This window comes from Bos taurus, chromosome 19, assembly GCF_002263795.3.
Source record: "Bos taurus isolate L1 Dominette 01449 registration number 42190680 breed Hereford chromosome 19, ARS-UCD2.0, whole genome shotgun sequence".
Lineage (NCBI taxonomy): Eukaryota > Metazoa > Chordata > Mammalia > Artiodactyla > Bovidae > Bos > Bos taurus.
Window position 1 is genome coordinate 26,595,662 of NC_037346.1, and position 279,465 is coordinate 26,875,126.

Below are 279,465 nucleotides of genomic sequence, written 5' to 3' on the forward strand. Positions count from 1 at the left end.
AAACCCAAAGCAGCAAATCCAAATTGCAAACACTGAAGGTTATAAATAGGTAATGAGAATGTATCATGGCAAAACTTGGAAGACATGGAAGAACTGGTGGAAATGACTCCAGATTTCTGAGTGCTTATAATTAGCACTTACAACTAATGCCAGAGACTTTTAATATGTTATTTTATATATAATCCTCACAACAGATATGGCATAATGCCCCTGTTGTGATGTAGTCACCCATAAAAATTTGCCAAAGTGGTGTATGTGGCTCAGAGAAATTAAGTAACTTGCTTAAAACCAAAGCTGACACCAGTTAAGCTGGAACGTGTACTCAGGCCTGGCAGATTCTTCTGTTTATAATTGCTATGCTACCATCAGTATGATTGATGGAATATGCAGAAGGGAGGAGCTGGTGATTTAAGCTGGCTTTAACCAAAACTTGTTTTCTCAGGCTTTTTGTTTCCCTGCCTATCCTTCCCCTCTTTTGCTGGGAGCCGGTGAGGCATTCCACTTGTGACAAAGGTCATAAAGAAGGAGGCTCGGCATACGCAAAGGCGGGATCAAGCCTCAGGAGTCCCCCTGAATAATCTCGAGCATCTACCCCCAAAAAACCAGAGTCTGCCTACTTTATTGCTTTGTGCTCTCACCTCTGACTTTACTGGGGGCTGTCCCCCACCACCATCTCGCTCTCTCTGTCAAAGAGTTAACTTACAGCTCCAATTAATAAAAGTTCCTGGGCAATTAGGAGTGTTTAAATCCAAACCCCTCAGATGGCTCTCTAACTCGCCTGACAAATTTACCCGGACTCCTACAGCTATGCATACGATTGTTTACAGTCTCCCAGCCTCGAAAGGCACGGGAAGCTTAAGATATTCAAATAGCTTAGAGCCTCTCAGAGAGTTAGAAACTGTCAGAATAAAATTAGTAAAAGATTTCATTGATGAGCCAATGCTTGTTGCCAAGTTTTCACATCCCCTGAATTGTATCCTTGAATGTGTATTAATTAATATAGTTGGTATGTAGAAAAAATAAGTAGTGGCCTTGGTACTAGTAACTTTAGACCCTTAAGGTAATAAATTCTTTCCTTTGTTGTAAACCCATTACACATCCGCCCTATAGGAGTGCAATTTTATCTTCGGAAGATGGTGCCAAACCTTAAAATAATTACACTTAGAGAAAATAAGTCTTACGGTTGATAAGTCTTTGTCCAGAGTCATAAAATGTTAACAGGCCTTCTGGCCAGAAGATGATGTAAATCACCTAAACCATTTGTATACGATAAATTTGCAGGAAAGAAACCCTGGTTTTTGATAAGGATCAAAGACTGCTGACTTTGCATCCCCTATAATCCTCTATGTGTAACTTAGGGTATAAAAGCCCCTGTTGAAAATAAAGCTACGGGCCTTGCTCACCAACGCTTGGTCTCCCCATGTCATTCTTCCCCTTAACTTCCAGCTGAGTCTCCATCTGGAGCACGGATATCCTCTGCGACCATTTATTTGCCTGGGCTTCTAAGACCCACTCGAGAAGGTGTCTAAGGTGGGGCACCTTCTGCTATTCGAGAGGGCGCCTGCGGCCTCCGTGGTCAGAGCTAACCTGGTGTCACTGGTTATATTGATTTTCCATGTAAACCAAGCTACTCAGCTTCTTTTCTCCACTGAATTTCCTACTGAGCTATCCTCATTTTATTACTCTTTATATCTTTGATGAATAAATAAATAGTCGCCGAAGCCGTCTCTCCTTCGAATACCCTGGATCAGCCGGGGCTGGACCTCGGCACTCTTTCTTCCCTCTCTTCTTTCCCTCCCCACCCCCCTCCCCCCAACCTTTTCTTTCTTTCATAGAACAAAGGTTTATGGAGCACTTACTGTGTACCAGGCATTGTTCAATATGCTGGGGATTTAGTGACGAGAGGCAGACAGTAAGCAAGTCAACAATACTTATACAACTTTAGAGAGCAATATTTGTTATGAAGAAAAAGAAAACATGATAAGGAGGTAAATTGACAGGTGTTTAGAGCTATTTTCGTTAGGGAGGTTGGGGGAGGTCTCTCGGAGGCAGTGACCTTCAGAAAGGATGCGGGCTTTGGGAGAAAGACTGTTCCAGTGAAGGCAACAGCTAGTGCAATGTCCCTGGGGAGACAGGCTTAGCCTGCTATGGGCACAGTGAAGAATGGCAGAGTGGATGGAGCTCGGTGGGTGAGGAAAAAGCTGAAGAGGTGGCTTTGAAGGCCATCATCGGAGTCGTGGGGCAGCCATGGGGCAGCCTGGAGCAGGGGTGCTACCCTTTGTTATGAGGAAAATGGATTGAAGGAGAGTAAGACTGGAAGAGGGGAGACAGGTGAGGAGGTTATTGCAGTGGTGCAGGTGAAGGATAGTGGTGGCCTGAACTGTGTGGTAAAGACAGAGAAGGGTGACGAGACATCAGATTTGGGGTAGAGTTTTGTTTTTGTGTTTTATTCGGCTACACCAGGGCTTAGTTGTGGCATGTAGTATCTTTAGCTGCGGCGTGGGGGGATCTATTCCCTGACCAGGGATCGAACTTGGGACATTGGGAGCCCAGAGTCTTAACCACTGGACCACCAGGAAAGTCCCTGGGGTAAATTTTGAATGTAGAGCTGTTGGAATCTACTGAGCGCTGTGGGCATTGATGAGCCCTAAGACTTAGTGATGGGGTGGCAGGGGCCATTCATAAACACGAAGAAGCACAGGAAAGATAGGTGAAGGGATGGGAGAAGGAGTGTAATCAGAGAAAGGAAAAGATAGGAAAACAGGCTGGAGGAGGAGCCAGCAAAAGGATCCTCCAGTAAGGAGGGAGGAAAACCAGGACAGTGTGCTATCCCAGAGGCCAACACAGGGGTTCGAAGAGCGAATGCATTTAACAACTCTGTTAAATGCTGCTAAGAGGCTGAGTAATGACCATTGGGCTTGGCCTTATCTCAGCAAGATGAAAGTACTTTCATCGAAATGGTTTGGGATGTGAATGGAGAAGAAAGGATGACCAGACATTTAACACGAATGAATTTAACATGGAGGACCAACATAGAAAAAAGGAAATTGTAAGAAATTGCTATCATAAGAGGCACTGGTGGGACAATGAGGAAGTTCTTTTCTGATTGTTTCTCTTTCCTCTGGAAAACAAGTTTTCATATCACTAATGGAGGTTGGAGGATGCAGTATCGTCACTCGAGGCAAGAAGGGGAATTTCAGAGAGCAGAAAAAAGTACAGTATTGAGCAGGGAAGCCATAGGATTGCCAGGCATGCTAAGAACCTGCTTGTGATTCATCATTGCAGATTCAAAGTGAGATTTGTCAACACAGTCTTTTATCCTCAGCCTTACTCAGTAGCTCAGGGAAAGTCTCACTGTTGGTAGAATTTGACTTGATCCTTCTTGCAGTTTTGTATAGAAGATGGTGGGAGAAGGACAAGAGAATTAACAGTGTGTACACAAAGGGGTCTTCCTTGGTGGTCCAGTGGTTAAGACTCCGTGCTCCCAGTGCAGGCTGCCTGGGTTCAATCCCTGATCAGAGAAATAGAAAGACCTTGATGCTAGGGAAAATCAAATGCAAAAGGAGAAGAGGGCAGCAGAGGATGAGATGGTTAGATAGCATCGCCGACTCAATGGGCATGAATTTGAGCAAACTCTGGGAGATACTGAAGGACAGAGGAGCCTGGTGTGCTGCAGCCTATGGAGTCGAGAAGAGTGAGACATGGCTTAGCAACTGAACAACAAATGCTGCAACTAAGACCTGGTGGAGCCAAGTAAATAAATAAGATAACAAAAGAATTTAAAGAAGAGTGTACACGAAGGAATCATTATAGTTATGGACAGCTGAACTTAAGCTGGGTTAAGTGGGATGTGAAGATGTGAAGAGGGTGGTGGACAGTGAAAATGTGGACTGGACAATGGACTAGAGAAACCAAAGGTTGAAGGATTGTTGAACCGAGGATATCAGATAGTGGACTGGAAGGATGGATAGAGTGGAGTGCTGGGAGTCCGAAGGTTGGAAGAGGTGCAGTTACCTCAGCATGTGGCTGAGGTCGGGTGGCAGAGAAGAGGACAAGGAACTGAGATGTTGGGCTGCTGGATGCATTATCTCAGAGGATGTCTCAGTTACACAAACAAAGACATGATTAATGATAGAGAAGTAAATATAAGCCAAATGCATAAGCCTTTGATGAAACTGGTAGATGTTGCAAGATGATTGCCACAAGGCAGGGAGATGGCTGGTCTAGGCTTCTGGCAGGTGCTTCTGAGAGGCTGGGGTTTTGAAGGGAGGAGAAATTTTTTGAAAGCAAAAACAGATAAGGAAGACAACGGCCTCACCCCAGAATGTGTGGAATGTGGGAGGAAAAATACCTCTTCAAAGGGAGCTTCGGAGGATAACCAAACATCTGAGAGCAAGAAGGCAAAGGGATTAGGGTTCCATTCAGCTTTGAGATTTTTACCTTTTGAATTATAAGCATTTTACCATATGAATATGAGCATTTTAAACTTAAATTTGATATCAACCTTTATTACATGACATACAATAAATCTTTGTATTGCATTGTATTGTTGTATAATACAATATTTTATTGTACAATACAATACATTATTGTATTGTATTGTATTGTTTGTATTGGTATTGCAGCTTCTATTAAACAACAGTTCTCTTTGTGGAAAACAATAAGAGTAACAACTATATTATTTCCAGTGAAAAACTTGGCATTAATCTTAGTAATCTCTGTACCAGTACTCATTAAAGATCTGTACATTAGATTAAAAAAAAAAGAGATTGCAAAGAGAAAAACAAGAGAAGAGGTGGACACTTTGGAGGTTCTTGTTGACCTTAAATCCCAGAGGGTCCAGTGAGAGAATCTGGGGCAGGAAAGGGAGGAGGTAAGAGACTGAACCCAAGAGGGGACAAACAGAGTTGTGTGGGGATAAGTCCGTGAGTGTCTTAAGTGTGGACTTCTGGCATGTTGCCAGGGAAAGTGTGTGACGTAGATTCTGGGCTTTAGACTCTGTGCTGTCCTCTTTGTGGCTTTACAGCAGCTCTTTGGCTTCTGCTGTAGTTCCTGTCTTCTGTGCCTCAGATCTGAGTCCACGAAGCTAGCTTGGGACTCGCACCCTACACAGACGATGTTGTCTTCTTCATCCTGTGCATCTACCCCAAGCCCTGCAAACTGACTTCCTCCTTCATTGGCCAGAAGCTCTATGTGAAGTGTCTCAAGCATATCAACTTCCACGCCCTCCAGGGAGGCTGAGACAGTCTTGTGTTCAGTTTGATTCCCTACTGGGACACTTCCTACATCCTCCTAAAATAGAAAAAAATTGAGAACTGCCTAAGTGTCCCACTAGACTGTGTCACATTCATAAAGTAAACTAATGTACATCTGGGGCAGGAGGGGACCCCTTCCAGAGCCCGAAACTGGGCTCTTGTCTAACACTTGGAAATGACTTGTCCGAGGAGACACATGTGCTGACAAAGCAAGAGATTTTATTGGGAAAGGGCACCCGGGTGGAGAGCAGTAGGGTAAGGGAACACAGGAGAACTGCTCTGCCATGTGGCTCGCAGTCTCGGGTTTTATGGTGATGGGATTAGTTTCCGGGTGGTCTTTGGCCAATCATTCTAATTCAGCATCTTTCCTGGTGGCGCACACATCGCTCAGCCAAGATAGATGCTAGCGAGAGGGATTCTGCGAAGTGGATGGACACCCAGTGTCTCCTTTCCACCTTTCCCTAACTCTTCCGGTTGGTGGTGGCTTATTAGTTCCGTATTCCTTATCAGGATCTCCTGTCATAAAACAACTCATGCAAATGGTTACTATGGTGCCTGGCCAGGGTGGGCAGTTTCAATCAGTGTGCTTCCCCTAACACATCCATCTATGAAAATAGACCGTCTAATGACATGTCATGTACAGAAGTGAGAGTTGGACTATGAAGAAGGCTGAGGGTCAAAGAACTGATGCTTTCAAATTGTGGTGCTGGAGAAGACTCTTGAGAGTCCCTTGGACTGCAAGGAGATCCAACCAGTCAATCCTAAAGGAAATCAACCCTAAATATTCATTGGAAGTACTGATGCTAAAGCTGAAACTCCAATGCTTTAGCCACTTGATGCAAAGAGCTGACTCATTGGAAAAGACCCTGATGCTGGAAAAGATTGAGGGCAGGAGGAGAAGGGGGCAACAGAGGATGAGATGAGATGGTTGGATGGCATCACCAACTCAATGGACATGAGTTTGGGCAGAGTCTGGGAGATAGTGAAGGACAAGGAAGCTTGGCATGCAGCAGTCCGTGGGGTCACACAGTTGGACATGACCTAGAGGTTGAACAACAACAAGGATGTTTATTCCTTGAATAAACTTCCTTGAGAACTTATTCATAACGTATTGGTTTCTTAAAAAAGCAAGCTGGTTAACGTGAGGTACAATATGATTGAAGTTTGTGAAAATGTGTGTGTTCTGGCCCAGTGGCTAAGACTCTGCGCTCCCAAGGCAGGGGTCCTCGTTCAATCCCTGGTCAGGGAGCTAGATCCTGTATACCACAACTAAAAGATCGTACATGCGGCAGTGAAGACCCAGCACAGCCAAATAATACACATTCTGATGAAAGGGACTGTGGACACACCAAAATGGCGACGATGGTCATCTCTGGGTGTTGAGGTTGAGGGTCATTTGAATTTTCTTCTCCGTGTTTTCTGTATCTTCTAAGTTGCCCAATTGTTGCTTCCAGTTCACCTCCATGTCACTAGCTACCTTCTCAAGGCTGCCACCATTGGTCTGTTGAATACTCTCATGTCTTTGCTGTGAAGTACAGGGGACATTTCTTCACCTTGACCTGACCTGGTCTCAGCTGTCTGGCACAGCTGAGTACCATTTCTTTGTTTCTGAACCCTCCTGGTTTTCCTTTGCCCTTAGCACTTCTTTCTCTCAGGGCAGGCTCTTCTTCCTCTGACCATCCTTCCCTCCACCAGGATTCTATTATATATATATATATATATTATAAATAGTATTCTATATTATATATAGAATATATATTGTATTCTATTGATTCTATTATATATACATGTATATGTATATATATATTGTACTTAGTCGCTCAGTCATGTCCAACTCTTTGTGACCCCATGGACTGTAGCTCACCAGGCTTCTCTGTCCATGGGGATTCCCCAGGCAAGAATACTGGAGTGAGTTGCCATGCCCTTCTCCAGGGGATCTTCCCAACCCAGGGATCAAACCCAGGTCTCCTGCATTGCAAACAGATTCTTTACCATCTGAGACACCAGGGAAGCCCAAGAATACTGGAGTGGGTAGCCTATCCTTTTTCCAGGGAAACCTCCAGACCCAGGAATCGAACCAGGGTCTCCTGAATTGCAGGCAGATTCTTTACCAGCTGAGCTACCAGGGAAGCCCATAAATAAATATATAACATATATATGTTAATATATGTTATATATATATATAAAACACTTACCACCCACCTATATATATATGTATGTATGTGTGTGCTAAGTCGTGTCCTACTCTTGGCGACCCCATGGACTGTAGCCCGCCAGGTTCCTCTGTCCATGGGATTCTCTAGGCAAGAATGCTGAAGTGGATTTTCATTCCCTTCTTCAGGGAATCTTCCTGATCCAGGGATCGAACCTACATCTCTTGCATCTCTTGTGTCTTCTGCACTGGCAGGTGGATTCTTTATCACTGTGCAACCTGGGAAAACCCTTATGTATTACTTACTTAATATTTAATTTATTTAGCTGCATCAGGTCTTAGTTGTGGCATGTGGGAATTTATTGCCTGACCAGGGATTGAACCCGGGCCCGCCTGCCTTGGGAACATGGAGTCTTAACTCCTGGACCACCTGAAAAGTCCCCAAGGTTCTGTTTTTAAGGCCACTTCTTCTCTCTCAGGCCCTCATCCTCTCTCCTCTTTGTGTGAGTTCCCTATCTCACATGTTAACTGCCTACCAGAATTTCTACCGTGAGGTTCCACAAGCATTTCAAACTTAACATGAATTCATTACCTTTGTCTCCCTCTCCTTCCAACCTCTCTAGCTCCACCCTTCCTCTTCCTGTGTCCCTGCGGCCTGCACATGGCACCTCCTTCCATCTAGTTGCCCTGACTGGGACCCTACAGCTCTTTCTCTGCCCCCCACCTTGTTCCAGTATGATTGCTCACCACCTGTTATTTCTACCTCCTCATTAGCCCCAGGATTTACCTGTCTGTCTCCACCATCAAGGCGCCGCCAGCTCTTGCCTATATTATTACCAAAAACTCCTAGCTCATCTGTCTCAAGTCTTATTCTTTCATAGTCAATTTTCCCTCCAGTATAGCAGGAATAGCTTTCAAAAATTCCTCTGGAAGAACTTTCCAGTGGTCCAGTGGCTAAGACTCCATACTTCCAAGGCAGGGAGCCCAGGTTCTATCCCTGGTTAGGGAACTAGATTCCACATCCTGCAACTGAAAAGATCTGTGCCCCAGCCCAGCCAAGGAAAAAAATACCTTTAGTAAATGCTAAGTGGCTATTACGTCTCAGGCACTGTGCAAGGGCATAGTTACAATCAGACTGGCAAGGTTTCCCTTTTCATGGCATTTAGTTTTTAGTGTGTATTGGAGGAGGAGGGGTAATAAACATAAATGAATGACATGATAAAATAACTGTGACACATGCTCAAAGAAAATACAAGAGTAGAGTGATGGGGGTAAGAGATCCTTGTACATTTCATGGAAGCAAGGACCAATCTTTTGTGTTTTTTCCCCTTTGCATCTCTAACACAAAACCGTGTGTGCATTCAATCAGTATTTAGTAATTATCAAAGTAGACAGTTTGTAATCTAAACATTTTTATTAAAAAAGTACTGTGTGTTCATGCAAGAAAAATGAGCAGGACAGCAAAACAAAAGAATAAACAAACCCTTAGTAATGCTACCGCTTGGAGATAACAATATGCTTTGGTATTTCTATGTAGGAAAGCACAGGAACTTAGCGAGAGATTATTTTTCTGGCCAAGGGAGTGACGAAAAGTTCTATTTCCCCTCAATCCATCAGGGACCTAGGCTGCCCTTTTATGGCATTAGGAGACACACAAGGTCCTATGGAGGGGGTTCTACCCTCCTCTGGGGTCAAGGAAGGCTACCCTTCTAAGGCAGTGACCTTTAAGCTGTAAAGGAATTTGTTGTGCAAGAAAATGGGAAAGTTCCACACTGAGAAATGACTTCATTTAGAGCTTCTGGCTCCAGGGTAGAGATGGAGACAGGAAGTGGGATGAAATTGCCTTTGAAAGTTGGCAGAGACCACATTAAAAGAATATTTTTCTCTAGATCTAACTGCCAGTTTTTGGGAACTAAAGAATACAGATGCACAGATTAAAGAAAATAAAATAAAACCTCCCAGAAGAAGTAATCAGCCTGATCCAGAATGAGGAACATTCTATATGACAAATGCTTTAGTTACTCATTGACTCAGCATGAACATAAAAAAAGGGAAGGAGGCTTGTTATAGGAAACAAAACAAAACACCCAAACTTACGAGACATAACAACCAAAAGCCACCTGTGGATCTTCTTTATTTCTTTGTTTTAAAATTTTTATTTATTTATTTATGGATGTGGTGGGTCTTCATTGCAGAGCTCGGGCTTCTCATTGTGGTGGCTTCTCTTGCTGTGGCTAGAGGACACTAGAGCATGGGCTTCAGTAGTTGCAGTATATGGGCTACATAGTTGAGGTTCCCGGGTTCTAGAGCACAGGCTCAATAGTTGTGGTGTGAGGAGCAACAAATCTGTTGCTCCATGGTATGTGGGGTCTTCCTGGACCAGAGATCGAATCCATGCCTCCTGCATTGGCAGGCAGATTCTTTACTGCTGAGCCACCCTTATTTATTTCTTGATTGTAACAAACCAACTGTAAAAGGCATGTTGGAGACAATTGAAGAAATGTGAATATGAACTGGGTACTATGATAAGACACTAAAGAATAATTGTTAATTTTATTGGGTATGATAATGGCATGGTGGTTACACTTTTTTTAAAAGGTCTTATTTGTTGTAGATGCATGTGAGACAACATATCTGTGGGTGTGTTTTACAGCACTCTGGGAAAAAGCTGGGGGTATGTGATATTTTGATATAAACAATATATATTTGGGGGATTTCCTTGGTGGTCCAGTGGTTAAGGATCCACCTTTCAATGCAGGGGACCCAAATTCTATCCCTGGTGGAGGAACTATGATCCCACAAGCCTCTGGGCAACTCAACCCGCTTGGGTTAACTACTGAGCCTGAATTTCTCAACAAAGACCCATCACAGCCAAAACGAAAGAAATACTTTTTGGCCTTTGTCCCACATTTCTGGCTCAAAATTGTATGAAATCCTTGAAATTTTCCTGAGTGATAGAGAGGAATGTCTTCTGTTATTCATTACAGGCCCCTTTCAACTATACCCAAGTTTATGCTAATGAGGTGACTCAATGGTTCCCTGGATAGCTTCAGGATTATTTCTCAGGAATAATAATAATAATAATAATAATAATTCCTGTGTGTCTGGATGGCGTAGAGCCATCTGTGATTGTTTAACAGGGACTTGTAGGTCCTGTATCGACCCAAACATACTCTTCTGCACTGCTGCATTTACTACCAATGATGTTGCCCCTAAATTAGTCACTCTCACAATCCATTTTAGTAAAGGTCCTTGAGGAAGCTGATGATACCAGTCTGAAAAATGAAGCAGCTAACTCCTTCACAAATATATTCCTGATTTCAGGAGTTTCTTGGTTTTTGCCCTCCCCACCCATGCTAACTTCCTAGGTGGCTCAGTGGCAAAGAATCTGCTTGCCAATGCAGGAGATGTGGGTTTGATCCCTGAGTTGGGAAGATCCCCTGAAGGAGGAAGTGGCAACCCACTCCAATATTCTTGCCTGGAAAACCCCATGGCCAGAGGAACCTGGCAGGCTACAGTCCATGGGGTTGCAAAGAGTCAGCATGCATGAGCATGCATGCTAACTACCTTCTTGGTGACCAGGAGACTTAGAGGTACTTTCTGTTGTCCCAGCCTAATTTTTTACTTAGTGGATAGCTTTGAGGCTAGCGGCCAAAATTCAGGCTGACCCAAATCTGAACTTAGTTTAGCATCAAAGTCCAAACCAGAACTCTTTTTTAAGTTTCATTATAGCTATTACAAATAATCACCAAGGGATGCATTCTTCACATTTTTTTTTCTTATTGGTTTGTACTTCCTCATGCTCTTCCATGGTGGCTCAAATGGTAAAGAATCCACCTGCAATGCAGGAGACCCGGCTTCGATCCCTGGATCAGGAAGATCCCCTGGAGAAGGAAATGGCAACCCACTATAATGTTCTTGCCTGGAGAATTCCATGGACAGAAGAGCCTGGCAACCCCAGTTCATGGGGTCGCAAAGAGTTGGACAGACTATGTGACTAACACACACACATGCCTCTAGTGAAACAACTTCCTGGGGTTGACTCCAACTCTAAATTCTATTTCCATTCGTAACTTTTGCTCACAGAACTCAGAATTAGTAATATTACTAATTATTACTGATTTACTATAAAGGATACAACTCACATAGTTGGTTGCTCTGGTATCTAACCTCCATCCTGAAGCTAAATACTCATCCAGAGTCACCTTATTAGAATAAACTCAGGTATGGTTGTAAGGGGCTTATTGCGAATAACAAAAGAGGCTCCTCTCAGCTCTATCACTCAGGTCATAGAAGCTCTCCTGCCAAGAATGGAGGATGCAGACCAAATATATATTTCTTATATTATCACGTCATCACAAGGAATAATAATAAAACTGAAAAATGCTGATGATTGTCCAAGCTGGGTGATGGGTACATAGAGATTCATTCTGCCGAGTCTTCCAGGGTTTTTGTGGATTTGGAAACTTAGATAATAAAATATTTAGAAAAAAAAGAGGATAATGGAAAGAGAGGTACTTTATAAGCCATACTAAAGAGTCTGATCTTCTAAACATTTTATTTTTAAATACTTTTAGATTTATAGATAGATTGCAAAGACAGTAGTTCAGTCGCTCAGTCGTATCCGACTCTTGGCGACCCCATGGACTGCAGCACGCCAGGCTTCCCTGTCCATCACCAACTCCCTACTTTGAGCCTACTCAAACTCACGTCCATTGTGTTAGTGATGCCATCCAATCATCTCATCCTCTGTCATCCCCTTCTCCTCTTGCCTTCAATCTTTCCCAGTGTTAGGGTCTTTTCCAATGAGTAGGTTTTTTGCATCAGGTGGTCAAACTATTGGAGTTTCAGCTTCACCATTAGTCCTTCCAATGAATATTCAGGACTGATTTCCTTTAGGATTGACTGGTTGGATTTCCTTGCAGTCTAAGGGACTCTCAAGAGTCTTCTCCAACACTGCAGTTCAAAAGCATCAATTCTTCAGTGCTCAGCTTTCTTTATAGTCCAACTATCATATTCATACATGACCACGGGAAAAACCATAGCTTTGACTAGATGGACCTTTGTTGGTAAAGTAGTGTCTCTACTTTTTAATATTCTGTCTAGGCTGGTCATAGGTTTTCTTCCAAGGAACAAGCATCTTTTAATTTCATGGCTGCAGTCACCATCTGCAGTGCTTTTGGCAAAGACACTAGAGTGTTCCCAAATACTCCTCATCCATCTTCCTTTAATGTGACTTCTTCTATGACCATGATATATTTACCAAAACTAAGAAGTTAACATTGATACAATTCCACTAGCTAATAGCAGACTATTCAAATTTCTCATTTTCCCCTTCTTCTTTTTTTCCATTCAAGATCCTATCCAGTATACTATATCCTATTTAATTGTCATGTCTCCTTAGTCTCTTCCAATCTGTCAGTCTTTCTTTGCTTTTTGTGGCTTATACTTTTGAAGATAGTGGTCACGTGTTTTGTAGACTGTCCCAGGATTTTTTTCTGATGTGTTCTTGTGATTAGTCTAAAATTATGGATTTGGGGGAAAATACTACAGAGGGGATGGGAGTGTGGCCTTGTCATTGCATCAGGTCAGGGAGCATGATGTCAGCATGACTTCTTATTTCTCATAAATATTAGTCAGTTGATTCAGGTGGTGTCTGCCGGGTTTCTCCACTATTTTTTCCTTTTTTATACTTTGTGACAAGCATCTTTAGGCCCAGCTTATGCTTATGGGGATTTTAAAATCAGAAGAAAGTCACTGAAGGGATTTAAGCAGAGAATAATGTTTTGAATGTCTGTTTTGGAAGGAATAGGAGATACAGGGGGCGTTTGCAGTGAGACTGGACATAAACTGCTGGAGGCTGAGTGACCAGCAGTCTCATTCAGCTGGAGTTGGTTCTTACGGGACACGAAAGATGAGAGAAGGTGGAGTCAAGGATGGCCATGAGGTTTCTAAGCGGGACAGGTGGGTGGCCTGGGGCTTTCACTGACTCTAAACCAAGGCTGTGCAGCCCCCAGGATGCTGTATGCCTCCCCTGCCCCCGCACCCACTCCCTCCCCCCACCCCTCCTCCCCCAGAGAAGTCTCTTTCTGTTTCTTGGTCTTATCTTGACTTGGATCCGGTCCCCGAATGTTCCTGGGGCCGGAAAGTGTTTTATCAACACTTATTATTAGAAGAAGTTTGGGGTCGGGAAGATCCCCTGCAGGAGGAAATGGCAACCCACTCCAGTATCTTTGCCTGGAGAATCCCATGGACAGAGGAGCCTAGAGGGCTACAATCTAGGGTCGCCAAGAGTCGGACACGACTGAAGCGATTTAGCACGCACGCACGGGATTACCCAGGAAGGTTAGAATCCCAAGCAAAGAGAGAGAGGATAGCGGTCGAGGAACTGAAGAAAGCTGGAGGAAAATGTCGTCCTTAAATCCTTTTTCTTCTCTCTCCATTTAAGGACCCAACGATGAACGTTTGACTCGGTGGTTTCAAACAAGTTATTTTATTTAGCTTTTCGTGTTCCGCCAACCGGCCTCACCCTCGGCCTCCCCTGTTTCGTGTTCCTTTCTGAGGCGTGTAGGGGGAGAGGGTGGACTGCTCTCTCTCGGCCCTCACCTGCGCCGGCGGGACCCCCGCCCAGGTTTCTTTTCTCCTCGGCGCCTACGGGCGGGGGCGGGAGGGGCTGTAGGAGTTGGGGTCGGAGTCACCGGCCCTGGCGCCGGGCGGGCCCCGCTTCCCTGCGAGGGCTTGTAGACCAAGTGGAAGATGAAAGCGTTGCAGTACCTGAGGGGGCGTGGCTCCATCAGGGGCGGGGCCAAGAGGCTGGGCTATTCCAAGGGGCGGGGGTTATAAATTCTACGTTCCCGGGGGGTGGGGTGGGGCTAGGCTTAGGGCTCCGTGGGCCAGCCAGGGTGTAATCAGGGCTATGTTTTGGTGGGTAGAGGACCAGGGATTGGAGAGATTTTGTGAGCTGGTTCTATAGAGGGGTATGTGGGCGTTGTCGAGACCCTCCAGTGGGGGTCGTGAGGAGTGCGGGCGGAGGAAGCAGAGGGTAGGGCTGGGCCAGGAGGGTCCCAGGACCATAGAGACGAGGGTTGAGGTGGGCTTTTCAGGATGAGCAGCCAGAGAGTACGAAGGCCTTACCAGGGCATGCAATTGTCTGCCGCTCTGAGGCGAAAGGGGGAGCGGAAAGGGTTGGGCTGTGGAGGGCTGGTCCCCCCTCCTGTGGCCACCGCCATGGTCTGGTCGTCCATCACACAGCCATACTCGCTGCTCTCGGTGAAGAAGGCCGGCACTCGGAGGGACTGGGGTGGGAGCGGGGTCTCAGATACTCAGAGAAAAGCTCCCACCCCCATATACCTCCTGGGGACCCAGAGGACTGGGATGGGGAGAGGCACGAGGCAGACACAGGGGCCAGGAGGACCCGTGGGTGCACCCTATGTCTGTGGAGTAGATGATGGGGAAGAAAACACTTTTAGAAAATGAGGGACCGGGCGGCAGGTGAGAGAAGGTCTCTTTTGCCCCATCCCCCACCTGTAACCGGGGCAGCGAGCTCAGCCAAGTGTCCTTTAGCCCAAAGCCAGAGTTAAATCCTGCGGAGGGAAGGACAGCAGGGAGAAGCTAGCTTCCATGGCCTCCTCCCACCTTCTCCACCCTCCCACCCCCGGCTCTTACCGATGACCAAGTCAGGCTTGGGCCCCTGGAGCAGGTGGTAGGGCCTTGCAGACACCTTGATCTGCAGGTCTCTGCGGCCCCCCTTCTCCTTAGTCCCAGAGCTGAGCCGTGCTGATACACCAGAACCAGGGCGGACAGATACTTCAGGGCCATCCTGGGGAGTCAGAAGTGGGAGAGAGGCCAGTGGAAGTGATGGTGCTGGAAGACGTGTCAGGTAAGACAGGGGAGGGGAGGCAGGGATCAGAAGGGCACTGCCCAACCAGGATGATAACAGAGGGACCAGGTCTGGAGACTGGGGTGGGGGACAGGGGGAGGGGGTATTCAACCCTCACCCTCTGCAGGGTAAAGTGCTGTTGGTCACTTTCGGGGGGCAGGCCGTCACCCACAAACTGCAGCTCCAGGGCCACATGGGGGAGCAAGACCAAGAGTTCCTGAAGGGCAGAGAGGACGAATCTGGGTCCCACCCTGTGTTCACCTCCACACCCAGACGCCCACCCTTCAGGCCTGGAGGGACTTACCCAAAACACCATGACAAGGTCAAACTCCTTCCCGGCCTCCACCACGTGGATTTTCAGTGACTGTTTGTTCTGGATGTTGAGCTCAGGGACTGGGTGATAAGCTACCCACTTAAGAATATGGTCTCCTCCTCCCCTCCCTCCTGTCCCCTACCAGCCCCCTGGCCCCTCTGCTCCATGCAGTCCTCCCCCCTGCCTCAGCCCTCCTTACAGGACTGGGGCACCAGGTGGGTGATGACGTAGTACACAGTCAGTGGGTAGGTGAGGAGCACGGCCATGGGGGAGTCCAAGCTGAGGCCCCGCCACGTGTAGTAATCCTGCCACGAGCCTGGGGAGAGTGGGCTACTGGGGACCTGACCTCAGGCCCCCTCCAGTCTAACAGCCTCCTTTCTCAGTCCCCCAAGACCTCTGGCCCTGCAGATCACATCCCCACCCCTAGCTCCCTCAGGGCCCCTCTGGCTCACCAAAGAGGCCCCTGGGTGAATCTGGGGGCACTGGAGGCATCAGAGCTGGCCCATCCCCCTGGAGAGGCTGGTAAGGATCTCCTGTGAGGATAAAAGACGACGAGCCTGGTGTCAGGGAGATCACCACCTGGCTGCTTCCTTCTTCCAAAGGAGCTGTGTTCCCTGAGAGGACCTGGAGCTGCAGCAGGGGGCTGGGAAACTGCCTAGGGATGGGGCTTCTGGAGAGGGTGGGCAGGGGTGACTTTTCCGAGGGTTGGGGAGTGGCAGGCAGTGCCCTGGTGCTGGGGGTTGGGGTGTCTGCTGTGTACGTGGAGGGGTTATCTAGGATCTGGACAACTTTTTGATCTCCCCTGCTGCTCTCTAGTCTGAGGGACTCATGCCTGGAGAGAGGCCCCACGCACCATGGAGAAGAAGGCTGAGGGAGGGTGTGCTGCCCCTTGGGTGCCTGGGGGCGCCAGGGCCTGGAATCAGCATGCTGAACTGGGTCCAGTAGCCACGAGTGAGGCCGCGGGAGGCCAGGAAGGCCTCCTTGTTAAAAGTTTCACTGGTCACCTCTGGAGAAGGATGAGGGGAGGGGTTGAGGGCTCAGTGGCCAGGATTCCGGACTTGGGCTCACCTCAGCCTCTCCCCGGGACCCTGGGTCTGAGTCTGCTTCTAGTCAGGCAGAGAACTAACATTCCTGAGTGGCTACAGCATAGTCCACAGAAGCCATATGACAATTCCATGGGTTTTAACATTTGCTAATCTGCCTGTTTAACCGGTGAGGAAAAACTCTAAAAAGTAAAGTGATTTGTTTCAGGTTGCCAGCTTGTGAAACTGGGAAGCAAGTATTTGTATCTCTACTCCTGAATCCCCTAAGTTCTCTCAGGGACCTGGGCACTCAGTCCTCAGCTCCAAAGAGGCTATCTTCAGCCCCAGGGGTCTAGCTCCCAGCCCCAAATACCCAGCGCTCAGCTGTTACTCCAGGGATCAAGACTCTGAAATAACAGGCACTTAACCTTCAAGCCCAGGACCCTGTTCCAAAGACCTGGTTCCACTTCCCCCATCCATCCTGACCTCCTTATGGTACCTGCGGTGTAGGTAAAAGGCAGGGTTGCCAGTTCTCCAGCCCGCTCCATGAAGGCTGCAAGCCTTGGGCACCAAAATCGGTGGCTTACGTCATCTGGGCATCGCTTCCAGTCCGCACGGAGACAAGCCTCTCCACAGTACAAGACAGCACTGCACTGGGGGCTGGGGTTATAGGAGGTGGTGGGGTAGCCAGAATTAGTGTACGTAGGTCCCCTGTCTGCTGTCCATCTGTCCTGCAGCTGCCCATATGTCACTCAGTCTATTTGTACTCTCTTTGCCTATAACGGCATGGTATTTTTCCATCTTCTTGTTTCTCTGTTCCTCATTCTGTCTGTCCTCAGTGTCCCCCACTAGCCTGCTTCCTCTCTGTTTGCCCGACTTTTCCTCCCCCTCACTTTGTCTTTGCAGGTTGCTCACCAGGGTGTCAGTTTCACTTCAAAGCTGTGCCTATGACAAACATGGCAGGTTCGAGCCCGAAGGGAGGCAAAGGTGAAGCCTGGCCGGGGACCCCATGTCCGCATCGGGGTCTTGGCTAACTTCACTCCCAGCCTTGGGACCAGATTCTCCAGCTCCCTGAATGAGGGTGGAGACAGCATCAGGTTGGGGGTGGAGCTCAGAAGCCCAGGCCCCCAGGCTTCCCCACCCTCTACCAGCTTTCTGTACCAATGCAGCTGGGCATCTCCCACAGTAAGTTGTCGGGGCTTTCGGGGGTCTCCGGAGCCCATGGGACAGACCATGCTGTGGCAGAGGAGAGCATAGGCTCGAGGAGCCAGGTTCTCAGCCCCTGAGCCCCTGCCGGTGCTCCCCTGTGCTCCTTCCATCAGCAGGTCAATGCCCAGGATGATGCCATGTTCATCCGTCACCAGTAAGAGGCAGGAAAGGTGCAAGGGAGCAGCATCTGCGGAAGACAGGAAAAGTCGGGGGTGGAGGGGGAAGATTGTCAGGGGCAGGGTACCAAATCAGATACTCCTGGGGCTAGGAGAGGGAATTAGGTAGAGAGGGCACGCCTCTTTGGAAGGGGACAGTGGCTCCACAGAACGAGCATTTGCCGCCAGGCATAAATGTGGGGGTGTGCTGTGGGAACTTCACATTTTTCTTGAGGTGTTAACTCTAGACTTCTGGAATTGTTTTTTCCTTTACTGTTTAAATGTTGGTGAAACTTAAAAAAAAATGTGGATCAATGAAAACACCTTTTCAGGCCAGCTTGGCCTGAGGCCCACCCATGTGTGACTCCTAACTGAGTTCTGAGGGGGCCAGCGGCGTACTGGGTTCTTACCACCTCTCCGCCCCGTCCTCTTCTCGGGCCCCGGCCCATCTTCTGCCCTGTCTTCTTTGCCATCCTCGCCACCTCCAGCCTCCTGCTTGGCCTCCTCTGGCTCCCCTGGAGGGGTGGCTTCCCGGGGGGGCTCCCTGCTGCCAGGGGCCGGCTCCCCATCCTCCTCCGTTTCTACCTTTTTGGTGCCGGCACCCTCCTCCTCTCCATTCTCTTCTTCTTCCTCCTCCTCCTCCTCCTCCTCTCCTTCTTCCCCTTCCTCCAGGCTGACAAAGCTGACGTAGGGACTTAGGTCTCTCAGGTGGAGTGGGGGCTCATCTCCCAGCAGCCGGGCAGCCCCCAGGCCTGGTCCAGGGCCTGGCTCTGCCCCTTGCCCCAGGCTGATGCCCACACTACGGTTGGGCAAGACATGGAGCACCCAAAGGGCTGGGTCCTGGGGCAACCTTCTGATCTGAGCCTCCAGCTGCCGCCAGCGACCCTCAAGGCTGGTCCCTACAGCCCCGCGCTCTGCCACGAACTTGCGGAACCAGCCAAAGAGGAGGGCAGCAAAATCAAGGAATTCATCCCGGTATCCAGACACAAACTCCATGTCTTCAGGGGCACAGGGCCTGGGCCAGACTGAGCAGAAGGGATGTATGGTGAGGGAGAGGCACCGGGGACGGTGTGGGTTGGAGGGGTCCCTTAGGGTGGAATCTATGGATGGATGTTGGGAGCCAGAAAGGAGTTTTCAGGGCTGAGGATGCGAGTTCAGGATGAGAATGGGGGCCAGACTTGAAAGTGGGTGATTAGGGTTAAAAGTGAGTAGTCAGGCGGGAGATAGTATTTGGGGCTCCAAATCTGAGGCTCAAACCCTCAAAGGTAGGGATTGAATTAAATCGAGGATCGAAGTGGGAGAGGGTTAATCCTATGGGAAAGAGTTTTGGACTCGTTTGTGGGGTGTGGGAAGAGGGCATCAGAGGCAGGGCATTCCTTCGCCTTGGACCGGGTTAGGGTTGGCGGTGAACCCCAGTACACCTAGCCCCCGCCCCGGCCGCTCCACTACTCCAGTACCTGCAGCCGCCACCACTTTTCGAAGGTAAATACCTCGGGGTGCGGTGTGACGTCAGGCTGCCCGAGCCCACGGCCGGCTGCTCGGGTGGCCACGCCCCAAAGTCTTGCGCCGCGCGGAGGCACCCGGGTCAGTGTCTGCGCCGCGAAGCGCTTGGACTGGTGCTGACAGTCACTCCGCCCACGTGACTGGAGCCGGGTCAAAACGTGAATGCCTCTCTAAGACGCAGGTCACGGACTGAGCTGCGGAGGGCAGGCGGGCGGTGCTGGCATCTCTGGGCCAGACGAATCGGCCCAGGGGGCAGTGCTGCCATCCAGCCGCGCCTAGCCGTGCACCTTGGGCTTCCTTTCGCTTTCTCTCTCCTTCTTCAATCATTCCTGGCTACCGACTCGACGGGGCTCTGGGTTGGGTGCGGGGGTGCTGGCGGAGGAACTCCACCTCCCGGAGTTTCCCCGCCTCCCCCAGGCCTGCGATCACGCGGTTGCGATGGGACTGTCGATTTGAGACGGTGAGGACGCCGGGAGGGACGCGCCGCCCCCTCGCGACCTGCCTTGGCCGGCGGGGCCCCGGCGCCGACGACCGCCGTGTCCCTCGGAATCATAGGCGAAGCGGGAGAAGGAAGCGAAAGCCATTGAGAAACCGGCTGGTCATCAGGCTCCGGAGAACGTCGGGGAGTCAGACAGAACGCGGCGGGCTGAGATGATGCTGGGCCGGACATCCCGGTTACTCTTGGTCCTACTGTTTATAGCTTATGCCACTACTTCAGGTTTGTCGGAGGCCCGGAGCCCCGAATCCGGGGAAGGAAATGGGCGGGAGGCACTAGCGCCGCTGGGTTGAGTTGAGTAAGTGGGGAGCCAGGGTCCCCAAGGCAGCCGGGGGCAGGGGGAGGGCCAGCTGCCTGGGCTTGGGGATGGGCTGGGGAACACCTGGGTCCAGGTGTGATTATGGACATATTTGGGGAGAGTGAAGCGTGGGTCGAGCCGGGATCGGGGCTCAGATCCTGGGGTCTAGGGGAGACACTGTAGTGAGGCTGTGGGTTGAAGTCTTAGTAGCAGCTGCATGAGCCCCTTGAACCGGGGCCTGTGCGAACCACTTCCATCCCGCTCAGGCAATGGCAACGAAGGCAGCAAGGTTGGGAGTTGTCCCTGCGATCATACAGTCTCTTCCCATTCCCCCCCAAACGAGAATATCATGAGACATCTCCGAAAATACCTGAAAGCATATCAGCGCTGTTTTTCCTACGTCAGGTAATGTCACCACCCACCCCGGGAGGGCTGCGCGGGGAGGTGGGGGGGCCCGCCCTCCCCGCCCCCCCGCCCTTCAGGATCCGCGGGGGCCCCCCCTCTCCCCCGCCCTTCAGGATCCTCTGGTCAAACTCGATCTCCTTCTGGGAGGACGTCTCGCCCCTGCCCCACTCCTCTCGGTCACGTTCGCCCTAATTCGTTGCACCTTCAGTTTCCCTTTTCCCCTGTCCCACCTACCTGGAATTTCCCAGTCCCAGCAGAAACTGCTGAAGCTCGGGGGTGACCTCACTTCTTTGGAACCAGGAAAGAGCTGAGAATGGCAGGGGTGGGGCAGAGAGTGGGGACACATCTGAGACCAGGTCGTTCCTCAGGTTCCAGCTACCCCTCAAAAATGTATGTGGAGGCAGCACTGACGGCTGGGTTCAGGAGCTGATGCACTGCTTTGACAGTGGAGGTGAGAGCTCCCCCCTCCTCCCCAGGCCCTGTCCCCAGGGCACCTGTGCGTCCACCTTACACCCTTCTTTGCCTCAGCCCTTTCTTCTTCAGTATACTTTGACTTAAGTTCCTCTTTACCATAAACCCTTCACCATCACTTCATGATTTTTGCCGATACATCCTATCACTGTGCATTTACTTAATGTTGTTCTTGAAATCAAGGCACTATTTTTATGTTCCGGTATTTTGTGGTGGAGGCTTCCCCGGTGGCTCAGGGGTAGAGAATCTACCTGCCAGCGGAGGAGATAGTGGGTTCTATCCTTGGGTTGGAAAGATCCCCTGCAGAAGGAGAGGGCACTCTTGACTGGGAAATCCCATGGACAGAGGAGCCTTAGGGGCTAAAGTCCATGGAGCTGCAAAAGAGTCAGACATTACTTGATGACTAAACAACAACAAGAACGATTTTATTATGGAAATTTGAAGACATGTACAAAAGTTGAAAGATTTGTCCAGTGAACATCCATATAACTACCACCTAATTCTATAATGTTTGATTTCTATATTTGATGTATTTTACATATGTCCATAATAAAGCAAATATATTTTATATTTTACAATATCGAGTTTAAGGCATTTTAACTATATTTGCTTTATTGCCCACCCATCTGTCTATGCATCCCTCTATCCCTCATTGATCTGCCTAATATCTTTTTGGTACACTTCCAAGTAAGTTGCAGGCTCGACTATACTTTATTCCCAGACATTTCACCATGTATATTATTAAGGAGAGTTCTGTATTTTATTGTTCCTTTGAGGTAAAATTTTAAAACAATGAAATGAGTAAATAAGTGTATACAGCCACTTTTGAAAAACTTAATGGCAACTTGTCCTAAGCAGGAACACCTGTGAAGTCACAAATTTGATATGCTGGTTGTATTTTACTCCTAAAATAAATACACAACCATTAAGACACCAAGTGTTCTTCCAGGTACCAGCACTTAACTGATTTCTTTTACTCTTCCTCGCTACTCTGGTCTTTGTTACTAAAATTATCCCTAAGTTACAGCTAAAAGAAATGAACCCCAGAGAGGTTAGGTGACAAGGGGCAAGGTCACAGCTATTTTGTAGCAGAGTCTGGGTTCCAACCCGGGTGTCCTGACTTCTCAGGACATGATTGCCTCAGGGGTTCCATGTTGTAGTTGCTCACTTCCATCTCCCCATATTCTCCCTCTACCCTCCTTTCCTGGGCTTCAGCTGTTCCCTTGATGTTCTCCTTGACCCGCTACCCTGCCCTCTGTCTAGTTCTTCACCTTGTCACCTCTTAGCCCTGATCCCTCACTTCTTGCTTCTTCAGAATGTGGACATGCTCAACCTAGGGTGGTGGATGCACCTCTTCACAGAACCCAGCTTCCCGAGCCCACAGAAGCGGCACCGTCAGACACAGCCACCACTTCCCAGACGTATCTGCCATCCACCTTGCAGCGTACCCAGCAACCCACCCCTCTGGAAGGAGCACTGTCCTTGGACAGCAAGCTCATCCCCACCCATGAAACTACCACTTACACTTCAGGCCACAGTCTGGGGGCAGAGCCTGAGGCTAAGGAGAACCAGAAGCAGCTGAAAGAAAACAGGGGTCCTCAGGCTGGGACATCAGCCACGGTCCCTGTGCTGTCCCTCTTGGCCATCGTTTTCATCCTCGCTGGAGTCCTACTCTACGTCGTGTGCAAGCGGAGGAAGAATCAGCTCCTACAGCATCCCCCAGGTAAACTGGGCTTCTGAACCCCTCCTCCAGGGACCCAGAGCCTCCCTGGCAGGGATTCTGCCAGCAGCAGCTCCCAGGCAGACCCAGAGACAAATACAGATGATACCTGCACCACTGACCACAGGCGATGAGTGAAGAGTTAGCCCGACTACAGAGTGGGGAGGGAGGGACGCCATCATAGGCCCGGGGACCAGCCCTCGAAGTCAGGCAGTGCTTGGAGCAACATCAAGATGGCAGCTAGAGCAGACTAGTGGGAGATGAAGCTGTGGAGGAAGGTCGGAGCCATTCATTCAATTCACAGATCTTTACTGTTGAGCACCTGCTGTGTACCTGGTCTATAGCTAATGTTCTAGACTCTGATTCCCCAGTTTAAGCTGTCACCTCTTGCCCCCCCTGATACCCTGCCCAGCTTCCCTTGATCTCAGAGCTCATCTGTTAATTTCTGTATCTTTTCCAGATCTTGCAGCTTCATTATATACCTGCAGCAGACGAACCAGGGCAGAGAATGGAACCTTGTGAGGGCAGATTGTGATTTATTCAGCATGAATTAATATACTAGAACAATTTTTGGTAGACACTGTACTTATTGGTCAGTGTTTAATTCACAACTAACCAGCTATTGACCTACCTTAGACTTTTCTTCTGTTCTTTTGGATTTTTTCTATACCGTGATATAAAATTGCTGTTTATGTCTTGTATAAATTCCATATTTTTTAACTACTAAAACTTATTTTTATAATTTTTGGCTCTTCTTTCTGCAGACATGGGTCTTATGCCCTTGCCCCCTAATCATGCCTGATTCTTGGCTTCAGCTTCTCTGCTGACAGCCACCTAGCATCTTCCCCCTCAACATGTCCTCCCAACCCCTACCAGCCTCCATATCCCATGACCCATATATCTTGCTCTTGTCACTTCACACCACACCAGTGTTCCTCCCTAGCTTCCACCCTCTCTTGCTTTGTGCCCCGACCCCACAGTAAAGGCCTGGGCTTTTCTACCCTCCCTCCTCAGCAGCTGCCATGCAGCCTGGTTTTACTTCCTCAACCCCTTACATCACCATATATGCCCCAATGAGAGTCTGAACTCCTTGTTTTGGTGTTATTATTTTTATTAGGAAAACCCTTAGTTCTCATTTTGTCTTTTTCAGTGAACCAAAAATGTGTCTTCCTTGGTCCAAGTCTGCGGGAAGCCTGGGGCAGAGACATGAGGAAGTGGGTTGGGTGTCTAAGTCTCCATCTCCTGTCTGAGCTTGTCCGTACTCAGTGAAGTGCATGGCAGGAGCAACCTGCTGGAGGAGCCAGGGCACAGCTGTGCATGGGCTTGGTCTCTTAAGTCTCTTCCTTCCCACCTTCTGCACCCTTGTCCTCATGGCCTCTGACCAGTACGGCAGGTACAGGGCAGCCCACACTCTCCAGATTCTGTTCTGGGGTATATGTGGAGCTCTCCCTCCAAGCTGTTCACCTGCTTGGCCTAGTTCTCCAGCATCTGCTCACAGGTTCGGGCCACCTCACTGAGCTTGAGGCGAGCATAGTCCACTCGCTTCAGGGCCATTTGACAGTCCTTCCTCGAAGAGTAGCTGGAGCCCTCGTGGGGCTGCCCTGTGGCCACCTACAGGAGATTCAGATTTATCAGTGAAGCACCCCTTCCCTCACCCATCTCCCCAACAAGTCATCAGGTCTTTTGCCTCATTTCTTCCCTGAGTTTGAATTTGCTATGCCAGATGGTTAGCTGGACTACCTAGGGCACATCAATGAACTTCTATTAACTTCTATTAACCTCCTTTGTAAAGTGGGGATGACTGTAACTACTTCCTAGAGTTGTTATGGGCTTCCCTCATGGCTCACATGGTAAAGAATCTGCCTGCAATGCAGGAGACCCGAGTTCAATCCCTGGGTCGGGAAAATCCCCTGGAGAATGGAATGGCTACCCACTCCAGTATTCTTGCCTGGGAAATTCCATGGACAAAGGAGCCTGGCGGGCTATAGTCCACAGGGTCACAAAGAGTCGGACACGACTGAGAGACTGACAGTTTCACTTTTCAGAGTTGTTATAGAATTAGATAATGCAGAATGTCTAGCACACTGTAAAAGTTTAGTAAATGGTGCTTCCTGTTGTAATAACCTCAGAGCCCTTTCAGTCCTGTTCCTTTTCTCGTGAGGTAGCCATCTGGGGCACTATACACTTGAGGTCAGGTCAAATGTCTAAGGGCAAATCCTATAACTTTCCTATTGTTTAGATGCCCTCTCCCAGGACTTTCCCATCCACTGGCTCATGTGATGCAACTCAGTGACACGGGAAACCTGTCCTGGAAGGGAGGGATGCTGCCAGGATCGACGGGCTTGCTGGGTAGGGCTGATCTTGGTTGGCTCCGGGGACCAAAGCTGTTCCCTGGACTCTTGAAGAATAAGGCTAAGGCAGAGAGCTGGGGTGCGAGCGTAGCAGGTCCCACGACACACACCTGAGTGAGATAGCGGATCTGAGCCGACAGCTCCGCCTCCACGTGCTGCACTGACGCGGTGAAGGCCGCTGCCTGTCGGTCTAAGAGCCTCTCGTTGGTTTTTTCCTTGGACAGTTCCAAGATCACGGTACCTGCCAGAGTGGAGAGCGGGCGGGGCTATCCGGAGACCGCCAGTATAGCCCCGCCCCAGGGCCAGCCCCACCCACCCCTACACCCAGTTAGGATCCCTTCCAACCCCACTTGGTCCGCGCATGTGCAAGCGGTCGCGCTTGCTCTCGCGCCCGTTACCCTTCTCGTCGTCGTATCCCGAACCTGCATTCTGAAGAATGGCTCCAATTTCTCTTTCGATGTCTTCCAGGGCGCGTAGTCGCTCGTTCGCCAGGCTGTAGGTAGCCATCGTTACTCTGGGGTTTTCTTTTGCGAAATACTACCGAAAAACGCCCGGAAGTGACCGTCGGTTTGCGCCTGCGCAGAGGGCGCACCTTAGCCAACACTACAGTTCCCAGGATGCTCAGCGTGGCCTTTCCCTTCTCGTTTCACCTGGTGAACTACAACTCCCAGGGTCTCCTGCGCATGCTCGCTGCGCGACCCCACCGCGTGACCACCTGTGGTAAGACGGAGTATCGAAAATTTCCCCAGTCTAAGGCCATTCAGACCTGTCCACCTTCACTACACTGTTGTGGTCTGTTTAATTTCTTCTACAAGAATTTCTTGAGCGTCTGCGGGGTGCTGGGTGATGATGGTAGGACCTCTGGGGTATTACAGACTGGACAGCCATGGACCCTCTGTCTGCCTATCCCACTCCGCCACCTATCGGAGCCCGGGGAAAACGACTTGGTGAGTGTGACATTATTCGCCGTGGTGCTTCCCTCTGACCGGGAGCTCCGCTAAAAACGGACTGTCAATATATTATGAGGTGCTTGCTCCTGTCAGCCGTTTCCCTCTCTGATTGCTTATTATGTGGTTGGCTCTGGGGATACAAAGGTGAGTGAGGTGGCCTCTCACGTGAGAGTGGATAGGTGCTTTATTAGGGATACGCCCAGGGTGTATCTCTAGGAACAGAGAAAGGATTCTAGGAGGAAATGTTGCTTGAACTGAATCTGGGGGGTTGACCAGGTGGCTGAGAGGTTGGAGTGGAAAAGGGAAAGCCACAGTAAGTGTGTAGTGCTGTGAGGGGCCGACACATTGGAAGTCCAATAAGTTTGACTGGAATGTACGCAGTGTGGTTTGTGGCTAGGTGTGACTGGAGAGACCGCAGTGGGGAGCCAGACCAGAAAACGGCTTGCAAGCTAAGGAATTTGAACTTTATTTTGAAGGCATTTGGGAGCGGTTGAAAGGTTTTCAAGAAGTGAATTCTGACCAGCTTTATCTTTCAGGAAAGATCAATCTTGACAGTTTATGGAAGGTTGAGGATGAAGCCAGTTTGGCCAGGGTTAGCAAGCGAGTGGAGGGTTTTAGTTAAATTTGAGGTATCTAGCATTTAACTTCACTCTTTTTCTAAATCCTAAGAAGATAACAATAAGGGGATTTAAGAAAGGGGTCAAGGAAAGAGAGGAGTTATTAATAATAGCAAAACTTTCAATAGAAACTGGAAAGCAGAAGGTCATATGGTTAACTAAACCAGCAGTGAAGAAAGCTTAGAAGCAACTTGATGTACCCCTAAATCAATGGCATTACAGTACAGCTGGGCTGTCAGTCAGTTCAGTCGCTCAGTCCTGTCAAACTCTTCCACCCCATCGACTGCAGCGTGCCAGGCCTCTCTGTCCATCACCAACTCCCGGGGTTTACTCAAACTCATGTCTATTTAGTCAATGATGCCATCCAACCATCTCATCTTCTGTCGTCCCCTTCTTCTGCCTTCAGTCTTTCCCAGTGTCAGGGTCTTTTCCAATGAGTCAGTTCTTCACATCAGGTAGCCAAAGTATTGGAGTTTCAGCTTCAGCATCAGTGCTTCCAATGAATATTCAGTACTGATTTCCTTTAGGATGGACTGGTTGGATCTCCTTGCTGTCCAAGAGACTCTCAAGAGTCTTTTCTGACACCACAGTTCAAAAGCATCAGTTCTGCACTCAGCTTTCTTTATAGTCCAACTCTCACATCCATACATGACTACTGGAAAAACCATAGCTTTGACTAGACAGACCTTTGTTGGCAAAGTAATGTCTCTGCTTTTAATAAGCTGTTTAGGTTGGTAATACCTTTTCTTCCAAGGAGCAAGTGTCTTTTAATTTCATGGCTTCAGTCACCATCTTCAGTGATTTTGGAGCCCCCCAAAATAAAGTCTGCGACTATATCCATTGTTTCCCCATTTATTTGCCGTGGAGTGATGGGACCAGATGCCATTATCTTAGTTTTCTGAATGTTGAGTTTTAAGCCAACTTTTTCACTCTCCACTTTCACTTTCATCAAGAGGCTCTTTAGTTCTTCTTCGCTTTCTGCCATAAGTGTGGTGTCATCTGCATATCTGGGGTTATTGATATTTCTCCCAGCAATCTTGATTCCAGCTTGTGCTTCTTCCAGTCCAGCATTTCTCATGATGTACTGTGCATATAAGTTAAATAAGCAGGGTGACAATATACAGCCTTGACGTACTCCTTTTCCTATTTGGAACCAGTCTGTTGTTCCATGACCAGTTTGAACTCTTGTTTCTTGACCTGCGTACAGATTTTTCAGGAGGCAGATAAGGTGGTCTGATATTCCCATCTCTTTAAGAATTTTCCACAGTTCGTTGTGATCCACAATAAACTTTGGCTTTGGCATAATCAGTAAAGCAGAAATAGATGCTTTTCTGGAACTCTCTTGCTTTTTCGATGATCCACCGGATGTTGGCAATTTGATCTCTGGTTCCTCTGCCTTTTCTAAATCAAGCTTGAACATCTGGAAGTTCACGGTTCATGTATTGTTGAAGCCTAGCTTGGAGAATTTTGAACATTACTTTGCCACCCTGTGAGATGAGTGCAATTGTGCGGTAGTTTGAGCATTCTTTGGCATTGCCTTTCTTGGGGATTGGAATGAAAACTGACCTTTTCCAGTCCTGTGACCACTGCTGAGTTTCCAAATTTGCTGGCATATTGAGTGCAGCACTTTTGCAGCCTCATCTTTCAGGATTTGAAATAGCTCAACTGGAATTCCATCACCTCCACTAGCTTTGTTCGTAGTGATGCTTCCTAAGGCCCACTTGACTTCACATTCTAGGATGTCTGGCTCTAGGTGAGTGATGACACCATTATGGTTATCTGGGTCATGAAGATCTTTTTTGTACAGTTCTTCTGTGCATTCTTGCCACCTCTTCTTAATACGGTCTGCTTCTGTTAGGTCCATACTGTTTCTGTCCTTTATTGTGCCCATCTTTGCATGAAATGTCCCCTTGGGATCTCTAATTTTCTTGAAGAGATCTCTAGTTTTTCCCATTCTATTGTATTCCTCTATATTTTTGCCTTGATCACTGAGGAAGGCTTTCTTATCTCTCCTTGCTGTTCTTTGGAACTCTGCATTCAAATGGGTATATCTTTTCTCCTTTGCCTTTCTCCTCTCTTCTTGTCATAGCTGTTTGTAAGGCCTCGTTAGACAACCATTTTGCCTTTTTGCACTTCTTTTTCTTGGGGATGGTCTTGCTTCTTGCACAATGTCACAAACCTCCATCCATAGTTCTTCGGGCAGTCTGTATATCAGATCTAATCCCTTGAATCTATTTGTCACTTCCACTATATTGTCGTAAGGGATTTGATTTAGGTCATACCTGAATGGTCTACTGGTTTTCCATACTTTCTTCAATTTAAGTCTGAATTTGTCAATAAGGCGTTCATGATCTGAGCCACAGTCAGCTCCCAGTCTTGTTTTTGCTGACTATATAGAGCTTCTTCATCTTTGGCTGCAACGAATATAATCAATCTGATTTTGGTATTGACCATCTGGTGATGTCCATGTGTAGAGTCTTCTCTTGTGATGTTGGAAGAGGGTGTTTGCTATGACCAGTGCGTTCTCTTGGCAAAAGTCTGTTAGCCTTTGCCCTGCTTCATTCTGTACTCCAAGGCCAAATTTGCCCTTTACTCCAGGTCTCTCTTGACTTCCTACTTTTGCATTCCAGTCCCCTATAATGAAAAGACATCTTTTAGGGGTGTTAGTTCTAGAAGGTCTTGTAGTTCTTCATAGAACTGTTCAACTTCAGCTTCTTCAGCATTATTGGTCGGGGCATAGACTTGGATTACTGTGATATTGAATGGTTTGCTTTGGAAACGAACAGAGATCATTCTGTTGTTTTTGAGATTGCATCCAGGTACTGCATTTTGGACTCTCTTGTTGACTATGATGGCTACTCTATTTCTTCTAAGGGATTCTTGCCTACAGTAGTAGATATAATGGTCATCTGAGTTAAATTCACCCATTCCAGTCCATTTTAGCTGGAATGTAGGTAGTACTAAAATTAGGAGGATTATTTGAAGTAACAAGGCTGTATATTGTCATCCTGCTTATTTAACTTATATGCAGAGTACATCATGAGAAACACTGGGCTGGAAGAAGCACAAGCTGGAATCAAGATTGCCCAGAGAAATATCAATAACCTCAGATATGCAGATGACACCACCCTTATGGCAGAAAGTGAAGAGGAACTAAAAAGCCTCTTGATGAAAATGAAAGAGGAGAGTGAAAAAGTTGGCTTAAAACTCAACATTCAGAAAACTAAGATCATGGCATCTGGTCCCATCACTTCATGGGAAATAGATGGGGAAACAGTGGAAACAGTGTCAGACTTTATTTTTTTGGGCTCCAAAATCACTGCACATGGTGATTGCAGCCATGAAATTAAAAGACACTTATTCCTTGAAAGGAAAGTTATGACCAACCTAGATAGCATATTCAAAAGCAGAGACATTACTTTGCCAACAAAGGTCTATCTAGTCAAGGCTATGGCTTTTCCAGTGGTCATGTATGTATGTGAGAGTTGGACTATAACGAAAGCTGAGCATCAAAGAATTGATGCTTTTGAACTGTGGTGTTGGAGAAGACTCTTGAGAGTCCCTTGGACTGCAAGGAGATCCAACCAGTGCATTCTGAAGGAGATCAGTCCTGGGTGTTCTTTGGAAGGACTGATGCTAAAGCTGAAACTCCAGTACTTTGGCCACCTGATGCGAAGAGTTGACTCTTTGGAAAAGACTCTGATGCTGGGAGGGATTGGGAGCAGGAGGAGAAGGGGACAACAGAGGATGAGATGGCTGGATGGCATCACCGACTCGATGGACGTGAGTTTGAGTGAACTCCAGGAGTTGGTGATGGACAGGGAGGCCTGGCGTGCTACAATTCATGGGATCGCAGAGTCGGACACGAGTGAGCGACTAAACTGAACTGAACTGACCCTGCCCCCCATCTCCTCCTTTACTTCATGTGTGTCAGCAACTACTCACCTCCAACTCATCAGATTGCTGGAGGTTTCTTTGTTAGTGATGGAAAACAGAGTCTTTCTCATGGAGGGCACCTGGGTATGATTGTATTGAAGACAGAGATTGAGTGAAAGTTATTTACTGGGTGGTGGTTTCTAGAACTCTGGCAACTAGGCTTATGCCTTCCAGGTCAGAGACTGGAAGACTCTTATTTGACTATTCAGAGAAAAGACCTACGGGTATTAACGTCAGGGGTTCTTCAACAGAGCAGTTAGCCAGATCACCCGACAGTGAAACCCACAGTTGGTAAGTCCCAACTGTATCCTCAGATCTTCTAGTCATCTTCTTAGTATGTCCCCCTGAAAGATGAGCAGACAGGGACTTCCCTGGTGGTCCAGTGATGAAGAATCACCCTTCTGGTGCTGAGGACGTGGGTTCAATCCCTGATCTGGAACTAAGAGCCCACATGTCATGGGGCAACTAAGCCTGTGTGCTGCAACTCCTGAGCCCATGAACTCTGGAGCTCTGTGCTGCAATGAATGCCCACGCACCATGATGAAATATCCCGTATGCCCAACTCAGTAAGGCCCGACGCAGCCAGATAAATATTAAAACAAGAATATGCATTTTTTAAAAGAAAGATGAAAGATCTAAAACAAAGGATTTCCAGATGTTTGCTGAAACTTTCTAACCTGAAAGGCAGAGACCAAAATATACTGGGGGAAAAAAAAAGAAGAACACCTTAGATAACAAAGAGTAAAACTTAAGGAAAAAAACATTAATGCTATTAGGTAAGAGATTGGGGCTTCCCACGTGGCGCTAGTGGTAAGGAATCTGCCTGCCAATTCGGGAGATTTAAGAAACTCAGGTTCCATCTCCTGGAGTGGGGCATGGTAACCAGTATTCTTGTCCTGGAGAATCCCATGGACAGACGAGCCTGGCAGGCTACAGTCCCTAGGGTCACAAAGAATCGGACACAAATGAAGCAACTTAGCATGCACACATAATAGAGGATTGAATGGAAGAAAACACAGTTTAAAATAAAACCATGAGGGAAGGAATACATTGAGCAAAAGAGTTGAAGAGCAAGTGAGAAAATTAGAGAATCAGTCCAGGGGTTTAAATTCTGTAAGAGAACAAGGTAAAGGGGAGGAACAGACGTGTGTTTCCAGATGAAAAGGGCTCATTAAGTGACTAGCATCAAGGCACATCATAAAATGTCAGATCACTAGTCTCAGAAAAGGAGGTCTTGCAAAAGCTTCCAGAGAAAAAACAGATCAGCAATCAGAATGGCGCTGAGCCTCTGAATAGTAAGTCTGTACCAGTGGAGCAGTGCCTGCAACATTTTGGGGGAAAGTGGTTTCCAGCCTGCAGTTCTCTACTGAAGCTGTGCTTTGGGGAGGCTAAAAATGCAGTGGCTCAACCAAACAGAACTTAAGTTCTTCTCAGAAAACAGTTCATTGTGGGTAGTTCAGTATTTTCCACAAATCAGACAGAGACCAAGGCTAGCAGTGCAGCTCTGCCATCCTTTAGGCTCTTATGCTCAAAAGTATGGTCTTCATGGAACTTCCCTGGTGGTCTAGTGGCTAAGTAGTCCTTACTCCCAATTTAGGGGGCCAAGGTTCAATCCCTGGTCAGGGAACTAGATCCCACATGCCTCAACTAAGAGTTCACATGCCACAACTAAAGAGCCCACATGCTGCAACCAAGACACAGGATAGTCAAATAAATATATTAATTAAAAAATCTGTTTTTTCAGGCCATAGGATTGGCGTCACCACCTAGATGCTTGTTAGAAAAGCAGACTCTCAGGCCCCGCCAAGACCCACTGCATCAGTATCTGTGTTTGAAGATCCCCAGATGCTCTGTGTGCACAGTAAACATTGGGAAACACTGCTCTGGGGCGTTGCTGTCGGCAGTGTCATAACTGGATTGCTGCCGTCCGTGGATTGCAGCTGGCAGGAAGGCAGAAGAGAAAGCATGGAGGAGGCACACCTGTCTCAGACATCTGGCTAGGGAGTGGCCCATGTAATTTTTACTCACATTCCTTTGAAGAAAACTCAGTCATGTGGTCTCACATCAGCTCCAGGGTTTGGAGAAATCCAGTCCTTACTTAAGTGGTTGACTATCAATATTTTTCTAACACCATGGGAGAATAGATTAGATTTTGGGGGATATCTAGACTGTCACAACAGCTCAACTATAAATAACAAAGACAGAATAAGGACATTTTGATATGTACAGGGTCTCAAGTTTGTCTCCCAAGTATGCTTCTCAGAAGGTGACTAGAGTTAGACCCAAGTTAGACGGCTTTTTTTTTCAAGGAGACAGAGATCACATCTGTTTTGTTTTGAATGAATTGAGAGGATACATAGATTTCTTTTGGAGGAGAATATAGTGCAGAATTAATGATAAATTCAGAGAATAAACAACTTTTAAAGATGACAGTTGTTCAGGGGAAACAGTTGTGCAAGTAGAGAAGGGTAATCAGAACATACCACATAGTGCAGCTCCAGAGAACATTTGCAATAAATCCTGAATGTTGACAGAATGCTCTTGAGAGAGTATCCCATGCTGGAGCAGCGGGGATGGTGAAAGGGGCTCAGACTTCACCTTACATGGCAGGAAGCATGAAGAAGTAGCAAAATGAACTTGTTGTTTGGAGATACGGAGTAAATACCAAAAGAAACATCTAGATGAGGTGAGAGTGGTTGCCTGTGAGGAGAAAGAAATTGGAGAGAGGGAAGGGGCTTACCTTTTATTGTGATAGGCCTCGTAGTTGTATCTGACTCCTTCCACTGTATGTGTATACAGCTTTGAAAATAAAAATTAAATGAACATGAAAAGTGAGAGAGGAAAAACTCGAGAAATACTTTACTGTGAAAGAGCCCCCAGTGTGGAGGAATGCTTTTTTCTTCGATTTTCTTTCTTTCTCTCTCCCTTCTTTCCTTCCTTCCTTCTTCTCTCCCTTTCTTCCTTTAATGAAAGAGACCTGTGCGGGTTTATTTACCACGGAGGAAGAATCAGTAGAGAGAGAGGCAGAGGTTGACGAGCTGGGGCCATTTTGCTGAATCAGGGTCTCAGAGGAGTTGGGAGGGGAGTGATCTGAGCACAGATGGAGGGATTAGCCTGGCCCGGGAGGAGGCAAGTGGTGTAGGAGAAACAGTGTCAGTGCTTGTCGGTAGGAGATGGGATTCATTTATCCCTTAGAGCCTAATCTCTGTGAAGAGTGGGGGAGAAATCACTCTGAACGTGAGAAAGGTTTGAAAAATAAGTGAGTAGGGTGGGAGAAGGAGAAAGGAGGTGATCAGGGACATGAAGGGGAGGGGGACTGGGAGTTATCAGGTATTGAGAGCCCAGCTGAGGTTAGAAGCTATAAGTTTGTAGTGGCCCAGATCTGTACCCATCGCTTAACATGGTGTTGGCACCTAGGATGTGTTAAAAATATTTCTTGAGGGACTTGTGGTTAAGTCCACGGTCCAGTGGTTAAGTCTCTGGGCTTCCAGCTCAGGGGGCTCTGGTGAGAAGAACTAAGATCCCACATGCCGCACAGCATGGGCAAAAAAATGTGATGAATGAACAAGTAACTGTGGTTGTGCAGTTTTTCTCTGGCAGTGCCTCAGCAACCCCGTGTTGGAGCGGAGAAGGGTGAGGTGTTGGTTAGGCAGAGCCAAGGGTAGGGTTTGAGAGTATGTTTTGTGAAAGGAGGAACATTTGAAGCTGCTGAGATGGTGGTTGATATGATGATCTTGAAGTTTCGTCTGGAAAGAAAAGGAAGTATTAAATTGTGAGAAAACCGAAGGGGCAAGAATTTTGTGACAAAAAACCAAGAAGCTATTAAAAAAAAAAAAAAAGTGATTGTACCTGACTACATATTACAATTTAAAATTCATGGGTTTTTAAATCGTAATATGTAGTCAACAATTTTGTTGTTGTTCTTTAGTTGGTAAAGTTGTGTCTGACTCCTTGTGACCCCAGGGACTGTAGCCCACCAGGCTCCTCTGTCCATGGGGTTCTCCAGGCACGAATACTGGAGTTGGTTGCCATTTCCTTCTCCAGGGGAGCTGCTTGACCCAGGGATCAAAAAGATGCTCACCCTTTTTTCTCTCATTAAAAAAAAAATTTTGATAGGGGTGTGGTTGATTTATAATGTTGTGTTAGTTTCAGGTGTACAGAAAAGTGATTCAATTATATATATATATATATACACTTTAAATACACATACACTTTTTTGTATGTATACTTTTTTGGGGCTACGTCTTGCACCACAAGAGAAGTTCTTATATCCTTGTTGTTTAGTTGCTAAGTCATGTCTGACTTTTTTTGCAACCCCACGGACATTAACGCACCAGGCTCCTCTGTCCGTGGGATTTTCCAGGCAAGAGTGCTGGAGCAGGTTGCTGTTTCCTTCTCCAGGGGATCTTCCCAACCCAGGGATTGAACCTATGTCTCCTGCATTGTCAGGTGGTTTCTTTACCACTGTGTCACCTATATATACTTTTTCAGATTCTTTTCCTTTATATTAGGTTATTACAAGGTACTGAGTGTGTTCCTTGTGCTGTACATTAGGTCCTTGTTGGTTATCTGTTTTATATATAGTATTGATGCTCACCCTCTTTGACCCACCAATTTTACTTTTTCTTTTTGGTCGTGTTTTGCGGCTTGTGGGATCTTAGTTCCCCTACCAGGGATTGAAAGTGGACCCTCGGCAGTGAAAGCGCGAGGAGTCTTAACCACTGGACACCCAGGGAATTCCCCCACCAATTCTACTTTTAACAGTTTGTTCTACATATGCACTTTGCATGTGAAAAAAGACATATCTTCAAGGATAATTATTGTAATAGTGTTTGAATTAGCAAGAGTGGACATCCTTCGTATTCACTGATAGACAACTGAAAAGTAAATGACATCTAGGCAGTGGAAGCCAGGTGACTCTTTAAAGCAATGAGGGAGATCTAGGACTTCCACGGTGGCCCAATGGTTAAGAATCTGTTTTCCAGTGCAGGGGGCGCAAGTTTGATCGCTGGTCAGAGACCTAAGATTGCACATACTACAGGGCAACTAAACCCCGTGTATTGCAACCAAGAGCCCATGTGCCACAACTAAGGCTTGATGCAACCAAATGTATAAATAAATGAAGAATGAGATAGATATATATGGATTGCTAAAGGAATGTTCTTCTAGTTGCATGACTAAGGGAAAAAGCCAGGTGTAGAAGAGTGCATAGTATGCTGTTCAGTTCAGTTCAGTCTCTCAGTCATGTCCGACTCTTTGAGACCCCATGAACCGCAGCACGCCAGGCCTCCCTGTCCATCACCAACTCCCGGAGTTCACCCAAACTCACGTCCATTGAGTCGGTGATGCCATCCAACCATCTCATCCTCTGTCATCCCTTTCTCCTCCTGCCCTCAAACTTTCCCAGCATCAGGGTCTTTTCAAATGAGTCAGCTCTTCATATCAGGTGGCCAAAATACTGGAGTCTCAGCTTCAACATCAGTCCTTCCAATGAACACCCAGGACTGATCTCCTTTAGGATGGACTAGTTGGATCTCCTTGCAGTTCAAGGGACTCTGAAGAGTCTTCTCCAACACCACAGTTCAAAAGCATCAATTCTTCGGCACTCAGCCTTCTTCACAGTCCAACTCTCACATCCATACATGACCACTGGAAAAACCATAGCCTTGACTAGACGGACCTTTGTTGGCAAAGTAATGTCTCTGCTTTTTAATATGCTGTCTAGGTTGGTCATAACTTTCCTTCCAAGCAGTAAGCATCTTTTAATTTCATGGCTGCAATCACCATCTACAGTGATTTTGGAGCCTGAAAAAATAAAGTCAGCCGCTGTTTCCACCGTTTCCCCATCTGTTTGCCTCAAATGATGGGACCGGATGCCATGATCTTAGTTTTCTGAATGTTGAGCTTTAAGCCAACTTTTTCACTCTCCTCTTTCACTTTCATCAAGAGGCTCTTTAGTTCTTCTTCACTTTCTGCCATAAGGGTGGTGTCATCTGCATATCTGAGGTTATTGATATTTCTCCCGGCAATCTTGATTCCAGCTTGTGCTTCCTCCAGCCCAGCGTTTCTCATGATGTACTCTGCATATAAGTTAAATAAGCAGGGTGACAATATACAGCCTTGACGTACTCCTTTTCCTATTTGGAACCAGTCTGTTGTTCCATGTCCAGTTCTGTTTACTGTTATCTATATTTAAAATAAGGGAGAAATATAGGTTATATGGGTATAACTGTGTCTGAAGAATGTCTTTGGAAGAATAATCAAGGAACTGGTGATACTGGCTGCCTCTGGGAATGAGGAATGGGAGGCTAGGGGTCAAGGGCAGGAAGGAGGCTTATCTTCCCTGCGGATTTTTTTTTTAACTATGTGCATGTTTCACTTTCTTAAAAGCATTAAAAATGTTTTTAAGCTAAAAGAAAAAAGACCTTGTTTCTCAAACTGTGTTCTAATTCAAAATCCTGATTCATGGATTCCTCCTGGGACCAACTGAATCAGAATTGGGGAAGGTGGAAGCCTAGGACTCTGTGTCTTTATCGTGCACCCCAGAGGATTCGGATTCACCTGAAAAGCTGTGAGGTCCACAGGCCAAGAGCTCCGAGGTTAAGGAGCAGGTTTCCGGAGTCAGAGGGATGATGGCAGTTCCTCCGTGTGAAGACGACCAGGGTGTGCAAATAGACTGCTACTGTGGAGAGGTAAGCAAGGTCACTGGCATTCTGGGGGCACTTAAAGCCTGTGGGTAAATCATGATTTAATTAGGTTTCATGAGCCATGTGCGTGCATGTATGCTTTGTTGTTGTCTGACTCTGTGACTGACTGTGACCCCATGAGCTGCAGCCAGGCTCCTCTGTCCACAGAATTTTCCAGGCAAGAGTACTGGAATGGGTTGCCATTTCCTCCTCCAGGGGGATCGTCCCAACCCAGGAATCGAACCCGCATCTCCCACATTGGCAGGCGGATTCTTTACCACTGAGCCTCTAAAGGCCGGTAGGAGGGGCCCCATTACCTCACCGGCCTCATCTGGAACTGCTTTGCCCCCGGATGTCTCTGTCCCAGTCCCTCTGGCCTCTTTCAGCCTCTGAAATGTGCTCTGTTCCCGCTGCCCTCACACATGGTGTTACTGTTGCCTGGGATACTGGCTTCCTCCTCATCTTCTAGGGCTCTGTTCCAAGGTCACCACCACCTCCAGGGAGATCAGTCTCCAGCCCTTGCCTCAGTCAGAGCTCCCTAGCTGCTGCATTTCTCCTTCGGAGCAATTGTAATGATTTCAAGGTTGTTTTGATCACTGCCATCCCTGTACTATCCTTAGCATATGATGGGCATTTAAATCAAGATGGTTCATGGGACGAATGAATGAGGCTTAAGAGAAAAAGGAAGGTTGGACTGCAGGAGTGGGGGTGGGTGGTGGGGGTGAGGGATGTCGGGAGTATCACTCCCTCCCTCCAGCCCAGCCAGGGGCTTGGGCTGAGCCTCTGGGAGTCCCCGACGAGCGTCAGAGGAGCAGCGGTGGGCTGTAGCTTCTTGGACTTGTCCACAGCAGCACGACTGCCTTTGGCTGAAGCCTTGGCTTCTGTGTGACAGTTTAAGTACCAGGCTCCACAGAGATGTCAGTCATGAAGCTCCTGCCTGCAGCTGTGGCCTTGCCAAGCCCCAGGAACAGACAGTGGGAGCAGCCACACAGAGCAGTGGAAACAGCTCAGTCACAACAGGTCACCCCGTGGTTGTGTATGTCAGCCCCAACAGGCACGGGCCTGCCCTGCCCACCTCCCACAAGCATCTAGTCTGTGGGAAAGTGAGTTGGTATTCCATCTGTAAATGAGAGAGTTTGCTCTGTGGCTTTATCAAACTGCCTTTGAGTCGGGACTGACCAAATCAAGTTTCTGTGTTCACCTTGGGGCACAGGTACAGTTCAGCCATTCTATAAATGTTTATTGACAGCCTGTGGGCCAGGTGCCACGTGGGTGCAGAGAAGGGACTGAGTCCTCACCCACAGCTGACAATCACGGGTGAGCACACTGTGCGCTCCTTGAACGCCGCTCAGAAAACACACACACTCCGGCCTATTAAAAGGTTTATTTTCTTCTTTATGCTCAGAAATAACGAAGTGGTCTTGCCCCCCAAAGGGTCTCATCCTGAAGGAATGCGAGGCAGAGAGAGTGACAGGAGAGGGTGTCGGTGTGAGGTTGAATGTGGGAGTGCTTTCCCCCTCTTTTCCTACTATCACTCCTCTTCGGCTCCCCCTCCAAAAAATTGAGGTGTGAACACAGCTTGCCACCCACTGGGGGATTGGGGAAGCACAGCTAAAGTCAAAAAATTAATGCCCATGTTCCACAAGAGCTGGGTCCAGTGCGTATCTGGTGGGGGGGTAGGGCAGGGAGGGGGGGAGGGGTTGGTCGAGGAAGCTGGTGGGTGGAGGGGAAGGGAAGAGGGACTGGGATCCCCCTCAGTGACAGTGGGGGTCTTGGTCCTGCCTCCACCTGTCCCCCGCCCCGCCATCCACTCCCTTCTTCCAGCCTCCCTTCCTAGCAGAACTGGTCGTCATAGTCCTCGTCCTTCAGCCCCTTGAGCCGCAGCCGGGCAAAGTCCTCAAACACGATGTCGTCGTCTGTGGCATAGCTTGGTGGTAGAGAGGAGGGGGTGAGGTGGGGGCCCCAGACCGCGGCCTCCTCCACCTCCCAGTCCCCTCCCCTCCCAGAGACAGGCACCGGAGCAGCCTTGGGACTGGAGATGTTTGCAGAAGGGACAGAGAAGGGGTGGTAGTTGGCAGCTCATTAGCCTAAGTCCTCTCAATCGGATGCTTCAACCATCCCGCCTCCCAAAGGGAAAAAAACAGGGTAGATCTGAATGTTACAGGAATCTGTCCAGAGAGTCAAAGCTTGAAGGGGTGGGGCCTGAGTCTCTTACTTGGTTTCGAATTCAATGAGGTTGGTGTCCACGGGGGCATCTGTTTCAGGAACAGCTGAGGGGAGGAGAGTGGGGGGGTGGGTGGGTGCTAAAAGGACCAGCTTTCCTCTCTGCTGGCCTTGCTCCAGACCCTCCCTTTGTGGGCTTGGGTGGGTGGCAGGCTCACCTGACTGGGGCCTGGGAAGGGCGATGTGATCATGGGGCTTGGGGTGCATGAGAACAAATGGCAGCTCCACTGAGACGTCCCTGGGGTTGGGGGAGAGGTGGCAAGAAGAGATGATAGTGCAGAGCCAGAGGAGACCCCTGCGCCACACCCCACCCCCAGGCTCCCCCAGCCCAGCACTCACCCGCCTCGAGACACCACCAGCTTCACCTTGACCCTGTAGGACACCAGGATCCCCAGCACCTCCTTGTTGGCACCCTCCTTCACACTGCAATTGGGGGAAGGGGTTGGACCAGAGCCCACTGCTCTGCCCACTGCCCACCCCAGGGCCCCCATGAGGCAGGACTGCAGACACGAGCATGGTCATGTCACGTAAAGTACCCTGCTGTGGTCCTTCTCATCCCTCTCTCAGTAAAAGCTCAAGTCCTTGCAACCTAGCCACCCTGCACTGTCTTGCTCTCCATCAGCCCTCTGACCCCACTTCCGGCTTCCAGGCTGGCCTCCAAGGCTTGCTGTGTGTGGTTGTGTGGAGGGGTGGGGAGGGGTGAAATCCAGCCCCTACTTTATGAAGCTGTTTCCCTTAGAGGGCCTGCCTCAGACACCCGGGTGGTCCACCTCAGGGTCTTTGTGCCTGTGGTACCCTCTGCCTGGAGCGCTCCTGCCCTGCACATCCACATTACCTACTCCCTTGGTATCTTCACCCAGAATCCACCTGGATCAGGCCTCCCCATCCCTCCTACCACCCTCCCCTTTTATATCTCCCGTGTCGGCCTTGCATTTTCTCCTTAACACCTGTCACTAAACACGCTACATGTTCTGTCCTGTATCTGATTTGTCTGGCCTCCCTCTGAGAACGGGAGAGGTGTTTGGGATCTGTTCAGTGACAGAGCCCTGGCCCCGGGGACAGCCGCACAGAACGGGTGTCTAGTTTCCTGCCCTGCAGCCACTGCCCCTCCCCGCCGACTGCCCCTCACATGGTGCTGGACGCCAGGTTGGTGTCCTCGTGCTTGAGCTTCCCATCCAGAGCGAGGCCGCGCTTCTCCCGGTTGTTGCTGAGCAGCGGGGTTATGGTGTACACCTTACAGAACGTGGAACTGGGCGACACCTGGTCACTGCAGGGTGGGGACGAGAGGGAGGCTCTGAGGGGGCCGGCGGGGTAAGGGGGCAGCTCCCACCCGCAGCAGCTTCTCCCCATCACCAGCCCCTCCTCTCTGCGGGCACGGGTCACAAGGGGTAGGTTTTGGCTCAACCTGCTCAAGAAAACGGGCAGCTCAGAGCCACCCTCAGACTGGAGGGAATGCCCTAGTAAGCTGAGGCAGTTTGAGAACCACCCACGCCCCCACGTTCCCAGGGCCCACCCTTCCCAGGGCTGTTCTGCTACTCACTCTTGTTCGACCTGAGCCACGGGGCACTTGTACTGGGCGGTGCTGAAGAGGCAGATGTCGGCGTACTGTCTCACTGTGGGGGGAAGGGACTGGGTGCCAAGCCGCTGGGCATGGGGTACAGACAACCCCCTACCTAGCTCCAGACCCAGGCCCCAGGCCGTCACTGCCCCGGCCCCTCTGAGGACCCGCACTGCCCCTCCATCTCATCCCAGGACAGACAGCCTGAGGTTTTTGAGCCCTGTGGGTCTCCCAAAGTGGGCTCTGTCCTGGGGCTGAGCTGATGCTTGAGGCCACACTGGCAGAAACTGCCCACCACCCCCGACCACCGTAAGGCCCCCTTCCAACCCCCACCTCCTACCAGAGACTTTGATCTTCTTGACAGTCTTGGTGGAGTTATTGGTGACGTGGACATTGACATTGAGGGGCTCCCCATGGTAGTACAGCTTTTGAGGGGAAGGGGTCAGGTTAATTGGGTGTTTTCACTGGTCCTGTTATTAGCATGCCCCCCTCCTCACCCCAGCCACACACACAGGGCTGGGCCTCCTCCCAGCCGGTACCCAAGCCCACCCTCAAAGGTGACCTCCTTTGAAAACATCATCCCGCCCTGTGGTTCCAGCCCTCCCCCCAGGGCCTGCACTGCAGCACGTGTCGCCACCCCACCTCCTTGTCCAGTGAAGCCTCAAGGTGCAGGGACCGGTCAGACATGAGGAAGTGGCGTGTGGTTTCAGCTGAAGGCTGGGGGCCGGGTTTCTCTGGGGCAAACTGCACCTTTCGGATCACCAGACGCACAGAGTTCCTGGGGGCAGGGGGTGAGCGGTGAGAGGGTCAGTCTTCGGAGGGTCAGACACTGGTTCCCACCTTCCACAGGGGTCCGGGTCAGGCCCGAGGGGAGGTTGCTTCCCTCACCGTTTGTGGCTTTTCTCTTCTAGTGATTTGGCGCAGAAGGCTCGAATCTCAAAGTCTACCCCGCAGGCCTCAAGGGGGGTAGAAAAGGTCACATCTTACACAAGGTCCCTGCCACCACTCCCTTCTTTCTGCTTCCCTCGCCTTGGGCAAGGACTCTTGGTCTGAGGAGCCTAGGGCCTGGGTCTCCCTCTGCCTCCCCGAGGCCTAGCTCCGGCCTGGGCTTGGTCTGGGCTGTGCAAGGTGAGCCCTTCTCCCCTCATAGGTCAAGAGCAGGAGGCAGTATCGCACGGGGACAGGGGCCGCGCCCATTCCACAGGGCCACCGCCATGGGGCATATTTCCCTGCCCTGAGTCCCACCCTAATGTCTCCTCAGCACCCCAGCCTGCCTCAGGTGTGCCCCTGGCTCCTGCTGGACACTTTTCCTCCCGTACCTTCCCCGTATCCTCTGGGCCTGGCTGCAGGGTGACGGAGCAGGGCAGGTTCTGGGGTATCTGTGGCAGAGGAAAAGAGTTCAGTTCTTCCAGAAAGTCCCCAAATCTTCCTCCCAATCTCAACTTAAGAGGCTGGAGAAGGACTCCTGGGGATGAGAAAGGAAAACAGAGGGGGACCCAGGGAAGAGGCAGAGAGGCTAAGAGTGCAGGGTGGCCCTGAAGGGATCTGGGGGTCTAGGGTCCCACAGTGTTATTCCCAGACCTTCTTGTAACAGGTGCCTCACCCCTGCCCCCCAACACAGTCCGGGACCCCTTGCTCTACAGAGGGTGGGGGCATCCTCACTGTGAAAAAAAAGGGGTGGGCATGCTGGCCCAGCTTCCTCAGCAGCCGCTCCTGCAGGCGGGTGGGGGGCCGGGGTGGGTTGGGTGTTGGGGGGAAGGCCTGGTAGTTGGCGATGAACAGGTCTTTGCGGAAGGACAAGCCCAGCACGTCCAGGTCTTCGCGGCCATAGCGAAAGGCGCAGGTGAGGGTCACAAACACTAGCAAGGGAGGGCAAGGCGGGGTGGTCAGGAGCCCCCCTCCTAAAGTCCCCCCAGTTCGTAGCAGCAGCTGCTCCTTCCTCGGCAGCATAGCACCGGCCTGAATCTCACCCCGCTCCTGGCTTTCGACTCGGCTCCCCAGCTGTCTCCTTGGGGCCCGTCTCAGCGCCAGCCCCACCTTCCTGATTCCCTTCCCTCAAGCCCCTGGCCTCGGGGCCGGTACCTTTGCGGTCCTTCAAGTAGTCCGGGTCCACTAGCACCACACCATCTGGGGAAGGGGACACAGGAGTGCAGTTCCTGTCAGGGCCTCTCCATTCCTGGGCCCAGGAACTGCCTCCTGTCTTAGGGGACATGATGCTCCCGTCTGGGCACTCTTACTTACCTACAGGATCCACTTTGTCCAGGTGGTCCACAAAGTCCCGCTTGCCCAGGTACACGGTGAGCTGAGGACGCAGAAGGGTCACAGGAAAATGGTAGGGGGCTGGCAGGGCTTCAGAGCCCTCAAAAGTGGCTGCCCTGCCCCTGGGCCTCCCACGCTGGGGGTCTCTGAAAGAGTTTCTCTGGGTTTTTGTAGGGTTGCAAGAGGAGAGTGGTGGGCTTTCCCCCAACTAGCTGAACTTGAGGCTTTTTAACTGCTCCCTAATACCGGTTCCAGGTGGGTTGGGTGTGTCTGTGTGTCCAGGAGAACCTGGCCCTAGGCAGGTGGTTAGAGAGCCTCACCAGATACCCTCAAGGACCTCGGATAAACAGGCCATAGTCTGGGGGAGGCATCCTGGCTTGGCCCCTGTGAGGGCTCCAGGCCTGGGCTTCTGGCCCCTCCCCCTGAGTCTCACTTAGGACCCCAGCCTGTCCCCACCCAGCCCTGTGGCTGGCTTAGGCCTTTGCGGCCAGGGGCTTCAGGAGGGAAGGAAGTCGGCTCTTAGCTGTCACAGGAAGTGGGGAGCTTGGGGTTGGGGATCGTCTAGGGGCAGGCCAGGCCTTGTGAGGGCCCAGGGAGGGTTGGGAGGAGAAGCGCTGTGGGAGACTCACCTTGCAGTTAGGACTCGATTTCTTGAAGACCCTAACAAAACAGAAAGGGAAACCCACTGCCTGCCTCAGACTCAGCAGGGACCCCAGTGCCAGGACCTTGTCCCTCCCTGGCCTGAGAAGGCAGAGCTCACCCGAGATTCCCTGGCGGCTTTGGGGCTTTACCCAGCCCTACCCCGTCCCACTTCTCCCCAGAAGGACAGGTAACCACAAGTCCTTAATATTCCCAGCATGGCAGCCCCTCCAAGCTGGTTGCCATGGCAACACCCTTGCTCCACCCTCACTAGTTCCCCTCCTCCCCTGGCAATGGCCTCCGGTTGCCAGAGGAACTGCTCAGGCTCTTCCCAGAGGATCTCCTCCAGGGGGACCTGAATGGGCAGGTTGCAGGTTGTATAAGACCTCTCCCTCTTTCCATCTCTGGTCTCCACCTCCCACAAGAGCTGGAGTACTGGAAAGAGCAATGGCTCTAAATTGATTTCTATTATGGGCAGTTCCTAAGTGTGACCCTACTCTCCATTAACCTCCAACTGTCCCTGTCTCTGATCTCAGCAGCTTAAAAGGTTATTTGTCTTTCAAGGCCCAGCTCAGATGTCACCTCCTTTAGAAAGTAGATCCAGCCCCACTCTAGTCACTCCCTTTTTTGGGGTTTCTGTCACACCTTGTTTATGCTTCACCTGTAGTGTGATAGGGCTTCCCAGGTGGTGCTAGTGGTCAAGAACCCGCCTGCCAATGCAGGAGAGGTAAGAGACAAGGGTTCGATCCCTGGGTCAGGAAGATCCCCTCGAGGAGGGCATGGCAACCCACTCCAGTATTCTTGCCTGGAGAATCCCATGGACAGAGGAGCCAGGTGGGCTGCAGGCCGTGGGGTCACAAAGAACTGGACACGACTGAGTGACTTAGCACACATGTAGTGTGATAACATGCAGTTAGCTGTGTATCTGTTTCACGAGACTGTGAGCAGCAGAGGCCTTACCGATTTAGGCATCCCCAGCATAGTTCCAGCCATAAGCCAGACACCATGATGCTTCCTAACATTTATTGGGTGAATGGTTCATGCCCTGTAGCGTTGCAAGTGTTTCAGATGTGTTATCGCATTTAATACTCTTAGCAACCCAGTGATGGAGGTCCTAATATTCCTATTTTACAGGTGAGGAAACTGAAGCCCAGGAGAGGTCAAGTATTTTGCCTGAGGTCACGGAAAGTGTAAATGGTGGAATTCGGGTACAGACAGAGGTACTCTGGCTCTTCATCACTAAATGATTGTACTATCCTGCCTCTGTTCTTGGCATTATGTTTGTTGGAGTGAAGGAGATTTCGCTTTCTGGTTGCTGAAAAGGTCTAAGCCTGGACTCCACCCACTGCTGGGAGGATAGGGAGATGTCTGGCAACCCCTGTGCCCTGGCCACTTGTGGGCCTGTTCTTTGCTGCCCCACCTTACTCCTACCAATCCAGTCTGCCTCAGCAGTGACACCTGGGAAGGGTCCCCAGGTAGTAGAAACTAAAATCCTGCCACCTGGCCCATCCACTGTAACGTCACATGCCCCTTCTTCCCAGAAGGCCAAGCTATCCAAAGACCATAAGGCATAGGGTACAGAGGCCCCCAGGTACCCCCATCCAGGAAAGGAGGGTAGACACTGGTATGGTGGGAACTAGGATAAGCACCCTATCTCTTGTCCCCACCTGGGGGCTGACTGCTGTGGCAGCCTTCAGCCCTCCCTCCCCTTTGCTTCTGGTTTTCCTCTCTGTCCCAGTGTTTCTTCCTATTAGGAGTCCTTGGCAGAGGGTTGGGACAGCCACAGTCCGTTGGACAACTGGAGTGTGGTTCTGGAATAATTGCCCTGAAGCAGCTGCAGGGCACCTGCCCTTTGGATCCTAACCCAGCCAACCTCCTGCCAGCTAGGGAGGAGTAAGCATGTGTACACTGAGGCTGGCCAAGAAGGCGGAGTGTCGGGGTGACCTGAGAGGTGCCCAGTGGGTCGGGGGGAGGGGGGTGCAGCAGAAGCAGATGCCCCATCACACTTCCTGCTATTCTCTCCATTTCCTGTGGCCCAGAATTTGATGGAGGTAGGAGGAATTGTGCCAAGTCAGCAGTCCCCGTGTGGTCCATCTGTCCCCCTCCCTGAACCACATAACGGAAATCTGGGGCCTCCCTCAAGTCAGCGACTTCCCCTTTTGCTGTGTTTAACCCCTAATCCAGGACACCAGTGCTCCCTCTGATCACCTCGCCAGTATCAGTCGACTGGGTGCTCGGGAACCTGTGATTTCCTACTCTATGGTTGGGGAGCTGTGGGGCTGGTAAAATGTTTTGCAGAACAAGTGACAGCTCAGAACCAGGCCCCCCTTTCTGATCCTCTCTGGAGAGAAGCAAATAGCCCCAATCTTTTTCCTCTTTTGCTCCTGCTCCCCAGAGACTCAGGCATTCACCCCCGGAGGTGTTGGGTCACAACAGGAAGTGGATTTTGCTAGAGACCAAAAAAGAGAACTCGGGGTGTCAGTGGAAGGAAGGAGCCTCGATTGCACAGAAAACATCCGGGGAGTGGATGGCGTGCCCTGGGCAGATACAGCCTCCCCTCACTCACGGGAAGAGGGATAAGGCCCAGAATTGGGGAGGGTCGCCAAGCACTCTTTGCTCCCCCAAAATGAAGCTGTTGCTCCTAGCAACCCGGGGGAAAGCAGAAGTTTGGAAGCAGAGCCACCCGACCCTTGGGACCGGTGGGGGCAGCCCGACTGCCTGTGGGGTACTGGATAGGAGGCTTTCAAGTGGCTGGGCACGAGTCTTGGGGGGATCCCGCCCCAGCATCTAGTCTGCCCACACCCGTCCCCTCCGGGCCGGCCACCTGCTCATTCCTCCGCCCCTGCAACGCAGGCTGCACCGGAGAACCCAGTCGTCCGGCCCCCCACATCTCTGCGAAAACCCCGATGCAGGTTTCTTGATATTCAGCCCTCGCTTTCTGCAGGGGCTGTGGCATGCCTTCCCCTCATTATCCTCGAGGACCTAGGCGTGCGGCCCCGGATGGCTGTCCCCTAGGGACCCAGGCGTCCGGCCCCCGGATTCTCTCCCCGGTGTTCCTGCCTGGGGACCGTCCCGGCACCAGCCCGGTGCCGCCGCCCACGTCCCGCCGAATGGCCCCACCTCTCTTACCTGGTCCCGGGTTTCTCCCCCATGGTGCGCGCGCCCGCCGCCCGCCCGGTTCGCGGATAGCTCACAGCCTCCTAGCCCGCTGCCAGGTCCCTGCTCCTCCCCGCGCCACTGCGCACGCGCGCCCCCGCGCGCTCTCCACTACCCCCGCCTCTCCTTCCCCCCTCCCAACTTGGATCTGGGGAATGGAGTCCAGATGCGTCAGCCCGGATCGCGCGCGCCACGGCACTGCCCTCCCTCTCCTCACAGGCACGCGCGCTGATTGGCTCCGCCCGCCCCCCTCCGCCCTCCATCCCCACCCCTGCCGAGGGATCCCTCCCCGCGCGCGGTCTCTACACCCTGCTCCTCCCGCCCATCTCTCCGCCCCTCCGCACCAGTTTAGGAACTGACTGGGCACCCTCAAAAGAAGGCGCCCGCCTTCCAGGAGATTAAAGCATTCTGATTGGCTCCCTGCATCAAGCACCCTGCAGGGGTTCCCTCCCCTTTGTTTGCTTTCTCGGTGGCGTTGGAGGCTACGGGGGTGGTGGGGGCGGTGGGTGAGCTCTGACACAGTCTAGGAAGGAGGATAAGGGGATGCACAGGTGGGTGGGCGGTTCCAGTTGCGTGATGCTCGCCTATTGCGCGCCGCTCACCCCAGAGCTTGTAGCTGTCTTTGGCCCTCCCTCCCACTTCTTTATTGTGGTGTGTCAGCTCCCTCTGGTGTCTCTCTTTGATCTTCGCAGGGTTACTTCTAAATTCTCTACTATTCTCCATCCATTCATCCAAGTTAACATCCATTCATGCATACATCCGTCCATACATCTATCCATGTCTATTTTGTGCTAATCACTATACTAGGCAATGGGAACTCAGACATGAATTAACATCGCCCCTGCCTTCCTCGTATGGTTGAGGAGACATATGAAGAGGTATTATGATTCCAGGAATGCTATAATAGAGGTATGACTCAGAAGACAAAGTGACTCCAAGAGCTTGGCTGGGGGAGGGATGGAGGCAGTGCAGGCTGTCCAGAGGAGGGGACATTTGAGGATAATCTTTCTGAAGGGTGGGCAGAAGTTGAGAAATGGTATTTCAAAGAGAGAGAAGAGCAAGGCACATCCTATAATGAGGTGTCTGTGGGGGTAGAGGGCAGGAGACAGAAGGCTGAAGAGGATGACTGGAACAGAGTGTGAAGGATTTTGTATAGCAGGTAAAGGAATGAGGCTTCCTAGGTGATGGAGTGGTAAAGAATCCGCTTACCAATGCAGGAGATGTGGGTTCGATCCCTGGGTCGGGAAGATCCCCTGGAGTAGGAAATGACAACCCACTCCAGTATTCTTGCCTGGAAAATCCCATGGACAGAGAAGCCTGGCAGGCTACAGTCCATGAGGTCGAAAAAGAGTCAGACATGACTGAGCAGGAGCACCTCAGCAGCTAAAGAAAAGAGCCAGGAGCCTCCCCTGCAGGAGGACACGTGGATCCAGTAGTGGATCCGCTCTTTAAGGCAAGAAGTGGAGTGGCATGATGAGACTTCTCCTTTCGGAAGATAATTCTGGGCAGTGTGGAGGGTGAAGGGAGTGAGGCACACTGTCATAGACTGAAACTAATCAAGGAGAGAAGATGAACAATAGAATGGAAGGGAGAAGGGGGACCAGGCTGAAGATTCATTTCTAGGGCAAAATTGAATAGACTGGGGAAGGATGATGAATGATGGACATTTTGGACTTAAGAAGCTAAGGTATTCTCCTTCTTCCATCTGTTTTCCCATATTCCCTCATCTTCACCAAATGAACTGACTTCATTCTTCTCCACTTTTCTGTGCAACAAAAAGTAATGTACACAAGTTTCTGAGATAATCTTTAAGGTCAAATGCAGGCCTTACCAGCTGCCCCCTCCCACCTCCAGTTCTCCTACCCTTCTAAGCTCACCTTTCACCCTCTTCAAACTTTAGCTGGTACATTTCTTTTCGACTCGTGAATCATTTATGGCAAAGGGTCATGACCAGAAGGTAATGAGATCTATACTGCTACATATCTAAAGTGATTTTGGAACTGAAAGGCTGTGATTTGCATGGCATTACAGCTACCGTATTAAAAAAAATACTAACGTAAAGACAACTTTCAGTTCAGTTGTCGTTCAGTCGTGTCCGACTCTGCCACCCGGTGGACTGCAGCTCGCCAGGGCTCCCTGTCCATCACCACCTCCCAGAGTTCACTCAAACTCATGTCCATTGAGTCAATGATGCCATCCAACTATCTCATCCTCTGTCGTCCCCTTCTCCTCCTGCCTTCAATCTTTCCCAGCATCAGGGTCTTTTCAAATGAGTCAGCTCTTCCCATCAGGTGGCCAAAGTATTGGAGTTTCAGCTTCAACATCAGTCCTTCCAGTGAATATTCAGGACTGATTTCCTTTAGGATGGACTGGTTGGATTTCCTTGCAGTTCAAGGGACTCTGAAGAGTCTTCTCCAACACCACAGTTCAAAAGCATCAATTCTTCAGCACTCAGCTTTCATTATAGTCCAACTCTCACATCCATACATGACTACTGGAAAAACCATAGCCTTGACTAGATGGACCTTTGTTGGCAAAGTAATGTCTCTGCTTTTTAATATTCTGTCTAGGTTGGTCATAACTTTTCTCCCAAGGAGTAAGCATCTTTTAATTTCATGGCTGCAGTCACCATCTGCAGTGATTTTGGAACCCCCCAAAATAAAGTCTGCCACTGTTTCCACTGTTTCTCCATCTCTTTGCCATGAAGTGATGGGACCAGATGCCATGATCTTTGTTTTCTGAATATTGAGCTTTAAGCCAGCTTTTTCACTCTTCTCTTTCACTTTCATCAAGAGGCTCTTTAGTTCTTCTTCACTTTCTGCCATAAGGGTAGTGTCATCTGCATATCTGAGGTTATTGATATTTCTCCCAGCAATCTTGATTCCAGCTTGTGCTTCTTCCAGCCCAACGTTTCTCATGATGTACTCTGCATATAAGTTAAATAAGCAGGGTGACAATATACAGCCTTGACGTACTCCTTTTCCTATTTGGAACCAGTCTGTTGTTCCATGTCCAGTTCTAACTGTTGCTTCCTGATCTGCATACAGATTTCTCAAGAGGCAGGTCAGGTGGTCTGGTATTCCTATCTCGTTCAGAATTTTCCACAGTTTATTGTGATCCACAATAAACTTTGGCTTTGGCATAGACAATAAAGCAGAAATAGATGTTTTTCTGGAACTCTCTTGCTTTTTCCATGATCCAACGGATTTTGGCAATTGGATCTCTGATTCCTCTGCCTTTTCTAAATCCAGCTTGAACATCTGGAAGTTCATGGTTCACATACTGTTGAAGCCTGGCTTGGAGAATTTTGAGCATTACTCTACTAGCCTGTGAGATGAGTGCAATTGTGTGGTAGTTTGAGCATTCTTTAGCATTGCCTTTCTTAGGGATTGGAATGAAAACTGACGTTTTTCAGTCCTGTGGCCACTGCTGAGTTTTCCAAACTTGCTGGCACATTGAGTGCAGCACTTTCACAGCATCATCTTTCAGAATTTGAAATAACTCAACTGGAATTCCATCACCTCCACTAGCTTTGTTTGTAGTGATACTTCTAAGGCCCATTTGACTTCACATTCCAGGATGTGTGGCTCTAGGTGAGTGATCACACCTTCGTGATTACCTGGGTCATGAAGATCTTTTTTGTACAGTTCTTCTGTGCATTCTTGCCACCTCTTCTTAATATTGTCTGCTTCTGTTAGGTCCATACCATTTCTGTCTTTTATTGAGCCCATCTTTGCATGACACGTTCCCTTTAGGAAGATATTAAAGAAGGCCAGAAAAAATGAAAGAGTTATACCATATAATGGTGGTGGGAAAAACCATCATTTTATAGGGACATCATTTTCCCTCATATTGTCTGTAAGTATAATGCCATATCAAAACAACAATGAGACTTTTTTGGAAGGGAACCGAATTTTAAACATAATAAAAAGAATCAACTTTCAAGTGTAGTCAGGAAAATTCTGAAAAACTGGAGTAGAGTGGGCATTTGTCTTACAAGTTTATTATGATAATTAAAATAGTGTTATGGGTGCAATCATAATAAATATATCAGTGAAACAGAATAGTGTCCAGATACAGACCCATGTGGGGGGCTTCCTCCATTGCTCAGTGGTAAAGAATCCACCTGCAGTGCAGGGACTCATGTTGGATCCTTGGGTGGGGAAGATCCCCTGGAGGAGAGCGTGGCAACCTACTCCAGTTTTCTTGCTGGGAAAATCCCATGGACAGAGGAGCCTGGCTGGCTGTGGTCCCTGGGGTCACAAAGAGTGCATGACTGGAAGGACTGAAGCAACTGAGCGTGCACACACAGTCTAACGTGGTGTTACTTCAAGCCCGTGGAGAACTAATGGCAGATTCACTAGATAGAGTTGGGACAGTTGGCTATCCATTTAGGGAAAAAAGTTATATACTTCGCATACCTTAAAGTAAATTCGAAGCAGCTTAAGGCCTAAATGCACAGAATGAAACTATTATAAAATAAACTCTGTATTTATGTGTTTGTGCATAGGCTAATATTAGGAAAGTATGCCCATTACTGGGGTAAAGACTTAGGTGGAGGGTTCAGTTCAGTTCAGTTCAGTCGCTCAGTCGTGTCTGACTCCTTGCGACCCCATGAACCACAGCACACCAGGCTCCCCTGTCCATCACCAACTCCCAGAGTCCACCCAAACCCATGTCCATCGAGTCGGTGATGCCATCCAATCATCTCATCTTCTGTCGTCCCCTTCTCCTCCTGCCCTCAATCTTTCCCAGCATCAGGGTCTTTTCAAATGAGTCAGCTCTTTGCATCAGGTGGCCAAAGTGGTCCACTGGAGAAGGGAATAGCACACCACTTCAGTAGTCTTGCCTTGAGAACCCCATGAACAGTATGAAAACGTGGAGGGTGAGTTCCTTTTTTTTTTTTAACTTTATGCCCTCTTTGTTTGAATTTGTTTTGCAAGGCGAGTGTATTGTATCATTTCTCTCGTTGTAAATGTAGTTAACAATGTCTATGATTTCAGTCAAGGAGACAAGTTCCTTAGGTAGCAGTGATGTCTGGATGGAAAGTGTCCAGAAGCTCCGTTGCATTAAAGGTTAGCTTTTGGATTCTGGCGCCTTTAGTCTTGACCACGTGTTCTTTAAGCCCCACGGCCCGCCCCGAGCCGGTCCTCTACCCGGCCCATCTGCCCGGCCTTGAGTCCTGGCACTTCCACGCCGCACATGCTCACTCTCAGCAGGCGCGCGGAGTCCAATGCACAGGACCAGGGCCCCCTCCTCACGACCCCTCCCCTCGAGGCATCCGTCGCGGTGTGTTTGCGTCATCGCGCCACGCCACCACTAGAGCCCAGTTGAAGATGGCGGCAGCCGTTCTCAGTGGGCCTTCTGCGGGTTCCGCGGCTGCGGTTCCCGGCGGGCCCGGGGGTCTCTCGGCGGTGGGCTCGGGTCCACGTCTCCGCCTGATGCTGCTGGAGAGCGTGTCGGGGTTGCTGCAGCCGCGAACGGGGTCCGCTGTTGCTCCCGTGCATCCCCCAGCCCGCTCGGCCCCACATTTGCCGGGGCTCATGTGCTTATTGCGGCTACATGGGACGGTGGGCGGGGCCCAGGTGAGTCCGTAGACCGCAGGACCGCGGCCCTGTTGGTTGGCTCAGCTTATTTTGCGCCGGGGTCTTATTGCACTGTAGCTGCATGCAGTGGCGGGTAGAGGGAAGGAGAGCTGGGGTCAGAAGGCGGATCCAGGTATCTGGACGCGATTCACTCCCTTCTTTATCAGCCTTGAGTAGAAGAAACTCAAGGAAGAGGAGGGACCTCGTTTTCTCTGTTGCTAGGTTATCGGTAGACGCTTATGAATGGGTTCGATCCCAGGCCCGCTCACGTACTAGATGTATGATCTTTAGCTTCTTTTTCCTTCGGCAGTATCTGTTTTGGGGATTGTTTCGACTGAGTGAATAGATGTATTCAGCAAATACTTACTGAGCTCTTACTGAGGGCCATATCCTGAGCGCTCCAGTTACAGATGCGATGGCAATGAACAAAATGTTATGAAACACTGTGAGAATTGTACAGTGGTATACAATAATTCCATACAATTGTATAGAATTGTATAGCCCTCTTATCTAATCTGGAACACTGAGAGATTTTTCTGAGGTACCAGAGTTTAAGCTGAGATCCTCAAGGATGAGTAGGGGGTTTGGTAGGGGAAGAAAGCGGAAGAGGCAGTTCGGTCAGCGTAAAGCTTCCGTGGGAAGGTCCTTTGGTAGGAACTGAAAAGAAGGGCGTGGTGCTTGGGGTTAGAGATGGAGAGGAAGAGAGTGGGTGCGATGAGGTGGGTAGTCTGTGGACAGGTCACGCAGCACTTTGTAGACTAGCTTAGAAGGTTCTTTGGATTGTACAGAGTAGAACCTAACATCCATTCAGTGATGTAAGCTTGAAACCCAGATGTCATTCTAGACACTTTCGTCTTGCTCAAACACCTCTTTATGCAGTCTGTTAAGTCCTTTTGATTTTATCCTTTATGTAGCTTTCCATATCCTTTCCATATCTTTCCCATTGCCCCCATACTGGCTTGAACCCCCATTATCTGACTGAGATACAAATAAGACATAACTGTCTAACCTATGATAGGTTCACTTTTAATATTATCTGCTGTGCTTCATCTTTCTCCCCCTTACCCTCCCCCAAATTCTACCATCCTTTAAGACTCAGGTACATGAGGTCTTCCTTGTCCCACCTTTGTTACTCTGACCTTCCCAGCTGTGTGCTTCCTTCCAGGAAGAGGCTTGTCACAACCTGCTGGGTGTTTCAATGATCTTTGAAATAATAATAATAATCTAGCCCCAAATTTATCAGCGATGACCTCATTTATTTATATTAACATTAGTCCTCTTTGAGGGTGACAGGACTGTGCCTCTGGTAGCTCAGCCCAGTGGTTCATGTGGTTCCTAAGTGTTCCTGAAATATTATCACCTCTTCTGCCTGTAAATGTGTGATTTCCTTCATCATCTCTTTCAAGTCTTCCCCTTCTCCCTCAGGGTGAACTACATGAACTTAATGTCTTGCTTATATTCTTTTTAAGTGTCTGAAGTCTAGAAACATTGATTTTTAATTGAAGTATAGTTGATTTACAATGTATCAATTTATGCTGTACAGCAGAGTGACTCAGTTACATACACATTCTTTTTTATATCCCAGAATGTTGAATATGGTTTCCTGTGCTACACAGTAGGACCTTGTCTATCCAGCCTATATGTAATAGTTTGCATCTACTAGTCCCAAACTCCCGGCCCATCCCTTCCCTACCCTCCGTTCCCTTAGAAGTATTTTGAGTGAAGAAGCTAAGGGTGTTGTTGAACACCCCTTTATTATTGCCTGTATTATATTTTGGGGTATATCTTGCCTTGAATTTTTTTCTACTTGTGTTGTGTTACATTGCATTCTCAGTATGGGGAACCATGTGGTGGGTTTCCTTCACTTCCCTGTAGATTTTCATTCAACGGACATTTACTGTTACGTAGCTACTTATCCAAAGAAGGCAATGGCACCCCACTCCAGTACTCTTGCCTGGAAAATCCCATTGATGGAGGACCCTGGTAGGCTGCAGTCCATGGGGTCACTAAGAGTCGGACACGACTGAGCGATTTCACTTTAACTTTTCACTTTCATGCATTGGAGAAGGAAATGGCAACCCACTCCAGTGTTCTTGCCTGGAGAATCCCAGGGACGGGGGAGCCTGGTGGGCTGCCGTCTATGGGGTCGCACAGAGTCGGACATGACTAAAGCGACTTAGCAGTAGCAGCAGCAGCTACTTATCCAGGTAGATAAGTAAGATACTATTGTTTTCCTTGGAGAATTTCTAGTTGAGATGAGAATTGAGGGTAAGTAAATAGGCCTGGAGCTTGAGAGACAAAGCGATCCATTGATTGACGCATCCGTCTGCTTAAATCACCAACTTTGCTTTCCCACACGTACTGTAAACTCAGTAGTTCCAGAATGGAACTAACCTTAGCTCACAATTTCTGGCTTGCGTCCTAGCGACTGGTCTCCTAACTGATCTTGCTGTCAGTCTTGCTCTTTTAATCCATTTCCCAGAGCTGATCCTGTTTCTTGCCTCTTAAAATCTTTAAGCACCTGGACTTTCCTGACTCCACCTTTGCACTTACTGTCCTCTGCTTGGAAACCCTCCCTGAGCTGTTTCTCCATTCCCCACCCCAGCCCCAATCCCCCACATCTTTTCAACTTAATGTTTGTCACTGCCTTTCGGAAACCTTTCCAAACTACCTATGATTGGCTACTCTTTATTACACCATATTGAAATTATATATTCATTTTTCATACACACTTAGTACCCACACAACTGGGCTTTGAATGGAGTATTATTCGGCCATAAAAAGGAATGCATTTGAGTCAATTCTAATGAGATAGATGAACCTAAAACCTATTATACCGGGTGAAGTAAGTCAGAAAGAGAAAAATATCACATTCTAATGCATATATATGGAATCTAGAAAAATGGTACTGAAGAATTTATTTACAAGGCAGCAGTGGAGAAGCAAACATAGAGAATAGACTTATGGACATGGGGCGAGGGGAAGGGAGGGAGAGATGTGTGGAAACTTATATTACCATATGTAAAATAGATAGCCAAGGGAATTTGCTGTATGGCTCAGGAAACGCAACCTGGGGCTCTGTATCTACCTAGAGGGGTGGGGTGGGGTGGGGAGTGAGATGGGAGGGAGTGTCACTCACTGTTACCTCTTGACTGTTTCACTTCCTTGTCGGCTCTTCTTATGAAGTTCAAAAGGGACAGGATATATGTAATACCTACGGCTGATTCATGTTGAGATTTGACAGAAAACAAAATTCTGTAAAGCAGTTGTCCTTCAATTAAAAAATTAATTTAAAAAACAATTTATGGAAAATTTCAGATGACACAAAAATAGAGAAAACAGTATTTTAAAAACTTAATTATTTTTGGCTTCACTGGGTCTTCTCTGGGCCTTTGTTGCTGCGTTCGGGCTTTCTCTAGTTGTGGCAAGCAGGGACTGCTCTAGTTGTGATGAGCAGGCTTCTCATTGTGCTGGCTTCTTTTATTGTGGAGCACGGGCTCTAGAGCTCATGGGCTTTAGTAGTTGTGGCAAACGGGCTTAGTTGTCCTGTGGCACATCGGGGCCTGTGAAATCTTGCCGGATCAGGGATCGAACCCGTGTCCCCTGCATTGGCAGGCAGATTCTTAACCACTGGACCACCGTAGAAGTTCAAGAAAATTGTGTCTTGAACCACCCCTATCTTGGCTGTCTCTGTCACCCAGATCTAACAGCGAACATTTTGCTCATCTTGTTTCATTCCCACTTTCCCAGCTCTGGCTCCAACCTCCCCTGCCCTCGGAGCATTTTAAAGCACATCCCACATCTCATTTCCCTTATAATTGCACATACTTCAAAGGATAGAGTGTCTTGTTCCACCTTGTATCCCTAGGCTTTGTATTGTCCCATTCTCTAGCCAGTAGTCAATGATCTTTTAAAAAATATCACCAAGATTACAGCATTCTCCTGCTTAAAACCATGCAGTTACTTATTGCACCAAGCCTTACATAGTGTCACCTCTTGACCTCCTTTGACACGACTCCTGGCCTGTCTTCACTGGACTCCAGCCACCCAGGCTGACCTTTTTTCTGCAGCAGCTGAGGCCACGGCTCCTCACATCCTTCACCCTGCTGAGAATCTCCTGGGAAAGTGAGCTGTGTGTTTAGGTCCCAGTTCCCTGCCACCAGTTCAGAGGAGTCATTCCTGAGCACCGAGCATACGGTGGTCCTTCTTATTTCCATCATTTTCTGTCACATTGTTCTGTTTTGATTATTTTGTAGTGTTTATCACTATTTTAAAAAATTTATTCTCTGCCATGTTCTCTCTTCTCACCCTGTTTAAATTCCGTTATACTTCCTTCCTTGCCCTTCTCCCTTCATTGTACTTGGCTGACAGCACCCCGACTGTGTTAAATCCAGCTCTTGTTTATTTGGTGCCTGCACCTGCGCAGCTCAATGTAGCTGAAAAAGAGCACGTGTCCTGATTGGCTGGTCTCATTTTAAATTCAAGGCCATCAGCATCTCAAGTGAACTCTTGCTGCTGCCTAGCAGTCGTGTTAGATTTCTTTCCTCTGCAGCCTCTGATGACTTCTCTCCATCCTCACTCTTAGCTGATGGCGTCACTTCCTGTTTCACTGAGAAAAGAACAGCGGGATGGGAATTTGCATCGGTGCTGCCGCCACGACGTCCGCCAGCTTACCCATGTCTGTGCCCTGTGCTCTGCTGCCCCTGTCATTATTAGGGGTGAGCTGGTCCACGCCAGTCCTAAGGCCAGGCTCCTCTCTCCACTTAGGCAAGTTCACTGCTTCATCATCAGCTTTTCCCTGTTAGGTTGTTTTCATCAGTGTATAGCTCAAAACTGCTTTTAAAAAAGTCCCCCTCCAGCTCCTGCCCCATTTCTCTACTTCTCTTTATGGCAAAACTCCTCAGAAGAGTTGTTTGCACTTGTACTTTCTCCCATTCTTCTTTAAAAAAAAAAATTTGCTTTGAAAATGACGGGTGATTTATAGAGAATTTGAAGGAATATACACTTCACCCAGATTCCTTGAATGTCAGCATTTTAAATGCATATTTGTTTTATCATTCTCTGTGCATATTTTTCTAGGACCATAAAGGAGGAAGTTGGAGATTGGATGCCCTTCTATTTCCTTAAAAACAACATTCCCTTACCTGACCACATTCCATCATGAAACTCAGAAAAATCTGTGTTGATACAATCTTATTCCAGTTTTTTCAGTTGTGCTAAAAGTGTCTTTTATAGTAAGAGAAACATTTCTTACGATCTTAACATTTAGAACTTTAAGGACAGGTTGGTTGTCTGTCCCTCGGTTTGGTTTGTCTGCTGTTTTCTGATGATTTTTGGCAGGTACTGCAGAAACAATATGTGACATTCCTGTTAGATTTTATAGGAGCACATAATGTCCCTTTGTCCCATTACTGGTGGTGGTAACTTTGATCATGGGCTAAGGTAATAGTTGCCACGTATCTTCATTATGAAGTTATGATTTATTCCTGTGGGGAGATTGTGTATTTTTGTGTCGTTACCCTTTTACCCACTTGTCCATTAAAGGTAGTTGCTCCCTGTTTCCCCACCAAACACCTCTCTGCCCTTCAGCCCTGCTGCTGCTGCTAAGTCACTTCAGTCATGTCTGACTCTGTGTGACCCCATAGACGGCAGCCCACCAGGCTGCACCGTCCCTGGGATTCTCCAGGCAAGAACACCAGAGTGGGTTTCCATTTCCTTCTCCAGTGCATGAAAGTGAAAAGGGAAAGTGAAGTCGCTCAGTTGTGTCCGACTCTTAGTGACCCCATGGACTGCAGCCCACCAGGCTCCTTCTGGTGGGCTGGTGGGCTCTCATCCATGGGATTTTCCAGGCAAGAGTACTGGAGTGGGGTGCCATTGCCTTCTCCCGCCCTTCAGCCCTAGGCAACTGCAGTTTTTTTTTTTTTCTATAGGTTTGCCTACTCTGACCATTTCATGGAAGTGAATCATAGAACATGTGGCTTTTGGGGTGTGACTTCTTTCCCTTAGCGTAATGTTTTTAAGGTTCATTCTTGTCTCAGAACTTCATTCCTTTTTATGACCAAGTAATATTCCATTGTGTGGATATACTTCATTTTGTTTATCCAATCATGGCTGATAGACATTTGGGTTCTTTCCACTTTCTGGCTGTTACGAGTAATGCTGCTATGAATGTTCGTGTGCGAGTTCTTTTTTTTTTTTTTTAATTATTTATTTATTTTTGGCTGTGCTAGGTCTTTGCTGTGTGGGCTTTCTTTTTAGTTGCAGAAAGCAGGGGCTACTCTTGAGTTACAGTGCGCAGGCTTCTCATTGCAGGGGCTTCTTTTGTTGCGGAGCACAGGCTCTAGTGGGTGGGCTTCGGTAGTTGCTGTTTCTGGGCTTTGGAACGGAGGCTCAATACTTGTGGCACATGGGCTTAGTTGCTCTGAGGCATGTGGGATCTTCCCGGATCAGGGACTGAACCTGTGTGCCCTGCACTGGCAGGCGGTTTCTTTACCATTGAGCCTCCAGGGAAGCCCCGTGTATGAGTTCTGATGAGAATATATGTTTTCATTTCTCTTGGGCATATACGTCAGAGTGGAATTGTTGGGTCATACGTAAAAGATGTTTAACCTTTGAGGAGCTGCTTGACTGTTTTCTGAAGTGGCTACACCATTTTCTATTCCCGTCAGTGCTTGTGAGTGTATCAGGACATCTTGTTCTCAACTTTCCTCCACTCAGGTGGCCTGACGGAAGGCCCCGGGCCCGCGCCATATGAAGTGCTGTCTGCCTGCCCTACTCCAGGCTCTCCTTGCCTTCCTCAGTTGACTTTATTTTCCTCTTAGCACCAGGCACCATCCAACATGCTTTTTCTTATTTGGTCACTTGTTGATTTTCTGCATCCTCTAACTAGAATATAAGCTCTCTAGCACCTCAAACAATGTCTCACATGAAATAGGTAAATAAATATTGTTAAGGAAATAGGTAAATAAATATTGTTAATCAACACTTCCCTTCATGAGAACCAGGGACATTATTTCTTTTACTCAGCTCTGGATTCCTTCATCTGACTCAGTGTATAAGATGTGTTTGTTGAGAGAATGAGTGAAGATAACGGTTAGGAAGATAACAGGCCTGTCAGAGGAGGCTGGCCCTTCAGAGGGTGGAGAGGTTACTTGTGGGGGCCCTGAAGAGGGGACCTCTTTCAGGGCTCCCAGGATGTGTGGGAAGGAGGTTCTGGCTGACTTGTCTGTGGGCGTTAGCGGCTCAAAGGAAGCCAGACCAGGAGGAGGATTTGGGGTGAAGGAGTCAGGGGTCGTGAGTTCCATGTCCAGTCAGTGTGCATTTAGGGGTGCCCCTCTGTGCTCAGCGCTGTCCTGGGAGACACAGGGGCAGGAGCCTGTCTTTGAAGTCTGGCCGACAGGCTGAGTCAAACTGACTAGCCCTCTGCGTAGCCCTGATTTGCTGGGTGGGCAGTGGGGGCAGCCAGGTGAGATGTGACTTGAGGAAAGCCCATGGGACAGGCTGCTGTGTGCCCCCTACTGAAAATAGGGCAGAGGCTGAAGGCGTTGAGGGGAATGGTCTCCAGGCCATACTGGAGGTGTGACTTAGAACAGGCTCTGGAAGGGCTGGGGCAGGGGTGGGCTTGGAGAAATCCTATGTCTTTAGCATCCTGTTCCTGACTGTTTTCTTTCCTCCAGAACCTTTCAGCTGTTGGGGCGTTGGTGGGTCTCAGTAATGCTCGTCTCGGTTCTATCAAAACTCGGTAAGTCTCTAGCCCTGTTTTTTCTTCAGGGGGGATGTTTCTTTAGGAAGAGGGCCATCCATCTGTCCATCCATCGTCACCACCCTGTGGAGCCAGGAGGTTTCTCCATTGCCAAGGTGGAGAGTTTGATTCTTTTCGCGAGCTCACTTGCATTGAACCCCACCTATGGCGGCTTCCAAGAGTCCCTCGCCCCACCTTCTGTCCCCTTCTTCCCTTGCCGCCCATGCCTCACTCCCAAGTCCTCGAGTATCTCGGGAATGAGAAGCTGCTGTGGATCTGGAGTCAGGTCTCACTCTGGCCAGTGAGAGTAAGAGGGCGTTGAATGGCTTTCTCTGCAGTCTAGCCGCCTCTCCTGTGTCGTCACTCAGCTCTGTCTTACCAGGTTTGAGGGCCTGTGTCTGCTGTCGCTGCTGGTGGGGGAGAGCCCCACGGAGATGTTCCAGCAGCACTGCGTCTCCTGGCTGCGCAGCATCCAGCAGATCTTGCAGGTAAGTCCACCGCCTGGCACTCCCCGCCTCTGCCCCAGCCACGCCCTGGTCTCCATTCAGACGCAGCGCGACATCTTTGTGGGGGAGACTTTCAGTTCCAGGGCAGGTTCTTTCTAGCAGGATAAGCTGCAAATAGATACATGCTTTTAAAGATTTTGTTATTTTTATCCACTGGGTTATTTTAATTCACCTGACCTTACACACACTCACTGTGACCTCTGACTGTTTCACTTCCTTGTGAGCTCTTCTAATGAGTGACGTCTCTGAAGCTCCTTTCTCCAGGTGTTGGATTTTTAGAATTTATTTATTTAAAGTATTTTTATTGTTTTGGCTGTGCACCATGTGGCTCATGGGAATCTTAGTTCTCCAGCCAGGGACTAAACCCACACACTCGGCCATGAAAGCTCAGAGTCCTAAACACTGGACTGCCAGAGAATTCCCCAATTTTTTTTTTCCTACTTCTGTCTTCCTCTTTTTTTTAATTAATTTTAATTGGAGGCTAATTACTTTACAGTATTGTGGTTTTTGCCATATGTCAACATGAATCAGCCATGGATCTCTTCCTCTTTTAACATTTAAATTTGTTTCTATGTTTACATCCTTTGATGACATCCCCACTTAGTTCTTCCACAAGCGTGTTCTGGGCACCTATGGCAGGCTGTGTGCTGAGTTGTGGAGAGATGGTAGGAGATGCAGCTGGACCCTGCTTTCATGGTATTTAGAGTCTCTTGCAGGGGTTGGGAAACTTTGTAGGTGTTTCCAGATAGTACAGTGTTATAGGTTTTACAAACCATATATGGTTTCTGGTTGGTTTTTTTTTTTTTTTTGGCTGTGCTGCATAGGCTGTGAGATCTTAGTTCCCCTGCTGCTGCAGTTGTGTCTGACTCTGCGATCCCATAGATGGCACCCCACTAGGCTCCCCCGTCCCTGGGATTCTCCAGGCAAGAACACTGGAGTGGGTTGCCATTTCCTTCTCCAATGCATGAAAGTGAAAAGTGAAAGTGAAGTCGCTCAGTTGTGTCCGACTCTAGGGACCCCATGGACTGCAGCCTACCAGGCTCCTCCTTCCATGGGATTTTCTAGGCAAAAGTACTGGAGTGGGTGCCATTGCCTTCTCCGCTTAGTTCCCCTACCGGGGGTCAAACCTGAGCCCCCTACAGCGGAAGCGAGGAGTCCTTCCACTGGACAGCCAGAAATTCCCATGGTTTCTGTTGCTGAGTGTTCCTTTGTTGGTTTGTTTTCCAACCCTTTCAAAAATGTAATAACCATTCTTAGCCTGTGGGCACCCACAGGCCAGAGTTTGCTGACCTGTGTTCTAGTGGAAGAGAATAATTATACAATGAATGTGAAGAACTAAACTGTGGTAGGTGCTCTGGAGGTAAAGAAAAAATATAGTTCTCTGAAAGCATGTTAACGAGAGACTCTGAGCCAGACCAGAGTGGTGTGGGTGTAGCGATCAGGGTCAGTGGTTCAGGGAGGGCTTTTCTGCTCTGATTAGTAGGAGTACATTGGGCTGAGAAAGTTTTCGAAGTGTTCTAAGTGTGCAAAAGCCCTGAGAGAAAAGGCGTTTGACTCATTTGAAGAATTTTAAGCAGGCGGGTGTGGCAGGGGTTGACGAGATGCATCTCGGGAAGTAGGTAGACGGGGACTAGGCCGTGTGTGGTGGTGTAGGCATATTAAGAAATTCGGCGTTTATTCTTGGAACAGCGGGAATTCATGGAAGGTTTTAAGCAGGGGGAAGGAGGTAGTGTTGGTGGTGGTGGTGATGTGAGCAAATTTTCATTTGGAAACGCCACTCTGGCCACTGTGTGGAGACAGGATTAGAACGGAGCCAGAATGGCGGCAGAAAGCGGAGCAGTGGACACTGAAGCCAGATTGCCCTGGGGTGAGCAGTGAGTGGGAGAAGGCATGGGATTGGGGAAGATAAGACAATCCTGTCAAGACATCTGGCTCCACTGGTAGGGCAGAGAAGCTCGGCAACACCTGAAATCGGGCACATGGAGCCCGGGCTCAGGCGAGGATTTTCAGGGTGGGAGAGATGCTTAGGATGGGAACAGGCACAGATGCCAGCAGGAGGAATCCTTCTGAGGGGGCTGGAGACGGGGGGCTAGTTAACAGTGTGAGGTGGTCCTGAGAGGAAGGGGTCGGGGAGGGGGGGTTGTCCTCAGATGGGAAGCCAAGATGCAGTTTTCAGTTTGGTGGTGGGAAGCTGAGAGAGTTCCCATCTCTGGGCTTCAGGCTTCTCTGAAATCGTAGGTCAGGTTACACAAAAGCGACGGTGCCGGAGAAGAGCTGAGCAGCGGAGGGAGCTAACCAGTGAGAGACGCAGTAGGCGTGCCAGACGGTGTTGGGGCCCGTTTGTGGCTGGTAGACCCACCGAGCCTGACTTCTCACAAGGGTTCTTGTTTGTTTCATTGACATGTGGCCACTGGTCTAGCAGGAGGTAATGTGCTGAATGCTTTTTCCTTAGGTATATGTTAATTTGTTAGGAAAAGTCCTCAGACTTCAAACCATTTTTCTTCCATGAGTTCAGGGTAGGTTTGAGCCAGCCCCATGCAAGCTTGGCGAGATGGGTGGCTCTGTTGTGGCTGAGACTTCAGGCCGGGAAGTGCTCCTCTCCGTCCTAGCAGGGGATTGCAGTGTGGGAGCAGCAGGAAACTCTTGAGATTGTTCAGTGAGATCTTTAAGGCGTGGCTTCGTTACTTCCCCCTCCAACCCCTGAACATTCCTAGGACCCCAACACCACAGTACTAAAGTGCGCACACACATCCTTTCTCTGGATGATTGTGTTACTCGGTTGCTCCGTGTCGCTGATACACTCTGTCCCCAGGGGATTTGCCAGGAATGGGGGCGGTCACTGTGGAGTTTGTCGGAAGCTCCATGTTGTCATGTGGCTTTGAAGGCCAGGTGGGAGCATGAGTTGTTGTGCTGTTTAGTCCCAGGACCCGCCCCCCACCATGGAGCTGGCTGTGACCGTGCTGAAGGACCTACTCCGCTATGCGGCCCAGCTTCCTGCAGTCTTCCGGGACATCTCCATGAACCACCTCCCCGGCCTCCTCACCTCCCTGCTGGGCCTCAGACCGGAGGTGAGCCGCCTCTCAGCTCCCTCAACCCTAGGCCCCTCCAGTGCTTGCTCTCATTCACACCCACTGGATTAGAGACTTTGATGGGAAGTGATTGGGGAATGGGATTGAAGAAGTGAGAAGAGGGAGGGGCTGAAAAAAAGTGTAAGGAGAAGAGACCCTGAGGGGTGGTGGGGTGGAGATGGATGGCTTCTGGGGACGCTGGGCTCTTCCTGACCATCTGTTCTTCCCATAGTGCGAGCTCTCCGCGCTGGAAGGAATGAAGGCCTGTATGACCCATTTTCCTCGAGCGTGCGGGTCTCTCAAAGTAAGTGTTCATAGAAACTCTTCTTCCTACCAACATGATCGCTGTTTTACTTCAGGTTCCACCATTGAGATTTATAAGCATCTGTCTGCACAGCTCTAATTAATTTTCTAATGATTTGTCTATTTTAGGCTGTGCTGGGTCTTCGTTGCGTGCACAGGCTTCTCATTGCAGTGGCTTCTCTTGCTGTGGAGCGCGGGCTGTGTGGTGTTTGGTCTTCAGTAGTTGTGGCATGTGGGCTCAGTAGTTTGGGCTCCCAGGTTCTGAGAACAGACAGGCCTAGCCGTTCCGTGGCATGTGGGGTCTTCCCAGTATAGGGATCAAACCTGTGTCTCTTGCATTGGCAGGCAGATTCTTCACCACTGAGCCACCAGGGAAGCCCTCACCTCATAGTTTTAAACGCATTCTCATTTAACTCTCACAGATGAAGAAACCGAAATTAGATAACTTGCCTGAGGTCTGAGGCCAGGCCCAGACTCTGCCTGGCCTCCTCTCTCTGCCCAGCCCTCTCTGTGCCTCTCGGGCACCCTGCCCATTTTCCTACCGTCCTGGTTACTCTGTTCCCAACACTCTGTAACTGCCTCCAGGAAGCCTTCCTGACATACTTTGCCGACATCAGCCTCCCCAGCACTTTGCTCTCCTGTTCCTGACCAGTCTCCCTCTGTCCCTTCCCCACCCGGTCCCCTGGGCTGTGATGGCCGTGTGAGGGGCGCTGAGCAGCAGGGCCGTGCTCGGTCAAATAGGCAGGGTGGACGTGGGTCAGGGTGGGAGGAAGGAGGCCAGTAAAAGAATTAGAGTTTTATTTTTAAGGAGATAACAAAAACAAATACAAATGGTCATCTGATTCGGCCAAAGCAGTAACAGTTAAAGGGCCTCTGGAATTGGTACATTTGTTGTCTGCAGAATAATTCTGATGCCAACTTGTACCTAAGAACAAATAGGTGCTCCTCTCCTGATTAAACTCTCTCTCTTGGTTTGGTGTACTCGACATTGCTCGCCAAACCACTGGGTTTTCTCAGATGGAAGCGCAGGTCTGTGGGGAACTGGAATTAGTGGCAAATTAATAATTTTTTTTGTATAACTCATGTGATTAATCACAATAATTTGTATTACTATACTCGGTATTGCTAGTTAAGGGGGGGTTTGCCATTCAGGCTTTCTTGAAAGTCAAATCACATAGTTCTATGACCAAGTCAAAAAAGTAAAAAACAGAAAGGGGACTGGTACCCACTACGTGCCAGGCTCTCTGCTGTGTCTGCCGTGTGTCATCTCGTTTTACAGTAATTCTGCGGAGTTGCTGTCACCAAATGAAACAGGAGACAGGCCCAGAATGGTTTGACTAACCCAAGCCTATGTATCTGTAGTTGTCAAACCAGGGTGTGAGCAGGAATTGCTTGCCTTTCAAGCTTGTGTTTTTTTCACCAAACTGAGCTCCACAGGTGGTTTTAAGAATGTGGACAGGGTTGGCAGCTAGGCTTCTACACTGATGACAGCTCTGCTCCATTGTTGGTGGCATGGGAAGGATTGTGAGCGTGTCGTGGGCACCTGTGCTGTGGTCCGGGAGTGTCCTTACTGAGGCTTTACTAACAGGTTACTTGCAGTATTTGCAAAGCCCCAGAGCACATGGTATTTCTCAGGGAACGTGGGGTCATGTCCTTGTTGACGTTTTGTTTTCATAGGAATGCCACTCCTGGCAGGTGATAGAATCTTTGGTTAGCAGGGCAGGACTTTATCAAGAAGGCATTTGGAGTAACTCAGGGATTTTACTGAATTGTTTTGTTTTGTTTATAGAGTTTACTAAGTTTAGTGAAAACTACCTTTCTTCTAAAACTGTAAATTAACTTCTCAAATTACACAGGCTAGGTCTGTGTCTTTGACTCTTAATGGTGACAGTTTGTGAGATTTTACTGCATAAGCCTGTTTCTGTTGAGCTTGGTTTGGGGTTATCTGTGTTTCCCTGCTGGAGAAGGAAATGGCGACCCACTCCAGTGTTCTTGCCTGGAGAATTCCAGGGACAGAGGAGCCTGGTGGGCTGCTGTCTATGAGGTCGCACAGTCGGACATGGCTGAAGTGACTTAGCAGCAGCAGCAGCATCAGTGTGTCTCTGCACCGCCCCCCCCCAGAAAGTGGAAGGAGAACTGAGTGTTATCTGTGGGGTCAGGATTTGGGTAGTCACACTAGACTGTGAGTCCTCTGCTTGTTGTTTAGTCGCTCAGTCGTGTCTGACTCTTGCGACCTGTGGACTGTAACCCACAAGGTTCCTCTGTCCATAGGTTTTCCAGGCAAGAATACTGGAGTGAGTTTCCATTTCATTCACCAAGGGATCTTCCCGACCCAGGGATCGAACCCAAGTTTCCTGCCTTGGCAGATGGATTCTTTACCACTGAGCCACCGTGGAAGCTAGGGCCTTTAATTTTCGTTGTGAATGGTCAGGAGAATTGATCTATAACTCACAATCTCTTGTTAGATGGCATTTTTGAAGGCATGGCCTTTTGAGTACCCTCTCCAAAGCAAGCAACAGAACTTATGCTGTTACAGCATGTGTATGCCTTTATTTCTTTGAGGACACAGCGTCGTCTGGAGAATGCCCCTGTTAGGAGTTTGGCTTTGTCTGTTGCCAGTGTGGCAGACACGAATCTGTCGTGCACAGACGCCCCAGGGGCAATTTGTACTGGAACATCTTGCAGACCAGTGCTTGGGAAGTGGATAGCTAGGGTGTGTGTCTGCTCTCTGTTCCACCCCCTAGAAGCTCCCAGGGCAGCTGCTGTCTCCAAGTTCAAGACTCCTCCCAAATGAGGCATCTCAGCATTCTGGGTCCATGAAGTCAGTCTGTCCAGGCTTCACCTCTCCTCCTCCTCAACACATTGATTATTTGTTCTGGAATGAGTGGGAAAACTCACCGCCCTCTTGAGGGACACCAGGACATACCATGTACGCAACATGCTTTCGTTCCTGGTGAAATGTCCCAAGTGAGCCATTACTTTGGTTTGCATTTCAGGTCATTACAGGTGGAACTGTGTGATCAGGGCCGTGTCCCTGCACTCTGCTTGACCGTGGTCACATAAGCAGACCTCTGTTGGCTTCAGCGACCTGGCTTCCTGGGTCTCAGGGAGAGCATGAGCAGGAAGTTGGTCCAAAGGGCTGAGCGCCATTGTGGATGAGGCTTTGGCAACTCTAAGAAATAGCATCCCTGGAGAAGCCGGCCAGGAGCCCAGGGGTTGGTTGCTGCTTTTGGTTTGAAGTGTTCAGATCCCTGCCCCACCAGATGTGAGAGTGCTGCCCGCGTCGTTGGAGGCCTCATACCCTGGGGTCAGCCGTCACAGTGCTGTCTGTCTCCCCTGGGAAACCAGGTGTGGTTCCCGCCCCAGGGCGGCAGCAGGGAGCCCTGGAGGGTGGCTCCTGATTCACTCTGCTGGGCTCTGCGCCGGCTTCCCCCTGCTGTCTGCCTTGTTTTCTGGAAGTTGACTTTTGACCCCGGTGGGGTCCATACACACTCGCCTGGGATTTAAGGCCCAGCCTGCTTCTCCATGGGCCCCGTGGGAGACTATTGCTCTCCTCACTGTGTTGGCCCCTCCATCTCCTTACCTGGCTCCTCCAGTTTCTCCCAAGCCCAGCTCAGTCCCTCCAGAGCCACCCTCTTTGGTTCCAGGTCATGATATTTCATACATTTGCCTTCCTGTTACACCCGCTGAAGGTGGAAATCTTCTGCTTCAGTGTTCTTCTTTTTGTGCCACCGATCTCTTCTCTGGATGTTTTTCAATTAGTAAAATACGTGGAATTGCAGGGAAAGTGTGATAGAATGCACATCTTTGTTAACATGTCAAGTAACAGAATCCAGCAGCAGGTCTGATGAGTCCTGAAGTTTCATGATAGTGATGCCTGTGAATGAGATGCCTGTTGACAGCTGTAATGTGAAGTGAAAGTGAATGATTCTGCTGGTAACAAAGGGACTGCTAATACTACTATAAATGGAGACTTAGTCTCCATTTATAATTGAAAGAAAAATTTACATTTTATTTATAGGCAAGTGAAAATGATTTTTTAAAAAAACTTCCCGTCCATGTTCACAAGTCTCTTTGATTCTGCCCCCAGATAAGTGGGGCCCCAGTTACATGTTGCCTCGTGGGTGCTGCCAAGCAGCAGGCAGGTCTTGTTGACTGACTGACCAATCACTGCTCTCAGCTCACTGCCCCCATCTTACTGGTCTACCTTCCCTTCTCTGTCTACTACATGCTACTCTCACTGCTCCCAGCCCCGGCCCGGTGCTCCTGGTGTGAGCTGGCAGGGAGTTGGGGTATGGAGGCACCTGCTGTTCAGTGCTGTGTCCTCTTGGCTTGAGGGTGCTGTCACTCTGCAAACATTGGAGGAGGGGCCCCGTGGTCTGTGGGGCACAGCCCCAGAGCAGGGAGGCTGAGGACAGGGGCTGACGTTCATTTTCTACAAGTGTGCGTCTGCCCCTGGGCACAGCACCCCTGAGGGTGTGCTGCTTCCTCGTCTGCAGGAAAGAGAAGGGCCTGAGATCCTGGGCCTGGACCCTGCTGCCGGGATGGCCGGGGCTCTGTCTCTGGCCCTAGAAGCTGACTCCCCAGCCTCCTCCTCTCTCTCCCCATGATCCAGGGCAAGCTGGCCTCGTTTTTCCTCTCGCGGGTGGATGCCTTGAGCCCTCAACTCCAGCAGGTAAGGGGAAGGAGGGAGACAGTGGGGAGCCTGGGGTCTGAGCTGGTGCTTCCCCCCACCTCTTGGTTTCTTGTTTTTCTATTTTTCTATTCTTGTTTTCTATTGCCGCTTTTCTCTGCATTTTCATTCCCCTCCCTGTCAACGCGCAGTACACACCAGTAGGGGCTTCTGCCTCCCGGTCTCTATCTGTGTCTTTCTGCCTCTTCCATTCCATCTCCCCTCCTAGTGCTCTGACCTCCATCTTCCTGGGCGCTGGTGGGGTTGGGATCCACGGCTGGGCTGATTCCCACCTGATCGGGACCCCCTCTCTCTGGCAGTTGGCCTGCGAGTGTTACTCCCGGCTGCCGTCTCTGGGGGCCGGCTTCTCCCAGGGCCTGAAGCACACGGACAGCTGGGAGCAGGAGCTGCGCAGCCTGCTGGCCTCTCTGCATAGCCTGCTCGGGGGCCTGTACGAGGGCGCGGAGGCGGGTAGGGCCCGCCCGGCTGACACTCTGTGACGGGGGATGAGGGGTCCTGGGGGGTGGTGAGGGGACCAGGGGAGACTGGTCCAGAGAAGTGGGGCTGCTGATTTCTAGGCAAAAGGCAGTAGGTAGAATATGGGTGGGTCCTCCACCTGAATGGAGGCAGGGCTGGCGAGTAAAAGTGGCTGTGTGTGTGTCCAGCACCCATGCAGTATGAGAGCCCTGGGGCAGAAACGTTGCTGTCCTCCTCAGAAGACGCGGACGCCCACACTCTTCTCCGGCTTCGGCAGAGGTTTTCGGGGCTGGCCCGCTGCCTGGGGCTCATGCTCAGGTGCGTGAAGGAGTGAGGAGGGAGGCGGAGAACCGCACTGGGGACCCCACGCTGAGGGTCTCCCTGCTTGATCCTCTCCAGTTCTGAGTTCGGGGCGCCCGTGTCCGTCCCCGTGCAGGACATCTTGGATCTCATCTGCCGGACCCTCAGCGTCAGCGCCAAGAATGTCGTGAGTGGAGCCGGCCCCGCTGGTGGCCCCTCCCTGGGACCCTGGGTGGCTGGGCAGGCAGGCAGGGGCTCCCACAGCGTGTGGTCCTGACTCGTCCAGCTGCTCTTACGCCTGCGCTCCTGACCCGCGCCCGCCAGCGTGGATGGGCTCCCGTGCTGCGGGAACGCTTGGAGCAGGTGCTTCCCCAGCCGACAGTGAGCTGGGCATCCACTGAGTCAGCGCCGAAGGGTTCGGCCTCCCTGCCCCGTCCTCCTTCCCCAGTCTGTTGAGGACGGTGGTTTCGTCCTTTCGGGGGAGTTGGGGCCGGGGGTGGCTTCCTTACTTGCGTGTATGCAGTCTTTCGCCTCCACCCTGTCTCCGTTTCCAAACTCCCAGTCTCACTCTCTTCCTCCACTCCTTATTTGCTGTTTTTTCCCAGAGTCTGCTGGGAGACGGTCCCCTGCGGTTGCTGCTGCTGCCCTCTCTCCACCTCGAAGCCCTGGACCTGCTCTCGGCGCTCATCCTCGCGTGAGTGGGTGACAGGAAGTGGTGCAGGGTTTGGGATGTGCTGGGAGCAGGGGTCACCATTCTGTCTTCGCCCCCAGGTGTGGAGCACGGCTCTTGCGCTTCGGGGCCCTGATCAGCCGCCTGCTTCCCCAGGTCCTCAATGCCTGGAGCATTGGGAGGGAGAACCTCGGACCGGGCCAGGAGAGGCCCTACAGGTGACCGTCCAGGAAGGGAGTAAAAAGGAGGGGGTGGTGGTGGTGACTCGGTGCTGCCAGGCTGGGAGTGGGGACATGGCCTCCCTCTCACAGGCACCCTCTGCGCTCCCTGCAGCACCGTGCGGACCAAGGTGTACGCCGTCCTGGAGCTCTGGGTGCAAGTGTGCGGGGCCTCGGCGGGGGTGCTGCAGGGGGGCGCCTCGGGGGAGGCCCTGCTCTCCCACCTGCTCAGCGACATCTCCCCGCCGGCGGATGCCCTCAGGGTGAGAGGGGCCTCCCAGCACCCCTGGTCCTCACCCGATCCAGCCTCCCGACCACCCTGCCTTCCTGCTGGCTGGTGTATGATCCGTGTTCCCTCCCCCGCCAGCTGCGCAGCCCCCGGGGGAGCCCTGATGCAGGTTTGCAGACCGGGAAGCCCAGTGCCCCCAAGAAGCTAAAGCTGGATGTGGGGGAGGCCATCGCTCCGCCCAGCCACCGGAAAGGGGACAGCAATGCCAACAGCGATGTGTGTGCAGCTGCGCTGAGAGGTGGGTGAGGCCTGTGCCCTGCACCTTGGGGCTGGGAGGGTCTGGAGACACTTGGAGGGGCCGGGTGTCCTGGTGGAGGGAGTAGGAAACAAGCAGAGCCGGCTAAGAGCCTGCCGAGGGGCTGCACTCCCCCAGGGCTGCAGGTGGGGCCTTGGGTCCTGCTGTTGGACGGGGTGCTGGTGTTGACCCGCCCCTCCAGGTCTCAGGCGTCGTCTTTGCACATCCTCTGTCCACAGCGCGTGCTCGTGTGTCCTGGAGGGCGGGGGAGAAAGAGGATGAGACCCCTGCCCTGCGGAGCTTGCACGCCCCAGGCCTGCTGCTGGAAGCAGAAGTGACTTTCTGTTGGGGCCCACGTGTGCACTGCCCTCCAGCCTCCTGTGTGGGGCAGCGTCAGCGCTCCCCATGTGTAAATGCACGTTTATAATGTATCTCCATGTGAATTACATAACGTTCACAGCTTTGTGTAGTAGAGGTCCACTCATCAGCCCCATTTTATAGTTGAGAAAATAGGAGTCACGTGACTTGCCCCAGGTGGGCTGGGCAGAGCGGACACTCCCCTGGCTGCCCATCGTGTCAGCCTCTCACACTTGTCTCCTTCCCCAGGCCTCAGCCGGACCATCCTGATGTGCGGGCCTCTTATCAAGGAGGAGACTCACAGGGTGAGGGGAGCCTGGTCCCCACTGGAAGGGGTACTGGTGGGGGTTCATTCGGACCTGGGTGCAGGCCCTGAAGAACGGGTGGGTCGTCTGGCGGCGTCTGCAGGTGTGCACTCTGTCCTTCCAGCGACTGCACGAGCTGGTGCTCCCCCTGGTCATGGGTGTCCAGCAGGGCGAGGCTCTCGGCAGCTCCCCGTACACCAGCTCCCACTGCCGCCGGGAGCTCTACCACTTGCTGCTGGCCCTGCTGCTGGCGCCGTCTCCTCGCTGCCCACCACCCCTCGCCTGCGCGCTGCGGGCCTTCTCCCTGGGCCAGCGAGAGGACAGCCTGGAGGTAACCACTGTGTGGGCCGCGTCCACCGCGGTGTCCCCTGCCCAGTACCGTGACAGCCCGCGTCCTGATCCTTTCTCGCCCCTTCTTCTCCCAGGTCTCCTCTTTCTGCTCAGAAGCCCTGGTGACCTGTGCGGCTCTGACCCACCCCCGAGTTCCTCCCCTGCAGTCTGTGGGCCCCACCTGCCCTGCCCCGGCCCCAGTCCCACCTCCGGAGGCTCCAGCTCCCTTCAGGGCTCCAGCCTTCCACGCCCCAAGCCCCCTGCCCTCAGCAGGCCCCATGCCTTCTGCAGGCCCTATGCCCCCGGTGGGCCCCCTGCCCCCCACACGCCCTGGACCTCCAGCCACAGCCAACCACTTGGGCCTGTCTGTGCCAGGCCTGGTGTCTGTACCCCCCCGGCTCCTTCCTGGCCCTGAGAACCACCGGGCAGGCTCCAGTGAGGACCCTGTCCTGGCCCCAAGTGGCAGTCCCCCACCTACCATCCCCCCAGATGAGACTTTTGGGGGGCGAGTGCCCAGACCAGCCTTTGTCCACTATGACAAGGAGGAGCCGTCCGATGTGGAAATCTCCTTGGAGAGCGACTCTGATGACAGCGTGGTGATCGTGCCTGAAGGGCTGCCACCCCCGCCCCCGCCTTCCTCGGGCACCACGCCCCCTCCAGTAGCCCCCGCTGGGCCACCTGCAGCTTCCCCTCCTGTGCCCGCCAAGGATGAGCCAGAAGAGCTGCCTGCAGCCCCAGGGCCGCTCCCGCCCCCTCCCCCGCCTCCTGTTCCCGGCCCGGTGACGCTGCCACCACCCCAGCTGGTGCCGGAAGGGACACCTGGTGGGGGAGGCCCCCCAGCCCTGGAAGAAGACATGACGGTCATTAACATCAACAGCAGTGATGAGGAGGAGGAGGAAGAAGAGGAGGAGGAGGAGGAAGACGAAGAGGAGGACGAGGAGGAGGATTTTGAGGAGGATGAGGAGGAGGAAGAGGAGTATTTTGAGGAGGAGGAAGAGGAGGAAGAAGAGTTTGAGGAGGAGTTTGAGGAGGAGGAAGGTGAGCTGGAGGACGAGGAGGACGAGGAGGAAGACGAGGAGCTGGAAGAGCTGGAAGAGGTAGAGTTCGGCCCGGCAGGCGGGGAGGTGGAAGGAGGAGGGCCTGCGCCCCCGAGCCTGCCTCCGGCGCTGCCCCCTGCCGAGTCTCCCAAGGGGCCTCCGGAGCCAGGACTGGAACCCGGGCTGCTGTTGGAAGTGGAGGAGCCAGGGACCGAGGAGGCACCTGGGCCCGAGACGGCCCCCATGCTGGCCCCCGAGGTGCTCCCCTCCCAGGGGGAGGTGGAGAGGGAAGGGGGGAGCCCCCCTGCAGGGCCACCACCTCAGGAGCTTGTGGAGGAGGAGCCCTCTGGGCCACCAGCCCTGCTGGAAGAGGGGGCTGAGGGTGGGGGTGACAAGGTATCACCCCCCCCAGAGGCGTCTGCAGTGGAAGAGACAGAGGTGGAGGCGGCAGCTCTCCCCCCGGAAAAGGTGAGGGGGCCTGGCGGGGAGGAGGGGTAGGAGCGACACGCATCCTGACCTGGTCTGTGCCTGCAACTGTTCTGAAATTTTTGTTTGCCCCTGGAAGGAGCAGGGTGACACTGCTGCCATGCTGGCCGACTTCATTGACTGCCCCCCGGACGATGAGAAGCCGCCCCCTGCCTCAGAGCCTGACTCCTAGCCCGCCCCACCTCGCCCTCTTCTTTTCCAATAAATTCACATCCTTCAATAGCAATGGCTGCTTCTGCCTTTTGCCACCATGCTGTCCCCAGGCAGAGGCCAGGTGTCTGCTGGGCTTGGCCTGTACCCACAGTGTTTCCCAGGCGTCCTGTGAGCCCCGCTGTCCATAGAGGAGCCATTGACCTACAGGGGCTGCTCTACAAGCCAGTGTCAGAAGTTCAGCGCGTTGGCCCACTGCTCCTGCTACACTAAGTGTGTGCTCGGTTGCCTGGAGAAGTGAGCAGCCCTGCTTCTGCTAGTCCGGGTGGCAGGGCTAAGATGGGATGTATGAGACTGAGTATCCCAGTGAGTGAACCTGTTATAACACACACACACACTGCCTTGGTCTAAAAGAGTAGGCTGAGTGACTGATAGAAGTTTAGAAAGTTATGATACGGTACAGAGTTTAGTCAGGGACTCCTGTGAATTGGAACCTGGGGCGTCCTAAATTAACAAGGGGCATCCACCATGGGTATGGACGATGCATTCTAGGGCTGGTCCTTGCAGTGACAGTACCCCCGACAGGAATCTGACAAGCTCACTGTCGGCCTTCCTACCTGCTCTTGAGGTTTGGACGTTTCCCAGCCAGGATCTGATCCCTCTGAGCGTTGGGAGACTACAGATCCTAGGACTTGGGGTGCCTATGTGAGCATCAATACAGCAGTGTGTATGTGAGACAGTATCGAGGCTTATGGGCTTGAGGTAGGTGCCTTGTGGGTTTTTTCAGCCTGTGAACGTAAGTGCCTTGGAAGTGCAGAAAAGGGAGTGACTTCCTAGCTGCACGTATCCTGAACAGCCTCTTTGAGAAGTGACATCTGAGCTAATTTGTGGAAGATTAAGTAGATGTTTAAAAAATATTCCTGCCCTCCCTTCCCTAACCCGCCAGAAGGGAGGAGATAAGATGGAGTAGAAGGACTGGAGCTCACTTCCTCTCATGAAAACAACAAAATCACTGCTCGCTGCTGAACAACCATTGACAAAACGAACTTAAAAACAATGCCGTATATGCAAAGAAGAAAACAAGATGGTGGGCGGGGTGCTCATGTATGCCTGGTGGATGACCCACAAACTGGAAGATAATTATACATCTCAGACCCACAGGAGAGTTCTGAGCCCCATGTCAGCTCCCCAGCCTGGGGGTCTGGTATTGTGAGGAGCCTCCAGAGCATTTGGCTTTGAAGGCCAGTGGGGCATGAGTGCAGGAGCTGCACAGGACTGGAGGGAGCACACAAGTTCTCACGGGCACTGCGACCCAGGGCACAGGCTGTAACTCCATAGGAGCCTGGGCGAGACCTACCTGTGGGTCTTGGAGGATCTCCTGGGGAGATGGGGGTCGGCTGTGGCTCACTGGGGGAACAAGGACACGGGTAGCGGAGGCCCTAGGGAATGTTCATTGATGGGAGCTCTCTCAGGATCAATGGAACAGGATAGAAAGCCTGGAAATAAACCCACACACCTATAGTCAGTTAATCTATGACAATGGAAGCAAGAATATACAATGGAGAAAAGACAGTTCTCTTCAAAAAGTGGTGCTGGGAAGACTGGACAGCTAGATGTCAAAGAATGAAACTAGAACATTAATGTCACACACAAAAGTAAATGGATTAAAGACCTAAATGTAACATCAGATACTGTAAAACGGGTCCGCAACCTCCAGGATCTACTGCCTGATGATCTGAGGTGGAGCTGATGTAATAATAGCAGAAATAAAGTGCACAATAAACGTAAGATGCTTGAATCATCCTGAAACCACTGCCCACCCCCAGGCCGTGGGAAAACTCTTCCACAAAACTGGTCCCTGGTCCAAAAAGGTTGGGGGCTGCTGCTGTGAAACTTAGAGAAACGGAGAGGCAGAACACTCTGACATAAATCACAGCAAGATCTTTTTGGATCTACCTCCTAGAGTAATGGAAATAAAAACAAAAAGAAACCAATGGGACCCAATGAAACTTAAAAGCTTTGGCACAGCAAAGGAAATTATAAACAGAAAACCCTTGCAATGGGAGAAAATATTTGCAAACGAAATGACCGACAAAGGATTAATCTCCACAATATTCAAACAACTCATGTAGCTCAATATCAAAAACAAAAAACCCCAAACCAACCCAATCAAAAAATGGGCAGAGGATATAAACAGACAGTTCTCCCAGGAAGACATACAGATGGCCAAGAGGTACGTGAAAGTAATGTCTTGCCACATTTGTTACATTCTGAATTCCTGTATGTGCCTATTTGGGTCTATTTCTTGACCTTGTGTTCTATTCCATTGATCGCCCTGTGCATGCTTATTTATTGCGGCTGTATGACATGTTCCAATATCCGGTAGAAAGAGTAGGTTATTAAATTGGTGTTAAGCAGGGTAGCAATGCCAGAGAATGTCAAACTGCTGCACAACTGCACCCATCTCACATGTTAGCAAAGTAATGCTCAAAATTCTCCAATCTAGGCTTCAACAGTACATGAACCAAGAACTTCCAGATGTTGGAATTAGAAGCTGGATTTAGAAAAGGCAGAGGAACCAGAGGTCAAATTGCCAACATCCGTTGGATCATCAAAAAAGGAAAATAATTCCAGAAAAACATCTACTTCTGCTTTATTGACTACGCCAAAGCCTTTGACCATGTGGATCACCACAAACTGGAAAATTCTTAAAGAGATGGGAATACCAGACTACCTAACACCTGCCTCCTGAGAAATCTGTGTGCAGGTCAAGAAGCAACAGTTAGAACTGGACACAAACCGGTTCCAAATTGGGAAAGGAGTACGTCAAGGCTGTATATTGTCACCCTTATGTTATGCTTATTTAACTTACATGCAGAGTACATCATGCAAAATGCCAGGCTGGTGAAGCACAAGCTGGAATCAAGATTGCCAGGAGAAATAACCATAACCTCAGATATGCAGATGACACCACCCTTGTGGTAGAAAGCCAAGAAGAACTAAAGAGCCTCTTGATGAAAGAAGAGAGTGAAAAAGCTGGATTAAACTCAACATTCAAAAAACGAAGATCGAGGCATCCAGTCCCATCACGTCACGGGGAATAGACGGGGAAATAATGCAAACAGACTTTACTTTCTTGGACTCCAAAATCACTGCAGACGGTGACTGCAGCCATGAAATTAAAAGACACTTGCTCTTTGGAAGAAAAGCTATGACCAACCTAGACAGCATATTGAAAAGCAGAGACATTACTTTGCCGACAAAGGTCCACTTAGTCAAAGCTATGGTTTTTCCAGTAGTCATGTATGGATGTGAAAGTTGGACTATAAAGAAGTCTGAGCCCCGAAGAATTGATGTTTTTGAACTGTGGTGTTGGAGAAGACTCTTGAGAGTCCCCTGGACAGCAAGGAGATCAAACCAGTCAATCCTAAAAGAAATCAGTCCTGAATATTCTTTGGAAGGACTGATACTGAATCTCCAGTACTTTGGCCACCTGATGTGAAGAGCTGACTTACTAGAAAAGACCCTAATGCTGGGAAAGATTAAAGACAGGAGAAGGGGACAACAGGATGAGATGGTTGGATGGCATCACCTACTTGATGGACATGAGTTTGAGCAAGCTCCAGGAGTTGGTGATGGACAGGGAAGCCTGGCGTGCTGCAGTCCATAGGGTTGCAAAGAGTCGGACACAACTGAGTGACTGAACTGAGCTAAGCAGGGTAGCAGGCATTGGAGAAATCAGTAGTACATTATTCAAGATATTTCTCTAAAGGGATTCACAATCTGGCAATAGAACACTCTGAATAAGGGTTCCTCTAGGATAGCCAGCAGCTGGATATGTGGGGTTTGGAGCTGAGGAGGGGGGTGGGGGCTACTGAGAGATTTGGGGGGGGGGGCAAGTCACCCTGGGGACACAACTGGAGAAAAAAAGTGGGCTGCATATGGAACTCAGAACACCAACATTTTAGGGGCAAGAGGAGCCTTGAAGGGAACTTGGAGAAGGTGATGTCCTGGAAAATGAGAGAAGAGCTTCAAACAGGAGGGGGAAAACATGAGAGTCGATGGGACTTGTTAGTCATCAGCAGGTTTGGGCAAAGCAGTCTCAGAAGCATGGTGGGGGTGGATCTCAGGGATAGTTGGGAGGTGAAAAAAGGGGACAGTGAGATTCTGCTGGGAAGGAGATGAGAGAAAATAGGGCAGTGGGGGCCCTGGGGCGGGCAGACTCATGCCACCTCCGTCCACCCAGGGACTGTCCACTGTGAAGCCCACTGCCTGTCCCGCCCCACTCCTGTCCTCTGCACCATTCCATCTCTCAGGACGGCACTCCGCAACCCAGCCCGTGGTTCCTGCCACAACCTCCAGGGAGAAGGCACAGCTCCCCAGGCAAGTCTCAGGCTCTGGCCACCCCTAACTGAGGTGGAAAGCTGACATGTTCTGAGGGGCTTTGGACATCCCTTGTAAAGTCACAGCTCCAGGGACTCCCTTGGCAGTCCAGTGATCAATGCTGCACTTCCACTGTAGGGAGTGAGGGTTCAATCCCTGATAAGGGCACTAAGATCCTGCATACCATGTGGTGCAACCAAAAAACCCATCCCACCTGTCCCCATCTCCCATCATCCAGCCCTCCCTACTTCCCTACTCTCCACTCTAGCACTTATCACCATGTGACATATATGATCTATATGAATTTATATGGCCTTGTCTGCTCCCAGTAGAATGTAAGCACCATCAGAGCAGAGACCATTTTGTTTCAGTCTGTCCACTGAAGTAACTGTGTCTCAGATTCCTGGTCTGAGGTGGGGGTTTGGCAACCATTGAACAAGTGAAGACAAGTGAATGAGTCACTGAGGCAGAATCTCTGCGGGGCCCTGGGAGTATCATGACATGGGTAACTGAGGTCCTCTCAGTCCTGTTGGAGCTGAAAGTGGGGTCCGAGCCAGCTTCACCCACAACTTGATACGCTCTGCAGGGGCCCATGAGGCTCCCTCCCCACTGATGGGTGTGTTTGTAGACAGAGAGTTCAGCAGAGTTTATCCTGTCAAGCTGAGGTTGCCAAGCTGTTCTTCCCTTGCTCGTCTGAAGAGGTCACCCAGCATTCAGCTTACACAGCGACTGTCCCTCTTAAAAGGCTGAAGGCAGTGTTGAATGAAGCTTGAGCTGGGCTATAGGGCCCCTGGGACTACTCTGCCCCTGCCAGCCAAGGGGACCTTTCCAGAGGCGGCTCTCAGAGCACTGGTCCTGCAGAGCCCACAGTGGCACCTCCCTGGCCTCTGTCTTCCCGGGGTTACACTGATCTCCTGCCCATGGGCCTGGTGCAGTCTCCCCGTTTCGGGCTCTAGCTGCCCAGGCCCATGTGGAGCTGCTTACTGATGCTGGATGTTGCACCTGCCCTGGTGTGTGTGTGAGTCATCTGCTCTGCTGGTGGCCACCCCATGGACTGTAGCCCGCCAGGCTCCTCTGCCTATGGGATTTCCCAGGCAAGAATACTGGAGTGAGTTGCCATGCCCTCCTCCAGGGGATGTTCCCCACCCAGGGATCGAACTGGGGGTTCCTGCATTGCAGGCGGATTGTTTACCATCTGAGCCACCAGGGCATGGTATCTTAATTCCCAGATCAGGGATTGAACCCATGCTCCCTGCAGTGGAAACTTGGAGTCTTAACCACTGGACCACCAGGGATGTCTGTTAAGCCACATTTTTGAGCCTCAAGACACCAAGAATCTACACCGATTTACATGTTGATCATTTAGTCGCTGTCAACCTGCCTGGAGGTTACTTGCTTTCATGTGTCACTCTCCACCCACCTTTCTCTCTCCATCCCACAAGTCGTTCACTCCCTCACTGCTTCCACAGCAGTAGTACACCTGTAACGTACCTCCTGGAGGCCACACATGATGCCACATGCTGCGGGAACACACATGAAAACTAGCCAGGCACTGCCTCCAAGGACAGCTCAGACTCCTGGGGAAGAGGAAGCTAAACAGAGGAGTAAAGGAAGAGGATCTGCGTGTGATGACAGAGCACAGTGGGAGCCCTGGAGGAGAGATGCTGGGTCCATGAAGGGGCAGGGAGGGTGGGGAGAACTATGAGTACCAGGGCTTTGGAGAGCAGTGCCCCTTGTCTGGGGACATTCGGGATAGAAGGTTGGGGAACTCCAGCAATCCTAAGTGACTAGAACCAGGAGGAAGGATATTTCACAGTAAAATTTTAAAAAATTTCATAACTGTAGAAAAGTAAACAATAGCAGTACAGCAGACCCCCATACACCTTTCACTTAGATTAACCAAATATTAACATTTTGCCACATTTACTTTTTCTGTATCTTGAACCCTTTGAGAGTAAGTTGTAATATCATGATACTGTCAGTACTCCCACACCTCTAAATATTGATACAGTATTTTGTAAGATTAAGGACGTTCTCTGACACAATCATGATATGATTATGTCAAGATATTTAATAATTCAGTTCAGTCACTCAATCATGTGCAACTCTTTGCCACCCCTTGAACTGTAGCACACCAGGCTTACCTGTCCAACTTCAACTCCCAGAGCTTGCTCAAACTCACGTCCTTCGAGTCAGTGAAGCCATCCAACCATTGACAATTACATTTAACAATTGAGAGAGTACTATTACCTAATGTGTGAGTGAGTGAGTGCGTGCCAAGTCACTTCAGTCATGTCTGACTCTTGGCGACCCCATAGACTGTACCCAGCCAGGCTCCTCTGTCCATGGGATTCTCTAGGCAAGAATACTGGAGTGGGTTGCCATGCCCTCCTCCAGGGAATTGTCCCAACCCAGGGATCAAACCCTTGTCTCTTATGTCTCCTGAGTTGGCACACTGGTCCTTTACCTAATAATATGCTGCCCATATTCGAAATTCAGTTGTCCCACTAGTTTCCAATATAGCTGTTTGTGAATTTCAGCTTTTTATGTCACTAAGTCATGGCACCCTTGCCCCATCTGTGAACTGAACTCTCTCCCTTGTCCTGTTCCTGAGTCTCCTCCCTTCCCTGACCTATATCCATACACATATAGGTCACCTATATGTGGTCATCATTCACAGCCCTTAGTTGAATCTCTGTAGCATGGGCCACCTCTGCTAACCCCTGCTTTGTTGTTAAAGCATTTGAGTCTACAATTAGGATTTACTTCTCCCTTTCTCTCTGATCAAAAGCCTAAATAATCCCAACTAACAAGAGATTCATAACTTTCTACTAAAAAGTCTGTCAAACAAAAATGCCATACGTGTCAGACAAAGGCAAGGTCCAGGTTGTGGGCAGGACTGATAGACCATCAAGCTCCCGCCAACCATCTCTCTTTCATCTGCTCACACAGTCATGAAAGGTGAGGCTCCTGACTGCTGGAATGAGACGCACACACACATCCAACCTAGACTCACCACTTGCATCACTTCTTCAGCTTTCCCAGAACACGGAGGTTGGTGCTCAAAAACCCCTCTGAACTTCGCTGTGAGGCTGATTAGGTGATACAGCTGCTCTTGTGATAACACAGGAGGCATTCATATTTTGGTGGGATGAATGAAACATAAAACGGAAGGGATGGGGGAGCCAGGAATTGACTGGACAGCAGGCGGGGGGAAAAGGAAGTCTGGGATTGGTGTGAGCCATTCCATTATTTTATTTCCCTTCCAGTTTTGTTGAGATATAACTGACATACAGCAGTGGATAAATTTCAGGTGGAGAGCATAGTGATCTGACTTTCATATATCATGAAATGATTATCACAGCAAGTTTAGTGAACACCGGTCATCTCATGTAGTTACAAAATTAAAGAAATGGAAACTAGCTTTCCTTGTGATGAGAACACTTAGGATTTACTCTTGAAAGTGAAAGTCACCCAGTCGTGTCAGACTCTTTGCGACCCCATGGACTATACAGTGTGGAATTCTCCAGGCCAGAATACTGGAGTGGGTAGCCTTTCCCTTCTCCAGGGGATCTTCCCAACCCAGGTATCAAACCCACGTCTCCCACATTGCAGGCGGATTCTTTACCAGCTGAGCTACCAGGGGGATTTACTCAACTTTCATATATAATATACAGCAGTATTACTTATCATGTATGTCACATCCCTACTATTTAATCTTATAATGAAGTTTGTACTCTTTGACTGCCTTCATCCAGTTCCCACCTGCCTCAGTAACCACAAGTTTGATCTTTTTTCCTGTAAATTATTTTTGAAGTACAGTTGCTCTACAATACTATGATAGTTCCTGTTACACAACGCAGTTATTTGATATTTGTATACATTTCAAACAGATCGCCATGATAAGACTAGTTCTAATATGTCACCATACAAAGTTATATAGATGTTGACTGTGTTTCCCACGCTGTACATTCCATACCTGTTACTCATTTTACTTTGCACCTGGAATTTGTACCTCTAAATCTTCCCCACCTATTTCTTTCCTTCCCTCATCCCTCTCCCCTCTGGTAACCACCTGTTTGTTCTTTGTATTTACAACTGTCTCTGCTTTGTTACAGATGTTATATATGAATTGTGGGCCCAATAGTCATGGTGCACAGGCTCAGCTGCCCCATGGCATGTGGGCTCTTCATATCTGGATCAGGGATCAAAGCCGTGTCCCCTGCATTCGCAGCTGGATTCTTAACCACTGGACCACCAGGGAAGTTCCTGTTTCGCTTTTCTTAATGTTGTCTCTTAGAGTCTTACGGCTCAAGTTACCTATATTGAATCTGAGATGTTTCTGAAATTTCACAGTCATATATTCATGATGTCATAGATGGGGTTGGGTGGTCCAAGCTTCTTAATCCTTCACTTTTAAATCCACACACTAAATTACTTCCAAAGTAAACCAACTAAACAACAACCAACATCTAATTTCTTTTAAAATTGTTTGCAAGATTTCACTGGAAAAAGTATCATTTTTCCACTGACACCATATCACTTGGAATTTCAGTAGAAAAATTTCCAGCTGCCATTTCTTCTTCTGGGTTCTGGAGTTTGCAAAAAATGACATCTCCTTTTCCAATTCCCTGACCTAAGTCTCTCAGAAACGTCCTTTGTTTTTTAATACACTGTAGCCAAGTTAATTATATTATCACTTCCAAATAATAAAAACACCAATAACCTCATTCTGAGAACAACCATAGTTTGAGCCAATTTTACAAATAATTCTTGCTTCCAGTGGTTTGGATTATACCCAGAATATAACTGATCACACACACACACAGATTTTATCCATTAGATAGAGCCAGATAGAAATCTTGGAGAAGGCAATGGCACCCCACTCCAGTACTTTTGCCTGGAAAAATCCCATGGACAGAGCCTGGTGGGCTGCAGTCCATGGGATCGCTGAGAGTTGGACATGACTGAAGCAACTTAGCAGCAGCAGATAGAAATCTAACTTATTGAATTCTCTATATTTAGCTATTCCATTTTAAGACAAAATTAGGAAAACCAAAATAAAATGAATCTGTCTCACTTGCTGCTCTCCTTCTCTGTGGTATTTAATGTTCTATTCAATCTATTTCCGTAATGTGAAGTACTACTGCTTATTGATTTAGCCAATCCACCTATTGGTGCTTTTAATTTAAAATCATTTAAGAGTTTTCTACAAAGCATTTTTCTTTTATAATCACCTCTTAGACTTTACTCCCATATAAACACTTGGGATTTAAAAATCCCAGGTGGGCGTTCTGAAATTTAAAATGTCGTTTTCCTCAGCCACACCATCAGCTGGGTCCACATACACATGGAGGAGCAACTAGACCCCACCATTCAATCAATGAGAGGAATATCTATTACAAAAAACACTTCAGATGTTTTTATAATTGTGGGGCTTCCTAGGGAGCTGACTCCTTATTTCCAAATTCAGACTGAAATTGAAGAAAGTGGAGAAAACCAGTAGACTATTCAGGTATGACCTAAATCAAATCCCTTATGTCTATACAGTGGAAGTGAGAAATAGATTAAAGGGACTAGATCTGAGAGACAGAGTGCCTGATGAACTATGGATGGAGGTTAGCGACATTGTACAGGAGACAGGAATCAAGACCATCCCCAAGAAAAAGAAATGCAAAAAAGCAAAATGGCTGTCTGAAGAGGCCTTACAAATAGCTGTGAAAAGAAGGGAAACGAAAAGCAAAGGAGAAAAGGAAAGATATACCCATTTGAATGCAGAGTTCCAAAGAATAGCAAGGTCAGATAAGAAAGCCTTCCTCAGCAATGAATGGAAAGAAATAGAGGAAAACAATAGAATGGGAAAGACTAGAGATCTATTCAAGAAAATTAGAGATACCAAGGGAATATTTCATGCAAAGATGGGCACTAGGACAGAAATAAGCAGAAGACATTAAGAAGAGGTGGCAAGAATACACAGAAGAACTGTACAAAAAAGATCTTCACGATCCAGATAATCACGATGGTGTGATCACTCAACTAGAGCCAGACATCCTGGAATGTGAAGTCAAGTGGGCCTTAGGGAGCATCACTATGAACAAAGCTAGTGGAGGTGATGGCATTCCAGTTGAGCTATTTCAAATCCTGAAAAATCATGCTGTGAAAGTGCTGTACTCAATATGCCAGCAAATTTGGAAAACTCAGCAGTGGCCACAGGACTGGAAAAGGTCAGTTTTCATTCCAACCCCAAAGAAAGGCAATGCCAAAGAATGCTCAAACTACCGCACAACTGCACTCATCTCACACGCTAGTAAAGTAATGCTTAAAATTCTCCAAGCCAGGCTTCAGCAATACGTGAATTATGAACTTCCAGTTGTTCAAGCTGGTTTTAGAAAAGGCAGAGGAACCAGAGATCAAATTGCCAACATCTGCTGGATCATGGAAAAAGCAAGAGAGTTCCAGAAAAACATCTATTTCTGCTTTACTGACTATGCCAAAGCCTTTGACTGTGTGGATCACAATCAACTGTGGAAAATTCTGAAAGAGATGGGAATACCAGACCACCTGATCTGCCTCTTGAGAAACCTGTATGCAGGTCAGGAAGCAACAGTTAGAACTGGACATGGAACAACAGACTGGTTCCAAATAGGAAAAGGAGTATGTCAAGGCTGTATATTGTCACTCTGCTTATGTAACTTATATGCAGAGTGCATCATGAGGAACGCTGGGCTGGAGGAAGCACAAGCTGGAATCAAGATTGCCGGGAAAAATATCAATAACCTCAGATATGCAGATGACACCACCCTTATGGCAGAAAGTGAAGAGGAACTAAAGAGCCTCTTGATGAAAGTGAAAGAGGAGAGTGAAAAAGTTGGCTTAAAGCTCAACATTCAGAAAACGAAGATCATGGCATCTGGTCCCATCACTTCGTGGGAAATAGATGGGGAAACAGCGGAAACAGTGGCTGACTTTATTTTTTTGGGCTCCACAATCACTGCAGATGGTGACTGCAGCCATGAAATTAAAAGACGCTTACTCCTTGGAAGGAAAGTTATGACCAACCTAGACAGCATATTAAAAAGCAGAGACATTACTTTGCCAACAAAGGTCCATCTAGTCAAGGCTATGGTTTTTCCTGTGGTCATGTATGGATGTGAGAGTTGGACTATAAAGAAAGCTGAGCACTGAAGAATTGATGCTTTTGAACTGTAGTGTTGGAGAAGACTCTTGAGAGTCCCTTAGACTGCAAGGAGATCCAACCAGTCCATCCTAAAGGAGATCAGCCCTGGGTGTTCATTGGAAGGACTGATGTTGAAGCTTAAACTCCAATACTTTGGCCACCTGATGGGAAGAGCTGACTCATTTGAAAAGACCCTGATGCTGGGAAAGATTGAGGGCAGGAGGCGAAGGGAGGATGAGATAGTTGGATTGGGCATCACCGACTTGATGGACATGGGTTTGGGTGAACTCCGGGAGTTGGTGATGGACAGGGAGGCCTGGTGTGCTGCAGTTCATGGGGTTGCAAAGAGGCGGACACGACTGAGTGACTAAACTGACCTGAACTAGGTGGCACTAGTAAAGAACCTGCCTGCCAACACAGGAGACATAAGAAACTCAGGTTGGATCCCTGGGTTGGGAAGATCCCCTAGAGGAGGATATTTGCAAAACACAGTTGGTCACAGTCCACCCTCTGACCACGAGTCACATCCCTTCCATGTGCTGGTGAAACCATGTAACTCAGATTGGGGTTTCAACCCATGAGCTGGGACTTGAACTCAGCCGAAACCCAGAGTGGGATTTGAACCCACAGTCTTTTAACTAAGATCACACCTGCTCTCAGGACTTAATGCAGCTGAGGTTCTTAATGTCTCATTGAAGAAAGAATTCAGTGAGAGACAAAGTGATAGGTAAGAAGTGGATTTATTTAAAGAAAAACACTCCACAGACAGTGTGAGTCATCTCACAAGGCAAGAGCAGCAGCCCCATGGTATTGGGTTGTCAGTTTTTATAGGAGTGGGTTATTTCATAGACTAATGAGTTGTAGTATTCTAGCTATTTTGGGGAAGGGGTGGGGATTTCCAGGAATTAGGCCAGACCCATTTTTTTTCCTGGGCTTCTCTGGTGGCTCCAGATGGTGAAGAATCTGCCTGCAGTGCAGGAGACCCGGGTTTGATCCCTGGGTTGGGAAGATCCCCTGGAGAAGGGAATGACAACCCACTCCAGTATTCTTGCCTGGAGAATTCCATGGACAAAGGAGCCTGGAAGACTACAGTCCATGGGGTCAAAAAGAGCCAGACATGACTGAGCAACTTCCACTTCACTCACTTGGAACTGTCATGGCACCTGTGGGTGTGTCATTTAGCTTGCTGATGTGTTACAGTGAGCCATACTGAGGCTCACAGTCTACTGGAAATCAACTCATCCGCCATCTTGGACCTATTTGGTTCTATCAGTTTCTGTTGTGTCCTTGGGCTTTGTCGTTCTTTTAAGGGCTGTGCCCTGACCCCTTCCCTCCTGATTCACAGGTACACGCAGTACCTCCCTCAAGCTGCATCTCATTTATGGTGTCTAAGCTATGGTTTTTCCATTAGTCATGTATGGATGAGAGAGTTGGACCATAAGGAAGGTTGAGAGCTGAAGAACTGATGCTTTCAAATTGTGGTGCTGGAGAAGACTCTTGAGAGTCCCTTGGATGGCAAGGAGATCAAACCAGTCAGTCCTAAAGGAAATCAACCCTGCATATTCATTGGAAGCACTGATGCTGAAGCTCCAATATTTTGGCCACCTGATGTGAAGAGCCAACTCATTGGAAAAGACCCTGATGGTGGGAAAGATTGAAGATCGAAGGCAGGAGAAGAAGGGGATGACAGAAGATGAGATGAGTTTGAGCAAACTCTGAGAGTTAGTGAAAGACAGGGAACCCTGGCGTGCTGCAGTCCATGGGGTTGCAGAGTCGGACATGACTGAGCAACTGAACAACAGTGGCCTCGGCTTATAGCCCAGGGTCTCATCCAGGTGTGGAGGAAGGGTTTGGGTGTGGTTTCTCAGGTATAGCTACTTAATTAGGGCTCAGTTCTATTTCCTGCAAGTCCATTGTGGCTCTTGGCATTGTCCCTAGGATCTTTGTTTCCTCTTCTAAGTCCTCTTTCCTTTTCTGTACAGTAGCCTCTGTTTGCAGGTGAGTAGTTTTCTTAGCCTAATCCTAGCCTATAGCATTTCTGGGTCCAAATTCTTTTTTTGTTTGTATTGTTCCTTTCCGTTCTAGTGCATAAAATTTAAAAAAAGAAACACAAAACTTGTGGGTATTACATGCAATTATAATCCAATTTGTCAGACAAAAGCCATACACAAATCTCTTCCTGATAATTCCGGCTCTAGTATTTGCCCTTACAATTCTTAGAAACCTATTGTCCTATTGGAGAAGTTTTTCCAGCCATACCCTTATTATCTGTAAAAGGCTTTTATTTGAAACACCACCTTAAATTTTCATGAGGCTTTAACAAAAGTCTTCTATTACATTTTTGGCTTAATCTTTAGAAAATGTTTTCCTGAGAAACACCCTGGATTTGACCTCTGCCTATGAGCCACTTCTTAATTTTCGCATTGCTAATCATCTAGAGTGGCTAAGAAATGGCTTTATTTCTGAACTCAGCAAATCCTGAATCATTCACATATAATATTTGATCTTTTAACTTCACTCTCGTATTTTTAATCTCAGGTAACAAGAAGTCAAGTGGTACTTTCAACATTTTGCCTAGAAATTTCCTCAGCCAATTGAGCTACTTAGCTACATTTCCCACTTTTCATCTAATACAGGGGACAACAATGCACTACTTCATAAAGATACTACACATATAACAAAGTTTCCCTTGCATACATCATTCTTTTCTTCTAGTTTCCAGTAACATTTTTATTTTCTTGATGTCCCTACCAATATCCTCCTTAAAGTACTTTAGACTTCCGCTCAACATCTGACTGTAAAGCCAGTGCCACACCTTTCAGGTTTTTGTTTCAGCAGCACCCCACTCACAGTCCCAAAATCTGTTCTGGGTGCCTCTTGCTAGGAACAAATCACCCCAAAACTTGGAGACTTACAAGACAGACAATTTTATCATCTCTAATGGTTCTGAGGGTCACCAGAGCTAGGTAGGTCTCACTTGGAATCTCATGTGACTACAGTCAGGCTGTGACTGGAACTGGAGTTGTCTTGAAGGCTTCCTTAGGCAGACATTCATCTCTGATGCTTGTTATTAGTTGGAACACCTACATGTGGTCTCGCCGTGTAGCTTGGGCTTCCTCACAACATGGTAGCTGGGCTCCAAGAGAATAAGGTGGAGGGGATGCATGAAATTTTTATGACCTAGCCTTGGGAGTCAGAGAACATCATTTCTATTGTACTCTCTTGGTCGAGGCTGTCACCAGGGTCCACTCAAAAGCAAGGTGACTGAACATAGAGAGCATCTCTCAATGGGAAGAAAGCAGTAAGGCAGTCATGTTTGGAAAATACAATCCGTCTTAATGTCCCAGGTTAAGTTTTAATCACAAGTGCCATTCTTGCTACAATAGAAACCAGGGGGCAGCTGTATACCTAGCTTATTTGACACCCAAAACAGATAAGCATATTAAAAATTATGTTTTAGTAGTCATGATGTGAAAATAATTATAATAATCATGGCTAGAAAATGGAAGATAGTGAAGCATTTCTTTTATTGAACTTAAGTCTGTATCATGTGAGTAAAGGTTTTAAGTGAATTTAAAAATTATAAAAATACAATTATATAAATTATAAATATAAATTTTATTATTTAATATAATGTAAACTATATATAAAATTATATAAATAGTAGAAAAGTTATGGATTCCTACTTTTTAAAAAAATTCATCTCTTCTTTGCCATTTGATTTTTTTCTATGTAAATACCTATTTTCTTAACATTTTGCTGTTGGATAGTTAATGACCTTCTCCACAATTTCTGTGGCCTGTCCTCAACAGTTTAGAGCTTGGTGCTTCACTATGAGTTGCTTAAGGTTAATTCCAGTTGATTGCAACTATTTTTGCACCTGATTAATTACATTACCTTCACAGCAGAAAAAAGGTAAGTCAGGATAGAAAAACTGCATACAGCTGAGGGCACCATCTCGGCCAATTCTCTTTAAAAAATTGATTTGGCTGCACTGGATCTCAGTTGTAGGCAGCATGAGGGATCTTTAGTTGTGACGTTGATCTAGTTCCCTCATCAGGGATCACACCTTGCCCCTACTCCTGCCCTAGGAGTGGGGAGGCTTAGCCGCTGGACCACCAGGGAAGTCCTAGCACTGATCCTCTTGTGTCTGCAGTTTTAAAAAATGCAAGTGTACTTCAGAGATTTAAGTTGAAAAAAAATCATCTTTGCTGTTTGCACAGGTTAACTATAGACTCTACTCAGTAAAAGACTAATAAGGGAATATTACGAACAGTACCACCACATATCTGACAGCTCAGATGAAATGGACTAACTACTTGAAAGATGTGTGTGTGTTAAGCTGGTTTAGTCATGTCTGACTCTTTGCAACTCCATGGACGTGGCCTGCCAGGCTCCTCTGTCCACGGGGATTCTCCAGGCAAGAACACTGGAGTGGGTTGCCATTTCCTTCTCCAATGCATGAAAGTGAAAAGTGAAAGTGAAGTTGCTCAGTCGTGTCCGACTCTGTTGGACCCCATAGACAGCAGCCCACCAGGCTCCTCCGTCCACGGGATTTTCCAGGCAAGAGTACTGGAGTGGGGTGCCATTGCCTTCTCCAGGGAAGCCCTATAATTCAACACAGTTCTCACTCTTATCTACCTGGAGATAGCACCAGATCTCACATGTTAAGAGTTCAGTCTTGGACTTTCTGGGTGGTGCAGTGGGTAAGAATCTGCCTGCTAATGCAGGGTTCAATCCCTGGTCCAGGAATATCCTACATGCCTCAGAGCAACTAAGCCCATGGAGCACAGATTCTGAGCATGCATGCCACAACTACCGAAGCCGATGAACCCTAAGGTCCACAAGCTGCGACTACTGAGCCTGTGCTCCTCAACAAGAGAAACCACCACAGTGAGAAGCCTGAGCATCACAACAAAGAGTAATTTCTGCTCGCTGCAATGAAAAATAAATATTGAAAAAGAAAGGTTCAGTTTTTTTCTTTTTTGGCCACACTGCACGGCTTGTGGGATCTTAGTTTCCTGACCAAGGATTGAACCCAGATGCCCCATAGCGGTGAAAGCACAGAGTCCTAACCACTGGACCACCAGGGAAGTCCACAAAGTTCAGTCTTACATGACTGCCTCTCCCTTCCTTGGCCCCCACGCATGCACACACGAGCACACGTGCACACATGTCAGATGCCAACTGTGAGTCCAAGTTATCAACTGTGCTTCTAACCAACTGGCTAAAGATGGAAGGTTCCAGCAAACCGCTGCTGCCCGCCCCCGCCCCCCCGCAAGTTGGGTTCAGTTAACTTGCTAGAGCCTCATAGAACTCAGAGCAACATCTTCCTTACTAGACCACTGGTCTGTTGTAAAAAGACGTAACTCGGGAATAGCTAGATAGAAGAGATGCATAGGGGAAGGTATGAGGAAGGGCTCAGAGCTCCCAGGCTCACTCTGAGGGTAACACTCCCCCTAAATCTTCATGTGCTCACTAACACAGACACTCAATCATTATGGGTTTTTATGGAGGCTTACATACATTGTCATGGGGCTTCCAAGGTGGCACTAGCAGTAAAGAGACCGCCTGACAATGCAGGAGATATAAGAGACGCAGGTTCGACCCCTGGGTCTGGAAGATCCCCTGGAGGAAGAAATGGCAACCCACTTCAGTATTCTTGCCTGGAGAATCCCATGGATGGAGGAGCCTGGTGGGCTGTGGTCCATGGGGTCACAAAGAGTCAGACACAACTGAGCGACTGACACACATACACATCATCACGAAGCAGAGTTCCTCAAAAAACCAAGTTCCTCACCCGAATTTCTGATTAACCTTTCTATGCAAAGCTTTACTCATTTTCTTGACCCATACACGATCCCCCTCAAGATTGAGCAGGATCAGAGAAAAGGGGGGATTGTGACTGAGCAGGACCCTATGAGGGCTTCCCAGGACAGATCCCCACTCTCCTGCCCACCACCTGCCTTGTTTGTAGAAAGCCTTTAGCCTTGGAGGCCTTCCCAGAGCTCGAAAGAACAAATTTAATGGGAAGAGAGAAAAATGCAGAAACAAAGGAAAACAGTTAAGCAAACGAAATAACACTAGCTTACCCATTAAACAAAGTCAAAGACCTTTAGTACCTCCTCAAGGGCTACAGGAAATATTCCTCAAGGGCTACAGGAAGTATTCTGAGTCATATCCCTTGAGCTGTTTCGCAAATGCTGAAATCCCACCAGGTGAAAGTAGTTGACTGGATGCTGACCACAAGCACGTAGACCCCAGATAGGTTGGAACCAGAAATTTGATGATGCTGACCCCCAATTCCCTCACCACCAACCAGTCAGAAGAATGTCCACGAGCTGACCATGCACTCCACAACCCTCCCCACTGCATCTTCAAAAACCGTTCTTTTGAGTACTAGCTGCCTAGAGAACTTGCTTGGCTTTAGAGCAAACGCTGCACTTTCCTTCACTACAACCCTGTGTCAGTAGAGCGACTTTATTGCACCCAGGTGAGCAGACCCAAGTTTGGTTTGGTAACAGTCACAGTTGATTAAATCATTAGCTTTTGGTGATTGATCCAACCTCCAGCCCCTCTCCTCTCCCCAAAGGTCAGGTCGATTGGATGGAAATTCCAACCATCTAATTACTTAGTCACCTTCTCTAGCGCCCAGCTCCCATCCTTAGGTCCTTTCCCAAAAGTCACTTTATTGACAGTAAAAACACCTTATTGCTTTTATCATTTAGGAAATTCCAAGCATTCTAGGAGCTCTGTGCCAGAAATGGGGATGAAGACCAAATACATATTTATTAAAATCACATTAATATATCTATTAAATAAATTGAATTTATTGTTAAAAACCTTCCAGCAATAAAAACTCCAGGTCCAGAGAGCTTTGCTACCAGACATTTGGGGGTGAAATAATACCAGTTCTACACAAAATCTTCTGGGAACCACAAGAGAGAAGACTCCCCAGTTCATTCGATGGAGCCAGTCTTACTGAATCACTAAAGGTAAAGTGCTGAACCAGGTTCGTTTATCTGACGCACAGCCAGCCAAATGCCGAGATGCCGAGGTTTGTGGTAGAGGTAGGATTTATTCACAGAGCAATCAAATGAAGAGAACAAATCTCAGCTCTACCTTCCTCAACGCGAGAGGCTTGGGGTATTTATAAGATGCAGCTGGGAGTGGGGAGCATAAGGAGCATGGAGAAAGGGGATGGAGATAAGCAAATATTCAACAAGCACCATTCTGCACAGCTAACCTCAGGCTTCTTCATGGGATGCATGTCCCAAGAGTGGCAGCAGCTCCAGAGAGTGGCAGCGTAGCATGTTCTGAGGCTGAAGCTCTGGGCCTTCTGACCTCAAAAGGTTGCTGGATATGCGCATGTGCCCAGTTGGTCTGTAGGTACTTCCTACCAGTCGTTACCAGCTCTAGCTTGAACTGGAAACAGCTGACTCCAAGTTTCTGAAAAACAACTTGGGCAAACACTTTATTGTTTAGGCTACGTGATGCTTGGAGGACACGCAAGTTTTTGCAGAACCAAAGCAAGCCTACTGTATAGCTCAGGGAACTCTAGTCAAAGCTCTTTGGTGACCTAAATGGAAAGGAAATCCATAAAAGAGGGGATATAAGTATATGTATAGCTGCTTCACCTTGCTGTACAGCAGAAACTAACACAACATTGTAAAACAACCATACTCCAATAACAATGAGTAATAGAAAGAAGATGTGCCGGAACACCATTTCCATATGCAATCACATGCAAAAAAAAAATCACCCTTGGCCCATTCCTCACACTTCATACAAAAATTAACATGGAATGGGTCACGGACCTAAATGCAAATGTGAAAAAATGGAGATTCCCTGGTGGTCCAGTGGTTAGGACTCAGCCCTTTCACCACCATGATCCCTGGTCAAGGAAGTAAGATTCTGCAAGCTGTGCAGCCAAAAACAAAAAAAGGGAAAAAGTAAAACTTCGAGAAGAAAGCACAGTAGAGAATCTTTATGACCTTTTGTTATGCACGCTGCTGCTGCTGCTAAGTCACTTCAGTCGTGTCCGACTCTGTGCAACCCCAGAGACGGAAGCCCACCAGGCTCCCCCATCCATGGGATTCTCCAGGCAAGAACACGAGTGGGTTGCCATTTCCTTCTCCAATGCATGAAAGCATAGGAAAACACAATTCATAAAAGAGAAGTGTATCTCATTATAATTGAAAACTTCTGCTCTGCTGAAAACACTGATAAGAGATGAAAAGATATCCTCACTTCCTGAGACCTTGCCTGTTGAGAGAAAGTATTTGCCAATCACATATCTTAGAAAGGTCTTATATATAGAATATATAAAACACTTTCAAAACAATGAGAAGCAACACAATAAAAAAGTGGGCAGAAGATACTTCCCCAAGAAAGATAAACAAGGCTCAAAGAAGGACATGAACAGATGCTCATAGTCATTCAGTTCAGTTCAGTCGTTCAGTCATGTCCGACTCTTTGTGACCCCATGAATCGCAGCACGCCAGGCCTCCCTGTCCATCACCAACTCCCGGAGTTCACCCAACTCATGTCCATAGAGTCGATGATGCCATCCAGCCATCTCATCCTCTGTCGTCCCCTTCTCCTCCTGCCCCCAATCCCTCCCAGCATCAGAGTCTTTTCCAATGAGTCAACTCTTTGCATGAGGTGGCCAAAGTACTGGAGTTTCAGCCTTAACATCATTCCTTCCAAAGAAATCCCAGGACTGATCTCCTTCAGAATGGACTGGTTGGATCTCCTTGCAGTCCAAGGGATTCTCAAGAGTCTTCTCCAACACCACAGTTCAAAAGCATCAATTCTTCGGCACTCAGCCTTCTTCACAGTCCAACTCTCACATCCATACATGACCACAGGAAAAACCATAGCCTTGACTAGACAGACCTTTGTTGGCAAAGTAATGTCTCTGCTTTTCAATATGCTATCTAGGTTGTTCATAACTTTTCTTCCAAGGAGTAAGCATCTTTTAATTTCATGGCTGCAGTCACCATCTTCAGTGATTTTGGAGCCCCCCAAAATAAAGTCTGACACTGTTTCTACTGTTTCCCCATCTATTTGCCATGAAGTGATGGGACCAGATGCCGTGATCTTAGTTTTCTGAATGTTGAGCTTTAAGCCAACTTTTTCACTCTCCTCTTTCACTTTCATCAAGAGGCTTTTTAGTTCCTCTTCACTTTCTGCCATAAGGGTGGTGTCATCTGCATATCTGAGGTTATTGATATTTCTCTGGGCAATCTTGATTCCAGCTTGTGCTTCTTCCAGCCCAGCATTTCTCATGATGTACTCTGCATAGAAGTTAAATCAGCAAAGTGTAAACTAAAACCATGATGGAATACTTCTATATACCTACTAGGATGGCCAACACTCCCCGCCACCAGTCACCCATCTCTGCCAGCTGTACTGGCGAGGATGTAATGCAACTGGAACCCTCCTCAAAAAAAAAAAAAAAAAAAATCAGAAACTGGAACTGCTTGTGAGAGACTGCTGCTGCTGCTCCTGCTGAGTCACTTCAGTCATGTCCAACTCTCTGCAACCCCATAGATGGCAGCCCACCAGCCCACCAGGCTCCCCCATCCCTGGGATTCTCCAGGCAAGAACATTGAGTGGGTTCCCATTTCTTTCTCCAATGCACGAAAGTGAAAAGTGAAAGTGAAGTCGTGTCCGACTCTTTGCGACCCCATGGACTGTGGCCCACCAGGCTCCTCCATCCATGGGATTTTTTCAGGCAACAGTACTGGAGTGGGGTGCCACTACCTTCTTCGAGTGAGAGACTGAATCAACATAAAGGCAATGACCAGAATTGTATAAAGAAACAGAGCCATGACCTACAACCTCTGAAGCAACCAGCCAGAGAAATCAAACCACAACCTGTGTAGCAATTGGACCCAAACGGTCAAGACTTGGTCAGTAACTGCCAGCTTCCCTATTTTGCCCCTGTTTCCAATTTCAGATGAACCAGAGAAAGACATACTTGCTCCCCTAACCAATCACATAGGATGCCCCGCTTCTATTCAACTCGCCTACAATCTTTCCATGCTAAGAGCTTCCAATCAGGAAATACCTGAAATCTTCCCTTTTTTCCTACCATAAACCTTTTGAACTACCCTGCTTGCCAAACGCGAGTGATAACAGCTGGTTCCCCTGCTATATAGTAAGCTCTGAGTAAACAGCCTGTTTGTTCTCATTTGGGCAATCTTTGTTTATTTCCTCATTGGTGGCAATGCAAAGTGATAACCACTATTTGTAACTGTTGGGGGGTTTCTTATAAAGTTAAACACCCACTTACCATATGATCCAGCAATCTCACTCCTAGGTATTTATCCATGAGGAAATGAGTTCCCATGTGCAAACCTTTATAGTAGTCTTATTTAAAATCACCCATAATATAAACAACCCAATGTTCTTCAAGTGGATAATGGAACCCTGTTTCAGCAAAGGAACAGAGTAGAGGATGATAATTCCAAGCACATCCTAAGTTTCCTGGAAAAAAAAAAACCCACTCTGCTAAGGAATGGGGTGTCTACAGAGGCTGGCGAATGCCAGATGTCGAGGTCTTCTGCCACTAATTATTTCTGGCGCGTTTCTTTGGCCCCAGTGGCTCTAAGTTCACATAAAGCTTCCTGCTGAAACATCCAGTTCGAGATTGTACATTCATTCTCTGAAACACTATATGGGTGATTTTAAAGTAATTAACACAACTTCCCTTTATCTTTGAAGTGGATTCCCTGGGACCATAGAGGGTTCTGTGGAATTAGCATCAGTATCCTGGCATCAACCATCTAAGAGTTGGCAGTAGTGGGGAGGGTGTACTCTTTGCTCAGGATCAACGTGTAGCTGGTCACATACAGCACCTTAGTTCATTTTGTTGTGTGTGTGTGTGTTTACACCACCTTAGTTCAAACTGTCCTGGATAGGTCCTCAAAATGTAGCATGATGATCATTTAGGAACACCCCTATTCCTTACATTCTAGAGGAAATCTCCTCATACCTCAAATTTTCAAGGCCTAGAGAAATCCAAAAGGTTCCCTAAATTTCTGTGGACGTCTTCCACAGAAGACTCAGTTTCGTCTCAGTATAACTCTGGCCTCTGACCCCAACTCCCAGCATGGGGATGGCTCCTGAACAAACTTAGATGCAAAATTCAGTTTACATCAGATCACATCACATCAAGTATTTCAGAACATTTATAGAAGGTCCAGAAGGTTTACTAGAGGAACCACATCACGCAGCACAGAATACTCAGCAATCTCTTTGGCCTTCTGTCCCCTCCTACCTTTCTCCCATGACTGTTAGGAGCAATATTTATAATCAGTTAAGTTACATAGCTGGGTCCCACTTCGATGTAATACTTGTAAAATACAATGGAAACATAGGTTAAGGTCCTGATACTTTCTTCCACAATTTCAGCTGGCCCTACTCTACTTGAGCCTTAGTTTTGGATTTCTGAGCCACAAAGCCTGGGATTGGAAAAGACTCCCATGCATAGATAATGGCTGCGGGAAAAGACAAGCCATGCTGTCCCTTTGATTGTGGCCAATGTGTCACCTGTTGACTGTTTGCCCTAAAACCCTGCTTAGCCCCTGTCTGCATTATCTCAGGTGGGTGACCCTTCTTACTGTGTATGTGTATTAGTTGTTCAGTTGTGTCCAAATCTGAGACCCCATGGGCAATAGCTCACCAGGCTCCTCTGTTCATGGAATTCTCCAGGCAAGAATACTAGATCAGGTTGCTGTTTCCTTCTCCAGGGGATCTTCCCAACACAGGGACTGAACCCAGGTCTCCATCATTGCAGGCAGACTCTTTACCATCTGAGCCACCAGAGAAGCCCATCCTTCTTACTACATCCATGTTATTTGTTAACGCTTCGCTGATTGATCAGTTTTCTAATAGCACTTCCATGGACTTGGTTCAGTCTTCTCTTTTTCAACACTTGGAGTTTCATTCTGCAACCAAAGGGATAAACAAGGTTGGTAACTGGTACTAATAAGGGAGAAATAGCTGAGTAAGGGGCTTCCCGGGTAGCTCAACTGGTAAAGAATCCGTCTGCAATGCAGGACATGCAGAAGACATCTTTTAGGACCTAGCTTCAGAAGTCATATGCCATCACTTCCACCATACTCTATTGGTTACAAAGACCAACTCTGATACAATTTGGGAGGAGACTATGCAAAGGCACGAATACCATGAGGTATGGGTCCCTGGGGGCTGCTCTGGAACCCGGCTACCACTGTATGCCCTCTGGCCCCCAATAATTCATATTCTTCCCACATGCCAAATACACCCATCCCCTCTCAAGGCACCCCAAAATCTAATCTCATTATTGTATCAGCCAGAAGTCCAGTGATGTGAAAGTCACTCAGTTGTGTCCAACTCTCTGCAACCCCATGGACTATACAGTCCATGGAATTCTCCAGGCCAGAATACTGGAGCAGGTACCGTTTCCTTTCTCCAGGGGATTTTCCTAATCCAGGGATTGAACCCAGGTCTCCCACATTGTGGGCGGATCGTTTACCAGCTGAGCCACAAGGGAAGCTCAGGAATCCTGGAGTGGGTAGCCTATCCCTTCTCCAGGGTATCTTCCCACCCCAGGAATCGAACCGGCGTCTTACTGCATTGCACACAGATTCTTTACCAACTGAGCTATCAGGGAAGCCCTGAATTCCAGAATTCCATCATCTAAATCAGGTTCAGGCATGGATGAGGGTTCTCAAGTATATATCCTTAAGCATTGTTTCTCCAGTGAAATTCCTCTCCTTCTGAAGATCTGTGAACTAAAGAGGAAGTCAACTGCCTCCCCACCTCCCCATCCCCTATACGAGGGTGGAAAAGGCATAGGGTAACCTAGTCATATGCAGAGTACATCATGAGAAACACTGGGCTGGAAGAAGCACAAGCTGGAATCAAGATTGCCCAGAGAAATATCAATAACCTCAGATATGCAGATGACACCACCCTTATGGCAGAAAGTGAAGAGGAACTAAAAAGCCTCTTGATGAAAGTGAAAGAGGAGAGTGAAAAAGTTGGCTTAAAGCTCAACATTCAGAAAACGAAGATCATGGCATCTGGCCCATCACTTCGTGGCAAATAGATGGGGAAACAGTGGAAACAATGTCAGACTTTATTTTTTTGGACTCCAAAATCACTGAAGATGGTGACTGCAGCCATGAAATTAAAAGACGCTTACTCCTTGGAAGGAAAGTTATGAACAACCTAGATAGCATATTGAAAAGCAGAGACATTACTTTGCCAACAAAGGTCTGTCTAGTCAAGGCTATGGTTTTTCCTGTGGTCATGTATGGATGTGAGAGTTGGACTGTGAAGAAAGCTGAGTGCCAAAGAATTGATGCTTTTGAACTGTGGTGTTGGAGAAGACTCTTGAGAATCCCTTGGACTGCAAGGAGATCCAACCAGTCCATTCTAAAGGAGATGAGTCCTGGGTGTTCTTTGGAAGAACTAATGCTAAAGCTGAAACTCCAATACTTTGGTCACCTCATGTGAAGAGTTGACTCACTGGAAAAGACTCTGATGCTGGGAGGGATTGTGGGCAGGAGGAGAAGGGGACAACAGAGGATGAGATGGCTGGATGGCATCACTGACTCGATGGACATGAGTTTGGGTGAACTCCGGGAGTTGGTGATGGACAGGGAGGCCTGCCGTGCTGCAATTCATGGGGTCGCAAAGAGTTGGACACGACTGAGCGACTGAACTGAACTGAACTGAACTGAACCTAGTCATTCCTATTCAAAGGGGGAGGGAAGGATCTCTCTGGTGGTCCAGTGGTTAAGATATCCTTGATCAGGCAATTAGATTCCACATGCAGCAACTAAGTTCATTTTTAAAATTCTAAAAAGAAAAACAAAACAAAAAACCAAAAGTAGGGAAAATGTCCTGGGTTTGCTTTATTCTTTTTAGCTGCGCTGTGCTGCATGTGGGATCTTAGTTCTCACCATCTCTGCAGTTGAAGTTCGGAGTCCAAACCACTGGACCGCCAGGGAAGTCCCTCAATCACACTTTTAATCTGCAAGAAAAGTATTATGTTCGTGCTATTGCTACAGGTAATGACTTTTATCCACTATATTTCAATTTTTCTGAATTTCCTTTAGAAAAGAAAACTTGAACTTCAGTTTTGGGGCTTCCCTTATAGCCACACTTGATTATAGTTACTGCTTTTATGATAGCATTTCTCTTATAGCCTTGAATCTTGTTCAAGATTAAATTTTTGAGATTATGAAAATAACTAATGCTTCTCTAAACATTTGAAAAATTCTAAGGTATGTAAAAAATGAAAGTCTCTTCTCCACCTTTTCCCACTCCATAGAAATAATCCTTGCTAATATTTTCATGTCCACCCTTTCAGCTATTTTTCTATGCTTATTGTGGACACATATTATGCTCATCGTTGACAGAGTTTTTAAAGTTTGAGGAAAATGTTTGTCCTTGAAGAGGACACCCCACAAATATCCGTATTTTGCTTAATGCCTGACTTACTAAACATATATCTATAAACAGAACTTTGAAAAATACATTTAATTTTTTAATTTATTTTTTTATTGAAGGATAATTGCTTTACAGAATTTTGTTGTTTTCTGTTAAACCTCAACATGAATCAGTCATAGGTATACATATATCCACTCCCTTTTGAACCTCCCTCCCATCTGCCACCCCATCCCATTCACATTTTAATATTTAAACATTGATTGCAGAGTTGATTAAATTTCCTTAAAAAAAATCTAAACTGCAATTACAAATTTAATATGATGATTCTTTTGAACACACTTTAAATAGTACAGAAAAGAATCACAAAGGCAATGATTAAAAGATTGTCATTATATCTATTTTCGAACACCAATATCATGGATTTAATTACTTCATTGGTTTTCTTTGTTCTTGTTTTTTTCTAGGAATAAGATACTTTCTTAAGGTTGTTAAAATACTTCAGATATTTTCTTGGTGTTAATGAAATTTTGCCAGATTCCCTCATTCCTTCTGAAGAATATTGTCTCAGATCCTCAAATGCACTGAGACTACAGAATCTCAGGCTTCTCAGCAGGTTGATTCACGCTTGGGCCTCTGAAGCTTGTTTCTCTCAAGGAGCTATCTTTGCTCCAGTAAAACTTCTCCTGTTACCTCAAAATTTCATTTTCTGTATAACTTTTTAATTTCCGCAATCTCTTTCTCCTCTGAAATGATGGATTCCTTTAGTTTCACTTGGCCAGTCTGGAACTCCTGATTTTGTCATTATGATAAATTGACTTATGTATGCACCACTAATATCTTGTTCTGGTTAAGAGGGCGTCTAGTGCATTCATATCCTGGAAGAGGAGGGATGTGTTTGCTTCTCTTTAGGGCATGTGGCTAACTCAGCATCTCAGGACCCTCTTTCTCCTTGGTCACAGAGTGTGAGTGCCAGTGTTGGTTAACTGGTTGGACCTCCTTTCTGCCTGGTTATCCTGGGCAGCCAGATGGGCTGCTCTGTCTTTCCTGTTCTTGGAACAGTTCTTATTCTTTTCCTGGGACTACTTGGCACACAAATGCTGTGATGACCACATCTCCTTGCCCTTTCCATCTTCCCTTGCAACCTTAACCACGACCCCTAGCAGAGATGAGCCAACTTGGGAGGCACGCATGTTCGTGAGTTTGTGTGTGTGTGTGTTTAGATGGAGGGGGCTTCCAGCCACATCATCTGTCTGCTGGGCCATACATCGATTCCTTCTTCTTGCAGGTTTTCTGCCCAAATTCTCATCTGCTTGAGCCTACCATCTTCCTCCCACCAAGATACTGGTTTGCGCGCCCTACACTCCCCCCGCCCCCTGCCAGGGCCCCGCCTTCTCGAGATCAGGGCTTAGCTCTGGGAGGCGCGGAGCTGGGGGCCCCAGAGCGTGGCCAGACCGGGCTGGTTGGAGATCTGCCACCCACACCCTGAACTGCGCAAGGCTTTGGAAGGGCGGGGTCTCGCGCCCCGTTATTTGGCGTTCTCTCTTCTTCCCCCTCAGTAGGGGGGAAACGTCTTTGGGCAAGATGGGTCTCTACCGCGTCCGCGTGTCCACCGGGTCCTCGTTCTGCGCGGGCTCCAATAACCAGGTGCACCTGTGGCTGGTCGGCGAGCACGGGGAGGCGGCGCTCGGGTGGCGCCTGCGGCCGGCGAGGGGCAAGGTGAGCTGGCCAGAGCCGGGCGGGGTGCGCTGCGCCCCTGGCCCCCAGGCCCGCGAGTCCCCGAGAAGAGACGCGCCCCAGATGGCCTCCAGCTTTCCCCGGCGGCTCCTGGCGCACGCCCCCAGCCCGGAGAGAGCTCGGAGGCCGCTGGGTAAAGCGCTTTAGTGCGGGACGCGGCACACAGCAAGTGCTCAATAAGTGTTCTTCTGCCCGGCCTGCTTGGAATTGGGATAGTCCCGTGGTTCTTCAGAACTCGGTCTTTTCCGGAAACTCCGGGGTCCTTGGAGCGGACATCGGTCTCCTGTTTCCTCTTCTTAGAAGTTGCTATTTCAGATCTTCTGTAAGGTTGCTAGATCTCCGACCTTGCAGGTTTTATCTCCGGGATGGAGCGAGAATGGGGACGCGGGAAGCGGGGGAGAACGGAAGAAGCCGCCTGAGAGCACTCTTATTTCCCGGCCCACCCTCTTTCCCATCACATGTACCTGGTATTCGCCCCTGTTACGTTTTGCCTCCGCCGATTCCCAGATTTCCGTCTCCCACCCGGCTCTCCCCAAGACCCCCAGACCCGACGTTTATCCCATGGACGCTTCAGAGAACCGTGCTCACGTGAGGTCCTCCCCTCCTCCCACCTCCCAAACCGGTCCTCTTTTCTCCCAGGTGCACTCGCGCCTCCGCCTCTTTTCGCCTGCGTCTAACCAAAAATCCAGCGTAGTCCAGTTCATCTCTTAGACATTTCTCGAATCCGTGCCCTGATGTCCATCCCACTCTGACGGCCAATGTCCCCTCGAGCCTACTACATCACCTTCTTCCTCTTCGCCCGCCTCATTGCTCCAGCTCCAAGCCCTTCTGCAGTCAGCGATTTCTTCCCAATACATTCCCACCCTTAAAACATGCCCCCAGGGCTTCCCTGGGGGACCAGTGGTAAAGAATCCACCTGCTAATGCAGGAGCTTTGGCTTCCATCCTTGGTCTGGGAAGATCCCACATGCCTCCGAGCAACTAAGGCCCTGTGCCACATCTATGGAGTCTGTGCTCCAGAGCCGGAGAGCCACAAGTGCTGAGCCCACGGCCCTGGTGACAGGGTAGGGGGACGCGGTAACTGTCTGGTCACCAGTGAGCTCGCCCAGGGCGCAGCCCAGTGCTCCACACAATCAGGGACTTCGGGGAGTCATGCCCCTCTCCATCTTTTGTCCCCCACCTCACCCGGGGCTGAGGAATTCTATAACCGAGAATGGGGTCGTGGAGCCAACTGCTTGGTGCTCGCGCCCGCTTCCTCTCTGGCTCTTTTTGCGCCGCTTTGCCAGAGGCCCAGAGGGAAGGGCATCCAGGGCTCATCCGAGGATCCCTTCCAGAAAGCCCCGCTTGCTGATCCTCTTTTGTCTCCGGCAGGAGGTGGAATTCCAGGTGGACGTGTCCGAGTACCTGGGGCGGCTGCTGTTCGTGAAATTGCGCAAACGGCACCTCCTCTCGGATGATGCGTGGTTCTGCAACTGGATCTCCGTGCAGGGCCCCGGGGCCAGTGGGAACGAGTTCAGGTTCCCGTGCTATCGCTGGGTGGAGGGCGATGGCATCCTGAGCCTGCCCGAGGGCACCGGTGAGCCGTGGGGGGCTTGGGAGTGTAAGACGCCTGGGGCTGGAGAGAAGTTAAGGGGGAGGAGAGAAGGGAGCTGGCCTTTGGGGTCACAGAAGAGGCAGGATGCAGTAGCTGGCACAGGGCAGTGGAGGCTGGGAGAGGGCAGAGATGCTGAAGGGTCAGGGGCCAGCCACAAGGGTGGGCTGAGGGTCCCCTGGCAGGGACAGGGGAGAGGCTCTCAGGAGGAGCCTTATAGCCAGTGCCCTTCTCCCCACTTTCAGGTCGCACTGTGGTCGATGACCCTCAAGGTCTGTTCAAGAAACACAGGGAAGAGGAGCTGGCAGAGAGAAGGAAGCTGTACCGGTCAGCCCCACCCCTGCCTCCTGGCCCCACCCGGGAGCTGCCGACCCTTCCCCAGTACCAATGCCTGGTTTCTTTTCCACTGCAGGTGGGGTAACTGGAAGGACGGGTTAATTCTGAATATAGCTGGGGCCACAATAAATGACCTTCCTGTAGATGAGAGATTTCTAGAGGACAAAAGAATTGACTTTGAGGCCTCACTGACCAAGGGGTAAGAACAAGGCAGGCCGAGTGACAGGGATGTTTCCTGGTCCAGTGGTCAGTCCAGGCTTGTGGACTTTACAGGGCTGGACCAGCCCAAGAGGGCTGTATGGGGTTGTAAAGTTGGATTCTGAGAATAACAAACTCTTCACCATCCTTCCTCAAAGGCTGGCAGACCTAGCCATCAAAGACTCTTTAAACATTCTGACTTGCTGGAAAAGTCTGGATGACTTCAACAGGATTTTCTGGTGTGGCCAGAGCAAGCTGGCTGGTTAGTACCCCTACCCCAGTATTTATCCCAAGACCCTTACTCCCAGATACTACCCATTCTAGGGAACCAGGGATGGGAGACCAGAGGCCTGGTAGGCTAGGGTCAAGTGGGAATGGTTCGGTGGGGGTTGGAAGGACCAGGAGCTCAGATCCCACAGCAAGCTCCTCAAATGCCATCCCCAGAGCGGGTGCGGGATTCCTGGAAGGAGGATGCCTTATTTGGGTACCAGTTTCTCAACGGCACCAACCCCATGTTGCTGAGACGCTCCGTTCGCCTTCCTGCCCGCCTGGAGTTTCCTCCAGGGATGGGGGAGCTGCAGGCCGAGCTGGAGAAGGAGCTCCAGGTGAGCACAGAAGAGCCCTCAGGAGACGGCACAGAGGAATGGGGGTGGGGTCAGCGTTTGTGCTGCCGCAGGGTCCACTGTGGACCCAGCATGCTGCCAGATGGCAAGACGGAATTCCACAGTAGAAATCTTGACTGATCCTGGGGTGACCCTCCATGACTCTCCTCTCCTAATGAGAATAGCATGCTGTGGAGGGAGAGAATGTGATGGGTGACAAAGTCAAAATGAAGACCTATAACTGGGGATTTAGGGAGAGTGTGGAATAAGAGAATCAGGATCAGGGCTGGGGTTTTTGATGGGGTCAGCACGGAACAATTCAGAGAGAAAACTCAGGCGACTTTACTAGTGGTTCAGTGGTAAAGAACCCTTCTTCCAATGCAGGGGACGTGTGTTCAAACCTTGGTCAGGGAACTAAGAAATCACTTGCTGTGATGCAACTAAGCCTGCATGCTGCAACTAGAGAAAGCCCAGGTGCTGCAAGGAAGAGCCTTAGTGTTAATGAGTATTAAGAGCCTTAGAGTTACCCAGCACAGCTCCCCCCAAATAACAGTGTATTTGAAAAAAAGAGAAAACTCATGAGATTTTGGGTGAGACAGACTTGAGCTTGAATCTTGGCTCTGCTGTTTTATAAGCTGTGTGACTTCAGGCAGCATATCTATCCTCTCTGATCATTGGTTTCCTCTTTCATAAACCTGGGGCTAATTCAAGTGCACCTAAGAATTATATGAGGCCGTAAGTACAGGAACCATTACCCAGTATTAAATAGGTGATGGAAACAAGTTAGTTCTTTCTTCCTTCGGGGAATCAAGGCAGGAAGAGATGCCTTATGTTGATGTAGCCCTTGCCCTCTGCCCCCATCCAGCAAGGCACGCTATTTGAAGCTGACTTCTCCTTGCTGGATGGGATCAAGGCCAACGTCATCCTGTGTACCCAGCAGTATGTGGCTGCCCCTCTGGTTATGCTGAAACTGCAGCCCGATGGGAAACTCTTACCCATGGCCATCCAGGTGAGAGAACCCAGGCTGTAGGGGAGTGGTAGCGGTCAGATAGAGAATGCTAAGTGACTTTGGAGAGAGAGGGAAGCGTTTAAACATGCAAGGGGCATGGGAGTCTGCTGTGCACTGGCCCTCACCCCTCCCTTCCCCCCACTCTTGTCCCTGCTCCAGCTCCAACTGCCACACAAGGGGTCCCCACCACCACCGCTTTTCCTGCCCACGGATCCCCCGATGACCTGGCTCCTGGCCAAATGCTGGGTCCGGAGCTCTGACTTCCAGCTTCACGAGCTGCACTCTCATCTCCTGAGGGGACACTTGGTGGCTGAGGTCATCGCTGTGGCCACCATGAGGTGCCTTCCGTCTATACATCCTATGTTCAAGGTAACACTTTAAACCGCCTCCCCCTGCCCCAAACTCTCTACCCCACAGTGAGGTTCCATCTCTGGAGGCACCTTTTCCATGGTCTCAGCGTTTGGGGAGAAAACCAATAAAAGACAAGTGAACAAGACGTGAGAGCGTGGCTTGCTCTGCATTTTTAACGATATCACTTGTGAGGAGATAAAAGTGACTCCCTAATGGGGTGGGGAGTGGTGGGAGGGTGAAGGGTGGGGAGTGAGAAATCTTACACTTCTTATGTATAAAGCACAGTTACATATACAGTATATAAACAGAATACACAAATGACTGAGGATTCCCTCAAAAAGAGGGGACCGTGCAAATAATATAGAAGACTTTTTCCAGTCAGTTTTGAAGGGTTCTCAAATAGTAGTAACACAGAGGCCAGTTACAGGGGTTCAGGTCAACAAGAGCAGCCTGGCTTATTACAGTTAGAACAGGGTGTTCATCCATTAACTTTTCTTGAGAGCCTCTGACGTGGCAAAAAAAAAAAAAAAGGCATTCTAGATGCCAGTGCTAAGCAAGACAGGCAAGGTCCTAGTCTTTGGGGGTTGTCATTTCCATTAAGGGCTAACAGACAGTATCGTAATAGATCAGCTGTGATGAGTCCACTGCGGAGAATCAGAGCAGGGTGATGCGATAGTGAGTTTAGACTGGGTGGTTGGGAAATGCTCCTTTAAGGAAGTGGAAGAAAGAATGAAATTATATGGATGGACTTCCCTGGTGGTCCAGTGATTAAGAATCCCTCTGCCAGTGCAGGGAACATGGGTTCAATTATTGGTTCAGGAAGATGCTGAGGAGTAAGCCCGTGGGCCACGACTACTGAGACCACATGCCCAGAGCTCATGCCCCACAACAAGAGAAGCCATCACAGTGAGCAGTCCTGCTCCCCAAAAGAGAGTAGCTCCCCTTTGGTTCAACTAATGAAAGCCTGAGTGCAGCCAGGAAGACCCAGTGCAGCCAAAAATCAATAAATAATAAAAAGGGAGCCAGTCATAGGATGAGGAAGGGGCATATTGCTCTAGGCAGAGGAACAAACAGTTCCCGAGGCAGGAACAAGCTTGGTGTGTTTGAAGGACAGAAAGAAAGTGAGTGTAATGGACAAAGGGGAGGGAACTGGGTGAAGTTCTGGAGGTAGTAGATTAGATCATGTTCTGGGGGAGGCAAAAAATCTTATTTTTTGTATAAAGGACATACATACATAAAGTACATTACAGATGGCATATCTGTAGCACTAAATGTCATGGGGCAGGTGAGAGTACAAAAAAAAAAAATCTCAGAAGCCTCCTTAGAAAAATGATAATGAAAAAACAGCTAGAAACATTCAGCTAGACCTTGAATGGTCTTACATGAAGAGAAAAGGAGAATGGCTTCCTTCAATCATCAAAGAACATTATTGTCGAGAGGCTACTGGACTTCAGTCTGCTTTTCCTGAAGACTTGGCACCTTTCCTGCTTTTCAGTCCATATTTCCTTCAGGGACCAGCCACAGCTGTCTTCTGACCCTGTCCTTCCCTGTTCCTCTCCCTCCAGCTTCTCATTCCGCACCTGCGATACACCATGGAAATTAACATCCGGGCCAGGACTGGGCTGGTCTCTGACTCGGGAGTCTTCGACCAGGTACAAGGAGAGAAGTGGGATTCACGCTCCCTCTGGCCTGAGGGCAGGTGGATTTGCCTGACCACGCTGTCTTTGCTTCTCAGGTGGTGAGCACAGGTGGGGGCGGCCATGTGGAGCTGCTCCAGCGAGCAGGAGCCTTTCTAACCTATAGCTCCTTCTGTCCCCCTGATGACCTGGCTGACCGGGGGCTCCTGGGAGTCAAGTCTTCTTTCTATGCCCAAGATGCCCTGAGGCTCTGGGAAATTCTCTCTCGGTGAGGTGGGAGGAAGGCAGGGCTGGTGGTGGGGGGAGGCTGGGAGAAGAGGAGGTCTGTGCCCCAGCAAGGGGGCTGCGGGCCCTGGCCTGTCCACATAGGTAAGGACCGTAAAGGGCCTGTGGGCTCCATGTCATCAGCCTCCACTCTCCTGCCCTGACCCCTCCACTGGCAGCTACGTGGAGGGGATTGTGAGTCTCCACTATAAGACGGACGAGTCTGTGAGAGACGACATTGAGCTGCAGGCCTGGTGTCGAGATATCACTGAGATTGGGCTGCTGGGTGCCCAGGACCGAGGTAGGATGAGCCCCAAGACTCCAACATGTGACTCTTCCCTAGAACTTCCCCAGAATCTTCTCTACTTCTATGGAACCTCCAGAAGCATTTCCAACTCCTTTGAACACACCCAAAGCTTTCCCAGACTCCTTTTCCTCTCAGCTAGAGGCAGGTCTCCATCCTGTGCAGGGGGAGCCCCTCTAGGTCCCAGATGCAGTGGGACCAGTGGTTGCTCTCCGAGAAAAAACAACAAAACAAAGAGCCCTGATTTGTAGCATTTGCCCATCCCCATGGTGTAAATAGTCCCATCGTGGCTACCAGGGTGATGTCATTTGGCTTGCTTAATACTTGAACATTTGACATCCTTGGTCCCTGTGAGCCAGTGTGAGCTGCACTAGCACCCCACTGAGTGGGACCCTCCCCAAAATCTCCCTGCTTCCACCACCCCAACCCACACTCAAGTCACTCCCCACCATGGTTGCTGAGAGCCCTTGGTCTCCTTCTCACCTCTCGTTCTCCTCCTCAGTTCCTATGAGCTCTGCCTCTAGCCTTGGCCTCCCAGTTTCTAACTCTCCGTATCCACTGCAGGGTTTCCCGTCACCCTACAGTCCAAGGACCAGCTTTGCCACTTTGTGACCATGTGTATCTTCACCTGCACTGGTCAGCACTCCTCCACTCACCTGGGCCAGGTACTTATCACAGAGGGCCAGCTGGGCATTTGTGCCTGGAGTGGGGAAGGCGGCCATGTGCAGGTGGCCTAAGGGATTCTCATGCTTAGCAGACAGTGAGTTTAGATATTTGCCCTCTATAGCTGGACTGGTACTCTTGGGTCCCTAACGCACCCTGCACAATGCGGCTGCCCCCACCGACCACCAAGGATGTGACACTGGAGAAAGTGATGGCAACACTGCCGAACTTCCATCAGGCTTCTCTCCAGATGTCCATCACTTGGCAACTGGGCAGACGCCAGCCCATCATGGTGAGAGCTAGGCGCCGGGTCCTGAGGAAGGGGGCAGGTACAGGGAGGTGTGACACTCCAAACTGAGGGGCAGTAAAGCTCTCAACTGCCTTTTCTCTCTGTCCCAGGTGGCTCTGGGTCAGCATGAGGAAGAGTACTTCTCAGGCCCTGAGCCCAAGGCTGTGCTAAAGAAGTTCAGGGAGGAGCTGGCTGCCCTGGAAAAAGACATAGAGATCCGGAATGCCCAGCTGGACTGGCCCTACGAATACCTGCGGCCCAGCCTGGTGGAAAACAGCGTGGCCATATGAGCACCCCCAGCCGTGGGTTGTTTCAGCCCTCTTCCTCCAACCCCATCCTCTTCCCAACTTCCATCTTCTCCCAAATCACCTTTCCACTGTCCACACCCACTGTAAACAAATCTGACTTTAGATACACCACCTAGGGAAGTCATTCCATTTCTTCCTCTCCGCCCCCGTCCTTCCTCCTTGATCATTCAGATCTCCCATTGAGCAGGTAATAGCCACATTTATACAAACAGTTTCAAGAATAGAATAGGGTATAATACATATTACTCTATACCTTTAGAATCAAGTATGACTTTGAACCTAAATTGAGTTTAATGACAAGAAAAATGGCATTTTAGACTAAGGAAAGAAAAGAATTTAGTCCAAACTCCTAAATCAAGGGCTTCCCCGGTGGCTCAGTGGTAAAGAATCCACCGGCAATGCAGGAGATGCAGGTTTGATCCCTGGGTGAGGAAGATCCCCTGGAGGAGGGCATGGTAACCTACTCCAGTAGTCTTGCCTGGAGAATCCCATGGACAGAGCCTGGAGGGCTATGGTCCATTGGGTCACAAAGAGTTGGACGCAACTGTAGTGACTAAACATGCACACACACATCCTAAGTCAAATACTGGCAGAAGAATATACAGCATAACTTTCTAACTGGGTGGGATTCACCACGTGTCCTGAAACCAGACACAACACGAAGCAATTAACATTAACACAGCAGTTCTCACAATTCTCATTTCATGACTCACTCAGTTAGAAAATGATCAATGGAAGGAAACTGGTTAAACGACAGAAACTGCTCTCAGTTGGAGGTATCTGGCCTCAGTGTTTTTCCCAAAGGATCCTTATCTGTAACCCATTTGCACTTCATCAGTTGAGAAGCACCAAATAAAAATGATTAGCTGGAAAAGTACTAAAAATCTCATTATTTTAACAAGCGACAACAAAGGAGTCAGTAAAATCCAACTTCTGTATCTGATTAAAATTTTGGAAAAATAAACTAGGAAGTTTGATTTCTTAATATGATTGTCTGGATATTTTAAAATAGAAACTAACAGTAAACACAAGCCAGAAGTGTTTCCTTTACAGTACGATCAAAGTTGCTTCTTGCTTCTGATTCTGTTTAGTTTGGCAGAAGACATATGGGTGAAGCTGGGTCTGATCCTTGAAACTTCTTTTCTTCTTCTTCTGATTCTTGAAATTTCTTAGGAAATAAACAGGAGAGGTGGGAGTAGAGTTTAATGATGGGGTCTATCTCAGTTCAGTTCAGTTGTTCACTTGTGTCTGACTCTTTGTAACCCCATGGACTGCAGCATGCCAGGCTTCCCTGTCCATCACCAACTCCTGGAGCTTGCTCAAACTATGTCCATCAAGTAGGTGATGCCATCCAACCATCTCATCCTCTGTCATCCCCTTCTCCTCCTGCCTTCAATCTTTCCCAGCATCAGGGTCTTTTCCAAGGGGTCTATCTAGGAGAACCCAAAGGGGCTTCCCTGGTGGCTCATGGTAAAGAATCTGCCTGCAGTGCAGGAGACCTAGGTTTGATCCCTGGGTCAGGAAGATCCCCTGGAGAAGGGAATGGCTGCCCATTCCAGTATTCTTGCCTGGAAAGAGGGGCAGTCTCCAGAACAATGTGGTTCACATCAGGAAATTAGGCTTGACCCTTAGGGAACAGCCACGGAAGAACTGTAAGTAAGGGTATGACAGGGTCCTGGAAGTCACACCCACAGAGGCATCCCTTCTCCTTGGAGGCCACACCCCCTTCTCCATAGAGGCCAGAGGGATGTGGAGGAGACAAATTAGGAGTATAGGATTAAAATATAGAAACTACTATCCATAAAATAGATACGCAACAAGGATTTGCTATATAGCACTGGGTATTACACCAAATATCTTGCAATTACCAGTAATGTAATGTAACCTACAAAAAAAAAAGCAAAAAACCTGGAATCACTCTGCTGTACACCTGAAACTAACACAATATTGTAAATCAACTATCATCAGATCAGATCAGATCAGTCGCTCAGTCGTGTCCGACTCTTTGTGACCCCATGAATCACAGCACACCAGGCCTCCCTGTCCATCACCAACTCCCAGAGTTCACTCAGACTCACGTCCATCGAGTCAGCGATGCCATCCAGCCATCTCATCCTCTGTCTTCCCCTTCTCCTCCTGCCCCGAATCCCTCCCAGCATCAGAGTCTTTTCCAATGAGTTAACTTTGGCATGAGGTGGCCAAAGTACTGGAGTTTCAGCTTTAGCATCACTCCTTCCAAAGAACTTTAATTAAAAAAAAATAGTATGCTTGCCAAAGTTATCAGTCCCCCAAGGATTGGCACTATACATACCTCAAGGATAACAAAGAAAAATAGTTTCCTTCAGAAAGGAGTATCTTTGAATTTGAGGTATTATAAAGGTCATGAAATCTTCCAAGTTAAACAGAGTGTCTATTTTGTTTAATTATATGAAATCAGTGAGCACTTGTAAAAACCTAAGATGATGAAGTGGCAGGACTTCCTGGTGGTCCAGTGGCTACCCCAAGCTCTCAACCTAGGGGGCCTGGTTCAGTCCCTTGTCAGGGAACTAGATCCCTCATGCCCACGGGGCAAGAATTCACATGCCTCAAGGGAAAAAAAAAAAAATCCTGCATGCTGTAACGAAGATGGAAGACCCTTGTGCCAAAACTAAGACCCAGCATAGCCAAATGAATGAATATTAAAAAAAAAAAAAAGGAAAAGTGCAAAGACTAGCTAGGCTGGGGCTAGATAGAGATAATACCAAATTGACAGTGTTCTATTTGTTAAGTTTTTAAAAAAATTTTGGCCATGCTGTGCAGTGTGTGTGATATATAGTTCCTCAAGCAGGGATAGAACCCACATCCCCTGCAGTGCAAGGCAGATTCTTAACCATTGGACCACCAGGGAAATCCCCTAGATATATCTTTTTAAAAGGCTAAAACAAACGTCACTTTCTAAATTCCCTGTATTTGCTTTATAGGTCAGAAAAGTTACACCACACTATTATTTAAAAATACATAAAAGTGAGAAGGAAATGGCAACCCACTCCAGTATTCTTGCCTGGAGAATCCCATGGACAGAGGAGCCTGGAGGGCTACAGTCCATGGGGTTGCAAAATCAGACACAACTTAGTGACTAAACCATACATGTGTTCAACTAAATTGGTACAATTTAAATTTTATAAATCTTTATAAACTAGCTCTTACAAGTATTAGGTAAAATTGAAAAACATGTGTAGCTATGAGTTATTCCATTTATACTATCTGGGTAGAAAGTTTTAAGATGGCATATATTTCTGACCCTGCTGCTGGGAAAGGCTGAAGGCAAAAGAAGAAGGAGCCAGCGGAGGAGGAGATCGTTAGACAGCACCACCAACTCCATCAACTTGAATTTGAGCAAACTCTGGGAGACGGTGGAGGACAGAGGAGGCTGGTGTGCTACAGTCCATGGGGTTACAAAGAGTCGGACACAACTTAGCAACTGAAGGCCAACAATTTTTCTGATGAGTGCTTATTGTCAATAATGATTATGTTTTATGGTATTAGTTTTATGGTATTATTATATACTTTCTAAAATTCTTTTTTTTTTTAATTTTATTTATTTATTTGCCTTGCCAAGTTTTAGTTGTGGCATTTGACATCTTTACTTGTGGCCTGTGAATTCTTAGTTGTGGCATGTGGGATCTAGTTCCCTGACCAGGGATAGAACCTGGGCCCCCTGCATTGGGAGCACGGAGTCTTAGCCACTGGACCACTAGGGAAGTCCTAGTACTTTCTAAAATTCTTAATTGCTTATAAGACCTTAATCTAAATCAAGGTTGAGGTAACTGAGTGGGTAGTTTTATTTTATATGGAGGCTACTAGTGAAAATAAAAATTACAGAGCAGAGGAAATAAAGCATGGTCATTGTACAGCTTCCAGCTACCTTTTTGAGTAACATATTTTTTTTTAGGAGAACCAGTAAAACTTATTTAAAAGAACCAGTGCTTCCCATGCACTTCCCACGTGTGCAGTTAAAGAATCCGCCTGCCAGTGCAGGAGACTTGGGAGACTGGGGTTCAATCTCTGGGTCAGGGAGATCTTCTGGAGGAGGAAATGGCAACCCACTCCAGTATTCTTGCCTGGAAAATCCCATGGACCAAGGAGCCTGGTGGGCTATAGTCCATGGGGTCACAGAGTCTGACACGATGGAGTGCACACGCGCACACACACACACAACACTTCTCATACTGATGGATTTCTTAGTCTCAGTGAGGGGAGAAAATTCTGGATCCTATAAAGGGACATAGTGTGTGAATGGGTGGGACATATATTGGAACTAACCCAGCATTGTTATGTCTCTGGGTCTTAGGTTCTTCCTGTGCAAAATGCCCAGGTTTTATGGCATCTAAACTTCCTTTTCACAGCTATTTGTAAGGCCTCCCCAGACAGCCATTTTGCTTTTTTTTTTTTTTTTGCATTTCTTTTCCATGGGGATGGTCTTGATCCCTGTCTCCTGTACAATGTCACGAACCTTAGTCCATAGTTCATCAGGCACTCTATCTATCAGACCTAGGCCCTTAAATCTATTTCTCACTTCCACTGTATAATCATAAGGGATTTGATTTAGGTCATACCTGAATGGTCTAGTGGTTTTCCCTACTTTCTTCAATTTAAGTCTGAATTTGGCAATAAGGAGTTCATGATCTGAGTCACAGTCAGCTCCTGGTCTTGTTTTTGTTGACTGTATAGAGCTTCTCCATCTTTGGCTGCAAAGAATATAATCAATCTGATTTTGGTGTTGACCATCTGGTGATGTCCATGTGTAGAGTCTTCTCTTGTGTTGTTGGAAGAGGGTGTTTGTTATGACCAGTGCATTTTCTTGGCAAAACTCTATTAGCCTTTGCCCTGCTTCATTCTGTATTCCAAGGCCAAATTTGCCCGTTACTCCAGGTGTTTGTTGACTTCCTACTTTTGCATTCCAGTCCCCTATAATGAAAAGGACATCTTTTTTGGGTGTTAGTTCTAAAAGGTCTTGTAGGTCTTCATAGAACCATTCAACTTCAGCTTCTTCAGCGTTACTGGTGGGGGCGTAGACTTGGATTACTGTGATATTGAATCGTTTGCCTTGGAAACAAACAGAGATCATTCTGTCGTTTTTGAGATTGCATCCAAGTTCTGCATTTCGGACTCTTTTGTTGACCATGATGGCTACTCCGTTTCTTCTGAGGGATTCTTGCCCGCAGTAGTAGATATAATGGTCATATGAGTTAAATTCACCATTCCAGTCCATTTTAGTTTGCTGATTCCTAGAATGTCGACATTCACTCTTGCCATCTCTTGTTTGACCACTTCCAATTTGCCTTGATTCATGGACCTGAGATTCCAGGTTCCTATGCAGTATTGCTCTTTACAGCATCGGACCTTGCAGAGGAACCAGAGATCAAATTGCCAACATCCGCTGGATCATGGAAAAAGCAAGAGAGTTCCAGAAAAACATCTATTTCTGCTTTATTGACTATGCCAAAGCCTGTGACTGTGTGGATCACAATAAACTGTCGAAAATCCTGAAAGAGATGAGAATACCAGACCACCTGACCTGCCTCTTGAGAAATCTGTATGCAGGTCAGGAAGCAACAGTTAGAACTGGACATGGAACAACAGACTGGTTCCAAATAGGAAAAGGAGTACATCAAGGCTGTATATTGTCACCCTGCTTATTTAACTTATATGCAGAGTACATCATGAGAAACGCTGGGCTGGAAGAAGCACAAGCTGGAATCAAGACTGCCCAGAGAAATATCAATAACCTCAGATATACAGATGACACCACCCTTATGGCAGAAAGTGAAGAGGAACTAAAAAGCCTCTTGATGAAAGTGAAGAGATGGATGAGTGAAAAAGTTGGCTTAAAGCTCAACATTCAGAAAACGAAGATCATGGCATCCGGTCCCATCACTTCATGGGAAATAGATGGGGAAACAGTGGAAACGGTGTCAGACTTTATTTTCTTGGGCTCCAAAATCACTGCAGATGGTGACTGCAGCCATGAAATTAAAAGACGCTTACTCCTTGGAAGGAAAGTTATGACCAACCTAGATAGCATATTCAAAAGCAGAGACATTACTTTGCCAACAAAGGTCTGTCTAGTCAAGGCTATGGTTTTTCCTGTGGTCATGTATGGATGTGAGAGTTGGACTATGAAGAAAGCTGAGCGCTGAAGAATTGATGCTTTTGAACTTCGGTGTTGGAGAAGACTCTTGAGAATTCCTTGGACTGCAAGGAGATCCAACCAGTCCATTCTGAAGGAGATCAGCCCTGGGATTTCTTTGGAAGGACTGATGCTAAAGCTGAAACTCCAGTACTTTGGCCATCTCATGCGAAGAGTTGACTCATTGGAAAAGACTCTAATGCTGGGAGGGATTGGGGGCAGGAGGAGAAGGGGACAACAGAGGATGAGATGGCTGGATGGCATCACTGACTGGATGGACGTGAGTCTGAGTGAACTCTGGGAGTTGGTGATGGACAGGGAGGCCTGGCGTGTTGCGATTCATGGGGTCGCAAAGAGTCGGACATGACTGAGCGACTGAACTGAACTGAACTGAACTGAAACTTCCTTTATATCACCCAGAACTGTACCTGGCAATTTACTGCTCAATCTATCAAGCTGTTAGAATCACACCCACATGTGACAAAACATACTGAACTCAGAATTTCTGTTAAGCCCACCTATATCAACAATTTCAGCTTGATGTTAAATAATGCTCCTCTTTCCCTTGGCTGTCTGCCCTCAAAATCTGCTCCCCAGAAAAGTCCTTGGAATTGTGTTGACAGTAATAAATAAAATATCTCTGATCTTCTCAATATGCAAACTTTCTCTTCCAGAATCTGGTAGCACACTTACGTGTGGTTTACATTTACATGTCACGTCCCTTTCTGAGGACTGGCTCTTGTTGAGGAGTGGGTACTGAGGGGAGTTGTTGGTTGGTTTTCTTGCATGGGATCTTCTCTAGTGAGGTGGCTCCATCGTGTCTAAGCCAGTGAAGAGGAGGGGAGGGGAGGTTCATCTCTAATAGGACAAATGCCAGGAGCCTGACTCCCTTTCTTGGATATGCACTTAACTATGGAATTTCACCTAACGAGGAGAGTAGAAGATAAAGTTCCTATGAACTTTCTTTCCAGGCAATAACTGAACTGACTAAGTAATACAAGATAACATGGAATGATAACATAACTGTTTTGGGTACGAATAAACATTCTATTACATAAGAGTGTTTGAAGCAAAGCATTTGGAGCTCAGCTAGCAGCTTCTTTTTTTTTTTTTTGTCTCCACTATAGCTTTTATTTTTTTAAATTTTATTTTATTTTTAAACTTTACATAATTGTATTAGTTTTGCCAAATATCAAAATGAATCCGCCACAGGTATACATGTGTTCCCGATCCTGAACCCTCCTCCCTCCTCCCTCCCGATACCATCCCTCTGGGTCGTCCCAGTGCACTAGCCCCAAGCATCCAGTATGGTGCATCAAACCTGGACTGGCAGCTCGTTTCTTACATGATATTTTACATGTTTTAATGTTATTCTCCCAAATCTTCCTACCCTCTCCCTCTCCCACAGAGTCCATAAGACTGTTCTATACATCAGTGTCTCTTTTGCTGTCTCGTACACCGGGTTATTGTTACCATCTTTCTAAATTCCATATATATGCGTTAGTATACTGTAGCTAGCAGCTTCTTATCTTCATAAAAATTATTTATTTCTTTTTGGTCGTGCTGGGTCTTCACTGCTGTGTGCTTTCTCTAGTTGTAGCGAGTGAGGACTACTCTTTGTTGTGGAACACAGGCTTCTTAATATGGTGGCTTCTCTTGTGGCGAAGCCCAGGCTCTAGGGTACATGGGCTTCAGTAGCTGCAGCTCAAGGGTCCCCTGCATTGGCAGGTGGATTCTTATTCACTGGGCCACCAGGGAAGTCCACTAGCAGCTTTTTAAATGCAACATTAGGTGGCAGTTAACTCTAAAAGAGCAGAGGAAGGAGAGTAGTGACTCTCCACATTTGGTGAGGCTCCCAGATTTCTAACCTATCGTGAGACGGGGAGTGAGTCTGAGGGAGAATTATTATCTTATTGTAAATCTGGCTCTTCCTCTAGTGAGGTAGTAACACCATGTCTAAGCCAGGGAGGAGCAGCATCTTCAGGAAAAGGTTAATAAGGACTTTCAATCCACTTCGTCTTGCCAATTGGAGGCAGACCAGTCATTCAAAATTCACAGCTCTCACCGGGGAAGCAGGGTGCTTAGAAAGTTGAAGCACCAGTGTTTCCCTGAGGGTGAGAAGCAGTCCGGGCTGGCGGAGAGCATTCAGACATTCCGTTTTCCACCCAAGATCTGCCCTCCTGACCTAAACTGCTAGAACCTATGTCAAAGAACCAAGCTAAGATACTCAATCCATTGGCCATGGTGGTGCAATTCCAGTCATGACCCAGAATGGATGTTGGGGCTCGGGGCACCCAGCTTGGCTCTGATAGGCATGATCTCTTGGTAACAGTGTGTGAAACACAGATATCTGGGGACCAAGCTCAGAACAAAGTCCAGAAGCAGAGGCTAGGAGCCAGAGAAACGTGGTGCTGAGCCAGGGCCAGGATCTGAGAGGGAGAGAGGGGGCCACTGGGCATCGTGGATCAGAGACGCAGCATCCCAGGGCACAGTGTTGGTCTCTGTGAAGGTAGACCCATCCTTAACTATGAGCTGAAGAGCAGCATTTGTGACTGGGGAGGAACAGTGTGTGTGTTAGTCGCTTAGTGGTGTCTGACTCTTTGTGACACCACCAACTGTAGCCCACCAGGCTCCTCTGTCCATAGGATTCTCCAGGCAAGAATACTGGAGTGGATTGCCGTTTCCTTCTCCAGGGGATCTTCCTGACCCAGGGATTGAACCCAGGTCTCCTGCATTGCAGGCAGATTCTTTATCGTCTGAGCTATAGGGAAGCTGAAGAGAGGCATTTGTGACTAGGGAGGAACAGTAAAGCCAACAAAAGGGGCCAGTGCTCTCCATCCCATCTATCCTGCTCATATCCTACGTTGGGCCATAGATGCACACACTCCTGATGCCTGAATTTCCACCATTACTTGGACTTTGAGCCTCTTTCTTCTCAGTTAAGAAGCAGTTCCTGGGGTTTCCCTCCTGGTCCACTGGTTGAGAATTCGCCTGCCAACGCAGGGGATGTGGGTTTGATCCCTAGTCTGGGAAGATCCCATATGCTGTGAAGCAACTAAGCCCATCCACCACAAGAACTGAACCAGCACTCTAGAGCCCACAGAGCCCGTGAGCTGCAACTACTGAAAGCTGAGCTCTGGAGCCCATGCTCCAAAACAAGAGAAGCCACCGCAATAAGAAGCCTGCACACCGAAACTAGTAGCCCCTGCTCCCTGCAACTAAAGAAAGCCCACGCAGCAACGAAGACTGAGCACAGTCAAAATAAATAAGTACATCTCAAGGGGAAAAAAAGAAGCAATGCCTCCATCAGTGATGGACAATGTGCTTCATCTATGAGAAGTGAATCTGACTGCTTGAGTCCCAGGGCATTTAACCATCTTTCAATTATCTGTCCTATATCACCCTGTCCCCACTTTATTTTCTTGGGTTCCAAAACCACTGTGGACAGTGACTATAGAAATGAAATTAAAAGGTGCTTGCTCCTTGGAAGAAAAGCTATGACAAACCCAGACAGCACATTAAAAAGCAAAGACATCACTTTGCTGACAAAGATTTGTCTTGTCAAAGTTACGGTTTTTCTAGTAGTCATGTGTGGATATGAGAGTTGGACCACAAAGAAGGCTGAGGGCTGAAGATCTGATGCTTTCAAACTGTTGTGTTGGAGAAGACTCTTAGGAATTCTTTGGACAGTAAGGAGATCAAACCAGTTAATCCTAAAGGAAATCAACCCTGAATATTCACTGGAAGGACTGATGTTGAAGCTGAAGCTCCAATACTTCGGCCACCTGATGCAAAGGACCAACTCATTAGAAAAGATGCTGATGCTGGGAAAGATTGAAGGCAGGAGGAAAACGGGACTTAGAGGACGAGATGGTTGGATGGCATCATCGACTCAATGGATGTGAGTTTTGAGCAAACTCCGGGAAATGGTGAAGGACAGGGAAGCCTGGTGTGCTGCAGTCCATGTGGTCACAAACAGTCACACAGGACTGAGCGACTGACAACACCGCCTGGGAAGCCCCCATCTTCAAAAGATAACTGACAAATCCAGGAAGGCTCTTTAGCCTACTTTGAGCTTTGTGCGCCACCTGCTGACTACCAAGCAGTACTAGATGGAGGAACCTCAGGGTGCCCACAAAGCCAAGAGAAACAGGCCAGCTGTGGGGAATTCAGAGCTGGCCTAAGAACTTTGAACACTTCCTGCCTCCCTGTGAATAAAACAAGAGCGGCCAGAAGGGCCTGAATTTTCCTTCTGCGGTTTATGGTGGGCTGGGGACTCTTACATAGTGATCACAGTCCTGGGGCAAAATGACAACACCAGCACTGTGCATTTATTTTGTATATACATTTTTACATTAAAAAAAGATTTCATTTTTCAAAAATTGAGTGACTGAATAGATACTTGAAATCCCAGAAGGAGGAATGGAGTCCCTGATGGGCTCAGAGGCTCCCACTTCCGACAGTCTCTCCATCACAGGATTTCAGAAGAGTGGTGAAGAACATAGGCTCTGGACTTGCACTGCTTAGGTTCTAGTCCTGGAAGAAGGAAGATTGAACGTGTGTGCTCAGTCGTGTCCAACTCTTTGTGAACCCATGGACTGTAGCCGGCTTCTTTGTCCAGTCCTGGATCCACACAGCACTTATCAGCTGTGTAGCCCTGAGCAAGATTATACTTTGTCCCTAGACATCCTTGCCTACTGGCTGGGCTGATTAGACAAGCATGCTAAAAAAAAAAAAAAAAGCAACAGGTGTCTGTCTGTCCAATGGAACTGTGAACAAACCAGGCATACTTCCTTGACAGACAAAAGAAATACAAACCCAATAACATGTTCACTCCGGAGAAGGCAATGGCAACCCACTCCAGTACTCTTGCCTGGAAAATCCCATGGACGGAGGAGCCTGGTAGGCTGCACAGTCCATGGGGTCGCGAAGTGTCGGACACCACTGAGTGACTTCACTTTCACTTTTCACTGTCATGCATTGGAGAAGGAAATGGCAACCCACTCCAGTATTCTTGCCTGGAGAATCCCAGGGACAGAGGAGCCTAGTGGGCTGCCATCTATGGGGTCGCACAGAGTCGGATACAACTGAAGTGACTTAGCAGAAGCAGCAACATGTTCACTCACTTAATATATATGTATTGAGTGTTTATTACTTACTGTCCCTGTACTCTGGGAGGTGAAGATGAGTTGACACGTGGTCTCTGCCACCACTGAGATGCTTATAATCGAGTAGATGTCACCCTAATGTTTGACCAAAACAGGACAAACCAATCTTGATCACAACTCCTTCCTCCCCACATACCTTTCTCTCAAAAGTAACTAACATACTGACTTTGATAGCCATCATTTCATTGCACTTCTTCTTGGTTTTATCACTCAAGTGTGCATGTGTAAACACTGTAGTAATGCTCATTAATTAAACATGATATGTCTTTTACATCTCCTTTACTCCATAGTTTCTCCTTTACTCCATAGTTTGTCCTTCCCTCTTTTCCCTACCCTTATAATTTATGTTGGAGAACCCAGGCTGTTTGACCAGTGGAGTTACTGGATTTTGCTGATTGGCTATTGATGGTGCAGTTCAACTCCTCTGTCCCATGTATTTTCCACAACCAAGCAGCTAGATCAAGAGACTTGATCTGATCCAGATTTAATCCTTTTTGCAAGCCTACATTAATGTTGTCATCATTCCTTTTGCCAGGAAAGAAAGAGTGGAGTAAACAAGCAGGTTCCCTAGACTATGGGGGCACCTTAGGAAGGCCGTGTATGTATTTCATCCCATCCAGACCAGCAAAGCTAACATATATGGATACGGTTAGGAACAAGGAAGAAGAGCAGGGTCTGCTAATAGTAATGATACAGTAGGAATGACTGTGGTCAGTGACCAGCTACCCTCGAAATAAACTCAGCAGCTTTAGATACTGAAATAGGAACCAATGACAAGTACAGCTACTTTGAAACTCCTGCAGGTTTATCAGCTTTCATCCCATAGGTATAATCTTTGGATTTGCTAATGCCAAGATTAGCATTGTGAATCTCTTTGAGTCTCTCCCCTTCCCTCTCCACCCAGCCTGGAACAGTACCTAAAGCCCACCCAGAACTCTACGGCTGTACAAATTCAAGACACTAACCTACATGAAAAGATGCTTAACTGCGAATTATTAGAGAAATGCAAATCAAAACCATAATGAGGTATCACCATACACCAGTCAGAACAGCCATCATTTAAACGTCTACAAAAAATAAATGCTGGAGAGGGTGTAGAGAAAAGAGAACCCTCCTACACTGTTGGTGGGAATGTAAGTTGGTGCAGCCACTGTGGAAAACAGTATGGAGATTCCTTAAAAAAACTAAAAATAGAGCCACCTTATGATCCTGCAATCATTCCTGGGCATGTATCTGATAAAGATGAAAACTCTAATGCAAAAAGATATATGCACATCATATTCATAGCAGCACTATATACAACAGCCAAGACATGGAAGCAACCTAAATGTCCATCAACAGATGAATGGATAAAGAAGATGTGGTACATATATACAATGTTATACTATTCAGCCATAAAAAGAATAAAATAATAAATACCATATGTAGCAGCATGGATGGACCTAGAAATTATCACACTAACTGAAAAGTAAGCCAGAGAGAGATCAAATATCATATGATATCACTTATATGTGGAATATAAGAAAATGATACAAATGGTTACCAAAGGGGAAAAGGGTGGTGGGATAAATTGGGAATTTGGGATTAACAGATACACATTACTAGATATAAAATAGATAAACAACAAGAATTAACTGTATAGCACAGGGACCTATTTCAATGTCTTGTGAACGTGAACGTGAAAGTTGCTCAGTCGTGTCTGACCCTTTGTTCAGACTGTAGCCCACCTAGCTCCTCTGACCATGGGATTCACCAGGCAAGAATACTGGAGTGGGTTGCCTTTCCCTTCTCCAGGGGGATTTTCCCGACCCAGGGATCGACCTGGGTCTCCTGCATTGCAGGCCGATTCTTTAACAACTGAGCCACCAGGGAAGCCCAATAATACCTTGCAGCAATAATTAAAAGAATCTGAAAAAGTATATTGAGATGTGTATCACTGGATCACTTTGCTGTACACTTGAATAATTGTAAGTCAACTCTGCTTCAATTAAAAATCTAAAACATCCTCCTTTTAATCCTTATTTTGTTCTACAAGTAACAATCAGTTCAATGCTTATCACCAGTTCTGACTCTCCAGCAATTTTGTTTTTGTTTTGTCTCAAGGTCATTTTCTAGTACTGGATAGTTTAGGAAGGACTCACAGGAACAGTATTCTCCAACTTCTTGCATTTTGACAACAGTCTGTCTATACTTTTTATATTTGAAACCAGTTTTGTTAGATCTAAAATCCCTAACTCACATTTTCTTTCTATGAGCATCTTAAATATATCTCTTCATTTTCTTTTGGTACAAAGCATCAATTGTATCAGTCAGCATTCAATCAGAGAAGCAGAATCCTGTGAGTGATACAAAATTAGGGATTAATACAGGAATTAGACCTTACACAATTGAAGGAGCTGTTGGAGAAGACTATGCGTGTCTGCTGCCTCTGTGACTAGCATAGAGACTAAAGTCTCTAAAAGCCAGCTCAGCTAGCAGATGGAAACTTAGATGTGAAGTGGAAGAGAGAAAGGACAAATTGGAACTTGTGAGGACAAACTGGAAACTGTATATATCTCTTTCTACTGTCAGCATCAATGGTATGAAGCCCCCCAAGAGAATTTAGTGCATTCATCGTGGAGCTCTGTATGCTGCTGGCCCAGGACTTAAAGATCTGAAGGAAGAGATCTGGTGGGAATTTGAAGAAGCTGTGGTCCCAGGTGGTATCCCACGTCGATAAGGTGAGCCAGCAGACAAGCAGCAACTTGCGTGAGTTGCCACAGTGCCTGGGGCCCTCCTCCAACCCTCCAAGTGTGAAAACAACAACAAAATAGCTGCTCTTTCTCTTAAGCATTCCAAATCTTATGCAAATTTCTCTCTTGATCAACCCTCATCCAGAACCACAGAGGTAAATTTGAGTTTAACTAAAATGACATAGTACATTACTATGCTGTTAAAAAGGTCTGATGACAATTTAATTATACTTCCCTAATAAGTCATATGCCTTTTGTCTAGATGCATCAAATATCTTTTTTCCTTTTTCTTTAAAGGTCAGTGATTTTATCAGATCATGTCTTAGTGCTGGTCATTCTAAGTTGATTTTCTTAGGTATATATTATACTCATAATATGTTGCATCGTATTTGTTCATGTCCTTTACTTCAGGAATATTTTCTTGATTATAAGTTTTAATATTTGTTCTGACCCCTTGCTCTGGTTTTTGATCGTCTTTTCTGGTATTCTTTCATTTTCTGTAATGATGTTATTTTGTACTTTTTTTTTAAGATAATTTTTTAAGAGTAGTTTTAGATTCACGGCAACATTGAGAGGAAAGTAGAGATTTCCCATAGACCCCTACCCCTACACAAGCACAGCTTCCCCCATTATCAGCACCCCACACCGGAGTGTTACTTTTGTTAAAACTGAGGAACCTATACTGACACATCGAAGTCACCCAAAGCCCACAGTTTACATCAGGGCTCACACTTGGCATTATATTCTGTGGGTTTGAACAGATGTATAATGACACGTATCCATCATTATAGTATCATACAGAGTTTTCTCACTGTCCTAAAAACCCTCTGTGATCCACCTATTCATTCCTTCCTCTTTCCTAATCCCTGGCAACTATGATATTTTTATATCGTAACATGTGTCCACAGGTTTGCCTTTTTTGAAATGTTATATAGCTGGAATCACACAGTATGTAGCCTTTTCAGATTGGCTTCTTTCACTTAGTGAAAGTATTTGGGGTTCCTCCATGTCTTTTCATGGCTTGATAGCTTATTTGTCTTTAGTGCTGAATAATATTCCACTGTCTGAATGTACCACAGTTTATTTATCCACTCAGCTACTGAAGGGCAACTTGGTTGCTTCAAAGTTTTGGTAATTACGAATAAAGATGCTATAAACATCTGTGTGTGTATTTTTATAGTTTTGTTCTTTATTCTCTCTTTTCCTTGTAGTAATTTTGCATGGCATTTCACCTCACTCCCTTTGTATTGCCGTTTCTATGTGAATTTAGTTTTCCTGTATTATTGGAAGAGGCTCTGCTCAGCTAGCATTTCTAACTTTCTAGATCGCCTTTTTTTTTTTTCTTGTAATGTTCACAACCATGGTGTCTTGATTGTTGAGATTTCCTGGATCTGTTCCCCTTCCCTACTTTTATCGGGATCTTTTCTTTCCTTCATTTTTGTTGAACTTGTCCAAGGAGTTTCTCCTCAGTGTGAAGCTTTGTCCTGGCCTTAGTTGGTCGGTTTCAAGAGTCCATGGACTGTTCTAGTTCCTTTAGGTCTAATCACAGGCCCGAGCACCGACCTGCTATTAGAGTAGGGAAAAAAAAAAATCCCTCTCTAGTTTCAATTGCTATTCCCACATTGGCCTGTTCCCATCTGTCCTGCTGTCAGGCTTCCTGTTGCTTCCTTCCGTGTTCTCTCGCCAGATGAGATGCTGAAAACTCATAGTTCTTGTGGCTCTCGGTGGTTTGTCCCAATTCACTTGTATTACAGGATTTGTGGGACAACTTGCTGTCCAAATTTCAGTAAATATAAAAATATAAATGTAAAAATCAATGGATTTTGGGGACTTCCCTATCAGTCCAGTGGTTGGGAGTCTGCATTTTCACTGCAAAGGGCATGGGTTCAATCCCTGGCTAGGGAACTAAGATCTTGCATACCACGCAGCACAGCCAGAAAAAGAAAAAAAAAATCAATGGGTTTTTGGTTTTGATACGTAGTCGTTTATCTGTTTTTATGTGAACATTCAGGAAAATCCAAAATCTATTGCTGCCTCTGCTGATATCATCTTCCAGAATCTCTATGCACTACGTTTTATAGTAAAAAACTGAGGTATAGGAAGATTCATTGGTAATTAGCTTGTAGTGGGATTTTCTGAGGTTGCAGTGATGGCAGGGAGCCAGTGTTGATTGCTGAGAATGGGAGTGTCATTATCAGATCAGCTCATTTGAAAGATCAACTTGGCAGAGGTTTAGTGATTAGAGAAAGATACTGGAATGGGAAGACCAGTTATGACAGTATTTCCCTATTCCTAATAGGGGATTATAATAAGGGAGAGGTGAGGGGGAATGGCAAGAAATAGACATGAGAAATACAAAGGAGGCTAAATCAAGTGGCTTGGTGACTGAGGAGAGTTAGAGAGGAGTCAGAGTCAATTGAAAATTCCCAGGATGAATGTCGAGGGCAGTGGCATTGCCCCAGACATCAGTAGAGATGAGCATGAGGATCTGGTGACAGTGAGAGTGAGGGGGTTGAGGGAGAGGAGTGAGTAATTTTTTGAAAACTTGAGTTTGATGCAAGATAGAGATGTTGTATATGAATGTATGGAGCTCAGCAAAAGTTCCATGCTAGACACACATTTGGGAGTCATCCGCATTTTTTAATTTAAATAATACCAATTTAGCTGAACACATATATACTTTCATATGGGCTTCCCAGGTGGCGCTAGTGGTAAAGAACCTGCCTGCCAATGCAGGAGATGTAAAAGATGTAAGTTCAATCCCTGGATGGGGAAGATTCCCTAAAGGAGGGCATGGCAATCCAGTGCAATATTCTTGCCTGGAGAATCCCATGGACAGAGGAGCCTGGTGGGCTACAGTCCATCTGGTTGCAAAGAGTTGCAACTTAACACACACACATACACTTATATATATTCTTAAATAATAGTGTAATGTAACTTATCTGACCTATAAAGCAAGTATAGGGAATTTAGAAAGTTACATTTTTTAGCCTTTTAAACAGACATATCTCAATTCTTCCATAAACTTAAATATCATTTTGTACTTTTATTTCACATTTTGGAAAATTCCAGGACACTATGTAGAGCCACCTTCTACCCAAAATTTACAGAACAACTTAATCTACCAGAGGGTTTGCCTTGATTTAAAATTTAGAGTGATTAAAATGATTCACTTATTTTTTCTTCTACTGATTAAAAGTAAGTTCTTCTATGTCTTAATTAAAAGTCTCAGTAAAAAGTGTTTGAGGCTTTTTAGGATCACTAAAAGTTGGCTTGATGTAAATTCATATGAGTAAAAATTTCCCTTTTACTCATCCAAACACTTTGGAGAGGTAGGAAGAATGTATTTTGAGATAAGAATATTGAGTAAATTTTTGTTAATAATATAACAGTTGTTTTGCACAGTTTATTATATAGATTTTATTTTTCTCATCAGTATGTAATATTTATCTTCTTAAAATGAGGTATAGTTGGTTTACAATATTATATTACTTTCAGGTGTGCAAGATAGTGATTTAGAATGTTTATAGATTATAACTCCATTTACAGCAGGACTGACGTTGAAGCTGAAACTCGAATACTTTGGCTACCTGATGTGAAGAACTGACTCATTGGAAAAGACCCTGATGCTGGGAAAGATAGAAGGCGGGAGGAGAAGGGGATGACAGAGGATGAGATGGTTGGATGGCATCATTGACTAAACTGGACATGAGTTTGAGTAAACTCCAGGAGTTGGTGATGGACAGGGAGGTCTGGCGTGCTGCGGTTCATGGGGTAGCAAAGGGTCGGACACAACTGACAGACTGAACTGAACTGAACTGAACAGTTATTTTGGCTGTAGTCCCTGTGCTGTACAATATATCCTTGTAGCTTATTTATTTTATACATAGTAGTTTTTATCTCTTTTTAAGTTTTAATTTATTTATTTTTGGCTGTGCTGGGTCTTTGTTGCTGCACGGGCCTTTCTCTGGTTGCAGCAAGTGGGGGCTACTCTTCAGTTGAGATGCACTGGTTTCTCACTGCGGTGGCTTCTGAAGCCCGGCTCTGGGGTGCGTGAGCTCAGTAGTTGCGGCTCCCTGGATCTAGAGGGCACGCTCAGTAGTTGTGGCACAAGGGCTTAGTTGCTCCACGGCATGTGAGATTTCCCAGATCAGGGATGAAAACCATGTCTCCAACATTAGCAGGTGGATGCTTCACCACTGAGCCACCAGGGTAGCCCTCCAGAAATTTTAAATGGTTGTTATTTAAAAATAATTTGCACTAGTTTCACTAGAGATTGGATCCACTGAACTCCTCATAGTGTCATGTCAGGAGAGGAACTCCCCTCCTACATTTTCTGTTCCATCTTCTTTAGTTCCTTCTTTTTGTGCACAAAAGTACTCATTCTATTTCTTTCCCTTTCAATAGATACTTATGGCCCATCAGAAAGTGTTTAGTTTCCATCAGCAAGAATTATACCCTAACAAACTATTTACTCAATCAAAAAAAAAAAAAAGATTTTCTGATTGAATATTAAGAACTGAGGGCTCTTTTTCTCCTTTTCTTCCCAGTTCAGTTCAGTTCAGTTCAGTCGCTCAGTTGTGTCTGACTCTTTGCGACCCCATGAATCGCAGCAGGCCAGGCCTCCGTGTCGATCACCAACTCCCGGAGTTTACTCAAACTCACGTCCATCGAGTCTGTGATGCCATCCAGCCATCTCATCCTCTGTCGTCCCCTTCTCCTCCTGCCCCCAATCCCTCCCAGCATCAGAGTCTTTTCCAATGAGTCAACTCTTCACATGAGGTGGCCAAAGTACTGGAGTTTCAGCTTTAGCATCAGTCCTTCCAAAGAAATCCCAGGGCTGATCTCCTTCAGAATGGACTGGTTGGATCTCCTTGCAGTCCAAGGGACTCTCAGGAGTCTTCTCCAACACCACAGTTCAAAAGCATCAATTCTTCGGCACTCAGCTTTCTTCACAGTCCAACTCTCACATCCATACCTGACCACTGGAAAAACCATAGCCTTTGTTGGCAAAGTAATGTCTCTGCTTTTGAATATGCTATCTAGGTTGGTCATAACTTTCCTTCTAAGGAGTAAGCATCTTTTAATTTCATGGCTGCAATCACCATCTGCAGTGATTTTGGAGCCCAAGAAAATAAAGTCTGTTTCCACTGTTTCCCCATCTATTTCCCATGAAGTGATGGGACCAGATGCCATGATCTTAGTTTTCTTCCCAAGATGCTATTAAAATGATCATAAAGGAACAAGGAAGGACCCATACTGAAAAGGGCTGGAGAAGGTCCAAAGTGAATGGAGAATTCCAACAACTTTTAGATGGAAAGGAGATGCGGGGTTGAATGATGAAGTTGGGTAAAGGAAGCTGCAGACTTGAAAAGGTGAGAAGCTTGTACTGTGGATGAGCTGATCCTTTCTTCAGATCCTTAGATAGGGTCATCCATTCCAGGTACAAAGTATGATGAAAGAGAACTGAGAAGCAGGGTTAAGAATAGATGCCAATTTAAATATTGTTTTCAAAACAGTTGATTTCTTCTACTCCCATTCACAGAATACCCAGCACCCAGGTGTTCCTAGACAAAAACCCCAGCGGTTTTTGTCCCAAAATGGGACAAAATAGAAACCTACTTCTCTATCCAAAGTGGAAAACTGTCTGGAAAGTACTTGAAAAAGTGAAGGTGTTTCCCCAGAGTAAATTCCTGTATTAAAGTGTTTCTATTTGAGGTGTGCATGTGTGCTAAGTCGATTCAGTCGTGTCCAACTCTTTGCAACTCCATGGACTATAGCCCACCAGCTCCTCTGTCCATGGAATTCTCCAGGCAAGAATACTAGAGTGGGTTGCCATTTCCTTCTCTATTTGAGGCAGAGACTGCTAATTGCTCTCCAATATCCACTGTCCTCTTTAGGAGGGAACATACCTGCATGGAAAATACCAAGTGCCATGGAGTGAGATGGTGGAGCAGACAGAACCCTCATGCACTGTGGGAGTATGAATTGGTACAACTACTTTAGAAAACTATTTGGCAGTATTTACTAAAAATGAACATATACATACCCCCTGACCCAGCAATTCCACTCCTAATTATACAGCCAATAGTTATATGTATATATGTTTGCTAAAATTCACTAGAATGTTCATAGCAGTACTATTCACAATATCCCCAAACTGGAAACTACCCAAATGCCAATTAACGATGAAAGAGATATGTTAGTTATAGTGTATTTGCACAAAGATTTTACAATAAAAAATAAAACAAATGAGACCTAATCAAACATAAAAGCTTCTGCACAGTAAAGGAAACCATCAACAAAACAAACAGACAACCTACTGACTGGGAGAAAATATTTGCAAACGCTGCAACCAACAAGGGGCTAATTTCTAAAATATACAAACAGCTCATACAACTCAGCATCAAAAAAACTCAAACAATCCAATAAAAAATGGGTATAAGACTGAAATAAAATATTTCTTCAAAAAAGATATACAGATGACCAAGAAGCACACAAAAAGATATTTAATATCACTGATTATTAGAGAAATGCAAATCAAAACCATAATGAGGTATCATCTTACATTGGTCAGAATGGCCATAATCAAAAAGTCCATAAATAATAAATGCTGGAGAAGCTGTGGAGAAAAGGGAACCCTACCACACTCTTGGTGGGAATGTAAATTAGTGCAGCCACTATGGAAAACAGTAGGGAGAATCCTTAAAATAGAGCTACCATGTGATCCAGCAATCCCACTCCTGGGCTTATGTCCAGAAAAGATGAAAACTTTAATTCAAAAAGATATGTGGACCTATTTGTAATAGCCAAGACATGGAAGCAACCTAAGTGCAAATGAATGAATAAAGAAAACATGGTATATATATAGAATGGAATATTCCTTGGCCATAAGAAGAATGAAATATTGCTATACACACTACTATATATAAAATAGACAAACAACAGGACCTACTGTACAGCACAGGGAAATATTTTCAGTATTTTGTAATGACCTATAAGGGAAAAAAATCTGAAAAAGAATATATATATGTATAAACTGAATCACTGTGCTGTATATCTAAAACTAGCATGACACTATAAATCAACTACTTCCATACAGAAATCAAATAAAAAATAAATTTCAACTCACTTGGGTGTGGTATATGTAAGAAAGACTGAAAGAATCTCTTATTTTGGACCTACTCTCGAAAACTCCCTGCCCTATACAAAAACACTGACCAGTAGCTAGTTATGAAAAGGAAAGTTGCAAAGGGAAAGATGCTCAGTCATGCCTGACTCTTTGTGACCCCAAGGACTGTATAGTCTCCAGGACAGAATACTGGAGTGGGTAGCCTTTCCCTTCTACAGGGTATCTTCCCAACCCAGGGAATGAACCCAGGTCTCCCACATTGTAGGCAGATTCTTTACCAGCTGAGCCATAAGGGAAGCCCAAGAATACTGGAGTGGGTAGCTCATCCCTCCTCCAGGGGATCTTCCCGACCCAGGAATCAAACCAGGGTCTCCTGCATTGCAGGCAGTTTCCTTACCAATTGAGCTATGACGGAAACTCATCAGTTGCTATACATTTATGATTTCATTTTAAAATGTTTACATATGTCTGTATACTTTTTAATTCTCACTTGATCCAACTATTCTGATTAACTATTGCAGCAGAGGAGATGGAAGCAGGGTTTAAGCAAAAAGTGGATTCAAAACCTCTTTGTTCACAATGGAACAGGACGTCCAGGGAAGAGGCAAGTGGACTGGAGAGATGAAGTACCTTAGACGGGTGGTTAGAAATGAACATCCAAAGAAGGAATCTGGAAAGGATTTGTACCTGGGACAGCAGTGGTCCCTAAAGAGGCTTCGGAGAGCAAAGATTGGGAGGTGTGGGGTGGGGGGTGGAAAACTGGATGCAAAGGGAGTGTGTTGACCGGGTACATTACTGGTGCTCCATCTATGGTGCTGGCCCCAAGGAGCTCATTTCAGGGGAAGTCCAATGGAAACTTCAGGACTGGACTTGAAGGGGAATTCCAACTCTCCTCTTGGCTGAGAAGTCTGGACAACAAACTCCTCTGTTTCACCTGTCTGGCATTATCTCATCCTCATCCTCGAAAAAATGCCAAGATGGTTAACTCACTCTTCACTGAAAACACCCCCGCACTTCAAATGATCCCACCTCCCTTATCTCTCTTGCCTGTTGCTGTCTTATTTATTCACCAAAATTGGGTGGGCATGACAGGCAAACAATGATGATACTGTTTAGCTGTCATCATCCACAGGCAGGTGTGTGTGTTCAACTCCTAGCTGGGAGTGGAATTAGCATCACGAAGTGCTTGCCAAATGCATAAAGTTGGGTGAGTTTTGCTCTCTTTTGCTCACCTGCTTGAGCTTGTGAGAAACCCTGCGGACACAGAGCAACTGACAAGACAGGGACCTGCGCATCTGAGGGTGAGACGAACCAGTGGGTGTTAGGTGGGGACCCTGAAACCAGACACAACAGAGACAGTGGTCTGGGTGTGGTTTCCACGGGGGCTGGGCCTCAGATTCCCATAAATAGCTTATTTTCCTTCAGGTCCCCCACCCCAGGTCCAAGTCCGGGCAAGATGGGCAAATACAGGATTCGCGTCGCCACCGGAGACTCGCTCTTGGCTGGCTCCAGCAACCTAGTGCAGCTGTGGCTGGTGGGCGAGCACGGGGAGAAGGACCTGGGGAAGATACTGCGGCCGATACGGATCAGGGTTAGTGGAGAAGGTGGTGACTGCGGCGGTCGCGGAGGGGCGCACATGGGGGGCGCTGGGGCCTCGGCACCGAGGGACCCCTGGGTATCTGGGGAAGGAGGTCGGGCACGGGTGGGGTGCCAGGTAGCAAAAGAGAAGGCGAGAGGTCTGGGAGAGAAGCGCTGCACTTTCTTGCCCGGGTGGAGGGGCAGAGAAAAGGAGACGCCTGCCGGCCTGAGTTCCCCTCGGAGTGGCTTGTTCTTCCTCGCCTCCAACGCGGATTCAGGTCTCTTCCGGGGAGCGGTCGGAGGGGAAAGAGAAGCCCGGCTTCTCGGAGGGTTCTCTGACCCGCCCTCTCCGAGAACCCTGCACCCCATGTCTGAGCGCGTCCTGTGCTGCAGGAGGTGCAGCTCGAGGTCGAAGTCTCCCTATACCTGGGGCGCCTCCTGCTGGTGAAGCTGCGCAAGCACAAAAGCCTGGTGGGTTTCGACTGGTTCTGCAAGTGGATCGCGGTCCAGGGTCCCGGCACCCAAGGCGAGGCCTTTTTCCCCTGCTACCGCTGGGTGCAGGGCAACGAGATCATCTGCTTGCCCGAGGGCACCGGTGAGAACAGTGGGAAAACAGAGGGCGGCACCTGGCGGGCTGGACGTTCTAATGTAAGAGGGAAAGGAGAGAGAGAGATGGAGGGAAAGTCAGAAGGGAAAGGATGGGGCTGAGCAGCTCAGCTGGAAAGGGGTCCCAGAATGAAGCTATGTTAATGGAGACCCTGTTCTATTGCGACCCCTTCCCCAGCCCGGACCGTGAGGGATGATCCCCAGAACCAGTTTAAGAAACATCGGGAGAAAGAGCTTGAGGAAAGAAGGAAGGTGTACCGGTGAGACCCAGGAAGCCTTTGATCCCTAAAAGATCCTAAGAAACCCACCACCCTACTTACACCAATTCCATCTTCTTCCTCCAGATGGGGTTTCTGGAAAGAGGGATTAATCCTGCCTATAGCAGGGAATACACAATGGGATCTTCCCAGAAACGAGAGATTTCTTGAAGATAAGGATTTAGACTTCAGTCTCTCTCTGGCAAAAGTGTGAGTGCCAGGTTGTTGCTGTTCAGTTGCTAAGTCATGTCCAACTCTTTGCGACCCCATGGACTGTATGTAGCACATGAGGCGTCCCTGTCCTTGATTAACTTCCCGAGTTTGCTCAAACTTTTGGCCATTGAGTTGATGATGCCATCCAACCATCTCATCCTCTGTCACCCTCTTCCTCTCCTGCCCCCAATCCTTCCCAGCATCAGGGTCTTTTCCAATGAGTCAGTTCTTTGCATCAGGTAGCTAAAGTACTGGAGCTTCAGCTTCAGCATCAGTCCTCCCAATGAATATTCAGGGTTGATTTCCCTTAAGACTGACTGGTTTGATCTCCTTGATGTCCAAGGAACCCTTGAGTCTTCCCCAGCACCAGAATTCGAGAGCATCAGTTCTTCGGCACTCAGCCTTCTTTATGGTCCAACTCTTGAGTGCCAGGTTAAGGCTGACATCTTCATCCCAGGATACAAGGTGGGATTCTTTCCTGAACTTCTTGTACTTGCCTTCTCTGCACAGGTTGAAGGACTTGGCCTTAAAGGGGTCATTAGATCTCACAAATTCTGTAAGAAGACTGGAAGACTTCAATAAAGTATTCCCGCAAGGAAAAACTCCTCTGGCTGGTCAGTTACCTTAACATCCCCAGACCTACCCACATATTTCTAACTCAGGGATCTGAAAGGAGAGGGGAGAGGGTCGGAGAGTAATAGGGCAGTGACATCAGGAGCTCGGAGCTTACAGCATCCTCCCACCTGATGTCCCTAGAGCGGGTCCGCAATTGCTGGAAGGATGATGCCCTATTTGGGTACCAGTTCCTCAACGGGGCAAACCCTATGCTCCTGAGACGCTCCACGAGTCTCCCGTCACGGTTGGTGCTGCCTCCGGAAATGGAAGACTTGAAGACACAGCTGGAGAAAGAACTCCAGGTGCTGTGCTTCATCTGTTCACCCATCACCCCAGCCATCATTCTGGTCTCCTTCTCTTTGCCTCATTCTTCTCTTCCCCCTTCCCTCATTTCCTCCATCAGCACCTGTTTAATCTACACCCTCCTCCATCTATACTTCAGGGTTTCTCAACTTTGGCACTGATATTTTTGGGTCCGATAACTCTGTTGTGGGAGGCTGTCCTGTGCATTGTAGAATGCTTAGTGGCATCTCTGGCTACAACCCACTAGCTGCCAGCAGCATCCCCCAGTTGTCTTCAGGCATTGCCAAATATCTTCTAGGGGGTAACATCTTGGGTTGAGAACCACTGATCTACACCAACTCCTTCTGTTATCTCCTTCTGCTATTATTCCTCTTCCATCTCCATTTCCATCTCTTCTTTCTTCATTAGCTATTTCTCAGCCTTAGCAAAGAGCCCAAGCTTTTGGAGGGAAATAGCAAGAGAGACTAAACAAAGCCCTGGGAGACAGTTGGGGCTATGTTTTTTGCGGGGAGGGGAATTCAGATCAAAGAAATGTGCCACATTTGGCTAAAGCGTGAAGGAGGGTGATAAGGGAAGAGTTTTGTTGTGGGGGAAGAGGGTACAAGGAAAACCACAAAATTCACATCAGAGAGTTCCAACTCTGATGAACGATACTGGTCATGGAAACTCTGCATTTGGGGTTTTGGTTATGGGAGAAGTGATTGGCATTTACGTAAAAGACTTGATGGATAGGGAAAGGAATCAGCCTGACCAATGAGAGAAGGGCAGGTCAGGTCAAGAACTAACCTCAACCCCTTTATCTATCCCTGTTCCCCACCCGCTAGACTGGATCTCTCTTTGAAGCTGACTTCTCCCTGCTGGATGGGGTCAAGCCTAATGTCATCATTTTTAAGCAACAGTATGTAGCAGCCCCTCTGGTCATGCTGAAGCTCCAGCCCGATGGAAGACTTTTACCTATGGTCATCCAGGTGAGAGGACCCAGGTGTCCTGCCCCAGTCATTGATCTTCCCTAGGGACTTGGACACCCAGGTCCTTAGCCCCCAACTTTCTCTCCTGCTCTAGCTCCAGCCACCTCGGAATGGATGCCCCCCACCTGTGTTGTTCCTGCCTTCGGATCCCCCCATGGCCTGGCTCCTTGCCAAGACCTGGGTCCGGAGCTCTGATTTCCAGCTCCACCAGCTACAGTCACACCTGCTGAGGGGCCACCTGATAGCCGAGGTTATTTCTGTGGCCACCATGAGGAGCCTGCCCAGCCTGCATCCTATCTACAAGGTATTTCGTGCATGTGTGCTAAGTCGCTTCAGTCCTGTCCAACTCTGTGAGACCCTATGGACTGTAGCCCACCAGGCTCCTCTGTCCAGGGGATTCTCCAGGCAAGAATACTGGAGTGGGTTGCCATTTCCACCTCCAGGGGATCTTCCCGACCCAGGGATAGAACCAGCGTCTCTTATGCCTCCTGCATTGGCAGGCAGGTTCTTTACCACTAGCGCCACCTTTCAGCATTTCTTAATTTTGCATCTGACTGCCCTTCAGATTTCACACTCCTAGACTCTGGAGATGTTTACACATGACCTTGTGGCATGTTAGGTTAGTAGCAATCTCAGTTTACATAGACACACATATACACAGTGCTATGGAAATGGCTAAGATTAAAGAAAGAGTGAGAATGGGTTTTACAAAGAAATTGAAATTTGGGCTGAGGATGTTGTCGGTTGGATAGTAAGGGGTGGGACATTCCAGTCAGAGAGATCTGTGGAGGTACATGGATGCTGACTGATATCAGGTGTGACTGGAGAGTAGGGTGTGAGTGATCGAAGTGCTGGGTAGGAGGAAAGGGAGGTGGGGGAAGATGAGGGGGAAAGCCCTGTTACTTGGTGGGGAGAAGAATCAATAGCTCTGCTTGAAATGTCAGGAAAGGGAGTTCCCTGGTGGCCTAGTGGTTAGGATTCGAGCTTATACTGCCAAGGCCTGAGTTCATTCCTTGGTTGGGGAACTGAAATCCCACAAGTCATGTGGTGTGGCAAAAAAAAAAAAAGAAGTAAAGAAAAGAAAAAGAAAATGTCAGAAAGGCAGTTAGATATATGAGCCTGGAGTTCTTGGAATGGGTCAGGATTAAAGATATAGATTCCTTTCTCTCTTTTTTTAGGTAAGAAGTAGATTTATTTTGAGAGAAACACACTCCACAGTGTGTGGGCCATCTTAGAAGGCGAGTGTGGCTGAAGGTATAGATTTTAAAGTTATCAGAAAACAGACATATCTAAAGTCATTATGAAGACTAGATTAAGCTGTCTAGTGTTTGTAGCTACAGCTGAGAATTTGGCCCAGATATAATTCTAGGGTGTCACAACCCTTATAAATTGAAAGGAGGGAATGAAGTAAGAAAAGGAGCAAGAGGAGAGCTATCTACTGAGGAAGGAGGGAAACAAAAAGTGTGATAGCAGGGCAACCAAAAGGAAAAAATGTTTCAAGAGAGAAGTGTGATTGTATCACATGCTGTTGAGAAGCAAACACAGTTACAGAGAAGTGACATTTGGATTTGTTGATATGGAAGTCATTGGTTAATCCACTGGTTAATCCTATCTCAGGGGAGTGGAGGTGGTAGAAGCCTGATCAGTGTGGGCTGAGCAGAAAAATATCATGTGAGGAAGTAGAGACAATACTGCTTCTGCTGCTGCTAAGTCGCTTCAGTCGTGTCCAACTCTGTGCAATCCCATAGATGACTCCTTTAAGACTTGCAATGAGAAACAGATTTACAGACTGACAGAACGAACTTATGGTTACCAGGGTGGGGGAGGGGGTAAGGAATAGTTAGGGAGTTTGGGATTGACATGTACACACTGCTATATTAAAGGTGTCCATTGGCAGATGAATGGATAAGGAAGTTGTGGTACATATACACAATGGAATATTACTCAGCTATAAAAAAAAGAACACATTTGAGTCAGTTCTAATGAGGTGGATGAAACCGGAGCCTATTATACAGAGTGAAGGAAGTCAGAAAGAGAAACACAATACAGTATATTATTAATGCATATATATGGAATTTAGAAAGACGGTAATGACGACCCTATATGTGAGACAGCAAAAGAGACACAGATGTAAAGAACAGGCTTTTGGACTATGTGGGAAAAGGAGAGGGCGGGACGATTTGAGAAAATAGCATTGAGATGTGTATATTACCATATGTAAAACAGATGACCAGTGCAAGTTCGATGCATGAAGCAGGGCACTCAAAGCTGGTGCTGTGGGACAACTCAGAGGGATGGGGTAAGGAGGGAGGTGGGAAGGGGGTTCAGGATGGGGGGACACATGTACCCTGTGGCTGATTCATGTTAATGTATGGCAAAAACCACCACAACACTGTAAAGTAATTAGCCTCCAATTAAAATAAATAAATTTAAAACAAAACAAACAACAAAAAAAAAGATGGACAATCAACAAGGACCTACTTTATAGCACAGGGAACTCTGTTCATTATTATGTAACAACCCAAATGGGAAAAGAATTTGAAAAAGAATAGATACATGTATATGTACAACTGAATCACTTTGCTGTACACCTGAAACTAATGCTTTATTAATCATCTATACTCCAATATAAAATAAAAAGTTTTTTAAAAAGAAGACTTGCTATGAAAGGGGAAGCAAGCAATGAGGATGCTGCTAGAGAGTGGTTTAAGTTTAAGCCAAGGGTTTTTTTTCTTTGGAGTATCAAATACTAAGTGAGAGAGAGGACAGAGAGAGAATGAGCAGGAGTGACATCCCTAGGGAAGGCAAAGAGGAGGTGAAGAGTGCAATGGAAGGCAGTAGAGATACTTTACTGATAGGAGTAAGACACAGGTATAAGATAGAATTTCACATGTAGGAAACTTTCTCGTTTTTTGTGATGTGAGACAAAGGACTCCTAAAATTCTTATATATTACATGAAGCTGTGCAAATAAGTGAACTCCTAAAACCTTTGACCTTGGGTGACCCCAAGAAGACAGTTCCTCATCTTCCTTCTCCCAAATCTTAACCTGACCCAATACAATCCAAGAGGCACTCTCTTCTTTTCATGAAGACCCATCCTCTCCCCTGTTTATTTCCTCTCTCAGGTCTTCTAATCTCCTTTCCACTCATGGGTCCTGGGACCCCTCTTATTTGACTGTGTTCCAATTCTTTCTTCCATAATCAGCTCCTGATTCCACACTTTCGCTACACCATGGAGATCAACGTGCTGGCCCGGAGTAATCTTGTCTCTAAATGGGGAATTTTTGATCTGGTATGGACAGGGATGGGTAAAGAGGGAGGAGGGTACAAGGATGAAGGAATTCACTTTGCCATTCCTCCCTGAAGCTCTATGCCCTCTACCAAAGGCCTCCCCCGATCTGCCTCACACCTGAGTAGCTTTCTTCATAAAGGGACCTGAGTAGGGCCACTGGGCTTGAATCTCCTGACTGCCATCCCCCTCAGCTGACACGTGCTGTGTGCTTAGTCACTCAGTCATGTCCTACTCTTTGCAACCCCATGGACTGTAGCCCTCCAGGCTCCTCTGTCCATAGAATTCTCCAGGCAAGAATACTGAAGAGGGTTGCCATGCTCTTCTCCAGGGGATCTTCCCAACCCAGAGATTGAACCCAGGTCTCCCACATTGCAGGCGGATTCTATACCCTCTGAGCCACCAGGGAAGCCCTCAGCTGACATGGAAAACACTAATTTATCTGCTGTGGGTTGCCCTCAGGTGGTGAGCACTGGGAGTGGCGGCCATGTAGACATTCTCCAGAGAGCCACAGCTGGTCTGACCTATCGCTCCTTCTGCCCTCCTGATGACCTGGCAGACCGTGGGCTCCTGGATGTGAAGTCTTCTCTCTATGGCCAAGATGCGCTCAGGCTCTGGGGAGTCATCAGCCGGTGAGAGCAACACCAACAGGGAAGACCCAGTGGGCCCTCTGGTGAGAACAAGGGGGACTGCAGATCCAGAAGGTCCTAGGCTGGCCATCTGAGACCCAGTGTCTTCTTCCCTGGGGAGCAGGTACGTAGAGAAGATGGTCAGTCTTTTCTACAAGAGTGATGGAGCTGTGAAGGATGATCCAGAACTGCAGGCCTGGTGTAGAGAGATCACTGAGACTGGACTGCAGGGGGCTCAGGACCGGGGGTAAGGCCCAGATCCTCCCCACTGACCCTGTGTCAACTCACACCCACCTGTCAACAATCCATACCTTTTCACAATACTGTAAGTCACCCTAGGGGAGTTTGGGGGGAAATGGATACATGTGTATGTACTGCTGAATCCCTTTGCTGTTCACCTGAAACTCACAAGTTTGTTAACTGGCTATACCTCAGTGCAAAAAACAAACAAACAAAAAGTTTAAAGCCAAAAAAATATTTAAGACACCCTACCTCAAGACTCAGAGCTTCCTCCAGAAATTCTAATTGTAACCACTCCTAATTCCCCAGCCCCTTTCCTTTCTCACCCTCTCATACAGCATTCCCCATCCTTATGCAACTTGCTAAGAGCTTCCTCTAGAACCACATATATTTCCCTTAGTTACTTTCCCTCACCTTTTCCTGCCCTCTCTCCTAATGCCAACGGGTTCATCCAAGCCCATAAACATGTGAATACACACTATGCGTGTACTAGAGGCACAACCACACACAGGAATTCTTTTCTGTATCCCCAGATATCTTTCACTGCCTGAGATCAACTGTCTCCTGTCCTGGTCTCAAAGCCTCAAATTCTTACCTCACACAGGTTCCCTATCTCCTTAGAGTCCCGAGCTCAGCTCTGCCACTTCATCACCATGTGCATCTTCACGTGCACTGGTCAGCATGCTTCCACCCACCAGGGCCAGGTAACCTGTTGTGATCCTCGCCCCCTGGGGCTCCCGGGAGGTAGAAGATAGGGGACCAAATGCCTGGGTCATCAGCCTGGGTTTCTGAGAGGCTCTCCTACCTGCAGCTGGACTGGTACTCCTGGATCCCGAATGGTCCATGCACCATGCAGAAGCCTCCGCCCATCTCCAAGGATGTGACAGAGAAGGATATAGTAGACTCACTGCCTAGTCTGCACCAGGCCCGAACACAGAAGACATTCATAAAATTCCTTGGCCGACGCCAGCCTGTCATGGTTAGAGATGGATGCCTACACCCTAGGGGAGAAGGAGCAGTGTTCTTGGCTGAGGGGTCCATGCGCTGAGCCTTTTTGTTCTCCCCTGTCAGGTGGCCTTGGGGCAGCACAAAGAAAACTATTTCTCTGACCCTGGACCTCAAGCTGTGCTGAAGCAATTCCAGGAGGAGTTGGCTGCCCTGGACAAGGAGATTGAGGTCCGAAATGCAGGCCTGGACCTGCCCTATGAGTATCTTCGACCCAGCATGGTAGAGAACAGTGTGACCATTTGATGCCTTGCTCACATCATTCCCAAATTCCGCCCTCCCTAAGTACCCTTTGAATACCCCACCCTCCTTGGCCACAGCCTCTGGTGAACAGATTGACCCCTAAGCTGTGTGGTCAGTGCTCAGGGATGCTGCATCACTCAACTCTAGGTAATACATAATGAATGGTTCCCACTGAATTTTGGAACCCCTCCCTACCCACAGCTGCCCTACCTTAATGTCCACCTAGCCCTACACTTCTTTGTCCTTTGTCCCCATCTCCTCTTTTTCAAAGAATCTAGTTTATATATAAATGAAATGAAAAAATATATAAAATAAATGAAAAGATCTAATTAAATAATAAAGTTGGTTATGCACGGTGAAGGAAGGAGGTAGGAAAAAAGATCTTAGTTTGTTTCCTGTTCTCTCATTCAGATTCCAAGGAAGAAAAATAAAGATGCTTTCCTGGAACAAACATTTCTTCCTGTAGTTAACACATCCCTCAAAGATTTTCTTAAACCTTTTAAACCTAAATTAGGGAAGTTCTGACTGACTGCCCAAAGCGTTTAATACCAGCAAAGCTGTATAGGAAACTGTATAAATCAGGGTTGAGAGCAGCGTGGAAGAAAGGAGAAGGCAAGGAGGGCCTATTGGTAGAACTAAGAAATCACCAGGGAAAATAGACATGTGAAATGTCAAGGGGTTACCCTGAATGACTAGGTCTGTACCTTTGACAGGGGCCAGTGAAATAAATAGGGGCATGTAGGATTTAGAATAGAATCCATTTGAATTCTCCTTCTAGTTGTGGGAAAACACATTTTAAGAAAACAGTCCTTAAAAACAGGAGTTGCACATCCTGGAAGATTCTTCTTGTTCTTTTCCACCTGCATCTGTACAGAGACACATGTGGAAAAGAACAAAAAAAATCTTCTGTATGAAGAGGACTCTCACCAGAAACATACTGCTAGGGAGCAGATCAAAATTATACTTCCAATATGAGTTTAGGAGAAAACCTCATGATTTAATCACAAATGTGAAGGAATATCAAATAGAAGGGGTAAGAAGGGAACTAGCAGAATTATTAGAGAAATGGAAATCGAAACTACAATGAGGTACCACCTCACACTGGTCAGAATGGCCATCATTAAAAACTCTACAAAAAACAAATGCTGGAGAGGGTGTGAAGAAAAGAGAACTCTCCTCTACTGTTAGTGGAACGTAAGTTGAGGCAGCCACTATAGAGAACAGTATGGAGGCTCCTCAGAAAACTAAAAACAGAATCATCACATGATCCAGCAATCCCACTCCTCAGCGTATATCCAGGCAAAACTCTAATTCAAAAAAGTACATGCACACTATTCACAATAGCCAAGACATGGAAACAACCTAAAAGTCCATTAACAGATGAATGGATAAAGATGTGGTACATGTATACAATGGAATACTACTCAGCCATAAAAAGAGTAAAATACTGCCATTTTCAGCAACATAGATGCAACTAGAGATTATCATACTAAGTGAAGTAAGTCAGAAAGAGAAAGACAAGTATCATATGATATCACTTATACGTGGAATCTAAAATAAAACACAAATGAACCCATTGATGAAACAGAAACAGACTCATGGATACAGAGAACAGATTTGTACTTGCCAAAGGGGAGGGTTTTGGGGAAGGGGTGTAGTGGGAGGTTGGGGTTAGCAACTGTTAGCTATTATATATAAAATGGATAAACAACAGGGTCCTACTGTACAGCATGGGGAACTATATTCAATATCCTATGATAAACTATAACAGAAAAGCATATTAAAAAAGAAGGGATATATGGACTTCCATGGTGGCTCAGTGGTAAAGAATCCACTTGCCAATGCAAGAGACACAGGTTGGATCTCTGGTCCAGGAAGAACCCACACATTGCGGAGCAACTCAGCCCATGCACCACAACTACTGAGCCCATGTGCTGCGACTACTGAAGCCGGCATGCCCTAGAACCAGAGCTCTGCAGCAAGAGAAGTCACACAATTAGAAGCTTTCGCATCACAACCAGAGAGTAGCCCCATTCACCACAACTAGAGAGAAGCCCGAGGGCAGCAGTGAAGATCCAGCACAGCCAAAAATAAATAGACATATAATCATTTTTAAAAAATAATATACAAAACTGAATCACTTTGCTATACAGCAGAAATTAATACAATATTGTAAATCAACTATACTTCAATAAAGAAAATCAATGGAATATGAAAAAAGAGTTAATTAAGAGAGCACAGGATAGGGGGAAGATCAGGAGCACAAAAAAAGAAAATAAAAATATTTAAGAACTATATATACATATATATATATAAAGAAGGAAACTAGCAGAATTCTGGGAAAAATTCTGGGAAAATTTCAAGAAAAAAACATGGAAGAAATATAAAATTAGGAAGAACAAAACAGGGACTAGACATAGAAAGCACAGGAGAAAGGTTAGAAATTTAAAAGCTAATACAACATAATGCAAACCAAAATAAAGAAGAAAGGTTTAGAGGGAAAATACACAGTGGGTATGAATGACTGAGATTGAAGAACAGACAGATTAATTGCAATTCCTAAAAAAGAAACGAGATAGAACAATGGAATAGAATACATATGTTAAAATGTATATAATGGAAGAAATCTCTCTTGAAATAAAAATCTACATATTGAAAGGAAAAATCAAGTACCAGTGAAAACTGACCTAGAATTGTCAACTCAGAGGTATATCCCTAAAGCTACTGGATTTTAAATATGAGCAAACAATCCTGTAGGCAGAAGGCCAATGGCAACTCACTCCAGTACTCTTGCCTGGAAAATCCCATGGACGGAGGAGCCTACTATGCTGCAGTCCATGGGGTCGCTAAGAGTCGGACACGACTGAGCGACTTCACTTTTACTTTTCACTTTCATGCATTGGATAAGAAAATGGCAACCCACTCCAGTATTCTTGCCTGGAGAATCCCAGGGACAGAGGAGCCTAGTGGACTGCCGTCTATGGGGTCTCACAGAGTCAGACACGACTGAAGCGACTTAGCAGCAGCCGCAGCAGCAGACAGAAGGGCAAGAAGATCAAGTCACAGTATTCAATGCCAAACAGCAGTGGGTCCATCCCTTCAAAATATTCAAGGAAAAAGCGAGCCAAGGATTTTTCCTGTCTGTGAATTCTTTTTGCTTTCTCTCTCTCTTTTTTTATTGTGTTAAAATACACATAATATAAAATTTGCCACCATAACCATTTTAAAATATAGCATTTCAGTGGCATTAAATATATTCACACTGCTGTGTAGACATCACCATCATCCACTGCTCTCTTCATCTTATAAAACTGAAACTCTATAGCCATTAAACAATAATTCTATATCCTACCCTTCCCCCAGACCCTGGAAACCACCATTATACTTTCTGTCTACATGATTTTGATTCTTCTAAGTATTTTATATAAGTGGAATTATATAGTATCTATATTTCTGTGGCTTTGCATGAACACTGACTTCTCCATTTATTCATCTTGAAACTGACTTTTTTAAAATACGGGGACTTCTCTGGTGGTCCAGTGGTGAATGATCTGCCTGCCAATGCAGGGGACACAGGTTTTGGTAGGAAGATTTTTAACTATATGATAAAATTCTTTTAATAGTTTAAAATATATTTAGGTTTTCTATTCTTGAGGGAGATTTAGTTCTACTTTGGGAATTTGTCAACACTTCATCAAATTTATTATCATTTTGTATTTACAGTATTGTTTTATTTATCAATTACCCTCAGCAGCAAAGGACACAAGACCAGAAATGAGAGCGTAGACCTTCCCTATGAATACCTAAAACCCAGCTGCATAGAGAACAGCATCAGTATATTAGCCCCAATCTATTCCCTTTTCAAAGACCTCAGACTACCATGATAGTTAGAAAAAGGAGAAGAAAAAAATCCATAAAATATCAGGGAACCGAAACAATGAATTAAAAATTTTAAGATAATACATTAGGAATAAAGATACAGTTTATAGGATCAATAAAGTAAAAAACTGACTCCTTGAGAAGACCAACAAAACTGACAAACTTCTGTCAAGCCTGGTCAAACAAAAAAAGGATGGAAGTATAAATAAATACTTCTAGCAACGAAAAGCATCATATTAACAGCCCTAAACCTGTTCTTCTTATAATAATTGACATAAACAGAGATAAAGAACATGGAATATCAGTCTCTGATCCGGAGATAAAGGTGATGAGGGGTTTGGGGGGGTGGGGAAGAAGGGGGGGGCTTGCTAACAGAGCGTGAATTTCTGGGACTCTCACTTAAAACTTTGATACACGCTAATTACAACAGCTCAGTGGTAAAAGAATCTGCCTGCCAATACAGGAGATGCAGAAGACTCTGGTTCGATCCCTAAGTTGGGAAGATTCCCTAGAGTAGGAAATGGCAACCTACTTCAGTATTCTTGCCTGGAAAATTCCATGAACAGAGGAGTTTGGTGGGCTGCAGTTCATGGGGTCACAAAAGAGTCAGATACGATCAAGCGACTGGGCACAGCACAGCACATTTACAATAGCCAAGACAAGGAAGCAACCCAAGGGCCCATTGACATACAGTTGGATTAAGAAATATCATATATATATATTTTTTCCAATATACTCAGCTGTTAAAAAAAAAAAAAGAAGAAGAATGGGGCTTCCCTGGCAGTCCAGTGGTTAAGAATCTGCCTTCCAATGCAGAGGACCTGGGTTTGATTCCTGGTCAGGGAAATAAGATCCTACATGCCATGGAACAACTAAGCCCGTGAACTGCAGCTACTGAGCTCGCGTGCTATGGAGCCTGTGCGCCACAACTAGAGAGTCCGTGTGCCACAACAAAGCAACAGTAACAACATAAAACAGTGAATAACGTAGAAACAGACACATACGGCCCATTAAAAATCACCCACTGCTGCCAACCTTTCAACAACTCCGTCACCACCTCACCCAGCAGGAGGTGGAGTTTGAGCTTAGAACTTGCCTTCTCAGAAGGATTATAAAAGACAGTCTCAGAAATAAACTCTCAGAATTTTTTCACTGGTCATAAGCTTTTCTGGAGAAACTCTGTGAGGTAAAGACTGAAAGAACTTGAAGACTGAGTTTCAGAAGAGGAATGGATGAAGGAGGTTAAAAGACTGAGTCTGGGTTTATGAGTCTGGGCACGACTGGGCTGGAGAGAAGAAAAATTGAGTTAGATGAACAATGGACATTTATGTGAAGAAATTAAGCAGACAATTGGACCAGGATTACTGAGACCCAAATTAAACTATCAAGACTGAATGTGGGTAGGCCAAGGACTCACTCCAGTCTTCAAATCATTTCACCATAATAAACAAGGTCCTTCAGTACAGCACAGAAAACTGTATTCAGTATCTATGATAAACCATAATGAAAAATAATATGCTGAAAAAAGAATGTACATACATACACACATAACTGAATCACTTTGCTGTACAGTAGAAATTAACACAACACTGTAAATCAACTATACTTCCAAAAAAAAAAAAAGCCCACCATAATCTTCCAGGAGAATCTGGTACAATCATTCTTATTTTACTGACAAAATCTGCCCAGGCATCATTGGACATAAGAGGCTCTACATCTTTGTTAATGTTGATTCCTGTATGAACTCCACATCCCTAATTCTCCCATCAGTGATCTTTCTCCCCTCCTTTTATACCAGGCCCAAAACACCTTCAAGAATCCTGGTCACATCCCTTTGATGTGACTTTGATCGGTTCTTCTCTTTTACTCCATCTGTACTCATGCAGGGCAGTACTGTTGCACCAAATCCAAGTGGGCACTCACACTGGATTCTCCGTGAATGGTTTACACTACCGTATGTGACATGGTGGCCACCTGTAAGCAGTAAGAGAAAGGGTCAAGGGTTGTAATGCTAAGTGTTCTCCTTGAGCTACAAGCTCTAGACTAGAGGTCACCATTTTGTCTCCTCTCTCCACAAAGGCCAAACAGCAGCTCCTGTTATTCCACTGCTGCCCCCTAGAGGGCTCTCTATTTAAACTGTGAACAATAAATTGAAGAATTAAAATGCGTGGTTCTAGAGTGTCTCATCTTCAGACCAGGTGGGTTATATTTTTCACTATGTGGACTGGCTGAAATCGAAGCAACGATTCCCATTACTTAAAAAGAGGACCGCTGACACTTAACTAGATAGAATGTTATAGCATAAACACTAGGCATGGCAAAATGATGAAGTTCCAGCAGCAGGCTCTGTAAACTATCAGGGATTCCTAGAGCACTCCCTCTTTTCTATTTCTGCTACAGTTACTGTGGGTTGGTTTTTGTTTTTGCTTTTGTTTTAAACCTATATTGTATAAGTAATGTTTCTTTTATTCCTTCCTAATATGGCTTATTTTTATTCTCTCACTTTGTGAAAAAAAATTAAGCTCATTTGAGTTTGCTTATTTTATTGGTTTGATTTTTAAATGTTTTATGTGTATTCTTGTTTCTCCATTTCCTACATTAGAATTTGTGTTATTTGCTTCCTCCTATTCTCTTCATGTTTAAAACCCTCTACTAATCTAAGATTTTAATAACAGACAAAACTAGGTGTGTAGGTACATGAAAGCTCTCAGTACAATCTTCATAATTTTCCTGTAACTCTAAAACTAATCTTAAAGTTTATTTTAAAGATTGGCAAGGGTATACAACAAACTATTTAAAACAGAAGTCATGATCTTAATAATAGACAAGGTAGAATATGAGCCAAGGAAGCAAGGTTACTTTAGAAAGCTAAAGGGTACAACTGGCAATGAAAATATAACAATTATGAATATTGATTTACAAAATAACATAAAAGTAACCTTCATAGAGCAGAAATTACAAGATAAGCAAGGAAAAGGAAACAGAAACATGCTAATAAAAATGAGGCTTTAGGGACTTTCCTGGTGGTCCAGTGGCTAAGACGCCATGTTCCCAGTGCAGCAGCGGGGGGGAGGGGGGAGGCAGGGGCCTGGATTGGATCCCTGGTCAGAGAACTAGGTCACATATGCTGCAACTAAAAGATTCTGTGTGCCGCAACTAAGACCCAGCAGTCAAATAAATAAATACATTTTTTTTAAAGAGGCTTTCATTTACTTGTGTCATCCAATTCAAAACAAGTTATAATTTTTTAAAAAGCTAAAAACAGAGTGGCCCTAAACAATATAATTAACATAGTAGACCTTACTGCTACTGCTGCTACTGCTGCTAAGTCGCTTCAGTTGTGTCCGACTCTGTGTGACCCCAGAGACGGAAGCCCACCAGGCTACCCCGTCCCTGGGATTCTCCAGGCAAGAACACTGGAGTGGGTTACCATTTCCTTCTCCAATGCATGAAAGTGAAAAGTGAAAGTGAAGTTGCTCAGTCATGTCCGATTCTTAGCAACCCCATGGACTGCAGCCCACCAGGCTCCTGCATCCATGGGATTTTCCAGGCAAGAGTACTGGAGTGCGATGCCATTGCCTTCTCCGAGTAGACCTTACTAATATATATCAAACATTGCATCCTGAAAGTGGAGGACACTCCATTTTTTCAAGTGTCCAATAGTATTTATGAAAATTCATACTTAAGACTTAAGGACTATTGCAACCCCCCACCTACAGAAATAATGCACAAACTATCCTATAATCACATTGCAACAAATGAATTTAATAAGAAAATCAAAGAGTCCTCTCTATTTGGAAGTTTAAAAATAAAACTCTCTTTCATATAATTATTGGGTCAAAAGGAAAACATACCCAAAACTAAGGAATTAATGGAAATAATAATAAAAATAACGTAAAGAATATATACCAGAATCTATGAAATGCAGTTCAAGTAGTACTCAGAGGAATCCTTAATCACCTTAAATACATACTTGAAAACAAAATGCAGAAATCAGAGTTCCTCTTTAAAAGTTAGAAAATAATAACAAAATAAACTAAAGGATTGCTGCAGAAAGGAATAAATGAAAAAACAAATTATAATAAATTTTAGAAAACAAGAAAAGCAGAACTATCATATAAATCTAAAATACTTTTTTAAAAAGTAAATAACTCATTAGCCCAAACAAAACTGAGGAAGTGAGAAAGTGCAAATACAAAAAAGAACAAATAATGGAAGGAAATAAAGAGATAGAAGATATTTAAAATACACAGAAGGGGAAAAAGTGGAAGCAGTGACAGATTTTATTTTCCTAGTCTCCAAAACACTGTGGACAGTGACTACAGCCAAGAAATCAAAAAACGTTTGCTCCTTGGAAGGAAAGCTGTGAAAAAACTAGACAATGTATTAAAAAGCAATGACATCATTTTGCAGATAAAGGTCCATATAGTCAAAGCTATGGTTTTCCCAGTAGTCATATATGGATGTGAGAGTTGGACAATAACGGAAGAATTGATGCTTTCGAGTTGTGGTGCTGACTCTTGAGAGTCCCTTGGACTGCAAGGAGATCAAACCAGTCAATCCTAAAGGAAATCAACCCTGAATATTCATTGCAAGGACTGATGCTGAAGCGGGAGCTCCAGTACTTTGGCCACCTGATTTGAATAGCTGACTCCTTGGAAAAGACCCTGATGCTGGGAAAGATTGAAGGCAAAAAGAGAAAGGGGTAGTAGAGGATGAGATAGTTAGATAGCATCACTGACTCAATGGACACGAATCTAAGCAAATTCCAGGAAACAGTGGAGGACAGAAGAGTCTGGTGTGCTGCAGTCCATGGGGTCGCAGAGTCATGACTTAACATGCTTAGTGACTTAGCAACAACAACAAAATACCATAACTGACTTTGCTCAACATCATGCAAATCAATTTGAATTGAATGATAACTGTTTAGTAAAATAGAATGTTTTCAGTCTAGAACTTTTCATGTATACTGTTTTGGTTTTCAGTGAGTATAAATTTCCTTTCCAGGAATTCTAAATGATTCTTTTACATGTGCTGGTTAGCAGGGAGCTAGAGTGTTGTAGAGAAAGAGAGGCAAGTTTTCAGCCTGTGTGGTCAGGCAGCCAGGAAAGGCAGGGATGCACAGAGTCCAGATTTCTAGGGGAATAATGTTGTAGGGGGCATTTAACCTTGAAACACCAGCATGCAACTCCTAATCTGAGCCAATACCTTCAAAGAAAGGATAAAGTGGTCTTACATTGGAGCACTCCCTGACTATTCCAGAAGCCAAAGCAAACACTCTCTGGAAGAAAGCTTCTTCCACATACTAAGAGCAAGCAATGCCTAGGAAATCCCTTGGACGGAGGAGCCTGGCAGCTAGTCCATGGAATCACAAAGAGTCAGATACCACTGAGCATGCAGGCAATCAATCAAATCAATGGATTCACAAAGATTATCAAATATATAAGGAAGCCAGCCACTATGAGTAAAAATCAGAAGTAGCAAGAAAAAAAATAGATTCCAAGGGGATAAAGCTATTAGAAGCAACAAATACAGGGCTTCCCTGCTAGCTCAGGTGTAAGGAGTGCACCTGCTAAAGCAGGAGACATGGGTTTCATCCCTGGTTTGGAAAGATCCCACAAGCCTCAGAGCAACTGAACCTGTGCATCAGATCTACTCTGAGTCTGTGCTCTAGAGCCTGGGAGCTGCAACTGCTGAGCCCACAAGCCACAACTGCTGAAGCCTGCATGCCCTAGAGCCTGTGCTCCGCAACAGAAGAAGCCTGTGCACCGCAGCTGGAGAGTGGCCCCCGCTCACCACAACTAGAGAAAAGCCTGCATGCAGCAATGAAGATCCAGCACATCAAATAAATAAATAAATAAAAAATTTAAAGTGACAAATATAGAATATAGAACACACATACACATAGGAAACGTTAGAGTAAAAACAGTTGATTTACAAATGAAAGCATATAAAAAGACAATCAAGACTGAATGGATAGATCAGGAAAAAATATATTCTAGAAATAAGAAAAAACAAGATTGTTGAAATTAAAGTCTTAAAGGATGGCTTAAAAAGCAGATTTGGGACAACTGAAGAAAGGATTAGAGAATTAGAAGATTTGTCAAAAGGATATATCCAGAATATGAGAAAAACAGATACGGAAATGAAAAATATAAAAGAAAGGTTTAGAGACATGGAGGATAAAATGACAAGGTATACCATAGAAATAACTGGAGTTTTGAAAGGAAAGTATGGTCATAAGAGACAACAGAAATATTTTAACCAATATTGGTTAACAGTATTCTAGAACAAATGAAGCATTAAAACTCACAGATCAGTGTATCCCAAAGAGAAAAAAATGAACACAAATTCATAACCAGAAACATTAGAGTAAAATTTCAGAATACCACAGATGAAAAAGTCCTGAAAACAGCCGTAAAGAATGAAAGATCATCACCAAGGGCAAGAGTTAGCATGACAACAGAAGTCTCAGCAGCAACAACGGAAGCCAGAAAACAATGGGATTGGGTATTTATCACATTGAAAGAACGCACAGGTGAACCAAGAAATGTGAACACGCCAAAACTCAAATGTGTTTTCAAACTAAAAAATAATAATAAAGAGGAAATTTACTCTAAAAAATATACTTAAAAACAACTTCTGGAGTCTTCCCTAGTGGTCCAGTGGCTAAGATTCTGTGCTCCCAGTGCAGAGGGTCAGGGTTTGATCCCTGGTCAGGGAACTAGATCCCACATGTTTGTATACCATAACTAAAAAAAGACCCTGCATGCCACAATGAATATTGAAAATACCCCATGCTGCAACTAAGACCTGGTACAGCCAAATAAATAAATGAAGATCAATATTTAAAAAAGAAAAGAAACAATGGAGGCCAAAATAAAGTAGAATCATAATTCTTTAAGGGCTGAGAGGGGGAAAAAAAAACCTGTTAACTCAGAATTCTATATCCAGAAAAAAAAAAAAAAACCTGGAGGATGATGATGAAATAAAGACATTCTTAAATGAAGACAAACTAAGAGAATCCATTGCCAACAGAGCTGCTCCAAATTTGCTAACAGAAGTTATTTAGCAACAGAATTGCTAAAAGAAGTTATTCAGACAGAAGGGAAATGATATGAGCAGGAAACTTGGGTCACTGGGAATAAAGAACAACAGAAATTTTAAATATCCTCTCCTAGTGAATTAAACCTGTTCAACATGTTTGATGGTTGATAGCAAGTATTATAGTGTTACTAGGGCTTCCCAGGTGGCAGGGTAGCAAAGAATCCACCTACCAATGCAGGAGACAAGGGCTAGATCCTGGGTCAGGAAGATCCTCTGGAGGAGGAAATGGCAACCAACTCCAGTATTCCTGCTTGGAGAATCCCATGGAGAAAGGAACCTGGTGGGCTACAGTCTGTGGGGTTGCAGAGTCGGACACCACTAAGTGACTGAGCGCACACACACACATTGTAACACTATAATGGGTTTTAATCTATGTAGATGTGATATAACAGGCTGACCTCTGATTCCATCTGCTTCTCTGAAAGCAACTGCTTCTCCCTCTGCTCAGCATGTCTTTTCTCTGCCATGTGGCTTCTAGTTTTTTGTAACTTTTGTTTCCTATGGTCATCTTGGCTTCTCTGGCTTCTCTCCATCTTTGATGCTATGGCTACTGCCTGATCTCTGTGGTTTCCATACCATTGCTACCACCACAACCATACACACTCACTTACATCATAGTGAGAGACCAGCCCTGTTCCTTCTGGTTTGGTCAGTTGTTCCACTCAAGTGTAACTCTTAGGGTCCTAGACAGCTTATTATTTGCCTGTGGCTGAACAGCAGTTTCATTTTGTGTAAAGTAAGAACACCCAGAGCTTCCCCTCAGCACAGGCTATGGATGGGGACTATTTCCTTCTAAGGGGATGGCAGGCGTGATGGCTGCCAGGTGGAGTACAGCTGCACTAAACTGTCAGTCTGAGAACCATGTCATGCACTTTCACCCTTCTAGGCCTTTATATGTTCTATTCTTTCTTCCTGGAATGTCTTTCCCTCTTCTCTGCCCAGAAAACTTTAAAACCCAGCACAACTCACTCCTTTTCCCCATGAGTCCTCCTTGCCCATTACATCCATTCTATTCAAGCATTTAATATGCTGTTTGACCCTGTCTATGCATTTGTCTCCCCAAGCTTTTGGGATTCAGGAGATACTCGTTGCTATTTTCATTACCAAACATGTTCATTCATACATTCAGTTAGTCATTCAACAAACACTAATTAAATGTCCACTGTGTATCAGTCACTGTATCAGGTATTGGGATGCAAATGTGGACAAGGCAGACAGAATCTCTCTCCCCTTGGAGATTAGTGTGTGTTGCACCATGTGGTACATAGTAAATGCTCAATAATTATTTTGAATTGAATTGCACTTGCTTATAGTTCCTCTACCAAAGAAGAACTTTTGGCAGGTAACTTTTGACCTTTCTCAGACATCAAAGCCTTACACATGCAAAGCAGCGGACAGTAAAGTGGGCCATGAGGTACCCGTCTACAATTTCAAGAGGTTCTTCAAACTTTTTTTTTAATCTTCTCTTTTAGTGTTTATTTGGCTGTGTCAGGTCTTAGTTGCAGCATGCAGGCTCTTCCTTGCAGCGCAAGGGCTCCTCTAGCTGTGTCGCACGGGATCTAAAGCACTCATGCGTAGTTGCCCTGCAATGTGTGGGATTCTAATTCCCCGACCAGGGATCGAACCTGCATCCCCTGCACTGGAAGGTGTCTTCTTAACCACTGGAGCACCAGAGAAGTCCTGGTGCTTCAAACTCGACTTAATCAAAAACCAACTTGATTACATTTCCCAGTCCTTCCTTACATGTCCCCACATCTCTGTAAATGACTCCATCATACACCTACTTGCCCCATTCAAGAACCAGGGAGTCATACTGGATCAATCTCTTTTGCCGTCTCTCCCTCTTCTCTGCCCTCTCTCTCTCCTTTCTCTCTCCCTACCATCACCAATGGAACAACAGTCTTGACAATTCCACTTCCTTAGCATCTCTTTCACCCTCCCCCATCTCTATTCCTGCTAACCCTGCCCTGTTTCTGGTCCTTATCATCTCTCACCAGCACTCCAAAGAACTTTTCTCATGGGTCTCCTGTTTCCTTTGCAACCATATCACTTATTTCTTGCTGGCCCCAACCTCATGGATTTCCCTGAAATTTCACCAGAATCCTGGAACTCTTGCTGTCTATTTGCCCAGAATGCCTACCTTCTCCCCAACTCTCCTCCATCTCTGCCAACCTGGCAGATGCCTACTCAAATTTCAAGACTCAGTTCAACTTGCTCCCCAAGCAGTCTGTCTTCCCAACATAAACTGACCTCTCCCTGCCTTGTGCTCCACATTCTATACAGAATTCATTCTTCACAGTAGTACACAGTTGCATTTTATTTTTTTTATCATTTTGTTTCCCCCACCAGGTTAGGAACTCCTTGAGGGCACAAATTGCATATTCTTAATGGCTTGTGTATAATAAGGGCTTCCCAGGTAGCTCAGTAGTAAGAATTTGCCTGCCAATGCAAGGAGATGCAGGAAACGTGAGTTTTGCCCCTGGGTGGGGAGGAGTGGAAGAGGAAATGTCAACCCACTCCAGTATTCTTGCTTGGAGGATCCCATGGGCAGAGGAGCCTACTGGGCTACAGTTCATAGGGTCACAAAGAATGAACACGACTGAGCACGCAAGCATATAATAGGTACTCAGTAAACACTTTGTGAATGAATCCAGTAAACAAACCAAATACTTTCCTATCTTTACCCTTCTTTTTCTGTGAAACAAACAACCAGTCCTGGGGAACTTCCCTGGTGATGCAGTGGTTCATAAGAATCTGCCTGCCAATTCAGGACGTGGGTTTGATCCCTGGTCCAGGAAGCTCTCATGTGCCACAGAGCAACTAAACCCAAGTGCTGCAACTAGTGAGCCTGCTCATCACAACTAGAAAGTAGTCCCCGTTTGCCTTCAACTAGAGAAAGCCTGCACGTAGCAGTGAAGACCCAATGCAGCTGAAAATAAACAATAAATAATATGTAAAAATTACTAGCAATGCAAAGAGGCAAGAAAATATTACCAATAATCAGAAGAAAATAAAGTCAATGGAAACAGACCAGATATGACAGAGATGATGGAATCAGAAGACAAGGGCTGTAAAACAACTATTGTAAGTATTACAATAAGATAATAAGGAGAGAATTAAAGATACAAAATAATCAAATGGTAGATTGAGAGAAGATAAATATAACTACAATAAACATTTCATGAGACACATGGACTCACAGATTTAATAACACACTCTTCTGTGCATGCATAATAGGATAATAGAGTGATCACAGTCTCAAACATTGCTGCTGCTGCTGCTGCTGCTAAGTCACTTCAGTCGTGTCGGACTCCATGGGACCCCATAGATGGCGGCCCACCAGGCTCCCCCATCCCTGGGATTCTCCAGGCAAGAACACTGGAGTGGGCTGCCATTTCCTTCTCCAATCAAAAATTGCTACTGGGGATGTAAATGGATATCATCATTCTGAAGGGCAATTTGGTAACATCTAACAAGATCACAGGCTTCCCGGGTAGCTCAGACAATAAAGCATCTGTCTGCAAAGCAGGAGACGCAGGTTCAATCCCTGGGTCAGGAAGATCCCCTGGAGAAGGAAACGGTAACCCACTCCAGTACTCTTGCCTGGAAAAATTCCATGGATGGAGGAGCCTGATGGGCTACAGTCCATAGGGTTGCAAAGAGTTGGACACGACTGAGCAACTTCACTTCTTCAACAAGATCACTAGTGCATCTACCCTTTGAACCAGCAGTAATGTTTCTGAGAATTTATTATTCAAATCTACTTGCACACAGGCAAAATAATGTGAGGGGAAGGTTAATCATCTCCTTGTTTGCTTTAGCAAAAGATTGGGGGGAAAATTTAAATGTCCATCGTTAGATGACTGGTTAAGTACATCATAGTAAATTTATTCAATGGAATATTCTACACTTGTTAAAAGAATGAGGAAGTACTCTGTTCTGATCCAGAAAGATTTCCAAAATACAAATTCAAAAGCCAAAATTAAGAATGGTGTGTTTAGTATGCTCTCTTTACATGCATTCATTTTGCTGGCTTGTTCATGAGAAACTCTAAATCATATGAGAAATGAATACCATGGTCTCCAGGAAAGATGTGTGTAGGAACTATAAAAACTGGAACAGGAAGAAGGTTTTCATTCTCTACCTTTATATTTATTCTTAAAATTGAAGGGAAACTAAAGCAATTATAAGTTCTTGGAGACAGTAGGTATTAGTACTATCTTATAGGAAATGATTTGTCTTTAGGGGCCCAGAAACATCAAAATATCCGTGACCTTTTCCCCGTTAATTCTTCTCCTGGAAATTAACTCTCCAGAAGGACTTCAATAGGGACTTCCTTGGTGGTCCAGTGGTTATGAATCTGCCTTCCAATCAATGCAGGGGATGCAGGTTTGATCCCTGGTGGAGGAACTAAGATCCCACATGCCACACGGCCAAAAAAAAAGAAAGAAAGTTGAACTCATAAAAACAAAGAAAAGAATGGTGTTTGCTAGGGGCTGGGGGATATATATATCTAATGTATAACACAGTGACTATAGTTGATAATGCTGCATTGTATGATTGAAATTTATTAAGAGAATAGAACTTTAGTGTTTGCACCAAAATAAATTTGTTGTTGTTGAGCAGCTCAGTCATGTCTGACTCTTTGTGACCCCATGGACTGCAGCACACCAGGCTCCTCTGTCCTCCACTATCCACAGAGTTTGCTCAAATTCATGTCCATTGAGTTGGTGATGCTATCTAACCATCTCATCCTCTGCCGTTCCCTTCTCCTTTTCCCAGATAAATAAATAAATGATAAATATGTGAGATGATGGATGTGTTAACTCAATCATGGGAATCACTTCACAACATACATGCATAATCAAATCATTACAGTGTACACTTTAAACCTATTAATATTAAAATTTTATTTATCAATTATATTTCAGTAAAGCTGGAAGAAATATTTGGGAGCCAAAGTACTCTTATGGGGGTTAGCCACTTCCATATCCTCTGATATAGCTTATTGTACATGTGTACCATTCTCTCATTTACTTACTAAATATGGCATGCTAGATTTTTTCCTTCATGCCCAAACAATTCATATCCATTGCAGAAAATGTAGGTAATGTGGATAAACAAAAGAGAAGAAAAAATAATATGAAAATCACCCAAAATTATACCACCCAGCGATGTTACATTTTTGTACACTTCCTTTCCATGTAACCAGGGAGGAGACCTACAGTGCATACTCCTCCTTCTAAAACAATTTCCCCTCTTATAGCCCCTGCCTCTAATGCTTAGTTTATACCACATAACTCCATCCCACAGGTCACCAGGATTAGACACCCTCCCTGTATTAGTCAGGGTTTAGTCAGGAAAGCAGACACCACCCTGGGTTTTTCAAACCAAATAAAGGAAATTGGTTCCACAGGAAATGGAAAAGCTGAGAAGCCAAACACAGGATGGTGAGGAGACTGAAGGTTAGCAACTGGCCAGAAACAACTGCTGCTCTAGGCAGAAGGGACAGCAGGAAAAGGAGGTTTTATCAGAGCACAGAGTTTGGGGCCAGTCAGAAGGAGCCAGAACCAAGGAGGGGGATTTCCAGGGAGCTGGAATCACAGAGGCAGGGTCTGTTTGTTGGGGAGAGGAGACTTCTTGGGAGAGAAGTAGCCACAGTCAAGGACCTCACAGGAAGAGAGAAAGAGGGGGAACTATCCCAGCCTTTTCCCTCCTCCTGTTCTCCAACCATCTGTCTTCTCTTGGCCAAACTTACCTAGAAGGCTCTGGGCTAAGGAGCCTGAGGAGTGATGGGGAAGGGGACAAGGGAAGGGGGATGCGAGTGAGTACAAATAGGCAACTGGCCAGGAATTGTCTAAAAGCAGCCAATCAACAGGTTAGCCACGCATCACCTAGGTAGTATTTTTTTTTTTAGTTAATTAATTAATTTTGGCTGCACCAAGTCTTAGTTGCAGCTTGCAGGATCTTCCATCTTCCTTGTGGCATGTGGGATCTTTAGTTGCAGCGTGTGAACTCTTAATTCCCATACCAGGGACTGAACCCGGGCCCCCTGCATTGGGAGCACGGAGTCTTAGCCACTGGACCACTAGAGAAATCCTACCTATATAGTATTCTTACCAAAAAAGTTTAAGCTGAATCTAATCAAGAGGAAATAATCAAGCAAATCAAATGGAAAGAAACTGTGCAAAACAGCTGGCCTAGCCTCTCCAGAAAGTCAATGTCACAAAAGATGAAAAATATCCAGAGAACTTGTCTGAAATTAAAGGACATTAGGGAGACATGAAAACTAATTTCTGTGTGTGCTCATTATTTGAATACTGGATCCAAAAAAATCATATGTCAATTGTGGAAATATGAATCTGAGTAGCAGATTAGATTACAGTTGTATATAATTGCTAAACTTCTTGAGTGTGACTGACTGTGGTTATGCAGGAGAATGCCCTCAATCTCAGGAGATGTATACCAAAGTATTTGATATCTTCAACTAACTGCATACATATATACATGGAGAAAGAAAATGTGATCCAGCAAATGTAGCGAATGATAAAATCAGTTGACTCTAAAGAAAAGGTCTATAGACTTTCAATGTACTATATGTGTGACTATTCCAAAAGCTGAACATTTTTCAACTAAAAACTTTAGGAAAAAAATAGGCTTTGACCAGTGGCATAAGGTGAAAAAGATGAACTGAACCAATCAGTTCTTAGGAATTTGAACCTAAAAGCATAAAAAGAAACTGCTAGCTCCGAGGGAGGTGGGTACGCTGCGGATGTGGCTGGCTGGTGGGATGGTGGATGAAGAAGAGAATCCTGCCTTTGAGGAAGAAAGTGAAGAAATCAGAGGAAGTACAGAAGATGGACAGGGTAAAAGAAAGAGACTTTTTTCTAAAGAATTAAGGTGTATGATGTATGGGTTTGGAGATGACCAGAATCCTTATACTGAATCAGCAGATATTCTTGAAGACCTTGTCAGAGTTCATCACTGAAATGACTCATAAGGCAAAGTCAATTAGAGGAAATCATGGTCAGGTACAAGTTGAAGATATCATCTTCTTTATTCAAAAGGATCCAAGAGGCCTTTGATCTCCTTGGTGGGGCTGGGGGCATTCGAGCTGCACCGCGCAGGACAAGTCGCCAGCGACGCCCGACGGAGCAGCAGAGGAGAGAGCATGGAGCTGGAGAGGATTGTCCGTGCAGCCCTTCTTGCCTTTGTCCAGACGCACCTCCCAGAGGCTGACCTCAGTGGCTTGGATGACGTCATCTTTTCCTATGTGCTTGGGGTTCTTGGGGACCTGGGCCCCTCAGGCCCATCAGAGGAGAATTTCGACATGGAAGCCTTCACTGAGATGATGGAGGCCTATGTGCCTGGCTTCGCCCACATCCCCAGGGGTACAATAGGGGACATGATCCAGAAGCTCTCAGGGCAGTTGAGTGGCGCCAGGAACAAAGAGCCCCTGTAGCGCCCTGAAAAGCTCAAAGAAGAGATGATGTCTTCTGCTGGGGACACCCAAGATGAGGCAGCCGGCCCTGAGGAAGAGCTGCTGCCAGGGGTGGACATACTCCTGGAGGTTTTCCCCACCTGTTCAGTGGAGCAGGCCCAGTGGGTATTGGCCAAAGCTCGAGGGGACTTGGAAGAAGCTGTGCAGATGCTGGTAGAGGGGAAGCAGGGGCCTCCAGCCTGGTATGGCCCCAACCAGGACCTGCCTAGGCGTCTCAGAGGCCCCCAAAAAGATGAGCTGAAGTCCTTCATCCTGCAGAAGTACATGATGATGGATAGTGCAGAGGATCAGAAGATTCACCGTCCTATGGCTCCTAAGGAGGCTCCCAAGAAGCTGATCCGATACATCGACAACCAGATAGTGAGCACCAAAGGGGAGCGATTCAAAGATGTGCAGAACCCTGAGGCTGAGGAGATGAAGGCCACATACATCAATCTCAAGCCGGCCACAAAGTACCGCTTCCACTGAGGCACTTGCCAGACTCTGCCCGAGCCATCTAGGCACAGATCCCAGAGGAGCCCTACACACCACACAGGGCTGGCCCTAACTCCTGTCCCCCTTCCTTCCCAACTTCCTTGCTCTACAGTGTTAACCTCCTCTTGGAGCTGCCACAAGGCACAGTAAAGGTAGCCCCAGGAAGGTGAAAAAAAAAAAAAAAAGGATCCAAGAAAGTTTTCTAGGGTTAAAGACTTGCTTACTATGAATGGCAATTTGAAACGTGCTAGAAAAGCATTTGATGAAGCAAACTATGGATCTTGACACCTATTGTACTTTCTGAAGCTTCCTTATCTTCTGGGGAAACCATACTTAGTAACTATATTTTCCACAGTAAGGTCCTGATACCTAACCATGTGAATGAAAAACAGAGAACCACAAAGTTTTCAGGTTTTATTTTCACATATTCAATTTTAGAATGATATATGAGCCTTTAATTGCCTGCCATTGTATTACCATACTTGAATTACTTTTTGGATTTTAATGACCACATGTAAGTCAAAGTATCTTGGTTTGCAAATCATTCAGTTTCTTCTGACTCTTGACCATGTCGATGAATTAATATTTATATAAGGCAATGGCACCCCACTCCAGTACTCTTGCCTGGAAAATCCCATGGACGGAGGAGCCTGGTAGGGCTGCAGTCCACGGGGTCGATAAGAGTCGGACACGACTGAGTGACTTCACTTTCACTTTTCACTTTCATGCATGGAGAAGGAAATGGCAACCCACTCCAGTATTCTTGCCTGGAGAATCCCAGGGATGGGAGAGCCTGGTGGGCTGCCGTCTATGGGGTTGCACAGAGTCGGACATGACTGAAGTGACTTAGCAGCAGCAGCAGCCATTAATTATATTGTGCCATTGTAGGTTGTACTGTAGCTGTTTAATATGTGAAATCTAAATGGCACCTTTGACTTTGATAGCTAAGATGTGTTTCATGTATTTCTAAAGCTTTTAGACTATAGTAGTGTAAGTTATTAAAAGATAGTGAACTGGTTTGTGTTTCTTTTAAGGAGAAAATGATATTAGAAAATACAGTCTCTTGTAGGAATGTTTATTTGCCTTAAGATAATGTGTTTTAATACTCTTCTTTAGATAACAAGAGTGATTTAATTTTAATTTTTTATTTTTTGAGAAACTAAAAATTTCCTATGAATGTTTCTGTGTTGGAAGACTTACTGGATTAAAAATCTTTAGGGTTTATAATACACTATTTGTCAGATTTTAAAAGAACTCATTTCCCAGGTCAGATTATAACTTCTGAAAGTGCTTTCAGTAGCAGGAATGGTATTGCTGAAAAAGTTGATTGCAGGTAAGCATTTGGGGTTTCACTAACGTATTTGTTAGTATTTATTTATTGTGAAAATGTGTATTTGACTAAAACCATGTGTGGCTATGGAAACCACTTTTGTAGTTCAGGATATACAAATTTTGTGTGTATTTAGCTCACTGTATTATTCCTGTTCTTAGCTTAAAGTAAGGATTAAAATTGCATTTAAAGGGATCACTGGATACTACTCTTTGTGAAACTGAATGTTTTGTGTGCCACTTATAAACATTATCTATGAATCAGTACTTAGGAAGATTTCACTTTCTTAACCTATTAATATAAGGAATAAAGTAGGAAAAATTAAAAAGATTACTTAAAAAAGAAAGAAACTGCTAGTTAGCAATAAAGTTGTAGGTGACAGAAAAACATGGCTGGAGTTAAGTGAAAGAAAATGAAAGTTGCTCAGTCATGTTCAACTCTTTGTGACCCCATGGACTGTAGCCCACCAGGGATTGTCCATGGGATCGTCTAGGCAAGAATACTGGAATGGGTTGCCATTCCCTTTTCCAGGGGATATTCCTGACCCAGGGCCATCTGAGCCACCTGGGAAATCCAGCACAACGACAAACTAGGGAATTCCCTGATAGTCCAGTGGTTAAGACTCCGTACTTCTACAGCAGGGCAGCAGGTTGGATCCCTGGTTGGAGAACTAAGATGCTGCATGCTGCAAGGGCAAAAACAGAAACAAAATAAAAAGTCTCAACAAACTAAAATTATATGCAAATCAAAATTATGTGGTGGGAGAATGCTACATAGCACTGTTAGAAAAACAGCAGCCAAGTATTCTTTCCATCTCTGTAAGCACATGCCACTTCCCCCATCAGGAGGTGAAGTCTATTTCTCCTCTCTGATATGAACTTGCTTTGGCCAAAGATATGCAGCAGAAGTGACACAGTGCCAGCTCTGGACCTAGAGCTGAAGGCGCCTGACTGCTTTATTCCTCTTGGAGCCTTGAGTCACCATGTAAAGAAGCCCTGCTGGAGAGACTGGTCCAGCCAGCTCCCAGCTACTCTAGACACCTTAGCTGAGAAGCCACACTTGTCAGTGAAGCCAGCATCATCCTCCAGCCCCAGTCAAGCTGACCCAGCCAACACCTGACAGAGCAAGGATGAGCTGTCCCTGCCAATCCCTTCCTAAATCATAGTATCATGAGCCAATAAATAAATGGCTATTGTTGTTTTAAGTTAAAGAATTTGGGGGAGGTTTACTATGTAGCCAATAGGGAACAGAGTAGACAATCAAGGACACAGAGATGCCTATAAGGAGAGTGAAAAAATTCCTGAGTTTTATCATTCTAGATCATTCCACAGGTAGACTCAAAACAACCCCCACTCCTTTCTTGAGTTAAATTAAGCAGGGAGGGATGGATTGGGTGTTTGGGATTAGCAGATGCAAACTATTATATAGAGAATGGTCCTAAAGTATAGCACAGAGAACTATATGTGATAAACCATAATGGAAAAGAACATGAAAAAAACATATATATATATAACTGAATCAATTTGCTGTATAGCAAAAATTAACACAACAATGTAAATCAACTATACTTCAGTAAATTTTTTTTTAATGAATTAAGCAGGTCTCTGTTCCCTGTAATAGAACTAGCCAGACACAAATGTCCCCTCCTATCTTTTCTCTTTGCAGATGTTTTCATTTTTCAAAGAGTTTGATGAATATCTCTTAGTTGTGCTTGTCCCCACTCATTTCCTTATTTATTAACAGCACCTGATTTTTTCAACGGTTTGTTGTGAAATGCATCATCAAATAAAAGGAGGGATAAAATCATTCATGCAACCTAAATATAATTATAGTGTAAACAACCATCCACTAAGTTTGAGATATAAAACAAAGCCTGTCTTTCCAAACTCTCTGTTTACTCCTCAATTACAGCCTCTTCTCTACCTCCCAGCACGAAACACTGTGATGACTTCTGCATTGATCATTTTTTCTCTTCGTTTTTCCACCTAGACATTTTTCCCTAAACATGACTTAGTTTTGAAAATCTGAGTAGCAAGCACCAGTGAAGGAGGGTAAGGAAAGGGTGATGCTGCAAATGTTGAAGGAGATGAACTCAACTGTCTCTGGGTCATTGTCTGGGCTTCAGCTTCCTTGAGCATTTACAAGAGACTTTTATAGGAAAATCATTGAGTAAGACGATGAGTAACACTGGGCATGGGGCTCAGCATCGTTGAGACATGAGGCAGTGCCACAGCATGGGCCAGTGTTTAGGTGTTCAGCCAGGACACAGTCAGAAGGAAAGGCTGTTCTGTATCTTCTGTTCACCAGGACTTACCCTCCAATTCTTCCAAGAGGTCAAAGCAGAGCATTTCTAGACACTATCCACAGCAGGTCAGGCAGCAGGGCATGCAAGAGTGATCAGCGGATTGATGAAGTTCAGAGAAAAATTTGGGCCAGACTCTCTGGGCATTTTGTCCTTGATTTAAAAGTCTGTATGAGAGTAGGATAGGGGGCAATGGTGGCGGCGGCCCTCCACCATTTTGTCTCTCTCTGGGGTTGTACTGCTTCAGTCTGTTTCCTTCCGAATCTAGCGCACAGCTGTCCTCAGATCGCCCGTCATCCTCAGATTCCTTTCACCTTTCTCCTGTGTCAGATTCCTATTTACGGTATTCCATGCTGGAGGAGGAAATGGCAAACTACTCTAGTATACTTGCCTGGAGAATCCCATGGACAGAGGAGCCTGGCGGGCTACAGTCCATGGGGTCACACAGAGTTGAACATGACTGAGTGACTGAGCATGTATGCACGCCTTCCTTAGTTTATTCTCTTGTTCAAAAAGCACAGTTTCCAGTAGCTTCTTCAGAAAGCATGCATGGGAGGGAAATGCATCCTTGAAATCTTGCCTATCTGAAAATGTCTTTATTTACCCTCAAATTTGACTGATAATTTAGTTAAGTGGAGAATTCTAGATTGGAAAACATTCTGCTTCAATATTTTTTAAAGATTTGCTTTATTTTTTTAGCTGAGCTGGGTCTTCATTGTGGTGAATGTGTTTTCTCTAGTTGCAGTGTGTGGGCTCAGTAGCCCTTCAGCATGTGGGATCCTAGTTCCCCAACCAGGGATTGAACCCAAGTCCCCTGTATTGGAAGGTGGATTCTTAACTCCTGGACCACCAGGGTAGTCCCTGCTTCAGTACTTTGAAGGCATTGCTCTGCTGCTTCCAGTGTTATTCACCGAAGTATGAAAAGTCAAACCTAATTCCTGATCTCCATCTCTTTTTCTCTCTCAAAGATTTTTAAATCTCTTTGGCCCTGTATCCTGAAATTTCATGATGATGTGTCTGGCTGGGTGGGACTCTTTTCATCCTTTTTTCTGGGCATTCGAAGGACCCTTCAGTCTGGAAACTCATGTCCTCGAGCTTGGTAAATTTTTCTGTACTGTTCTATTGATGGCTCAGACAGTAAAGAATCTGCCTGCAATGTGGGAGACCTGAGTGTGATCCCCGGGTTGGGAAGATCCCGTGGAGAAGGGAAAGGCTACCCACTCCAGTATTCTGGCCTGGAGAATTCCATGGACTACACAGTCGGAAAGAGTTGGACACGACTGAGCAACTTTCACTTTCACTTTTGTTGATGACTACCTCCTTTAAATGTTCTCTGTTCTGTCTAGAGCTCCTATTATTCAGATATTGAACCGTCCAGGCTTATATTCTGATATTCTCATCTTTTCTCTCCTATCCATCTCTTCATCTTCTTCAGGATTTTTTCAAGTTTATCTTCCAACTCTTCTATTACTTTTCTCAGGTCTACTATCCTGCCTTAATTTTTAAGGCTCTTTTTTATTCTCTTAATATTTATAAATTATATAATCCTGTTCTTACAACAGGCCTCCCAGGTGGTTCAGTGGTAAAGAATCTGCCTGCCAATTCAGGAGACACAGGCGACTCGAGTTTGATCCCTGGATCAGGAAGATCCCCCGGAGAAGGAAATGGCAATCCACTCCAGTATTCTTGCCAGGAAAATTCCATCAGAGGAGCCTGGTGGGCTATAGTCCATTGGGGTCACAAAGAGTTGGACATGACTGAGTGAGCATGCATACATGTTCTTACAACATGAATTCGATATATTCTCTTATCTTTAGGAATATATTAGTGAGAGATTTTTTAAGTATTTTTACCCCTGTAACCTGTGTGGTTGTTTTGGTGTGTTTTTTATTTTGTTTTTAACTCTTACCTTCAATGTCAGAAGCAGCATCTGATTCTTTTGCAGGGAACTTGCTTCCAATCACATTTTCAACCCATACAAGTGGACTTACCATTTGCTAATTCTTTTGTCGTGAATAATATACTTAACTTGCCTGGGCTTTAGTTTCTTCATCACTTAAATGAGGATGATGATAGAATCTATTTTATTGGGGTTGTCAAGGATTAAGTAAAATAATACAGAGGACACTGATTAAGTGCCTTTTCAAGCTTGGGAAGTCTAAATTGTCCAAGGTTACACATCTAACCATAGAAAACTCAGACTTAGATTTATGATTTGACACATAATTAGTACTCCATAAATTGTACTATTATGTAATAATAGTTTAGAAGAGAGGAGCACACAATCCAAGCCTGGCCAAAGAGATTCAGCACAGGGATTGTTACTGGAATGATTTGAAAGGAAAGACTCTTTTCTTATTAGGTTATTAAATTGATAAAACACCATCCCAGAGCTGCTACTAGCCTTCTGTGATGATTAATGTTTTATATCAAATTGACTAGGCACTGGATGCCCAGGTAGCTGGTTGAACCTTATTTCTGGGTGGTCTGTGAAGACGTTTCCAGAAGAGACTAGCATTTGAATGAGTGGGCTGAGTAAAGCAGAAGGCCTTCCCCAATGTGGGTAGCCTTATCCAACCCACTGAGGGCTGACTAAAACAAAAAGGTGTGAAGAGGTTGCACTTTGCCTGACTATTTAAATTGTCCTCAAGCACTCCTAGTCCCTAAGCCTTCAAACTCAGACTAGAACCTATGCCATCAGCTCTCCAGCTCTCTGGCCTTTGATGCACCATCAGCTCTCTTTGGTCTCCAGCTTACAGATGGGAGATTATGGGACTTCTCAGCCTCCATAATCACATGGGCCAGCACCTTATAATAAATCTCTTTCTAGTATTCATATTCACATATAATTTACAACAATATATAATTTAAGATTCCCTAATCTATACAGATAAAAATCTGGGGACCATGTAGGAATGGATAATAAGAGTGTGAGATGATAATGGAAGGAACATAAAATTGATCAGGCCAAATTTATTGCTATGGGCTCATTAAGCAGAGATTCTGCATTTAGTCCACAGCTTGGGAAGTTAGAAAGGGCTCTGACAGTTAGGTTGATTGGCCGAAACATGGGCCAAAAGGGGTGGGGGGATGGCGCAGTGAGTGAACTGGAAATGCTGAACCCACCTTGGTTAAATGTGGAGGAAAGGATTCAAAGGATTAGGGAGATGGGAATATTACAGGGCATCTGTCATTTATGGCTTACCCACCTGGGAGGGCCTGGAAGACAACACCACTGCTACTGTGAGAAGTAAACTTGTGAGGGGAGCCTCCTCAGAGCCTGGAGGAGCTCTGAGATTGCTCTTCCCTATAGGCCAGACCTCCCAGTGGGAACTGCAGCCAATGAACTGGAAAACCTAAAGGCGATGGGAATAGGAGACCCAGCATCAATCCCTGAGTCAGGAAGATCCCCTCAAGAAGGAAATGGCAACCCACTCCAGTATTTTTGCCTGGGAAATCCCATGGACAGAGGAGCCTGGCGGGTTACAATCCAGGGGGTTACATAAGAGTCAGACACGACTTAGTGATTAAACGACAACAACAAAAGGCGACAGAAGTAACTGGATTCCAGGATGGTGAAGGCCAGGTGGTAGCACGCAACTGCCCAAAGGCAAGATGGGCTTGATTATCATAATGGATAGCAGAGTCAAAGTAGTAATCAGAAGTATTCATCAGACTAATTAATCAGACTAATCAGTCAAAGTAGTAATCAGAAGTATTAATCAGACCTAGTTGGATGGTTGATGATGGTGTTCCAGAAGTGAAACAGATAGGAAGCCTATTAAACTTGATCTGTGTAAGCAAAAGAATTCCAGGTCAAGTGAACAAAATGTAACTTGAATAATGGTTCAACAGTCAATTCCCAGACTTGAGCCAGTTTACAGACCCAGAACCCCTTGAATGAAGGGGAGGCCAGTCCCCTTGAGGAAAGACCCTGGTATGCTACCCAAAATTTATGCTATTGATCTTTCTCCCAGCCTTCCCCTAAGGGGACCTATAGCTTTTACCAGAGTAACTGTGCATTGGTGGAAAGGAAACAATCAGACCTTTCAAGACTTTGGGGCATTGGCTCTGAACTGAAATTAATTCCAGGAGACCCAAAATGTCATTATGAACCCACCAGTCAGAGGAGAGCCTAATGTAAGACAGATCAATGGAGTTTTAACTCAGGTCTGTCTCATAGAGGTTCAGGGGCCCTTCAACCCATCTTGCAGTTATTTCCTCAGTTCCAGAATGCTTAATTGTAATAAGTATGCTCAGAAGCTAGCAGAATCCCCTCACTGGTTCCCTGAAACTGTGAAATGCTAGCTAGTATGGTGGAAAAGGCCACGTGGAAGCCCCCAGAGTTGCCTCTATTTAGGAAGGTAGTAAACCAAAAGCAATACTGCATTCCTGGAGGCATCACAGAGATCAGTGCCACCATCAAGGACGTCAAGGATAAAGGGGTGTTGATTCCCACCACATCCCCATTCAACCTGCCTTTCTGGTCTGTGCAGAAGACAGATGGGTCCTGGAGAGTAACAGTGGATTATCATAAGCTTAACCAGGTGATAACTCTGATAGTAGCTACCGTACCAGAGGTGGTTTCTTTGAGCAAAGTAACACATCTCCTGGCACCTCACCTGCAGCTACTCATCTGGCAAATGCCTTTTTCTTCACCTCATCAAGCAGTCTGCTTTAGGTGGCACTGCCAGTAATAGACCTTTATTGTCCTACCTCAGGGATATTTCACCTCTCTAGCCTGATGTCATAATTTAGTTCACAGGAATCTTGATCACCTTTCCCTGGGGCTTCCCTAGTGACTCAGACATAAAGAATCTGCCGGCAATGTAGGAGACCCAGGTTCAATCCCGGGGTTGGAAAAATCCCCTAGAGAAAGGGATTTTATCCCTTTATGGCAACTCACTCCAGTATTCTTGCTTGGTATCCCATGGACAGAAGAGCCTGCCAAGCTACAGTCCATGGGTTTGCAAAGAGTCGGATACAACTGAGCGACTAACACTTCACACACTTCCTTTCCACAAGCTATCACTCTGGTGCACTACACTGACATTATTCTAATCAGACTAATGACTAGAGCACTAGTGAGCAAGAAGTAGCAACTACTCTACACTTGGTAAGACTCTTGCCCACCAGAAGGTGGGAAATAAACCCAACAAAAATTCAGTGAGTAGAAGGTAGTTATCAATACCAGCCACATGGCTAGTCAGAGAAATGAGGAATGTTAACTCATAGAGGTTTCCTTCTTATTTTGTTATGATTGTGTGTGAGTTATCTTTCCTTTCCTCTCTTATTTCCTTATCATGCAACATAAGATGTACTGACTTGAGATCATAGTATTTAAGTATTGTTAATTCTACATCATACTGTTTAAGTTATAGGATAATAAGGAGAGTAAACATCACTCAGGGGCTTTACCTCCTCTTCTGAGGAAGGGGCTAGTGCATTTTCAGTTGTATTGTGGCAGGCAGAATTAAACCTTTGTTATTCTTTACTTGGAGATTAGTATGGTTTAAGAAGATACATATGAGCCTCAGCTTAACAGGGGGTGGACTTGTGATGGTTCATTTTATGTGTCAACTGGATTGGGCCACAGGGGTGCCCAGAAAGCTGGCTACAAATTATTTCTGGGTGTGCCTGAAGGTGTTCCAAGAGGAGATTAGCTTTTGAATTCATGGACTGAGGAAAGAAGACGGCCCTCCCCAGTGTGGGGGGGGGCTCCTCAAATCCACTGAGAGCCCAGTAGAACAAAATGGTGGAGGAAGGCTGCATTCACATTCCACCTGATCCTTTGAGTCGGGACTTCAATCTTTTGCTCTCAGCAGTTCGGATTCTTGGGCCTTCAGACTCAGCCTAGAATCTACACTGTCAGCTCTCTGGCTGTCAGCCTTTGAATTACACCATCAGCTTTCTGGGTCCCCTTGGCTCTGTTTATCTGGAGAAAACTAACTAATACATCCTCTTTAACAGCTCTCAAGGAGAGTCTATGTGAAAGTAAAACCAACACAAAATAAGAATTAAGAGATGGAAATAGATTACTCATGATGACGTGAGTGCCCAGATCCAATCTGCCTGGGGTATTATGTGCCCTGACTTTCTAGTACTATGAATCAATACATTTCTTTCTCTGAAGTCACTTTTAGTTGAGTTTTCATCACTTGCACAGACAAATTGCAACACAATGAGAACATATCATTTTGAACTTATGTATTTCACTTAATATATCATTACCATATTTTCATGTCATTAAAATTATACTCCAACATTATTTTCTTTGAAAATGTTTGCTCCTTGGAAGGAAAGTTATGACAAACCTAGAGAGCATCTTAAAAAGCAAAGACATCACTTTGCCAACAAAGGTCCATATAGTCAAAGCTATATAGTTTTTCCAATAGTTATGTATGGATGTGAGCTGGACCGTAAAGAAAGCTGAGTGCCAAAGAATTGATGCTTTTGAGCTGTGGTGCTGGAGAAGACTCTTGAGAGTCCCTGGCAAGGAGATCAAATTAGTCAATCCAAAAGGAAATCAACCCTGAATATTCATTGGAAGGACTGATGCTGAAGCTGAAGTTCCAATACTTTGGCTACCTGTTATGAAGACCCAACTAATTGAGAAAGACTGATGCTAGGAAAGACTGAAGGCAAAGGAGTAGGGTGCTGCAGAGGATGAGATAGTAAGATAGCATCACTGACTCAATGGACATGAATTTGAGCAAACTCCCAGAGATAGTGGAGGACAGGGAAGCCTGGCGTGCTGCCATCCATGAGGTCGCAGAGAGTCAGACACAACTTAGTGACTGAACAATAACAACAAATCAGAACTAAGAGACACTCAACAATTTCCACACAAGTTTTAACCCTCACTGTTGAGATACATTTTTTCCCCCAACCCTTTCAAGTATTTTTGAGGCTCCACCTTCCTGAAGATTGCCCCCAGACTCAGGAGGAACAAGCAGGTAAATTCTTCAAACAGACAGAAATGATAGCGGTGATAGCCACCTAACTCCACGTGTGAACATCTATCCATAACTGTTCTGTTACTGAAGACGGGGGGTGGCGGGTAGCGGGGCGGGGCAAGTTCAAGGAAAACTCCCTCTCATTCTTGAATAGCAACAATAAAGTTTAAGTAAGCAAAGCTGAACAGGATTTATATTCAAAGAGCTCAAGTAGGAATTCTGCAACAAAGTTCTTCCTTTGTTAGGACATTTATCTTTTGCAAGGAGGGTAGAACTTTGTGGTTATTTGTTTAATATGTAGTCTGTCATCTCCATCTTTTTCTCCAGAAAGAAAAAAAAAAAAAAACAATTTTATGACTAATGTCAGAGAGTTTTTATGCTTATAAACAGGAATTTAAACAGTGTTTCCTGAGAGTCATAGAGTAGAAGTATTTTGAATATGGGTCATACAAATCCACTTAAACCAGCTTACATTTGTGAAGGAAATTGTATTTTAAGGACCTGGAGTTAGTCACAGAACTCAAGGGCAGAGATCTGGCTGGTCCTCAAAAACAGGCTCAAAAGAGTCAGGAATCAGGGACTAGATGCTTCTAGAGACACCGGAACTCCTGTTTATCTCATCAGTCTGAGCTGAAGTCTCAGCCTTCCAAATTCCTGGGAAGGATTGGCCAGCCACAGTCAGGTACTTATCTCTAAAGCAATCAACCTCACCCAAGAAAAGGGTATGAACCTGAGGATTGGGGGAGGTCAAATTCCCAGAAACCTGGCACTGGGAGCAGAGCAATAGATAAACGAGTCCTTCGGGTGACTCAGAGCCCCTAAACCTCACAGAAGAAAAAGCTTGTAGTTCAGTCGCTAAGTTGTGTCTGACTCTGTGACCCCATGGACTGCAGCATGCCAAGCTTCCCTGTCCTTCACAATCTCCCAGAGTTTGCTCAAACTCACGTCCATTAAGTTGGTAATGCCATCCAACCATCTCATCTTCTGCAGCCCCCTACTCCTTTTGCCTTCAATCTTTCCCAGCATCAGGGTCTTTTCCAAAAAAAAAGCTTAGAGGAGGGAAAAAAATGGGGAAGGGGCAGACTTCCTGATTTGATCAAATATTCTAGACACTCCCTTTTGGGTGGAGGAGGCTAGATTGAGTCCTGGCATCCAGGCTACTTCCTTATTTAGCAACCAGGTGCAGGCAGTGCCCCCTGGGTCAGGATTCTGGCCATGGCCATCTTCTCTTCACATAACCATCCTTGGCAAAGCTCATCTATTTCCAATGCCTTGAAACACCATCTATATGTTGACTGTTGTTGTTCAGTTTCTAAGTTATGTCCAAATTTTGCAACCATGGACTACAGCACGCCAGGCTCCCTTCACTCTCTCTCAGAGTTTGCTCAAATTCATGTCCACTGAGTTGGTGTTGCCATCCAACCAACTCATCTTCGGTCGTCCCCTTCTCCTCCTGCCCTCAATCTTTCCCAGCATCATCAGGGTCTTTTCCAATGAGTTGGCTCCTTGCATCAGGTAGCCAAAGTATTGGAGCTTCAGCTTCAGCATCAGTCCTTCTAATGAATATTCAGGGTTGATTTTCTTTAGGATTGACTGATTTGATCTTCTTGCTGTCCAAGGGACTCTCAAGAGTCTTCTCCAGCACCACGATTCTTTCAACTGATGAAAGCATCAATTCTTCGGCTCTCAGCCTTCTTTATGGTCCAACTCGCACATTCGTACATGCCTGTTGGAAAAACCATAGCTTTGACTATACAGACCTTTGTTGGCAAAGTGATGTCTCTGTTTTTTAATATGCTATCTACGTTTGTCATAGCTTTCCTTCCAAGAAGAGTCTTTTAACTTCATGGCTGTAGTCACTGTCCATGGTGATTTTGGTGCCCAATATTTTGACAGCGGAGTCATCCATATAGCAGGGCATAAGCCTAGAGGCACTGGGAGCCAACACATATGAAAACCTTCTGGGAATGGATCCAGCCATAAGAATCCTAAATAATTCAGATCAATTGGCTTTGGTGTGGTAAATGAACCAGATGCAGGTCAGAGGGGGTGGGCAAAGGTGGACAAATGAGGGTCCTGCTGCAATAGCCCAGACAACTTCAACAGGGGAAAGGATCATGGAGATGCAGGGATACTAGAGAATTCAAGAGATATTTAAGAGATAAAATCAACAAGGCTTGGAAAAGGGGAGGAGACGAGTAACTTCTAGATTTTGACATGCATAACTAATATCTGATGAAAATGATTCAGAGGTTGGGAACATTAGAATAGGATCAGGTTTTGGGAGGAAGATCATGAGTTCAGGTTGAATGTGTTGAGACTGATGAGTCTTTTAATAGTGAAAAGATGATACATAGCAGGCAACTGTGTACAGGGAACCTCGGTGGAGAGGTGTGGGCTGGAGGTATAAATGTAATCTTGTTAAAATTATTTGTAATTGGAGGATAATTGCTTTACAATATTGTGTTAGTTTCTGCCATATATCAACATGAATCAGCCGTAGGTATACATATGTCTTCTCCCTCTTGAACCTCCCTCCCACCTCCCACCCCATCCCATCCCTCTAGGTTATCACAGAGCACTGGTTTGAGCTCCTTGTGTCATACAGTAAATTTCCACTGCCTATCTAATTTTACATATGGTAATATGTATGTTTCAATGCTACTCTCTCAATTCATCCCACCCTCTCCCTTCCCCTTCCCCAAGTCTGTTCTCTATGTCTGCATCTACACTGCTGCCCTGCAAATATATTCATCCATACCATCTTTCTAGATTCCACATGTATGTGTTAATACATATTTGTCTTGCTTTTTATGACTTACTTCATTCTGTATAATAGGCTCTAGGTTCATCCACCTTATTAGAACTGAGTCAAATACATTCCTTTTTATGGCTGAGTAATGTTCCATTGCATATATATACCACAATTTCTTTATCCATTTATCCGTTGATGGATATCTAGGTTGCTCCCATGTCCTAGCTACTCTAAATAGTGCTGCAATAAACACTGGGGTGCATGTGTCTTTTTAAATTATGGTTTCCTCAGGGCATATGCCCAGCAGTGGGATTGTTGGGTCATATGGTAGTTTTATTCCTAGTTTTTTAAGGAATCTCTATACTATTCTCCATAGTAACTGTATCAATTGCTGGTCAGGGTGTGGAGTAAAGGGAACCTTCTTGCACTGCTGGTGGGAATTCAAACTAAATGTCATCTTAATCCTTGTCGCCATGCAGTGCTCTAGTCCACCCCCAACTTCCATCACAGCCTCTTGACTGTGTTGCCTAATCCACTGGTCTCCTCCAATCTACTGACATAGAAACTTCAGTGAATGGCTCAGAATGTCACTCCCCAGTGTGGAATCCTTTCCATTAATTTCATGATAGAATTTCCCAGCAGGGCACAGATTCCTGGTATTTTCCTGACTACATCAGACTGGACACAATAGAAGGTCAGATAATAATCAACCTGACACTAGTATAAAAGGGCAGGATTCAATAGGACACAATCAAAAATCTCTTTATTTCTTTTTTTTTTTAATATGTATATACAGGGCTTCCCTCATGACTCAGTGGAAAAGAATCAGCCTGCCAATGTAGGAGACACGGGTTCGATCTCTGGTCTAGGAAGATCACACATGCCGTGGAGCAACTGAGCCCATGCATCACAACTACTGAGCCTGTGGTCTAGGACCTGGAAGCCCAACTACTGAGCCCACTCGATGGTGCCCTAGTGCCAGTGCTCCGCAACAAGAGAAGCCACTGCAATGAGAAGCCCACACACCACGACTAGAGAGTAGCCCTTGCTCTCCATAATTAGAGAAAGCCTGTGCAGCAATGAAGACCCAGTACAATCAAAAATAAATTTAAAAATTACTTTCAAATATGTATATATAAATCCCATTTTATTTTTAATTTTATTATTTTTAAATTATTTTTATTTATTTGGCTGTGCCAGTTCTTAGTTGCAGCATGAGAACTCTTATTAATGGTTGCAGCATGTGGGATCTAGTTCCCTGACCAGGGATTGAATCTGGGCCCCCTGCATTGGGAGGACAAAGTCTTAGCCACTGAACCACCAGGGAATCCCCAAATCTCTTTCTTCTTAACCTTCCACTGTTCTCAGACCTGCTGTGTAGCATCTCCCTTCTGGACCTCTGGATTATATTACCACCTGTAGCTTTCTTTTAAATTGTTATCAAAATATAAGATACATATAGAAAAGTATACATATCATGTATATACAGTCCAGTGAATTTTTACAAATCTGAATAGGCTTGTATAAGTAGCATCTGAGATCCTATAGCCTGTTGTGTTACTTTGGCTGTTGGAATTAGGATAATTTCAGATATTAAAAGGCCTAGTCTAATCTATTACTAAATTTGCATTTCTCATCCAATTCAAAGCATATTCACATTTTCCTAGGTCAGGTCTGAGACTCAGAAACCCTACAAAAAGGAAAATGGAGGGAGCAGTTTATAACTTTAAATATTTTCTTTCTGGTTTTTCCCTTCCTTCGTCTCCCCTACCTATACTGCTCTGGCTTCTCCAGAATCAGGATGAGGAAAAGGATGAAAGGTGAAAGAGCAAAGATCAGGTACCTTTCTGCGTACCTCCCCAATCTCCAGATGGTGTAACTCAAATTATCCCAAGAATTCTTTCCACACTTTCCTCATATCCAGGAAGCAGCACAAGGCAGCCTCCTTTTTGTGGCTCAACCAGCATCCACCTAGGAAGGAGAGGGGGGATCCTCTTGGAAAGCACCCCAAGTCTTACTTTTATTTTTTGGCTGGCTGCACCATACAACATGTGAGATCTTAGTACCCTGACCAGGGATCCAACCTGCACCCCCTGCTTTGGAAGCATGGAGTCTTAACCACTGGATCGCCAGGGAAGTCCCAAAAGTACCCCGGGTTTTTACAAATGGTTCTTTCCATACCACCTAACTTGGCTACACTGAGCCACCAACTCTTCAAAAAAATGACTGCACACTTTCTTCCTGATTAATCCCTTTATTCTGTTAAATATAGATTGGAATAGAAGAATTACAATTCATAAGTACAAAAGCAAGGACAGAACATCACCATTTTGTAATCCTTGATGAAGTAACAGATCTAGGTAATAGCCATAACAACTAGTAAAATCATTAGGCAAATGGTCAACACAGTGGATGGATCAAGCTGATAACCTACTCTATTATTACATATTAATATATGTTAATTTATGGAATAGCAACATATATAGTGTGTGTGTGTTTGGTTGCTAGCAGTATATTGGCATAAGGATAGATGTATAAATCACTGGAATAGAGTACAGATATAGACCCATATATGTACAGTCAATTGATCATGAACAAAGATTCTGAGGTAATTTAGGACAGTTTTTTCAACAAAAGATTAGTCTTCTCAACAAAAGGTCCTGGAATAATTGGATGTGTGTGCATGCTCAGTCATGTCCGACTCTTTGCAACCCAATGGACTATAACCCGCCAGGCTCCTCTGTCCACGGAATTTTCCAGGCAAGAATACTGGAGCAGGTTGCCATTTCCTTCTCCAGAGGATATTCTTGACCCAGGGATCAAACCTGTGTCTCTTGAGTCTCCTGCATTGGCAGGCAGATTCTTCGCCACTGAGCCACCTGGGAAGCCCAGAATAATTGGATATCCTTATGCAACCCATTTCAGTATTCTTGCCTGGAGAATTCCATGGATAGAGAAGCCTGGCAGGCTACAGTCCATGGGGTCACAAAGAGTCGAACACAACTAAGCAACTGACACACACACACACACATAATGCAAAAGAATGGATCTCAACCCTTACCTCTTACCATACACAAAAATAACTCAAAATAAATTATAAGCTTCAGTAATAACTGAAACTATAATATGTTTAGACAAAAACATAGGAGAATTTTTTAGTTTTGATTTGGGTAAAGTTTTCTTAGGTAAGACAAAAAATGTATCAACTATGAAAGAAAAAAACTGATTGAGACACTATTAAGACAATGAAGATGCCACCGCCGAGACCAAGATGACCACAAGAATCGCAGCCTTCCTTAAGAATGTCTGGGCCAAGGAAGCAGTGCTAGCAGCATCCTTCACCCTTGGGGGCCTCGCTATGATTCTGCCCGCACTCAGTCCCTACACCGAGTACTCACTGACCATCAACCAGGCCACACCCTACAACTACCCAGGGAGAGGCACCCCCCTCGATGGCACCAAATAAATATGTGAAAACCACACACACACACACACACACACACACACACACACAAAAGACAGGGAAGAGATATGCCACAGACTGGGAGAAAATATCTGTAAAACATGTATGTAATAAAAGAATTGCATCCAGAATATATAAAGAACTTTTACAATTCCATAATAAGAAGACAAACAACACAATAAAACAAAATAGGTCAAATATTTTAACAGACACATAACCAAAGAAGACATATGAATGGCACACAAGCAGATGAAAGGATGTTCAAGATCATCAGTCACCAGGGAAATGCAAATTAAAACTGGAATGACTAAACCTTAAAAGACTGTCAATACCAAATGTCGGTGAGGATGCAGAGCAACTAGAACATTGCTGATGGGAAAGTCAAATGGTACAACTACTTTGGAAAACAATTTCACAGTTATAAAGTTAAACATATAATTACCATATGACTCAGCAATTTCACCCCATGTGTTTATCCAAGAGAAATGAAAACATGTGTCCACACAAAGCCTTGATGATATATATTCATAGAAGCATTAAATCATGTTCAAAGCAGAATTATTCATAAAGCCCCAAATTGGAAACAATCCAAACACACATGGACAAGTAACTGAATAAACCAACTGTGGTATTTCTATAGAATAGATTATTACTCAGGAAAAAAAAAGTGTCAAAAAAAAGGAAGGAAGATGAAATAGATACACTTCCTCTTCTACTTCCCACTAAGTACAGCTAAAAACTATGAGCATCATACATAAAAAAAATTAAGACTCTAAAAGATAGAGATAATAAGACAGACAAGCTAGGGACCTTGGGAACAACATGGCAGTGAGTTTCCTGGGTTTTCTTTTTGCCTCACATAGCTCAGTCTGGACACTGGAGAAGCTACCAACCTGGAACACCAATGGGCACAAACAAAATAATCCCCAAGAAATCTATCTGGTCAAAAGAATAGAAAAGGGGCAAATCCGCAAGACAAAAACCTCCTTCCTTCCTTCCTATTCCAGCCAAACACCATGGGAAGAACCATAGCCCCATCACCACTGATATCAGCTGAATGGGGAGCCCAGACTTCCACTCTTTTTCTTTTTTTTTTAAACATTCATTACTTATTTATTTAGCTGTACCTGAATCTTAGTAGCAGCACACAGGATCTCCAATCTTTGTTGCAGCATGTGGGTTCTGTAGTTGTGGCATGCAGGATGTTTATTTTAGCTGTGGCGTGTGAACTCTCAGGTGCAGCATGTAGGATCCAGTTCCCTGACTAGGGATCGAATCCAGGGCCCCTGCATTGGAAACATGGAGTCTTAGCCACTGGACCACCAGGGAAGTCCCTAGACTTCCATTCTTGCCTGGGTGTAACAAGGTACCTCTAAGGTACTGCTGGGGTGGTATGGGAGAAGATGTGGTAGAGATATAGGACTTTCATCCCTACTTGGAGCCTCCCTTCACAAGGTGATCACAGACTCCCATTCCCACCCAGTGATAACAAGGTGCCACTCCCACTACCCACCAGACTCAGAGGAGGCCAAGGGCATTGATAGAGTAGATTAAAAAACATGACTCAACTAGATGCAAGAACACTATGCTGAGTGAGAAAAAAAATAAGCCAGTCTCAAAAGGCCATATACTATTCATTCCATTTGTATAATATTCTAGAAATGACAAAATTACAGAGATGGAGAACAGATTTGTTGGTTGCCAAGGATCAGGGATGTTGAGGGGAGGAGGGAGAATGTGAAACCAGGAGGGATGCGTGCATGTGTGCTCAGTCATATCTGACTCTTTGTGATCAAATCTTAGCAATCTCCTGCATTGGCAGGTGGATTGTTTATACTACATCACCTGGGAAGCCCTGAAACTGGGAGACCTCTGGGATAAGGGAACAGTTATGTATCTCACTTGCAGTGGTGGTTACACAAATATACACATATGATGAAATAGTAGACAACTATATACACCTATTGTGCCAGTGTTAATTTCTGGGTTTTGATCTTGTACTATAGTTAACATTAAGGACCTCTTTGCAGTTTCCTGTGGACCTATAAATATTTAAAAATAAATGGTTTTTAAAAACGAATGAACTAATGATACCCATAATAAAGTAGAAATCACAAAGAAATAATGTTGAGTGGATAAAGCCATATATATATGTGCATTTTAAAAATATGATTCCATTTATATAACTCTAGAATTCTAAAGAGAAATCTAATCTATAGTGACTGAAAGCAAACCAGTGGTTGCCTGGGGCTAAGGAGGTTGACAGGTGTGGGGCACAAAAGAACATTTTAGGTTAATAAAAATGTTCTATATATTTATGTGGTTACAGATAGAAGGTCAAAACTCATGGGAATTTACACTTAAAATGAATGCATTTTATTGTACCTAGCCATGAAATTAAAAGATGCTTACTCCTTGGAAGAAAAGTTATGACCAACCTAGATAGCATATTGAAAAGCAGAGACATTACTTTGCCAACAAAGGTCTGTCTAGTCAAGGCTATGGTTTTTCCTGTGGTCATGTATGGATGTGAGAGTTGGACTGTGAAGAAAGCTGAGTGCCAAAGAATTGATGCTTTTGAACTGTGGTGTTGGAGAAGACTCTTGAGAGTCCCTTGGACTGCAAGGAGATCCAACCAGTCCATTCTGAAGGAGATCAGCCCTGGGATTTCTTTGGAAGGAATGATGCTAAAGCTGAAACTCCAGTACTTTGGCCACCTCATGTGAGGAGTTGACTTATTGGAAAAGACCCTGATGCTGGGAGGGATTGGGGGCAGGAGGAAAAGGGGACAACAGAGGATGAGTTGGCTGGATGGTATTACTGACTTGATGGATGTGAGTTTGAGTGAACTCCGGGAGTTGGTGATGGACAGGGAGTCCTGGAGTGCTGGGATTCACGGGGTCGCAAGGAATCGGACACGACTGAGTGACTGGACTGAACTGAACTGAACTGAACTGAAACTATTCCTCACTAAAGCTGATTCCCTGGTAGCTCAGATGGTAAAGCGTCTGCCTACAATGTGGGAGACCTGGGTTCAATCCCTGGGTCGGGAAGATCTCCTGGAGAAGGAAATGGCAACCCACTCCAGTATTCTTGCCTGGAGAATCCCATGGATGGTAGAACCTGGTAGGCTATAGTCCATGGGGTCACAAAGAGTCGGACATAACTGAGCGACTTCACTTTCACTTTCAAATCTGGTTTAAGATCACAATAAAATGAAAAAAGATTATCAAATCAAAGAAAAAAGAAAATATTTTAATGTACAGTAAGATTAAATTTTGTTTCATTATAAAATATGGCATTTTTTGGCCATTTGAGTATAAGATGGATGAGAAAGTCACATCCAATTGTAATGCCCAATATTTACATAAAAGCCTTGCTAATACTGACACTTTGCATAGATTTTCCAGGTAATATTCGGACATTGTATACCCTCAGATCATCCTCAAAGACTGAGAGCTGAGCCTTCAAGGCACACGTGTTGATCAATTACTTCACTAGCTATGTATGGTGTAGGCCACCTGAAGCCAGAAAGTGACCACAGTTGCACAAATATAATGGAGGGGAAGCGATTTTTCAGTATAAGGATTTCTTGATATAATCCAGTCTGATTACAAGAGAGAGAGGGTGAGATCTAGCCACCGCCTGAAACAGTCAACTTAGTACACAGAAGTACAGAGTCACCACCATATAACCCCAGAGAGAACCCTCAATTTAAAACTTTTCTAAAAAACAGCAAATTATTGATGACAAAATCTCTACACTAACTTCACAGTTTTCCTGTACATCTAAAACTATTATAAAATTAAAGTTTACCTTTTAAAAAGAACTTATTCCTTTATAAAATAACCCACTGAGCTTTATATACAAATACTGTTGACACTGCAACCTGAGCAGGAGTTGTGACATTTTTGAAACATGAATCGGTAAAATCTTCATGACGTCACCGGCTTTAGGTGCTGCTTTTTGATGTTAGGTGGAGACCACAAAAGTGCTCGTGGGAAAACAGAAGAGGACACTCAATACACCTGTGAGCCCCTGGGAGATCTCAGATACCTATTCAGAACTACCAATGAGTGTCATTCTAATGAACACCCGCAAAACCTGGTTTCTGGGGATAAGATTTCTCAGGATAACTTGAAGGAGCCAACACAGCTTGACAGAGACTGTACTCCAAGACAGACAGGAGATAGATCTTCTGATTCCTGAACAAGGAGGGACTTGAGCTATCCTGGCAATGTGAATTTAAAATTGACCAATGTCCTTACTAGTCCTTGTTATGCTATATTGATGATGCTTATGATTATTTCATGTACTGTCAATTGTCTAACCTGTGTTGTCTCTGCCCAGGTCAACCAGCTACAACATGCAGTGCCAGTTCAACAAAGATATAAAACTACAGCCGACCACGGAAAATATCAAACACCCTTGGACACCGCTATAAGGACTCTGAGGCTTGAGACTAGCAAGAGGGGGAGGCCCAATACCCCTCGCCGCCCCAGTTCAGCAGGAAGTAGCCAGAAAGACCTCGACGCCCCTATTCCCAAAGAATTGGGCCTCCCATCTCTTGAGGGGGGAATGTTAGGTAGGTAGAATAGGGAAAAGGAGTCTAAAATGGCAGTGGCTAAAAGACAAGGAAGGTCCGAGGACCAGAGTGAAGACTTCAGGCAGAACAAACAGAACCAACAGCACTCCTGGCTAAGCCCAATTTGCATAGGGCAGGCCCAGGTGGAGGAAAAAAACATATAAAAGGAGGAGCCAAAGCGCTTTCTCAGGGACTCTCTCTCCCGCATGCATGCGCTCTATCTCTCTCTCTCTCTCTCACTCTCTCTCCCTCTCTCACTCTCTCTCCCTCCCTCCCCACGCACTCCTCCACTCTCTTCTCTTCAAGTCTTGGATTCTCCTGCTATCTTCTAAATAAAATAGAGCTGTAACACTGATTTGCCTAAAAAAAAAAAAGTGCTCATGGATGCTTGCTCTAGAGTGGATTTGTGGAAGAGAGACTTAGAAAACTACACCCAAAATATACCCCCAACTATTGCTGCTGCTCATAAAAATGCTTTTAGATGCCAGGAACAATGGAAAAGATAACCAATACTACTATAAAACTCACATAAACTTGTTGACCAGTGGACAGCTGCTCTCTGCCTACTGATGAAAAGATCTGGAATAATAACTGTGAACAAATACAAATTGAATGAGAGAAGCCACATTAAGGAGACCTACTTTTTTCTTTACTGAAGTATGGTTCATTTACAATGTTATGTTAATTTCTGCTACACAGCAAAGTGATTCACTTATACATAAAATGTATTCATTTTCATTTTCTTTCCCATTAAGGTTTATCAGAGGATACTGAATATAGTTCCCTGTGCTATGCAGTAGGGCAGTGTTGTTTATCCATCCTATAAATACTAGCTTGCTTCTAACCCCAAACTCCTAGTCATTCCCTCTCCCACCCCTACTCTTGGCAGCCACAAGCCTATTCTCTATGTCTGTGAGTCTATTTCTGTTTCATAGATACTCTCATTCGTAAGGAGACTTACTTTAAAGTAGCTCATCCGGCCAGCTGGTGGACAGAACTGTCCTGCCACCCCTCCGAACCTAGGCAGGTAGGCACTGGGACAAAACCCACCCCTCAAAAAAAAAAAATACCTACCACAGTTGTTCAGAAGAAAAAAAAAAAAAAAAACACCCAGAATTTCTACTGCCAATTATATATAAGAGGAAAGAGGAAATATTAAATAGTGACTCAAAGTGAAAATATAAGGCCAGTCACTGGGCAGTCCTCCCATACCCAAATGCAAGGCCTTTCAAACTAACTGACTCACCCAGAAAGTTTTTAGAAACAGGAAAAAAGCCAGATGCCAGGTTCCCGCCCCTGAGAGGAGAAATTCCCAGCAATTAAGAAAAGAGTACCAGGACTTCCCTGGTGATCCAGTGGCTAAGACTCCAAGCTTCCACTGCAGGGGGCCTGGTTCGATCCCTGGTCAGGGAACTAGATCCCACTTGGCACAACTGTGAGTTTGCATGCCAAAATGAAGATCAAAGATCCTGTGCACCACAACTAAAGACCTGGCACAGCCAAATAAATAAATAAAAATAAATATTTAAAAAGGAAGAGTACAACTTGGAAAAGGACCCTAGAAAGAGAGTGAGAAATCCATATCCAAACCCACTTATACATATTCTAGGCTGCCTGGAGAGAATGGCGCTCACAGGCTAACATCATGTTTTAAGTCACTATCTCTTAAACTCAGATCACAGGTGCCCAGGTGCTCCAGCCTCCAGACTGTCACTGCCCTACACTTCACATTATTAGCATTCTTTGTATCCATGTATCAGAAAGTCAATTCAAAGTGGCTTTTAAAAAAGGAAAAGACGTTGATTGATTCCTGTAATCTGAAAAGCCAGGAGCAACCTGACCTCAAATGTGACTGAATCATGGGGTTCAAACAATACCATCAGGACTCAGTCTCTCCCTCCATGATTCAGCTTTGCTTTCCTTGACGTTGGCTGTATTCTGTCAGGTTTTTTTTAAGTGGAGGCCACTGCCGTCAACAGGGCTATAGTCTGCAAGTTTGGGAGCCACCATGGAAACACAGAGACTTCATTTTTCCCATTTCCATCCAAGTCCCAGAAGCAAGCATCTTTGGCTCTGATTAGCCCAGCCTGGGTCATGTGTCCACTTCTTAAGCAATCACTGCCCAGGAGGATATGTTACTGTCATTGACTGGTGTTCAATGGGTCACTTATTAATAGACAAGGATCAAAATCATTAGGCAACCTGAGATTCACCAACAACCCACATCTGAGTAAGGGCAACGACAGTCAACACACACACAACACCCAGGCCTCTCTGGCAGACTGAGCAGTCTTTCAGAGTTTGTTCTCCTCAAGATAATAATAACAAGCATTATACTTTAAAAAACTTCCCTGAGGAGTCTGGAATTATTATGAGCTAATATATGTAAAAAGCACTTACAAGAATGTCTGACCCAATGTAAATACTACAGAACTGTTAATTATCATCATGGAAGAAGGATCCTAGAGAAGGAAAAATATAATAACAAGCAGGGTGGAGGTATAGAACAGTTTAAATACTGAAAGGAGGGACTTCCCGGTGGTCCAGCGGTTGAGACTTCACACTTTCATTGTAGGGAGCATGGGTTTGATCCCTGGTTGGAGAACTAAGATCCTGCATGCCATGGAATGGTGTGGCCAAAAGAAAAAACTGAAAGGAGTGTGACCTAATTTTGTAACAAACTGGTAAAGCAGGATATATTGGTTAAACTACTTTTTGCTTCTTTGATCCAGAGTTTGCCACAAGATTGTTTTAAAATACCTTTTCAGTCATCTCTACAAGGGGATTTGGGAGTGAATAAATACTCAATACTGATTACAAGATGGTAGACTGATAGATGCTGGAGTCCACCCTCCTACAGCAAACTCTACCCATAATGGAAATGAATCTGAAAAAAAAAAAACGTACACACACACACCTAGATCACGCTGCTGTACACCTGAAACTAACACAACATTGTACATCAACTAAAGTTCAATTAAAAAAATAAAAGAATAAATAAAATAATGGATGATTTTTTTAAAAAGTCAAATGGCTCCAGGGTATGTGTGGAGCAATCAGCTCAGGTCCCCAGAAAGGCTCAGAAATTAGAGTTCCAATGATCCCTGAAGACAGGGGTGCATGTTAAGACTGAACACAGTAAGATTGACTGAAAATCTGTATGAAAAGCAAACAGCCTCCATTAATCCCTGGGTTAATGAGCTGGGGCTCAAGTTCATCAGAGAGAAATTTCTGGTGCCACAAATGATCGCAAAAAAATTTCAGAATACATGGAGATAGATAATATTAAGTCTTTCAACTGATCCTGTCTTTATTTAAAATTTTGATATTTTGTTGGCTGTTAATTTTTTGCACTAATTTTGATTTTTTTCAAATATTGCATTAAAATACTATTTACCTTGATTACCGGGTTTTGAGACACCCAAGCTAAGTGCCTCACTTGCCTCTCTCTAGTCCTCACCTAGGTTACTGCCTTTTCAAACCTTTAGTACAAATCTGTTACAAGAACAGCTTTGGGTTAGTGATCACTTGTAAACATGGTCCAACACAGGGTGGAGCAGAGATTCATCAGCAGTAGACAAGACATGAAAATCATCCGTGTGATTAAGAAATCTGGGCCTTTCCTGGTAGCTCAGTGGTAAAGAATCCACCTGCCAATGCAGGAGACATAGGTTCAGTCCTCAGTCTGGGAAGATCCCACATGCTGAGGAGCAACAAGTCCTGCGTGCCACAACTACTGAGCAAGCTCGTGCTCGAGAGCCCGGGAGCTGCAACTACTGAGCCCAGGTGCTGCAAACACTGAAGCCCACATGTTCTACAGCCCATGTTTTGCAACAAGAGAAGCTACTGCAAAGAGAAACTGGTGTGCTGCAACTAGAGAAAAGCCCGTGCAGCAATGAAGACCCAGCACAGCCAAAAATAAATAAATAAGATTATTTTTTTAAAAAAGAAATTTGAATACGTAGAATTAGAACAAAGAGTTTAGGCTGGTTTCGGGTATTGGCAGGGATCCCAGAGAAGGGGTGGAATTTCTGTGTTCTCTATACCCTCTGATGAACCCCACAACTCATTTGTCCCTTAATCTTTGTCTCTCCAAGATGGAGTGACAAGCCTGAGATGCCACAGGTCTGGGCTTGCAGTTCAGTCCTGAGAAGAGAGTCCAAGAGTTTGAGACTGGATCCCTGAGGAACAGAGATAAGCAGTGGGGGCTGGAGAAAGGCCCAGGATTAACCTTACAACATCTTTACAGAAATGCTGAGAAGAACCAGTGTCAGAACAAGTAAATCCAAGTAGTTTCAAGATGTCAATCTAGTGGAAAGGGATTCTGAGAGGCCTTTATTGATACAAGGTTTACATAAAATGCTAATTGGTAACATAAAAGTGTGGGTCCCTCCCTGTTCTACCAGTGATGCTGGGGAGATAAGGATGAGGGAGGGGCTCACATCAGCCTCTGCCAGACAGAGTCTCACGATAATGTTCTGGATTCTTTGATTTTTTTTTGCATCAGCAACCAAGCAGTGAGTACTGCTAGGGAAATCACACCCCAAGCCATGTTTCTCTACCTTTTTTCTGTGATTGCCCCCTTACAAAGCCTTTACCGTCCTGTATCTGCTTATGTATGTGGCCCTTTGAAGGGCCATAAGCCATTATAGAATTGATGATGTTGTGGCTCCACCCATGAGAATGCATGGCCTGTAGCCAGTTTCTCCCCACACTTTCTGGATTTTATATCCCCCTCAGGGTCTTCCCCTCATCACTTACACTCTTGTTCCTCCACATCTCAACCTTTCCACCCACCACCAGCCACCGCCCCCTCTCTGTTCCCTGACTGGCCCTCTTTCTTTCTTTCAAGAAATTCTGGTTTAATTGAAATGGGGTATAAATGACAGGCTTGCAGTACACTGTTAGGTTTAGAATTTTAGATGATCTACTTAAAAAAAAATTTAAGGGTAATACATTGTAAATAAGTTTTATTTTTATTTTAGTTTTTGGCTATGTGGCATGAGGGATTTAGTGCCCTGACCAGGGATGGAACCCATGCCCCATGAAATGGAAGCATGGAGTCTTAACCAATGGACCACCAGGGAAGCCCCCAGCCTTATTTCTTGAAGGGCATGCTACACTCTGATCTGCATTCTGATCTGCATTCCTTCTGTCTACTGAACCTGTTCTCCATAATATCACAAATGAACTCCAAGCCCCCGGACCAACATATACTCTTCTACCCAGCAATCTCCACGTCAAAGAAACCTTACCAGCATGTGCCTAGAAGATAGCAAAACTGGACACAATGTTTCACCACAACTCTTTCTAACCAGCCGGATTTTAAATGGTTGTGAATATTGAGTAACATTGGTCTGCCCAATCCCTAGTGGTCCTAACTTAAGACTCCCTTGGAACAATAGGACTTGTCTCCGCTGTGTACAAACCTGTGGACTCTCTCAAGCCTCTCCAGGGTACAACTTGCAACTTTTAATCATCATAAACATTAAGAACAGCCCCTTTCAAGCAGTCAGAAATCCCTGACTTAGGCTCCTCCCTGAATAATTCAGTTAATGTCTTCTCTAGTGGGTTCTTCTGCCTGACAAAAAAAGACACTTAATTTTGTTGACTGTTTTAATCTATTCATTTTATTTTGTTCTTGTTTTTTTATTTGGTGGTCTTTCACCCTTTGTAACTTTTCTCGAACTTTAACCCATAGAAATAAAGCCACCAAGTATATAAGGATATAAATACAAACATGCTCTCTGTAACATTCATCATATGTCTAAAAAGTGTAAACTGAATGATCACTGACAGAGGAATGGTTAAAACCAACGTGGAGCACCATGCAGCTATTAAAGAAAAAGCCCAAGGAGTTCCCTGGTTGTCCAGTGGTTAGGACTACATACTTCCACTGCAGCGGGGTATGCGTTCAATCCCTGGTCAGGGAATTCAGATCCCACGTGCCAATGGCCTGGCCAAAAAAGAATGAGTCCAAGGTATAAGTACTGAACCACAGAGATGTCCATGAGACAGAGCTCTTAAATGAGGAAGAAGTATACAGTATGGCACAGATTTGTCAAACAACAAAAACCCCAGCCACTCCTAGAAGTGTACTCATGATTGAAGATGATTCTATGCAACCCACAGAAACCTGAGCAGACTCTCTTTGGGCTTGATTTGGGGATACTTGCTGGGATCAAGGCAGCAGAGGTGGTGGGGACAGGTGGCAAGGGGCCAAGAATCTGCCAGCTTTCTTCTCTCTGAATGGACATAGCTCCCTGGGAGAAAACCTTCTTTGACTCTCCTCTGAGCCTTGAGTATCCCCTCACCAGCACCCATTTGAGGTCCCACAAAGGCTCTTCTCTCTTAGCCCCATCCCAATACTCCCTTTGTAGGCAGAGCTGGTGGATGGGGACGAGGGGGCAAATATGCCTCAAGTACCAAGACTCTACCTGGAAGAAAAGAGATTGAGACTGAATTCTTTTTCACATTGTTTGATATGAATGAAGTTCTCTCTGAAAGTTGAGATGGTTCCAACAGAGATCCACCGGCAGGAAAGAACCCTAAAGTTCTCCAAAGGGAAGCCCCTGTGAGCAAAGTCATCTGGTCAAATGACCAGGCTCAGCATCAAGACTCAAGGTTTAAGGGGCTGAGGCTGGACATGGCCCTGACCCTGCCCCTGGCACCACAGTCACTCTGGGAGACCCTGTGTGAGCTAAGAGCTGGGAAGCCCAAGTGTGGGTCACTCTTATGGCCTGTGTAGCAGGCCCATGCAGCACTAGAAATGACCCATCAGATGGTGCAGGAACAACGTTTCCCTAGTGCCACCAGTGAACAAGAACAGAAGTGAGTACCACACTCAGAGAGGGGGGGCGGGTGCTGGGCTTCCTGCACACTGGGGAGGGGTACTCAAATTACTAACTGGAAAAATATGTGATATAAAGTCTACCCTCAAATCAGAGCCTATGTTTAGTTTAAACTTAAATAGTTTATAATGCTGTGTTTGTATGTCCAATTTGTCCTCAAGGAATAAACACAAACTTCTGTAGTCCTGTGCCAAATATGGGCTCCAAACACTCATGGAGTGGGGACAGTGGGGTGACCCTCTAGCCAACTGAAGTCTAAGCCACACTGGTACAGGAGAAAAGAAGGGGATGAAATTGCTCTTGTGTTCAAAACACTTAAACAAGACTTTTTGGCTATGAAATGCAAGGTCCACCTCCCTCGCCCACAGTCCCTGGGGAAGTATCTAGTGAGAGAAGCTTTGATCAAGAAGCTAAATTATCCTGCAAAGAGAGGTGGTAGAAAAGTGAGACAGAAAACAGGGCCCTGGGGATCTGGAAGAAGAGGAGAGTCCAGCTTTGGGGTGCACATACGGGCTTCCCTACTGCAAAAGCCAGCCCCTGGTCCTTCCTGTGGTAAACAGAAGAACAAATGGTAACTGTAAGGACCAGTAAATGTTTTAAAATAAGAAGCTTAATTCTCTCTGTTGAAAATAAGAGACTTCTTCCAACCCTTTCTTTTCTTTTACTATTTATTTATTTGGCTGCGTCGGGTCTTAGTTGAGGCACAGGCAAATTTTCAACCTTCGTTGCTGCATGTGGGCTGTTCAGCTGCAGCATGAGACCTCTTAGCTGTGGCATGTGGGGTCTAGTTCCTTGACCAGGGATGGAACCCGGACTCCCTGCATTGGGAGTGTGGAGTCGTAGCCACTGGACTCTCCAGGGAAGTATCTCCAATCCCTTCCTTAGAGCATTAATATTAGAAAAGACAGAGAAGTTCTTTCTCTGTCTCTTTGAAATGTATGGGAATCTTTTTAGAAGCTAAACCAGCTTCTTGCAGCTTTATGACCCAGGAATGTCTCTCTCTCAAGGCCCTGGCAGTAATCTCTTTGAAATGGAAAAATCAGGACAGAGAGCACCCCCACCTCCCAGTTTCTGTGAGAGGATAGGACCCTAACTGAGGTGAGCACCTTGCTCCGAGATGCAAAACTACTTCCTGTCATAAAGATATGAGGATGTTGGTTTTCCTGTGATTAACCCTACTAATAACACCAAGGATCACCAATCACCAGGTAAAGTTAGGATGAACGGTGTGTGACAAATGGTGTTCTCAAGCCTCTTACTTGAGAACTAGTTACTGTTTATCTTGAGAACATGTGTAAAGGCTGCATCTGTTTGGCACTATAACAGGATGGGATTACTTTATCTTTACAATCTCTTAGCAGATGGCCTGTGACGCACATCACATTCTGGTAATGCTTATTCAAGTATAAAACTATTTTCTTTTCTCCACTGCCTTTGTGGAGAGCTTTTCCTGGGTTGGGAAATCTTGTTTTTCATTATATTTCCCAATATAATGCATGAGCTGAAAAAGAAAAAAAGAATAAGTGAGAAGGTTTTGAGGAGTAAGACCTCTAAATGGAAAGGATGTGGGAAAATAATATGGGGTGAGGAGAGGCAGAGAAAGTTCTAGAAACACTGATGCTGACATTCAATTGAAAACTGTTTCCAGAATGTAAGTAATAGAATAGCAATGAATACATATGGAGACTACTGCCAGGTATTGTTCTGTTTTAAACATTAACTTATTAGCATATGTAGTAGCTTGGATTATCCATCCCCACCCCCACCCTGCCTCTGAGTATGCTCCAGCAGGCAGAAAAGGTGTCACAGAACAGCAGAGAAGCAGGCTGGAGTATGGACTAGTCTTGGAAGCATCACGCAAACTTTCTTTTTAGGTAAAAGTGACACTTGAAGGTCACGTGTGGAAAGGCCAGGTTCAGCTACTACAAAAGATGGGGAACGTGAGCCACACTATTTGGATATTACAGGATACCCCAAACTGGAGGAAACTGGGAGCCAGCAGACACCAGCCCCGAGCATTGAGGATGCAGTAGGCGGGAATGGGCCCAGAAGATAAGAAGGGGAAGGGCACCCAGTAAGGATCAGACACTTCTGTAAGGTCTGGAGGCTGGAAGGCAGGACTGGAATCCCTCTCATGCCCACCAAAGACCAACATGTTGAGTCATTTTTGAGGGTCTGGCTCAAGAAAGCAGGTTTACCTTGCCCTGGCCTAGCCCAGGCTGTCAAGCACGTCCACTGTGAGCCAAATGCTTATAAAGACTAGGGCCAAGAAGACTTGGGTAGGGACCAGCAAGAGGCTTCCTGGGTGGGTGCTAAAGCCTGAGCCCTGAATCATCCTCCTGCTCCCTGGTTCCCCAGTTTCTGGCCCTGAGTGCCACAAACGACCAGGAGACAGTGGGGGTGGGGGTGTGTGCTCAAAGTGGGATAAAGACAAGGGGGAAAATGAAAAAAGTAGAAAGTCATGACTAATAAGAACTTTACACCTGAGTTTTTTAGGAGAAAATTGGATTCTTGTGGGGAAAGCAAGCACCAGGGTCAGTGCTGCTGCTGCTAAGTCACTTTAGTCGTGTCCGACTCTGTGCGACCCCATAGATGGCAGCCCACCAGGCTCCCCCGTCCCTGGGATTCTCCAGGCAAGAATGCTGGAGTGGGTTGCCATTTCCTTCTCCAATGCATGAAAGTGAAAAGTGAAAGTGATGTCGCTCAGTCCTGTTCGACCCTCAGCGACCCCACGGACTGCAGCCTTCCAGGCTCCTCTGTCCATGGGATTTTCCAGGCAAGAGTACTGGAGTGGGGTGCCATTGCCTTCTCCGCCAGGGTCAGTGAGGCCAGAATAAAAATGTACCTGGAACATATAGAAGAGAAAGAGGCTGTATTCATTCTGGAGGGACAAAGTCCATGGGAATCGGCCAAGGATGCTGGGTCCCTAAGTGGCTCCACATCGCACCTTCACACCTGGGTCCCTAACATTCTCTGCACCCACTATGAAGACAGGACAAAAGGAAGCTCTCACCGCCCTGCCTCAGTTAGGCCTCCCTCAGTATCTGAAGGGGTTGGCACGTGGCGCTAGCGGTAAAAAACCCATCTGCCAATGCAGGAAACATAAAGTGATGCGGGTTGGATCCCTGGGTCCGGAAGCCCCCCTGGAGAAGAAAATGGCAACCCGCTTCAGTATTCTTGCCTGGAGAATCCCTGGGACAGAGGAGCCTGGTGGGACACGACTGAAGCGACTTAACATGCATAGCATGCAGTATCTGATGTGTATGTGTTTGTGGGGGGGGTGTCCTAACCCAGCCATGTTTGACACGAGGTTGGGGGTGGGGTGAGGAGCAAGTCTCTCAGCTGTTACTTTTCCAAGTTTTAGGCAACCTGGGGAAACTCTGGTCATTTATTGAAGGACTGCGCTCAAATCAGGTAGCAATCAGAAACTGAAGACTGACTGGGCTGCACTGGGTCCAGAGAAGCCCACTCTCCAGGAATGTCCCAGCGCAGCCACCCAGGTCGACCTTCCAGGGCTCGGCCCAAGGTCTTCCCCAGGTCCCAGCCCACAAATGCAGGGACTTTCTCCTCCGTTTGGAAGACTGACACACTCCCTCTTCCTTCAAGCTCCCCAAAAGTCCCGGCGACCTCGGGGAGTGTCCTCGTCCTGCTCCCTTCAACCCCGAGGCCCCTGACCTCCTCGGGAGGAGAAACTCGGGCACATCCGTCCTCTCGGCTTCCCCAGGCCGGGGCCCCTTTATCTCCCTCGCAGCTGCGCTCGGGCCGGGAGGCGCGGCTCTTCCCCACAGCCGGCTCTTCGGCGGCTCGCAGGTTCGGGCTAGTCTGGGGCGGAGACTGGGAACGCCTGAATGTGGTGAGGAGGGCGGGGACACGGGCCCATCTTTAAAGGCCCGGGACCGGCCCTGAGGCTCCTCGACACCTGCCGGCGGCCCCGGGCGGCCTCGAGAAGCGCGCACGGACCCGGCTCCCCTCGCTTCAGCAGCCGGGGTGGCCATGGGCCGCTACCGCATCCTCGTGGCCACCGGGGCCTCGCTCTTCGCCGGCTCGCACAACCGCGTGCAGCTGTGGCTGGTCGGGGCGCGCGGGGAAACGGAGCTGGAGCTGCAGCTGCGGCCGGCGCGGGGCCAGGTCAGCGGGCGAGCTGGGACGCGGGAGGCCGGCGAGGGGGCGGGATAGGGGGCGAAACGACGGCAGGACCATGTCCTCTGGGGCTTTCAGGTGTTGGGCCGCCGGTGCCTGGGCGGAGAGGATCGGGAGCCAGGGTCCAGGCAGGGTGCACACCCTTCTCCCTCCCTGACGGCCCTGGTCCTCACAGTTTCCAACTCCTTCAAGTGACCCGTGCCAGTGTCAGTATAGGATCTGAAGTCAAGCGGGATGCTCCTAGTAAGGAGGGCGCGGGGGGAGCTCAGTTAAATGACCGATTGAGGTGCTGATGCTAGGACATCAATTCAAGACACTGCGGGCCACGCGCCGGGCTCCCTCATTCTGCCGGTGCGATAGGGGTGAGACCCACCGCGCAAGCGTCCGGAGGCAGAACGAGGAATGCTGTATTTAGAGGCCTGGCCAACCGAGGCTACACAAAGGTCCCCTCCTCTCTTATCTCCACCGCATTACTTACCCCCCACCCACCCCGGCAAAACGGCCTTTCCTGGAACCCTGCTACTGTCTCTGGGTTCTGGTCCCACAGAAGGAGGAGTTTGAACACGAAGTTCCGGAGGACCTGGGGCCGTTGCAGTTCGTGAAGTTGCGCAAACACCACTCCCTGGTGGAGGACGCGTGGTTCTGCGACCGCATCACGGTGCGGGGCCCTGGAGCCTGCGAGGAGGCCGCGTTCCCGTGCTACCGCTGGGTGCAGGGTGACGGCGTGCTGTGCCTGCCAGAGGCCACCGGTGAGGGGCAGTGTCGGAAGGAGGGGTGCACGGTCCTGGAGAACAGATGGGAAAGGGTGGGATGGGGAGCTGAGGAAGGTCAGAGGGCCTTGAGGAAAGTGAGCGTTCAGCAAGTGTGGAGAAGGCAGGACACTGCAAAGTTATAAAATGCCAAATTTATACACAGGAAAAAAAAGGCTGCAAGTGGAGCTGGACAGGGACATAAGTTCAGGTGTAGATCCCACCCTCCAAGAAGATGAGGGCAGGGGATGGGAGTCGCAGCAATGATGGAAAACAGAAGTGCCGAAGTAAAAGCAGAAAGGAGATCTGTATGGGATGAAGAACAAGTTGGGGCAGGGCAAGTACATGTAGCATGTGGAATAGTGGATGGAGGCGACCCTGAGAGGAGACAGCTATGGGAAATAATAAACAATGTGACTTGGAGAGCTGGTTTGGTTGGAAAAACATGGAAGCAAACCATGAGGGACAGGGTGCACACTGACAGCGGGTGGGGGTGAATGAGGACAGCCAATACAGAATCTATTACCATGGGAAATAGTAAGAGAGATGATCACAGAGGAAAATGCAGGCCAGGGCAAGTAAGGATAGAAAGACATCACTTTGACACCAGTGAGTAAATATGCAGCTAAGAGCAGGAACAAGGTGATAATAGACTCTGAGGGTCTCAACAGAGTGAAATCAGAGAAAGAAAGCAAAGAGCTGTTCCTCATAGCTTTCCAAAGACGGCTGAGGTGTGGTAGGTGAGGTTCAGCACATATGAAATTAACCAAGGCAATATACAGAAGAAAACAGGTAAGGGCATATGGGTGACTAAGACTTAACCCCCCGCCTTTTTTTTTTTTGGCTACACTGCTCAGCATGTGGGATTTTAGTTCCTCAACCAGGGATTGAACCTGTGCCCCCTGCAATGGACTTGCAGAGTCTTAACCACTGGACTGCAAGGGATTCACAAGACTTTATCACCTTAATTACAGTGATTTTTCCAACAATAGATACTGATGAAATAGGATCAAGTGGGGAAAGGCAAGTTAATGGACAAGAAAAGATGTCAAACGTGAGACTGTCTCAAGGCAAGAGATGAGGGTTGAGATTAACAAAACCCAGAGTACACAGTTGGCAATGACAAAGTAAATGTGTCTCAGAAATCAATGGAGTGATGCAAGGCCAGAGATAAAAGCAACAGAGCAGGGCCCATGACTGCTGAAAGGAAGATGAAGACAAGCGGGGGAGAGCCCAGGACCACAAAGACTGTGGCCAATTGTCTTAACGTCTCCACAGCCCGCCTGGCAGGAAACAATGCATTGGACGTGTTCCAGAGACATCGAGAGAAGGAGCTGAAAGAAAGACATAAGATATACCGGTGACCACCCACCCACAGGGCCTCTCAGTGGTATCCCCCTTCCCTGACCCCACCCCCACTACTGACCTGGGCACCCTTCCTGAAGCCTTGTCCCCATTTCCTAGCTGGGCCACCTGGAAGGAAGGGTTACCTCTGACAATAGCTGCAGGCTCTGAAGACGATCTACCTGCAAATATGAGATTCCACGAGGAGAAGAGGCTGGACTTTGAGTGGACACTGAAGGCGGGGTGAGAACAGGCTTGTAATTCAGAGTGGCGAAAGGGCCGGGAGGTCTAAAAAATGGTGGTAGATGGTGAGGGGCTCAGGGATGGGCAAGTGGGTTCATGCCCTGATTCCTGTTCTAGGGCTCTGGAGATGGTCCTCAAACGTGTTTACACCCTCCTGAGCTCCTGGACCAGTCTGGAGGATTTTGATCTCATCTTCTGGGGCCAGAAGAGCCCCCTGGCTGGTCAGTGGTTCCCCATGTCTCTATAACCTGTTGATGGCCTCTCTTGATGTCCCGACCTTCACACTCCACAGTCCCTCATAAGTGTTTCACAGATGAGACTATATTGTGCTGGGTCATTTCTCAGAGGCCTCAAGATTAAAAGATAGGGACTGGATATGGGGTGGTCACATGCCTACATTGCTGGGGTAGGGCCTGGAGGAGGGACATCCCGACCGTGTAAACCTCCTCCTCCACTCCACTCCATCCTGACCTCACAGAGAAGGTTCACCAGTGCTGGCGGGACGATGAGTTGTTTGGCTACCAGTTTCTCAATGGCGCCAACCCCATGCTGTTGAGACGCTGCACCTCTCTGCCCTCCCGGCTGGTGCTGCCCTCGGGGATGGAGGAGCTACGGGCCCAGCTGGAGAGAGAACTCCAGGTATCCCTCCCACCCTGTGCTTTCTCACCTTGGCAGTGCAGCCAGAAGTGGTGAAGGGGAAGGACCAAAGATGAGTTGAGGAAGGGAGGCTGTGGTAACACTTGGTCCAGACTCCAGTGCTGGAAAAAACTAGAGGTGATACAGTATGTAGGGAAAACTCTGAGGAGCTCCCAGCATGGAGGAGAAACAGAATGGAGCCCCAGGGCACAGACAGGGCCAGTGGTGTTACAAGGGACAATGTCGTCTCCTGGTTGACATCAGTGCCCTGGACACCAGTGTCCAAAGGGAGGAAGAAAGATGGAAAATGTGCCATCAGGGGGGTAGAACTGTGGGGGAGAACTGTGGAGGTTACTTGGGTTTGGAGGAGGTGAGCTGCAATATGAGGATGATGAGCAAGGCCAGATGTGAGCATGTCATGGGCATGTGTGCACTGGACTGGGCAGCAGTGCTGGCAGGGCAGCCTCTGCGGATTCCTTGACACAGGAGGTGAGTTTTGGAGGAGTGAAAGAGCGTTTGCTGAGCTGGTGACAGCTGAACACAGGGAGCAGATCACTGCAGGATGGTGGGGTAGGGGCCTGGCCATCTGGACAAGAGGCCAGTGTGCACACTGGACTGGGCAGACCCGTTCTGAAACCGGACCTGCACAAGACATCTACCTTCATTAGGCTGTTTGTCACTTAAAATGAGAGGAATCAGGCCAGATGCTCTGGTTCTGCCAATAAGACTCCGTAACTGACACAGGATGATGGCAAGAATCAAGATAAATGTCTTGAAATGTCTTCCCCCTTTGCCCCTGCCCTCTTGGGTTAGACTTTAACAAAGGATGGATACATTCCTCCTTTCCCCAGAACGGTTCCCTGTTTGAGGCTGATTTCATCCTCCTGGACGGAATTCCAGCCAATGTGATCCGAGGAGAGAAGCAGTACCTGGCTGCCCCCCTCGTCATGCTCAAGATGGACCCCAGTGGGAAGCTGCTACCCATGGTCATCCAGGTGAGGTGCCCCAGGCACCCCCTCCCAACTCTGCTGCTGTTCACCTCCACCTCTGCACCTGATGACCCAGCCCCCTGGTTCTTGGCTCCCAAGCTCCATCCTCACACAGTGAGACCTGTCCTCATGTCACTCTGCTTACAGCCCGGTTTTTCCTGACTCACCCAACTGGAAGGACTTGTTCAAGAGTCATAATGGCCTTTTGGAGTTCTCATCCTATACCCAGTGGTTCTTGAACTGCAGTGTGCCTCAGAATGACCTAGAGGACTTGTTAAAACACAGTTTGCTGGGTCCCAGCCTGAGACTTTCTGATACAGTCCATCTGGGATGGGGACCGAGAATTTGCTTTTCTAAATTCCAAAGTGACGTGGATGCTTCAAGACTGGGAACACATTTTAAGAGTCACTAATTAATCCCTCAGTCCACTCTCTTTTCTCCCACTGTTCTCAATAGTCAGTTTAACAAACCCTGTCAATTATCTCATACACCCAGCTTCCCCTTCCATCCCCCACCATAACTCAGACCCCCATCACATTTCTCCCAAACCACCATCAGGACCTCCTCACTGGACTCCCTGCTTCAGACCCCCTGCATTCACCCTGAAGACCATGATGAGTGCATGGTGCCACAGCAGTGAGAGGCAGGGTGGAAGGGGCCTCATTCTTCCTCCTCCTAATCCTCTAGATTACAACCTCCTGGATGGCAAAAATCGTACTTACTCATCTGTTTCCCCAAGATGGCTGACCATAAGGTCACACATAAAGTGGGAATTAAATGAAGGCTTAATTTCTTTTTCCCAGATCCAGCCTCCCAGCCCCATCTCCCCGACCCCCCCATTGTTCCTGCCCTCGGATCCTCCACTTGCCTGGCTCCTGGCAAAGACCTGGGTCCGAAATTCAGATTTCCAACTGCATCAGCTCCAATACCATCTGCTCAACACCCATCTGCTGGCTGAGGTCATCGCTGTGGCCACCATGAGGTGCCTCCCAGGGCTGCACCCTGTCTTCAAGGTACCACCTCTACCCTCCACGTCCTACTTCATTCAGACCCCAAAGAAAGGAAAGAGGCCAATATCATATGATACTGCATGTGTGCATGCTAAGTTGCTTCAGTCATTTCTGACTCTTTGCAGCCCTATAGAATGTAGCCCGCCAGGCTCCTCTGTCCATGGGATTCTCCAGGCAAGAATACTGGAGTGGGTTGCCATGCCCTCCTCTGGGGGATTTTCCTGAACCAGGGATCGAACCAGGACTTTTACACCTCCTGCACTGGCAGGCAGGTTCTTTATCACTAGCACCACCTGGGAAGCCTCATCATATATTATAGCAGCAAAAAAATTTTATCACTTTGTAAAAGATGGGAGAACAGAAGAAAGAAAGACTGTATCAATATTTTGAGACTTGTGTTTTAATTGAGTCACTTAACATTTCTTCAGGACATATTACAAAGGAACCCTCTGAGATTCTCAGATCTGACAATCTAGCAATGGGCCCAGAGTATAGCCAGAATATTGCCAGTAAAACAAAAGCCTTGTTCTTGCCTTAGTAGACTTATGATTTAGCCAGAAAGTTCTTATGGGCACCACGTGGTGGTGCCCATAAGAACTACCCAGAGAACAATACCTGGACCTAGAATTTGAAGTCACGAGACAGCTGGTAAACACTAGAATACTGATAGAGAACGTTCCACCCCAATTGAGAGTGCTAAGTAGGAACAGAGCAAGAGGCGAGGAGAGTGGCCTAACAGGGTGCTTATCCCAGCCCAGGAGAAAAATGGAGAAAGACATGTGTTGGCAAGGTGGTGACAGAATTAAAAAAAAAAAAAAAATCAAGGACTTCCCTGGCCATCCACTGGTTAAGACACCACACTTCCAATGCAGGGGGTACAGGTTCGATCCCTGGTCTGGGAATTAAGATCCCACATGCCACATGGCTCAGCTAAAAAAAATAATAATCATCAGACTTGGGGAAGGGAAGCAACAGTAGCTGCAGCAAGCCTGGGTATCAGAGCACAGACAGAAAAGTCAGAGGTCTAAGCTTCTACAACACTCAGGAGCCTAAGGGTGGTTGTGGGAGACTGATCTAGAAATCCTATAATTTTATAAAAGAGTGAGCTCAGCATCTACTGCTCAGCTGACAGCAGCAACATAAGGCTCATGCTTGCTTAAAAATGTCCTCAAAATCTTGATGACATTTTAGATATAGAGAACAAGGCAAAAGGGACAAAACTGCATATGAACATATGCATATGAAACAAGTATATGAACCAGAGCAATTGTCAGAAACAGGAAAGCCAGGAAAGAAGCCAGCTGGGAAGCGAAGATGAGATTGTTTGAGGTTCATGGAATCAGAAGTGTTGGCAGGACACACAGGTGAGGACCTTGCAGGGAGAAGGACTGAACTGTACTTCAGCCGGGGGCCTGCCAGGTCCTTTAAAGCCTGGCCAGCAGTAGCTGTGGCCTCTCGGGAGGCTGGGGTGGCACCGACAAGACGGAGTCCAGTGTGATGAGCAGAATCTTGGATTTTACTCATCTCATGGTGCTCCTACACCACTATCTTCTGCTCACCTTGGATAGGCTAAGCCTCTTTTCACACTGAAAATATCCCCCCTTTACGAGTTGAGCCCTGTGCCCACCTGTCTCCACTCCCAGAGCAACATCATGTCAAAGAGCTGCACTGTTATCAGCACACAGAGGAGAGCCAAGCTGGCCAATGTCCCAGAGGTGATCTGTGCAGGCTCTGGATTCAGACTGCCAAGGCCTGAATCCTGAGTCCTAACCTTTGTACAGGTGTGAGCTCAGTGTCCTCATGTCTAAAAGGAGACAAAAGGAACACCATGGTGGGGCTGCTAAAGGATAAAATGACCTAATAGCATGACACAGGCTAAAAGCTAGAAAAAAATTAGTTCTTGCAATTTTTATTATTATTACCTTTTTTGGAGGGGCTGTGCTGGGTCTTCATTGCTGTGCACAGGCTCCCTCTAGTTGTGGTGAGTGGGGGCTACTTTCTAGTTACGGTGCGTGGGCTTCTCACTGCAGTGGCTTCTCTTGTTGTGGAGGACGGGCTCTAGGGCAAGTGGGCTTCAGCAGCTGCAGCTTGTGGGCTCTAGAGCTCAGGCTCAGTAGTTGGCATATGGCTTAGTTGTCCCCCTGGCATGTAGGATCTTAGTTCTTGGACCAGGGATCAAACCAGTGTCCCCTGAATCGGCAGGCGGATTGTTAGCCACAGGACCATCAAGGAGGTCCCGATTATTATTAAGAATTGTTTGTCCTCAGGCTTCTCCTCTCAAGTGGATGTTGGGCTTTCTATGACACTCTTTCATGAACTTTCTGAAGTTTCAGTCCAGTGTGAGCTGCTTTGGCCTTCTGACCCCATAGTTCTCTCTGGCTCATTCTGAAGTCTCCAGCAACAACTACTTAGATAAATATCAACCCTTTGTGAAATCTGTACATAAACTGGGTGGAAATGAAAACAAAAAGGTCTGAGATAAAAAGAAATGCATGGAAGATCAGATGGCCTTTTTTAATAGCTAAGGAAAAGCTATTTCTTGAAAAGCTTGCAAAATAGAGGGAGTCTAACTGCCTAATTTGGGGTGGGAGGAGATTTGATGACAGCCTCTCTGCCCTGGTGGCTCAGCTGGGAAAGAATCCGCCTGCAATGCAGGAGACCTGGGTTCGATCCCTGGGTTGGGAAGATCCCATGGAGAAGGGAACAGCGACCCACTCCAGTATTCAGGCCTGGAGAATTCCATGGACTGTATAGACCGTGAGGTTGCAAAGAGTCAGACATGACTGAGTGACTTTCACTTCACCTCTGCTGCTTACACAGGTGGCACAGTATGGCTCCTCCTCACTGAAGGTACCCAACTCTACCCCTCAAAACCTGACAATGAAGCAACCAGGGGATGGAGGTGTGACTTTGGAAATAAGTAGAGAGACTAATTTAAGCTGTGAGGATGACAGAGTATAAAAGCAAATCAGCCGTGGAGTAGGAAATGGCAACCCACTCCAGTATTCTTGCCTGGAAAATCCCATGGACAGAGGAGCCAGGTGGGCTATGGTCCATGGGGTCGAAAAGAGTTAGACATGACTAAGTGACTGAGCACATCAGCACATACTATGATTTAAAATGGTTGTTTTCTTTTGTATTCCTACCAGAAGAGTCTGGGACTTCCAATGCTTCCATATCCTTACCAATATGTTTAGTCTCTTTAAACTTTTGACCTTTTTAATAAATGTGTAGTATTAAAAAAAAAAAAGCAAATTAGGGACCCTGGTGGTCCAGTGGTTAAGACTCCATGCTTACAATGCAGGGGCTGCAGGTTTGATCCCTGGTCAGGGAACTAAGATCCCACATGCCACACAGCCAAAGAGGGGAAGAAAAAAAGTAAAAGCAAATCAAAAGGGGCTGATTCTCAAAGGCCACCTACACTCCAGGTGGAAATCATCAAGATAAATAACAGCTGCTATTCAAGGGCATCACTCATGTAAGCATCACTGTAGCCTCCTGAGACAAAAGGCAAAAGACCCTATAATCAGCTGCTGTTATCACATGAGGATAGGAGGTGAGAAAGGTCAACACTTAGAGGCTCCTGTACCTTGGACAAATATAAAATGACTGCTGAAGTGAAACCCAGGTCAGTGTGGCTGGAGAGAATGACGACTCACAGAGGTGACAAGATCATAAGATGGTGTGATCATGGAAACAGGAAGAGACCAGCCTGTCAAGGGAGGAAAGCGTCAAGAGAAGAGAAGGCCATCATGCTGCCTACAAGGAAGGACCTGAGCATGTCCCCCATAATCGACCCCCTCTATTCTCCCCCTTCCCAGCTCCTGATGCCACACATCCGCTACACGATGGAAATCAACACCAGGGCACGGACTCAGCTCATCTCAGACGGAGGCATATTTGATAAAGTGAGTGGGGCTGCATCACTGTCTGACTTTCTACCATCTCTTGCCACTTTCAAGATCCCAGACCAACCTGGATGAATGTCCTGACCCTTAAACCTATGAGCCCTTTATATCCATGTCTCTAAAATGTGAAAATGCCACATCTGAAAACCCTTTATATACTGTGCACTGGCTTCTTCCTCAAGGCCTTGCATCTCTCTTGTCCCAGGCAGTGAGCACCGGTGGAGGGGGCCATGTGCACTTGCTCCGCCGGGCCCTGGCTCAGCTGACCTACCGCTCCCTCTGTCCTCTTGACGATCTGGCTGATCGCCGCCTGCTGGGAACCCCGGGTGCTCTCTACGCCTGTGATGCTTTACGGCTCTGGGAAATCACTGCCCGGTGGGTGAGGGAGAAGCCAAGAAATGAGTCGGTGCGGGGGTGAGGTGGGGAGAAGGCGAGTGGGGCTCTGGTCCCAAGGTCAGCATGGGGCAGAAGGAACATGAAAACAAGAAGGTCCAGGCAGGAAAAGCAGAGGAAGGGATCCTGGGGAGAGATGAGGAAGCGTGAGGAGTCAGTGGGTGGGGTCTGAGGAGCAGACTGGGGACAGAGAGCGTAGATTGGGAAAGCTGTGGATGCAAAGACAGGGATCTGGACAAATCAGCAGTTTTGTTAGAAAGAAAGGCTTTCAACAATGTCTGGGAATGCCTAGAACTAAGGACCCATGTGTCCTTCCTCTCTAGGCTAGTTTGTAGAAACAGCTAGGAGTGACCCAAAAGGCAGGCCTAGAAGACTCTATACCCAGACACAGCAACAGTAAGCTGGCCAGAGACCATGGAAAAGTGTAGAGGTCAGAAGCCAGAGCCTTCTCCTCTTAAGGAGCTCACCTCCCTTCTCCCCGGGGCAGGTATGTGGAGGGGATTGTCCACCTCTTCTACCATGGGGACGACGTTGTAAAAGGGGACCCTGAGCTGCAGGCCTGGTGTCGGGAGATCACTGAGGTGGGGCTGCGCCAGGCCCAGGAGCGAGGTGAGATCCCTCCCAGAGATGGGAGCTCCTCAGACACTCTGCCCAGAGCAGAGTCTGAGTTCAGAACCCCGCCCGCTCATCACACCCCCTGCCCTCCACACTTCAAACACCTGAATACCATTTCCACCTCCTAAGACTCAGGACAATTCCCAATGCCCAAGGATCGGCCTCCTCAGAGACCCTGGCCATCATCCTTCACTTTCACCCCCTCCCCTAACTTGCCACAGCATGGCACCCCCCAGGAACAGTGGGGGATCTTCCCAAGCCCTGCTGGGGCTCACGTTCTCTCCTCGTGGGTGTCTATTCCTTCCTGAGGACATAAATGGGAACAGTTGTCCACCAAAGTCCATGATGACCCCTTCTGTTTTCCCTCTTCTTCTCCTGCCTCCCACTGTCCAGCACACACAGAGAAAGTCCAGGCCAACTGCACAATGACCACAGTGCAAGGTCATTTCTAGATGTAAACACAACGCTCTACAGGCTTTGTATCAACCCTGAAGTCAGTGCCCCCTTGAGGCTCATGTCGCTTTGGCTGATCCAGCCTCCCCCACAATCAAGTCACTGCCTTTAGCACCCCTACTGGCATTCTATCCTCTGGGGAAGAAGCAGCCTTTCTTGGCTCTTCCTGGCTTCCTCCTCCTCTAACACACACAGGCCAGCATGGCCTGCTCCAAATCCTCCTTCCGTCCCTGTCCCTCACATTTCACACTGACATCTCTGCCTCTGTGAGGTAACTACAGATATTTACTGGGAAGCTGCTATGGCCAGCCTCTGGGGGTGCTGTGAGCACTAGCCTGACACTCGCCCTCAAGAGGGAGTGTCCCTCTGGAGCATCAGTGGCTGCACCACCCCCCTTCCAGGGGTGGTGGGCCCCTTCCAGGACCAAACTTTCTCTAGTACATCTGAGTCTGTCCCCTGGGCTCCACAGGCTCCCGGGAGACCCCCTCCTCCTCTCCTTGGCCATCTTTTCCCCACCCAGCATCTACATTTGGAAAATGAAAATAAACATCCACATGTCAACTTTAGCCTCCAATAAGTGCTTCTCATTCTCTTTTCATCCACTCTCCCTCAATTCTCACAGCTCACCTTTGCCTCATTTTCTCAGAAGACTTTTTAGAAAAAAATGTGCTAAAATAAAAACAAACCTGAGATTAGCAGTTAGGAACCCAAGTTCAAGGTCAGCCTCTGCCTTTTCCCAATTACCACAGTCCTGTTGTTTGTTTAGCCGCTCAGTCGTGTCCAACTCTTATGAGATGGCCCAGACTGTAGCTCACCAGGCTCCTCTGTCCATGGGATTTCCCAGGCAAGGATACTGGAGTGGGTTGACATTTCCTTCACCATGGGATCTTCCCCACCCAGTGAACTGAACCCATGAACCCACACCTGCATCAGCAGGTGGATTCTTTATCACTGAGCCACCAGGAAAGCTCTACAAGCAGTTTAATCTCTTTTGTCTTTGATTTTTTTTTAATCTATAAAAAGGGAGTGATTACATTTGTTCACCTTAACTGACAGGATTACTGGGTCTCTGAGCCCCACCTCCACCATAAATTGAGTGGCTTGAACATAATCTTTGCAGAAAGCCTCTCTTGCCTGTGACATTGTAAATCTATAACTTTGCTTATCTTTCATATTATAAATTAGACACCTGCAATTCCCTGTCTGCAAACAGAAGGAAACATCCCTAAATTCTCAACCACTTTTTGAGGCAAAGGGTTTCTGATCACTCAAACCTTTTCAGCTCCCCCGCCACCCTTCCAAAATAATAATAATTGCTTATTGGAAGACTTGTTCCATACCAGGTGATTAACTCATTTATAAAATAGGTATCACTCACATTTTACAGGTCAAGAAATTGAGGTTCAGAGAGGTTAAGTAACCCAACTGTACTACTTGAGTCTGAGTTGAAGCCCATGTCTGATGCAAATATATTTGAATAAATGAACTAAACAAACATCCATCAATTCTAAAATCTAGACATCTGAAGACATCGGCCTTTATTTCTCTCCTCTCAGACTGCAGCCTCTAAATCCTGCTCCTTTTCTGCCCAGGCTTCCCTGTCTCCTTCCAGTCCCAGAATCAACTCTGCCATTTCCTTACCATGTGTGTCTTCACGTGCACTGCTCAGCATGGGGCCATCAACCAGGGCCAGGTATGGAGTGCTGAAAGCCCAGACCCCTGAAGGCAAGTGTTTGGACTTGGGATGCCCATGGGAGAGATGGGGGTTCAAACCCTAAGTACTAGGATCCTAGGGTTGCAGTTTCTTCCCCCAGCTGGACTGGTATGCCTGGGTCCCTAATGCCCCTTGCACAATGCGGATGCCCCCACCCACCACTAAGGAAGATGTGACAATGGCCACAGTGATGGGCTCACTACCTGATGTCCGACAAGCCTGTCTTCAAATGGCCATCACATGGCATCTGGGTCGCCGTCAGCCAGACATGGTAAGAGAGGACTCTGGGGAAATGGAAATGACAGTTGGAAGGGAACAGCAGAGTAGGGCAAGGCTCTAGGTGTCTCTGCCTTTGAACTCAAAACTGACTAGATCCTTTGTTCTTTCTTAGGTGCCTCTGGGGCATCACAAAGAAAAGTATTTCTCAGACCCCAAGGCCAAATCTGTACTAAACCAATTCCAAACAGATCTGGAAAACTTGGAAAGGGAAATTACAGCCCGCAATGAGCAACTTGACCTGCCCTATGAATACCTAAAGCCCAGCCACATAGAGAACAGCGTCACTATTTGAGCTCTAGGGCGCCCCCCATAGGCAGACAGCAGATCAGCTCTGGGAATGACAATTCCATCTTGAGTTTCAGTTCAGTTCAGTTCAGTCCCTCAGTCGTGTCCGACTCTTGGCGACCCGTGAATTGCGGCACGCCAGGCCTCCCTGTCCATCACCAACTCCCGGAGTTCACTCAAACTCAAGTCCATCAAGTCGGTGATGCCATCCAGCCATCTCATCCTCTGTCATCCCCTTCTCCTCCTGCCCGCAATCCCTCCCAGCATCAGAGTCTTTTCCAATGAGTCAACTCTGTGTTGCTATTCAGTTGCTAAGTCGCATCTGACACTTTGCAACCCCCAGGACTGTAGCACACCACGCTTCTCTGTCCTCCATTATCTCCCAGAGTATGCTCAAATTCATCCTGCTGCTGAGGTTATTTCCTTTCCCAATTAAACCACCTACATCTGTATCCTATGAGCCCAAGGGCCTTTGCAGGCGTGCACGCTGAGTCACTCAGTCATGTTCAGCTCTTATGTGACCCCCATGGACTGTAGCCCACCAGGCAAGAATACTGGAGTGGGTCACCATTTCCTATTCCAGGGGATCTTTTCAATACAGGGATCAAACCTGTGTCTCCTGCATGGGCAGTTGGATTCTTTACCATTGCACCACCTGGGAAGCCCCTAAGGAAAGGGTCTGATAATATGTTAGGCTTTGGAGGCCACACTGACTCTTGTCACAGCTATTCAACACTCCTGTTGTAGCACAAAAGCAGCCACAGGCAATGTGTAAATGAATGTGACTATGTTCCAATAAAACTTTATTTATGGACAGTGAAATATGAACTTCTTGTGTCACAGAATATTCTCTGTTCAGTTTAGTAACCATTTTAAAATGCAAAAAACACAACAACAAAACCCTGTGGATTTTCGCCCTCAGGGGCAGTACCTGCACCAGGGTGCCCCTGAAGCAGCCTGAGGCACTGACCTTATCTGAGAAACATCCAGAGAATGTTGGGGGGTTGGGGGAGGTGGTAAGGGAGGGAGGGCGGGGAAGATTTCTTGGAGAAATCGACCACCTCAATTCATCCTCCTTTCCCAGAAGCTTGACTTCACGCTTAGTGGCCAACTTAAAAATTCCTGACTCTACCTTGGCAGCTTTCCCTCCACCCCTGTTTCTCCTATTCATACACCTACCCCCAAAGTCCCCGAATGAGAATGGTGCTTCTAAGGCAAAAGAAAAACTTTCACTCCAAAATGGTTTCCTTCCAAACAGTCTCAAACAAAAGAGACACAAAATACATGTCTGAAGGTCACTTCCTCAGGAGTTTCAGTGCCCTGGGGTCTCTAAGTGTTTCCCAGGTTCCAAGTTCTCTTTCAGGATCCTTTAAAGAACAATACGTACAAAAAAAGGGGGGAAATATCACAAAGTTATGCTAACCACTGGCAGTGTCTATCTGGTTCTGGGGTCTTGGGATCAAAATGACCCCTCTCAATTATACTATGACCACTGTCCTCACTAGAAAAGGTACAAAAAACTCAGGGAAAAATTATGTTCTTCAAACACCACTATTCCCCTGAATAATGTCTATAGACCTGTTTCTCACCAGTGCTGCTGCTGCTAAGTCGCTTCAGTCGTGTCCAACTCTCAATCCCTCCGTCCCTGGGATTCTCCAGGCAAGAGTACTGGAGTGGGGTGCCATTGCCTTCTCCGTTTCACCAGTGAGGTATACAAAATTTTTCTTTGGAAGGTACATAACCTATTCATATCTTTAAAATCTTGGACTCTATCGTGTTCAAAGTTTCCGTTTTCTCAGTTTACAGTAAGGAAGAAAAGTGACATTTCTGTGCACTTATTGCCTTCTCCAGCACACATGGCAGGCCCACTCACCTTAACAGTTTGTTCGTTGAGTCCGCTTCCCCTGGACTTTTCCTAACGCCCATATTTTTCCTGGATTTGGTATCCAAAACTCTTCAGTATTCCATGTTTGGTAACAAAACGTTACTTAAGGATCTCCAATGCCAAGAACTCTCAGCAATTTTAAAGCGTTCTAGCCACAACAGCACGCCTGGGCTTGGGAATGGGTTGCCATCTCCTTTTACCGTGTCAGAGGGTCTATTTCAAACGGTACGGATGAGTAGAGAGGAGACAGAAGCGTTCTCTCGGTGTAAATCTGTCTCAATTACCATTTTCCCACCGCAGGACACCACTCAAAACTAAGGTATCTGAGACCAAAATGACATAATCTCAATCCTCGGCTGCTGACAGCCCATCGCCAAGTTTACCTGGAGCTCCGCCAGAGATAAACGCTGTTCCAAAACCGGGCTACCCATTCTTCCTCGTCAGCTGACTTGACAAACTTGGTCACGTGACACCCTGGTTCCTCCCATTCCAAACTGGAGAGGGGGGTAGCCAAGAAATCGGAGGCCTTTGCTCCTACAAAACTCGCGCCCCAGTTATTGATCCATACTGGTCAATAGTGGACTCTAATTTCAGAAATACCGCCCTTCCACTCGGAAGTCCCGAGAGGACCCGGAGGCGCCAGCGTTCTCCGCCTGGCGCCACCCCTCCCCCCAGGCCCGATGGTTGAGCCCGGAGGCCACGCCCCTCGGTCTCACTCCCAGCTCTACGTCCTCCGCAGCTCGAGCCCCCAAGTCCAGCTCTTTTTCCAGCTCCTACGGCCTTCCTCTCACCGATTTCCTACCTGGCCCATATCTAGGCCATCCCTGACTCCTTTCTTCATGGCGTCACTTCTGTGCTGTGGGCCCAAGCTGGCCGCCTGTGGCATCGTCCTCAGCGCCTGGGGAGTGATCATGTTGGTGAGGGGACTGCCGGGCGACAACCGGAGAGGAGAGGGCCTGAGGGGCTCAGTGTCGGAGGGCTGGAAGGCTAGGAGACTCCAGGCCTTGAAAAGCAGCAAACAGGCTGGAGGGGGTAGTTGATTAGCCTCTGGAGAATGAGACAGAACTGGATTGAGAAATGGGGGTTTGGAGGGGCGAGGGGAAGCTGGAGCTTGGAATGGGAGCCGGGGCTGGTAAATCTGGAGTACCCTCAAGGTAAAAGGAGACCTAGGTTCTTGAAAGATCCTTGAGCTGAATGGAGGGCAGTGGGGAGAGGGACCGCTTGTTCCCGAAATGGATAGCTAGGCCTTATTTCCTCAGGACTCTACCCGCTCCACTAAAGGGAGAAATAATATGGAGAAGTGCCGATTCCCTCTACCCCCGCCCCTTCGCCCTGTCCCGTGATAATGACGCCTCCAGAGAGGAGGATAATCAGGGTTCCTGGGTTGTTCACTATTCCTGCCCTTGCCCCAACCACGTCTTCTCTGTGTCACCATTCAAGCTCTATTCCAGGTGACCGGAGTCCAGGTCCGGGAACAACCATCCCTAATCCCAGCTCATTCTGGTAATTCCCAGACCCAGATGTTGTGGCAACATTCGAAGTGGGAGTTCAGGCAGCGACCAGGCCAGATGCCTGAGTTAAAACAACCTACCCTTTCTCTTTTTTTAGATAATGCTCGGAATCTTTTTCAATGTCCATTCTGCTGTGCTAATTGAGGACGTCCCCTTCACGGAGAAAGATTTTGAGTAAGTGGAGAGGCAGGGGATGTGGTCAGAATTGGGGGCGGGGGGAGGGGGCGGAGAATGGCAGGAGGCTAGACACTTGGGGCCCGGTGCCTGGGAAACTGGGTGCTCTCTCTAGCACCCAGGAACAGTCTTGGGAGTCAGACCTCAGAGACCATCCTAAACCCACCGTTTTAGATGTGGCTGTTAATTTTACTGGACTTCTCTGTGCCTCCGTCCACCCCTGCAAAGTGGATGCTAATAACAAAACTCACCCCAAAGGGTTATGAAGATTGAATAATACACGTTAAAGCGTTTAGAACGGTACAGGGCACACAGTAAGTGCTCCCTAAATGTTGTATGCTGTTAATGTTTGATATTTCTCTGCCTAATCCCCACCCCTAGGAATGGCCCCCAGAACATATACAACCTTTACGAGCAAGTCAGCTACAACTGTTTCATCGCGGCGAGCCTTTACCTCCTCCTCGGAGGCTTCTCTTTCTGTCAAGTTCGGCTCAATAAGCGCAAGGAATACATGGTGCGCTAGAGTACGGTCGCGCTCCCCTCTCCAGCCCCCTCCTCTATTTAAAGATTCTCCTCACCAGGTCACAGCCCCCAGCCCCCCATTCTGGCGCCCTCTGCGGACTAGGTTTTCTTGGCGAGAGACTCAATCCCTTGTTCTCCAAACTCTGGCGCCCGGCTCCTGTGGAGGGAGGTTGGGGTTGGCCGTTCCCTGTCCCTCCGGCCCCCTCGCCTCGTCCCGTTCCACAATAAAGAGAAACTGCTCTCTTAAGACTCGTGTGTGTGTCTGGGTTAGGAGGCGGGTACCCGGGTTAGAGGTCGGCCTCCAAATAGGGAATCCCGACCCATCGACGGAAGTGGAGTGAAACCGGGCCGGAAGTGAGGCGGTGTCTTCCACTCTCCTTCCCGCGCGCCGAGGTGGCCTAAGTAACCGCGGCTCGTGAGGCGGTGAGCGCCCAAACTGGAGCCAATCAGCTGCGGGGAGGGGCGGGACTTCCTGCGCGGGGGCCGGAGCTGTTGCACCGCCTGGCTCTTCGTGGTCCCGGCTCCGAGGTAGCGGCAGCGGCGGCGTCTCCGTGAGGAGGCGCTCGGGGCCATGACGTCAGCGTCCACAAAGGTTCGACCTCCCTCGCGGACAGCGCTCCCTGGCGGCCACGGGAGGGCGGGCCCCCCAGTTGGCTCGCGGCTCTTCCGTCCCGGGCGGGGGGCGAGCGGGAGTCCAACCTGGGGTGGGGCTAGGGGCTCCGGGCGGGACGGCGCGGGGCTGTGCTCCGGCCCCCCGTGACGCTGCCCCGCCCCCAGGTCGGAGAGATCTTCTCCGCGGCGGGCGCCGCCTTCACGAAGCTCGGAGAGCTGACGATGCAGCTGCATCCTGTGGCCGACTCTTCCCCCGCGGGGTACGTGAGCCCGGGCTGGGGACCTGGACGCTGAGAGCAGACGCTGGGACTCGATCACAGACACCGACATTCTTCTAGGGCAGGGACAGATGTTAGTTTCCCTTCGTGCCTGGCACAGCGCAGAGTAGGTCTTAATAAATGATTATTGAATGAATGAATGAATGACAGATAAACCACAGACTGAGGCTCGTAATCCGGACTCATTTCACAATTCTGTCCTGCTGCGCATTGGCAGACCATAGACCATCACCACTACCCATTCACCCCAAATCATGTGGAATTCCGTCAGATTGCAACAGATTGTGTTTAGGTGTTCTGTTTGTAAGACACCCGCCTCCCCCCCCCCCCCCGCCCCCGCCACTTGTTGAATTAGTTTCAGTGGGCTGTTTACAGCAGCTGTTTCACGTTGATGGGGGAGCCGTTTTATTCTAAGGTTGTTGCATTATAGTTTGGATGGGAGTCCTCAGGGTTCCCACAGGGCCTTAAGAATTTTTTTGTTTGTTTTTTAAAGAGGACCTCTTTATGGAAGGGGCCCCGGACATTGCAGGGAGGAGGCTGGTTGCTGTGGAATGCGTAGCCTGTGGGCTGGCTCCACATCCCTCCTCCTCCCACTTTCGCTATTCCCCTCTCCCCTTCTGACAGTGCCAAGTGGACGGAGACGGAGATAGAGATGCTGAGGGCTGCTGTGAAGCGATTTGGGGACGATCTTAATCACATCAGCTGTGTCATCAAGGAACGGACAGTGTGAGGGAGGGCTGGCTGGCAGAGAAAGGGCGGGTGGGCAGCTTTCTTCCTCCATACCCATTTGTTCCATCTTCCTCAAACTCCCTTCCAGCTCAACATCTTTCCTACTCTGTGAGTCCCTCGAGAACTGAAAGAATAAAAGAATTGTCACAATTGGTCAGAAGTTACTAAAATGCTGTGGTCATCAGGACCTTACATGAATTTAGTTTTAGGTTACCCAGTAGTTTAAGATACCCAGTAACTGAATTTGCTAATAGGAATTCCCTGGTTATTTATACAGATCTTTTGAACACTCCTGTGGTGTTTCCAGGGATATTATGATCCTGAACTAGTCGATCAGGATCTGTTAATAAGTTTCAATCAACCTGTAGGTCACCCAGGCTTACCTGGTAGCCTTCCACATCCATACATCTCTCCCACAAGAGAATTAGGGGGTGGGCCTTTCCCACTCCTCAGTTGAGAGACTCCACTCTTCATACTCCATTTGCCCTCATTGGCTGCAAAGCTTCCAGGAAAACAAGAACCCTAGCAAAGGTCATTGAAGCCTTCACCTGGATTCCTATGAAGGGGCTCCCTAGTGTTCCTTCAGAGTGGCCCATCTCCCCTGCCCCCACCCCCTTATTCCCTAAGCCTTTTTTATGACTCCCTTCCTAACTTGCTCTCTCATCTCTTTAGGGCTCAGATAAAGGCCACCGTGAAACGAAAGGTATATGAAGACTCTGGTATCCCCCTTCCAGCCGATTCACCCAAGAAAGGGCCCAAGAAGGTGGCATCTGGTGTATTGTCGCCTCCTCCAACTGCTCCTCCACCAAGCAGCTCCAGTGTCCCCGAGGCCGGGGGTCCCCCCATAAAGAAACAGAAGGCTGGTGAGGGCTGTGGAGTTGTTGCCTGGGGATTAGATGTCCATCCGTGGTTCAGTGAGAGAGTTGGGCTTTGGTCAGAGGACAGATCTCTTTTCCTCTCCTAGTGAAGGTTCCAGAAACTGGCTGGGGTGGGGAAGAGAGGGAAGGAGAGGTTGAACTTAGGGAAGTGGGTGGGGTGGGGGGAGAACCATCAGGGAACCTAGTACCTAGCTTGTGCCCCCTCCCAGATGTGACACTCAGCGCTCTGAATGACTCGGACGCCAACAGTGACCTGGTGGATATTGAGGGGCTAGGAGAAACTCCTCCAACCAAGAAACTCAACTTCGACCAGGGTAGGAGTCCTCTTCCTCCCAAAACAGCTGAAGGGATGGGGGATGGTGGGGAGGGTCTCAGCAGGAGCCCCCTACCGTGACCTGGGAAAGAGAAAGTTCCTTGCTATGCATGCAAGGGTCAGGTCTGTAGGAGCCAGGTGCTCTGGGGAGGCGGGAGTCCTACTTGGGACTCGCTCCATCTCGGCCCATTTTACTTCCTGTTCCAGACAGCCTGACCCTGGATTCTGGCCTTCTCTTGACCTCCGCTGATCCTCCTCTGCTCTCATGCTGAGCCTTCCACCTCTGACCCCTCTCACTGTTCACCCTGGACCTGTGGATCGCCTGGGACTCTGAGCAAGGCCTGCATGTGACAGGGTGGAAAGGCTGCCAGGGGCAACCCACCTTGCTGTTCCTGTATGAGCATCTGCACCCCAACCCCTGGGTCCCCCCGCAACTGATGGATGTTTTTATACAGAAAACAATAAAGATCTGCCTCTCAGCCTGGTGCTTTCCGCCTGACATTACTGGAGTACGGGGGACACTTCTGTCTCGGCTTAGCCCCTCCTCGGCAGCTCTCACCACCCTGCCTGGAGCAGCACAGCCAATATTGGCAGGCTTTCTTCCCAGTGCCAATATTTCTGTGCTGCTAGAGCCAGGGGAGCTGGGCGTGGGCAACAAAGACTCCACTTTGCTCTCTGGAGGCAGGACGTACTCCGGGGTCTCTGGCAGCCAGTACTCCTGAGACTGCTCTGGGGACTTCAGAGGGGCAGCTTCCAGGGCTTTCACACCTCCCATTCCCCGCCCCACCCCACCCCACCTCCCACCTCACCAGAAGGCCCCAGATGTTTTCTGTGTCGCTTCTCCAGGGTGGCCTCCCGGGCCAAGCCTCAGCGGTGCCTCCCCCACCCTCGCTCTAACACCACAGTGTGGTTTGGACGTGGCCACAGTGCCGTACAAACCACAGTGTGCTGCTGGGGCGGGAGCAGGACTGGGGTGGGTTGAGAGAAAGGGAGCACAAGACAGTGCTGTGAAGACCCCCCACCACCAAGGGTGGGGAGAGAAGGCTGAAAGGCAAACATGGCCCCAAGAAGGGTTGGGGAAAACAAGAAACTAGAGCTAGGAGCTGAGCAGACAACTGAAGGGAGAGGGGCCTATGGGGTGAGCTTACAGTGTAGTAAGACTGGAACCATCTTCCCTGTAGGAACTCTGCTCAAGGGATCCCTAGTGTGTGGGGGGGGTGGGATCTGAGGAAATAGGGAATGACTGTGGAGGACCAACAGACTGCCTCTCGACTCAGCAAGGGCAGGGACCCAAGGCTTCCTGTGTCCGTTCCTCCCCTGCCTGGGTCAGAACCCAAGAGAAAGCAAGGAAAGACAGAAGGCCAAGGACAGCAGTGTTGGGAGTTGGCAGTCCAGAGGTGGTGGGGCCGGAAGATGGTTGGGAGAGGGGGGCCGGAAGTCGCCCTGGGCCCTGGGCCTGCCACAAGATGGAGGCCAAAGGCAGGAAATGGAGGCCAGGGGGAAAGGGGAGCAGCAGGGCCCAGGAAGAGGGCCTTCTGGACCTGGGGGCCAGGTATTCAACCCCCGGGACTGTCCCCACTCCTCATGGCCCCCCAGGACCCAAGTCCCACCCCCCGCGACAACCCCTACCAGCCTATTCACCAGGCCCAGGAAGGCGGGCCCACCCCAGAAAGCCACGTTTAAGCTGACAAACATGCCTCTCCCCACCCCCACCCTAGGCCTTCCCTCAGCCTTTTTCTCCTGTCCAGGACTTGATTTTTAAAAAACACCCCCCAGAAAGCAAAATCCAAGGGCCAAAATCCCTTCCGCAAATCAAAATAATATCCTCTAAAACCCAAAAGTTATCCTCCCTTTACCACCCCCCCTTCCGACACACCCCCCAAAACTCTTAGCAATCAAAAAGATCTAAGATGGTGGTGTAAGCAGTCTTTTTAGGCCCCGGGGGACGCCAGACCCCATCAGACGAGACCCCTATCTGTCCCACATCAAATTCGGCCAAGGCTTCCTGCTCTTCACACCCCCCTCCATAACCCCAAAACTGAACAGCTGCCCCCAGCTCCCATCCTCGGCAGAGCCTTTGTGGGGATGGATGAAACAGAAATCAAACACTATACTAACGGCTGGGGATGTTGGGGGGCCCTCTGGTCTCAGTCTTTGGTTTCCATCTGGGGGACTACAGTTTCGGGGTGTAAGAGAAAGCCTCTTCAATCATCCCCCCAATTTCAAGACTGACAAAGCCCAACCCCACCCCAGCACGCACCTCCAAACCTCCCCCCCAACCGCCACGTCTCTCCTGAAAACAGGGGACACTTTCCTCCCCACTTACCTCAGCTACTCTCCCCTGAGATCCTGGTCCCCTATTTTGAAGGGAACAAAATTTGGGGTGCATCCCTCACATTTGGGGTGCAGGAGAAAGGAGCCGCCCCAGTCGCATCGCTGGCCTCCTTCCTCTCGGCTGGCTCAGGGAGTGGGGAGTGCCCTAGGGAGGGGGGACCCCCACAAGAGAGCACAGGAGGGGGTTCCTCCACTTCCAGTCAGAATTGGGGACACCCCCCCCAAACCCGTCCCAGCCCATCCGTCTCCAACTCGGCGGGAGAGGCAGCTGCAGTGCCCCAGTCAGATTCCCCCAACACTACATTCCTCACCCCATCTAGAGGGGTCCCGGGGGCCCCAAAAAATCCCAAAAAAATCTAGGATGTTGGCAGGACGGTCCTGGACTAGCTCCCCAAATTTGGGGTCCTCAGATCCCCCCGTTTTTTCAGGAAAATTCCGTCTTTCACCTGCCTCCCGCCAGCCCTGCTCTGTCCCGATGCCAATTTTGGAAGTCACTCCCTCCTTCCTCCTCCCGTCTCTCCAGGCCCCCCCGCTCGGGGGCTAGGGTCCAGGACACCTGGCTTCCAGGCCGGGGGAGGGGGGCACTCCTCGAAGGGCTAGGGGCCAGGAGGTCAAGCTCATAGCCCCAGTCTTAGGGAAGCAGGAAAGCCCGATCCTCCCTTCCCCTCCCCCCTGGCTGGTCTCCGTGGTGGTTTAGGAAAGCCTGGAGGATTGGAATCTGCCATTGCTGTTGCACAGGCAGTTTTTTTTTCCTTGGGTTGGGGGGGTGGGCGGTGGGAGGGAGAGAGGGGAGGAGAGCCGAAGAGAGCAGGGACCGGGGTGTGCAGAACTGGCCTGGTTTACCCCCCAGCCCCTGCTGCCGTGGGGAACCCCCCCTCATCTCACCCACACTCCCAGTCCTCTGTCTGCTTTCTGTTTGGGGCTCTTATCCTAGAAAATCAGGGTACAAGATTCACCTCCTTGTACCTCATCACCACCTCTCCTTGCCACAATTTCAATGGCACTGCCCTAGTCAGGAGTGTCCACTTGACCACGATATTCCACTTCCCCCCGCCTTCCCCTAAGTCGAGGTGTGTGCCCTTAATAAATTGGGGTTCAGAATCTGAAACCGCCTTTTCTCCCTCAGATCTATCCAGGCCACATAAAAATAAAAGGAGATAGACTCCCTTTCCAAATTTCTTCCATCAAATCTTGGGCATATTTGGAGGTTCACTAAAGAGACTTCTAGAGTCTAGGGTGAGAGGGAGCTAAAAGCAAAGGATATCCCAAACCATTATCATAGTCCAAATTAAGTGAACCCTAAAATCAATCTCACATCATGATCTACCACTCAGCTTCAACAAATGCAACAAGGAGTGGCAAAACACCCCAAAATAAGGACACCCCAAAACTGTAGTCTCCTACCCTCAGCCCTCACCTTGTTTTTCCCCCTGGAAAAAGCCTCCTGGCTCTCATGCATACATAGAAATATCCCCCTCCTCAAAGTAAGCTTGCACAACATTCAAATATAAAGCCTTGCTCCCCAGCAAGGACCCACAATCACAGAAGGCCTTCAAACTTGCATAACATTCAAATATAAAGCCTGGCTCCCTGGCAAAGACCCACAATCACAGAAGGCCTTCAAACTTGCTTCCAGGTTCCTATTATGTTCCACCTCAAGCTAATAAAAGCCCCAAATTGAATTCCATACCCCCCAAATATAATCTGAACCTCAAAATTTATCTGGTACCCCCATCAGACTGTACCCCAAACCCACCATGATTACTGTACTTGAAATCAGATTGTCCACATACACCAATGACTATGAATACCCTAAACCAAATTTTCATCCATCTCCGAAGAACACCTAGCTGACTGTGGGTGTAAGAATCCCAGAACTAATATAGCTTCAAAATTAGCTCCATGAAAGTGTTAGTCACTCAGTCGTGCCCAGCTCTTTGCAATCCCATGGACTAAAGCCCACCAGGCTCCTCTGTCCTTGGGATTTTCCAGCCAAGGATACTGGAGTGGGTTGCTATTTCCTTCTCCATGGGATCTTCCCGACCCAGGGAGTAAACCCAGGTCTCCTACATTGCAGGCAGATTCTTTACTGACTGAACCACCGGGAAGCCCAAGGTCAGCTCCATACCTCAGACTTACTACTGACCCTCAACCCTGAATGCAGCCCTCAGGGCCCAGAATGATCACAGTAACTCAACACCCCACATCTGACAGATAGACCAGATAACATAAAAGTAACTCCACCCTGATCCCAAAGGAGCCGCAGGTCTAACTCCCACCTCCAACTGGGCAGAGACCAAAGTAACCCTCATTTGCAGAAGCCAGCACACCATCTCGAATCCCTAGTTCCCCATTCCCAATGTCTCAGCAGTTCTTTCCTGCACCCAAATAAAGACATCCTCAGTTCTGAAGAGGAGGGCCTCAGGTCTCTATAAGCAGCTCCACAGATTATGGCCAGTCATTACTGGGCAATTGTAGACGTTCCTGAGCCCAAATGCAAGGCAGCTAGACTCAGCTCTGGCCCCCGTTATCCAAATGAACCTCATCTCCGTTCTCCAAATGAATCTCATCTCCCCAAACAAAATACGAGGGTGTGACCCGTGCCTATCTCCCAGATCAGGGACTTAAATTGGGGTTATCAGCCCCTTCTGCCCTCTCTCCCTTGTTACCCTGAGACCCTCCCTTTCCTCTTCTGTTGGTTCAGTGTATCTAACTTTTACATTCAGTTCAGTTCAGTCGCTCAGTCGTGTCCGACTCTTTGCGACCCCATGAATCGCAGCACGCCAGGCCTCCCTGTCCATCACCAACTCCCGGAGTTCACTCAAACTCATGTCCATCGAGTCGGTGACGACATCCAGCCATTACATTAACGTTCACTAAAAAAAAAAAAAAAAAAAAATCACCTCTAAATACAGATAATAGCCTCTAGGTTAATAAGAATCCTGGGCTCCCAGGACTCAGAACCCTGGCTCTTTGTCCCACTCATTTCTCTGGTTCCCAAAGTCCGCGGATTTCTCACCCCAGGCAGGAACCCCAGGTTCAGAGGGAAGTCCCCTCTGTCGCCTAACTCTCCCTCCCTCCGCCCAACCCTAGTCCCCTGGACAAAGTAAATGCGAGCAAAGAAGGGGAGAATGACCGCCCAGACCTAAATGATCCTGCGCCCCCGGATGAATGGACCCCCAGCCGAGTGGAGACGAAGGGCGCGGCGAGGCTAGTGCTCTTCCGCCCCCTCGTGGAAGGAGCCGAACATTGCCGAGCTTCGCCTGCTTGCCGCGCTGGACCGCGGCGTCCCGCCAGCCTCTAAGCGTCGCCGACGGGCGGGTGCTCAAGGCCCTAAAGAGCTGGGACTGGGGGAGGGCGAGCAGGCTTTGGGCGGGAATCTGCCTTTCTGGATCCCTAAAAGGATTCAGAAGAGCGTCGGGAGCGAAAAGTTCGGACCCTAGGTCTCTCGAGCGTCTCTCGGCCGCCACCCGGGGCTTTCCCCACCTCCTCGAGGGGAAGCAGCTGGCGGAGCCGTCCGGTCGCAGGACAATGAAAGGAAACGAACTAGAAATCATATCCGCCCCCTCCCTATCGCGCCCGGTCAGAGCCCCTCTTTTGCAGGCCCCGCTAGAGAAGTCTGTTGAATGACCACACCCTCCCTGTCTGAGACCCCACGGGAGCCCACCGTCTCCTCCTCAAACCCGGTGTTTCTTTGGGCTCCCCTCAATCTTCCTTAATACCGTACATTGCAGGGGCAGGGGTTTGCTGTATTCACTCTCCTGTAAGAGGCTCCTTTCTAAAGCCAACACGTAAATTTTCGCTGTCCTGGGTCCCCCGACGACCTAAGTCACCCAACGACTTAGTCACCCATGTTTCCCATCTCAACATCCCCAACCTCCTCCCCAATATCAATGTCCCACCCTCGGTTCCACTTTCAGTGGCCCAAGACCCCTTACTTTACGACCACCCAAGCGTTTCCGAGGTCCCGCCCTGGAGCCGGAGACCCCGCCCCGGGTTCGCCATCTGGAAAGCGAGGAAGGAAGGATACAGACCCAGGCGTTCACCCCACCTCCACCCCCGCCCCCGACATCCCGGCCAGATAAAGGAGCCGAGGCCAAGAGGGGAGAGAGACCCCGCCCCCCTTGAGAAGAGAAGCTGAAGCCCCTGCAGGACGGGGGTAAGAACCAGAGACTGAGGGAGGCAGACTCCTGGGTCCCTTAAGAGGGTTGGGGCTTGTTGATGGTAGGAAGACCGAGGCCCAGAAATTGGGCTAAACTAGGGATCCAGGACTAGAGAGTGGAATTTCGTGGTTCGGGGAAGGGAGCTTCGATTGGGATATGGAGGGATGAGGACCACAGGTCGTCTGGGGTCTCCAGGCAGGATCGTACACCTGAGACCAGGCTCGCGGTGAGGCAGAGGGGAAATGGGGATACTGGAAGGGCATTGGGAGTCTAAGTAAGGGCGCTGCAGACTGGATTCCCAACGCTTGCCATCGACGCAGCGGTGTGGGACACTTCAACTCGCTCCAAGCGCTGTGGAATCTTAGAGGAGGAAATCGGTCGATACTGAGGTTGAGGGCTGACAGAACGAGATGAATTAAGTAAAACTGCGTGAGCCGGGGCCGGGGGCTTTCCCCTGCACCTCAGGAGGAAGAGGCAAACTGCGGAAGGGAAGGCGTCTTGGGACGACAAGGATCCCTGAGCCCTTTCCTTGGCACCCGCAGGCCTCCGTCGCTATGGGTTCCACCGCTACCCCGGAGGGAGCGCTGGGCTACGTCCGCGAGTTTACTCGCCACTCCTCCGACGTGCTCGGCAACCTAAATGAGCTGCGCCTGCGCGGGATCCTCACTGACGTCACGCTGCTGGTTGGCGGGCAACCCCTTCGAGCTCACAAGGCAGTTCTTATTGCCTGCAGGTTCGAGGGGTGGCTCATGGAGTGGGGTGGGACCAAATGGGAAAGGGGCGGGGCTATAAGGTCTTTGGGAGGACACGGAAGCCCAGCCTTCCACAAACAGGAGGCGGAGCGACAGGGAATTGAGGGAGGGGTGAGAGTTAGGGAGGCGGGGCTTCTTATAGGAGCGGGGCTTTCGACAGGGTAGAGTTCCCCTTGGTTCCCCAGCCCCTAACCCGACATATCTTCCCTCTCTCCAGTGGCTTCTTCTATTCAATTTTCCGAGGCCGTGCAGGAGTAGGGGTAGACATGCTCTCCCTGCCCGGGGGCCCCGAAGCCGGGGGCTTCGCTCCCCTTCTGGACTTCATGTACACTTCGCGCCTACGTCTCTCTCCGGCCACCGCACCAGCAGTCCTCGCGGCCGCCACCTACTTGCAGATGGAGCATGTGGTCCAGGCATGCCACCGCTTCATCCAGGCCAGGTGAGGGAGCCCCAACTTGGTGTTCCTCGTGGGTGAAATGGCATCCCAGGTGTCAAGGGCAGAGGCCAAGATTAGGGAATAGCACTAATGTCCATCGCACTTTTTCTCAGCTATGAGCCTTTGGGCATATCTCTGCGGCCCCTGGAGGCAGAACCCCCCACGCCGCCAACGGCCCCTCCGCCAGGCAGTCCCAGGCGCTCGGAAGGGCACCCTGACCCACCTACTGAGTCTCGCAGCTGCAGTCAAGGGCCCCCAAGTCCACACAGCCCAGACCCCAAGGCCTGCAACTGGAAAAAATACAAGTTCATCATACTGAACTCTCAGGCCTCCCAAGCAGGGAGCCTGGCGAGGGAGAGTTCTGGTCAACTTTGCTCCCAGGCCCGGCTCCCCAGTGGAGATGAGGCTTCCAGCAGCAGCAGCAGTGAAGAAGGACCCATTTCCAGTCCCCAGAGCAGGTACAGAAACTGGAAACCACCCCATCCCACCCCAACCCCAGAATTTGTAGCAGTAGCCTCAGCTCAAGAGGCACAACCATTGGGCCTGAGTGATCAGTAACAGGAAGTGAGGGAGTGGGCTTCACCTTAGGGAGCTGGCCAGAGGCCAGGCTTACTTGGTGAGGTACGCCCTTGGCAATACAACTGGATAGGGTACATTGGTCAATACCCCACCATATGATGTCTCCTAATCATTTTTCTGGGCCTTGACATCTGCCTAGGCTTTCTCCAACTGCTGCCACTGTACAGTTCAAATGTGAGGCTCCAGTCAATACCCGCCATCAGCTCACACCCCAGGCTCCAGAGACCACTGGGTCACCTTCTGGGAGGGCTCATCCACCACCAGGTAAGAGCCTCTCCTTCTACCCCCTTGGCTTTTCTCCTGTGGCTACTCAAGGCCAGTTGGGGTCAAAAGACCTCAGGGAAGGCCTAGTCCATTTTCAAATTAGAATCACCTAGAGAGTGTTTTTAAATCCCATTGTGCAGGTCACACCCCATAGATCGGAATGTCTGCAAGTAGAAGCCAGGCATCAGTATTTTTTTAAAGCTTCCAATGAGCAGCAGTGTTTGGGAACTTCTGGCGTGTTCCCATCCAGGGCTGAGTGGTCAGCCCAGGGCTGGCAAAGCCTCTCTGGCAAGCTGTCATCCAGGGTGGTGCAAGAGAGAAGAGAGGGGGGACTCCCTGGTGGTCCAGTGGCTAAAACTTCATGCTCCCAATGCAGAGGGCCTGGGTTCAGTCCCTGGTCAAAGGGAGGCATGATCCCACATGCCTCCACTAAGACTGATGCAGCCAAAGAAATAAATATTTTAAAATTAAAAAAAAAAAGAGAGTGAGAGAAAGAGAGAAAGAGAAACTTCCACCCATAAGTAAGGGCCTCCACCTCCTACCACCACTATTGGAGTGATTAGCAGAATACTCTCAAATTATACAGACATAGAGACAGATCCTGGCTTGTCCTCTCAAATAACCGTATGGCCCAGAGCAGGTCAAATGAGCCTCAGCAGCCTTAACAGTAAATTGGGGGCAAAACAAAACAAAACCTGCTACCCTGTGGTCTGAGAATTCACTGGTATTGTTGTCATGACTCACCCCCTCCCCAGGAGGTGAATTTTTCAGCTGCCAGAACTGTGAGGCTGTGGCTGGGTGCTCATCGGGGTTGGACCCCGTGGCTTCTGGGGATGAGGACAAGCCCTACAAGTGTCAGCTCTGCCGGTCTGCCTTCCGCTATAAGGGCAACCTGGCCAGTCACCGCACGGTGCACACAGGTAGGGGAGGAGCAGGGAGAGGACCCTGGTCTTGGTGCCCACTGCTATTCTCCTTGACCTCCCTTCTTCCCCGCCTCCAGGGGAAAAGCCCTACCACTGCTCCATCTGCGGAGCCCGCTTTAACCGGCCGGCTAACCTGAAAACGCATAGCCGCATCCATTCGGGAGAGAAGCCCTATAAGTGCGAGACATGCGGCTCGCGCTTTGTACAGGTACGACAGTTTCAGAGCCTGATCGCAGACAAATTTGCGAGAGGACGAGATGGGCCGAATGGGGAGGGTTCCGTACCTCCCAGGGGCGCGGTCTGAGATTCCCTCCTTTCCCAGGTAGCGCATCTGCGCGCGCACGTGCTGATCCACACCGGGGAGAAGCCCTATCCTTGCCCCACCTGCGGGACTCGCTTCCGCCACCTACAGACCCTCAAGAGTCACGTTCGCATCCATACCGGAGAGAAGCCTTACCACGTGAGTACCGGACCTGGCCTAGCCCAAAGCCTTGGAATTACCTCCTGTTTACCGACGGGCGGGGCTCTGAAAGGAGCGGGCCTGGAGGCCTTTAGATCGAGGCTAGGTGGGCGGTGTCCTTGTGAGGAAGGGGTGGGGCCGAAGGTAGGGGTGGCAGGTATAGAAGTTAGGTTCCTGGACGGGGCGCAGTCCTGGAGAGGAGGTGACAGGTGTAAAAACGCTTTGCTGAAGGGGGCCTCCTAGGCCTTCCCCTGAGCATTTGGGAGGATGTGGGGACTCAAGAGGCTTCCCTATATCCCCAAGAGCTTCTCTCAGGTGGAGTGCTGGGCGGTTCTCCCTCGCTTAACATCTAAAAGGTGGTCGTGGGTGGGGAAGAGACCTGACCCGGCTGTCATCTTACAGTGCGACCCCTGTGGTCTGCATTTCCGGCACAAGAGTCAACTTCGGCTACATCTGCGCCAGAAACACGGAGCTGCTACCAACACCAAAGTGCACTACCACATTCTAGGGGGGCCCTAGCCGAGTGCCGCCCCGGCCCCACTCCCTTCCCGGAAGACGGAAAGCTGCGGCTCACGCCTGGGTTCGCTGCCAGGCTTGGGCGTGGGGGTGTGCGAGGCCCCTGGATATCAGCGACGGCCACCACCTTTAATTTCTCACTGCGGGGAGCAGGGGTGGGAGATCCTGGCCTGATCTGCCTCTGTTTTGCTGGTCAAAACCTCTTCCCCGCAATCGATATTGTTTCTGAGCAGAGAACAAGCTAGGAGCTGGAGCGGAGAGACTGGAAGCCTGATTTCCTTAAGGAATCAGGCCTCCACCTGCAGCCCCCGTCTCATTTGATTTATCTGTAAATATAATTTATTGAGGCTTCTGGGTGGCACCAGGGCCTTCATACTATTGCATTTCCCATGTCCCTCTTCTACAAGTGTGATCAAAAGTGACCTGAAACTCGGAATGTGAGGTCACAGCTCTGCTGGCAGAGATTAGCACTTGGCTGCCTCCTTTGGCTTGAGTGTTTTATATTATTATTGTCCAACTTTTATCTTTAGAATTGTTATTTTCCCACTTGCTCGTTGGTTTGTTTAAAATGGAGAAAAGAGTTCCCTGTGCCCTTCCCCTTCAATTCTAGGTCTGGAACCTTTATTTGTTCTAGGGCAGCTCTGGGAACATGTGGGTTTGTGGAATTGGGTCAGGAACCCTCTCAAATATTCTGAATATTGTAGGTTTTCTAGCAGGCTAGCACTGGATATAGACTTTTTCTGTTCTTCCAAGAACCTATGATGAAATGGAGGTAATACATACCTCCTGGAGGCAGTGGGTGTGGGGCCTTTGTCAGTCCTGGAAATTGGGGGATGATTTGAGAGGCTTTCTCTTAGGCCCCTGACTGTCCTATTAGTCTGGCCACCTAGGTTTAGCTCCATGGTAGTTTTGGCTATCTGATAGAACTCACCCAGGAGCTTGAGCTGAGCCCACAATCCTCCCTGTAGGGGCCTGTTCTTAGCACGAAGTTGATCCCTCTATGCAGGAGAGATCTGCAATTCCATATCAGAAATGATGCAATCTTTTCGGAGTCTTCCCAGTCTCTTAAGAATGCTATGATCTAGGGGAGAATTATCTTGAGTAAAGACTATGACCTTTCCTTTACTGCAGAGCCATCTGGGTTAGAATGTTCCCTGGGGGTTCTACATGAGATGACCTTTTCTTCCTTTAGTAGGTATTTGGACATCTTCTGGCAAGTGTCCAGATTTCAGAGATTTCTTTGCCTCTAGAAGTCACAGGTGCTTGGTAACTTTCTTACCTTAGAAAAGCTGAGTGTGTGACCTGGTCTTCCCGTCACTACATTCCTGTCTGGAACCAGTGAAAGCACTAGAACCTTCCACAGGGACAGAAAAGGGGCTGAGTTCCATTATGGATTTGCTATAGTTGGGATTATGATCGAGATTAGTGTTGGGATTAAAGCTTTAAAAGACTGACTGATGGACCATCTAGTTGACCAAGTCTCCCGTAGGATTAAGAGGTTGTTTGAGGGACACAGTCTCTGGTTTAGGCCAAGTAGGTAGAAAGTTAGAAATGGGTTGTCTCTTAACTGTGTGGAGCATCTAGAATGTTAGGTGATACTCTGAAGTATTACTAGTCCTGCCCCTGTTGCTCTGGGGCCTGTTCGTTTAGGGACATGGGGTAGAGGGTAAGAAGCACTTTGAATTTGTGGGATGGAGCTTCCTCAAGACAGGTCAGTCCTAGTGGCTGTCACTTGGGGATTGATTAGAAAGCTACTCTTTTCCCTCTTTCCCTCTTAACCTCAGTGCAGAATTGAAGGAGGGAGGGAAAGCAGAGGAAAGAGTTGAGAAGAAACTATATATATATATATATTTTTAAGCATATTGGATGGGCAGGTGGAGAGTGCCAGGGGGTGGAGATGTTAGATCTTGCAAGACCAGAATCATGGAATAAAGAAGCCTCTCTGTGCTGCTTGTTGTGTCCTGGGTTCTTGCCTGTGGCGATCTGGGGACTGGGGAAAGAGGGTTCTTCTTCATGGATACCATCTTGGATTTTGTGCCCATCCCACTGTCCCATCCATTTTAAGCAGCCCTTGTTCTCCCCTTCCCTGCCCTTGCCTTCCGGCTCATTGTGTAGGAACCAGTGACTTCATGAAGTCTCTCCGGAGCCACCTGCATCCTGCTGCTCTTAAGTCACTTCCTGCCTTGAGATGTGGAGGTAGCAGGGAGAAACCAGGAAGCCACAAATAATACCAAGATGCTGGGGGATGCATCTGTGCAGGGGAACTTGATGCTTGGGACACCCCCTACCACCACGGAAAATGGATAGGACTTGGGTCCCCTAAGGACAACAGATGCTAGAGGTGGTGGTGAGAAGACCATGTGGTTAGAGCCAGTGTGCCAGTGCTACCCCTCCCCCAGCAGTGATTTCTTGGAATCCATCTAGTGCCTAGTACTCAGTTCTCTTCTACCCTTTCTCTTGTCCTGTGTGTCTTGGATGCACAGCTTGTTCTGCCCAGAGGATGAAGGGTCACTAATTCTGATAAATTACCTCCCTCTTGGACTTAAAATTCCTCATCTGTGAAATAAGTCCATTAACATGGAAGGAATAATTTCCTCCCAGCATTTATAGTTTGTGGTTGTGTGTCTCAGTCTTTTAAAACCCATGACATGGGTTAGATGTTTTTTAAGCACAAAACAAACTAAAGGAAAACCTCCCTTCCCCTCCCTCTATGGCTTATCCCCTGTTTAAAATAAGACCCACTAATATTACATATCTCCTGCTTCATGTGCACGCTAAGTCACTTCAATCATGTCTGACTCTTTGTGACCCTATGGACTATAACCCACCAGACTCCTCTATCCACAAGAGAGATTGGGATTCTCCAGGAAAGAATACTGGAGTAGACTGCCATGCCCTCCTCCAGGGGATCTTCCTGACCCAGAGATCTAACCCACATCTCTTACATCTCCTGCACTGGCAGGCAAGTTCTTTACCACTAACACCACCTGGGAAGCCCAAGGCATTTTAGTGTATAGATTTTCAATTCATCCCCCTGACAACCTAAAAGTAGGAATTATTATTAGCCTCAGTTTACAAGTAGGGAAACCAACTGAGAGATTCAGTATTTTGGCCAGGTTAATAAGCGATGAAGCCAGGACTGGAACCACAATTTGATTCTACAGACTGTGCTCTTAACTATTATGTTATATAGCCATACCAACTTCTGCATCTTTGATATAGTCCTTACCGGTCAAAGTTCTGCTCCACTTACAAAAAAAGAGAGAGAGAAAGAAAAAAACTTTTTGGGTATGACCATTTTTATTTCCCACATATAAAAAAGTATAAGGCTCAATATGCTTTTTAAAATTATACAGCCGCCCTCCCCACCCCAGCCCCACTTGTCTGACCCCTTGAGCTCAGATGTCAAGGTCAGTGTTTTAAGGAGCTTGAAGCCAAATCATTAGTGCTACATAAGGTTGGAGGAACTGGGTACTGGTTGGGAAGGAAGGGCTGATTGTACCAGTGGTCATGGCTTGTCTCTTTAGTCTATCCCACTATGGGATCGAAAAATGTGGTTAGGAAGTGGTTGTTACCAGAGGGCAGAGGGAAAGCTTCCAGCCCCACTGGAGACGGGTGCTGGTGGGGCTCTGAGTGAGTTCACAGATGCACTTCCTCTGCCCAGTTATTTTTGGTCTCTATGATCTGTAGGTTTCCTGTTAGTGGGAACAGAAGGGACGGGAACAAGTTCCCATTACAGAAATATATGCCAGGAATCCAACAGCCCATTCTCTTTCCTTGGCCTCTGAACCTTCTCCGGGATCCAGGCATCTAGATTTAATCTTATCTTATAATCCCTCTACGCCCCCCACCCCCGCTCCGCGTTTCAACTCATGGACCCCTTATTAAATATGTTTTCCTCTCCTGAACCAGCTTACCCACTACTAACCCCCACGGACTCCTTACGTGCGCATCTCTGCAGAAATCCGGTCAAATTAGCCCGCTAGGTGGACAGGAGACAGAAGCTGCAGCAGAGCACACCCCTGGGTCACGTGGGGCCCAACTATTTGGCCTCCGAAAGTCCCCTCTGCACGCATGCGCCCCATTCATTGCCCAGTACAAGACAGGTTCTAAACTCCGCCCCGCCCCTCTGGCTCCTCCCCCTGCTGAGGAGTCCCGCGTCCTTATTGGTGAGCTTCGGACAGGGATGCAGACCCTTGCTGGCCAGGTGCTAACTCTTTCAATGATAAGATAGATAAGCCACCTGGAGACCTGCGCACCTCAGGGGTGGGGCCCAGTTCAGGCCCCTCCCGCGTCTGTCCAGCCCAGGCCTTGACTCCAGATTTGAAGCCACCGGAGCCACGCCCCCCGGCGCTGAACGTCGGGGCCAGCGCGGGCCTGATCTCCCCATTATAATCGCCCCCAATAGGGGAGAAGCGCAGGCGTCTCACGCAGCCTCTCTGCAGCTTTCAAGCCCTCGTTGGTACTTTCCTCTCTGCCACCCTCGCTTCTCCGGCGCGGCCCCGAGCTGTCCGGCCGGGTGGGTGGGCAGAGGTGGAACGACCAGAGCTCCGCTCCGGAAGGGGCTTAGAGGCAGCACTGTTACCACCCAGATGGCTTATAGGGCCGAGCCCCCCGACGGGGGCTGGGGATGGATGGTGGTACTCTCAGCGTTCTTCCAGTCGGCGCTGGTGTTCGGGGTGCTCCGTTCCTTCGGCGTCTTCTTTGTGGAATTTGTGGCGGCGTTTGAAGAGCCGGCCGCGCGAGTCTCCTGGATCGCCTCCATAGGAATCGCGGTGCAGCAGTTTGGGAGTGAGTGCTGCGCCCGGGTCCGGAGTCCTGTGTCCCTCGACCCTCGGAAGGGAGTGGGGGATGCGGGGACAGTAAAGGACATGGGTAGGGGGAGCGGTGCTGGAGAAGGACGCCTGAGATCTTCTCGCAGAACTCTTGCTCTTCTCCAGGTCCAGTGGGCAGTGCGCTGAGCACGAAGTTCGGTCCCAGGCCTGCGGTGATGACCGGGGGTATCCTGACTGCACTGGGGATGCTGCTTGCCTCCTTTGCTACCTCCTTAACCCACCTGTACCTGAGTATTGGGTTGCTCTCAGGTGAGACCCTGAGCAGGGCCGGTGAGTCAAAACCTGAGTCTTTTTGGCCTCAGGACTTTTACCTTCTTCCTGCTCCTTCCGAAGGACTTAGGGGAAACTCTCAGAGAAAATTTTAGCTAGCACCTCTGCCTGGAAGGGTATTCTTAACAGAGGTAACTAAAGTGATAAACAGGTTAGGGGAAATCAGGAAATTCAAAGATGCAAGGCAAGAACTAGTGGAATTGGAATGTAAAAGGAAGAATTACTGTAAAGTTGTGTAAGATACTGTGGCTGTGAAATAAACATCATTATCCTATTTACAGCTGCGGAAAGTCTTTAAAGCTTATGCAGTTTGGCAAATGAAGTTCACACAGCCAGCAATGGTAGAGCCCAGGTCTAACTCCAAAGTTCTGTGGTATTGACTTTACAAACATTGTCTCTAAGCTTCCAGAGTCCGCTAAGTTACATTACCTCCATTTTGCAGATGAGATTGAGGTGAGGAGGTTAAGGTACATAAGGTCATAGAGCTAGAAAGTATGGAACCAGGGTTGTAATTTAGGCCTGTGTTCCATTTTGTTGCTGGGCAGTGTTGGGATGACTGGGTGTTCTGAGTTCCTTAAGGGGTCCTCAACTCAACCCCCATTTCTTCCTTTTTGACAGGATCTGGCTGGGCCTTGACCTTCACTCCAACCCTGGCCTGCCTGTCCCGTTACTTCTCTCGCCGGCGATCCCTGGCCATGGGGCTGGCACTGACGGGCGTGGGCCTCTCCTCCTTTGCTTTTGCCCCACTCTTCCAATGGCTGCTCAACCACTATGCCTGGCGGGGAGCCCTACTGCTGGTGTCGGCCCTCTCCCTTCACTTGGTGGCCTGCGGTGCTCTTCTCCGTCCACTTTCCCTGGCTGAGGACCCTGTTGTGGGTGGCCCTGGGGCCCAGATCACCTCCCTCCTGCGTCACGGCCCCTTCCTCCGTTACACCGTTGCCCTCACCCTGATCAACACTGGCTACTTCATTCCCTACGTGCACCTGGTGGCCCATCTTCGGGACCTGGGTTGGGACCCACTGCCAGCTGCCTTCCTCCTCTCGGTGGCGGCTATTTCTGACCTTGTGGGGCGTGTGGCTTCTGGGTGGCTAGGCGATGCTGTCCCAGGGCCTGTGGCAAGACTCCTGATGCTCTGGACCACCCTGACTGGGGTGATACTGGCCCTGTACCCTGTGGCTGAGGCGCCCACTGGCTTGGTGGCCCTGACTATGGCCTACGGCTTCACATCAGGGGCCCTGACCCCAGTGGCCTTCTCCGTGCTGCCTGAACTGGTGGGGACTGGAAAGATATACTGTGGCCTGGGACTGGTACAGATGGTAGAAAGCATCGGGGGGCTGCTGGGGGCTCCTCTGTCAGGTAAGGGGAATAAGATTTCCAGGTGGGCCATGGCTGCTGTGTTTTACCATGGGGGGTGCAGAGGGGAATTGATATAGTATATGTTAATACTGCCCTCTGCCGTGGTAGATACACAGCCCATATGGTCAGTCACAGCAGCCTTGAAACAGGTCTGAGGGAAAGAAACTGGGGCTGTGGAAAGATTAAGAGGACCTCTGAGGCACCCTTGGCAGTGTACCTACAGCTGGGGTTTTCAGAGGATTCCGCCAGACATAGCATGCTAGTGCCTGGCTTTTCCCTTGGCCCACTGGGCCCCAGGCCAGGGGCCTGAGCCATCTGGTCAAAGTTCCCCACGCTTCAGAAGCCAGAACCTCCAGACCCTTAATGTTTTCCTCTAACTATTAACTGAAGGCATGGAAGGGAAAGAAAGGCACAGGTGTGGCTGATTCGATCTGTATCCCCAAATCTGGGGATGCCCTAAACTGGCTAGTTTGGCGGTCCTTTATGAAGGCAGGAAGGTAGTTGAAGTGACATTTTGAGGCCCCTTGGGAAAACAGAGTTCTCACACTCACCCAGTCTGAACTCTTCCAAGATGATGGGTTAAGGATCATTTTCATCCCTCCACCCCAAAATGTGTCAGAGCCATCAGTCCCAGGAAACAGATCACCCATGTGTATTCTTTTTCTCTCTTGAACCTAGGTTACCTCCGGGATGTGACAGGCAACTACACAGCTTCTTTTGTGGTAGCTGGGGCCTTCCTTCTGGCAGGAAGTGGAGTTCTCATCACTTTGCCCCACTTCTTCTGCTTCTCAGCTCCTACCTCCAAGCCCCAGGATCTTGTAACAGAGGCACTGGATACCAAAGTCCCCCTGCCTGAGGAGGGGCTGGGAGAGGATTGAACTCCAAGAAGGGGCAGACAGACCCATAAAACAAGAGGTTGGTGGCTCCAGGTCTTCTCCTGCCCCATCTTGGCACCCACAGAACCACAATGCCTTAAGCATCTTGATCTGCTCCCCTTGCCCGCCCCTCAGAGCAGGCGTGGGGCTCCTGCAATGTGTGTGCCAACCCTTTGTATTTTCTCGAGGATTCTTGTCTGTTTGCTCCCACAACCTTTTCTGAAGGATCCAGGAGTTCAGCCTGCTCCACTGAGCTGTGAATCAACTGTGGAAAATCAAAGGCCAAGATACTTATCAAATTTTTTTTACATGTGATCTCCAGTGTTGCCCTCCTTGGAAAAAAATCTGTCTTTGGGGTAAAACTGAATAAGAAAACTGGACAAAGTTCAGAACCTCAGAAAGTGCTTGGGCCCATAAGCCTGAGTGAGCTGAATGGAGTCACATTGGGGAGTGGAGGGGAGGTATCCAGGACCTCTGGTGACCCAGAGCATTTAACCCTGGACTCTGCTCTCTGGACCACAGTTCCTCCCACTTGCCCATGGACTTCCCTCTTTCCTACTTTCCCCTATAACTTAGAAATTAAGAAAATGGTGTGAGATGTGGGAGAGGGGTGCTAGTTTGGAAGAGAGAGATAAAGCTAAGAGAGCAGAAGTCTGAGATGCTTGTATTTTCCTCAGGCCAGTAAAGGGGGACTGAAATGCAGAAAGACTTTATCTGGGAAATGAGGATGGGGCAGCTAGCACTCAAGAGCACCCCCGTGCCCCCAACAAACCTGAAGCAGACAAACAGGCAGTTCCTGGAAGGTTTCCTGTTATAATGGCAAGCACTTGGGCAAAGAGAAATGGACTGACAGGACAAACATCCTTCCCGCCTGCCATGGCTTAGGGGCATCCTGTTCCCATCAACCAGCTTTTCTGGATATCTTAAGCAGAATGTTTGCAGCATAGATTGCCTAACAATTGGAGCTTGCAGGAACAGCAGATAAAAAGTCTTTATTAGGGGAGGGGCTCAACAAGTGGTGTCCAGAGTGGAGTGAGGGTCTCCCGGGGAGAGCAGGGCAACCTGAGGGACCGGGAGCAGCTCCCCCATCTCAGGGGGTGGAGTGCCTGGACGTGAGGCCTGACGGCAAGAGGGCAGCGCCTTGGGCAGCCCCAAATAGATGAAGCTGCCAGAGAGGACGAAAGAGCCGCACATGAGGAAGGAGGCGGTGAAGTCTCCGGTCTCATCCTTTAGGAAGCCTGAGAGGAGAGGGAAAGGAACTTACAGGCCTGGGTCCCCAGATGCAGGTTGGGGGTGAGGGTGGCGAGCGGATCTGCTGGCTCTGGCCCTTACCTGACAGGGGAGGGCCTAGAAGCCCCCCGAGGCTCAGCAGCAGCATCACCAGACCGGTGGCCTGTACCACATTTCCGATGCCCACTAGCTCCGGGAGCACACAGAAAGTCAACGGGGCGAAACTTCCGGCGCTCAGGCCGTAGACCCCAGCCGCGGCCAGCAGGGGGCCCCCCCAGCTGTCCTCGTTCCCCACCACAGGCACCAATCCCACCGCCAGCAGCCCCAGGCCTGTCAGAGCCCCGAATATCGTCAGCAACCGCGGGAGGGGCACCCAACCCTGGTCTGCCAGCCACCCGCAGGGGAGCCGAGCGCCGATATCCCCCACCGCGGCCGCCGCCACCACCAGCGCCGCCCCATACCCGCCCAGGCCCCGATCTAAAGCGTGAGGAGCCAAGTGCACGTAGGGGATGAAGTAACCGACCCCCACTAAGGCCGTGCCTAGTGTCAAAACTAGGAAGGCCGGGCGTCTGAAGAGACCGAGGCCGAGGGCAGCTAGAGGGCTTCGGGGTAGGGCCAGGGGGTCGCCAGGAAGCGCCAGGGGTCGTAGCAGGGCGCCACAGGGGGTGAGGTGAAGGGTGACGGCTCCGAGGAGGAGCAGGGCGCCCCGCCAGCCAAAATTATCAAGGAGGAGCTGTAAAGCGGGCGCCAAGAGCAGCGAGGAGGCCCCGTTGCCCATGAGTGCCAGCCCCACGGCCAAGACTCGACGGCGGGAGAAGTAACGGGAGACGGTCCCCAGGGCAGGGGCGAACACCAGGGCCCAGCCGGAGCCTGCGAATGGATAGGACTGGGTAAAGACAGAAACCAGGGTTACCAGGCCCTGCCATCCTAGCTCTGTTTCTCGCAGGAGGCCCCCGCCCTCTTGGCTTCCGTACCCGACAAGCTCCTATCTCCATCATCACCCCCTTAAGAACCCGGGTATCCCTCTTCCCTCACCAGCAAGGACGCCCAGGCCAAGGTAGAGGTGCAGCAGACTGTGGGCGAAAGCCGAGAAGACGAAGCCGAGCGAGGTGAGGACGCCCCCAACCATCACGACAGGGCGCGCCCCCCAGCGGGTGCTCAGGGCACTGCCCACTGGGCCTGGAAGGGGGCGGAGTCAAGGGAAGGCACGCCCCCTGGACCCCCAAACTCGCTCCAACCCTTCTCATTGGCTATTTTCCTGGCCTAAACTTCTCCCCCGCCTTATAGCAACACCACCACCACCACCCCGCCCCGCTTCATCTCAAGACCCACTCAATTCTAGAATTTAGAACTCTAAATTCGACCTAGGTCTGAAGGTCGAACTCTAAGGGTCGACTTTTCTTAGGTTGTTTGGTAACTGTGTCCTCTACCACTGCTCTCACGGCACTTCCCCCCACCCCAGTTCCTGCCTCCCACCTCGGGGCCCCTCCTCACTGGCTGCCTGCTGCACTGCCAGGGCCAGGGCGCTGACCCACGCCGTCTCCTGAGCGTTTCGGTCAAAATACTCCGCGAAGTCAGGGAAGGCGAGGCCCAGGGAGCGTAACACCCCGTAGGAGAGTCCATTCACCGCGAACCCTGCGGCCGCCACCACCCAGCCCCAGCCCCCGTCCGGGGGTCCGGTTGGCTTGGGGGTCATCGTCTCCTGGGGAAGGGGGAACATCTATCAGAGAAGTCGCCACATCTGTGTCTCCTTTAGGGACCTTAGCATACCTGAGATCCAGCCCTGAGCACGACAGGACGGAGGCGGGAGGCGGAGGGGGGGTGGGGGCGGTGTGCGGGCCTAGGGCTAGAACTCCAGGTCCGCGCCGTACAAGAGCAGGATAACAGCCCGATCCCCCAGTTCTGAGACTCCCCCTCCCACAGACACCAGGTTCCCCTTACCCGACCTCTCCGGGCGGTCCGGGGGAGGGGAAGGGCGAAGAAAGGCTTGGCCCGGTTTTCTCCCCGCTTCCCCGGAGGGCGGGGCCTTAGAGGGGAGGAAATGCAGAGATGGAGTCCCACTTGGACCGGCTCTCAAGGTAAACAGAGCGCGCCACAGGGCGCCTGGGCCACCTGGGGCGCGAGGGGTGGGGCGGGGGTGGGTAGTGTCCAGGGCCCGGGCGAGCTGAGACAGCCAATCCACCGAGCCGAGTCCCACGGGGATTGAATTATCCATTTACACCCCCAATCCCAAGGAAGGGAGGGGCGAGGAATGAACACCTCCCCGCCCATGCCCACGCACCTGCAGCTGGCTGCGCACCCGGGAGATGCATGGATTGCAATCGCCAGCCTCCCCAACGTTGGTAGGCAACGCACGGAAATAGGGGTGGTCCTCCCAAAGCCTGAGGGGATGAGTAGCTCCAACGTTCTCAGGCAATGTTGCTGGAGAACCTGGTAAACCTCGGGTGTTAAATCACAGACCTCCATGCAGTGCATGTTGCGTGCTCAAGGACAATACGCCCTCCAGGACAGAGCGAAAGGAAAAGGACTTGTTGTGATGGGCCAGGGACATATACACATCATGTTGCATCTTCACAATCACCCTGTGAAAAGGTGTTCCCCCCATTTTACAGATGAAGTCACTGAGACTTAGAGAGGTTATGTGATTTGCCCAAATCGCCAACCTTAAAAAAAGAAAAGAAAAGAAAAATATTTGAGTTTGGATCTGTCCAACTGTGGAACCATCCAAGAACAGACCTACTACTGAAATAGACTCTGCCACCACGGAGGGAAACGGCCTGGAGACAATCTGATGCCAAACTGACCTGGAAATGGTAGATTGATTCTGTGCTAAGGGTTTCTGGGACTAGAAAGGATTCTTGAGATCAGAATCCCTGAGGATTTAGATGGGAATTTTAAAAACAAAGTAAGAAATCCGAAAATTGAAACCAGGTATTGATTTCTTGGAAAAACTTTCCTTTTTACATTAAGATTGATTTACTTTGAATCAAGGGATGTGGTCTCTCGTTTAATTATTAAACAACATCAGAGAAAAGCTGGCAGTTTGCATTAGTTTGGCCAACAGCCACATTACCCGACAGCCACATGGTGGCAGTGTTTCCTAATTGTTGAGAAACTCTCGGCAAATAAAGAAAAACAATCAGTGAAACTGTAAACCTGACAACACAATATGGTCTTCGAGGGCTCTCTATTGCCTATAAGAGGAAACAAAACAAAATTCTTTACTTTGGATAAAAGCCTTTCCCAATCAGAGGTAGACCCAGACTATCTTTCCATCCCTGCCCCCTTCCCCTCTTTTCTACACTCTTCCATCAGCTATCAGCAGCTCATCTGCTCTATAGGCATTTCTAGCCTTTCTGTTTAGTCGCTCAGTCGTGTCGAACTCTTTGCGACTCCATGAATCGCAGCACGCCAGGCCACCCTGTCCATCACCAACTCCCGGAGTTCACTCAGACTCACATCCATCGAGTCAGTGATGCCATCCAGCCATCTCATCCTCTGTCGTCCCCTTCTCCTCATGCCCCCAATCCCTCCCGGCATCAGAGTCTTTTCCAATGAGTCAACTCTTCGCACGAGGTGGCCGAAGTATTGGAGTTTCAGCTTTAGCATCGTTCCTTCCAAAGAAATCCCAGGGCTGATCTCCTTCAGAATGGACTGGTTGGATCTCCTTGCAGTCCAAGGGACTCTCAAGAGTCTTCTCCAACACCACAGTTCAAAAGCATCAATTCTTCGGCGCTCAGCCTTCTTCACAGTCCAACTCTCACATCCATACATGACCACAGGAAAAACCATAGCCTTGACTAGATGGACCTTTGTTGGCAAAGTAATGTCTCTGCTTTTGAATATGCTATCTAGGTTGGTCATAACCTTCCTTCCAAGGAGTAAGCGTCTTTTAATTTCATGGCTGCAGTCACCATCTGCAGTGATTTTGGAGCCCAAAAAAAGAAAGTCTGACACTGTTTCCACTGTTTCCCCAACTATTATTTCCCATGAAGTGATGGGACCGGATGCCATGATCTTCGTTTTCTGAATGTTGAGCTTTAAGCCAACTTTTTCACTCTCCACTTTCACTTTCATCAAGAGGCTTTTTCTCACTCCTAAATTTTTTAATATGTCATGCTTTGTGCTTGAAATGTCCTGGAGTGGATACAGGAGCCTTGCCATGTACCACCCTAGGAAAGTGGTCTCATCAGTTTCCCTAGTCTGGGGTGCTATTGTGAAAGGCACCTGGAAGGCAGAACCAGCCTATCCTCAGGCACCAGGGAGGGCAGGGACCCCACTTCCAGCAATGGCCAGTGAGGACCCTGCTCGAAGCTGAATGAGGCCAAGTGAAACAAAGCACTCCCTCCCCATGGTGAAGTAGAAATGCAGGGGGGTGAAAGAGGAGACTGGGTCCTTAGGGCCTGGGAGTTGTACAAAGTGATGCTGAGCACCTTTACAAGATACTTGTGAACCCACACCACTATTCATGCCTGGAGAATCCCACAGACAGAGGAACCTGGCAGGCTACAGTCCATGGCGTTGAAAAGAGTCAGACGCAATGAATGACTGAGCGCGCACACACGTTTTACTGTGTAAAAATTACATCTCAATAAAGCTGATTTTTAAGGTTAAAAAAAATCTTAGATTGGTGAGGACGTAGAGAAAAAGAAACACTTAGCAAACACTGTTGATGGAAATGTAAACTGGTATAGCCTGTATATAGAAGTGCCTCAAAAAATTAAAAATAGAACTGCCATGCTGTGCTGTGCTTAGTCTCTCAATCATGTCTGACTCTGCAACCACATGAACTGTAGCCCAGAAGGTTGTTTTGTCCATGGGCATTCTCCAGGCAAGAGTACTAGAGTGGGTTACCATGCCCTCCTCCAGGGGATCTTCCCAATCCAGGGATCGAACCCAGGTCTCCTTCATTGCAGGCAGATTCTGTACAGGCTATCAAAGAGATATCTGCACTTATGTGTTCATTGGAGCATCATTCACAATAGTCAAGATATGGAAAGAACCTAAGTGTCTATCAATTAATGAATGGATAAAGAATAATACTCCATTAGTTTGTTGTCCAGTGGCTAAGTCTTGTTCAACTCTTTGTGACCCCATGGACTGAAGCATGTCAGGCTTCCATGTCCTTCACTGTCTCCCAGAGTTTGCTCAAAATTTTGTCCATTGAGTTGGTGATGCTATCCAACCATCTCATCTTCTTTCACCCCCTTCTCCTCCTGCCCTCAATCTTTCCCAGTTTCAGGGTCTTTTCCAACAACTCAACCCATCACATCAGGTGGCCAAAGTATTAGAGCTTCAGCTTCAGTATCAGTCCTTCCAATAAATATTCAGGATTGATTTTCTTTAGGATTGACTGGTTTGATCTCCTTGTGGTCCAAGGGACTTTCAAGAGTCTTCTCCAACACCACAGTTTGAAAGTATCAGTTCTTTGGTGCTCAGCCTTCTTAATGGTCCTACTCTGACATTTGTACATGACTACTGGAAAATAGTATATATGATCTATACATCATATATACCTATATATAATGTTCTACCATATAGCCAATATATATTGTGCATGCTGAGTAGCTTCAGTCATGTCTGACTCTTTGAGACCCTGTGGACTGTAGCCCAGCAGGCTCCTCTGTCCATGGGAATCTCCAGGCAAGAATACTGGAGTAGATTGCCATGCCCTTCTTCAAGGGATCTTCCCAACCCAGGGATGGAACCTGCATCTCTTACGTCTTGTGCATTGGCAAGTGGGTTCTTTACCACTAGTGTCACCTAGGAAGCCCATATCCAACATATACGTAAATGTATGTATAAAATGACAGCATATTATTCAGCCTTGTGAAAGAAGGAAACCCTGCTATTTGCAACAACATGAATGGAAATCAAGAGCATTTATAACAAGTAATATAAGCCAGATAGAGAAAGACAATACACTATGGTTTACCACTTATCTGCAGAATCATTAAAAAAAGACAGAAAGTGGAAAAGTGGTTGCCAGGGGCTGGGGGTTGGAAGGGAATAGGAAGAGGTTGGTAAAAGGGAACAAACTTTCAGTTATAAGATGAATAAGGTCTGAGAATCTAACATTTAAAAAACATGGTAACCATAGTTGATAACAAGGAGATCCAACCAGTCCATTCTGAAGGAGATCAGCCCTGGGATTTCTTTGGAAGGAATGATGCTAAAGCTGAGACTCCAGTACTTGGGCCACCTCATGCGAAGAGTTGACTCATTGGAAAAGACTCTGATGCTGGGAGGGATTGGGGGCAGGAGGAGAAGGGGACAACAGAGGATGAGATGGCTGGATGGCATCACTGACTTGATGGACGTGATTCTGAGTGAACTCCGGGAGTTGGTGATGGACACGGAGGCCTGGCGTGCTGCGATTCATGGGGTCGCAAAGAGTCGGACACGACTGAGCGACTGATCTGATCTGATCTGATAGTTGATAACACTGTATTGTATATCAACACCAATATACAATATACTTTTGGGTCACACCAAAAGTCATCTCTACTCTTTAAGTGGTGCATTTTATTGTGTAAGGATTACACTTCAGTAAAATTGATTTTTCAGGTTTAAAAAAAAAAACCTTAGGTTGGTGAGGATGTAGAGAAAAAGAAACACCTATGCACTCTTGGTGGGAATGTAAATTGGTACAGCCAGTATGGAAAGCATATGGAAGTTTCTCAAAAAATGAAAAATAGAACTACCATATGATCCAGTAATTCCATTTCTGGGTTTATATCCAAAGGAAATTAAAACAGGATATCAAAGAGATATCTGCACTCCTGTGTTTACTGAAGCATCGTTCACCATAATCAAGATATGGAAATAACCTAAGTGTCTATCACTGGATGAAGGGATAAAGAATAATATAATATTCTATCATATATACATATATAATATTATATATATATAATGACAGAATATTATTCAGCCTTGACAAAGGAAATCCTGCCATTTGCAACAATATGCATTGAACTAGAGGGTATTTATATCAAGTAATATAAGCCAGACAGAGAAAGACAGTACTGCATGATATCACTTATCTGCAGAATCATTAAAAAAAAAAGTCAGGAAAAAAAATAGAAAGTGCAAAAGTCGTTGCCAGTGGCTGGAGGTTGAGGGGAATAGGAAGAGTTTGGTAAAAGGGAACAAGCTTGCAGCTATAAGATAAAAGTCTTATAGCTGAGAATCTAACATAAAACATGGTGACCATAGTTGATAGCACTATTTTATAATTGAAATTTGCTAAGAGAGTAGAATTTAAGTGTTCTCACCTAGGAAAAATAATAAACGTGAGGTTATGGATATGTTCATTAACTAGATGTGAGAATCCTCTCACAAAGTATACATGTATCAAATCCTGACATTTAAATATCTTACAATTTCATATGTCAATTATACCTCAATAAAGTAGAAGTTTTTAAAAAATACTTTAGGAACTCTAGATAGTCTTTTCAAAGTTAAGGGGAAAAAAGAACCTCAAATCAATGGCAGTGCTCTAATCTCCCAGGGTTTATTGCTCTCCTACAAGGAGAAGTGTCCCCCTTCCCCACCCTGCCATTTCCTAGGCAGGAGGCCACTCTCTTAGTTGCCTTGGCTCAGTCCAGCCTCGCAGATCCAGTAGTAGAGTCTTTGGCAGGCATCGTCATTCCACTCGCCATCAGGGTAGAAATGGGCACAGTCCTCACCCCCACCCAGCCCATGCCCATGAAAGTCATCCGGCTGGCCTGGCTTCCAATTCCTGGTTGGGGGGGAGGGGAGGTTGGTGTGAGAGGAAAACAGCCAGCTAGGAAGAACAGATGAAACAGAATCCAGGTTGGGGAGAAGGGGCTGTGGGCCAGACACTGGAGGAGCAGAGCTGAAGGAGGAAGAAGGTACAGAAAGCCAAGGCACTCACTTGATGTTGGTCTCATAGTCCGACCCATCCACCCATTTCCAGACTCCATCCGGATCACTGAGGCCCATCCAGGTGAAGTAAGGATGTAGGTTGGCCTGGATAAAATCCTGGGACAACAGAAGGGCAGTGTTGACTTCCCCCCGCCGCCCCCAGGCCAGCTCCTTGGACTAGCAGTTCTGAACTTCATGGGTTCATTAAAGCCATGGAGGAAATTCAGAGTGTTGATCCCAATGCTGGAACCAGTGGAACCTCTGAGGATCTGGCTCAGATTGCAGTGTTGTTAAAACTCCCCAGATGATGCCAACGAGACCAGTCTTGGGACCTGAGCTTGAGGGGCTCACCTGTTCGTCTCTGGAGTTGATGACTACCAGTTGGGCATTCTTCAGTTGGCAGTCTTTCTCAGCTTCTGGCCAGGGCTTCCGCAAGGAGGAGAACCAGTAGCAGTGGCCTTCATGCTCCAGCCAGTTGGCGGGACAGCAGGCTGTGTTTTGAGAGCCTAAAGGGCCGGGGTTGGGGGAGTGGATGAGATGCTGCCCAGGGGAATGTGGGCAGGAACTGGCTCCAGGCATGCCCCACACAGCTTTTACCATTGCTCTTGAGAGCATCCATCTTGCAGGTCAGGGAGTTCAGGTTCTTGACCAGCTGCTGGACTCGAAGGAGCATTTCAGAATCACCTTCAGGATGAAGCATTTCAGGATGCACACAGATGGGCAGTGGGTACAGTGCCCTGGGTGTGGCTTCTGCTCCATGAGTCCCTGGAGACTGGGGGTCCATGCCCAGGACCCAGCCTAGGAACCCCCTTGCCCTCCCACACACCTCATGCCTAGGTAGAAGGCAGTAGGGGGCTGACCTGCTTTGAGTTCTTCCAGTTGCTTCTCCAGCCTGTTCTCCAGAGAAAGCACCTTGTCATTCAAGCTACGGGCTGGAGGAGAGGGCACTCAGCACCCTGTGACTGCTCCCATCCCCCACCCTCCAGTCTGAGAGCCCAGCCCCCACCTCTCCACACCCTCTCCCTGAGGGTCTCTTACCAGCTTGCAGTTCTTGCTTGTGACTTTCCACCTCAGCTTTCAGTGATGTTATCATTTCTTGAAAGCTGCGACCTGGAGGACTCAGGGACTCGGGAGTCAGCCTCCACCCCTGCTCCACCCCACCCCACCTCAGTCCAGAGCCCCTTTCATGCCAGGCTCACCCTGGGAGTTCAGTGCCTGGACCTCGGCCATACTGTTTGAAGTGAAGTTACTGAAACTTGTTCTCAGGGTCTGCAGGTCACTCTGAAACTTGAAATCTGATCAGGAGGATGGGACAATCAGTGCTCAGGGTTATCAGGCCCTCTCTGTGCCAACATTGGGCCCCTAACATGCATCATCTCGTGGGTCCCTTCAGTGACCCCACCCAAAAGGACAGGCCCTATTTTTACCTGATACTGTAAGTGAGGCAATTAAGGCTCAGAGAGAGGACATAATTTGACAACATTCCCCAGCCAACAAGTGACAGAATCTGCAGTCATCCTCATCCGATCACTCTTGCATTCAGCATCCCCACCACACCTCATTATTTCTCTCTTCCTTGCCCACCATGTGCCACTCACTTTGGTATCCCATCACACAGATGCTGGCCAGCAGGAGGCTGAGGGCCAGGGAGAGCAGGAGGAGGCAAGGGCTGGAGAGGAGCCGCTTCAGAAAGGTCTGGGAAGAAAACAGCGCTGCAGGAGGAGAGGGTGTCAGGAGGAGGGGGTTCAGGTGGTGGGACAGACGGGGCCGAGGATGGGGCCACAGGGACCTCTCAGGGAGGAGGCCGGTGCAGCTCATGCTGGTGGGAGGCCGGATGAGAACTGTGGGGCCAGGGGGGTCCAGGTCTCTGACTCCTCATGGATCAGCCCAAGTGCTCAGATACAGGGGCCCCTCACAGGCCTGGGGACACGTGTACACAAAGACACACAGACAGAGGACCATCACGATGTGTAAGGTCCTCTCATCAGAGTTGGGGAGCTAGAAGGAGGACCCAGAGAGAACGAGGGGCAGCCCACACTCCAAGCCCACAAGGCAAGCTCACACTCAAGGGTGAAAACACGTTAGAAAGACAGTTTACGCTCTTGCTCTTCCTCAGCGCATAGGCAGTCAGGCCCACTATGGATCTTGAATTCTCTTCATACTGGCTCCCCCGGAGGCTGGGCCCTGACCCCCTTCAGAGTCGGGGACCCCACCAGGACACATGGTAGAGGTGCAGACATGACATACTTGACAGCAGAAAGCCTTCTAAACATATTAAGAAGAGGTTTAGCAAAGACTGTCTCCCCTTTCCCTTACCTTCTGTAAACCTCTGGCTTTTTTTCTCACTCTCCAAGTACTGAAGGTCTTCGTACTTCACTGACATGTTTGGACCAACACAGTCTCTGAGACTGTTGGAGCAGAAGTGGAGGCCGAGCCAGTAGGCAGGCTGGGGCAGGAGCTGGATTAAAGGGGGAACGCGGGGACCAGGGAGGAGATGCAGGCAGGGCTGGAGATGAGAGAAGAGTGATGTTTGAAAAGGAACCCATGGTGAAGGCTAGGAATGGGGATGGGCTTGGGTTTGCAGCTGAGGTGAGAGGTGGGGTCAGGGATGAGGTTTGAGCTAGGGTCAGGTTGAGTTTGGAGTGACGGTGGAGGTGAAGTTGGAGCTAAATGCATTGCTAGGACTGGGTCTGATGTTGGGGCTGGAACCGAGGTTGCATCTCCTACTAGGATCAGTACTCATGCCTGGGGTCAATACTGGGATCAGTACTCCTGTTGAAGCTATGAATGGCGATGGACCTAGACTTGGTGCTGAAGTTGAAAATAGGACAGAGTTGAGGTTCAAGCTTTCGGGGGGTGGGGGAGCGGGGCAGGCTGGTGTTAAGAGTCAAGTTAACTTGGGAATTCTCTGGCAGTCCAGTGGTTAAGGCTCCATGCTTCCACTTCACAGGGCAGGAGTTTCATCCCTAGTTCCTGGGATCCTGTGTGCCCTCCCAGGCTGCCCCCAAGTTTTTTTTTAAATGATGTAAGAACTCTGGGGGTGAAGCTGCCACTGGGGTTGGTATGGGGTTTGAGATGTGGCTGGAGTAGGGGCTGAAGACAGGGCTAGAACCGGGCTAGGGAAGGGGTTGACTGTGAGCATCAGTTTGTGACCAAGGTTGTAGCTGCCCTAATTTAATCCAAATCCAATGAAGGGAATAGAGTCGAAAATCTCCACTGAGTCATTAAATCCCCAACCTGCCCCCTTATATATCTTACCATTCAGTTCCACCAAAGACCCACGGTCCCTCCTCCCTGCTTTCTCTGACATCCTCCCTGCCCTTTTAGCCTCACATGCATCCCCAGCCCCCTTACCTGTGAGAAGTCAAGAGGCTGTGATTCTTGAGTTCTTTGTGCTGCAATGACCAGAGTTGGAAAAAACTAAATCCCAGACAGTTGGGATGGGGGTGGCTGATGGAAGAGTCACCTAACTGAGTGGAGACCTACTGGTCTTTGTGTCTGAACGACCAAGAGTCTATATACTCGGAAACTCCCATTTCCTCAATTTGGGGCAGTAACTAATAAGAAGGAATTGAAATCAAAACTCAGGCAGAGGTGGCGTGTGTGGGGCAGCTGGACTTTTTGACTTCCTGTGACTTCCTTAATTTTACTATTTATCAGTGGAACTGGATCAGAAGGAACCAGAGTGTTGCTTTTCCTCTGTCACCACAGCTCCTTTCAGTTCCTTGATGTGAACATCAAGGAACTATTGACGTCTCCATCATTGCAAACCCAGGTCCAGAGGAGCCCTTTGCTCTGCTCTTGCTCAATCCTGACCCAGGGTCCCTGGCATCTTCCTCTGGGGCCTCAGCCAGCAAGCTCCCTGAGTTCTGGCCAGCTCTCCTTGTTATCAAGTCCAAGTTTGCTCTGGTCACTAAATGACAGAGACAAGGTGTTGAGGCAAAGAAAAAGACTTTATTCAGAAAGCAGGCACTGGACTGCCAGAAGATGGCAGAATAATGTCTCAAAATAACCATCTTCTTTTATAGAACAGAGATGGGGTCGGAAAAGGGGTGAGGAAACAAAGTAAAAAGGCCATTAGTCTTGCAAATATCTCCTAGAATGGCAAACCTCAGGTGGGGATGTGTTGATTTCTTCCTTCCTTCCATCCACAGGTGGACAGGGTCCTGAACACTTTAATAGTCAGGCAGAGGGGCAGATGCTCTGAGGCAGGTCTTTATGTATGATTATAATAACAAAATCCAACTCAGAGAAACAGTTCCAACATGGAGTGAGAATTGGCTTTTCTCTGCCACATCCTCATTTCATTTGAATGGAGGGAAGAGGTGGCGGAGAATAGGATCTCCTGGCTGGAATGGGAAGGGAGGATCCAGAAGAAAGAATATAATTTACTGAGCATCAAATCTGTGATGAGGATTGTGCCCGACATTTGCATTAACCATTCAATTCCCACAAGATTGTTGGGAGGAATTTCGGATGAAGAACTTAGGCTCAGAACCATCCTGTGACTTGCCCAAGATCACTCGCCTGGTAAGCATAAGAGCCAGAATTCCAGCCTAGGGCTGCCCCAAACCCTAGCCTGGGCTGTCTGAATATACTATCTTCATGAAAGGGGTTCAGTTTAATACTGTCAGCTCTCTAAATCCCTCTAAGGCGTTTTCCCTGAATTCACACATACAACCTTTTCATAGGAAAGATTCTTAGTGTCTTAAAAGGGGAAGAAGGAAAGCAAATACATTTCAGATTCTGTTTTCTAGTTAAATGGGATTGTGCTCTGAAAATTGCATTTTAAAACTCATTTAACATTGTATCAAGAATATTTGGCCACATCAGTTCATAAAATGTCCTTTATCTCTTTTTAACTTCATCTCATTTCATAAGCTGTGCCATAATTTATTGACTAAGCTTTTTCTCTTATGATAAACATTTAGGTTGTTTCCAGTTTTCTTTTGCTTTCTTGCTTTGCATTTATTCGGTGTTTGGATTAGTATGTTACAGGCTGGGTTTTTGGAATCAATGTGGAGACTGAATTTGGGGTACAGTTTAATTATTAGGAATCAGCACCTGTGAAAGGAAGGGAAAAGAAGGTGGTGGTAGAGGGAGAAGTTAAAGAGTTACAAAGACCCTACAAAGCTTTAGTACATCTGACAGGGGTTTCTAGGGGTTCAAACTGCATTGGCTATCAGAGCTGCCCATTGCTGCATGGAAATGGGGCCTTTATTACCTGATCTCGCTCAGTTACCAGATACGGCTACCACAGCAGGGGTGGAACCTCAGGGGAGGTGGCTGTATGTACAGGTCACACACCCCATGACTGGGCACCAAGTCCTTTGTGGAAGTGAGGTCTGGCTGTCTTATCTTTGTGTCTACCACAGTACTGCTTTGCGTTCACACATTAATTGGGGGATAATCAAATTTTTGCTTTATTGAATCTTTCGTACAAAGAACATTGTATGTTTCTCCATTCATTTATCCAAATGGTAGGGACAGAATGAAGTGACAAAATAGGTGATTAAACAGTTAATCCCACTAGGGGTTTGTAAATAGAAAAATATGGGAGACCTCCATAAGTTAATGATTACTCGAGAAAGCAGATTTGCTTAACAACAGAACCACGCAACAGAAGCACGGGACATGCCCCAAAACAATAAAACAATGGTTGCATAAGACCTACTTAGTGATTGCCCAGTGAACTCAGTGAGTTAATGATCTCTAGTACATGTTCTCTGAATGTACAAAAAACAATAATTTGTAGGCCTAGCTTGACCACACAGGGACAGGGCAACTCCCCTGCTCAACCAGGAGGAGGAGCTGATGATGGAAGCATGACATCTACTCAAGAAAGACAAAGAAGGGTTTCCCCTTCCACTACTTCCCCTTCGATTAAAAAACTGCAGCCCACTAAGTTTTCAGGGTGCAGCATTTCTCGCCCACCCACTTCTAGGCCCCTAAGTATCCTAGTCTAATAAATAGCTTATCTACCACTTTGCTCTTGCTGAATTCTTCTCTGCACCAAGACATAAAGGACTACGATACTGGAGCTCTTTGGAGCCTGCCTGACACCAATTGGTTTCACAAGCATTTACCCACCCATTTAAAAATATTTATTGGGTGTTAATAAAAGAAAGTGTCACATATGGAGGTATGGGAAAGTAATTCTGGCTTTTTCATGAGCTAACTTGAATTTTATGCCAAATTATGAGTGTGTTTGTGAACTATCAAATACATTGTGCATTCACTTTAATTGTTTACAGGGAAGAACACACTGTCCAAAAGTAAAGAATGTCCATGTCAAAAATAAAGATGAAATTCTCCTCTTCCTGGGATGCCAATGCTGCTCCTCCTTTGACCATAAGAATCCCTTCCCAGGTGCCAAGGCCATGCTTCTTACTGTGTATGTTTTGGCCTGGTTGTTTTTAAAATCTGGAAGAAACATATTTCTGAATTATTTAATGTTCTAACACAATAGAAAACTGTGCTGAAACTCCGGACCAGATAATTTCTCAGAGAAATCTGAGAAGTTGGCTTCAGGGCTATAGTCCTCAGATGGACTCAAACAGAATTCTTTTCTATTCTTATTATGGCTTATTGATTATTTTCATCAACAGTGTCTACAATATGCCAGGCCCCCTCCTTCAGAAGAGACATCCTGCAGAAGTAAACAAACAGCTAAGAAAGGACCTGGTCACAGAGCTTATATTCTAGTGGGTAGCAGATAAACAGAATAAGTGAGTAAAACACATATAATGTCACACAGTGATAAATGCTAAGGAAGACAATATAGCAAGGAGGTGGGTACAATAAGGTCAATTTTTAACAGGCTGTCAAGACTAGGATGTCAAGAATAACCTTACTGAGGGACTTCCCTGGTGGTCCAATGGTTAAGAATCCACCTTCCAAGGCAGGGAACATGGGTTCAATCCCTGGTCGGGGAACTAAGATCCCACATGCCCTGGGGGGCAGCTAAGCCAGCAGCAACAAACCATCCCGATGCAATAAAACATAATTTATTTTTTTCTTTCAAAAGAATAATCTTAGTGAGAAGTTGATATCCGAGCAAAAGCCCAAAGGAGGTGAGGGAGAAGTAGATGAGACTCGGCTAGGAATCCTGGAGCTCCAACTCTTCAGGGCCTGTAGGGTATTGTCACAGATTTGACTTAGAGGGGCAGGCTTTGTGGGGGTGAGAGCAGAGGAGTGAGTGAGCTGATTTACATTTTAACTGTGACAATGTGACTCTTGCGAATTTTGTGAAAAGGGACCAGAGTCGGGTGGGGAGGGGAGGGATGAGAGAGAAATTAGGAGCTTGGGACAAGCATATATACACACTGCTACAGAGTGGCTCAGCTGGTAAAGAATCTGCCTGCAATGTGGGAGACCTGGGTTCGATTCCTGGGTTGGGAGGATCCCCTGGAGAAGGAAAAGGATACCCACTCCGATATTCTGACCTGGAGAATTCCATGGACTGTATAGACCATGGGGGTCACAAAGAGTTGGACACAACTGAGCGACTTTCATTTTCACATATAAAATAGATAACTAAAAAGAACTTCCAGTATCACACAGGAAACTACTCAACATTCTGTAATAACCTATATGGGTAACAAATCTGAAAAAGAATGAATATATATACAGTATATGTATAACTGAATCACTTCTCTGTACACCTGAAACTAACACAACATAAATCAACTAGACTGCAATAAAATTAAGAAAAAACTATTGTAATATCTGGGTGAGAGATGATGGTGGTTTGTGCATGGTGCTGGTGAAAAACATTTTGATTCTGAACACATTGTGAAGGTAGAATTGATGGGATTTTTTGCTGATAAATTGTATGTGGATCTCACACACACATGAAACTGTTCTCCTTCTATGCCTCTAAATAAATGAAACTTTGAACATTTTCCATAAGTTGCTAACTCTCTAGGAAAAACAATTTTCCCCCTGGCTATGCGATGCTGATGTCTTAAGATCTGTCATGACATTTTGTGAATAGGATAATCATTGAGAGAAGTTCTGTTTTGCCATCAGGAGCAGACTGATAAAAATTTGTTAAATCTGGTAATTATGCAGAATTTTTCTTTGGATATGTGGTGTGATTTACTTGATAAAATTGTCCTACCATAGTCTGATTCCCTTACAATTTTTTTTTTTTTTTTTTAGTTTCAGCACAGCAGTTTAATTTACTGCTCATTCCTTGAGTAAGTAAATCATTCCTTGTAAATATATTTATTATCCACATTGCTATTTAATTTTTCTCAAAAACTGTTACACAGAGGCTTGTATTGTTTACATATCAATCATGACACAGGTCTGAAACAGACACTTGTCTCTGTCCTCCCGGGAACCCACACACAAAAGAACCAACAAATGAGAACTTAGTCAAATATGCTGTTGAAACCGTTTACCTCAGACAGGGACTCGAACCCAGCCAAAACCCAGTCTGGGACTCAAACCCACGTGGCTGGGATTCAAGCCCAGCCAAAACCCTACTTGAGACTTGAACTCACATGGCTGGACTCAAACATAGCCAAAATCCACGGTACCTGGTTTCAGGACCTAATGAAGCTTGGGTTCTTGATGTCTCACCATAGAAAGAATTCAGTGAGAGACAAAGTGATAGGTAATAAGTGGATTTATTCAGATACAGAGAGAAGCACACTCCACAGAGTGCGGGCCATCGCAGAGGGCGAGTCCGGTGAGGAAATGCAGTATGGTTAGTTTTTATAGGCTGGGTAATTTGATATGCTAATGAGCCAATCCTAGATCAGATCAGATCAGATCAGATCAGTCGCTCAGTCGTGTCCGACTCTTTGCGACCCCATGAATCCCAGCACGCCAGGCCTCCGTGTCCATCACCAACTCCCGGAGTTCACTCAGACTCACGTCCATCAAGTCAGTGATGCCATCCAGCCATCTCATCCTCTGTCGTTCCCTTCTCCTCTTGCCCTCAATCCCTCCCAGCATCAGAGTCTTTTCCAATGAGTCAGCGCTTCGAATGAGGTGGCCAAAGTACTGGAGTCTCAGCTTTAGCATCATTCCTTCCAAAGAAATCCCAGGGATGATCTCCTTCAGAATGGACTGGTTGGGTCTCCTTGCAGTCCAAGGGACTTGCAAGAGTCTTCTCCAACACCACAGTTCAAAAACATCAACTCGTCGGTGCTCAGCCTTCTTCACAGTCCAACTCTCACATCCATACATGACCACAGGAAAAACCATAGCCTTGACTAGATGGACCTTTGTTGGCAAAGTAATGTCTCTGCTTTTGAATATGCTATCTAGGTTGGTCATAACTTTCCCTCCAAGGAGTAAGCATCTTTTAATTTCATGGCTGCAATCACCATCTGCAGTGATTTTGGAGCCCAGAAAAATAAAGTCTGACACTGTTTCCACTGTTTCCCCATCTATTTCCCATGAAGTGATGGGACCAGATGCCATGATCTTCGTTTTCTGAATGTTGAGCTTTAAGCCAACTTTTTCACTCTCCACTTTCAGGCTTTTTAGTTCCTCTTCACTTTCTGCCATAAGGGTGGTGTCATCTGCATGTCTGAGGTTATTGAGATTTCTCCAGGCAATCTTGATTCCAGCTTGTATTTCTTCCAGTCCAGCGTTTCTCATGATGTACTCTGCATATAAGTTAAATAAACAGGGTGACAATATACAGCCTTGATGTACTCCTTTTCCTATTTGGAACCAGTCTGTTGTTCCATGTCCAGTTCTAACTGTTGCTTCCTGACCTGCATACAAATTTCTCAAGAGGCAGATCAGGTGGTCTGGTATTCCCATCTCTTTCAGAATTTTCCACAGTTGATTGTGATCCACACAGTCAAAGGCTTTGGCATAGTCAATAAAGCAGAAATAGATGCTTTTCTGGAACTCTCTTGCTTTTTCCATGATCCAGCGGATGTTGGCAATTTGATCTCTGGTTCCTCTGCTTTCTCTAAAACCAGCTTGAACATCAGGAAGTTCACGGTTCACATATTGCTGAAGCCTGGCTTGGAGAATTTTGAGCATTACTTTACTAGCGTGTGAGATGAGTGCAATTGTGTGGTAGTTTGAGCATTCTTTGGCATTGCCTTTCTTTGGGATTGGAATGAAAACTGACCTTTTCCAGTCCTGTGGCCACTGCTGAGTATTCCAAATTTGCTGGCATATTGAGTGCAGCACTTTCACAGCATCATCTTCCAGGATTTGAAATAGCTCAAATGGAATTCCATCACCTCCACTAACTTTGTTTGTAGTGATGCTTTCTAAGGCCCACTTGACTTCACATTCCAGGATGTCTGGCTCTAGGTCAGTGATCACACCATCGTGATTATCTGGGTCGTGAAGATCTTTTTTGTACAGTTCTTCTGTGTATTCTTGCCACCTCTTCTTAATATCTTCTGCTTCTGTTAGGTCCATACCATTTCTGTCCTTTATCGAGCCCATCTTTGCATGAAATGTGCCTTTGGTATCTCTGATTTTCTTGAAGAGATCCCTAGTCTTTCCCATTCTGTTGTTTTCCTCTATTTCTTTGCATTGATCGCTGAGGAAGGCTTTCTTATCTCTTCTTGCTATTCTTTGGAACTCTGCATTCAGATGTTTATATCTTTCCTTTTCTCCTTTGCTTTTCGCTTCTCTTCTTTTCACAGCTATTTGTAAGGCCTCCCCAGACAGCCATTTTGCTTTTTGTATTTCTTTTCCATGGGGATGGTCTTGATCCCTGTCTCCTGTACAATGTCACGAACCTTAGTCCATAGTTCATCAGGCACTCTATCTATCAGACCTAGGCCCTTAAATCTATTTCTCACTTCCACTGTAGAATCATAAGGGATTTGATTTAGGTCATACCTGAATGGTCTAGTGGTTTTCCCTACTTTCTTCAGTTTAAGTCTGAATTTGGCAATAAGGAGTTCATGGTCTGAGCCACAGTCAGCTCCTGGTCTTGTTTTTGCTGACTGTATATAGAGCTTCTCCATCTTTGGCTGCAAAGAAAATAATCAATCTGATTTCAGTATTGACCATCTGGTGATGTCCATGTGTAGAGTCTTCTCTTGTGTTGTTGGAAGAGGGTGTTTGTTATGACCAGTGCATTTTCTTGGCAAAACTCTATTAGTCTCTGCCCTGCTTCATTCCGTATTCCAAGGCCAAATTTGCCTGTTACTTCAGGTGTTTGTTGACTTCCTACTTTTGCATTCCAGTCCCCTATAATGAAAAGGACATCTTTTTTGGGTGTTAGTTCTAAAAGGTCTTGTAGGTCTTCATAGAACCATTCAACTTCAGCTTCTTCAGTGTTACTGGTTGGGGCATAGACTTGGATTACTGTGATACTGAATGGTTTGCCTTGGAAACGAACAGAGATCATTCTGTCATTTTTGAGATTGCATCCAAGTTCTGCATTTCGGACTCTTTTGTTGACCATGATGGCTACTCCGTTTCTTCTGAGGGATTCCTGCCCGCAGTAGTAGATATAATGGTCATCTGAGTTAAATTCACCCATTCCAGTCCATTTCAGTTCGCTGATTCCTAGAATGTCGACACTCACTCTTGCCATCTCTTGTTTGACCACTTCCAATTTGCCTTGATTCATGGACCTGACATTCCAGGTTCCTATGCAATATTGCTCTTTACAGCATCGGACCTTGCTTCTATCACCAGTCACATCCACAGCTGGGTATTCTTTTTGCTTTCTTTTGCTTTGCTCCATCCCTTCATTCTTTCTGGAGTTATTTCTCCACTCATCTCCAGTAACATATTGGGCACCTACTGACCTTGGGAGTTTCTCTTTCAGTATCCTATCATTTTGGATTTTCATACTGTTCATGGGGTTCTCAAGGCAAGAATACTGAAGTGGTTTGCCATTCCCTTCTCCAGTGGACCACATTCTGTCAGATCTCTCCACCATGACCCGCCCATCTTGGGTTGCCCCACGGGCATGGCTTAGTTTCATTGAGTTGGACAAGGCTGTGGTCCTAGTGTGATTAGATTGACTAGTTTTCTGTGAGTATGGTTTCAGTGTGTTTGCCCTCTGATGCCCTCTTGCAACACCTACCGTCTTACTTGGGTTTCTCTTACCTTGGGCGTGGGGTATCTCTTCAGGGCTGCTCCAGCAAAGCACAGCCATTGCTCCTTACCTTGGACGAGGGGTATCTCCTCACCGGCACCCTTCCTGACCTTCTACGTGGGATAGCTCCTCTAGGTCCTCCTGCGCCCGCGTCAATCAATAAGGAAATCAGTCCTGACTATTCATTGGGAGGACTGATGCTAAAGCTGAAATCCCAATACTTTGGCCACCTGATTCGTAGAACTGACTCATTGGAAAAGACCCTGATGCTGGGAAAGATTGAAGGTGGGAGGAGAAGGGGACCACAGAGGATGAGATGGTTGGATGGCATCACCGACTTGATGGACGTGAGTTTGAGTAAACTCCAGTAGTTGGTGATGGACAGGGATGCTTGGCGTGCTGCAGTCCATGGGGTCTCAGAGAGTTGGACACGACTGAGTGATTGAACTGAATGAGTGGGAGGATTATTCCAACTATTTTGGGGAAGGGGTGGAGATTTCCAGGATTTGGGCCACTGACCACTCCTTGGTCTTTTAACAGTGGCTTGGAGCTGTCAGGGGACCTCTGAGTGTGTCATTTCACTTGCTGATTGAGGATCAAGGTCTAGTCTTATCTGCCATCTTGGTCTCATTTGATTCTCATCAGTTTATGTTGTGTCCTTGGTCTATGTCATTCTTTCAAAAGTTGTGCCCTGCCCCTTTCCCTCTTGTTACACTTTCAGTTATCTAGATAATGTTCTTTCTTTGATCTGAGGTGGGAGTTAATTTTTTTAGAGTAAGAAAAGATTAAGTATAGGGACTTCCTTGGTAGTCCAGTGGCTAAGACTCTGCTCACAATGCAGGGGGGATGAATATGATTCCTGATCAGGGAACTAGATCCCACGTGGCACAATTAAGAGTTCGACAGCCACAACTAAAGACCCTACATATTGCGATGTTAGGCAAATTAAGAGGGAGGAAGTCTTGTCCAGGCTTCAGAAACAAGAGAGCAGGCCCTTGACCTTGCTTCTGATCTGCCTGGACACTGTCCAAATACTGCCTGGATTCCATGCCTGCCCTCAAGCACGGCACTTGAGATAAGAAAAGGAGTGGGTCTTGGAATTCTAGGGCTCCTGGAGTCTGGCCAGCCACTCAGGGTTTAATGAAATCCTAAGACTCACAAGATAAAACACACCGCATTGCAACAAGGTTAAAGTGAAACCAGTACTACATTTTTGCGCGCAAACTGCTGATGATATCAGTTTGCGGCCTGGGATTACAAGCGGGAGCCCCTGAAACTGCAATCTGAAGTCTCAACCCATGGAGTGGATGCACTGCCCGGGACCTTTTCCCAATTAGGATTCCAGATTGCTGTTACTCGGGACTTCTCAGAGCTGTTACTCCGAAATTTGAAATTCATAAGAGCACATCCACAGCTTCCCTGCAATTTTCTTGCCTCCCTCAAATAGCACTCCAGGATCCCAGCAAAGTTTGCAGCTTAACTACGGGCTTCCCAGGTGGCTCAGTGGTAAAGAACCTGTTTGCAGTGCAGGAGACGCAGGAGACTTGGGTTCAGACTCTGGGTTAGGAAGATCCCCTGGAGAAGGAAATGGCAATCCATTCCAGTATTCTTGCCAGGAATATCCCATGGACAAAGGAGCCTGACAGGCTACCATCCATGGGGTTGCAAAGAGTTGGACATGACTGAAGCAACTGAGCACATTGGGCTAAGAGGAGGTGAAGAAGCGGTCCTCTCCCCTTTATGACTGTCTGGCTACTTGCACGAATTCCCTCGAAATCATCTCGACTCCCTACTTTTCACTTACAGAGTCTGGGAAGGAGAATGGTTTCTTTTTTATCACCTCTTAGTATGTCCTGTGGAGAAGGCAATGGCACCCCACTCCAGTACTCTTGCCTGGAAAATCCCATGGATGGAGGAGCCTGGTAGGCTGCAGTCCATGGGGTCGCTAAGAGTTGGACACAACAGAGCGACTTCACTTTCACTTTTCACTTTCATGCATTGGAGAAGGAAATGGCAACCCACTCCAGTATTCTTGCCTGGAGAATCCCAGGGACGGGGGAGCCTGTTGGGCTGCCGTCTATGGGGTCGCACAGAGTCGGACACGACTGAAGCAACTTAGCAGCAGCAGCAGTAAGTCCTGACTCCATGTCTCCTGCTCCTCTCTGAGTTTCTTCTCCAGGTTTATGGAGATATAATTGACATGTAACATTGTGTAAGTTTAAGGCATACAATGTGTTGATTTGATATATTTATAAGTTGTAAAATGACTGTCTCCACAGTATTACCTACCACTTCCAGCTCATTTCATATTTACCATTTCTTTTTTTTTTGGTGGTGAGAATATTTAAGAACTCCTCTATTAGCAACATTCAGGTATATGAATATAATATCATTAGATATGATTGCCATGCTGTACATTAGATTCCCCAAACTTGTGAATCTTATCGTGGAAGTTTGTGCCCTTTGACCTATATCTCCCCATTTCCCCCATTCCTCAGTTCTTCTCGGCTTTAAATGTATTAATTGAAGCATTTGTCAACAATCATTCTCACTTTGCAGAATTCAACCAAAGTTCTATCAAAACAGGAAAAGCATTACTTAACTTCCTATTTCAAATGGCCTTGCCATGTCTCTCATTTCCTTAATTGGGCTTGGCAAATTTTTATTTATCCCATTAGTCTTTTCAGAAGTGAGATTTTGGGAACTACCTGGTGGTCCAGTGGCTAAGACTCTGCACTCCTAATACAGGGGGCCTGGGTTCGATCTCTGGTCAGGGAACTAGATCCCACGTGCCACAACTAAGACCCTATGCAGCCAAAAAAAAGATGTGAGATTTTGTTAAAAGGATAAACAAGCCACAGATTTGGAGAAACTTCTTGCAATCCACATCTTCAACTAAAGACTGATATCTAGAATAAATAAAGAATTCTAAAGACTCAACAGTAAAAGAAAGAAAATCCAACTGGAAAATGGGCAAAAGACATGAAGAGACATTGTGTCAAAGAGGATATACAGATGGACAATAAGCACATAAAAAGATGTACAATATTAGCCATCAGTTCAGTTCAGTTCAGTTCAGTCGCTCAGTCATGTCCGACTTTTTGCGACCCCATGAACTGCAGCATGCCAGGCCTCCCTGTCCATCACCAGCTCCCAGAGTTTACCCAAACTTTGTCCATCTAGTCGGTGATGCCATCCAGGCATCTCATCCTCTGTCGTTCCCTTCTCCTCCTTCCCTCAATCCCTCCCAGCATCAGAGTCTTTTCCAATGAGTCAACTCTTCGCATGAAGTGGCCAAAGTATTGGAGTTTCAGCTTTAGCATCAGTCCTTCCAAAGAACACCCAGGACTGATATCCTTTAGAATGGACTGGTTGGATCTCCTTGCAGTCCAAGGGACTCTCAAGAGTCTTCTCCAACACCACAGTTCAAAAGCATCAATTCTTCGGCGCTCAGCTCTCTTCACAGTCCAAATTTCACATCTATACATAACCACTGGAAAAACCAAAGCCTTGACTAGACAGACCTTAGTTGGCAAAGAAATGTCTCTGCTTTTGAATATGCTGTCTAGGTTGGTCATAACTTTCCTTCCAAGGAGTAAGTGTCTTTTGATTTCATGGCTGCAATCACCATCTGCAGTGATTTTGGAGCCCAGAAAAATAAAGTCTGACACCGTTTCCACTGTTTCCCCATCTATTTCCCATGAAGTGATGGGACCAGATGCCATGATCTTAGTTTTCTGAATGTTGAGCTTTAAGCCAACTTTTTCACTCTCCTCTTTCACTTTCATCAAGAGGCTTTTGAGTTCCTCTTCACTTTCTGCCATAAGGGTGGTGTCATCTGCATATCTGAGGTTATTGAGATTTCTCCCGGCAATCTTGATTCCAGCTTGTGCTTCTTCCAGCCCAGCGTTTCTCATGATGTACTCTGCATATAAGTTAAATAAGCAGGGTGACAATATACAGCCTTGACATACTCCTTTTTCTATTTGGAACCAGTCTTTTGTTCCATGTCCAGTTCTAACTGTTGCTTCCTGACCTGCATATAGGTTTTTCAAGAGGCAGGTCAGGTGGTCTGGTATTCCCATCTCTTTCAGAATTTTCCACAGTTGATTGTAATCCACACAGTCACAGGCTTTGGCATAGTCAATAAAGCAGAAATAGATGCTTTTCTGGAACTCACTTCCTTTTTCCATGATCCAGCGGATGTTAGCAATCTGATCCCTGGTTCCTCTGCCTTTTCTAAAACCAGCTTGAACATTTGGAAGTTCACAGTTCACATATTGCTGAAGCCTGGCTTGGAGAATTTTGAGCATTACTTTACTAGCGTGTGAGATGAGTGCAATTGTGCGGTAGTTTGAGCATTCTTTGGCATTGTCTTTCTTTGGGATTGGAATGAAAACTGACCTTTTCCAGTCCTGTGGCCACTGCTGAGTTTTCCAAATTTGCTGGCATATTGAGTACAGCACTTTCACAGCATCATCTTCCAGGATTTGAAATAGCTCAACTGGAATTCCATCACCTCCACTAGCTTTGTTTGTAGTGATGCTTTCTAAGGCCCACTTGACTTCACATTCCAGGATGTCTGGCTCTAGGAGAGTGATCACACCAGCATGATTATCTGGGTCATGAAGATTTTTTTGTACAGTTCTTCTGTGTATTCTTGCCACCTCTTCTTAATATCTTCTGCTTCTGTTAGGTCCATACCATTTCTGTCCTTTATCGAGCCCATCTTTGCATGAAACATTCCCTTGGTATCTCTAATTTTCTTGACAAGATCTCTAGTCTTTCCTATTCTGTTGTTTTCCTCTATTTCTTTGCATTCATCACTGAAGAAGGCTTTCTTATCTCTTCTTGCTATTCTTTGAAACTCTGCATTCAGATGTTTATATCTTTCCTTTTCTCCTTTGCTTTTCGCTTCTTTTCTTTTCACAGCTATTTGTAAGGCCTCCCCAGACAGCCATTTTGCTTTTTGCATTTCTTTTCCATGGGGATGGTCTTGATCCCTGTCTCCTGTACAATGTCACGAACCTTAGTCCATAGTTCATCAGGCACTCTATCTATCAGACCTAGGCCCTTAAATCTATTTCTCACTTCCACTGTATAATCATAAGGAATTTGATTTAGGTCATACCTGAATGGTCATACCTAAAGTGGTTTTCCCTACTTTCTTCAGTTTAAGTCTGAATTTGGCAATAAGGAGTTCATGATCTGAGCCACAGTCAGCTCCCGGTCTTGTTTTTGCTGACTGAATAGAGCTTCTCCATCTTTGGCTACAAAGAATATAATCAATCTGATTTCGGTGTTGACCATTTCATGATGTCCACGTGTAGAGTCTTCTCTTGTGTTGTTGGAAGTGGGTGTTTGCTATGACAAGTGCATTCTCTTGGCAAAACTCTATTAGCCTTTGCCCTGCTTCATTCTGTATTCCAAGGCCAAATTTGCCTGTTACCCCAGGTGTTCCTTGACTTCCTATTTTTGCATTCTAGTCCCCTATAATGAAATTAGCCATCAGAGAATTGCACATTAAAACCACAGTAATATATTACCTCACACCTATCAGAATGGTTAAAATTCTTTTTAAAAATAGTGTGTGCATGCTAAGTTACTTCAGTTGTGTCTGACTGTGTGACCCCATGGACTGTAGCTCATAAGGCTCCTCTGTCTATGGGATTCTCCAGGCAAGAATATTGGATTGGGTTGCCATTTCCTTCTTCAGGGGATCTTCCAGACCCCAGGATCGAATCCACATCTTTTAAATCTCCTGCATTGGCAGACAGGTTCCTTACCACTAGCACCACCTGGAAAGCTCAAAGCAATTAACACCTCTGGAGGCACCGCTGGGATTAAAAAATAGTGATAGCAACCAAATGCAGGTGGGGATGTGGACAAACCTCTCTGGAGATTTCCATAGGAACCCCAAGGGCAATGGGCAAGGCAGAACACAGCATGGGACACAAGAGCAGAACTCGAGCAAATAGCATCAGTACCTTCATGATGGCCCCAAGGACCACCAAGCACCTGGCTGGCAGCCACGCATCCCTTACACCATATCTTTCCTCCCTCCCAGATGAAAGAAGCCTGGAGAGAGCTAAGTGTAATGACTGTGAGCCCCCCAACTGAGGCTTCAGTGGTGATTTTCAGACCCGTGGGATAAAGGGAACATCACAAAGTTGGGGAGGAATTTCCTGTCCAAGAGATCAGGCCTAGAATAGGGTCAGCTCTCACTGCAGCACATTGCAAATGGAAAACGTGGGAAATGGTGACAGATCATTTTCAACCTAGAATTCCATATTTCCACAAACGATCAATCCTTCTATCCCAAAAGAGTCCATTCCTTTCCCAGGAAGCTACTGGAGGGGATGCTTCAACAGAACGAAGGAATAAACCAAGAAAGAACACATGGATCCAGGGAAGAGAGGATCCAGCCCAGAAGAAAGAGGTGGTCCAGGGATTTCTCAGGAGTGGGAAGTCCCAAGGAAACTGCTGGCAGGGGGAGGAGAACGGAAGGGGGAGCCAAAGTTACAGAAGTGGATCAACAGGAAGTCTATGGGAGCTTGAATTCAAGGGGCCAGCTATAGGCCCCTTACAACGTCCCTGAGGTCATGATCACAATTTTTTTTTATATAATTATGAAAACAACTAACTGACTATTGACTTAGCCACTGAACAACCACAACAACATATATAATAGTCAGTTCTTTGCAACCCCATGGACTACAGCACACCAGGCTTCCCTGTCCTTCATTATCTCCCAGAGTTTGCTCAAACTCATGTCCATTGAGTCAGTGATGCTATCCAACCATCTCATCCTCTGTTGCCCCCTTTACCTCTTGCCCTCAATCTTTCCCAACATCAGGGTCTTTTCCAGTGAGTCAGCTCTTCGCATCAGGTGGCCAAAGGATTAGAGCTTCAGCTTCAGCATCCATCCTTCCAATGAAGATTCAGGGTTGATTTCCTTTAGGATTGACTGGTTTGATCTCCTTGCTGTCCAAAGGACAATATAATATATATAATAATGTATATTATTATTATAATATAATCAGTTAGGATGACCACCATCACTTTCCACTTCAGTTTCCCCTCCTTCACATCTTCCTCTGTGTCAGGTGGCATTTTTTTTAATCCAACCAAGAAATTGGGTTGGAAAAACAGGTTTGGCTTAAATGGAGAGGGACCCTGTTGTTTGCTTTACAGTCAATTTATCCTTAGGGTTGGCCCACCTACCCAGTCATGGCTTTTGGGGGTACTGTTGGCACCCATCGTGTAGACTCCCTTAGGGGTGAATGAAGGTGGGCCATGAGCCTCCCTCAAGCACTGGCATCAGTAGTAAAGAAGAAATATGCTGGAGGATACCCACAATGATCTTTCTCTTCTGAAAGTCTTACAATACCTTTGTCACAGGCAGAAGGAAATAATAAGTATGCAGCCAAAAAGCGGAGGAGGCGGGGAGAATGGATTTCACAGGTGTATTGGAAGGTTATTAAAAATGTTATATCAGTTGTCTGGATTTTGTGATGTTTGTAGTAGCTTTCAGCTTTTGGGCCTTCTTTTCTTTATGTTTAATTTTGTATCCACAATTTTGCATCTTTTCCTAAGGAGGGCGCCCCAAATCGTGTACATTTCATGCCCTGTAAAACTTGGATTCACCCTGATGGCTCTTGGAAAAGAGTACAACTGAAGTACTGGTGACGTGACCAGATCACATGTGCAGAATATTACATTGTCAGGCTTTTTACAGTTAAGGAAGACTTAGTAATTGATTCACAGAATCTGATGCAAAATTTTCAAGTATTCACTTCAGAAGAAACAAAAGTTGTTCAAAAAAGGAAATGTAAGCATATTATACTACTTGGCTCAGCAATTAACAATATTGCCACAGCCCTAACCAACACAGATTCTGAATTAGGATTCAAGTAAAAACTGTTACAGACTAAATTGGAAAATTATACCCATCTACAAGATAAAAAGTGACTGAATAATGTCTACAATTGATAAATAAAGAGGTATCAATTTGTGTGTGTGTTTTGAAAGTACAAATGTCTAAGGGAAATAGCTAAAATACTGAAAGTGGTGTCTCAGAACAGCAGGGATGGCTGAAGGAAAAAAACAGGGTCTGGTAACTGCTTCTAGCCCTATAAGACTTTAAATTGTATGTATTATTTGTGTCATAAGTGTTTAAATTCAATGCCAATTATATACATTTTGAAGGAGAAGTCCTAGAAAAATTTGCAACTGAAAATTGGGAAGTCTTGACCCAGAACAAGCTTAGATGCAAAAATTGCTTGAAGTATTAGATGTGAAAACAAAAACAGCAACTACTTGCCCACCACAGAGGATGATTTAATAACATCTGGCACATCTATCGGAGAAGGCAATGGCACCCTACTCCAGTACTCTTGCCTGAAAAATCCCATGGATGCAGGAGCCTGGTGGGCTGCAGTCCATGGGGTCACTAAGAGTCGGACACGACTGAGCGACTTCACTTTCACTTTTCACTTTCATGCATTGGAGAAGGAAATGGCAACCCACTCCAGTGTTCTTGCCTGGAGAATCCCAGGGACGGGGGAGCCTGGTGGGTTGCCGTCTATGGGGTTGCACAGGGTCAGACACGACTGAAGCGACTTAGCAGCAGCAGCAGCAGCAGCAGAACGTCTATATTTTGGAATTCTCTACCCCGGCTAAATTCAATGAATTAAAACCTCTCAGGGAACAGCATAGACTGGATCAATGTCCATAGGACATGGGAAAGTGAAAAAAGCTAACTACGTCATGATACGCGGTATTGCATATGGGCATGTACGCAGGAAACTTCCTACAGAAACCCTGAAATGGTTCATTTTTATGTGTCAGCTTGACTGGGACACAGATGGTGAGTCCAACATTATTCTGGGTGTGTCTGTGAGGGTGTTTGGGGATGAGATGAACATTTGAATTGGGAAAGCAGATTGCTCTCCCTAACATGGGCTGGCCTCCTCCACACCATTGAAGCCCTGAATAGATCCAGAAGGCCGGTCCTCTTAAGGTAAGAGAGAGTTCTTCCTGCCTGGCCCTCTCCAAACTGGGACAACGGTTGTTTTCCTACCTGCAGACTCAGGTGGAGACATTGACTCTTCCTGGGTCTGGAGACTTTAGACTCAGACTGCATCTTACTCTGATGGATTTTGGGGGTTTCCAGATCACCGACTCATCTGCAGAACTTATCCATACTCCCATGAGCCAATATATCTCCTATTGGTACACACAGATCCCATTGGTTCTGTTTCTGTGGAGACCCTTGACTAATACAATATCCATGAAATGGTTAACTCTGGGTAGAAGTAGGAGTGGTGAGGGGAGGACACGCGGTGTGTGTGTGTGTGTGTGTGCAAAACATTTTTTACTATTAGTTTATACTACTTTTGTAAATAAAAATAAAACCAAAAAACCTAATTGCTTCAAGACTCGTTTAAGGTTGGTCGTAGTGATCTTGGAAGGTACAGTTTACCCACTGTGGAGGCTGTTGGAGACACCCTTTACTGGAGAGCTGTCTAGGTCAGTCTGGGGTCTTTTCAATCCTGCTTCTCTTAGCAAACTTTTTCACTGGCCTTTGCCAGCCCAGTTCACAGTTCCCAGACTGACAGGGTGTTCTTTGGAACAGGGATGTTCAGTGGAGCAGGGGTGTTCTTTGAAACCTCTTTTGCAGTGAAGCCCTCAGGGCAGACTCTGTGGCCCCAGCCATGCTGGCTCCACCCCCACCCCACGCCAGCCCCACCAGTGCCATCCAGGGGCCCCTCTGTGCCCATCTCTGGCCTGTGTGCTTTAAGATTAGGTGTTGAACATAGAGCGTTGGTTACCAGGGGTTGGCAGGGGAGGGGGAAACGATGATCAAAGGGTACATGCTTCCAGTTTTAAGAGGAATAAGTTCTGGGAATCTAATATAGAGCACGATTATTATAGTTAATAATACTGTATATGTAGCTGAAGGTTGCTAAGACAGTAAATGTTAAATGTCCACACTGCAATAAATGGTAACTGTTTAACATGAAGGAGGTGTTAAATAAAGCTATGGTGGTAAAAAAAAAAAAAAAGATTAGGTATCAAGCCTTATTTTATATCTCTGGATACATTCCAGTGTCTCCTGGTTTACAGCCTATGGGAACTTGAATGGAATTTGCATACTACTGTTGCGTGAAAACTGTATAAATATTAATTATGTTAAATTGGTTCAAAGTGCTTTTCAGGTCTGCTAGAGCCTTTTACTTTTCTGTCTATTCAGTTTATTAATTTTTGAGAGTTTGATATTGAAACTCCAATTAAAAATCTTTAAATATTAAAAAAAATAATTTGTAATATATAGTAAAACTATATATAACTTTGTTCTGTATTTTCCAAGTCTCTTATAAATGTGTTATCATACTTCCGTAATTCAAAAAATAAAAAAATTAAATATTAAAAAAAACAGCAAATTACCAAGCAAATAAGCAAATAAAAATATAAAACTTCATAGGTAGGGGAGCGTAAAAAAAAAGATTAAGTGTCAGGGACAGCTGTCCAACGCTTGAGCTCTCTCTTCGAGACCCTCTCCCTCCCTCTTCTTTGAATCCTACACTTCCCAGTTCCAAATAACCAGTCCACACAAAGTTTCAAGTATTTGTCCTTTTCCTACTCCCTGATGGCTCAGCAGGTAAAGAATCTGCCTTCCATGCAGGAGACACAGGAAACGTGGGATCGATCCTTGGGTTGGGGAGAACCCCCTGGAGAAGGAAATGGCAACCCACTCTAGTATTCTTGCCTGAGAAATCCGATGGACAGAAGAGCCTGCCAGGCTACTGTCCAATGGGTCGTAAAGAGTCGCACATGACTAAGTGACTAAGCACAAGTTACACACTACACCACTGAGGAAGTTGAAAATTATAATAATAATAATTACAGTGAATTTCAGAAGAAGGCAGGAGCTGTCTCCCCAGGGTCAGAGCTTCTTCAGCCCCCCGCGTCTATCCCTCTTCAAGCTCTCCCCATGCTTCTAAAGACTCTCCTCTCCTTCCTTTCTTCAAAATGCCCAGGCAGGACGGTTTGCGGGTCAGAGGTCTGCTGGAGGCTGGGGGAGGTGGGCGGCTACATGGTGATGTTCCGCTTTGTCTCACACACCCAGCGTTTCACTTGCTGGCAGAAATCGTCATTCCAGCGGCCCATCCCATCTGATCTCTGCACAGTCCTCGCTGGCCCCCAGCTCGTGCCCCCGCCAGTCATCGGGCTGAGCGGGATCCCAGTTCCTAGGAAGGCAGGACAAAGCTCCGCTCCAGATGGCCCCCTCATCCCAACAACCCTCACCCCCCACCTCAGAAATGCATGGCTTTTTGGGGTTCAGGGAGCCATGACTGCAGTCTTGGGAGCTGAGAATCTGGGTGAGGCGGGAGATGGTGGGAGAATTTGGTCCCTGAGGGACGAGTGGGAGTGTACCGGGGGCAGAGACCAGATGGCCATCCCCAGGACAAATTAATGGGGAGAGACAAGGAGAAGCCACTTACTTGTAGCTGTGCTTGTAGTCTGTGCCGTCCACCCATTTCCAGGAGCCATCGCTGTCAGTGAGACCTATCCAGACTCTAAAGGGGTTTGTGTGTTGTACAATGAACTTCTGGAAAACAGGTGGGAGGGAAGTTTCTAGTCCCTTGTGCCTCCATTCAGGCCTTAGCTGTGGCGCCCTCACCCCACCCCCAGTCTGATCTGTCCCCACCTTGAAGCAACAGCTCCCAATACAAGTTCCTGGCTTTTTCTTCTGCAACCGTATCTATTATTTAGTGAACATTTACTGGGCTAAACATTGTACTAATTGCTTTACAAGGATTATCTTATTTCATCCCCATAACGCTCTGTAAATTGGACACCCTAATGGTTTACACTTTACACGTGAGATTAAGGAACTGAGGGTATCTGTGGAGCCCAGGGTAACAACCCAGGGTCTGAGTTGGTGACCCTTGTCCCCTGACCTGGCCTCCCACTTCATTCCTAACTCACGGCTGCTAGACCCCTATTCTAATCTTTTCCCTGTCTTCTGCCCACAACCTCAAACTCTGGGATCCTGACCCCTGCCACCCTCAGGGTGACCCAATGACCCAGTAAAGATCTGGGTTTCACTTGCCTCTCACGTACATTTATCTGCTCCTACTTCTACATACAGGTTTACCTGGTGGCTCAGATGGTAAAGAATCCGCCTGCAATGCAGGAGACCTGGGTTCAATCCCTGTCTTGGAAACATCCCCTGGAGAAGGCAACAGCTACCCACTTCAGTATTCTTGCCTGGAGAATCCCATGGACAGAGGAGTATGGCAGGCTACAGTCCACAGGGTTGCAGAGTCAGACGCAACCGAGCAACTTTCACTTTCACTTCACTTCTACATACAGCTGCCACGTCTGTTGTTCTCCAGGCCCTACAGCTTCCAAGCTCGGACCCACTGCTCAGAGCTCTGTTATGACTTGGCTACAGGGGCTCTGGCAGTCTGGCTGAAAATAAGAAGATGCCCTATATGTGAGGGACAGCCAAGCTGTCCAGCTGGTGGGCGTGGGACAAAAGTGGTTTTTGAGATAGCTTCCCAGGATCCATGCATACCTCCTAAGAGGAAGTGGCTTTCTCTTAAGAGATATGGCTCTTTCTGAGGCCTTAAGAGGGAGGCGTGGCGTGCTGCAATTCACGGGGTCACAAAGAGTCAGACACGACTGAGCAACTGAACTGAACTGAGGCCTTAAGCCCCCTGGCTTGGGAGGGCAGCAGCATAGAGTGTGGTCACCTTGTTTTATGAAGGAAGCAGAGGGGGTCGGTTCACCAACATGCATATGTAGCAGTTTCCTTTGATATCATATGAAGGGTCTCCAACTGCATCTGGAGGAAACTTTCCTAATTCCACTTTCCCTTCCTAGACACCTAATTAAAACTGCAGTTAGTCACCTCATCTGAAGGCAGATACAGTAGCATTCTTGAATTCTAGACTCCTGCAAATAGTCAATATCCTGTACGTGAAGGGACAGCTCTCAAGGGCTCCTAGGGCTGTTCCCCAAATTCAGGAGGGTCAACGAAGCTGGAGGGAAAATGTCTGGAGGCAAGATATTCTCTTTGCTGCTGCCCACTGCCCCAGTCCCCTCTTCCCATCACCACAAGAAGTTGAATAACTGAATGAACAATACAAAGCATCAATATCCAGCCCCCTGTGTTGAAGACTGAGTGTGTGTGCACGTGTGTGCTCAGTCATGTCCGACTCTTGGTGACCTCATGGTCTGTAGCCCACTAGGCTCCTCTGTCCATGGACTTTTCCAGGCAAGAGTACTGGAGTAGGTTGCCATTTCCTACTCCAGAAGATCTTCCCAACCCAGGGACTGAACCCGCATCTCCTGTATCGTCAGGCAGATTCTTTACCACTGCGCCACCTGGGAAACCCAGGTGAAGACTGAGGGGAGGGATGAAATAGTGTCAGATGATCAGAAAAGACAGTCCATGAGAACACTTCTGCCCTATTCATGAGTAAATAACAGGCAAGAAAGAATTCAGCCCATTCAAAGAAGGAGCCTGGGGGAGTTTTATCATGGAAACTGAGAAAAAATAAAGAGGATGGAAAGGAAGAGGAGGAAGAAAAAAGCACTGTGATATCAAGAAGAGAAGTGAAAAATATACTTTGTAAAGAAAGCATGTTTCTAAACCTAAGAAGCTATTGGAGAATAGCTTATATCCTCAGAAACATTAAAGAGGAGATGAACGACATAAAACTACAAAAGAAGAATCAAAGAAGAAAGATAACAATGATAAATAAAGAGAAGAAACTGAAAATTTTGAGCTACATTAAAAAAAAAAAACCTCAACAAAAAATCAAGTCTGAGATACAAAAGACAGTCATGAAAAAAGAGCCCAGAAAACTAAGGAAAAGAGAGAAAGAAGGTGAAGTGAAGTCACTCAGTCGTGTCCAACTCTTTCTGCGATCCCATGGGCTGTAGCCTACCAGGCTCCTCAGTCCATGGAATTTTCCAGGCAAGAGTACTGGAGTGGGTTGCCATTTCCTTCTCCAGGGGATCTTCCTAACCCAGGGATCGAACCCAGGTCTCCTACACTGCAGGCAGACGCTTTACCATCTGAGCCACCAGGGAAGCCCAATATTTCTTTGAGCCCCTTTTTTGGGGCAGGGGAGGCAAGAATACTGGAGTGGGCTGCTCCCTTCTCCAGGAGATCTTCCCAACCCAGGGATTGAACCCTGGTCTCCCGCATTGTAGGCAGATGCTTTTAAACAGTAACGAGATGAAGGCTATGGAGGGTAGACAATGGAGATCATTTTGAATGGTGTGCTCCAGAGGAAAAGAGAACAAATGGGCAAGAAAAACTATTCAAATAAATGGCTTAAGAAAAATTTCCAAAACATATGAAAATCTAACTTTATGTGTTAAAAGAACTCTCCTAGCCTCAGAGCAAAAATACAGAGAATGTACAACACTGGAATATATCTGAGATTAATGAAATTCAAAGAAAAACTATTTGCACATACATGTAAGGAATGTGAGAGAGATATGAACGAGGCGTTATAAACTTCAAAGTTGCTAAGAGACTAGATCTGAATTGTTCTCAGTGAAAAAGAAATGATAATTGTGTGACATGGTAAAGGTAAGAGCTAATACTACTTTATTCATCATATTGCAATATGTAAATATATCAAACCAGGGTGTTGTGCACCTCAAACTTACAGGGTTACATGTCAATGATATCTCAATTTTAAAACCGAGAAAAGATTGAGGTGTGAGAAGAAGTGTACTGGTTTCCTCATCTTTCTCATGAAAGTTATATAAATTCTTTTATTTTTTAAAGCCAAGAAGTTTCAGCCCATTATTTAAAGTTATGACAGTAATTACTAGTGTAGCTAAAAACAAGCCACATTTAGTCCAAAATAACACAGTGGAGAAACCAAAAATAATACATCTCACATAGCAAATGGGAGAAAATAAAAGAAGCATATAAAACAGAAAAGAATTAGACTGATTAAAGATATGTATTTTAAAATAAATGCAAGTGCGAGAGCCCAGAAATAAACCCACACACCTACGGTCAATTAATCTACGACAAAGGCGGCAAAAATATACAATGGAGAAAAGACAGTCTCTTCAACACGGTGGTGTTGGGAAAACTGGACAGCTACATGTACATCAATGAAATTAGAACACTCCCCCACACCATATACAAAAATAAACTCAAAATGGTTTAAAAACCTAAATATAAGACACGACACCCTAAAACTCCTAGAAGAGAACATAGGCAAAATATTCTGGGACATAAATCACAGCAGTATTTCTTAGACCAGTCTCTCAAGGCAAAAGAAATAAAAGCAAAAATAAACAAATGGGACCTAATCAAACTTAAAAGCTTTTGCACAGCAAAGAAAACTATCAACAGAACAAAAAGACCACTTATGGAATGGAAGAAAATATTTGCAAATGATGCAATTAACAAGGGGTTAATATTAAAAATATAAAAACAACTCATACAACTCAACATCAAAAAAACAACTCAACAAAAAAATTGGCAGAAGACCTAAACAAACATTTCTCCAAAGAAGACATACAGATGGCCAGCAGGTACATGAAAAGATGCTCAACATTGCAATTACTGCTGCTGCTGCTGCTGCTAAGTCACTTCAGTCGTGTCTGACTCTGTATGACCCCACAGATGGCAGCCCACCAGGCTTCCCCGTCCCTGGGATTCTCCAGGCAAGAACACTGGAGTGGGTTGCCATTTCCTTCTCCAATGCATGAAAGTGAAGTCGCTCAGTCGTGTCCAACTCTTAGCGACCCCATGGACTGCAGCCCACCAGGCTCCTCCATCCATGGGAGTTTCCAGGCAAGAGTACTGGAGTGGGGTGCCATTAAGGGTGGCTAAACAATAGAGTAGCATCATTTATGGGGGGTGGGGGTGCCTAAAAAATTATCAATACTCAGGATGAATCCAAGATTAATTAAATCAGAACCTTTGAGTGCAAGATCAAGTGTCAATATGTTTTAAACTCCTCAAGAGGTTACAATACACTGCGATGGCTGAGAATCATTCATCTAAAACAGAGACTCAAAACGGTTGGAAATAAGAGGGATGGGCAGAGATACACGAAGCAAATGTAAGTGAAAAGAAATCAAGGACCAGTCCCTTCATATCACATGAAGATGAATTCAAGGCAAAAAGCATTAATCAGGACACTGATGTTCATTTCACAATAATAAAGGTACCATCCCATCCTCCATAAAGTTGTAGGTAGCATGAACTTGTGAGCCAAATCACAGACTGAGTCTTAGGTTGATTCACATGAAACTTTATAGGCCAATACTGATAGAATATTGGCAATTTCAACCTGATCAGTAAAGTAAAATATGTCCGTAATCCATATCCATATATATATCTCTACCCTCACCTCAAAGTGGGGATAACAAGAGTGCCTGCTCCATAGGGTTGTGAGGGTTAAAGCAATGGATATATGAAAGTGCCTGACACATAGTGAGGGCTCAGTAAATGTTATCTTTAATACCCTCCTTTGCCCGAACATGTCCACTTGTTCGAATGGGTTGAGTCTTCCCTCTGGACTTTGGAGTTGTGATCTGGTGGCAGCAGTGGGCAGGGAGACTCGGGGTGCTTTGGAGGGACCCAGTAACTCATGCCAGGTGTGTTCCTGTGAATCCCACCCACTCTGTCCCTTTCACGCAAAGACCCATCACGTTCCCCAGGCCAGCACAGAGCAAGCAGGGACTGTCAGCGCCTCCACAGTGTTCTCCACAGAAGTCCTGGCCCTTTAGTTCATCCTGCCACTCATTCTGTCTCCTGCCCTGATCCTCATCACCTGGTCTCCTGGCTCCTATCCTTTGCCCTGGCTCCTGGATGTAATCTCCCACCTCTTAGAATCAATGGCTGCTCCATCATGAACCTCCCAGAGTGGGGACAGATTTCTGCTTCTAGTTTCTTCCTCGGGTTAGAAAAAAATAACAAAACAAGCCTGACCCAGCCTCCCAGAGTTTGCATTCCCAAGGTTTCCTCCTGCCTTTGGGAAGGTTGTGGTTTCACCTGTTCCTCTCTGGAGTTGATGACCACGAGGTGGGCATTCTCCAGCTGGCAGTACTTCTCAGCCTCGAGCCAGGGCTTCCCTGAGCGAGAGAACCAGTAGCAGCTGCCATCATGGTCCACCCAGTTCACTGGGCAGCATTCTGTGCCTGAGGGGGTTGGAGGGACAGAAGGAGATAAGATCCAGCTGGAGGGGACACGCAGAGGGACTGGAGACGCTCACCCCCCAACCCCGCCCCACCACATCCCTACCATTGCTCTGGAAGTGTGCCATCTGACAAGTCAGTGTGCGCAGATCCATGGGGAAGTGCTTCAGATGGAGCCGCAAAGTGGCATGATCTAAGGGTCAGAGTGTGGCAAGGGTGTGGTAGGCCATGTGCATGGCCCACTGACCAGGACTCCAGCGTCTGGCTGGGGAGATACACGCTAGCACACACACGCACACTCAGGACAGAGTCTCTGACCTGCTTTCAGGTCTTGCTGCTGTTTTCCCAGCTTGGCTTCCAGAAGTCTCACCTTGTCACCGGCGAAGCCTCCTGCAACAGAGGAAAGTTAACCTGTCTCCTTTCCACTCTGCCTCCCCAACATTTCTCCATCCTCATGCCACTGACACGTCAGTCCGGGCCACCATCACCTTGACCTAGGATGTTGCATGCTCTGCTCTCTGTTGCATGCTCCCAACCCCACCCACTCTTCTCTTGGCTGCACGGTGGTGTTCTGAAGCACAACCTGCTCAGGCCACTCCCCTGTTAAATCCTTCCCGTAGCTCCCTGTGTTCTCAAAGTAAAGCCCCACGAGTTAGCACAGCCTGCCTGCATGGCCTGGCCCTGACCCACCTCTCTAGCCCACCCTTGGCCCACCCCTCCAGCCACACTGGAAATGTTGAGAGTCTAGGACCTGCAGTGGTCTTCCTCACGTCCTGGTCATCAGACTCTGCTCTCTACCTGGTTCCCACCTCCATCCTCTACTCTAACCCTTACTCATCCTTCATGGACCCTCGGCTCAGGAAGCAGCATCCTCGGAACCCTTGCCTGGCTTCTCAGGTTGGGTTATCCGCCCTAGTCTGTGCTTCCTTCCCAGTACCCTAAACACTCCCCTATCGGACCCAGCATGCATGCATGTGTGTTAAGTCACTCAGTCATGTCCAACTTTTTGCAACCCCATGGACTGTAGCCTTCCAGGCTCCTCCATCCTTGGGATTCTCCAGGCAAGGGTACTGTACAGTGGGTAGCCATCCCCTTCTCCAGGGAATCTTTCTGAACCAGGGATCGAACCCAGCTGTCATGTATTGCAAGTAGACTCTTTACTGTCTGAGCCACCAGGGAAGCCAGCAAGGGGCCCAGCCAACCCTCGCTGCTAAACCAACCCCTCAACCACCCAGCACATCCCAGTCTCTCCCCTTGGGGCTCACCCACTCACCGTGGGAGCTGAGATTCAGGATGTCCATCAGGGTGCCCGACGAGAAGTTGCTGAAAGCTTCCTGTAGGGTCTGCAGCTCCCCTTGCAGCTGTGCTCCTTGTCAGGAGACAAAACAGGACAAAGTGGATCGCACTCTGTCCCACCTGACAGCCCTCATCACTGTCTGTGGGATGGTCTCCTTCCCCGCCCCAGCACTGCCTCCATCTCTTCCCTATCGTGGCTCTCACTGGCCCCAGCACTGCCCGAATCCGCGCCCCCACCGCTGCCCCACCCCTGCGACCCTCACTTTGGGACCCTGTCACACAGATAGCCACCAGCAGCAGGACGTTGAAGACCAGGACAAGCAGACTGAGGCGGAACTTGGAGCAGAGACGCTGCAGCACAAGAGGCTGGGGAGGAGGCATCCCTGCAAGAGAAGGGGTGTCAGGACAAGGGGCATCAGAGGCAGGGGGCCAGAGAGCCAACCTCATGGAGCGTCAGAGGAGCAGAGCCTGAAGAAGTACAGCCTTGCTGGGTGAGGGCAGGCGGAGAAAGTAGATTCCGAAATGAAAAACACTCTGGATAAAATTAATAGATGAGACAGGCATATGTCTCAATGAACTTGGAGGCATAGCAACAACAACTGTATAAAAAGAAACGCCAGGAAAGAAAAGAATCCCACACTCCCCCATAAAATAGAAAGAGCACCAATGAGCTGTGGGATCATTAATATATGCATAATTGATGGAAAGGGGAGCTGGAGAGGCAGAAAGAAATTTTTTTTGAGGAAACAATAGCCAGTGTATCTCCAAATCTTCTGAAAACTCTAGGCCTATAAAAGCCTGGGAAGAGTGGAAGCTGCTCCCAGGTGAGCAGGTGCCAGCTGTCAACCCACTTTCAGGCAGCAGAGGCTGCTAGAGGCTGGCTGATGGTTGCACCCCTCAGGCACGCTCTGCCAGGCTGTCCATCCTGCCTCTTTCAGGCGAGCCCCCTGTCCCATGAAATCCAAAACCGCTGGACTCTCTCCAAGCCTCCTGCTGAAACACGAATCCTCTCATTCTCAGAAGATCCAACAATATCCAAAGTTACTTTTGTGTGTTCACTACCTACCAGGCAGCTTGTGGGACCTGAAGGGGCAGAGGGGTGTAGGTGGGTGTGGCCTCTGCCCCACGCAGCCTGTTGAAAAGGCTTGTGAACCTGCTGCCAGGGAAAGGAGAAGCCTGGTGGGACAGCAGCCTTCTCCCCTGCCCAGCTCCCACCCTCAGCTGCAACAGGGGCAGTTCTTCCAGCCTCAGGCAGGAAGGGGTCCCTCTTCCCAGCCCAGGCTAACCAGTCCCCCTCCTTGAGCTTCAACCCCCAACCCCTCCTGGTCTCCACAGAGCTTCACTCCATCACCACCACCCACACCTGACATCCCCTCCCACATCCCGGCTCCCGCCCTTCACCTTGGAAATGGCTCAGCTCTTTCTCGCCTGAAAACTTTCTCCTAGACACTTGGGGACTTTGGTCAAGATTTGCTAGAGAAAGATCCAGGCAGGGGGCTTGGAGGGGAAATTTCTCTGTGTCCTTTCCCTCCAACACACCCTTCCCCTACCCGCCATCACACACAGCACATACTGGTCAGGTTGGAAGGAAGAGGGGAGACCCCTTTCCTGGGATCCTGGGGGTGGAGAAGGGGGTGAGGTCAGAGGATAGTCCCTGGTCATAGGGTGAATGTGACAAAGGCCTCAGAGGGACAGAGAGTGACTGGGAGCTAGACTAGGGTGGAGCAGAGCCCCAGATACCAGACACTTGCCTTTCCAGAATGGTTCTCTCCTGGGGCTGTGCCCACAAGTGCCTGGGCCCTCGCCTCTGCCGAGCTGGTGGTCATTCTCCTCGGAGTCCAGCTGCTGGATGTCCTGGAAGTCCCTGGCCATGCTGGGTCCTGGGTGTGGCTGGACCCTGCCTGGGTTCAGGGCTGCTTTAGGGCTGGGACTGAGTTGGGGTTGATGCTCGTGCTAAGATGCTAATTGAGGTGGAGGCTGATGGATGTAGGCTCAGAGTGGGTCTAGGCGATGGCTTGGGTTGGATCTGAGGTTGGAGGGGAGATGGAAGCTGAAATGCTGCTGGGTCCCATCCCCTCTCAGGAGACCGCTTGGGCCTCGAGCCTCCCCTCCACACATGCCAATCACCCCACAACTTCCCATCGACTCCCCCCCACTGTCTCTGAACCAGGGTCTGTCTAATCCCAGACATCCCCAGGCCCACCTGCCTCCCCAGTGACCTCAGTTTACCTGTTCAAGGTCTAGAAGGCCGCCCAGGCCCCAGGACGCAGGAGGGCTTGAACCAGGAGAACTGGGGACCAGGTGGTGCTGGAGGAGAGGAGGGAAGGGGTGAGCACCATTTCAGGTGAGGGCCCTGAACCCGTGTGCCTGAGTGTCCAAGCGCTTCTAACTTGGCATCTCCTGCCCCTGGGACTTTGGACAGTAAACAGAGTGGAAACTGAGTTGGAAACTCAGTCAATATGTGGTGGGGGCAGAGGGCAGGACTGTGTCTCTGTCCTTCACAGAGAAGGGGTCTCCTGGCCTGACCCTTCTACCCTCGGAAGCTAGTCACCTCACTCTTCACGGAACATTTGGGAGGGGGGCCAGCCAGGAGGAACCAGGGTGCAATTGGCTATTTCCTCTCTATCCCACTCCCATTTCACTTCCTGCCTCAGATTCCTGGAATTGTTAGTCAGACAACCCTGATGAGGATTGGAGGGGCCACTTCTGTGCTCTTGCCCAATCTGGCATCTGAGCCAAGGCCCCACGTCCTGTAGGCCCAGCCATCAGGCTTCCCAGCTTTGGGCCAACTGGCTTCACTCTCCATGGGAGTAAAGCCCCTCAGAGACTGGAAATTCAGGGAGGGCAGAGAAGAGGGAAGAGCATCCAGAAAGCGGTGGATAGGAGAGGTTCAACCTTGTAAATAAGCCCCTTCTGTGGCCCTGGTTGGGCTTCCCTGGTGGCTCAGTGGCAAAGAATCTGCCTGCGATGCAGGAGACACAAGTATGATCCCCGGGTCAGGAAGATCCCTTGGAGGAGGAAAGGGCAATCCACCCCAGTATTCTTGCCTGAGAAATCCCATGGACAGAGGAGCCTGGTGGGCCACAGTCCGTGGAGTCACAAAGAGTCGGACACGACTGAGCGACTGAGAGGCCCTCTCGTGGCCCTACTCCAGAAGCCTTGGGCCTCACATCCAGGCACGGTGCTAAATGACCCACAGACATGCTCTCTGGTAACTCTCACAACATGTTGCAACAGATCACTTCACTTCTGCTGATCCCACTTCACTTCTGCTGATCCCACTTCACAGAGGAGGGAACAACCTGGAGGAGATTAAGTGACTTTACTGTGTAGCAGGGGACGGGGCGGGGCAGGGGGTGGACAGTGGGAGGCAAAACAGATGGAGGGAAAATGCCATCCCATCAGACTGGGGGGTCTTCACAGTCCTGTGAGGAAGACAGGGCTTCACGAACCGAAAAATCAGAGCTCAGTTGGTAAAGAATCCGCCTGCAGTGCGGGAGACCTGGGTTTGATCCCTGGGTTGGGAAGATCCCCTGGAGAAGGGAAAATCTAGCCAATCCAGTATTCTGACCTGGAGAATACCATGGACTGTATGGGGTTGCAAAGAGTCGGATATGACTGAGCGACTTTCACTCTCACCATCTACACTTGGGCTAACAACAGCTTGGGAGAGAAAACCCAATTTTCATTCCTGATTTTATATACATATATACACATCAGTTATTTGGCTGCACTGGGTCTTCATTATGGCATGAGGGCTCTTCAGTTGCAGCATGTGGGATCCAGTTCCCTGACACCATATGGAGACAGAGAGAGCACAGAGAAGAACCGAGGCCCCCCACACATGAACAAAGCCTTCTGGGAGCTTCCAGTCTAGCCTACAGCTGAATGCATCCAAGTGTATGACCCTAGCCAAGACCACATGGTCTACCTGGCCTAGCCCTGCACGGGTTCCTGACCCAGAGAATCTTGAGAAATAAATACAGTTGACCCTTGAATGGTGCAGGGATTAGGGGCACTGACCCTCTCCCTGCAGTTGAAAACTTGAGTATGACTTTACAGTACCCTTTGTATCCCCTGATCCACGTCTGCAGATGATGTAACACATTTTTTGTGGAAAAAAATCTGCTTATAAAGTGAAACTGTGCAGTTCAAACCCGTTGTGTTCAAGGGTCAACTGTAATTGTTTATTTTAGGCCACTGGAGCTTTGGGTTAGACTGTTATGTATCAATAGGTAACTGAAATAAAATATATCCTTAAGTATGCATCCTTATCAAATATGTGGCATAGTTTGCGTGCCTGTTTTTTAGATAGATAAGTGAAGCTTTCATACATCTCATTTGTTCCCGACTTTTTCACACAAGAATAAATGTTTAAGATCTATCTGTGTTGCTATTTTTACATCTGGTTTGTTGCTATGAACCTCTGCACAATATTCAATGGTGCGTATTCGTCATTGAATATTTACCCAGTCCCCAAATGAGGAACACCCAACTACTGCAATGGACACAGCATGTCCCCATGAGGACCTAGGTGAAACTATCTCTCAGGACTATATCCAAGACTGAAATTGCCAAGTCACAGAATATTCTCACACTTAATTTAATGCATACACACACACCATTTTTTTCCCCATCAGTGAGATCATATTCACAATACTCTTTTGCAGTACAGTTTTTATTCCCTTTCATTTCTCACTTGCCTCATGCTCCTCATCCACTCACTGCATCCTCCATCCTTGCCCCTCCTGTGATATTAATGGCCTTCTGTTTTATCTCTGCTATTAATGCTTCATCAAGTTCCCACGTGGAGCTTGGTGAGAATTTCCCTGTGAACCATATCCGGGAGTGAAAGTGTCATGTCACAAAGGATTCTCAAGCTTAATTTCACCCGAGTCCAGCCAGGCTATACCTCTTCCAGAACGGCCATGCCTGTTGACACTCCCATCACCAGCATATGAGGGCTCCCTCTTTTGCGTCATCCTTCTCAACACTTCTCAATACTATTCAGCTTCCCACCACCCTGATGACATCTCACTGCTCTTCTATGCTACATTTCTGGTTAATAGAGGGTTTGAACATTTCTCCATCTATTTTCTATTCGCTCAGATTTCCTCTGCTATGGGCAGCTTTTCCACATCCTATATCCATTTTTCTATTGGGTTTCCTGGATTCACTTTGCTGACTGGAGGCATATCTTGTATATTCTAGATACATGTTTAGAAAACAAGAAAGGTCTTTTGAAAATTAAAAACAATTTTTTTGTTCTTAAAGCCAAAACAGTTAATAGAAGTGCTGGAAGATAAAAATCAGGAAATCGTTCCAAAAAAGGGACAAAGCTGTTTTTTGTTTTTTTAAATGAGGAAACAGCTAAACTGAGGGCATTTTTTTACCCCCTGGCCTCATGTTTCCATGTATACTTCCTGCTAGGGAACTCTCCAGGCCTTTCTCAAACATGCCCACCACACCTCCCCAGGAGAGGAAGCTTGCCTGTGGGCTCTCTTTGATTCTCTCTGCTCAGCCAGTGATCTGTGTTCTGCCAGGTGACACTGAGCCCGCCCCTGCAGAGAAAACCTGCTTTGCCCAGCTCTGCCTGTGACTAGGTAAATATGTCTGTCTAATTCTTGGATGAAATATTAACAAGTCCTTTTGATTTAAGGGGCTTCCCTGTAGCTCAGCTGATAAAGAATCTGCCTGCAACGCAGTAGACCCCAGTTCGATTCCTGGGTTGGGAAGATCCACTGGAGAAGGGAAAGGCTACCCACACCAGTATTCTGGCCTGGAGAATTTACAGTCCATGGTCTCGCAAAGAGTCGGACATGACTGAGCGACTTTCACTTTCACTTGATTTAAGGTTTGACGCCAAGTCCACCTTAACTGTATATCAGCAAGAAAGCTAGCAACTAGACATCATTTATCTGTCTACTGTGTCTTGGTTCTCAATTGGTTTCAAACTTGAGAGGAAAAGAAAGCACCCCGCTCTTTTTTCACCAGCCTTGTTAAATCTCCAAGAATAATATAAAAGATCAATTGATCCCAAACATTCAATTAATAGTTCTAGAAGATACAGAAGGAAGTAAAAGGAAATAATACAAGATTGTTACTTAGAATTAAAAGCATGAGGCTCCAAATTTAAATAACCTACTAACTGCCCATCTTTTCATTAAAGAATGACCAAAGGACATAACTGTGAAATTTCAGAATACCAGCAATAAAGATTCTAAAAGCTACTGGAGGCAGGGGGAAAAAATCTCTTATAAAGAAACAAGAACTGGAACAGATTCTGCTTTCCAGTTGTTACACTCAACATCAGGAGATAGGACAATGCCTTCAAATTTGCAAGGGAAATTTTTTTCAACCTAGATTTGTCAGTGCAAATGATCATTGACATGAAAAAATAGGGGGAAAAAAAGAGAGTTTTCAAGGACTTCCCTGGTGGTTAAGACTCCATGCTCTCAATGCCGGGGGCCTGGGTTGAATCCCTGGTCAGGGAACTAGATCCTGAATGTAGTAACTAAGACCCAGCACAGCCAAATAAATAAATACAATTTTTAAAAACTTAAAGAACTTTCAGACATTCCAAGGCTCAGAATATTTATATCATACTTCTACTATGTTTACAAGTACCCTAGAAAGTGAAGAAATAATCCAGAAACAAGATACATAAAAGAATATCTCAGTATGGGACTTTCTGTTATTATTAAATAAAATTTTATTAAACTCTTTCTGTATTTCTGTCTACAAGTTGACTTTTTGTCTTAGAATGCTAACTAGTGAAATTTGAGAGCCTGGCCTTAAAAATGCAAGTCATAATAATAAATTTAAGAGATCTAAGGAAGAGATGGAGGGCTTCCCGGGTGGCTTAGTGGTAAAGAATCCACCTGCTAATGCAGGAAACACGGGTTCAATCCCTGGTCAGAGAGGATACTACATGCAACTAAGCCCTGTGCACTACACTATTGAGCCTGTGCTCTAGAGCTGGGGAACCTCAACTACTGAAGCCCTTGCATCCTAGCGCCCGGCCTGTAAAGACGGAAGCCATCCCAATGAGAAGCCGGAGCATCGCAACTAGAGGGTAACCCCCACAAGCCGCAACTAGAGAAAAACTCACACAGCAACGAAGACCCAGCACAGCCCAAAATAAATAAATAAATGTGGTCAGTCTTATTTAAAAAAAAAAAAATACTATAACAGGCTTTCAAAGTCACTTCGTGTTTTGGTTTACTCTTTCTTAAGCAGCTAGGTTTTTCTTTTTGCTATTATATTCCTAACATCCAGGATAGTAGCGCCACCTTGTGGTCATACCTGCATGATGCACGGGTCTTCGAGGAGGGAGACTGCCAGCGACCTGCGCCTTAATATTCTTTTAACTTCTTCAGTTCAGTTCAGTCGCTTAGTCGTGTCCGACTCTTTCCGACCCCATGAATCGCAGCACGCCAGGCCTCCCTGTCCATCACCAACTCCCGGAGTTCACTCAGACTCACGTCCATCGAGTCAGTGATGCCATCCAGCCATCTCATCCTCTGGCGTCGTCCCCTTCTCCTCCTGCCCTCAATCCCTCCCAGCATCAGAGTCTTTTCCAATGAGTCAACTCTTCGCATGAGGTGGCCAAAGTACTGGAGTTTCAGCTTCAGCATCATTCCCTCCAAAGAAATCCCAGGGCTGATCTCCTTCAGAATGGACTGGTTGGGTCTCCTTGCAGTCCAAGGGACTTGCAAGAGTCTTCTCCAACACCACAGTTCAAAAACATCAACTCGTCGGTGCTCAGCCTTCTTCACAGTCCAACTCTCACATCCATACATGACCACAGGAAAAACCATAGCCTTGAGTAGACGGACCTTTGTTGGCAAAGTAATGCCTCTGCTTTTGAACATGCTATCTAGGTTGGTCATAACTTTCCTTCCAAGGAGTAAACGTCTTTTAATTTCATGGCTGCAATCACCATCTGCAGTGATTTTGGAGCCCAAAAAAATAAAGTCTGACACTATTTCCACTGTTTCCCCATCTATTTCCCATGAAGTGATGGGACCAGATGCCATGATCTTAGTTTTCTGAATGTTGAGCTTTAAGCCAACTTTTTCACTCTCCACTTTCACTTTCATCAAGAGGCTTTTGAGTTCCTCTTCACTTTCTGCCATAAGGGTGGTGTCATCTACATATCTGAGGTTATTGAGATTTCTCCCAGCAATCTTGATTCCAGCTTGTGCTTCTTCCAGCCCAGCGTTTCTCATGATGTACTCTGCATAGATGATAAATAAGCAGGGTGACAATATACAGCCTTGACATACTCCTTTTCCTATTTGGAACCAGTCTTTTGTTCCATGTCCAGTTCCAACTGTTGCTTCCTGACCTGCATACATATTTCTCAAGAGGCAGATCAGGTGGTCTGGTATTCCCAACTCTTTCAGAATTTTCCACAGTTTATGAAAGCCTTCCTCAGTGATCAATGCAAAGAAATAGAGGAAAACAACAGAATGGGAAAGACTAGAGATCTCTTCAAGAAAATTAGAGATACCAAGGGAACATTTCATGCGAAGATGGGCTTGATAAAGGACAGAAATGGTATGGACCTAACAGAAGCAGAAGATATTAAGAAGAGGTGGCAAGAATACACAGAAGAACTGTACAAAAAAGATCTTCACAACCCAGATAATCACAATGGTGTGATCACTGACCTAGAACCAGACATCCTGGAATGTGAAGTCCAGTGGGCCTTAGAAAGCATCACTACGAACAAAGCTAGTGGAGGTGATGGAATTCCAGTTGAGCTATTTCAAATCCTGGAAGATGATGCTGTGAAAGTGCTGCACTCAATATGCCAGCAAATTTGGAATACTCAGCAGTGGCCACAGGACTGGAAAAGGTCAGTTTTCATTCCAATCCCAAAGAAAGGCAATGCCAAAGAATGCTCAAACTACCGCACAATTGCACTCATCTCACACGCTAGTAAAGTAATGCTCAAAATTCTCCAAGCCAGGCTTCAGCAATATGTGAACCGTGAACTTCCTGATGTTCAAGATGGTTTTAGAAAAGGCAGAGCAACCAGAGATCAAATTGCCAACATCCGCTGGATCATGGAAAAAGCAAGAGAGTTCCAGAAAAACATCTATTTCTGCTTTATTGACTATGCCAAAGCCTTTGACTGTGTGGATCACAATAAACTGTGAAAAATTCCCAGCATCAGAGTCTTTTCCAATGAGTCAACTCTTTTCATGAGGTGGCCAAAGTACTGGAGTTTCAGCTTCAGCATCAGTCTTTGCAAAGAACACCCAGGACTGATATCCTTTAGAATGGACTGGTTGGATCTCCTTGCAGTCCAAGGGACTCGCAAGAGTCTTCTCCAACACCACAGTTCAAAAGCATCAATTCTTAGGTGCTCAGCTTGCTTCACAGTCCAATTTTCACATCCATACATGACCACTGGAAAAACCAAAGCCTTGACTAGACGGACCTTTGTTGGCAAAGTAATGCCTCTGCTTTTGAATATGCTGTCTAGGTTGGTCATAACTTTCCTTCCAAGGAGTAAGTGTCTTTTGATTTCATGGCTGCAATCACCATCTGCAGTGATTTTGGAGCCCCCCAAAATAAAGTCTGACACTGTTTCCACTGTTTCCCCATCTATTTCCCATGAAGTGATGGGACCAGATGCCATGATCTTAGTTTTCTGAATGTTGAGCTTTAAGCCAACTTTTTCACTCTCCTCTTTCACTTTCATCAAGAGGCTTTTGAGTTCCTCTTCACTTTCTGCCATAAGGGTGGTGTCATCTGCATATCTGAGGTTATTGAGATTTCTCCCGGCAATCTTGATTCCAGCTTGTGCTTCTTCCAGCCCAGTGTTTCTCATGATGTACTCTGCATATAAGTTAAATAAGCAGGGTGACAATATACAGCCTTGACGTACTCCTTTTCCTATTTGGAACCAGTCTTTTGTTCCATGTCCAGTTCTAACTATTTCTTCCTTACCTGCATATAGGTTTCTCAAGAGGCAGGTCAGGTGGTCTGGTATTCCCATCTCTTTCAGAATTTTCCACGGTTTATTTTAACTTCTTACCTCTCTCCAAATAGCTGAAGCTAACATGAAACAGCAAAAGGGATCATTCTGCTAGCTAAAAATTTCCCACAAATCAATTCCTGGGGGCAATGTGGCAACTTCTTCCTCTGATCAGTTTGTCTTTTATTAACTTTCATTCACTTAGTTCCAGTCCTATACACTTTCTGGTTACTCTGAGTTAGAGTCAGTAAAGGTTTGCAAAGACCCTGAAGGTGTCGCAGGGGCATGAGAAGATGATAGTTTCTGTGTAATGACCAGATCCAATGAACTCAAGTTCAGAAACCAGGATGACTGAGTTTATAAGCCCCAGGTTTATAAGAAAGGCCTTCCCAGGTGGCTCAGTGGCAAAGAATCTGCCTGCCAATGCAGGAGACATAGAAGATGAAGCTTCAGTCTCTGGGTAGGGAAGATCCCCTGAATGAGGAAATGGCAATCCACTGCAGTATTATTGCCTGGAGAATCCCATGGACAGAGGAGCCTGGTGGGCTACAGTCCATGGGGTTGCAGAGTTGGACACGACTTAACGACTGAGCATGTGCGCCCACACACACACACACACAATCACACACACACAGGTTTACAAGAACTGGAGTGGGGAGGGGTTCTTGAGTTCTACTTTTGTCAACTACAAACGTGCTTGCCAAGGGCATTTGGCATCTGCCTCTGTAGAGACTGAACCCTGTGCTGCTGCAGCTATTGACCTTCAACAT

General features: G+C 47.2%; 15 protein-coding genes, 2 long non-coding RNA genes, 3 other non-coding genes and 2 pseudogenes across 51 annotated transcripts; 12 read left to right on the top strand and 10 right to left on the bottom strand.

Moving 5' to 3' along the window:
• Nucleotides 1-13,881: 13,881 nt before the first annotated feature.
• ZMYND15 (zinc finger MYND-type containing 15) lies at nt 13,882-19,842 on the bottom strand. Of its 5 annotated transcripts, none has more exons than XM_024980731.2 (14): nt 19,476-19,842; nt 18,396-19,010; nt 17,783-18,017; nt 17,537-17,692; nt 17,121-17,281; nt 16,453-16,605; nt 16,052-16,132; nt 15,799-15,915; nt 15,591-15,679; nt 15,405-15,503; nt 15,073-15,226; nt 14,932-14,990; nt 14,542-14,702; nt 13,882-14,181 (listed from the first exon to the last, which is right to left on the bottom strand). In XM_024980731.2, the coding sequence occupies exons 2-14, from the start codon at nt 18,979-18,981 to the stop codon at nt 14,010-14,012; spliced, it is 2,223 nt and encodes a 740-aa protein (XP_024836499.1). In that variant the 5' UTR covers nt 18,982-19,010; nt 19,476-19,842; the 3' UTR covers nt 13,882-14,009. The 5 variants fall into 5 exon arrangements, with proteins under 5 accessions (XP_024836499.1, XP_024836498.1, XP_024836502.1 ...); XM_024980730.2 differs by having other exon boundaries at nt 19,443-19,842; XM_024980734.2 differs by lacking the exons at nt 16,453-16,605; nt 19,476-19,842 and having other exon boundaries at nt 18,396-19,469.
• A 275-nt stretch (nt 19,843-20,117) lies between these two features.
• Nucleotides 20,118-23,602, top strand: CXCL16 (C-X-C motif chemokine ligand 16). Its single transcript, NM_001046095.2, is given in 5 exon segments — nt 20,118-20,206; nt 20,549-20,687; nt 21,056-21,138; nt 22,474-22,881; nt 23,339-23,602. Coding segments are annotated over 5 exon segments (759 nt in total). The 5' UTR covers nt 20,118-20,139; the 3' UTR covers nt 23,401-23,602.
• Nucleotides 23,603-23,971: 369 nt separating this feature from the next.
• Nucleotides 23,972-25,808, bottom strand: MED11 (mediator complex subunit 11). 2 transcript variants are annotated; one of them, NM_001038084.2, is given in 3 exon segments: nt 23,972-24,489; nt 25,340-25,470; nt 25,652-25,808. In NM_001038084.2, coding segments are annotated over 3 exon segments (354 nt in total). In that variant the 5' UTR covers nt 25,737-25,808; the 3' UTR covers nt 23,972-24,351.
• Nucleotides 25,809-25,846: 38 nt separating this feature from the next.
• On the top strand, nt 25,847-74,058 carry PELP1 (proline, glutamate and leucine rich protein 1). 5 transcript variants are annotated; one of them, XM_005220276.5, is made up of 17 exons: nt 25,847-26,176; nt 60,515-60,579; nt 60,962-61,067; nt 64,004-64,153; nt 64,386-64,457; nt 69,072-69,131; nt 69,449-69,599; nt 69,794-69,923; nt 70,005-70,092; nt 70,511-70,599; nt 70,677-70,793; nt 70,909-71,056; nt 71,161-71,320; nt 71,924-71,979; nt 72,104-72,310; nt 72,405-73,814; nt 73,912-74,058. In XM_005220276.5, exons 1-17 carry the CDS (start codon nt 25,847-25,849, stop codon nt 74,002-74,004), a joined length of 3,432 nt encoding a protein of 1,143 aa, XP_005220333.1. In that variant the 3' UTR covers nt 74,005-74,058. The 5 variants fall into 5 exon arrangements, with proteins under 5 accessions (XP_005220333.1, XP_010814265.1, XP_010814267.1 ...); XM_010815963.3 differs by lacking the exon at nt 25,847-26,176 and adding an exon at nt 37,228-37,424; XM_010815965.3 differs by lacking the exon at nt 25,847-26,176 and adding an exon at nt 45,228-45,317.
• Nucleotides 38,784-47,442, bottom strand: ARRB2 (arrestin beta 2). 2 transcript variants are annotated; one of them, XM_005220181.5, is made up of 15 exons: nt 47,227-47,338; nt 44,088-44,118; nt 43,441-43,501; nt 43,282-43,326; nt 42,862-43,058; nt 42,519-42,578; nt 42,088-42,155; nt 41,842-41,977; nt 41,540-41,624; nt 41,182-41,254; nt 40,771-40,908; nt 39,981-40,064; nt 39,800-39,879; nt 39,634-39,688; nt 38,784-39,345 (listed from the first exon to the last, which is right to left on the bottom strand). In XM_005220181.5, the coding sequence occupies exons 1-15, from the start codon at nt 47,247-47,249 to the stop codon at nt 39,252-39,254; spliced, it is 1,230 nt and encodes a 409-aa protein (XP_005220238.1). In that variant the 5' UTR covers nt 47,250-47,338; the 3' UTR covers nt 38,784-39,251. The 2 variants fall into 2 exon arrangements, with proteins under 2 accessions (XP_005220238.1, NP_001192206.1); NM_001205277.2 differs by having other exon boundaries at nt 38,788-39,345; nt 39,634-39,721; nt 47,227-47,442.
• On the bottom strand, nt 65,240-206,711 carry LOC112442630 (uncharacterized). 3 transcript variants are annotated; one of them, XR_003030836.2, is made up of 7 exons: nt 206,261-206,711; nt 204,027-204,107; nt 177,321-177,479; nt 97,235-97,499; nt 92,789-94,841; nt 75,340-75,478; nt 65,240-71,572 (listed from the first exon to the last, which is right to left on the bottom strand). It is a non-coding gene; the product is annotated as an uncharacterized lncRNA (long non-coding RNA). The 3 variants fall into 3 exon arrangements; XR_009491687.1 differs by lacking the exon at nt 92,789-94,841; XR_009491686.1 differs by lacking the exon at nt 75,340-75,478.
• MIR2338 (microRNA mir-2338) lies at nt 68,857-68,929 on the top strand. Its single transcript, NR_031108.1, has one exon. It is a non-coding gene; the product is annotated as a microRNA mir-2338 (primary transcript).
• Nucleotides 101,572-110,153, top strand: ALOX15 (arachidonate 15-lipoxygenase). Of its 2 annotated transcripts, NM_174501.2 has the most exon segments (14): nt 101,572-101,709; nt 103,098-103,302; nt 103,563-103,644; nt 103,730-103,852; nt 104,010-104,113; nt 104,296-104,456; nt 105,319-105,462; nt 105,622-105,831; nt 107,379-107,465; nt 107,549-107,718; nt 107,894-108,015; nt 108,583-108,683; nt 108,806-108,973; nt 109,081-110,148. In NM_174501.2, coding segments are annotated over 14 exon segments (1,992 nt in total). In that variant the 5' UTR covers nt 101,572-101,574; the 3' UTR covers nt 109,261-110,148.
• ALOX12E (arachidonate lipoxygenase, epidermal) lies at nt 131,053-140,763 on the top strand. 3 transcript variants are annotated; one of them, XM_024980535.2, is made up of 15 exons: nt 131,053-131,780; nt 131,905-132,070; nt 132,451-132,652; nt 132,842-132,923; nt 133,008-133,130; nt 133,644-133,747; nt 133,890-134,050; nt 134,876-135,019; nt 135,114-135,323; nt 138,226-138,312; nt 138,772-138,941; nt 139,063-139,185; nt 139,783-139,882; nt 139,990-140,157; nt 140,250-140,763. In XM_024980535.2, exons 2-15 carry the CDS (start codon nt 131,936-131,938, stop codon nt 140,427-140,429), a joined length of 1,989 nt encoding a protein of 662 aa, XP_024836303.1. In that variant the 5' UTR covers nt 131,053-131,780; nt 131,905-131,935; the 3' UTR covers nt 140,430-140,763. The 3 variants fall into 3 exon arrangements, with proteins under 3 accessions (XP_024836303.1, XP_059734270.1, NP_001077001.1); XM_059878287.1 differs by lacking the exon at nt 138,226-138,312 and having other exon boundaries at nt 131,054-131,780; NM_001083532.1 differs by lacking the exons at nt 131,053-131,780; nt 138,226-138,312 and having other exon boundaries at nt 131,927-132,070; nt 140,250-140,760.
• On the top strand, nt 158,171-160,269 carry LOC104975017 (transcription initiation factor TFIID subunit 13-like; annotated as a pseudogene).
• On the top strand, nt 158,530-159,434 carry LOC101904570 (CUE domain-containing protein 2-like; annotated as a pseudogene).
• On the top strand, nt 191,544-205,215 carry ALOX12 (arachidonate 12-lipoxygenase, 12S type). 3 transcript variants are annotated; one of them, NM_001192336.1, is made up of 14 exons: nt 191,623-191,757; nt 192,317-192,518; nt 193,797-193,878; nt 193,983-194,105; nt 194,223-194,326; nt 194,584-194,744; nt 195,593-195,736; nt 196,534-196,743; nt 200,562-200,648; nt 200,854-201,023; nt 201,529-201,650; nt 203,702-203,802; nt 203,924-204,094; nt 204,215-204,756. In NM_001192336.1, exons 1-14 carry the CDS (start codon nt 191,623-191,625, stop codon nt 204,392-204,394), a joined length of 1,992 nt encoding a protein of 663 aa, NP_001179265.1. In that variant the 3' UTR covers nt 204,395-204,756. The 3 variants fall into 3 exon arrangements, with proteins under 3 accessions (XP_010814200.1, XP_005220252.1, NP_001179265.1); XM_010815898.4 differs by lacking the exon at nt 203,924-204,094 and having other exon boundaries at nt 191,544-191,757; nt 204,215-205,215; XM_005220195.5 differs by lacking the exon at nt 204,215-204,756 and having other exon boundaries at nt 191,544-191,757; nt 203,702-203,834; nt 203,924-204,009.
• Nucleotides 206,712-206,980: 269 nt separating the features above from the next.
• Nucleotides 206,981-208,726, top strand: RNASEK (ribonuclease K). 3 transcript variants are annotated; one of them, NR_130175.1, is made up of 4 exons: nt 206,981-207,189; nt 207,724-207,775; nt 207,881-207,957; nt 208,339-208,726. NR_130175.1 is itself a non-coding variant. In NM_001034429.3 (3 exons), the coding sequence occupies exons 1-3, from the start codon at nt 207,112-207,114 to the stop codon at nt 208,478-208,480; spliced, it is 297 nt and encodes a 98-aa protein (NP_001029601.1). In that variant the 5' UTR covers nt 206,981-207,111; the 3' UTR covers nt 208,481-208,726. The 3 variants fall into 3 exon arrangements, 1 of the variants encoding a protein (NP_001029601.1); NR_130174.1 differs by lacking the exon at nt 207,724-207,775 and having other exon boundaries at nt 206,981-207,426; NM_001034429.3 differs by lacking the exon at nt 207,724-207,775.
• Nucleotides 208,727-208,982: 256 nt separating this feature from the next.
• C19H17orf49 (chromosome 19 C17orf49 homolog) lies at nt 208,983-211,768 on the top strand. 5 transcript variants are annotated; one of them, XM_005220221.5, is made up of 6 exons: nt 208,983-209,071; nt 209,257-209,351; nt 209,994-210,095; nt 210,771-210,961; nt 211,186-211,290; nt 211,497-211,768. In XM_005220221.5, the coding sequence occupies exons 1-6, from the start codon at nt 209,051-209,053 to the stop codon at nt 211,559-211,561; spliced, it is 579 nt and encodes a 192-aa protein (XP_005220278.1). In that variant the 5' UTR covers nt 208,983-209,050; the 3' UTR covers nt 211,562-211,768. The 5 variants fall into 5 exon arrangements, with proteins under 5 accessions (XP_005220278.1, XP_005220279.1, XP_005220280.1 ...); NM_001038092.1 differs by having other exon boundaries at nt 208,988-209,071; nt 211,501-211,768; XM_005220222.5 differs by lacking the exon at nt 209,994-210,095.
• Nucleotides 209,751-216,493, bottom strand: LOC107131510 (uncharacterized). Of its 2 annotated transcripts, XR_001494305.3 has the most exons (3): nt 213,616-214,366; nt 210,482-211,081; nt 209,751-210,222 (listed from the first exon to the last, which is right to left on the bottom strand). It is a non-coding gene; the product is annotated as an uncharacterized lncRNA (long non-coding RNA). The 2 variants fall into 2 exon arrangements; XR_009491685.1 differs by having other exon boundaries at nt 209,751-211,081; nt 213,616-216,493.
• On the bottom strand, nt 211,846-211,932 carry MIR195 (microRNA mir-195). The gene has a single exon (NR_030788.1). It is a non-coding gene; the product is annotated as a microRNA mir-195 (primary transcript).
• On the bottom strand, nt 212,155-212,266 carry MIR497 (microRNA mir-497). Its single transcript, NR_030913.1, has one exon. It is a non-coding gene; the product is annotated as a microRNA mir-497 (primary transcript).
• A 1,236-nt stretch (nt 216,494-217,729) lies between the features above and the next one.
• On the top strand, nt 217,730-223,668 carry BCL6B (BCL6B transcription repressor). 4 transcript variants are annotated; one of them, NM_001191366.2, is made up of 9 exons: nt 217,733-217,782; nt 218,329-218,519; nt 218,756-218,977; nt 219,088-219,432; nt 219,693-219,817; nt 220,573-220,737; nt 220,818-220,948; nt 221,063-221,200; nt 221,603-221,719. In NM_001191366.2, the coding sequence occupies exons 2-9, from the start codon at nt 218,341-218,343 to the stop codon at nt 221,717-221,719; spliced, it is 1,422 nt and encodes a 473-aa protein (NP_001178295.2). In that variant the 5' UTR covers nt 217,733-217,782; nt 218,329-218,340. The 4 variants fall into 4 exon arrangements, with proteins under 4 accessions (XP_005220231.1, XP_024835280.1, NP_001178295.2 ...); XM_005220174.5 differs by lacking the exon at nt 220,573-220,737 and having other exon boundaries at nt 217,730-217,782; nt 221,603-223,668; XM_024979512.2 differs by lacking the exon at nt 219,088-219,432 and having other exon boundaries at nt 217,730-217,782; nt 221,603-223,668.
• A 2,539-nt stretch (nt 223,669-226,207) lies between these two features.
• SLC16A13 (solute carrier family 16 member 13) lies at nt 226,208-229,700 on the top strand. Its single transcript, NM_001076132.1, has 4 exons — nt 226,208-226,507; nt 226,657-226,800; nt 227,440-228,177; nt 228,856-229,700. The coding sequence occupies exons 1-4, from the start codon at nt 226,309-226,311 to the stop codon at nt 229,053-229,055; spliced, it is 1,281 nt and encodes a 426-aa protein (NP_001069600.1). The 5' UTR covers nt 226,208-226,308; the 3' UTR covers nt 229,056-229,700.
• A 323-nt stretch (nt 229,701-230,023) lies between these two features.
• Nucleotides 230,024-232,256, bottom strand: SLC16A11 (solute carrier family 16 member 11). 3 transcript variants are annotated; one of them, XM_010815967.4, is made up of 5 exons: nt 232,229-232,256; nt 231,759-231,984; nt 231,318-231,461; nt 230,385-231,152; nt 230,024-230,290 (listed from the first exon to the last, which is right to left on the bottom strand). In XM_010815967.4, exons 2-5 carry the CDS (start codon nt 231,976-231,978, stop codon nt 230,061-230,063), a joined length of 1,362 nt encoding a protein of 453 aa, XP_010814269.1. In that variant the 5' UTR covers nt 231,979-231,984; nt 232,229-232,256; the 3' UTR covers nt 230,024-230,060. The 3 variants fall into 3 exon arrangements, with proteins under 3 accessions (XP_010814269.1, XP_005220334.1, XP_010814268.1); XM_005220277.4 differs by having other exon boundaries at nt 231,777-231,984; nt 232,224-232,256; XM_010815966.4 differs by having other exon boundaries at nt 232,224-232,256.
• Nucleotides 232,257-232,418: 162 nt separating this feature from the next.
• On the bottom strand, nt 232,419-241,697 carry CLEC10A (C-type lectin domain containing 10A). 3 transcript variants are annotated; one of them, XM_010815968.4, is made up of 10 exons: nt 241,524-241,697; nt 240,486-240,675; nt 239,768-239,881; nt 239,369-239,464; nt 239,208-239,279; nt 239,030-239,101; nt 238,767-238,853; nt 238,521-238,675; nt 238,180-238,286; nt 232,419-232,945 (listed from the first exon to the last, which is right to left on the bottom strand). In XM_010815968.4, the coding sequence occupies exons 2-10, from the start codon at nt 240,550-240,552 to the stop codon at nt 232,735-232,737; spliced, it is 981 nt and encodes a 326-aa protein (XP_010814270.1). In that variant the 5' UTR covers nt 240,553-240,675; nt 241,524-241,697; the 3' UTR covers nt 232,419-232,734. The 3 variants fall into 3 exon arrangements, with proteins under 3 accessions (XP_010814270.1, XP_015314145.1, XP_002695844.3); XM_002695798.7 differs by lacking the exon at nt 232,419-232,945 and adding an exon at nt 237,771-238,023 and having other exon boundaries at nt 241,524-241,692; XM_015458659.3 differs by lacking the exon at nt 241,524-241,697 and having other exon boundaries at nt 239,768-239,864; nt 240,486-240,570.
• A 19,393-nt stretch (nt 241,698-261,090) lies between these two features.
• Nucleotides 261,091-271,069, bottom strand: ASGR2 (asialoglycoprotein receptor 2). Its single transcript, NM_001075952.3, is given in 10 exon segments — nt 261,091-261,382; nt 261,384-261,467; nt 261,723-261,829; nt 267,266-267,411; nt 267,515-267,601; nt 267,727-267,798; nt 268,682-268,777; nt 268,968-269,087; nt 270,456-270,605; nt 270,934-271,069. Coding segments are annotated over 9 exon segments (906 nt in total). The 5' UTR covers nt 270,577-270,605; nt 270,934-271,069; the 3' UTR covers nt 261,091-261,309.
• Nucleotides 271,070-279,465: the final 8,396 nt, after the last annotated feature.

Coding starts and splice junctions, on each gene's coding strand:
- ZMYND15 (XM_024980731.2), bottom strand. CDS start 18,981: ATGGAGTTTGTGTCTGGATACCGGGATGAATTCCTTGATTTTGCTGCC. Junction 18,018..18,395: donor GAGGACGGGGCGGAGAGGTG/GTAAGAACCCAG, acceptor TGTCTTCCGCAG/ATGCTGCTCCCTTGCACCTT. Junction 17,282..17,536: donor GAAGTGAAACTGACACCCTG/GTGAGCAACCTG, acceptor CTATAACCCCAG/CCCCCAGTGCAGTGCTGTCT.
- MED11 (XM_010815913.4), bottom strand. CDS start 25,736: ATGGCTACCTACAGCCTGGCGAACGAGCGACTACGCGCCCTGGAAGAC. Junction 25,471..25,627: donor GGGATACGACGACGAGAAGG/GTAACGGGCGCG, acceptor CCACTCTGGCAG/GTACCGTGATCTTGGAACTG. Junction 24,490..25,339: donor AGATCCGCTATCTCACTCAG/GTGTGTGTCGTG, acceptor AATCTCCTGTAG/GTGGCCACAGGGCAGCCCCA.
- PELP1 (XM_005220276.5), top strand. CDS start 25,847: ATGCTCAGCGTGGCCTTTCCCTTCTCGTTTCACCTGGTGAACTACAAC. Junction 61,068..64,003: donor GCATCCAGCAGATCTTGCAG/GTAAGTCCACCG, acceptor TGTGCTGTTTAG/TCCCAGGACCCGCCCCCCAC. Junction 70,794..70,908: donor GGCCAGGAGAGGCCCTACAG/GTGACCGTCCAG, acceptor CGCTCCCTGCAG/CACCGTGCGGACCAAGGTGT.
- ARRB2 (NM_001205277.2), bottom strand. CDS start 47,249: ATGGGGGAGAAACCCGGGACCAG. Junction 43,502..44,087: donor AATCGAGTCCTAACTGCAAG/GTGAGTCTCCCA, acceptor CTGCGTCCTCAG/CTCACCGTGTACCTGGGCAA. Junction 39,346..39,633: donor CTCATTGAATTCGAAACCAA/GTAAGAGACTCA, acceptor TCTACCACCAAG/CTATGCCACAGACGACGACA.
- ALOX15 (XM_059877725.1), top strand. CDS start 102,879: ATGCCCCTCTCCATCTTTTGTCCCCCACCTCACCCGGGGCTGAGGAAT. Junction 103,853..104,009: donor GAGGCCTCACTGACCAAGGG/GTAAGAACAAGG, acceptor CCTTCCTCAAAG/GCTGGCAGACCTAGCCATCA. Junction 105,463..105,621: donor TCTTACCCATGGCCATCCAG/GTGAGAGAACCC, acceptor TCCCTGCTCCAG/CTCCAACTGCCACACAAGGG.
- ALOX12E (XM_024980535.2), top strand. CDS start 131,936: ATGGGCAAATACAGGATTCGCGTCGCCACCGGAGACTCGCTCTTGGCT. Junction 135,020..135,113: donor TTTTACCTATGGTCATCCAG/GTGAGAGGACCC, acceptor CTCCTGCTCTAG/CTCCAGCCACCTCGGAATGG. Junction 138,942..139,062: donor CTCTGGGGAGTCATCAGCCG/GTGAGAGCAACA, acceptor CCTGGGGAGCAG/GTACGTAGAGAAGATGGTCA.
- ALOX12 (NM_001192336.1), top strand. CDS start 191,623: ATGGGCCGCTACCGCATCCTCGTGGCCACCGGGGCCTCGCTCTTCGCC. Junction 194,106..194,222: donor GAGTGGACACTGAAGGCGGG/GTGAGAACAGGC, acceptor TTCCTGTTCTAG/GGCTCTGGAGATGGTCCTCA. Junction 194,745..195,592: donor AGCTGGAGAGAGAACTCCAG/GTATCCCTCCCA, acceptor TCCTTTCCCCAG/AACGGTTCCCTGTTTGAGGC.
- RNASEK (NM_001034429.3), top strand. CDS start 207,112: ATGGCGTCACTTCTGTGCTGTGGGCCCAAGCTGGCCGCCTGTGGCATC. Junction 207,190..207,880: donor CCTGGGGAGTGATCATGTTG/GTGAGGGGACTG, acceptor CTCTTTTTTTAG/ATAATGCTCGGAATCTTTTT. Junction 207,958..208,338: donor TTCACGGAGAAAGATTTTGA/GTAAGTGGAGAG, acceptor CCCCACCCCTAG/GAATGGCCCCCAGAACATAT.
- C19H17orf49 (XM_005220221.5), top strand. CDS start 209,051: ATGACGTCAGCGTCCACAAAG. Junction 209,352..209,993: donor GCCGACTCTTCCCCCGCGGG/GTACGTGAGCCC, acceptor CCCTTCTGACAG/TGCCAAGTGGACGGAGACGG. Junction 210,962..211,185: donor CATAAAGAAACAGAAGGCTG/GTGAGGGCTGTG, acceptor GCCCCCTCCCAG/ATGTGACACTCAGCGCTCTG.
- BCL6B (NM_001191366.2), top strand. CDS start 218,341: ATGGGTTCCACCGCTACCCCGGAGGGAGCGCTGGGCTACGTCCGCGAG. Junction 219,433..219,692: donor ATTTCCAGTCCCCAGAGCAG/GTACAGAAACTG, acceptor ACATCTGCCTAG/GCTTTCTCCAACTGCTGCCA. Junction 221,201..221,602: donor CCGGAGAGAAGCCTTACCAC/GTGAGTACCGGA, acceptor GTCATCTTACAG/TGCGACCCCTGTGGTCTGCA.
- SLC16A13 (NM_001076132.1), top strand. CDS start 226,309: ATGGCTTATAGGGCCGAGCCCCCCGACGGGGGCTGGGGATGGATGGTG. Junction 226,801..227,439: donor GAGTATTGGGTTGCTCTCAG/GTGAGACCCTGA, acceptor CCTTTTTGACAG/GATCTGGCTGGGCCTTGACC. Junction 228,178..228,855: donor GCTGGGGGCTCCTCTGTCAG/GTAAGGGGAATA, acceptor TCTTGAACCTAG/GTTACCTCCGGGATGTGACA.
- SLC16A11 (XM_010815967.4), bottom strand. CDS start 231,978: ATGACCCCCAAGCCAACCGGACCCCCGGACGGGGGCTGGGGCTGGGTG. Junction 231,462..231,758: donor CAGTGAGGAGGGGCCCCGAG/GTGGGAGGCAGG, acceptor GCCCCCTTCCAG/GCCCAGTGGGCAGTGCCCTG. Junction 231,153..231,317: donor TGGCCTGGGCGTCCTTGCTG/GTGAGGGAAGAG, acceptor ATCCATTCGCAG/GCTCCGGCTGGGCCCTGGTG.
- CLEC10A (XM_010815968.4), bottom strand. CDS start 240,552: ATGTCAGTGAAGTACGAAGACCTTCAGTACTTGGAGAGTGAGAAAAAA. Junction 238,854..239,029: donor ACTGGAAGAACTCAAAGCAG/GTCAGCCCCCTA, acceptor TTCATCCTGAAG/GTGATTCTGAAATGCTCCTT. Junction 232,946..238,179: donor GACTATGAGACCAACATCAA/GTGAGTGCCTTG, acceptor TCTTTTTTTAAG/GTTGGCGATTTGGGCAAATC.